We start from the raw sequence: 288,358 nt of genomic DNA, 5'->3' as shown, positions 1-288,358 counted from the left end.
CTTTTTACCACAGAACAAGATCAAACTGATTTAACCACAGAGTATAAACAGTAGGCTAAAAAGCAGATCTAGCATGCCTAGAAAGAGGGCAATAATTTGGGTACACCGAATTGCTGCATTTGTAATAAAGTAGCTTTATTTCAGATGATAAAACACAGGCAGTGCCCTGAGGCATGGTTGCTCTGGAAATGAATCCATACCTTTGCTCAGGTTCAAACTTACAGATGCCATGAGTCTCTCACTTCAAGGTAGTGAATGAAGTTTGGGCAAGAACTAGCCCTCACAGGCTGACCATTATTGCATTTTCTTACCAATTTGAAACACTCAGTATCGGGACTACTTTCTCTCTGTTAAGTCTGTAAGACCACAGTATATGTTCCTACATTCAGCAGGTGTTTTGCTACAGATATTATATTCAGTAATTAACCTTTCCAGTAAACTTCTTTTAAAATCAGTGCTTTACAATTCTTTGGATTCATTTTCTGGAATTGATTCCTTGAACTCTGGTAGATCCCAGCTCATGTCTGGGGTCAACACAGACAGCCAGGGCTGCTTCCAGAAGAAGTAATTTGCAGTGTTTTGCGATCAGAACAGAAGAAGAAAGATTAAGTGCAGACATTTACAACACCTTACATGTTCATGGGAACCAAGTTTTTGGGAATGCCTATCGTAATATTTCTTCTTATGAATGTTTAAAAAATTAAAATCTTAATATATTCCATCCCTCCCACTCTCAGGAACAGTTACTATCACAGAGACTTTCTCTAGAAGGTTAATGTCTGACTGTACAGTTCCAAGACAAAACCTTTGGCTTCAGTTGTCCAGGCATCTGCACACGTGCATTGGTCACAAGCAACTCAGCAGGACTACTCCCATGTAGGAAGTTATATTTAGCTTTTTATTTATGCAGTTTTTTCAGTTTTAAATTCTTCTGCTTAGGACAGCAGGACTTGCAACTGTCATGTTCGGATGATTGGAAACTATTTCTTCACACAGAAAGAAATGCTCCTGATGGACAGTCTGCCTCCATCTTCTTGTGAAAGTAGTTATCTATGCTTCCTCAAACATTAAGTATCTATACAATTGAGGTAAACTTAATAGAAAAGATTATGTCCTCTTGTTAAGTGATAGAGACCATGTATAAAGAAAACATACCTATAGAAAGAGAGGAGATAGTGTGTTCCTACCATTGCCTGTGGAAATCATAGAATCATAGAATGGTTTGGGTTGGGAGGGACCTTAAAGATCATCCAGTTCCAACTTCCCTGCTATGGGCAGGGACATTCCACTAGATCAGGATGCCCAAGGCCCCATGCAGCCTGGTCTTGAACACCTCCAGGGATGGGGCATCCACAACTTCCCTGGGCAACCTGTTCCAGTGTCTCATCACTCTCATGGTGAAAAAATTCCTCCTTATGTCTAGTCTAAATCTTCCCCTCTCCGGTTTATACCCGTTCCCCCTTGTTCTATCACCACAAGCCTTTATGAATAGTCCCTCTCCAGCTGATTGCCTTTACCCCTTGTCCAGTTTTGGATTTAGTTTCTAATCCCTTTAACAGGCTTTCCCAAATCCCAAGCAGTTTAAACTATAATTTAATATCTTCTTTGCCAGGAAGTCTCTGCTTCTTTATGTACTTTATATTATGTATGCACATACACATAATATTATTATTCCCTTAGCAGCAATTAAGCAGTATAATCCACCTCAAAGATATTTACAACAATTTAAACTACCCCGAACGAAGGAGTTTAGAGGATTAGAGATGAGATTTAAGCAGTTACTGAGGGGATAAATTTTACTATTCCTGTGCACTGCAGCACCATTTGACTTTAAGGCCAGAGAATGGAGCATTTGGAAGTGACTGAAGCAAAGAAGGAAATGAATCGAAAGTTGAGTCAAGTTTAAAGCCTCGTGAAAGAGCTTTGTGAAATCTTTTTAATTTGCATGTTAGACAACAGTAGACAGCTGGTTCCTTGGACAAGTTTGTCCAAATTCCTTGCAGTCTCCTCCTCTGGTGCTCTGAAGACAGTCAGGGACCGTATGTGCAGTCCCATACCATTTCCAGCACCCTGTGTGCCAGTGGGATGAGCAGGAAGAACAAGTATGGCTTAAACTGAAAGCTCTGTTATCTTTAGTAAGACAGGATATGCTCTGCAACAGAGGGCATAAGCTGGCACAGAAAGTTCAAGCCATCCTGGATTTATCAAAGGAAAAGAGTTTCCTAAGATAAAAATTTGGCTATGCTGAAAAAGCAGAGCACTGTTGTTTGATTTTTCTGATCTGAACCAACGCACCAGCATTACTTCATGTTTAAGGGCACACCTTGCCATATAGTTATGCTCTTCACTCTCAGAATTCTCAGCTGAAATAGTATTTGTCTGTAAGTGTCTTTGAAGTAAAACTCACCCAATGTTATTTACCTCTTGCACAATCCCTGGGGCCCTTTCCTCTAGTCTACCTTGTCAATGAAGCAAGAGTAAACTCTCTGAAACTGTTTGTCTTCTATATGCAACACCTGGGATATTTCCCATTTCTCGCTCTCTGCCAGTAAGAAAGTAACACTAAAAAGTGAAAAACAGAAAAAATATTGTTGCCACTTGGTGATTTCAATGTTCCTCCCAGGAAATTCTCCCATAAATTCCTACTATTATTCTCAGAGGGTTGGGTTTGGTTTTTTTCCAAATTTATTTATTCGTGCGTAATATCCTATATACAAAAATGCATCAATCTTCCTGTCACACCCCAGGTGTCAACTCATATTATCCACTCCAGAAGAGAGCAGCAGAGTCAGAATCAGAGTAGGAAATGGAACTATATGGAGGGAGTGGATTTTCCAAGCCATCAGTCTCCCAGGTGTGACTTTGCCCAGCAGCTCAAGGGTAGCCATGCCAGCAGTTCCATGAAGCAACCCCCAGCAGTGGTGCTCCTGCTCCTTTCCCCACACAGGAAAGGATCTTGCTCTTGCAAGCTTGGGAGCAGGGAAAATGTACCCTCCACGCAGTCAGTTTTGCTTTGCTAATGAGAGCATGAGGCAGTTATTTTCTGAACGTATCTTTTATTTCCCTTCCTAAGAAATCTTTCCTAAAATATCTGAGTCTGGTGCTTGCTAAAAAGAAGAGAGAAATAGCAAAATGCATGTGGAAGACATGAAAATGGAGAGGCCAAGCACAAGGAAGCCTTCTAGCATGTCTGTGAATTCCTGGATATCCACTTGGTCATGTATGGCACAAGCTGTTTGTGGTCTCCAAATGCTGAGAGGAAATGTTCATTATTGTTTCTCTTTGTGACTGTGGCTACTTCACTTAATAAAGAGACTCATTAAGGGAAATGACCTATCTGCAAAGCCTGTGAAAATCCTAATTCCTGAGTGTGGTGGGTTTTTCTCTTAACATTTCAGAATACATTTGTGTGCCTGTAGCAGTGCCACAGGACAATGGTTTGATAGGAATGGTTGGACTCGATGATCCGGTGGGTCTCTTCCAACCTGGTTATTCTATGATTCTATGATTCTATATTCACGTGCTAGGAGGAGAAAATGTCTTTTGGGTACAGCAATGGATTTCACATTGAAAGTGCGCAGAAGGTTATTGTATTTAATGGGGAGTGGGGACGGAAATTACAAAAATGACAATAAATCTCTTGCTGTAGCCCATCTATAAATTTTACCTGCTGACATGGTTTAGTGGGCAGACACTAATACCACTCTCGGGAGGAAGAAGGAAACCAGTGCTGGGACAGGAAGGGGTTAGGCAAGATTTAAGTGAGTGTACAGGAAGCAATAAAGGTTGTGGATATCTAGCTCAGGTCTGGTGAGTGCTTGATTGAATCCTTGGTTAGGGAACAAACTTGACAACATTATCTGGTTTTGGTGTAGGAACAACTGTTCACTTGTCTAAATCCTGCCCTCAGCATTGATATATGTCAGCCTTCAATTTACTCTCACATCCATTCAAATTATGGTACGAATCAAGCACATCCCCCCTGCTCCCATGCAGATGGCGTGCAGAGAAGACTGTGCACAGCTTTTTTTAAGGATATATTTTTTTTAATTGAATTAGTCCTGATTTGTTCTTCCATTTCCTGCCTAGGGTGAGTTTAGCACAGGTGGTGTCTTCCAGGGCAGGGCGGATGATTTGTTAGAAACCTCAAAGCTGCCTGAACACGCCATGCTTGCTGTTGCCAAGCTAAGCCCGTGTTTTGCAAGTCCAAGTTTGGCAAGCGATGATACCAGCGGGGCCAGCCCCAGGAAGGGCTCTGGGAGCTCAGCCCCGGCTGCCAGCAGGGAAGCCCGGCCAGCCGCCTCTCAGCAGCCCAAGCCAGTGTCAGGTGCCAGAGCAGATCAGATCAGAGGCACAGCTAGCCTGAAATCCTGCCTCTCCTGCTCAGCAGGAACACATGCAGAAGAACCCCTCCCCCTGCAAAGGACAAATGCCCATCCAAAAACGTGCCCAGCAGTCAAGTTTCACTGTGAGTGGGAAGTACTCCTTGTCACGAGCCCTGGAACAGCAATTTGAGTTATTAAAATAAAATTACATTAAAATATGAGTTAATAGATTAACTTTTACCCTGGATAGTTTAACTGTAGATGTAAGCAGTATCGATTGCAATGTCTAACATTTGTCAACCCTGCTAAGCTCTTTACCTCAGTATTTTCTCAAGGCCACAGAGACTGTGTTAAAAAAGCATTTGCTGTTTTAGATTTAAACCTGTTGCTTTTATTTCCAAGTCTCTGATATTTGTTACATGACAGATGATTTGTTACATCACCAAGGAGTGACCACATGACCCCTCGATACCATCTATTATTTTATATACTGCAGTGACATCTCTTACTTACCACCTTCCACTACTCAATCGTCCATATCTTCACCTCAAAGCGTTTCCATACCTCTTCATCACAGGTTTTGTTACTCTTTTCTGGACTTAAAAATATGGCAGCCATATAATCTTTTATGAGGTGAAACTACCCTTACCTAAAAACAGCATTCTAGTTGAGGACGTGCTATTGATCTTTCCATAAAAAGGCATTGTAATTCTCGCAGCACTGTCCTTTATGTCTCCCTTAATAGGAGGATAACCTGATTCTGGGAACCTATTCCCAGCACGCATCTAGCTGGAAAGAGGTTCAGGTTCTCTGAGTTTTGACCAGAACATTTTATGATGCGGCAGGGCCTGAAGCTACTTCTAGCAGTGGGGTCATCTTTGCTGCACACACACTTAAGGCTGTGCACCACTATCTGCATCCCGCTCGATGTGAATTTAGGTTGCAAAGCATGGCCTTTGCTTGCTCACCCAAAATAAAACTCTGAGCACCATTGTTGACTGGCCATTGTCCTCCATACCTCAGTGGTGACTATAGTGCAGGTCCCCACTAACAGTGGCTCCAGGGGGCCCGAGGCAAAGGTGGAGTTTATGACCTCTGGTGTATCATTAGCCAAAGCACTCTCTAACCTCCCAAAACACACAGCCCTGGGCAAATTGTCCTCTCCTAGCCAACCATGGCTGACCCTCTTTTTATCTGTAGCCACTGTGAAAGTGTTTTGAAACCTTCTCAGATATTTTTCTGGTTTGCACATGAACAACGTTATTATATCGTTTTATTTCTGCATCTTTCAAACCTGCAAGATTTTGAGGTACTGGAAGAAGACTTTATTCGAAGAATTTCATAGACCAGGAGAGGCACTGACACTCTCAGAACCACCAGACATACAGGCTGGGTTTCTACAAGTTTTGTCCAAGGTACTGCCTCAACTCAGGATCCTACTATCAGTATCAAAAATGGAATGTTTTTACCCAAAGGTGCTTAGAAAAGGGTGGCTAGAACCATGTGTAAAATGAGAAGATACAGAAGGGAAAGATGTGAGGATTTAGACGTAATTGAACCTAGCCAACTCCACTAAGTAGACCCCACTAAGGTAATTCCTGACTCCCTTGAAAATGTACTCAGATTTTGTCGTAATGAAATGGGCAAATCTCAGATGCTTTTTTCTAATTGTTCTTCTCTTTATATATGCAAATCCAGTCTTAGAATATATGTGCTCAGGTATACCTGGAACATTTCTGATTGCACATTGAAAGGCTAGATGGTCTAAATATGCTGTTTCTGAGACAGTGGTTCTTTCTTCTAGTATAATTGACAATGTCATTTGCAAGAAAGAGTGAAAACAAAAGGATGGGAGTATAAAAGGAAAAACAGAGGAAGGAAAGAGGAATCTGACAGGAGAGGAGAAATCAGAAAACCAGATGTATGCTACGTGTATAGCATTTTATCAGATTACTCTCTGAGAAATGGTGTAGTTTTATGTATAAGACAATACAGGCCTTTCCCTCTCAGGCTATGGTAAGAGACAGAAAAGATGGTCTTGTTGTTAAGGTAGTGAAACAGAATTCAGGAGATCTGGCTCCCTTTCCTGGCTCTGACACAAACCTTGTGTAAATCACTTAATCTCTCTGTGCCTCTGTTTCCCATCTGTGAAACAGAGATAACACATCCTTTTTCTCACACCAGTCTGTCTTGTCTATTTAGATTATCTGCTTTCCTGGGCAGGGAAAGCTTCTTACTGTACAGGCTTGGGTTTTCAGTTTGTTTTTCCTCAGCTCTTTTTGCTGGATCTTTTAAGACCAGAGGGAACCACATTGATCATCTGGTCATGACCTCTTATAAAAGAGAAGTCCTGGGAGCTCCCAGAATCAACTCCTGTTTCAGCAGCTATGATAGACAAAGGAATAATTTTAGGAGATATATGTGCATAAAATGTAAAAAAAAAGAAAAAAATCCCCAGATTCCATATCCAGTAGCTTTTGGTAAATAACTGGTCAGTAACCTTCACTGATAAAAGCTGGTGCTTTATTCTTTGCTTGATTTTGTCTAGAATCTTTCCCCATTACTAGAAGGATGCTTCCACCATTGGCTGTTACCCTTGCTGATCTCAAGAGCCCTCTCTGATCGATCTGTAAGTATTTGCAATGGGAATTCTTTTTCCTAATTTTAATTATGCATGTAATCTAACCTAGCTCTCCAGTGACAGAAGAATTGAATACAGGAATTCACCCTAAAGATCTTGGATTCCTGTCTTGGGATAAGACAAAATGGCCTCTGAAGGAGTCTATATAGACTATACACTTACCCTGGATAAACATATTATACTTATTTGCACTTGTAGGAGAATTCTGGAGCAGTCATGTGATGTTCTCTACTTTTATTCTTGACGTAGCTTTTCTTTACAGATTTTGTACTTCAGATTCACCACACTTCACAATGACAGCAATTGTGACTATAACTCAACTTCAGGCAGGATAGTTGCTCCTGTTAATGTATTTTCAGTCTCTCCTTTCTCCATCATCGCTATACACCAATAACTGGTGAGATCCAGTGAGATTTGAAATATTTTCAAGAGAGGAAAGTATTCAGTCTTGAGTTTTTCTAACCAGGGCAAGCGACTGTCCTAACCACTGAGTAATTGAATAAAAGACCTTTTCCTGTGGTCATGTGTTAAAGGAAGGCCGCATCTGTTTTTGCATTTTGTGCACAGGCTGATTCTTCAAGTATGCCACAAGCACACTCCTTGGACCAAGCTCTGTACAGGAAACAGGCAGACAAATGTGTGGTTATGACATTGATACTGAACTGCTCAACCCTGTCAGGATTGAGGTGTCTTCTGGGAGTGCACAAAAGCAGAACCTCAGTTGCCTTGGAAACTTCTCCAGCTGAAAACCAAGGAGATTAAGGCAGTTCTGGGCAGCCACTGAGCTTTCAGGATTGCCATTTTAGATTCAGATGCCTAAACTTCTCCTAACTTCTCTCTTTAACCATTGTTTGCAGAAGTGGCCTCTATTTGAATAATTAAAATGTCAAGCCACAAAAACACATTACAGAAGGTTAAATCTATTGCATCAAAACTGTAAATTAAATCACCCCATTTAAAATCTGATTTAAAATGATATCAAGTTAGTTTGACAAGAACCATCCTGATTGTCATTACTTCTATCACCTTTTTTTAATTCCTTATGACTCAAGCACCCTATCAGCCATTCCATTATTTTGCCTGGGATCGAAGGCAAGCTGACAGGCCTATAATTACTCGGGTCACTGCATTTACCTTTTTTAAATATTGGCACAGCATTAGTTTTCTTGTAGTCTTCTGGAACATCCCCAATGTTCCGTGGCTTGTTAAAAATCAAAATTAATGGTCTGTAGTGCTCCTTGACTATCGATCTTAAAACCTTGGATGCAAATTATCCAGACCCACTAATTTTAATGTATCTAACTTTAGTATCTGCTGTTTAACACATTCCCTTAGTTACTACTAGAATGGAAAGCATTTCATCATCATTCTGGCCTGAATCATCTGGCTTTTCCCCAAATATCAAACAGAAGTATTGATTGGAGACTTTTGCATTTTCCGCTTTATTATCAAGCATTTTACCAGCTAATGAATGGATTAATATCATATTTAGGATAGGCTTTATACTTAAAAATCTGTAAAATTTCCTTTTGTTCTGTTTATGCATTTCTACTTGTATAATTTTTCTTCTGTACTGAATTTTCCACTATTTTTTCCTTAACATTCAGGTGCTTACTATATGCTCCCTTTCTTATTTTCCTGTGTATATATTTATTCCCCTGGTTTAGGGACTCATAGCAGTACTCTGCTTTATGAAAATGACCCTTTGGAAGCCACACATACATTTGTGTCCATTAAACTGAAAAAAAAGGACTAGAGAACCTGTCTATGCCTTTCTTAATCTAAAGCCCTTTGAAACTTGGACTCATACACAAGTCAATTGTATTCAAGCCTTCATTTCATAGAATCATGGAATCATAGAATCATAGAATCATAGAATGGTTTGAGGTGGAAGGGACCTTAAAGATCATCTAGTTCCAAATGAGCAGGGACATCTCCCACTAGATCAGGCTGCTCAACACCCCATGCAGCCTGGCCTTGAACACTTCTACGGAGAGGGCATCCACGACTTCCCTGGGCTACCTGTTCCAGTGCCTCACCACCCTCATTGTGAAGTTCTTCCTTACGTGTAGTCTAAATCTTCACTGCTCCAATTTATAGCCTATTCTGCCTAGTCCTATCACTACATGTCTTTGTAAAAAGTCCCTCCCCACCTTTCTTGTATACCCTCTTCAGGTGCTGCTGGAAGGCTGCTGTAAGGTCTTCTTGGAACCTTCTCTTCTCCAGGCTGAACAATCCCAACTCTCAGCCTGTCCTCATGTGGGAGGAGCTCCAGCCCTCTGATCATCTTTGTAGCCCTCCTCTGGACCTGTTCCAACAGTTCCGTATTCTTTTTATGTCAAGGATTCCAGAACTGGACACAATACTCCAAGTGGGTTCTCACAAGAGAGGAATAGACGGGCAGAATCACCTCCCTCGCCCTGCTGGCCACGCTTCTTTTGATGCAGTCCAGGATACAGTTGGCCTTCTGGGCTGTGAGCACACATTGACGGCTCACATCACACTTCACATCAACCAGCATCCCAAGTCCTTCTCTGCAGGGCTGCTCTGAATTACATCATCGCCCATCATGTACTGAAATTGGGGATTGCCCTGACACAGGTAAAGGACCTTGCACTTGGCCTTGTTGAACCTCATGAGGTTCCTACAGGTCCACTTCTCCAGCTTATTCAGGTCCCTCTGGATGACATCCTGTCCTTCCAGTGTGGCAACTGCACCACTCAGCTTGGTGTCATCTGCAAACTTGTTGAGGATGCACTCGATCTTGCTATCTACATCATTGATGAAGATATTAAACAGCACGGACCCATGAGGGACACCACTTGTCACGTATCTCCATCTGGACATCAAGCCATTGACCACTGCTCTCTGATTACAACCATCCAAACAAATTCACTGAACAGTCCACCCATATCTCTACAATTTAGAGAGAAAGATGTTGTGGGGGACTATGTCAAAGGCTTTATAGAAGTCCAGATAGATCACATCCATTGGTTTTCCCATGTCCACTGCTGTGGTTACCCCATCATAGAAAGCCACTAGGTTGGTCATACAGGACTTGCCCCTGGTGAAGCCATGCTGGCTGCCGCTAATCACTTCCATGTCCTCCATGTGCTTTAGCATGGCTTCTAGGAGGATCTGTTTTGTGATCTTCTCTGTATTCTTGGAATTAACAATCATTTAGTTAAGTGAATCAATCAGTATTTAGCCTGTGATCCAAGCTTCAGCTGATGAATGCTGTTGAAGAATTTTCTGACATTACAGGAAGAAATTAAGTGAAATTGGGTTCTTCCTAAAACTCCAGACATGTTCCGCAAATGCTTGTAATAATCTTTTGGAACCACCAGCAGGAGGTCCCCTTTCTGTTTCCACCAAGGAGATTCACACCTTCCTCTTGCATAATCCCAGGACTCTTCTACTAAGTGAGCAACAAAACTCCAACACCTTCCTACAACACAGGACATGTGCCATGCAGATGAGCAGCTCTGATCTCATAAAATAGTGAGGAGTGGCGTTTATGTAAATGTGCCTTTTATAAGCATTTCATGGGAAAAGAAGAAATTACATGTGTTTTTTCAATTTGAGACAAAATGAGCATTAAAATTAGTTGCAAGCTGGGAGAATAAAAGAGAAAGCTAACTAATTCTATGCTGGACCTTGTGTAGACCCCTTAATGTCATTATTATGTAAGTATTTTAATAGCCTTTATGTACAGTGTATATGGTCCAGATGTAAGCAAATTGTATTGCTTTCTTCAAGTCAACATTGCTGCATTCATTCATATCACTGAGATGTAGCACTAACTGTTTTCAAGAAATAAGACTGATTCTTTACATAACCAGCTCGCTGAATGACTGGCATTGCTCTACACTTCCATGGAAAGACACCAGCACTTTTTCCTGCTAATTCCTGTAGTGATGAAGGAGGATGTCATTTCTTTCTCAGCATTAAAGCTACAAAAGCTTCATATCCCACTAGCAACGAGTGTGAGAGCTGGAGATGTGAAGGTTCCAACAACTGCAAAAAGGGTCCAAGAGTGAAAATGAAATAGCACTAATTCAGAGAAGTTCAGAGTAAGAGAGAAAGCTCTCTGCCCTTGGCCTATCCAGATGTATGCAGAAGCTACAGGGATTTCCAAACCATGACTGATGCCACCACCCTCCACAATGCAAAAACTAGTCAGAGAGCAAGCTGACAGCAGAGACAGAAATGCTCTCTGTGTAAACAGCTGCAACTAATAAATCCAAAATAAGGCAGCACCATTTAATAAGTCAGTAAAATATCAAAACTAGCTTATAATTCTCAAGTGGCATTAAGCACACTAACTAAGCTACAGAAACTCCTTGGAGGTTTATTACTATACAAATAAAACCTCAACCCCGCTGAACTCAAAGGGAGTGTTCATCTATGCACGCATACAAAGAACAAAACAAACTTCTGCTGACAATACTTTGTTGTTTAAAATGACAAACGTAAGGAAGAACAAGTCTGACATTCCAGAGAGATGTTAGGACATGCCCACTTGCATCAAGATGCAGAACCAGGGCCTTATCAGAAAACTCTTCAAAGCAGAGACTTTTTTTCTTTAACCATTTTTAAAGACACCATCATGTTGCTATTGCAGTCATTTCTGAAAATGAAGGATATGTTAAAGCACATATTAAGCAAATAAAGACTAGGAATCTGAGCTTCCTAGTGTGTAAGAAACCTCTTTTAGAAGTGAGTGCTGGAAGGAAGAGGTTGGCAGCTTGTCCGATTTGAGATCTGAGGGACCTGCTCCTGCTGACAATTGTACATTTGCTTTGCTTGCCTTCTGATGGACAGGAACCAGCTCCAATCCAGGAGTCCAAAGTAATAATCTCAAAGTGGTCCAGCTGTGGTTCTTGATCAGTTCAAGTATGTTTTGCACTCATGACCAGCAGCAAGACCCTACAGCCATGGGGACTTCTGAGTAATCTGAGTTCCCAGCTGTGGCAATAACCACATCATAAAAGGAGGATAAAGTCAATGTTGCTTAGTTGCCTTAGGAACCAGATGAATGCCCGGACCTGTTCCCTTTGGTAATAGAGTGGGGAGATAAGTCATCACTACCTTCTTCCTATGACACATTCCCAGAGCTCCTGTTCCTGAGGTATGCTGGAGGTCTTGCAGGTTTTGGAGAGATGAACATTTCAGTTTGTGGCTTGTGTAATCACAGCGTTGGTTACAAGATTGTAATAAGCCACGATAAGAGGCAGGATATAGTTGTTTGGGTTTAGCACCACAAAAACGTAGCTGCTCCAGTCCTGGCCCACATGTGGCCAGCTTGGTGTGTGGAGGAAGGAGAGGTGTGATTGTCTGCACCCATTGGGGTAGACAAAGCTGAATGACTCAAAAGCAGACAGTGCATTAGAATCCCATATATCTGACTCACAGACATCCTTTAACTCACTTCTCAGAAAATATGCCTGGGTAAAATAACTGAACTGTATTCTTAGAATGAGGGGGAGGATGGAGATGGGTGGGGAAGAAGAGTCTATTTTAAGGGAAACCTCAGTGTTTAGATGAAGGACCCTACCAAAGCTCAAAAAACCCAGATTAAAACAGTTCTAATCCAGTTTGACCAGCAGCATCTGAATAAAGTTAGCCCAATAATCCCTTCTGCAAGTTCAAATATTATCTTGGGTCAACACATTGTCTTGCACTTATTTCGTATTCTTCTGAAAGCTACTTCTATTGAACTACCCAAAACAACAACAACAAAAAAGACACATAGAAAGAAAGGGTCGAAAAAATCATCCTACAGCTGTTGCAAGCACTTAAATATTTCAAGAGTGTTTATAAATGTATGCATAACTAGAATAATTTCTCTCATAATATTCTGATTTGTATAGCAAAGGACTCCAAATTCATAAATAATTGTGTAGCATCACTCAGAAAGGAATAACACATGCAGATTATTGGCCCTCATGTTTTGGTCCAAAGATTTCTCAGAAATGACAGTAGAAATCCAAACATTGACATCAGTGTAATTTCTCTGATGTAATGTTCCTCTGTCACAAATCATCATCAAGACACTTTTCAGAAATTACAGAAATGTGGCTGGCTCTTTCATTTTTTAAATTAAACTCATCACTGACTTGCCATGTAAGATGTGTAAAACAAGAAGCAATTCTTTAAAATTCCTGTTGACACATAGTATAAGAACATCTTTATAAGACCTCCAGCAATACCTTGTGTTAATATATGCAATTAAAAAGAAAGGGAATAAAACCCCTGAATTAAGGGAAAAGCAAAGGGAAAAGATTCTCTTGAGAAAAAGATAATATATATCAGTATTTCCAACAGAGGAAAAAAATGCAAATTTATGAAGACTGTGAAGAGGAACTTGATATTGATTGGGGAATATAAGAACAAGATGCAGAATATGTACCTCAGGACCTCAGATACTTTGCTGCCCGCTGCTGAAAACACAATCTCCATCTCACAAAAATACTGCCCTAGGTATTTTATGCAGTCAGATACTTCAGAAATTTAAGGAAACATCTTCCAAATATAAAACAGTAGGTGACGGAAAGTACATATTATTTGAGCCTTCATCTGAAAATCAGCAAAATGCAGACCCAGAACATCTGTTCAATTTCTAAATATTTTCTATTCTCACTAATTCCTCATCAGTCTCAAAGACAAAAGATTACCAACACTCAAGCTGAACAAGAATTATCTAAGTGCTATTCAACAGGGATTCAGCATACTCTCTCCCCAAGGTTGATTTATGACTGGTCATCTTTGCTTTAATGCCCTAAAAGTCTCTCCTACATAATATATGCTATCAAGATAAAGTAAATTTCAAAAGAAGCATCATACATAATTCCAATCCTCTTCTCACAACAGGATGTTTATTTCCTGTTTCAAGATAGGAAAAAGGATTTCTAGTTATCATATTACAGCAATTTACAAAAAAATGCCTGTAGGCAGGAAGTTCATGAAGAGTGAAACTGGCTTGTAACTAGGTTAGCACATGTGAATGGACACTGAAATGTAAATTTATCTTATAACAAAAAAAAGATACACCCAGGTATTAAATGAACCAAAAGTCACAGCAGCAAGATTACTGCCTAGAACAACAGGTCCCTGGTCCGGGCTGGAACGTCCAGACACTCATTGTGAAACTAATTACAATAGAGCTAAGCTAGTCTTTTAAATAAATAACTCTTTGTGTCCTAAGGAATAAAAGAGAAAAGATCTCATCTTTCAGTCTCTGACTTTTCATCAGCCCCTTTGGGCAGAACTGGATCCTCACTCTGAATTGTTGCAGATAGATGCCCATATATGTGCCTGAGGCTGTCTGAGAGCAGGGTTTGGCCTCTGGTGGACTTCAAGTGAAGTTATGCATTTGCTGATAAAATTGAGACTTGCACAGAGGCATAAAACCTACAGGAATCTTAAGCCCTAGGGAGAACTGAGTGGTATGAAAACGTTGTATACACTTTCAAAAGATGCAGCCTGAAGACTTCGTCTCTGAATGGGATGGCATTCAGGGAAATGTCCTCATGCTTAAATACCCAGTCCCTTTCAGAAGGTTCAAGCTGTAAATGTGGAGATATGATGGGTGATTGGAGCATGCTGTGACTGCTCTACACTTAGCAATTGATCCCAGAACATAGATTCATAAAATCATAGAACGATTCGAGTTGGAAAGAACCTTGAAGATTATCTAGTTCCAACCTCCCTACCATAAGCAAGGACACCTTCCACTAGATCAGGTTGATTAAAGCCTCCTTCACCTTGTGGATACCCAGAACCAATATCACCATCTTGGTAGTCCCTTTTCTCCTTGCCTCCATCCTTGCTCCTCCCTTCATTCCATCGTGTCCTCAGGTGGGAACACTGGGCCTTGCTAAAAGCTGTTTTCACAGGCTGCAGCAGCAACAGGTAGGGTGTCCCTTGGGACTTCCCTAAGGCGTGTGGGTGGTGTAAGCAACCATCGCCAGCCCTGCCTCTTCTTTTGCCAGGTTCTGCCCTGGACTAAGAGGTACTCCCTCACTGACAGCAGAGATAAAGAAAATTATTAATGAACTTCCTCAAGTGTCAAATGCATGTGCAAAAGAATCATTAAACATCTGTGTGAAGGATGGATGGATGCTCTGGTGAACTGTAGGCTTACATGTAATTTGAAGGCACAGTGCAACATCACAGATACCATTGACTAGAAGAGCAACCATCCTTTGAATTCTGAGGTCCTTTTTCGTTTAACTTCATGAAACCCACTTGGCATGTGGCTCATGGATTGGGATACTTGCTGTCCTGATGACTACACCAGGCCTTCAGCACTTCCTCAGATGTTCTCCAGAAATACATGCGTAGGAAACTGCACACATCCTCCCTCCTCCTCCCTCCCTCTCTCTCTCTTCCAATTCCTCCTTGCTGTGCACTTCCCAGTCCCCAGCCTTTTGGGAACACATAATTTCTTCAGTTAGCCTGTTAGCCAGATTGTCTTTAGAATCTTCCTATCTAGGCAGAGAAGTCTTTTACTCAGATAAATCTCTGCCCTGAATATGGGCTTGGTTACTCAAATAGCGATAGAAACTAAACCTAGGCTTTGCATTAACGTTAGTATTAAGATATACACTTGGCAGCATGGCTGCATGCAAAATCTCGTTCACAGACTTGGAGTTCTGACTTGACGGGTACATGTTATTATTTTAAATAATCTGCCATTTTTTTCTATCGAAACAAAACTTTTTGGAAGTAACTTATTTTACGTCATGTGAATTGTCTGAAATTAAAAACAATTTCTTAATATGTTTTTAACTATCAGTTTGAAGCTAATTTCAAAGAAAAATATTTTCAAGCAAATAAAATTAGGATTTTTTTTCTTAGAAAATACTGAAATAAAAATTCTGACCAGTGTAACAAAATCAGTACCTGAAATGTAATTTTAGTTAACCCGTGTAGGCAGATCTTATTGGAAAAATATCTTCCAAATAATCTCCTGAAGAGCTGGGGACAGTAGTCCCTTGGGTTACTTTTTCCATGTGCGGCAGCCGAAGTGAGGACCGGAGGCTTTTGCCTGGACTGGTGGGTCAGTGAACTTCTGGGAGGGAAGTGAGTGTGGCCAGGCAGCCCCTGCTCGGCCCTGTCTTGTGCTCTCACAAGTGCCAGAGTTGGGAGGATTCAGTAGTAACTGGCACTGGCCTCCCTGGCATTGTCTGCCATTTGTCCCCTTGTCCATTGAACCTTTTGCTTATATTAACATTTGTGCTCCTTGTATCGCAACAGGAGCAATGTTTGTGTTTGTTCAACACACCTGGTTACACAATCTATCGATTATGCGATTCCTCAAAAAAGAAAAAAAAGAGGCAGGAAGTTTAAATTAAAACTTTTAATGAAATCTCATAGTAATAGCAAATAGATTGATATGTGTACTACAGCACTTCTCAAAATTGTTTTTACCTTTACAAAGCAAGCCCCTGGCTTTCCTGGCACAGCTCCTGTGATGACAGGTGCACTCTTTGCCTCTATCAGGCCTGTGAAACACTTAAATCCTCCTATTCCTGGTGAAAGCCCCTCATTCCTAGGGCACAGCATGCCCTAACAGTACAAACAGCATTAGAGACACCAGGGTGGAAGTTAAGTGTTCAGGCAGCACATCTCACCAGCAGTCAGCCAGTTTCGCGCTCCGTGGACACTGAAGTGAGTGCAGCTACTTTCTCCCAGCTGCTTTTTCATCCAGGTCCATCTTCAGGAGTCAACAAATCTATGGTGGCCTAGGTCTCTTGAATAGCAGGAAGGTAGACACTCCACTGATATTCGTGTTACTGTGTGATAAAGCAGTTCTTCCAGTTCTTCCAGATAATGCAGTTCTTCCTAACCTAACAGGTTAACTCCAGAACTGCTTAGCACTCTGCCTTCTGTAACCAACTGGCAGATCCCACATTGATATTTATGATTACCCAAAAAAACTGGACAATGTCCAAGCAGTATTTTCTTAGGTTTCAGTTCAGACACACAGAGGCAGTCAGTGAGCATATTTCTGCCACTGATGTTCTCATCACAATTTTGGTGCTTTATTTCCTCAGAGATAACTAATATTTTGGTGGGAAAAGCAGCAATAATAGACCTTATGTTCTTCTATCAACACAGTAGTAACACCTGGTGTGCAAACAATACACCAGCCAGAAACAGATTTGCAGAGGCGTGGAGTAAATTGTTGACAGACAGTGATAGAAATCTGCCTCTGGAGTTCATGAGGGTGTCAGATCTGAAGTGTCCTAGCACTGAAGAAGTGAAGAAAACTCTTTGCACAGTTCCTTGGAAGTCCTGGCCCGCCCAGATCTGTAGGGTGGGCATTCTTGTCCTTGTGCTCCTGCTTTGCCGTCAATGGTCAGCTCACAAGGACTCTGAAAGCTTTCGGGGCAAGTCAGAGGTCTCTGTGTGATTCACTCAGCAGTGTGTGAAATCACTGTCTGAATGCCATCAAAAAGCTTTATACTGTGTCCTGTGGAAGCACCAACTTCCATCTCTCCAGTCTCACACCACCTTGGGCCTACTGAACGCAGAGTGATGGGATGAGATTGCCTGCAGGTTCAGCACTCTGCATTTACTCAGCAGTTCCACACAGAGGAACATGCAGTCCTGTTAGGACTGCTGTATGAAACACTTCAAAGATCTGCTTCATCTTTGCAGAAGGCGTAGTACTATGACAATGTGGCCATCACTAAGAGATAACTCAAAACAAGTGTAGCAGAGTGGACACATGGCAGAGAGCTTGAATGTCCAGACCAAGGGGAACTCTGCAGTAAAGGGTCAATGATGCTTTTACTACCTCCTATTTGCCACTTGCCTGCTTTCAAAGTTTCACTCATTTACTGGTTGTCTCCCTCATTTCAAATTAACTTACACAAAGTGTCTACCTGTTGCACTGAATGGATTGCTTCCATTCAGATTGTTCAACTATCTTATCCATAACCTTTTCCTAACAGGTGTTCAACACATCCCAATGGGATACATTTGTCTTGAAGCTTCCTTGCTGCTTTAAACAAAATCTCATATTCCCTCTGCCTTCCCTTTCTCCTTCCTTTGATCCCTTCCTTTTTAGGCTTTGTTTGTGCTATTAATTATCGAGAGTTCAGCACTGTCAGCACATTCAACACATCGGAGAACAAAGGGCAGAAAATATCCCCACCCAAAATGAGTTTACAGGCTAATGAAGACAAACAAAACCCTACACTTGACTGGGTGCATAAGGTGGCAGACTGAATGGTAACTTGTGGGCTGCGGGGGCGGGGATCTGTCCTTGAAAAAGCACATTTTCAAGTGGACCAGAGTCTGCATATTCACAAAAGAGTTTAAGGGGAAAGTTCCTGAAAGTGAAAATGAAAGCCTGATGAAGGAAATTTTGGGCAAAGGGATAGCAGACAGATGGAGATTGAGAGATGGGTGGGTGCAGAATGTGAGGAGAGATATGCAGCTTAAATATCTAATCAGGAAGAGGGCAAAGGCACCCAGACACCCTGTGAAGACACTCTCATAAAGAACCAGGGACAGATGGAGTCAGAGCTGTGCAGAGCCTTTGAACGAGCAGATAAGCAGGTTGAATTTAATGGGAGAATGTGAGAGGTTGTAATTGAGGAGCTCAGGACACAAGGATCATTAAGATTTTGCAAGGAGAATTGAGCACTGTATAAGGAGCTTGGAGAATCTCCACATTTGAAGGTTTTAAGAACAAGTTAGATAAACATCTGCTGGGAATGTTGTAGATGTAGCTGATCCTGCCCTCGGGCAAGCGATAGGCCGGATGACCTTTTGAGCTCCCTTCCCATTTTCTATGTGGGTGTGGTAGTCCAAGAAGATAATTTGCCAGATGGTAAACACATTTTTGCCCAGACTGAAGCTGAATGAAGAGTACTGATTTGAGGGACAAGGGGGTCTCAGGCTGTGCAACTATGCAAAAGTGTCACATGAAAGCTGGAAAGGGGGAGAAAGAATTAGGTTAGTGCTCCATATTTTCTACTGAGCGTTAGCCAAGTATATTGATGACAGAGAGTAAAAGAAAGAGGAGATGAGAAAATGGGTCAAAGATTGCAAGTGTAAAATCACAGTTGTGTTCGATCTGATGAAATTGTTCCTATGAAAACTATTGTATTGTTGAATGCCACGGTGTATTCACTCACAAGGCCGTAAGTATACCTTTCCCAGACTAGCTATAATAGAGATCTTCATGCCTCTACTCCAAACAGACAATGCCAAGGGGGTCAGCAGAAGCAAGGAGAAGCACTTTACTCTAGGTAGTCTGCAGGTGAAGTGGAAAGGAAAGAAGAGCCAGCGGCAAAACAAAAGAATCGGGTATTGGAACACACTCACAGCAAGAGAGGGTTTAAAGTAAGAGAAGGGAACAAAAAATATACCTTTGTAACAGGAAGACCCTCTTTATTGACTAGACCAACTGTACTAAAGTGAGCTGAATGAAACTTTTGGTTTAAAAGACAGTTCAGTGTTGTAGAGAAAATATTTTCGATGTTCTTTGATTGCTCTGAATGGAGACCAAAGATGCATCCAGAATGAGCAGGAAATTGAAGTAGTGGAAATGCATGGAAGCTTTATGGCTTCATTAACTTTACATAGATTCACATGCTTCTTATATTATTTAGAAAAGATCAGTCAAGTTTTAGACTTCTAGGCAAACTGTGTGTGTGCATGTGCAAGGATTTTTTTTTTTACCTGCATCTATCGTGCCTTTGAGGAAACAAAATGTAAACCAGAAAACTGATATACTTTCAATGGGATACAAGAAGCCATTATCACTGCTGAGAAGAACTGGACAGAGAAGGTACCAGTTCCTGGGGTAGAATGTTAAACTGAGGAATCCCTCCTGGTGCCAGGCATGCGGTTTTCTCCTGAAATGCAGGGTAGATGCTTAAAGTCAGAAACAGGGTTTAGCCTGTTCTCAGTCCTAGTGAGATAAGGACTTACATTCTCCAGAGTATGGACAATATAATGTCCATATGGTGAAAGTCCAGTCATGTCAATTTGCCAAGGAGGCTGGGGAATTCATACAGGTGAAGGAATGGAATGGAATGGAATGGAATGGAATGGAATGGAATGGAGAAACAAAGAAAATGAAAGATAAAAATAGAATCCAGGTGATATAAAGCTTAGTTTGTGTTTATGAGGACATCATAGCAATTTCAGAGCCATGGAAGAATACTAGAGACAGAATGGCCATGCACCAGGTCAAAGACAAGGAGATGGTCATGTGAGCTGTCAGCATGAACAGGGGAATGGGCTGCCCACAGATTATCAGATGATGAAAATGAGAGCCGGCTAAAGACACAGCCAAAATAACAAAGAATCAGTGAAGAAATTATCATAAAGGGAAGGCTGAGAAATGGGAAGCATGGTTAAAGATGACTGAGGAGAGAACAGTCAATGAGAAATTGATTATTTGGCTTGTCATTGGTAACTCTGTAGTCACAGACAGACTGGGGAAGATGAAAACAGCAAGAAGCGCTGGCAGCAGCCAGGAAAGGTCATGTTGGCCTTGACAAACACCTTGTTAGTGGATGAATGTGCCTTATTTCAGCCCCATACCAGAGTAATGGATAGGAGATTCAGTGGAAGTCAAGTGGTGACAGTAAGATGCACTTTCACAAAGTCTGAAGTCAAACGTAGACAGAAGTTGCTGAGAAAGGAAAAGTCTAGATTAGATTTTAAAAGACTGAGGAGATGAGAGGGTGGGCCAGAGGGAAAAGAAATTTAAATAGTGTGAAAGTAAACTGTCTGTGACCTGAAGGACAGAGATGAGCTCAACACTTTCAGGTCTTTATTCATGGCTATTGTGCTATTAGCATTTCTATAACTGAAAAATGAGTAAATAACCTGTAGAAGCTGATGAAGGAATGACAGGAGAAATCAGTACTATCTACAGAAAGGAGGCTTCTGGCCCAACTAGCCAGGCACAGCAGACCTCTGCTGCTAGAGAACGAGCACCATTTGGGTGCCCAACTTCCATATCCCACCTGCACAGCTTCAAGAAGTATCTTAAGTCCATCCAGGGTGGTTTTGAAAGTGCATGAAAATTATGTCCCTGCTTCTATGCTAGTATCTTTTGTCATACAGGAAAGAAGGATCAGAGCTTTATGGCAGTGACTCACCACCCATATCTGGATGTTATTTCAGGTAGTTTTCCTGCCTTCATTTTGCCCAGCAGTAGGCATAATGCAGTGCTAAACTCACTGAAAACCAGTAGGAACTCTCATATAGAGCTAAAAATCACAGGCCTCACTCTTCTACGTGGCAGAAGCAAATTTGCTTTCCTCTGTGAATGTGAATGTGTGTATATATATGCATGAATCATAAACAATCTATCATTATTAATTAATTAAATATTCATTGTAATTACCATGCTTGTGATGAATTCATTTGGTATTAATTTAGATGTCATATGTACAGTACTTTTGTAAGGATTGCCATATGATTCAGCCTTAATTAATCTATCTTTAAAGCAAAATGCTAACAATCAATTCACATTACTGCAATGCTTAGGCTGTCAGCAGGGGCATGTTTATTATGATTATTATTATTTATGGATACAAGGAAGAAGACATTACAATATTTGCAATCATCTATGTGTTCTATACAGTAGGATATTTTAGTCCCAATATAGCTATATATCTGTGTAGCCTTGCTTAACTGATTTGTCTAATCGATTTGTGAATGTCCTTATCTTTAAAGATGTCACCTTGTATTTACAATCATTGGCAGGTCATTATCCATAAAGATATCTCAACGCATTTTTTTTTTCTTCAGCAATGAATCCTATTACTTACCCACCACAACAAAATCTCTTTTCACTTCCTTATGCTCCTTTATGGGGGTGGAAGAATTTATGAGGAGGTATCAGAGGTTTAAAAACAATCCAAGAGACGTTTGTATTCCAAAATGGGACTTATGCAAATAATGAAGTGACACTCAATTTGAAGAAGGCTTTATTACTAAAGAAGGAAATCTTATTTTAATCACATCTCAATTCAGCTGAACTCCAGTTCAGTTTTCTCAGTGCCATAGTAAGAACACCAAGTGCAAATATCGAGTACAGTAAGACAGAGAGAAGCCTCAAATAAGAACAAACATTATTTCTGTTTAAATGCATCTCATCCTTCACCATAAGAAACCACTAAAGCTATCAAAGTGGAAGCTCTTTTAGAATAGGTAAGGACTATGAACTCTATTTAAATTAAATGTAAATAACCAAAACCAAAGTAAAACTGCAAAGGATTGTACTGAAGGAAACAATGAGATATGGAATTTCTGTTATGTATAGACTTTCATATTAGTCTTGCAATGATTTTGGATACATGATTATTCCTTGTAGTCTTCTTGGTACTTTCAGTTTCCAAATCCTGGCAAAAAGATACTTATGCCTGCCTAGATCTTTTTTTCCTAAGTTTTGTTTTCATGTTTCTCTGATGCAATGTTGCATTTTGTGTAGAGGCAGTGAATAGCTTATTGTAAAATAGAGGATTAATATTAATGCACATTCTTAACAGCTTTTATCAGGAATACAGTGTGAGCCTCCTTGAAAGATTTTTTTTGTCCTTTTCTTGGGGTATGACAGTATGATGTATATGATCTATCATGCTCATTTCCTTCACGCATTCTTAGCCCTACTGGAGCAGCCTTAGAGTGATGGTAATCTTATGAAAACTCAAAATGATTTGTTTATTACTGAAGGTTTATTTAAGGCTGTCACCATGACCTATATCCATTAGTAACCTCAAGAATTCTTAAAGGGACACTGGTCCCATTACCTGCTATTTTCAGCCATACTCCACGACACTAGAAAGCTAAGGCTGTTGCTTGTAAGAGCTTTTTATAAATTATATTGCTATCCTTCCCTCTCCATCAACCTTCTTTGTTCTATAGATCTCTTGCCTGGAAAAATGTTTAATCCCTCCCATCTCACTCAAGCAGCACATATAAGGGCATAGAAAGAAGGGAAATGAGGTAGCTACATCCGTGTATTCCAGTGTATTGACTTTCAGCAATTTGACTCTACTGCCGAATTGTTTTGAATAAAGAAGAGCAGGAGCCCAGATTCACTCAGAGGACACAATGCCCTAGCTCGGCAATGAAGTCCACTACCTACGTGGCAATGACCTTTACAAGGTTCCACTCCGATTCACTTAGAGACAAGTCACCTAAGCTACCTTCTTTCTTCCAAGGGGGCTGTACAGCCACAGGAAAAGCCCCTGTTCTGTCTCCCTAAGAAGTATGCAAAGCCCAGAGCATGATCACAAGAGGGCTTTGTGCAGCAAAGGTATTATAGAAAAGAAAATGACATAGTTTCCTGCTGCTAGAGCACACTGCAGGTTCATGTTCAGCTTGCTGTCTTCCACAGTCCTCAGGTCCTTCCCAGCAGAGCTGCTCCCAGCTGGAGCATCCCCAGACTGGATCACCGCAAGGTGATCCCAGGTGCAGGGCTTGGTGTTTGCCCTAATTGAATTTCATAAGGTTCCTGTTGGCCCTTCCTCCACCCTGTCTATGTCCCTCTGGATGGTGGCCCTGCCCTCAATCATACCACTGTTGTCCCCCATTTTGGTATCATTTGCAAATGTGACAAGTGCACTCTGTCGTCTCCTCCAGGTCATGAATAAAGATGTTAAACAAGGCAAGTTCTAGTACAGTCCCTTGTAGTTCTTTACTTGTTACCAGCCTCCAGGTAATGTACAATCCCTTAGCCTCTACCTTCCGAGCCCAATCATCCAACCCAGCTGAGAGCTATAACCACTTTGTGGATTGTGTTCCCACTAGTGTTGCATATGCAGCTGCACAGTGACTCAGCTTTGAAAGAAAAAAAAAAAAATAGAGAACTGGACAGTGTTTTCACACCAGGTATCCCATGGTCTGGTGTTTATCATGCCCTTCTAAGCCTGAATTCGATTCTCATAAAGCTGATGAGAACTTTCTTGCCACGCACTTGTGGTAGGAAATTATCTAAAAGATGGGCACCACCAAAGCTACTAGTCATAGTCTTAGGTACACGTAGCTTTTCAGGATTCTCCAAAGACTCCTAAATGGAGTTCACAGACACATCCGCCCTACATCTGGACCAAGCTGAAGATTCATGCTGTAGAAAGGTGGTAATCTCCACAGAAGGGGTTGGCATTTTCCATAGATTCAGCCCTACAACTTCCTGTTCAGCATGCTGCTTTCCATACTTTCTATTCTCAGACATCTGATTCTTCTGCATTAGATAAGGGAGTCTGCCATCTAATCTGTGTTATGAATTCCCCAAGATGATAAGACACAAAAAGGTTCACTGTATGAGTTCATCTTGTGAATGCAGTTCAAAATTACAGGGTTTACTTCCATAATCCAGACCATCTCAGTTAGCACATATGCTTTTTCTGTCTGGTGAAATCAACATATTTCCCTCAGTAACCTCCCTTCCTGCCACAATGTCTTTTCTATTTGAAATCTCCCAGTTTATTTTATCTAATCCATGTATCTGGAAATGTTGAGCTCTGCATAAAATCTGCTGAGGACTGAAAGAATTGTTTTTAATCTATATTTAAGGTTCTAACCTCGGAGAAAATAGAAACCTCCTTCTCTTGTCTTCTTTCTTGCAGAGGGAGAGAAAAATATGTTGCCCTCTAGAACCTGACATCACACAATGTGACTCTTTACCCTTAAGTCCCAGTCTAAGGGTTCAGATCACAGGCTTGAATCATCCATTTGCTTGGTATGTGAACTTGTGTGTCTCATACAGGACAGACATGAACAGGCCATTGCACAAACCCAATCCCTAGAATCAAAAGTCTGGATCAATTCAAATTTGTGGGCTAGGCTATAAAGCTGTATATAAGAAAAGACCTGAGACACCTAAAAGGTGGAGATTAAAATCTCTTCTCAGGCCCAGCTGAGGACTGAGTTTCAGCCCTGTACATCCACACAGGGTTCAAATTTATATCTTCCATACCAACAGAACATGCTCTGAATATCTAGCCATAGGGGCAATAGAGGGAAGGAAGAAAGATCTCTCTTACATTCTCTTTTACCAAGAATATGAAATCTGTTTTACATTAAACAAGAATAGAATAAACTCAGCAGAAGACCTCACGTGCTACACAAGGAGCCTTTACAGTCCTGAATACTACCCATATGTGAAGCTCAAAAGATTGCTGTGTATCCAAGTCATGGACCCCATCTGGCCAGAGTGTCCTCTAGGAAGATGCCCAAGCTATAGAATCCCCTTTAGCTTGTCAACTGTGTAGAAAAATACAAACCTAGTACCATGAAGGATCAAGGTGCCAGACTCTCATTTCCCTAAGATTTATGAACACCTGCAATGTGCATTAGGACCCAAGCTTCAAAGTACCTTTGGCCAGGGAGGTTCGTGGAAGGAGATGATAAGCAAAGTAAATCATATAGCTTTAAGTCTACAGACCAGTAACAATACTCTATAACCATGTAGAACTATATCCCACCTACAAGAGCTGGCCCACAGAATTTATTTAGACCTTTAGAAATATGTCGTGTTAGTCTATAAAATGGAGCTGTTGTGAAATTCATGGAGATAACTAAACCAAAATCTTTTACAGAACATTTTTATTCTAATCCTTTTTTTGTATTAAGACAAAACTTTTGAGTCATATAATGCCTGTGCTCCTAAGGTGCATTTGAAACTAGTCCCCACAAATGTTTAAATGTGCCAATGAAATCAAGAAATAATGAGGAGGAGTTACTTTCAAGTAAATTACTATTTCAGTCATCTCAAGTTTAAGATCCAAAGGTACAGAGAAAAAAAATGAGGACTTCTCTATGCTATGTCTTCAAAATCACCATTCTTCTTGATTATAAGGGTGTGACGGTCCATATGGTGAGATGAATTTTAAAGTCTGTAGATTCTACCTTTCAGCTGTTGGAAGGTATGTTTTCTTTTATATCACAGAAAACAGAGGCACCATATGAAATTCTTCCTGGGTAAGGAAACTTGGACTGACTTTTAGCTATAAGGAAGTGGTCTTCTTTGGGACACTACAATTCCAATCACAGTAAATGGCCTGCAAGGACAATCTGTTGCTCTGTTGACATGCTGGAATAAGAGGGTGAAAGAAGAGGAGGTAACAGCTAAATTAGAGCTCTCCTGAAACATCTATGTGCAGAAATGTTACATCTAAAATAGCCTAGTTAAGAGGGGATAAGGAATTCTTCTGACATGGGGCGGGGGGGTGCGCATGTATGGAAACTTCTAATGGAGCGCAATCATAATCATAGAATCACTAGGTTGGAAAAGACTCACTGGATCATCGAGTCCAACCATTCCTATCAATCACTAAACCAAGCCCCTCAGCACCTCATCCACCCGTCCTTTAAACACCTCCAGGGAAGGTGACTCAACCACCTCCCTGGGCAGCCTGTTCCAGTGCCCAATGACCCTTTCTGTGAAAATTTTTTTCCTAATGTCCAGCCTGAACCTCCCCTGGCGGAGCTTGAGGCCATTCCCTCTTGTCCTGTCCCCTGTCACTTGGGAGAAGAGGCCAGCTCCCTCCTCTCTGCAACCTCCTTTCAGGTAGTTGTAGAAAGCAATAAGGTCTCCAATGTTTCAAAGGAAATTTAAAGTCCAGATAGGTAGTTAGGAGTGCTGCATGGGACTGTGTGCGTTTAACTATCTTTTTGTAAGTTACAGCTTAGCTCATCTGCAAATTGGTTGCGTAGATGAAGAAATCACGGTGTGAAATCATATACCTGGTGCTACACAGGAGGTCAGACGAGATGAGCATAACGGCCCTTCAGGCTTAAGAATCTATGGGGTCTAGCAAACCTTGCAGAAGGTATGTCTATGCAGGTAAGAAACACGAAAATCAAATACATAGTTGCAGTAACACTATATGTTAAATAATGGTCTGAATGTAAACACTGAAAATTAGTTAGAGGTTAGTTTTCATTTACTGAAGCGTATCTATATAATACATATAAATTAAACTTATCTCTAGATTCATTCACTCACTAGAGTTGCCCAAAATATAGAATATTCTATCAAAATCCTATATATTTATGCATTTTGGAACAAAACTCAAAATAAACAGCAACATTAGTGGGTACTGTCACAGAAAGGCCATTGCAATTCACCCGCATCTGCCTCTAAACACCAACTGGCTCGCTCACAACTGAGATGCACACAAGATTGGCATCTGGTAATGAAAGTATTGCGCCTGGGTTATGTTGGGTAAACACAATTTTGATGAAATCATTTGGGGTTTAATAAAGAAGAACGCTGCTGAAACCCGCCCAAGGTGGCTGGATCCTTGTTAGAAGCAAGGTCTCCAACTACACACAGAGAGAGGCGTGAGTGGCTTTGGCTGCCACGTGCTGCTCGAAGCCTTCCCCGGTCGGAGTGGGTATAAAAGGGGGAGAAAAGGGTCCCCGTGCCTCAAACCCGTTTTTCTGGGCAGAAAGCGAGGCGGCGGTGCCGGTAGGTGGAGCACAAGTCCAGAAACTGGGCTGGGGGAGAGCGCTCGCTTGGCTGCCGAGCGTTCCGATTCATAAAATGCCTGGATCCTCCGGGATGAATAGGAACGGGGGAAACGCAGCGACGGTGAGCTTCCTCCCAGGCGAAAATTCCCAGAGCCCCAGCGTCCGTGCTGGTTTGAGCCGCCTATATTTAGTCCTTAATTCAGATTTGCACCGCAGCTCTGTAGGGAGTTTGCGGATAAACGTGCGCCTTCTGCGCGTTCGTGGTCCCGGGAAAAGTGCTTTTCCATCGCCGTCCTACATCTTCACAGTATAACATGCAATAACTGATGCTTGGTGTTGTAAGAGCTAGCATGAATTGTAAACGTAGCAGCTCATAAAGTCTGAGAAACAGAATAGTTCCGTATTTTATAAGTATATAGCTTTTTTTAATTAAAAAAGGCATTTTCAGGGAGCCCTTAAAAAAAAAGTTCTTAGATAAATGACCCACAAGCAGAGATAAAGCCCTGAATTTCTAGGTCCTATAACTCTTGCAGAAGCTTCATCATCATTGTCACAGCTTACGTACAACATTGATTTTTGTGTTATTATCCAGACCAGCCAGGACATAATGTGTGAACAACTACCATCTATTTTTCCACTGACTTTTATTTCTGACGTGCCTGAGACTCAGAGCAAATGCGAATTCGAGCCCCTTAGTTCAGTCGCATTTATTATCCTTGAGGGCGGGAGACCAAAATCACAATTGTAAGTGCTCCCTCCGCTCACACACGCATGCACGCACACACACACTAGATGTGCTGTCTGTGCACCACTCCCCTATTGTTTTCACTGTAACTGATTTTGGCACCAGCTCTTTAGCACTTTGGAAGGGCCTTCATTAGCACTGGGACACTGTCCAAAAGGAATCCAGAAAAATCAACACATGGCTGCTCTTGTTCTCATGATAAATGACAGCTTTGGCTGAAAAACAACAACAGTAAGGAAGCAAAACAAAACCCAAAAAGCAACAAGGGTAGCCATAATGTGAATAGGAGAAGTCAGACATGACTAACTCAGCCTGGATGGGGGAATGGGCTTTGCTGGGAGGGGGTGAGGGGATTCCTCCCTCAGTACTGTATTAAAAAAGTCGTTTGGCCTTTACGCTGACAATGGGGGGTTCGCTCTCGGAGGGGAGAGATGCAGGGGAGTGGGGAAAGACCAAGACCAGACAACACCGCTTTGGTGACACAAATGAAAGGGCACTGGCACAGTAGGTTATGGAAAATAAAATGTCTGCCATCCGCACCATCCGTCCCTTAAATAAAACAGAGCTTACAAAAGCAGAGAATGCATTAGGCTGCTGTATTAACCCATTTATTCCCCAATGGCTGTGTTTACACTCAAATCCTGAAGTGCTTACTCAGGCAAAACTCCCAGTTGACCTAGTCCTGAAGGCTTTAATCAGGAAGTATGCCCAGTGACTTCAATGGGAGCTTTGTCTCAATAACTATTCAGGATATGGCCCATAGGGATCTTGAAACTAGAACTAATTGAATTTTTTGCACGACATGCCTTTTCACTTGAAAAGAACCCTTTTTATCAAAAAACAATTCTTCACAAAATGCATCAGTCATTTTTTCTCTGTTATTGGAAATTTTCTATCATATTTTACAAGAATGCTTACGGACTTCTTACTATGTACAGTAAAGGAAAAAATAATCCTTAAGGAGATTTTTACTATTTTGCTAAGAAAAAAAATTTGACAAGCAAATAATTTTGAAACTGCGTGATAAAACCTATAGGAAAAACCTAGGGAATGTCAAAAGAAAAAGTAAGATCCTTTTTTTAAAGGACTCATTCCTTGCATTTTGATTTCTTCCATTGAAAACTACAATATACTATCAATGAATGCACATTTGCATATCTAGGTATCTTAAACCGACAGAGCCAATTTTTAAGCTCATTGTGGAGCCTCTAAAAAGCAAACAAACATCAGCCTTGACCTGTGAAGTTGTCCATACACTTAAGCATATGAGCTACTGGGAGTCCTTCAAGTTGCACAAAAGTCAAGAAATATTTTAGAACAGGCTCACATTCAGTACGGAACACAGATGTAGAAAGAAACATCTTAAAGAAATTTTTGAATCAAACATCCATATATCTGTGAGAAGATATACAAACCCATCATAACTATCAGAAAATTCCCCTGAAATTTCTGAGAGAGGACGGTTTGTGCATTTATTTTCAAGTCTGAAAGTAAACAGGTTTTTTGCAAAAAAATGTTTATCAGAGTCTGGAGTCTAATCCAAGAGAGTTTTAAAACACATTTTGAAGCTATGTTTTCAAATGAGAACATTTATTGAATTTCATTGGGGGGGGTGGGTAGGGTGGAGGGTGGGAGGCAATTTGCAAGGTGCAAGTCTGCTCTAAATAAACCTAAAGGACATTTTCCAGATATCCTTCATGAGCTTTGCACACCACGTGTCTCATCCAAACTTGGCACATATCAGATGGCTGGTCAACAGTGACCCATGAGAATACACACAAGACCCTCACACATCAGCTGCATTACAACTTGTTCATTACCACGCACAGCATCCCACATTGATTATGAATATATATCATTAGAAAACAGGCTGTACACTGATGATTAGGAGTTTGGAAATTGTCCTGCTTGAAATTCACGAGGGGTGCATTTCTGATAGATGTTTAGACTGTTGACTTAATATGGGTAAAAGCTAAAAGGTATTTTATTGAAACTTGGACCTATATCACTATCCACTTTAAAATACTTAGAGAAAAGTCCTACGTACTGATTTTGATTTTACAACAAAGCCCAAGGCCTGATGAGATTTGCTGAGCAATCCCCTCTGGTCTCTGAATTTGAATCACGGTTTCAAAAAAGCTTGGGTCAGGCATTTATTCTGAAACAATGTGAAATAGCAGCTCTCACTATTTTCAGATGAGTTTCATGTAAAGCTGGATCTTTGCAGGGCTACGTTTCAAACAAAAATTCAGGGACAGTAGTAGATCAGAGCTGAACCTTTCCCATATCTCCCTTGTGAAGATAAATCACTGGGAACAATCAGTTGAGCAACTTCTAAATTCCCCTTCACACCCACACAATTAAACTTTTATCATATGGGTTGATCCCGTGATATAAAACACAAGTGTGTCTTAATGCAATTTGAAGTCCCAGGCAGCCTTCTGGGAGAAGGGCAGATGCCTGATGTACCTTAAGCTGATGTATTGGATGCTGTTTTTTCCTGCTTTATGCCATTAGTACACTTGTTCACCATCTCCCCTACCACATTGCCATCAGGGAGATCTAAGCTTGGCAGCAGGCTGGGATCCCTGCCTCTAAGCTGAAAGAGGTTGAGCTATTTGCAGAAATAATGCTTTCCAGACGTACTAAACAGCACTCATCTTTCCAGATGGAGGGGCATTAGTGTTGCTTCCAGCCATCTCTTCACCTTCTGGTGTACTTGCCACTCCTCCTGTATGCACCACGAGTCTTATGCTTCTGATACCTTTTCTGCATGCTGAGAAACCCTGCGATCTGCCTGCACCTTGCAGTCATGGGAGCCAACTGGAGGATTGATATAGCCCATCCCATTTTAGCAGGGGACTCCTATCAGATGGGAAATAGGGGGCTCCAGAAGGAGCCAAACATTCACAGACCCTTTTTCCCTCCCGCAGTCTGTATTTCTGCTTAAAGGATTCAAAAAGCAGAGGATTTGGCAGGTAGAGGGTCTGCTGAAGATAAGCGCTGATGGCAGCCAAGCTAAGGGGATATAGAGAGAGAGAAAGGTAATGATGAAGAGGTAATAGTCCCCTTGCTAAACTGAAGCTTTTAATGGTCCCACAAGACCTGCAGACTGTCTGGTCCAGTGACTAAGGGCTAAGAGCCAAGCCTTGAACATGTAGATCTTGGATCTGTGGCACACCAGGCTACATCAACCCTGACGAGGTCATCTGAATCACATGAATGCTTCAAGTCAAACAACTGAAAAAAAATTATTTTTTCTTTCCCTTTTTTCCTTTTTTTTGTTCTTCATGTGAATCCACCGAACAAGCAAGTTGATTTTGGCAAAGGCACACACAGTCACTCTGCTCTAAAGATGAGCTGACACGTGCAGATTCACAGATTAGCCATTTCTAAAGGTTAATTAAATATTGCCATTGTTTTCCTGGCTATTAATGTGTGTTATTCTATTTTTCTCTGCTAAAGAACATCTGGGTTTTGGAGTTAAAAAATATGCCACCCTCCGTTACCCTTCGAAAAAAGGTCTTAAAAACCACACATACTGCATCTCCTTTGAAAACATGTCATGACCATCTTCAGAGTCACATTACAAAGTTGAGGGAAAAAAAACTTAGAAAAAATATTAGGAAAAATGTTCTTCCATAGATCAAAACATTTGATGTACATTCTCATCTGCTGAGTGCGTCTCAGAGCTACACAGTAAGTGAGCTGTAGGAGAGGCTCCTGGTATTAGTCACTCCTTCATTATTTGCTGAAGTTCCTGAAAGTGATTACATTTAGATATGTTCCTGCTCCTTCCTTTGGTGCCAGGATGTATAACGACCAGTTTTGTTTACAGTGCTGGTGCTGCCGGGTAAATGAAGTGGATCTGAAGCAGCTTTTCTTATTCCTGTCCTGTATCCCTCCTTGGCATTTTGGATTCAGTTTATGAAAAGATTTGAGGTGAAAGAAGGAATGAGTGGGATTAAGACAACGGAGGTGTAGAAGTCTAACACCCTGATCTGACAGAGGTTTCTTGGCAAGGATGTAAATGACTACAAAAGGTTCAAGGCAGTCCTAGCCCTAGTGATCAGACTTGGCAGAAGCAGCAAAGGAAAGCTAGGCTATGCTTGCAGCTTTACTCCACTGTTCCTGTGATGCCTGAGACAAACCAGCTTAATTCCTTGCAACAAACCTCCTTCAATACATCTCCAAGCCCAGGCGTCAGTTAGGCAGCCTGAAAACCCAAGCTGACAACATTTGTCTCCTCTTTGCACAGATGATAATAACTGATTAAGATGCACAGAAAAAAAAATGAAAGTGCCTCCACTTACTCCTCTGTCAAGCAGTGACAGTCGTATACAGATAACTTTCACGTGCATCAGGAAGTTTAAGTTATTAATGCCAATAGAAGTGCTTGGAAATTCTTAGCTGTAGGGAACACCGAAATATAAAATATCATTCTAAGAATGAGAATGTGATTTTGCATATGGCCCTTCCTCATCAGCCAGACTTTCAGGTTCAAATACATTTTATCTGTAGTAATCAAAGTCACATGCAAATTAGATACTCGCCATCCCTGATGGCCCCAAGAGTGTTTAGGAGCCAGTTGCATCAACTAACCTATAGTTCTGCCACCTTAGTAGCAACAAATGAGCTAAACCTGCTGATGATACAAGCCACAAACTGCTGGGTGGTCTAACTCGTCCTTTTGCATGACCTTATTATCTCTGCAGCCAAGCTGTAGTAGTAACTGATCTCTTTCTTACCTCCTTTCTAGGGCAGCAAGCTGTGGAAATCATGTCACTAATTTACCTGATCATACTAGCAGAGGTGAATGGAGCCCTCCATTGCATCCTGCATCCCTCTATAAGGCAGCAGGGGCCAGACAAACAAGGACATAGCACTGATGGTGGTAGATATGTCTGGCTTGGAGCAAGATCAAACAGCTTTTACAGTGTGCTTACCATATCCTATGCTGCCACACACTCAGCTATCTGCACTCTAAACCACCATGTGTGATTTGTTTCCCCAACATACTGCCCAGTGCTATTACACTCAGCCCTTCCTGATCCTGCTGGGATGACAACAGTCAGATGAAATGAGGATAACTCTGTTGTTTATTTCTGTCATGTTCTGCTTGGAAGGTTTGATGATTCCTCCTAACAGGCATTTTACTAGAAGACAAAAAGTTATCCATATTGCAGTGCTTGTTCTGACCTGTGAGTTAGCAAACAATAAATCTTAATTACACTTAAATGCCAGAAATCTGCAAAGAACGAGGCAACATTAGTCAGCTGTGAATTGGTCCTGACTCCTGCCTCTGCGTTGGCTGGAGATGCAGCTGCAGAAATACATAAATTAGTTTTTGATTTGTTTGTGCCAGAACAATCAGTTGTAGGTATTCCTTAACAGCATTTCCAGTATTAGTGGGCTTACTGACATTCATCCTATTAGCATCTCAGAGGCAGGTGGCATCTGGAAAGTTTTGTTTTGAAAGACTTTCAGTATTGTACTTAGGTTAATAAGAAAGCATTATTTTTAAATATCTCGGCAGTTTTCCAGAGTGCAGCTCAGTCTCATGACATCTGCTCAGTGGATACTTGTTACCTTTGGGTTTATTGAAAGAAACCTTCTGAATAACCTTTTTGTTAGCAATGTGCTTTATAGGCCCTGCAATGGAATAGTGCTGGAGTGCAAATAGAGTCGCTAGCAGAGGGGATTTTCTATGCTGAACCAAGCTCTTTGGTATTCTGGTATTTACATGTCATAACGTTCAATAAAATCACCAGGCCTTCTACTCATTTCCCTCTTTGTGGGATTCACCATCTTTATTCAAGAACTGGAGTTCTGCTGATAGCCCAGCAAATGCAAATGTAGTGCGTTTCCCAGTTTGGAAATGGGGTTCTTGGGAAGATTTCAGTGCTGCAGTGTAGGTCGCTCCATCACATACTGTTTCAAACACTGCAATGAGGCCAGCCTTCAGCAACTGCTCCTACTCTTTGAGGATGCTGACAAATTACACCAGCTGAGTAATGGCTCACTCACAATAAATGGAAGGAATCGCCGATTCCATTTCCAAATTTCACCTATTCTAATACTTAGCATTCAATGAGAAAATTATTCAATGGAAATCTTGTTGGTGAACAAAAGGATTTCATTTATACTCAGCAAATAAGTCTCATTGCCAGAAAGAAAAACATACTCCTCACAAAATTCACCTTTATTAATAGCTGCCAGAGCATAGCTGGTAAACCAAACTAGCTATTCAGCAACTGCCATAAACTAAACCAAAGCAGAAACTGTTTTTACAAAAGGATCAGCTGGAGCTTGGGGTCCTGTTTGATGACATCATTCTCAATGTGCTAAGCCAAATTTCTCAGATTAAAGAGCAAGAAAGCCTCAAACTTAAACAAAAGGGAAGGAATTGAAATGGTCTTCTGTGAAACACCAGTGCAAGAACTGTGTCACTCTGAAGACTTAGTCGGGGCCAAAACCTCTAGCTGGTGTAATTCTGGTGTGGCTCCACAGAAATCAAAGCAGTAAAAGTGCAGTCAGAGGCTGAGCTGGTTCAAAATCAGTAAGTGTTTTACAATTCAGTGTAGTGTCTACTCCAGTTTAAGGCCTAAATATCTTTAAATGTAGCTGAGTAACAATAAAGAAATAACATCCTCAGAAGCCATTGCAGGTCTTCCATAAGTACTATGAAAATGCAGTCATTCTAGGTGACAGCTGAGCTGGAAACTCCAGATTGGTGAGTATTTCTAGCATGCCAACTGCAGAAATCAGACACAATCTTAGGAGGCTCCTAAAGTTCACCACCTTCACCAAAGTACTGGAATAACACAGGAGCCACAGAAATGTTAGTCAGACAGCCAAATAAATGGATTCTGCTTGAGCTGCAAAGAACATGGACAGAAGTCATAAAAATTATGTTTGGGAGTTGCAGTCAGTAGTTTTCTGGCCAAACACTGGATTATGTTAATTTCTAAAGGAGACAAAGAGAGCTGCATTTGTCTTGGAAGAAATAATGTCACCAGTCAGCTGACACCGGTGTCATGATATCAGTCCTTTACAGGAGTCTTTTCTTCTGGTATCAAACCTAGCTTCAGGAATCGGTTGAGTGATAGAGTTTAGAGGAAAAGTTTAGAAGAGGGAGTTGAGATCAAGCTTGTGGCTTACATGATAGCTGCTAGAAAGATGGACTTCAAAATGAGGGAATATAGGAGCAATGTGAGAAATATTCCAAGAGATATTTTAGGAGTTTGGGGAACACTAATTCCATATAAAAAGCTGAAGTTTTGTCTCTGGCCACTGGGCAAGAGCTCTCAGAAAAGATCAAGAGTAATTAAATAAGCAGGTGGCATGTGTAAATGAGTTCAAACCAAGATGAACAAAGTCAGCTTGTTTTAAATACAGCAAAATGCCTTTGGTAGTAAGGTCAAATCAGTCAATTTTGAACTGCTTATAAAGAAAACTTTCTCCACTTGGACAAATGTATTTCCTCTTATGTTTTTCTGCACTGTGTCAGGATCCTTACAGATGTCAGGATCCATGTCCCTCAGTGCTACTCAGCCAAGCAACAGCAGTGTCATCAGGTGCAGTGACTCTGGGTCTGGACAGAGTATCTGGCTGCCGGGCTGTGAGATCAGGTCCAGGCAGTCCGGGAGCTGGATTGGAGGCTGATGACCATCTGTACTAAGTCTTTCAGCCAAAACTGTCTTGGCCAGTAGAGAGCTGGAGAATGATCACGTCTTTGTCTCTTTTTGATCTTTCACATTACCCTGGGAATCAGGGGAGACATTGGAAAGGCATAATACAAGGCTCAGCAGGAGAAAAACAATCTAATAACAATCCTGGACATGGGCCTCTTTGGAGCAAAAGCTCTTATTCTTGGAGACAAGCAAATCTGTCCTGGAGTCTTCCCACAGTTGCCTTCATATACAAATTTCCGATTTACTACTTATGGACTGCCTCTTCAGGAAGCTGCTGCATTTTTCTTCAGGCTCCTGGAGATGAAGGACCATTTGGATTCCCCCAGTGGATGTCAGCCAGGTATGAGAGTAAAGTCTTCATGGAGATCGCCTTTCTTAATATGCGTCTGTTATGACTCTGTGAAGAATCATCCTGCTAAGGTTTGAGATGAGACTGCTGTTCAGGCCACTTTTGTATCTCCCACCTCCAGGAAACTTGTATGTAGTTTCATAACATAGTTCCTGGGCCAAAGTTCTTTGACTACAAAGGTGGTAAAAAAATTAGCTCCTGATGTGTTAGTGATGCAGCTGTGATTAAGGTCCTTATCAAAAGAAAGCTTTCCTGTGTATTTTTATGTTCAAGCCACCAAGCCAGTTCTGCAACAAGATGTGGCACCAAGAGTTTCCTGTCTATCCAATGTCTTATCCGAGAATAGACTGACTTGACTCAGAGCTAATGAGGTTGCAGACTAAATCCATAAGGCAAATTCACATATATTAGACTGACATGAGATCTAATTATGGGCTGTTGGAATCATTTTGATACCCACAGGAACAGAGGATTTGTAATAAAGGAAATCTGCCAGCAGGGAACTAAGATTTTACTGATCTGGAGTTAGTCATTAGCCCCATAGGCTGAGAAAGAATTAGCAACAACTACTGGGATGCATAGAGATGTGCATATTTATGTGATCTGTATGCCATGCACTCTTAGATGGATACCTGCCACAACTGGGCATTTTATAAAGATATTCTTGTTTATGAAGGGGCCAAATGGCAGGATTTTGTGCATACAATCATTTAATCCTTTTTGATCCAGCAGACTGCCTCCAGTCTACACTGTTCTTTCTTTTTTCCTTGCCTCTTGGTCAAAAATTGACAAATCTGGAGCTCAATACAAACAGGAGAAGGGACAATCTCTATTTTTTGTCTTCATGCCACCACTATCATTTAGGGCGAGGAAACTAAGCAAGAAGCACAAACACATCTGTGCTTTTTTAATCCTTGACTAGCTAGACAGAGAGGCAGACAGCTTAGAATAGCTGCTGTTTTGAAAAGTCCACATTTAAGTATACGCACCTTAAATGAGATCCAGTTTCATACAGATCTGAAAAGCAACAGCATGCTTACAACTGCACCTCAAGCTTCCTTGAGGAAGAGAGGTGAGAGGCAACAAGTTCTGATGTGCTCCGGGAACAGGGTCTGGAAGCAGTTCACAAAGATACTGATAAGGAAAAATGGAAAAAGGGAAAGGAACAAATAGATGCACTTCCAAAGGCAGAGCAGCTTTTGCCAAAAGCAAATCCATCAACAGGATGTGTAGGTAAGAACCATTAACCACTCCTAGAAGAAAAAGAATTGACATCACATTTTTACTCAACATAAAATGTGTTCCTATATACCTGACATTCTAAAGTGTGCCTAGGACTCCAGCTCTCTTGTAATCCTCCAATATTATACCTCCTTTCTTATGTCCACCCATTTATGAAAAAAATAACCCCAAACACTCCATTAATGGAAAGCCGCTTCACCCCATTGGAGTTAAGAAATACACTCTGTCCCTGACTTCAGATCCAAAGAACTGAAGAATGAATACAGGACATTTACAGCTGTTTTACACCCATCTAAGCCTCTCTATCTTCCTCATCCTTCAGGTCTTCGACCTTAGTTTAGGTATCACAGTGGTTAGATATCCCTGTGGCACCACTTCTGAGCCATTCTCTGTAAATTAACGGTAATAACTGGCACAGGATCAAGCTTTAACAACCTTGCTCAAATTGAGCTTGTGCCATCTAACTCTAGCAGAATTATGCCTAAAGTTAAGGGCTCTGACTACAGGCTCTTTATTACTGGTAATACTACCAAGCTATTTTGAGTGCTAGCTCAAGTTCCTACCATATCTTCAGACTACAGGTCTGTAGACAAATCTTGGGGCATGGCTGCAGAGTACCCTCCAAAGAATGCTGAGATTCATATATCAGGTAGGCACTTGGTCTTAGCAGGCTGTCCACGAGATGGCTATGGAGATAGCAGGTGGATAGGGTACAGCACAGGCCATGTTTATGGCATCCCATATATCTGTTTTTCACAGTCTTCTGAAACCGCCTAGTCCAAAGGAAGGCAGGCCATCAGTGCTCATCTCAACAGTGTTTAGGTAGCACTAAGTCTCGGTTTAGCTTAGCTCTTCAGCTGTAAATCTGTACTGCACATCATTTAAAACACCTTTTTCATCTGCAGTTCTTTATCTTAGGCTAACCTCGAGATGTGTAGATAGGGGATGTGGTGGCAGAGGAACAACATTGTGCATATCCACTTCCTGCTGCTGACAGGCCCTGGCTGGGTTTACCTAAGGCTTGACTCCTCCATCTCCAGCACAGCTGCCCCAGCAGATGCTGTGCCCATCATGAAGATGTGCTACTCATCAAGATAAAAGGTATAAGAATCTATCTCAAAGCACTTCGTCATGATTAAATAAAGGAGGCCATTTCCTGCGCTGCTAATCTGGTGCCTTTCAAAATCACTAAATTCACTTTTTTTTTAAGTTACCATCTTTTAATTCTCATGGGTCTCCTCTATAGTTCTCCTCCTCCTTCCTGGGAAGGGGTGATCCACTTCATGATACCACGGTAGCTCACAGGGCTGATTAAACTGAACTCTGTGCAACACAAACAGCAATTTTTCATGTACCAAATGAAAGAATTGAACTGCTCTCTCTTTTGAGTTTTGTCTGGGTCAGGATACCCAATTAACCTGCAGGCTCCTGTGCAGGCAGTTACCTGCTCTTCATTTTGAAATCAAGTCGCTCACTTGGTTTTGGAGCTCTACTGCTCTGAAAGTCTTCCTGTTCTTTAATACGATAGAACAAAGCAGAAATAGCTACTGTAAAAAAAATAATTTAAAACCAACTCATGCAATATGGCCTCTTACTGTATGTGTGAGTATTACAGTCTAAAGTTCAATAACATCTTAACTACTTGTCCACTAAGACACAAGGTATTTTACAACTCTAATATTTGATGAGTATGCACAAAGTCAAGTAAGTCTCTAGGTTGTACTTTCCCACTCACAGGGAATCCAGGGTTCAGATTTTGCAGCATCTGCGCAGTTTGGTTTTTTGGTTTTGGGTTGTTTTTTTTTTGGTGTTATTCTTATTTCCAGAAACTTGATCAGGTTAGGTATCTTGTGGGGCTTTCCACATTAGGCACCAAATACTACAGAGTTTCCCATGGAAAGCTCTGTTTGGTAGTCGTTTTTTTCTTTTTTTAAATAAAATTGAGGAATTTGTATATTATTCACCATGACAGCACATGAGAGTGAAGCAGTGAGCGTGACTAAGCTGAGTCCTACCTGCAATAACCACACAAAATGGCCATTGAGCATGTGAGGAAAGACCGTGCTTTGGCACTGAAGGCCAATCTGTTCTAAGTGTAATACAACCCCAAAGCTACAACTGTGATACTTGACACTTGAAGCACAACAGGCATCTGACTGCAGTGCCTTTACTTTGGACTGCTGATCTGTGAATGTGTCTGTTGAGCAGAGCCATAGGCAAAAAAGGGTTGGATGTATCTGACAAAGTGTCAGATGCAAGGGGCATGTGCTGCACAGAGCACAACCCATACTTCCATCTCAGTTAGCCTAGATGGGAATGTGACCACGATAACTTGTCAGAGCCTATCTTCACTGCACCCTGCTTAGGGTCACCGGTAGTAGGTGCGTAATCAAAATCTACAGAAAAACAATATACAACTGATATTTCTCTGCTGCAAAGTATAGCGCAGAACTAAGTTATTTACACACTGAGCCTGACTTTTCCTTATCTTATGCGACAAACTGTCTTTTGCATTTGCACAAAAGGACGGCAAACCACCACCAAGCCAGCATGGTAATATACGGTGTGAGAAAATGGAAAATGAGGAGATCACAGAGATCTACATTTTTCTTTATGTTTTTATTTTCTATAAATACGGACTTTTAGTCAGAGCTAATGTCTTGTTTTAACTGGACATTTTGGAAACTATGGGATTCAGTAAAAGCAGCGTTCTTTACTTCTTTAGTCAGACTTTGCTCAGTGTAATTTCAAAATGGATGCACTGCTTTGGAGCTGACATTTTTGCTCCAGCTTTAATTTCACACGTGTCACAGACTGTAAGGCTATGCCATGCCATAAAATGCAGTTTGCATGTGTGAGAATGTCCTATGCTAACTGCATGGAAGCTGATGGCTAAATTTCCCAGAAACCTTAGCTTTTCTATGTCCCAGAGTTTCTCATCATTAGAATTCCCCAGGTTTCTACCTCCTTCCTCAACAACCATCTGTCCTGTCCACACTCCAGCTGCAGTCAGACATCCCTCACCACTTACACCTGATCTTTTGACTCCACACACCTGAAACAATTCTCACTCAATCTATCAAGCAATATAAAATTAGACAATCAGGAAAGCTCTTCCGAGAACTATGAACAAATTGCCCAGCTTAAAATTATCACTCCCTTTCCATAATATCCCAAGCAGTATTAAAACTGAGGGGAAGATTTATTTGAGGAAGAAAATGCAAGCGTGTTTCAATACTGCAGTGCATCCCAACGGAATAGTGTTCGTAAAAGTTTGTACTTCTTTGGCAGTTGTTCTTTTGATGCTTGCTGTTGGGATATTTTGATCGACAAGTCCATCATCACCTCCTGCTAGTTAGTGGATCAAAGTTTAACATGCAAAGGAAGGTAGTGTCTGCTCAGAAGGGCATTGCAGAAAGGGAGAGCAGTATGAGGAATGCTCAGGGCAGGCACTGAGTGTTTGCAGACTGTTATTTGCAGAGTGTTTGTGAGACTGAGAAGAAGAAGCTGCTATGTTTTGAGCCTACCTTGTTTCAAAGCTTAAGAACTTCCACCTTATAACACAGACCTTTTTTAACATTTTTTTGCTCCGTCTTTATTTTCCGTATCGAAAGGCAATGCTGGATTATTTTGTCCACTAAACACTTGGAAAAAAAAAAAAAAGCCAAGCTTCTTTTTTTACAGAAGCTTTTATGAACTTTTCCAAACAGCAGTCTTGTGTTGGTTTATAGCTTAGATTAGAATGAGCTGTTCTGTATCGGCAAGAAATCTGTCACAGGACAGATGCCAGTGTGATTATAAGAGATGGGTAAACCTCAAAAGGCCTAAGATCTGGTTTGGTTACCATGAAGCTGAACCTCTGGGGATCATTGCTTCCTCTTGGGGGATCTGGTTTTGGAAACAAGAACAGGGAGTATTGTTTTTTCTGTTATGTTTCTGCTCCTGGTTTTAGGCCAAATTTGAGAGTGTAGAGGTGCTCAATTGCTTTAATGAACAAATGCAACAGTTTCACAGCCTGGAAATAGATTTGCTTGTGGTTTGTTTCCCATATTCCATTTTTATTTTAGCAATAAATATGGTGGTCTACCTCTAGAACTCTGTTGCTTGATAGGCCTATCAAAGCTTGCCAAATCAAGAAAATCTGACTCCTTATACTATTTTTGTTACTCTCTCAACAACCACAGAAACACAATTTCAGTTGATACTTTCTTGTCTTTCTTGTTAAAGGCCAGAGGCTGTCCTTAATACCCAGTCGGTAGAAAACATGGAGTTCAGCACTACAGAAGTGGAAACAGAAAGCAGCCATGGGCAATTAACCAGGGCTGTGACTGCTTATGTTTGGTTCCTACTTCCATTTCTGTTTCCATGGAAATGGACATCAGATCATTGGAAATAAAGTAAATTTTCTACTTCTCCTCACCTTCATATCAGCCAGACTATACAATCCAAATAAATCTAAGCTTATCTAATTAAATGTGAATTTAGAAATCTTTTCTTTTCATTGAAATAAATTGACAAAAGCAACGTTGTTTTTGAAGTACTCGGATGCTATTGGCTGTCCTTTGGGAAAGGTGTAGGTAGGTTTGCCCACCCCCTTTTGCTTGTAAGATATGGAAACATGCATCCATCCATCCTGCCCCTTGCTCTGTGCTCCTGCCTGCCCATTAATATTGTTGTGCTGAACAGTACTCACCACTTGCCTATTAGGGGTCATTTAAGCATAAATGACGCCCCTTACAGAGACTGTGAGGGTTAAAGACCTCTTCTTTGTCTGGCTGCTAAAGCTTTGAGGTTCATTCCTATTGCAGAGCAGCTGCATAAAAAAAGGTTCAAGCCTACCTTTAAAGGTCACATGGTCTCAGAGGAGGAGCTTTGACCTAGAAGGGTTTCCCAGGTGAAAAGCTCAGGGTCTGGGAACAAAGGAAAAAAAGTGATTTTTAAGCTTTCACATTCCTATAAAGACTGAGATAAGAGTTGCGTCTTTTGTAAACAAACATATTAAAGACTGAACACTTGATTTCTCTTCTAGATGTGAAGCTGATCTGCAAAGCTGCTAGACTTGTACAGGAGTAACAATAATTTTCAGTTTGTCTTATGACACAACAGATTAGACGGACAAAATCAGGGGCTGGCTTCAAAAAAAGTATCTCGCATCATGGGTCAATATTCTTCCATATGTAGCAATTGCTTTACTGGTGAGAGAATGAAGCCACAACTTGAAACAACCTGCTAGTCTACGAATGTGTATTACTCACTGGAAGACGCATCACACTTTATTTCTCAAAGCAGCCCTATAATTCTGTTAAACCCCATGACCTAATAGAAACTTCCTGACAAAACAGCACCAAATAGTATCTCTGCTTGAACTGGCATTGCACTTCGCAATATGCAGTGATTGAAAGCATAAATATCATTACTGTATTAATGCAAACACAATGCCAATAAATGGTTTGGTTTTTAATAGGGTCCATTTTGCAGCAAGAATTGGAGAAAGCTGGCTTTTCCATCATCTACCAAAGTGTTAATTTCTGGAGTCCAGTAATAAGAACAGTAAGAAAGCAAGCAATCAAAGTGGATCTATATAGGATGGTAGATTTAAACCATTTAATTACTGTAGCTGTAGATGGTTATTGCTAATGCATGGATCACAAAAGCTTCACTCCTGTAGAAATCAGTCATGCGAGGGAGATCAGGAATTACAGACACTTCACCAATGTGAGGGATTTGCTCTGGTCCTTTAAAGAGATTTCCTCTAGTGACAAACCTCTCATGCCTGATACTAATGCACAGTATGTGACAAATTTACTTTAAAGAGAAGTAACCTGTAACCTAATCATAGTCAGTCCTAAAATACACTTCTTTAAATGACTCGTATCAAACCATTCAGTCATAACATAGATCTCTTTTTTTTTTTTTAATTTAAATCCATTTATGTCAAAGATGCTAGTATGTTTTGAGGAAGCAGAGAAAGCTAGATGACGGCTAACTATGTGCTGTCAATGGTAAGAAGTCTGATTTTTCCTGTCTAACCAAAAGGCAAGTTTTAAACTCTTTTTCTGCTATAATCCCAATTATTATGGTCACTATCACAAGCACAAACACAATCTGCAAGACAAACCTATCCGTATGAGTTTTCTTCCCCAACAGGCCTTGCATACACATTCAAAAGCTAGAACAAACACATGGGCCATTAAAACTGGCATGAACGTGAATTGGGATCTAACTTCTCAGCACTGGAGCCACTCTCAAAGTACTTGGAAATTAGAGCATTACAGAATGAAGGAAGGAGAAGCCTATGAAGTAGTACTTGTATTTGCACAGAAATACATGCAAAGGACAGGCAGAAAGGTGCAAAATATTTAAGGGGCACAGTAAAAGAATTAAAATAGCTGGAATCATGCATTGAGTTCTAGTCTATAGCAGTGAGGTTGCACTGACAAGATTTCCTAGGGCTGATGTAATATATGCTGATAAATAAGTAGGTACAGGCTATATTTATTCAACAATTCTAATAGAGCTATGCAAGGCAAATCATATTTTTCTAAGAAAACTGCATCTATGCTTTAGCTTTTAGTTTGGTAGTTTAAAAAAGAATGATACCCTTAACTGCTGCTAAAATCAAGCCTGATCTTGTCTAATTGTCATTTTGTAGAATAGATCCCCAGAGACCCTCCTGCTATGTGCATTGGGTTTGTTCATATCTTATGAGACTTTTTTGAGTAATAGGAAAGATTTAAAGTGCATGTCTCTTAAAGGATAATAAATACCTAGAGAAGAATGAGGAAATGCATTAAAGCTGAATCACTGCTGTGTCACACCAATTTTCCCCTTTTACTTTCAAGATTCCACTAAAATCAATGAAGTTACAGTTACTTAAAGCTATAGGATTATACAAGTGAACCAGGTACATCGCCTTGCAATAAACTCCTAGAACTTGCTGGCAGACTTGCTCAGAATCAAATACGTCCTCTTAAATTTCACACCATTTTCAAAATCTTGTAGCGGCAAAGCAAAACAAGAAGTTCACTGTGCAGTCAGAACAAAATCTTTTTTCTCTGGTCTAGGTATTTAGCCAATACAGTATCACAGAAACATTGATTTCTGTTCCCAGCCTAAGAATCCTCCTGATAGTTTCATACAGATCCAAAGACCTAACACAATCTCTTCTTTTATGGCTAAGAAAATGCTAGGAGAATCGTTATCCCTGGGAAAGATTTCTCTGATAGACGAGGAAGGACTGTTCATTAGTGTCATGAATGATGCTGCCTCTTTTCTATGCAACTTGCATTCACTGATGCTGGCACTGTCAGAGTCTCCAACTGTGTACACAATTCAGTTCATCGAACAAGGCGGCATCCTTTCCAGATACGCTCAACGTGCGGTATTATGGTTGGGAAATACACTCCACAGAAGAGAAACATGAATTATTTCAATTCAAAAAAAAAAAAAAAGAAGGCACAGTTTGTGCCTTCTTTTTCCATGCTATTAGAGAGATTATCAGGAAAAAATAAACACAGCAGTTGTTCAAAGTTCCACACAAACAAACTAAGGACTGCAGGCCACTCCATACACAGCACTGGGCCATTTCTGTTTACTTGCAATATGTAAAATACCACATTTTCCAGTTCTTTTTTCTTCATAATTATTCAGTGCTGACAGAGCAATTTTGCAAAATTTTAAACAGGAAAAAAACCCTAAATGTTCATAGTTTTAAGTATGCATTGCTCTCTGCTCCTCCATCTTAACCATTTCCTTTCAGTGTATTTAGTGTGGTAGTAACATGTCAAATTATCTGCAGGGAATGGCTACCTCTCACTGATGCTGAATGCAGGTAGAGCCCAGTCCCATGCTCCTGAGTCACCTGCAGAGCTCAAGGTACATGAACAAATTATATCTGATCCCTAAGTAGCAAGGGCCAGATCCAAAAAAACCAAGTTACCACACGTGTTTATGTATGTGCCTTGATGCTTGCCATACAAGAGAGCCTGGAGCTAACAGCAGGGGAGTAGATACATCTACTCTGAGCAAAGCGCCCTGCAGAGATAATAGCTCACGTTCCAGGAGCTGGGTAGGTGCTTTACGTCAGCAAAACCGACACAGGGCAAAAAGCCCAGTCTTTTCCCTAGAGCTGAGCTGGTACTGTCCCAGCACAGTGCTGGGGGCAGCCCAGCTCCAGCTCGGCAGGGATCAGCTGAGTGGGTGCAGCTGGGCAGGACATGTGGGGCCTGGGGGATGTGCTGATTCCCTCGTCCCCTTCACCCTTACCTTTTCCAGCAGGCTGAGGAAATGAACAGCTGGGGTGCAGGCTTTTTAAGATCACAGCATTTGGCCCTGATCCACATAGCTCTGAGCCTGCACTTTATAAGCAGCAGACTGAGCAAGGAAGCATCCTAGCCTCCCTCTAGGAAGTCTCTGAGGATGGGTAAGAGGGGCGCAATTAAAATCCCTCTCTTCTCCAGAGCTTAATTATTTTACATTGTGCCTTTTCCTGCTTTGGACACCTCTTCAGAAAGATGCTTCTTTCCCACAGGACTAAGCAGGGTCACACAGGGTGGTCTGAAAAAGAACCCATGTCACTGAAATCCTCCATCTTTTGTAACAGTTGAATAGTCCCACCCGATGTGCTCTGTTCCCTTTTCTGACCAAGGAGATTGGCTTCTCTGTTCAGAGCTCCCAGTGACCCTGTTGATAAGGCATTTGAGGTAGAAAGACCACTCTTCCCTTCTCCTTACGAAGCAGTCATGCTTTTTATGAAATATTTGTTGGATAAGAAAGATGAAATGTGATAAGAAACATTTGGCTTAATGGTCAAAGAGGGACCAGATCTGGCAGAGTGCAGCAGGTGGATTCAAAATGTCATTGCGAGACTGAGCCCTGCAACAAGATAAATGGAAGGACGCGTTGTTCATTCTTTCTAATCCAAATTAAATGTCAAGGAAGTACCCCACTGCACAGCCTGTTCAAGGCAGAAGCACTGGTTAGGCATGCTTCAAAATGGTGTTAGATGCTTCAGAACTTTAACACAAAGACTGATGGACCTGTACGGTCCAAGTACCTGTAAGGCCAGACAGGAACTGAACATGGATTTCAGGGAGCTTTACACTCAGTTCCCTAATTTCCTTCCAGTTACATTTAACGTGCCTAATTTCCTTCTTTTGTCTGGTGTGAGATGCAGCTACATTTGGGATGCAGAGCTTGCACGTTCCCCAGCCTTTTCTCACAGGGGGTCCTAGAGAAATGAGGAGGAATGTCGAATAAACCACTAGTTAATCACCCAATAAGAACTTCTTGGCATCTTTTGAGATAAGTGCCAGATTTAAAAAACAAACAAACAAACAATCCACCGAACATGCAAATAATCCATGGTACAAACTGAGTGAACTGGAATATGGAGAATGCATTTTTCCATTATCAGCCATCAAGTAGAAAAGGAAGGAAGTGAATAAATTATGTGCCCAAAATATTTCTATGGGAATCTTTTTAAGCTAGATATAAAAAGCAATTATTTATTACTTCAGGAAATATTCTAGCATCAAACAATGACCCCAGGTTGGTGTCAATGCTTACCCAACAGAATTACTGTTCAGAAAGCTTTATGGTTACCACATAATGTTTAATCAGTGCATTAAAAATAAATTAAAGATTTGCTAATTGTAATGTAATTAGCTTAATTTAATTACATTGCTCAGTGACTGAGAATTTTATTGTTATTGTGAGATCTTTTCTCATTTGGGGCCTGAAGTTAAGTGGCGCAGTATTGACAACCATTTCCTCCCTTAATATTCAGCTTCAGGAATGGGCTGAAATTTTTACCTGAATCTTGCAATTTATCACAATCAGTATCATCACAAATTACAGAAAGCATCCAGTAACATGATAACTTCTAAATGAAGTGTCTGTAACCAGGGCAGTAGCAGCCTCGGCTGTTAATTTGTCATATTTCATAGCCAGCCTGACACCCTGTCCAATTTTCTTGTAAGCTTTATCACAAAGACAGCTATGTGAGCTGTCTCTGACTATAAGCAGGATGGAGGAGATGGACAGAAATTCAGAGAGGGCAGCTTGGCTATTCGGGTTCTCTGGCTTTGCATACAAACCGGTTACAAAATAAACAGCCCCTGTCCTGATGTTGTTTGTTTTCTCCATTAAAATCCCTCCCTTCTTCTTTCCCCTCCCCACTTCCTCATTAAGACAACCAAATCTTTTTCTTTAAGACTTCCCGCTGACCATAAACCGATGGTCAACATAGTTTATTAGCAGTTACGGGAGTTAAAAGAAATAAGAGGGATAATAGTACTCAGGGAGCATCGTTACCTATCTTACACAGGCTCTCAATTTCAATCCAAAGCATGTCATCCTGTCAAATGACCTGCAAGTTTTTCCTTTTGGGCAGAAGTTGTACAGCACTGTAAAATGGCCATGAATATCCCTTCAGGAAATTGGTCTCTCTTCTCCTGTTATCTTCCAGATGCTCTAGGGCCCTCAATCAATTTGCATTGATTAGAGCAACATCATTCAATACTTATTATCAATCTGATCTGAGGGGAATTGTGTGAAGAGTGGGTCTTCCTTTCTGTTCCCAACATGCCAAGCACAACAGCACAAACCCATAAAATGGATTCTAAAAGACCGACAGGTGTTCAAAGATGCCTAAGCTTAAAAAAAATGCAGGAGACTGACATTTTTCTTTGTCTAATACATTACAATCAAGTTGGCCATCTTGGAATGCAAACAGAGCAAACATCTGCTCACCAGGATTTTGTTAATCGTACCAGATCCAGAAACATTTTCTAAATTTCCAGTCTGAATGCATGCAGCACCAACCACTTCCTGTGATATTGGGGTTCAATACCAGCTAGATGCCTTTGGGTTTTTCTGGAAAAGAAAAATAAGCCTCTCCGTGCAGCAGGAGGTGTTGTGCTCCCTTCTATTACCTGCTCCCACAGGTGAACCCAAACAGCTGCCCTTCTCCCGTTGATGGCTGCCCAGATGCTGCTGTTGGGCTGTGGACTCCCTCAAAAGACCTAGCAGCCAGGCTCTGCAGTGCTCAGCTCTGCAGCCTTTAAGTGGTTTTGCAGATCTGTCCATTATTACACCAGAAATCAAGAGAACAACCACAGGGAAATTAGCAGAGAGCATTCCAGTCTTTACAGCTGGGTCTCCAGAGGGGCTATAAAACCTCAGGCACTGTTGGGGAGTCAAGAGAAAACAGACAGCTTGTGGTGTCTGCTGTTAATAAGAAGAATTTTAGAATGGGGACTGTCCAAGCACACTGAGACTAAAGGAGATGGGAGAATGAGAGGACAGAGAAGAATGAAATAAGGTAGGAACTGGTCAAGGGCACAACTGTAAAAGTGACAAAAAAATAAGAAAGATAAAAATTTAGATAAATTTCCAGGTTTGAAGGAGCTTATTTGAGCCAAGTGACCATATGTCAGTCTCCTGAGGTTTTGCCTATCATGTTGAACTCCAGGCCCGCTGATTCTGTAGGATGCAGTCTTCAGCACACGGCTACCACTGTGAGTGAGTCATTTGGTACAGTTCCTATGGCAAGAATCCCAAATGTGTCAGGCCTGGACTAAAAAGCAAGATGGAGAACGAATACACCTGAAGGCACATTTGGCACTTTAGTTCTGAGCAGATATCACTTCTAATTATAGCCAGCCTTATGCCAGCTTACTACCGTTCAATCACTTGTGGGTTCGCGCATTGAGTGCCAGATTTAATCCATTCAAGGTAAAGTGCAAAAGAACCAATTGCATTTTGCATGCCTTCTACCTGAATGATTTGCTTTGTTGTTCCCAATTTGCAGTTTGACTGGAAGATTTGCACCCCTCTGGTTAGTTCTGGTTGGCTTCTTTGCAACCATGGGGGTATATTTTTCAGCTGAATGAAGCCCAGCTGGCAGGATCAATTTGCCCCACCAGTGAGTCATATCTTTCTCTCTCTAATTTCACCTGCACGAGAGAATGGCAGGTTCCTTTCCTAATTCCTCAAGTTCAAAGCTGTTTCTGCAAAAAAAGAAGTTTCCTGCCCACCCCAGCACATGGAGCTGTAACTCCGCTTGCCTGCAAGACAGCAGCAAAAGTAAAGCAAAAGCCACTAGTAAACATTACTTAAATAGTATGTGTAGTTAAGAGAATCCTTTCCCAGTCCAATCGTGTATAAGATTTTGATCTTACATGGTGGCTACTGCTTCACAAGGACCGGTGCTTAGCAGCCCCCAAGGCATGTTGTTTTCCAGTATGATGTAGGGTTTGGAGTGCAGGTTTAGTACAATCATGCATCAGTTTTCTTTCAAAGCAGCACTGTGAAACACAAAACAGAATGAGGATTGCCTCTTTACCCAGTAAATCCACTTAAACTTGGATTATGAGCCATATTCACCCAATTTTTGCTGGGAGCTTAACACAGCCCCATGGTGCTGTTGGTCTGTGAGATGCTGGGAAGCTGAGGCAGGATTCAGGAGGCTCCAAACTTCCACAAGTGAAACAGCCGTGTTTTTTGATGTGAGGGACTGGACCAGCATACATCTGTGTTCAGCCATGCTCTAGGTCTATGTATGGAAATAGATGGAGTGTACACAGTGCAGGCAGAAAGGGTTTGTTTTAATAACTAGTCTCATGCTAGTAGCTTTCAGAGCATGTGTTTTCCAGCAGCTCTGCCACATTGAGTTGACAAAGAAATAAAAGGGAACACTTTCCCCCTCCAAATTTCTATTGATCCGAATATGGATCTTGTTTCAAGATAGAGAACAACTACCAGTGATGCTGTCAAACAGAGCCTACTAGAATTATTTCAGAAGCTCCACTTTCAACCCTTATGCTCTTTCCCTGCCTGCTAATACAGAGGGAGAGAAAGGAAGGGAAGGGAGAGAAAATGAAAGAATGGAAAAGAAAGGATAAAGGGAAGAGGAAAAGGACAAGAGAAAGAGAGAAGAGCCCACCGGCAGGCTGTGTGAAACCTCTGCACGTGTCACCTGCTCCCAGCACTGTCCTTCCAATACCCATCCCTGATGAGCTGGCTCAGTTGTGCAAGGTAGCTCCTAATTACCTCTCTCCTGGTTTCTCTCTTTCCTCCCTGAGGACAGCCTTTCCAAGAATTAACGCATATGCACACACCTGGCATTGTGAGATAGGGAGCCTCACCATGGATACCGGTACCCCATTCCCAGTCCGACCTGTGCTCCTGGGATTCAAGCAACTATCTCCAGGATGCTGTGAACTCCAGATGTGCCTTACATAGTGCCTGGAGACACCACGTGTGAATGCCACTTAAGACTGTTATTCTGCACACACACACGAAATGCACAGGTTCTGGCTATGCATATGAAGCTTTGAGAAATGAAATAAAGCAAAATGGTAATCTTAATCATCCCCTTAATAAGCTATTCCATGCCAGATAAGAGCAGCTGTGCTCACACAATGTGTCCAACTGGACATGATAAATAGCCTGGGAGAAAGGAAAAATATATACATACACACAGAGAAATACATACATACATACTCTAAGGATTTTAAAATATGTGTATTTTCAGAAGTGGTGTCCTCTACCTCACAGCTTCCTTGATTAATAAAAGGGTTGAATAGAAATAAAAGTGGCCTGCCAAGGTTGGAAATGTACACAAAATCATACAGTAAATATCTGCAAGGGTAGCCTGAAGGGTTAACCTTACCAATGCACAAATACTGGCCCTCCTCCTGTTACAGTTTAAATGCTGATTGGAAGGACAAGATCATTCTAGGTCAGTATGTCCTTTACATTGTGAGTAGCTTGACAGGGGCTAATAAACTCCCCTGCCTATGGCACCGATAATTTATTATAAATTCTTAGGCATCATGTGCAATTTTTTATTTATACACGTATAGTTTGTTGGCTTGTTTTTAAAGAGATTAAGCAGGGCAATCTGAGTCAAGAAATATGCTTCAGGCTGAGGATGCAGAGAGCTCTGCTCTCTAGTCATAGCCTGTGGTGGAGAATAACAGCCTGGTTACTGCTCCCCGTGCTGCTGCAGGGATTTTGCATGGCAGACGGACATTGCAAAGAGCCAGACTGCTGGCCAGCACAGCCGCCTTCTTGCAGAGGCATCGGATGTTAACACCCCTACACAGCCCACTCACACTGTGAAGCAATCCCAGTGATATGAGGGACCTCCTGAATGGAGATAACTGCAAAACTAACAGATTTCAAGTTTATTTCCTGAGTGGCCGGGTGGCGGATCACTCCTCCACAGCCTACTGCCAAGGGAGCTGTGCCCCTGAGAGCAGCTCGCCTCACTCCTGCCTTGCACTCGATGCATTTCACATCGATGAGGTAATTCAACTGCAGATGAGGTAACCCTGTGAGTTGCCTGTGAGCTGGAAGAGGTTACAATATGATCACTCATGTAAACACTCAGCACGGTCCCCCTGGACGGTGGCTGACAGCTGCGCTCTGTTGATGCGTCGCGACGTCAGACTGGTGGGCGACAGCAGCCCTGGGGAGCCCTCGGCCTCTAGGAGCTTCACACCTCTATGAAAGCAGCTAGGTGCCTGCCATGCGTGTGCCCCACACCCTGTGCACAAATGCGCTGGGTGATGATCAGCTTTTGACCCATCCAACAGGGGGACTCTATTTTTCAGCACCTCTGCAGCCAGGTACACCACTCAGGTGGCTCCTTTCCCTGCACAGGGGTTTCTAAACGCATTTTCTTTCTTATGCTTGAGCAAGGTGGCTCATCTCTTCTGCAAGCCCTGGGAAACAACTTCCTCTTGCGGTTGCAGGCGTTAGACCTGGGGGAAATCCCTCGTTCCCCTGCCCAGGGAGTGCAGGGGAGAAGAGGGGCAAGGGTCCCGCAGGGCAGCAGTGTGGGGAGTGCCTGGGCAGTCCCCACTGGTTAGGCTTGCAAGCGCTGCTGTTTCGTGTGTGTGCACTTTGCACGGGTGCTGTTCCTAGAAAGTCCCCTAATTTGCAAGCAGCAAGAAAAGCGACTTTTTTGGTTAGGTAGCGCTGATGACTGCACCCCTCTACTGTCTATAAGCATATGCATGAGAGGATCTGCAGGCCTTTGCTTGCCCAGCAGGCAAAAAGCTTAAACTAGAGCCTCCAAACACCTTGTCTTCAGGGTCTTGTATCATTCCATTTACAGTATAGCATAATCTAGGAACCCTGTAGTTCTGCTGTGCTAAGTAATTCTGGTGCTGATCCCTACCCAGGTGCTGGGAAAAGCAGACCAGTGTGATGAATGTGTGAGAAGGAAGAGGAATTCACAGCAAAAAGAAAGAGCAGGGCGGAAGTTTGTCAACTCCCGGAGCCCAGGGCTCATCTGCAGCCTGCTTGGAGCCAGGGTTTCTCACAGCCTCCTTGTGACTAACAGGGTGGCCAGCATCAAATCATACCACAGCTCCCAGTAACTACTTGTGCCTCCATAGCTCCTACTTAACCTCACAAAGGTTGTTCTAGTAGTTCGTTTTAATAAACTTCATCTCAGCCGCTGCTGATCTGGAAATCTGTTCTGGGCAGACCTCAACCCAAACTACATGTGACAAGTGACCCAGGAGGACCCTAAGGGCTAATGTGTCATTAGACGTCAGAAAGCAGCTACACTAAACGTCTTCTGCTCCATTCCCCGTACAGAGAGCAGGTCCCCTGGTCTGGCCAATCTGGAGGTCTATCCAAGCACTAATGGAAGTAAGGCACACCTGTGTCAAGAACCCAAAGGAAACCATTCCCCTCAGCCCTGGGGTTATGAGGATTAAAGAGCTCCTAGCAAGAAGGAAAGGCTCTCCATCATGCTCTGGTGAGTTTATTTGTCCAAAGATGGGAACTACTATCAGCAAGCCCTGGAGGAAGTCATGTCTCTCCTTCCCCTGCCTTCCAGAGCAGCTGCTTATACAAGGAGCAGGTCAAAACGCGTGACTGTTATAAATGGAGTATCTGAAGGGGCACAAATCCATTACTGCTGGAGTTGAGCACTACACAAGGGCTGAGGCCAGGACTCTCCTGCTTACTGTGAGCTCGCACGACTTCAAGAGGGACACACAGATCTTCTGAAGTGTGCCCAGACATTCAAAGAAGCAAAAGCAAAAGTGGAGTCACATCATGCTCCCCAAGCTCCCTGCAGCTGGTGGTCTCCACACTAGAAACTCCACAGAAAGACCCTGCGAAGCTGTGCAGGAGGATGTGTGTTGGACTCCAGACATCACAGCTAGATTTTTAAAAGATGTGGCTAATTTTATAAGCTCTAGTGGTTGCTGTCATGCATAATGAGGTACAGTTAATCATATCCTTGCCTCATGCTGTAGCTGGATCATCTGTGCAACCTCTTTTGCAGGGAAAAACAAGGTGTGGCAGGTTTTACACTTCCGTCTCCAGGACCAGGTGTCAGCCACCATTCAGTGGAATACCAAGTCTGCCAAAGGAATGATCTCCCTTCACCTCAAAGGGATCTGTGAACAATAGCTGGTAGAAGCCTGGGGGATACCTGCCAGGACAGACTCCAATCTCTTTTCCACATGCCACCTGGGCTGTTCAGATATACTCTGGGTAGAGGGCAACACATGGCGGTATGGATGCATTCTGGGTGGCCTGAGATCTTCCACAGCACAGCACAGCACGAGCAGCTCAGGTGGGATTCACCCTTCTGAACCTTGCCTGCAATGTAAACATCCCCATCCAAGCTTGTCACCCTCCTTCATGATTCAGGGAGACATGCGGTCCTCCTGTGAGCACATCCACCTCTGTTTGAGACAGTTACAGCCCAGGATGAATCATCCTCCAAAGGTGCCATTTCCTCTCTGGTGGCCATAAAGGGTCTCTAAGGTCATTAACTCAGACGATCCCCTGAAGATGCATGTGTTTGGTCAGGCCAGACCCACATGTTGAACCTGCTCAGCAGCTGGGCTGGCATCCATAGCACAGCCTGGGTGGCATGGGCCCCCAGCCCTGGGGCGCAGACCCCAAACCTCTGCCTCAAGAAGCAGCTTCCCCTCCAACAGCTCAAATACAGGTGCCATAAGGCAGGCAGGGTATTAATTATGGCAGGAGCCAATGGAGAACCAGCAGGAAAAGAGTTAAGAGAGCCAGGGCTTGTTGCTATCCAGGAACCCAGGCTACCTCACCTCCCAAGATAACTATCAGCCAGCCCTTTCTCCAGCGATTGTTGGCAGGCTTCGTTGTCAGAAAACCACCTGTTACTTGGGAGAGATTCAAATGCATAATGAATTAAAAAAGCATATTGTGTGTTACCATCTAACCCCCAGACAGATGTGTTATTTAAGTGTGGTTATGATCTGTGCTGTTAATTTTAAACAACATATGATCAAAGATCATGTCTGGCTTTGTGCTTTGCTTCCTTTCAGGTTCTGGCGTGTGTGTCCATGCCAGACAGTTGTGGTTTCTGTCATATGGCAGGAAAAGCTTATTTTACGTGCTGCCTAAATTTATATTTTATAGCACATTAAACCAGCCCATCAGAATTAAGTTATCACATTGTTTATAATGGCAAGCAAATCGCAGCTGTGGAAAAGAGGGTATCACACAAAGGGATTTTTAGGCACACCTACTCCCTACACTAAGGACTTTCAGCCATTTTAAAGACAGCAGTGGGCTGAAGCACAGACTGAAATACATAAACCACATCACTGCTCCTGTGGGAAGGCTGGAAAACTGTTGAAAATGGCAGTCCTGCCAACCAAGCACTCCAAAATCACCAGCCAGGTCCTCGGTAGACAGGAAGACATGCTTAACAGATCATGAGATTTTTTTTTTTAAAATAATACAGTTGGGGTTCTTTTTATTTGCTCCCTGTCCTGAGCCTTCAAGCTTTGCTGCCCAGCTAGAATAGCTAGACATCTGCCCTGAACAAATAGGTAAGTAAATAAACAGGCCAAAAATAGGAAAAGCAGCCCCTTGTGATCACTCGGCTCTAAGAGGTAAGGCTTTAACTTGGAGGCACAGGTTGCCTTAACTCTTAGAGCCCAGTGATCACAAGGGGCTGCTTTTCCTTTTTTTGAAGACGCTGGCAGAAGCTCTAGCACACTCAGAATGTTGGAGGGGCAAATCTTTGTTTGACATATGCCTAACAAACTATGCTGCTTTCCAAAATACCACACAGTTTAGAACAACCGTAAAGCATGACCGAAACGTCACTCTTGCTGATTCAGTGTTCAGAATACTTTTTCACCCTTGTAGTATTTGAGGACACAGAAAGAATCTCAGTTCAGTCTTTCCAGCTGAATCTATGAAGCCCGTGTGGAAGTGGGATTCCTTGTAAGAGAATTGAAAGGGAGAGAAGTGGTTTAACATTTGCAGACACAGAGCCAGCCCTCATCTGGACCGAGGTAAACGCAGCACTGCTGCCGTAGCAAGCGCAGGGGCATGAGCAGAGAGCAGCTGCTGCCAGTTGCCCATCTCCGAGCTGCGCTGGGGCTTCAGCCCTCCTTTCACTACCAGCCTTCTGCCAGGCTGCAGGCAGCTGCCAGGCTTTGACCACCCTCCTGGGGCGGTAATAATCCTCTGACTAAACAGACGAATTACTCAGCCCCTTTACAGGAATCAGTCATCTATTCCGCCCAGGTGCACCAGGAGGGCTGCTCTGACTCAGGGCCAAGGGCCGTCTGCCCCTGCTCTACCCAGCCCAGTGATTTCAACCCAGGTCCCCTTCCCAGCCTTTTCAGCCACTGGGAAGAAATTCTCTGCTTGTTGCAGGGTTTCCCGTTTGCCCGCTCTGGGCCCAGAGGAGGTTTCCTGCTCCCAGTGTTCTCCCAGCCCTGCATGGAGCAGACGCATGAGCCAGGCTGGCCGCTGGCTGCCACTGTCCCTGTGAGAGGCAGGCCAGCTCCATATTGCAGCCATCACAGTAATAAATAAAGGGAAAAGACACGAACTCTCCCCCTCTGAGGCTGTATTGAGACACGTCACAGTGGCTGTAGCCCAGCCAGCTTCCAGCTGCAGTGCTGCTACTCTCCAGCCATTTGGCAAAGGTACCATCCCTCCTCCCTGCTGGGGAAAAAAAACATTGCCCTAAAACCTTTCCACTGAAGGGACCCAAAAAAGAGCTATCTGTGATATATCTGTGAAGGCTATCCCCACCTCTGGGAGTCAGGCTGAAATACCATGTGAAGGTTTGGAGGTGAAGCAGCAAGCACAGGTTAAACGGATTGCACTGTGCTGCTTTAAGGTAAAATACATCCTGCTCTGGGGCTGCTGCTGCTAGAAGACCTGAAAACAACCTCGCCCACACATGCAGTATTGAACAGGAGAGCATGAGGTGTAAGAGGGGATTGTCTGAGAGAATAGACTAGAGCTGAGGAGAGTATTTTCAAAAGCACAAATTCATTTCATATGGCTGAGTGCCGGCAACACTAGGAGAAATTCAATGGATTATGTTGCACCGGAGGTCAGAATATAATTGTCCCTTATGGCCTTTAAAACCTGTGAATGTATAGAGGAACCTTGAAATGACCAGATTCCTCAGGAATTTGATTCCTGGGGTTTATTTATTTATTTTCTTACCAGCTGCCAGACACAGCATGCTCCTAGACAAATAAGGAGGTGGTAGCTCTGGTGGTGAGTATATCGGTAGTGTTGATCTCTTGCGGGGCTTCCTGGAAGAATTTCTGTCTCCCTCAGAGGAGACAACATTAAGGGATACAAGACATTTTCATCTTAAAAAGCCAAGAAACATGGGGCTATTTTAGAATTAACTGATGCTAGAGAGAACAAGGGAGAACTAAGCAACTTAGAGCACGAGTATTCTCCTAGTAGTTTTTTTTTTTAACAGCACTTTCCCAACCACCATATTAAATAGCTCTCTGTTGTCCTTGCAAAGGGCCAAAGAGATAAAGATAGCTCCGCTAATTGCTACTTCCCTTTATCCCTTAGCTCTAGAAATTCCAGCCTTCTATATTATTATTTCATTATTTTAATTGTGCAAGAAGCTTTTATGCACCACAGTATTAATTAGAATAAAATAATAATAATGCTAAATATAAAAAGAAGCAGTTATTAGTATCTAGGTAGCATCATTTTTAGAGCAGGTACTTTGCAAAATAGTACCATCTAACACTTCTGTGTGTACATGCACATGATGCGTGGCCTCATTCTGCAAACTGGGGACCCATCCTGTGACCTAAACTCACGCTAAGGGGCCATACACTAAAGAAAGAAGATAAAAGTAAGCAACAGGAGGCTGTTTCAGCCCTGAAACATCCTAGAAAGAGAAAGCCTAGAAAAGTAAAGGTGATTTACAGCCACTGTTGCCTTCCTCATGCTCCTGGAGGTACAGGACACAATCTGCTCCTTAACTGATATCCACACAGCGAAGCAACTTGGAAACATCTGATTCTACACTACTAGGCACAGACATTCAAGCAGACCAAATTACCAGTGTCATTCATTTGCACCTTTCAACTTAATGATACCTTATAGGGAAGGAAAATTCAAATTAAAAATTGAAGCTATTAATACATCTTGGAAAATGGTAAGGGAACAAGATTAAGACCAATAGGAGGCCACTAATCTTGGCATACTTCTGACTTGGACCCTTTAAATCATTGTAAAACCTTGTTCACATTCAAACATAAATAGGATTTTTTTATGAGGGCGTTAGTGCTCCTGCTGCATCAAAAGCCATATTACATTTTACAATTCCTAAAGCTGAGAATACTCATTCCCAAAATAGAAGGCCTCCTCACCAGGTGATCTTATGGCAGATGACAAAATAATGTTACATTGAAAAATATATCTGTAGAATTAATTACAGAGGCAAAAGGACAACTTCTCTCCCACACCTTTTGGGAGGGTTCAAGTGGCTCACAAGGTAAGTAGGATGCATTTTGCAGCTTTCTAGCAGAGATACAGTATACTGCAAAGTAACCACATCCTCTCTCTTTGGCTGCTTCTTCCTTCCTGGCGACTAGTTGCAACTCACACATGCGTGACAAGCAATCGCCAAGGACAGGCAGCAGGAGGGAACTGTTCCCAACTAACTAACCACATCTTTAAATTTCTTTTTTTCTCCCTTCCATTCTGCCTGTCTGTCTGTCTCCCGTGAATTCCCGTGAATTCCTGTTTCACAGGAAGAGGGGGGGACCCCAAACAAACCCTGAAGCAATCCCAGATTTTCTTGGTAGGGGAAAAAATATTCTCTGGAGATCAAACCTTCGGTGAATCATTTTCCACAGCTCTGACATATCAAATACTCCAGTGACTCACTAGTCATCGAGCTCTGATTCACCTGCAGTAAACAGGTCTGATTGCTTCCCAGAAGCACTGTGGTTTTCATTGCTCTTTAAAGGCTCCACTTCCACCTTGCAGGTCTGTGCTTCTCACCTCTTCACCACACCCCACAGCCACTGCTCCCCTGCCACAGCAGCAGCCAGGACAGCAACAAGAAGCAAAAAGACCAGGTTATTTGGTTTGGTCCAAGGGGCTGAAAGGGAAGACAGTCTTGGGTAAATTAATAGGGAGAGGAGAGGTTATGAGGGCTTGTGACTCTTCCCTCATTCCTCTTTAAGCATGAAAAAGGGAAGGACAGAAAAGAAGGGACGGGAGTGGTATTTATTTGTGGCTCGCGTTGGGTTCATCTCTCTGCCAGCGTAGGACTGGTTTCTCCAAGAGGGAGCACCAGAAATAGAACTGACATTACATCTAATGAGCTGTTTTGGTGGCATGTTCATTAAGCTTGTATAAAGGGTAAAGAGATGCAGGAAGCTTAGTCTTGGAAAGCCTCCAACTGGACCCCTTTGACTCATTAAAGGAGGGAGTAAAATGAACCATGCCCCAGGGCAATAGTAAAATAATAAGCAGGAAAGGGTCAATTCATTAAGGACTGGGGACCCCGATGGTCCCAGCTCCCACAGTACGGTGCTGGGGCTGTGGGATGGTCAGAACGTGCTGGAGCCCAGCAGGCAGGGATGTCTTCTCACCCTTGCCTTGCTGGTGGAGCCCCAGAAGGCAGCAGACACCTCACCAGCTGCGGTGAGGGGACCTCAGAAACCCCTTGCTTTATCCTGTGAGGTGCTGCCCACCCTGCACAATTGAGTTCCCCATCCACCAGCATCTCCATCCTCCACCACCAGCAGCGTTCCGTTTCCATCTCCAGCTCGGACTGGCTTTCCTCCCTGCCAGGAGAAGGGGGAAGAGGGGAAAGTCACACAGACCCTCCCAAGCCTTGCAGGGACAAGGGGGAGGCCAACTCAATTGAACAGCTTCGTAGGGGGGCCCAGATTTGCTCAAACCAGTCACGCCAGCTGCAGCCCAGCCATGATGAGAAAGGAGGGGAGACAGCGCGGCAACTGCTCCCACAACCTCCAGGGAGGAGGAGGCCCAGGCTGCTAAACTGACACCAGGCAAAAGTTGGCCAAGCTTTCCCCCAGCCACGGAGGAATAGCACAGGCAAGTCAGATGTGACCGTGCTACAGGAGCCAGGAGGAGAAAAAAAAAAAAAAAATAGAAAAAAACAAGTGACAGCTGACTCCTGAGGACTTGTGGAGGGGAAGAGACCTACAAATACTGGGGGAAGGGCAGAGCGCAACCCAGGAGCCTTCTGCAGCGGCAGATGGAGAGGGAAGCTACCGCTGATTCCTGCAGAGTTAGGGAAGGAGAGAGACAGCATTGCACGGAGGTGATCACATGAATAAGGAATGAAGGCACAGAACAAAGAAGGGGATTTGGGGAAAGGGCGCAGAAGCTCCTGCACAGAACCCCCAAAGCCGGTGTGTCCAGATGCGGCGCCCCGGGGTGCTGTGGCAGTGGGCAAGGCTGCAGAGGAGCTCGGGCACAGCTAGCAAAGGCTACTGGAGAACAGGCTCAACGTAAGCAGAGGAGAGACAGAAAAGACATTTGCACAGTTACTAAGGGGTGAAGCTCAGTAAGCCCCCCAAAGAGGATGTTAATTCCTCAGCCCAGGACCCAAACACATAGGAGGAAGGAAAACCTAAATTCCCTTGCTCTGGGCTTGGGGGCTTCCTCTAACCTGCTGCAGGACAAAACCATGAAGGCTGTGAAGAGTGCTGCCTGCCTTCCCACTGGTCGTGAGGTCCCCGATGTGCCAGCGATGATTGTTATGACAGTCATTCTTGCTGTGATTGGCACCTCCCGGTTAGATCAAGGTCACTGCTAGAACACTTCTTTTCATTAAAATGGCCGAGAGCCCGTCAATGACCACAGGCCACGGCTAATTAAGGGAGGACCCAACGCCCCTGTGCAGGCTGGTAATCAGGGCTGATGCGGAGCCATCCACCCCAAGGGAAGCCAGTGGAGTAATCCTGCCCCCAGTGACCTCGCATGCGGGGAGGACATACCTGCTCCCAGCATGTGGGGCCACCCACCACCCTCACTGCTGTCACTCCAGAGCAACAGCATCATCTCCTCTCACACAGTTCATGAGAGACACAATAGCACACTGGACACCTGGGGACAGCCCCTGTGTCCAGCTAGATCCTGGACCCTCTAAAGGGGAAGGACAGATGACAGCAGGCTCCTTACAGTGCAATCAGGTGCGCATTTGAGGGACAATGACCTGTAAGTGAGCTTTAGAAAGAAGAAAATACTTGTACAAAACATGTCTAAATATGATCACGGTGTTGTAATAATTGATTCCTGGGACAGTATGAGGCTGGCCCAGTGCAGGACTTAGCAGAAGTGCTGAGGTCTTCTTAGGAAAGGACACTGTGAGAATGGGTCTATGCTACTTGTATAAACTAGCAGCTCAAACCCTGATGCAGGTGGGCTGCAATTACACTGACCAAAGAATTTTTTGGTGTCAGACAATGAGGTGAAGCCATACACTGGCAGGGACCCTTATAAATATTAGTGTCTCACTTTTTACACACATTTTGGATAGTACCTGCCCATGGCCTAAACTGTAGATTAATAGAAGTCAGTTTCTTCCTTCAATAATAACAACAATAAATATTTTTTGAAAGTTGAGGAAAACAGAGTTATTCCAAAGGCTAGTGGTGTATCTCAGTCCTGTGTTACAGCATTTCTGTCCAGACCCTTTCTTAGGGCTCTCTTATTTAATACTTCCCACTGCTGAATGATAGAGCAAGAGTTCCTGATCATGGAAAACGGGCCTATGAGTTGCCCTCTGATAGCCACAAATGTCATCCGTTTACTTTTGCTGCCCAGCTACTACCTCCCAGCCACATTGCCTTATGTTCTCAAATGGCCAAACTCTTCCCCATTCAATACCATTTGTACTTTACAGAGAAATTGTGCTAATCTAAGGAGCACAACACAAGCCTCTTGCAACGCAGTTCAACATAAGCTTGTTCACCAATGTGCTCCCCCCTGCTTTGGCAAAATATTTTCACTTTGTTCCAGCTCAGAAGGAAAAGACATTCTGAAATCTTGACTTCTCAAGGCCTGGCCTTAGCAGACGTTGCTTAGCACAAGGCGATTATATAATGAAAATAATGATGTTTAATTTTGTCTGTGATTGTGGAGCAACTAGCAAAAGACATAGCAGGGACTTAGGCATCACACATCAGATATTATTTGCATTGTAACTTTTTAAAAGTGTGCTTTAAAGAAGTTTTTTTCAATACCACTGTGTGAAAAGGTAAGCTACACGTAATGTAGTCAGCATTTCACTCTGATCTGTAACTGCCTAATCCAGGCCAGGACTTCAAGAAACCCATTACAGTGACACTAGGCACCCACTGTGAGAGTCAGTCTGGGAGCTAGACAGCTAGGAAAAACCCCAGCTTTGGTCTGTGTCCAGCAGCCTAAATAAAAAGTTTCCTTTGCGTGCTTTGCATTCATCACAAAAGAGCACTAGCTATCTCTTTTATATAGTAAATATGCACCATCACAGAAATATATCACGTTAAAGTCACACTGGTAAAAGCTCAAGCACAGGACATTAAAAATGAGGTATTGCAATTATGTTATCTCGATGAATTCCTCCTTTTTATGACAGAAACGTCAATCCCAAGCGTACAAAATGAATGCGTTGCTTTCTCCCCACCCCAGTAAAACATTGTACAGTTGGCTTTAAAATTAATGATTCAGATATAAATATACATCTTTATGTATCTAGATGTATGTATGGAATTGTGATTGTTTCTTTCTTTTACATTTTCCATTTGCACTTTGATGATGCTTAACATGCTTTTCTGTTATTCACAGGACTCCAGAGGCTCAGGCTTCAGAGAAGTATCAAATGATACTGATGATGTTCGTAATGAACTGCGAGAACTGCCAACAATATTAACATTTTACAAGATAAATTATACTAAGCCAGGAAAAAAAAATGCAACTTGAAAACACAACTTACCTGAAATACCTCTGTGTTAATATCACTAGGAATTTAACAGCTGCTTCTCCTGACTTCAGTATTAGCAGTGCTTTTCTAATAGCTTCCTATGCACTCAGTCTTCGTGGTGCTGTTTAAAAAAAAGAGAGAGAAAGAGAGAAAATTGAGCACTGAAGTTCAGCACTCTCAGAGGGGAATACGGTGGGGAGCAGTGAATTTCGAGCAGTGCTAATTCCCATGCTGCTAATTGGACAGAGGCCATTTCCTGCATGCTAAAGTCAAACAGGACAGGAGCATATGGGCTTTCAGAGAGCGTTAGGCCTTTGCAGTGGAAAGGAAAACACACATTAAAAAAAAAAAGCACCCTAGAATCCCTGCAGAATATTGGTGATTGCTGAGAAATTACAGACAAATTACAAACTTAAAAGCTATAGGCACAGATGCTGCTCCTATTGCTTCTGGAAGAACTGCACCTTTGAAAAGATGGTGCTTGTTCCTTGGGGATATGGCATTTTTCAGCACCCAGTATTCTCCCTTGGCCCTACTGTTAGAATAGGATACGGGATTTTGTTGTTGTTTTCTTTATTAATTTTTAATTATTTTTCACTTTATCTGTGACTCACATAGGTTTCAGCAGCAGGATGGGATCCTCCTTTGGTACGCTTTTCTGAGAGCAGCCAGTGCAGCTCTCAGGCCTAAAGTAAAGGAGGGTTGCATGTTTCTCAATGTCACAGAGGGCACAGAACAGCCCCACAAGCCAGCTGCTTCATATTCAACCAAGCAAAACACTTATTTTTCAATGGGAACCATATCGGGACAAGTTTCAAATATCACCTGCTCTTCTTTAAATGTGTGTAATCCAAGCACAAAAGACTCGCACGCCTTGCAAAATTAGTTTGGGGCAGTCATAGGAAGGTTATGCTTTGGGGATGTGACAAAGAAGGGATCCTAGGGTTAAGAAGGATGCTCTTGGAGGATTTGCTGATTAGCCCACTTCCCTATATCTCCTTGTGAAGAAACTGGTTTAGGGCCAGGTCAAAACCAGGGCACTGACAGAGCATCGTTCTGATCCCATGTGGCAAGGACAATGATGGTCCAAAAGAGTCGATTTTCTTCTATTAGCTGCTAATGAAAGTGTCTCTTTTACTTTGTTTGCCAGTTTATTCTCCCTACTGCAATCTCTCCAACGCCCCCCCACCACCACCACCAAAACCAGATACGGGGAAGGTGTGCGGAGAATTTCCGCTGCCAGAGCGGTCAATTTATAAAGTCAGTACCCACGTGAAGCCAGAGGAACACAAAGGCTCTGGCTGGAGCGAGTTACGGTGGGCAGCACCAGCACCAGCATCTTTCTCAGAGCAGAGGGACCCGCTGGCTCCAGCCCCTCCGCCTGCGGCCCCAGCTGCCGGCTGACCGCCTGGCTTTGCTGCTGCTGCTCGGGCTCCCTCGGCGGCTGTCACACCTGCTCTGCCCATCCCTTGGAAAGCCGCCAGAGGAGAGAGCAGACAAAGGAAGAGCAGCACAGCTGGAGCTGCTGGAAGCCGCGCTCTTCCCGGGATTGGCTTTGCGCTCGCCCAACACCCTCTCCCGTAGGAAGCGTCTTTCCTGCCACCCTCTGAGTTCGGCTCTTCAACCTCCCTTGTGTTTATCGCTTGCCATGATTTTTTAAGGCATTACTGCAGAGTTCCGTTGTTTTCTTAGCATTATTATCTCTGCTTCTGGCTGGTTTAGCTGCCGCAGACCGTGCGCCTCCGTTGCCGGCTGCGCCCACGAAACCCACACTCTTGCTTTTCGTGCCTTAGTACCCCGACTTTTTTTTGCATGTCCCAGGACAGAAGAGCACCCCCCCCCCGGCGCACACGGACACCAGAGCAGCAAAGAAGGAGTTAATACAGGGTTTAATACCAAGAGGCCACACGGCAAAGCCCAAGTTAGGGCCAGCTGCACCCCTCCCCCTGGCCCCCGTCCTGCTGCTGGAGCCCTGGCAGTGCCGCATCACTCAAGTGCTGCTTTCCCTACTGAGCTCCTGCCCCACTTCTGTGATGTAAAGCAATCCTTTTGTTTCCTCTTTAAGACATTAGCCTCAGGGGCCATTACAAGAAAGAAAGGTAGCTGGGACTCTTTTATCTGAAGGAATCCATTAGGAAGGAGGGGCGGGGGGGGAGCTTTCCTTCCTAGATGCCCAGGGAGCAGCTCCTGCCTTTGCGCTGCTCCGGGGACACCTCGCTGCTCCACGGCCACCTCCTCCCTGCTCCAGGGACATCTCCTCTCTGCACTATAGCCACCCCCTTGCAGCCCACGGCCAGCTTCTCATCCCACTCCAAAAACGGGTCAAATGCAGAGTCATGCTGAAAGCTCAGCACCCTCGAAGTGAAAAGAAAAGGAGGACGTATTTTTAAACACACCTCAGTGTAACAGCCAGGCTTCCTCTTTGCTGACGTTTTGGGTGGCTGAGGGGTGTTTAGTGCTCTGGCATGTCTTTGTGTCTATAGAACAGAAACTCATTCTTGCTTCCTTTATTCTTGCACTGAAAGCAGCAGTTCCTGTGCATTCTCAGGACGCCGGGACCTGAGACTTTAAATAATAACCTGAGATACTATGAGACTCTTAATAAACTTGAAACCATTGAAGTAATAATAAAGAAATTTAAAAAATATGACAAGGAAACTAACTGGGGGGGAGGGGCTTGTTTTGACCATACCCTTTGCACTTTCCCAAATCATGAATCACAGAACAAACATTTGCTCTGTACAGTGTACGCCACCAAGACCAATGAGGACCTGTCTTAGGCTAATATAAATCACTTGAGTTCCAGTAAGACACTGACAGCAGATAGGAGCCTTCCCAGCTTACGCTCCAACCTAAGCAGCCGTGGTCAGCCCAGAGCCAAACCAAGCAAAGCAGCCCAACTCAGGGACAGGGTGTATTTACCCAGGCTTGGTGTTGACTGCTAACACCATTATGTGGCTTTACAGCAGATGGGAGCTGGCTTGCACATGGGTGATTCAGAAGACAAACAGGGTGAGGACACCAAAATAATCCTAGCTAAATACAGTGTTCAGAACAAAAGATGCAGATTAGGATAGAAAAGGTGCCAGCACTTTGCTTCAGTTTAAGCTGTGAAGGATAGGATGCTTTCAAAAGCGCTTCTCAGCACCTGCCTGCATCCACGTATGGGGAAGCACCTCTGAAAACCTCCCACACAGATACAAGTCATGATGGGCACCATCAAGTATCCAAAAATAGAGGGAATAAAGGAGAGCAGCTACTGGGGCCATGGTGGGAGTGTGCATGTTACAGGAAATACATCTGAGCACGCAGGCAGGGCTGGTGTGAGGGGGAGTATTACCATGTCTCCTTGTCAAAACCAGCAGGGAAAGAGAGCGAGGGATGGCCTCCCCCAGCCCTGCCCTGCCTTGCTTTGTGTGGTTACCTGGGGGAGGCCAAGGAATTGGATGATGAGGAAGGAAGAAGGTGCAGGCTCCCCTCTCGAATGCAGTTGCTTTATGAAATGCAGGGTCTCGAGGAAAGGCGGCGTGCACACCTTGAAGCCATGTGCTCAAATGACAAAATGTTTCAAGTTCACATGGCTGGGCAGAAGCGGGGGGAGCAGATGAGGACTGCTGCTGGGGACCATGCATGGGAAGGCCAGCATCACCACCGCCTGCTCTGTCGGGTCGCCCTCTGCTCTCTCCTAAACATCCTTACCACTCGCCATATGTCATACGCTCCCTCCCTGAACCCAGCGACACAATTACACTGGGACTTGATGCGGACAGGGGACTAGATCACTCACTCTCTCAGCAGTCCTGCGCTGTTGTCAGTGCCTGCGGAGATAACTGACCCCCAGCTACGTCAGTCACAGCCGACAGAGAACAGGAGTGGGACAAGTCCAGCTGCTAGAGGCAAATGGATGGACAGATGGACACACAAAGGTAGCAGGAAAGGCACTGGAGTGAAAAATATTTATTTAAAATTTATATAATATTGCAGAAGCTACACCCTTTGCTGTGATGATCCTACTTCAGCGTAGGCTGGTGCCATAAAAATGGGTGATATTTGAAGCCACTGGTAGAATAGCATGAAAGTGCTAGCCCTGGCAGTCCCTCAGGCTGGACTCACACACCAAGATCCACATCTAGGGTCTAGTGTTGCGTGGTATAAATGCATCAGCGAAGTGTCTACTCCAGTCTAGGGGAATTTAGACCAGGAGAGGATCCTATACTTTGTATTAGGGTCTTGTGATGAGGGAGAAGGTGCAGGAAAGGGGTGACGGGCTGCTCACACACACCCTACCTGCAGCAACAGCCTCGTGGGAAGCCAGGAGCCAGAAAGCATGCAAATCACAGGGCAGACCCTGAGTGCATCTGGCTACATCTGCAAGGACTTGTTAAAAGCAGCTTGGTTACCAAGCCCAGGCATACCCCTGCGGTTTCCTACAAAAACGAAAGCAACTAGCAAGCTTGTAGCTTCCCATTAGCAAGACCTCAGGGCTACACGCTTCTCACAGCTGTGCTGCCTGCCCCTCAGAGCTTCAAGGGACCATGGCTGAGCTTGACATCACCTTTGCAGTGCCATTAAGGGGGTGTCTCACGGCACAGCGTAGGTGTGCTGGCTGGCTCCCAGGCTGCTACATCTGATGCTGGATTTAGCATAGGTGCTCTGCTCATCCCAGGCTGTTTCTGGCAGGGTTGGTGAGCAAGCAGGGGTTTATTGCCTCCAGTCAGCGAGGATGGTTTCTCAGGCCTGTCTGGGCTAGCTCTGCACAGCAACGTCCTTGGCTGTGTGCATACATGATCCTTGATCCGTGCAAGTCAGGCTGATAAGAGCCAGGGAGAACTGCAAGGAATTACATTTTTCATCCAGTTAATACAAATAAAAACAGGTCATCTTTAGGCATATTGCAGACAAGGCTCTTCTTTCTCTACCCAGAGGACTGCAAACACTGAGAAACTATCCTAACGAAGAGCTCCTATGAGCCTACAGAGGGATGTGATGGAAGCCCCACCGTTTGAGATGTGATTGACTGGACAAAACATTGAAAATATGACGGCTCTGAAGCTGCCAAAAAAAATACATCAGAGTTGATCTCATCTATGACAAGTGTATTATGTACTTATGGATGGATCTATACAAAACCCCACATCTGACCCAGGGTCACAGACATAAAACAGTGGGAGTCACTGTAAACACACTTATAATTATTTGGGAATTTCTTCCCTTTCTTCCATTCATTAAAGGAAATTATTTTGTTTCTCTTTTCACTTATTTACTCATAAATAACTTGAAACACAGCCTATTGAGTTTTGCAGGACTTTTAGAACAAGATTTACATCACTTACTGGCAGGAACCAGCTCTGTCAATATGTGGAGAAAATGTAATCCTTATTCTTGGGAATTGCTTCTATACTTCATTGCTGTGCAAACAATAAACAACACCAACAGTGATGCTTCAGATATTTTTGCTGAGCACTGCTCTGTGCAGAGGAGGTACCACTTAAAGAGGACACGGTGCAAAGCACCAGAGGAGTTTTTCAATTTCTCCCTGTCTCAGTTACAAGCAGTTCCCAAGGCAAGGGCCAGCTGTGCTGGAAAAAAAGACTCATGCAGCATGGTTAGCCTTGCTGGTGGACTGGCACACAATGGCAACTGGAAAATAACTAGTGCTCAGAATTTAACTCAGCATGTTTTAACCTGCTTGGGTGTCAGTTCTGGGGTCCTGACACGGATGCTCTCAACCCTCATGAGAACGTCATTCTTTCTGAAGGAAATGTGATGCCCTTCGGAGCAAGTGCTCTGGGCTCAGGGGACCTGTGAAAGGCAGGTGGGCTCCCCCCAGCCATCCCTTGACACGTGTGCTCACAGAGACAGGAAGATTGGTGCTCAGCCCAATCTATGGGCACTGTGGTGGCCAGGGCTTGACCGCCTTAACCTAAACTCTATGTCATTCATTTCTCCTCCACTGGAAAATGGCTCCCCAAAGTCCTAGACATCTGCTGCTGCTTACCTGGCCTGCTATGCTGGTATTGGAGCTGGCACTGATTCAAGAAGAAACTACAATATTTTATCATGTCAGTTCTGTTTTGCTGAATTCTGCCCTGGAGGCCAGGAGGATGGTCAGGTAGGAAAGAGGTAGGTGGACCTGGTTTTCCACATCTCTGTGGGATAGGGGAGCTCTCACCCCAGCGAGTGTTGCAGCCAAAGTGCCAGTCTCCAACGAGAAGGGCACTTTGCTTGTACGTGACGAGTGGCTGCATGAGTGCAACACAGCACTGTGGAGGGGGGGAAAGGAAGTTTTCCTTGTCTTGGCTGGGGAGGGCCGGAGGCAAGGAGTGGGAAGAAACCCTCCCAGCAGGCAGGAAATTAGGCATGGGAGGGAGAAGATAGGAAAAGCAGGGAAGTTGAAGCATGGCAAGGCAATGCATTGCCAGCATCAGCAGGCAAGCAACGTAAGTGAGGTCACCTGTTAGAAGAGCTCCAGGAAGCCTCCCGGTTATTCAGGGAGTCAAGAATGTGTTGAGTCAAAATGTTTTAGGACATAAATCTGGTGGGCAGACAGGGAGATGCCTGCATCTATCTTGCCATCAGAAATACTTTGGATAGTGTCTCACAGTGATTGCACAAGGCCAAGAAACTCACAGCAAATTGCTGTATGAGCCCCAGAATAGTAATGCCTTCAGCCAGGAGTGATTTGTCAGTGTGTGGACAGCGAATGGCTGTAACAGGAGCCATGGATTCCTCCATTAATCAAGAGGGGAGATTTTTCCCAGCAGAATCTTGATGGTGTCCCCAAGCCACCACACATCACTGAGCCTGGGTCAGTGTGCAGCCTCCCATCCCATGTTTGCTCTCCTTCAGGACAGAGCCCTTGGCTTTTGTGGGTGTTTCTTTAGCCCTGTCCAGATAAACTCCAAGGTGCACCTGAGATGGAGCCGTGAAGCCCATTGCTGAGAGCAAAGCAGCTCTATCCATGATAAGGAGGAGGGAAGGTGTAACAGCTCAACCCACAAACACTGCAGCAAACACCGCACCAAAGGATCAGGATCTCCCTTAGATGGTTTCCCAAGGATTTACAGCTCAGCCATAAAAGTGTGTGCTGGGGCGAAAGTCAGGAGTATGGGAACAAAGTTGTGGCATTATTGTTCATATGCAGATTTGCCTTAGCTGTTTAACTCTCCCTCTGCTAAAGAAGTATGCATGGTCTCAGCTGGAATGGCTATGTTTGAGCACTGCATGGCCAAAAATCCCACACATGCAAGGAGAGATGGAGAAAGATCCAGTACAGATCATCATTACGGAGCCTTCGTGTGCCCCAGGGATTTCTCTGCACTGAAAAAAGACAATAAATAACAGTGACTGGTGGCAGTAGCAGCATGCTCTGCCCCAGCGAGCTCTGCCAGAGAATGCCAGCGGGGTTCGTAGGATGCGGGCTCCTGCAGGCAAGATGGCAGTTTGGGGTGCCTGAGTGGTGCCCAGCTCCACGCTTTGCAAGCAAGCACAACTGCCTGCCACAGGAGCCAATTAATGCCTCTCCTCCCTCCCTGCTTCCCACCCGCCCCTCGCACCACCTCAGCAGCCACTGAGGAGGGGACCCGGGGGCGCAGTCAGTGGTGCAGGGACGCAGGTGCCCATCACCTGCTCCCAGCGCCAGCTAGGGAGAGGAGGATGGAGCAAGCGGCCTCACCCCCTTCTCCTGCCTGCCTGTGGGAGGGCCTGGGCCCCGCAAAAAGGGAAATGCCATTCTAGAAACCACAGCCATTTGCAAGGTGGATCTGGTGGAGTCCTTGAAATTGTTTGAAATCCTTTTAAAAAAAAAAAATTAATAGAAGGAAGCTGAGCTGCGCAGCGGTCCAGGTGGGAAGCAGCAGGAAAGCTGCCTTGGGGTCAATAAACTGTGGCGGCGAGTGATGAATAGACCTGCTAAGGCCGTGCGGCGGACACCACGGCAGCAGTTCATACCCCTGCCGCCCCTGCTGCAGCTGCAGGACTCCTCACCTCCCCGCCTCGTTTCTGCTGATGCCCACCCGAAGGCTGCGCCATGGGGCAAGCAGAGTTTCCTGGCACAGTGAGCGACCAAAACCTCAATGGTGACTCGCCGGTCCCCAACTACTTCCTTTCCAACTCCAGGCTCCTTTTTCTTTCTGATATAACCCCATGCTGAAATTGAGTTAAGGAAGGCCTGGGCTTGTCCTTTTAAACAGATGAAGTGGGAGGTGTTGCGGGGGGTGTGTGTATGTGTGTGTGCGCTATAATTGGATCACTTACTGTGTGACTAATCACAGCCCCTGGTAACCACAGTGACTGTGGTTTTAACCTTACTTGGTCATTTGCAAACCACCAGGGTGACCCAGCCATCTGCAGCAGGGAGGGCGGCCTCAGCGAGGGGCTAGGGGCGTGCAGTCCTGCACCCGTCACTGACCAGCCCACAGACTGGGGAGCTGATGGGACCGAGGGTGCTCACCCTGCCTCTGTGCGGGCGGCCTCCCCGATGAGTGCAGAGAGGTTGGGACAGAGCAGGCAGGACCAGTGGCTTGTGGTGGGGACAGGCCACAGCCAGAAATCTTTCTCCAGATCTGGAACTGGGGGTTCCCCTGGTGTTGAGTCTTGGCCCATTGGACAAACCCACATAGCTCCATACGTCCATGTCTGGATGTGACTCATGGCACCCATGCTCACTGCGGAGGTGGCATCTGACTGCTTGCATCTTGCCCTCGTGCATCTATCACTAGCAAGGGGGCAATGGCTAGATTATGGATGATAGAGCAGATTAAGTTTTGATTCTTATTTATTTGAGTAAGAACAATCCTTAAAAGCCATTATTAACCTCCTTACCTTTCATCAGCCAATTGCTGGGAGTCCTGGTAGCCCTGCTTTTACCGAGTGACCTGGTGAACCCAAATGTGGTTCAGGGCAGCAGTGCGTGGGCTGGTACCACCGCTCATCAAAAAGCTGAGATGTGTGTCAGGGCATTCTCCTTTCTCTGTAATAAATTCAGAGCAGTGAGGTGAGGGTGGGGAACACCTACATGCCCCATGCAAACTCAGCCAGCCGGTAGAGCTGGGCGTCCGCTGCCACTCTCACTCGTTTTGAGCCTGGCATTCAATTTCTTGAAAGGCAGACGGAAGGAAGCAACAAATGGGAAGGAAATGGGCCCGCTTGTGAAATCCAAAACCAGATCGGTAAGGAAAACATCATAAATTATAGATCCCCTGGAGCCGCCGGCAGCCTGTCATTATGCATGATCTGTCTCCATTGTACTTTTCTGTGTGGCTGAAACTGTTGTAAACTAACACAGGGCAAGGCTTTTTCTGCCGAGGATCACTGCCCGCTGCTGGAAGAGCTCTCTGCCTTCCAGCACAAACAGCCCATTGCGAACCAAATGTTTCGTGTAACCGATAGCGGCCCCAGTGGATAGGCAAGCCCTTCAAGAGGGTGAAGGGGAATGAGGGTTTCAGCTGATCCTGCTCACTGGAGCTTAGCACCGGTGGACGCGCCAGCTGCAAGGACGGGGACAGGCAGCCTCAGCCAGCACAAGGCCACCCATTGTTCCCCAATACACTGCTGGAAAAGACAACCGGATTAGGGTTGAGAGGCAGCACTGCAGTGTGGAACACACATGCTGGGGTGCCAAGGGGGTGGCTGTTCTTGGACCTCAGCTCGAAGGTCCTGGGGGCTGTGCTGGGAGTGGAGGGGGAGCATCTGCTGTGCACCCCACCTGGAGCATCCACGGTGCACCCCACCTGGAACATCCACGGTGCACCTAACCTGGAGTATCTGCAGTGCATCCCACCTGGAGCAGCATGGGTTATGGCGTGTGGGGAGGGGGATTTTCATCCCCCCAGCTGCACCAACCTGCCTCTGCTGCCAGATGCAGGCGAGCAGGGGGAGGAGGGGAGCGGGAGCAGAGAACGAACTCAAGGTCAAACAGCAAGGGGAGGGGGGAGGAAGAGGAGGTGGCTGGGAGGGGAGGAAGGGTGTCCCCCACGCAGGCGGAGAATGGCTCTTTATCCACCCTCCTTCCCCCCTTCCTACACGCCAACCACAGAGGCAGCCTCTCATCAGGATATTTATGAACACGCACAAATGGGAGGCTGAGGGAGGCAGAAAAAAAAAAAAGAAAACAAACTGCCACCAACCACCCAACCCTATTTTGCTCATTTTCTTTCTTCAAAGAGCAGATGTGCTGTGGCCTGCAAACAGAGAAGGACACTCCCTTGCTGTTAGCTAATTTAGGCTGACATGGCTAAGGTTTTGCGGTTCAAAAGGAGAAGTTTAGAAATCAGCCGCTAACATGAACCAACACATCTCTCGCATAACGGCCCATGCTGGGCTCCCGTGTCCTTCAACATTACAGGGAAAAAAAATAATAAAAAAAAAGTTTGGTTTTCCCCTTGCAAAAATAAATAAAAAAGAGGCAAAAGGCTTCCCAGCAACCCCTAGTCACAAGAGCCAAGCCAGCAGCCTCCTTTCATAGGAGCCCAAAAAGTGAATGAACAGCAGCAGCGATGAAGAAAAAGCTCTCGCATCGCCCCAGTGCTCACCAAATGTACGACGCCCCCATGGATTTGAAGAAATAAGTCATTCTAGCAGGTTTATATAATTCTAAGGTGCCTCCTTTCTCCTTTTAAGCCACTTTCCTGCTTAATTTTTCAGTTTCTGGCCACGGTTCAACAGCTTGTCAGAAGGTGGGCTAGTCCCTCATTGCAGATTCAAACGCGCTTCTGTGCCAAATTGACCTGCTGTTATCCCCCCTTTCAGCTACTGTAACCAACACCGCACAAACAATGAATTATGAGATTAGAGTTACAGGAAAACGGCCTCATTCTGCAGATGTTGTGTCTGGAACCGGCTGCTGCTAGGCCTTGTGTTTGTTGTGTCATCTTCTTTGCTCCCCCTCCTCCTCCCAGCCCCACCTTTGCCGGGTGGCAATGCGAGCCAGGGACCCTGTGACGCAAAGGGTTAATTAGCAGCTTGCAATTCTTCCTTCCCCCCCTCACTAAAAGGAAAAAAACTAAAAGGAAGGAAAAATAAGGGAAGTGGGTGAGAAAGAAAAGCAGCATTGATAAGAGAATGGCCATTGTACAGACAGAAAAGCAAATACTTGATCTGGAATGAAAAAGGCCACGGCAAAATTGTCTTAAGATGTCTTGGAGTTTTGCATGGGAGCTGCAGCGGGGCCAGCGTGATGCTGTAGAGGGTCGAGAGGGCAGGGGGTTTCTTTGTTGCTTGTGTGCTGGGAAAGGCAAGGGGGCTGAGCGTGCACACGTGTGTGTAAGTGAGCGTGCACACGCGTGTGTGTGTGCTGGAGCCCTGTGACACCATTGGCTGTTCAGCATGGCAGCAGCTTGTACCTGTGGACTGAAAGCTGACGTGTGCACTGTAGCAGCATCAGGATGCAGCACTGCAGCCTCCAAAATACATTTGCTGAGGAGCATGAGGGTGTTGTGGGTTTTTTGGTTCTTTTTCTTCCCCACTGTGGATCCAAATTTTCGGCTTAAAGCACATTTGGGGATGGGGAAAAAAAGCAACCTGGAACTCTTCATACTTCTGAGACTTTTGCTGTTGATTTCAGCTGGGTAAGGAATTTGCCTAGGAAGCCAGTCACTGATATGGACCATGCCTGGTGGATACACCTCATCATTCTTCTCTTTCCCGCTATGCATGGTTTACACAGCTCAATAATTTTATCTTTTTCCAAGGGAGCAATTGATTTGGGAAAAAATGTTAGTATAGGTCAGTTGAAACTATTTTGCCAAGTTCACCATGGTTTTGGTGAATAGTTTTGATAATAAAAATGTTTCATTTGGGGTATTTCAATGAAAATATTCACTTTCAACATTACAATACTCAATTCTGTATTTTAAAATTGTATTTCTCTTTGGAAATTATTTCTATTTACTTTAAAACACAAGCTAAAATGAAATTATCTTATTTGGAGTGAAATTTATCTTCAATTATTTCTTGTGTTGATGAGCATATTTTTCCAGTTCACTGAAACCTCTTCTTGTGAATTTGTGTAAGATGAAGAGCTGGATATCTCCAGTATGCCTGGCTCTCTCCTCTGGTGCAGAAGGAGGTGTAATCGCCGGGGAAGGTGATTGGCCACGCAGTGACAATAATGTTCTGTCCATCAGGATGTGGCTGGGGATCTCTGCAAAACTGCAGGTCAGGTGCTGTGGAAGTGGGAAGAGTGCGGTGCTGGCCTGAGAAGGAGAAGGTTCCGCCAAGCATCTCCCTCCTCTTCCGCACAGCACCCAGTCTGGGGGCCCCAGCCCAGAACTAATTTCCCCCTTGTCTCTCCAGGAGGAGCCTGAAGGTCATTTTGCACCAGAAAGACGGATGTTTCTGTATACAAAAGCAGATGGCTTCTAGCCCCAAAGTGGGGCAGCCCCTAGTCCTCCAAGGAAGACATAAATGTCTCTCTGAATTGCCTCAGGTTGCATCCATCCTCCCATTATCCCCTGCAGGCACCTGCTCCGGCGTGCTGTGGTGCTGCCGTGTGCCTTTTTAGTAACTAGACTGGTGGTGACACTCCAGAGGAAGAAAAGGCACAAGGCAGGAACAGGAAGGCGGCGGCAAGAAGCCGCCCCATGGAGACACTGCATCTGCTCCATTTTTTTTTTCTTTTTTGCTAGTATTTTAATCTCTCAGCTAAAAAGATCAGTGAGTTGCAGAATTTGGCTTGATCTTTTGTGGTTTCTGCAAATTCTTAACCTACCATCGCATCCTGTTGTGCTTCAGGCAATGTGTACTTTTCCTGGGCTGCACAGGTAGGACCTATAGGTAGGCTATAATACACAAGTCCTGCTAGGCAGCAGGTTTAAGCTCCTTTTCTCCCAATGTCTCTGGTCTCAACTTTTCAACAGCATCAGTTCCCTTTGCACCATGTTTTCCCCCATTGTTTTTACTTCCATTTTTTTAAGGCAATCTCATAGGGACACTCTTATCCCAGTCTCATGCTGTTAAGGCAGGTAATAAACATTAGTTTCCCTATCAGAAAATTCAACTGGCAGAGCAACATTTGATAAACATCAATTATTAAGATCCAACAGTAACAGAAAAGGACCTGAGATTCCAGCAGCCTGTGTTCCTTATGCTTTGTTTAGTTTCTTTGGTCGTATTCATAGTGTCTTCTGCCATTCTATTGAGAGGTTTTGCATCCTTCAGTCCACTTGCCCTTGGACATTTCAATGGAGTTTACACTTAGGTATTTCATTGGAGTTCAACATGCCTGGAGACACCCTCAAGAGAAGATGGAGGGGAAAAAAACATTAGAAAGCTGCTCAGGAGCTAAATATGTGCATAGCTGTATGCTACCTGCTCCCCAGCCTATTAATCCAGTCTTACTATGTCTATATAGAAAGAAGTACTTCAGCTTCCTTAGAATTTGGGTTGTGCCACAGAGATCTGTGAGGGTGTGCTTTGGCTGAACAAAGTCTGTTTTCTTTGGATTATTCAGGTCAAATGGTTGCATTTGGTTAAATCTCTCTGTAAGAATCAAAAGGGAGACTGGATTTCTGGTTTCATTTCTGCCTTTTTTCCCTCTCCCCACCCTTTTAAACAACAACAAGAAGTCACTCATGAGGAAAGCTTAGGCAAGGAAACCTAGAATTAATTTGAGAAAGTTATAGGGAATGAGGAAAAGGTCTTGTAATGGAAATTGCATTACCTTGAGTGCTCAAATCTGCTATTATCACAAACCCAATGTTAAGAAGCCACCATTTGGTGCTTTAGTGCTCTCAACAACACCCACTGATGGGTTGGGGGAGGGTCGTTCCCAGCAAGGGGACAGTTGTGGTGGAGTATTTCTGCTGGACATTACCGGGTCTATCGTGTCATTGCCTCAACCTCGTCCACTTTGCGCTGTAGCTGTGTCAGGAGTGTATATGTTTTCTTTCATGCTGGTGATACAAGAGCATCTAGGTACCTGACAACATCCATCATTTCATTTTAAACCCTTCTTCTTCTATCTGCGTTTGAGTTAGGGCTTTAACCTTTGCAGCAGCATCTTTTTTAACCCTTTTCAGAACCACCCTATGGCTCACACGTGATGTCTCTGTTTATTCTCTCTCACTCTTGCTACCCATATGCATTTTAATCTCTCGCTGCTCATATTGTCCTTATATAGATGCCATACCAAACTCCTCCCCATCAACTACAGCAGTGAACACCTGTTCTCACATCATTAACTTTATGTGCTTAAATTCTTCACGAATATCATTCCTGGCCTATAGCACTGCTGCGTGTTGAACCCTGATGGATAAGCTATGAAATCTGCTTCAAGGATGTAATACAGAGGATTCTCCACCCAGATGTACTCACTGGTTCCCAACTGTCCCATGTGAATTTGTAATATATACAGTTGTCTGTTCAGGAATAGTTTTATTAAGCATCTGGGGGACAAAAAAAAAAAAAAAAAAAAAAAAAAAAAGCCCAGTTTATCCATCCTTTATTGTTCCAGCTCAACTGGTGGTAAATCAACAGCCTTAATAAAGTGTTGCATTTTCCAGATGAACAAAAACCACATCAGGACTCCTGGAGGACAGCACAAGTGTGTTTCTACAGCTCCATACAGCCAGCACCAACTTCATCACCTTCAACCCTTCCAGGTTTTTTACATTTGGATGCCAGTTTGCACAGGAACACCATGATGCATAGCCTGGTGTTTGCTGTCGCTCATCCGATGTATCTGCTTCCCATCAGCAGCAGTGTGGCAGCGGATCCCGGGGCCAGCCCCCCTCTTTGCCTCTCTGTTCTGAGCCATCCCCAGGAGGTGCCGCGTGGGCTCTCCCCACGTGATGGGGAGCAGCTGCACTCCTGCTCTGCCCCCCTTGCTCCCCCCGCCTTGCAGCTGCAGCCCATCCTGGCTACAAAGGATGAGGAGCTAACTTTTTGTGGCATATGCTGTTACAGTCGGCTTTGCTGCATCTTTTGTCTGGGTTTGTTGTCTTCGAAATAGCTGAAGCCCCTTTGCTTTCTCATCATTCGCTGAGCCTGAGCAGTCAGCCAGCCAACACAGCAGTATTTTATCTTAATAAGCCCTTATGGCTGCTGTGAATGTGGTCAAGAGTCAGGCCTGGGACATCACGGCACCCTCTTCCCTTCTCTCACAGCACAGACAAACTGATGTTCGATGCTCTGAGAGCTATCCTCACCCAGCCTCTTACTTGCCTGTGAGGCATCCCATCCCATCCCATCCCATCCCATCCCATCCCATCCCATCCCATCCCATCCCATCCCCAGGTCATCACCTGGGGCTCACATCTTTTCCTTTGCTGTGACAGGGTCCCTGTTCATCCCTACAGAACCACATGATAATTAGTGACCTGAGACCCTTCTCTTCCCAGCAACTCCTTAAGCCTTCAAAGTGTCACAAAAATCATAGAATCATAGAATCACCAGGTTAGAAAAGACCCACCGGATCATCAAGTCCAACCATTCCTATCAAACACTAAACCATGTCCCTCAGTGCCTCGTCCACCCATCCCTTAAACACAACCAGGGATGGTGACTCAACCACCTCCCTGGGCAGCCTGTTCCAGTGCCCAATGACCCTTTCCATGAAAAATTTTTTCCTAATGTTCAGCTTGAACCTCCCCTGGCGGAGCTTGAGGCCATTCCTTCTCGTCCTGTCCCCTGTCACTTGGGAGAAGAGGCCAGCTCCTTCCTCTCCACAACCTCCTTTCAGGTAGTTGTACAGAGCAATGAGGTCTCCCCTCAGCCTCTTCAAGGGTAAACAACCCCAGCTCTCTCAGCCGCTCCTCATAAGGCCTGTTCTCCAGCCCCTTCACCAGCTTTGTTGCTCTTCTCTGGACTCGCTCCAGAGCCTCAACATCCTTCTTGTGGTGAGGGGCCCAGAACTGAACACAGGATTCGAGGAGCGGTCTCACCAGTGCCGAGTACAGAGGGAGAATAACCTCCCTGAATGCCCAAGTTAACAACAGCAAAACCTTTTCCTCTCCTTCTGTCTGCACTGTTCCCTGAAAGGAGCTACTTGGGAATGACAGACATGCTTTCTTCACTGACTGGTGTTCAAGGAGGTTTCCCCATGACATAAAGGTCAGTTTTAGCAACAGGGGTTCAGCAGCATTTGTGCTCATAGTGGGTTTGGACATTTGAGCGTAATGGCACCCACAAGGTGCCCTGAGAACAGCACACTGCTGGGCCTGGGCACGTGTGGTGTTTGGAAAGCTTCCACAGCCATAATATCCACTGTGACTTCCAGTGAGAATATCTGAAAACATGATCCCAAACCATTCTATGCTCTCCAGTACTTTTGAGAGTACACAGAAAAATATGATGTTTTTCTAAACTTGTGCAGTATATTCAAATTGCAGCTATTGCTTTTCTCAGATCTCTCTCTGAAGCGCAGGCAGGTGGGAGGGCTTCCTTACAGCCACAGACAAATGTGGCATTTGTGTAGGAAAAGAGAGACTTTACAAAATAACACCAAAACACCTCATGTTGTGTTGCAACATATGAGAATACAAACACAGCTTTGGTGTAAAACTCTTCTCTGCCAGGGAGTCTGGAAGTAGCTGGTGTAGATAAATGAGTTTCAGAGGCAGTTAAGTATGTGCACATTAGGTGAGAAGACTCATGCTCAGGAGAGCCTTACGGATCTGCGTTACCCATTTTAGCAGCTGCAAAAATCATGAATGTGCATTTATAAACAGGAATTGGAGGAAACTATGTTCTTTCCTCTAGCTTGTGCAGAGAAAACAGTGTTTTTTGCAGGAATTTTAAATGCTGCCGCGTTTATTTTGCATACTCTGTGCATGATACCAGTCTTATTAACCTCTGCTTCCTGCACTCACCCATCAAGTACAATAAAATGGATCCTCTGATGTCCTTGGTCTGCAGGGAGTTTCCAGAAACAGCATCTGTGCTGACATTGAAATAATCTGCAATCCGAGGCAAGTATACAAGTTATTGACGAGGCTGCCTGGCAGCATTGGCCAGCTCTGTGAACTGCCTCATTCTTGTTTATTTAAATCATTTTCCATCCTCTCTTTATTTGAGAACACAATACGCCATGCCTCGACGCTATCTAGTAGCAGTCCCACACACAAGGTCTGGCCGGATATTTGCAGCAGCATGGAGGAGTTGGTGCTCTTTTCTCTGCTGGTAGAAGCTGCCGGCTTTCACTGCCCCTGAAAATCAGGTTTCTGCTTTTGATCTCCTGGCATCGGTCCCATGACAGGATCACAGTGAGAGGAGATTATACCCAATGCATGACAGAAGTCAAGTCCTACTGACTCCAGGTAGCCACTGCTGCCACCGTTTCAGTCAGTGTGCTGGTAATTAAAAATTGGTCAAGGTCCAGCCACTTCCACCTGATATGCTGGGTGAAAGCACCAGTGAACAGAGGGGTTTGGAGGCATAGCCAGCTGCTCACAGACCTGGCTCTGCTGGTGCCGGGAGCTGGAGCCCCTTGAGCACAGCTTAGACCTAAAGCAGCCTGTCTCTTCCAGCAGCCGGCAGGGTGGGAATGTATCCCCAAAAAATGCACACAGGGGGCTGTGCAACAGTGGGACACAGCACTGAGTGGAGCACAGCAGGACATAGGCAGGTTCGTAGGCAGCAGCAAAATGTCTTGGGGATGATTTTGGCCGTTCTTAGGCTGATACAGCCCTGGGGAAACACAGATCCGTCTTATAATAGCTATCTGCATTTTTCAATACAATATATATGTACTTGTAAAAAGACATTGGCATGAGATTCTTCTCCAAAAGCACATGTAGTCTGCTAAGGCTGAGACATAGTGTGTCACATTTAATCCCCACAAACTTCATTAACCAGCAGCAGTACCCAGCCTCTCAGCACACCATTCCCTGTTTCCCAGCTTCTCCTTACAGAGATGGGTGCAAAACCAGCACAGGGAGCAACTGTTGTCCAGATCCCCGATAGCCACTTCTAGCCTGTTAGAAACCACCGCTCAGGCACAACGTCTTCAGATAAACCTGGTGCTCCAACTTTGAGCCTTTGATCTTCAGCTGGTTTGCAAAGAGAGAAGAAAAAGTTTAATCACAAACAGCTGATGTAGAAGTTGCTGGTCTGATATACAAATGGCAGATCCCCCTCCAACCACGTACCTCCCGGAGCAGGAGCCTTCACCAGAAAGCAACCGCCCTGATGTTGCAGAAAATGGCTACACAAAACGTATTTCCAGAGAGAAAAGCAGGTTAATGTAGTTTTCCATCTAACCCGGGCACAGGTTCATTAGGGATACCAAGAAAGGGGCCACAAAATGAGCTTGCAGGTCTAGTGGGTGTTTACATTACATGCTGCATAGTTTTTCCAGCTAAGCCACTGGACTTTGCACTGGAATCAGGCTTTTCCCAGCTCCATCTCTTGTTTGCCTCCAAGATAGGCAACACCGAGTGAAACAAAGAGGGAGCAGAGCAGCTGTGGGAAGCTTTTCCAGAGAATAAATATTTCTATTATTTCTCAGCCTGACTGGAAGCATTCATGGGCTGCGAGGAGATGGTTACTCCCTCGACTGCTTCAGCTATCTCAGCCGTTCTAGGTGGTGTTTGTAGCAAATGGCACGCCTGTGAGATAACAGAGGCTTTAAAAGGCTGCTGTCTCACAGAGAATGGGAGATGCTGACTCAGCTGCTGGAAAAATCAAGCAAAACATGGAAAAGGCACAAAAAAAGTTTGTTTGCGGCCTGAAGAGGAGAAAATAAGGGAGGGATTCTGAGAATAGGAAGACGCTGAAGTCATAGCCCATCCGCTGGTGAAGGGAGGGGGGAGGCTGGGCAGGCCAACAATGGAGCAAAACAAAACAACACAAAGGCAGGAAATGCAGAAGTTCAGGTTCACACAGAAGTTCAGGTTCACAGAGCACGGCCGAGGCAGCTGCCCTGCACATGACGCAGGCACGGCACCACGCTTGTCCATGGGACCTGTGACATCACTACACCTACCCTGGGTTTTCGTTGCTCTGCTCACCTCACCCCCCACCACCCCTGGCTCCTTGGCGGGTGCTTTTTCTTTAAATAAGAATGTAATACCTAGTAATGGGGCTGTGAAGCTGAGCTGGTGGTGCACATGGCACAGCAGACAAAGCATCTACACAAAGATGGCTTTATAGTACACTGGAGAAGTGGAGTATTTTTTTCACAGTCAAAAATGATTAAAAATAGAATCATAGAATCACAAAATCACTAGTTTGGGAGAGACCCACTGGATCATCGAGTCCAACCATTCCTATCAATCACTAAACCATGTCCCTCAGCACTTCATCCACCCGTCCTTTAAACACCTCCAGGGAAGGTGACTCAACCACCTCCCTGGGCAGCCTGTGCCAGTGCCCAATGACCCTTCTCATGAAAAATTTTTTCCTAATGTCCAGCCTGAACCTCCCCCGGCAGAGCTTGAGGCCATTCCCTCAAAATAGTTGATGTCCCTCATGACTTCTGTTTGCTGAGAATTTATTAACTCACCAGGCAAGTTTTACAGTTCAGCTACTTTAGCTTTGATGAGCTAACCAGACCACTGTAAAACATGAAATCTATATTACCATGCATCCTCAGTGCTGATATCTACAAGCATTTAGTCAGGTAATATTAAGCACCAAAGCAGGAGTATATCAGTAGTTCATTTTCACTCACTACTAATTGTGGGGGTGTTTGTTCACAGCAAACAATATTTACAGAGGGCTTTTAATATTTGTTAACAAGAGGGTCTTCACAGGTTTATTTCTGTTGAAGAAACCAGCATCGCTACATGCTGAACAAGACGGCAGAGCGATGTCTGTGGGCATAAAAGGACAAAAGCACATGAAACTCAGCTTGGATAGCAGGTGCATTTAGACTCAAAGATAAAATGGATTATGTAGACTTCAAAACAAAATTTGGCAGGACCCAAATTCATCTGCATGGGTCAGGGCCAAGTTTCAAATGATTGCCCTTGGTCCTTTGCTGTGCTGGCAGTGGTTCCCAGGGCTGTGGGTTCATGAAGACCGTCCAGTCAGCAGAGAGGAAAGGACATCAGATGCTCTCAGTCTGCTGGGAGCCGTGCTTGCAGAGCAGCATCACCCATGCTGCCACAGAGGTGGGGCACGGCTCTTGGAAGCCAAGTGACGAAGGGCTGGTTTCCATCATGGGGCTTCTCCCTGTCCTTTCCGAGATGCCATTCCCGATGTTTTGAGGGCTGCACGCAGCCTGCAGCTGAGCTCCCCACCCGGCTTTGCTGCTGCCAGAACAGCTGAGCTCATTAGCGTGTAAAGGAAATGAAACTGCAGCTCCCAGTTGTCTTTGGGTGCAAACCCAGGGACCATGGAGCTATGCAGAAGACACACTGAACGCTACGCATCTTCGACCCTCTCAGAGAAGCAGAAAGCTGCAGCAATTTTTGATGCGGTGGCACCACTTGTTAATGATGCCTCGGCAAGAGGGAGATGCCTTGCTCCCGTTTGGCTTCTCTGCTGCCACTGGAGGAGGGAGGGTAGTGGCTGCAGAGCCAAGCAGCAGCGTGCAAACCCTTCTGGGCAGCCAGGGGGTCTTATCCAGCATCTGTAAATCTCCATGTACATTTATAGCTCTATATAAAAGTTTAAAAAGAAGGAAGAGTCCACCACTCTGTAAGGAAAGGAAGTGGTGGGGAAAGGAGTAGAAACAGGCTTAATTTGTGCAGTAGCCTGGAAAGAGTCCATAGGGAGTTAAAAAAGCAATTGTATTTTGGATCCTGAAATTAAACAGCGAGCCACTCACTGTTAGGCTGAGGGTGAAGTGGTCAAATGTCATGACACGTGAGGGAAAACAGCAGCTTTCTATCCCCTGTGGGAGCCCTTCATTGAGGGGTTTGGATGGGGAGGGAGGATTGCTGCACCAGAGGAACAAAAAAAAATAAACCAAATAAAAAAAAGAAAACCAGGACAGGAAAGCATAGACGGAAATTTCAGCAGAAGGCCCAAGACTGCCACAGCATCAACATACAGAAGCTTTAGTGTGACTGGAGAAAGGAAGAGGATGCAAGGAGGGGTGGGGGAAGGGAGAAGGAGGGCTGGGGATTATAAACCGCTATGAGCTTAATTTTGTTTCCCAGGAAAGTAAAAAAAACTGTTTGTAGGCACATGAATGAGAACAAGGAGATGAGATTCAGCCAAGATGGGTTTGTCAAGAACATGTTACATCAAATCAGATTTATTTCCTTGTGTGGTAAAGTAATAGGCTTCATGAATATACTTGCGGTTAGCAAGGCTTTTGACACAGTCTTCCAAACATCCTCCTAAAACACAGGGGGATGCACGGTCTAAGCTCAAACTCCTGCAACACAACTGAAAGTCAAATTTGAAACTGTGCAAAAGGATTTAGTTTGTGGTTAAAATCAGATTCTGCAAGACCTCTCAGGACCTGGTGCACACAGGGTTTGGTAGGGTACAGAGATCATGTCTTCATGGAGAATCTTGAAATATTTTGAAAAGTAATATTCATGCTTAAATAAGGTCTAGATTCAAAATATCAAAGTGGAGAAACAGTTTTGTAGTCCCAGGAGAAGTAGCACAGTACTACAATTATGCAGAAATAATGCATGGAGGGATGGCCAGGGAACCAGCCAGGGCATCTCTAGGGGAACAGAGGATCACAAGCTTAGCACAGAAAAATGGTGCCCCGTGGCAAAAGAGGAATGCTAGGGAACAGGAGGCATGAACAAGAAGAGCTGAAGCCCCAGATGAAGCAAGCTGGCCACATGGACTGTCCCAGCTCAAACAAGGTGGTCAGCACCGGGACCTGCCTCAAGACCAGCTGAAGGGAGTGATTTCATGGGACAACCTGCAGGGAAAGACTAGGCCAAGCGTGGCACAATCTGAAGACAAAAGAACTGATGGGGAGCATGGTAACTGATTTCCAAGGCAGAAAACACTGCTGCCAAGGAAAAGGGATTCTTTGGTTCTCCTTGTTCATGGAGAACAGCAGTAACAGTAATAAGCAAAAAGTACAGCAAGAAGAGTAAGCTAAGATGCAAGCAAAGTACAGCATGGTTGTGGGATCTCCGTCTTCAGGATCTTTAAGAACAGGTTAAACAAATACAACCAGAGGAGCCTGAAGGGTGGTTAACCCTCTTTTAGGGTACTGGATTTGTGAGACCTCCAAAGACCTTTGCCAGGCCAATGAGAGGCAAGTATACATTGACATAGAGTGAAATAAAATGCTTGAGAAGTCTTCAATAACAACTCAGGGTGTACAATCTAATAACTTAATGGACAATTTAGGTTATTTTGTTTATGGCCTGCATGTTGTAAGACAGGAATGCAGAGTCAGGATGAATCCTACTACTACTTTCAGCCAAGTATTCACCCTGGGATTCCAGCTCCCTCCATCATCAACCACAAGTTTCAGTAATAATGTTTATATCACCCATTTTTATTGGCTATTTCTCCACTGCCCAATAAGTCACTCTGTGAAATGCCCAAGACAGACTGGCCTTTTAAAATTACACACAAATGCGTACGGGCTCCAATAGATTCTCCGTATCTGTAGGCACCGCTGCCTGCACCTAGGTCAACACATCCTATTATGTTCATGTTTTGCTTTGCTGACATTTATGAATGCCACTGCTCAGTTAAAGAAAATTTTATTGGGCTAGGGAAGCAGGATATGGTGATGTTCATTATTGGTATAACTTCTCCTTTCATTCACCATAGCCATAATTAATTTTCTAGCATGGTTATAGGCTGAGATTTAAAGCCATCCTCATAAAATGAATTAGCCCCTTTTCTCATCCTATTTGGAGTTCCCTATTGTGAATATACTCTAAGTGTAATAGAGAGGCAATTTATGAGAATGAAATCTCATCTGTGTCCTATTCCTTGCCCACTCTCTGGTGATTTTATTATGCCAGGTTGCCTCTTCCCATTTGTTTAGAGGGCAGGCTGCATTCATTATTGAGAGTTCAACAGGTTGTTTAGCATACATCAGTGCACAGCAGCAAGTGGAGACAGGCCTTGAATGTGTGACATCCAGCAGTCAGGGGCTGTGGGCAAGGGATGATGCTGCATGTAGCGTCTCAACATCAAGGAAATCCTTAACTAGGGATCGTGGCTGTCCAAAACTCAAATCCCACTAAGCCACAGATGGGTTGTTGGGGAGAAGCTGCAAGTAACAACTTGAGTGCATGATGTCCGACCTGACTTAGGGCTGGTACCCCAGCACCAGCAAGTACGACCTCTCCTTTTATGGTGGACAACACAGCTGAAAATGCAAAGATGGGATGGATCGACCGTTTGCATCCCAATAAGAGCATGCTATTGCTGAATCTGCTGAGATTTAAAGCCATCCTTCTGAGATGAATTAGACCCTTCCCTCATCTTATTTGGAGTTCCCTATTGTGAATATAATCACAGAAGTATGTGGAGAAAGCTGCTGACTTCTGGGAATGAACATTCAGCAAAGCTGATCTGAAGAAGCAAAGGTTTTTGAAACACAATGCAATGTGATGACAAAGCTCTGAGGCCCTGCTTGGGGAATCTGGTCTGTGCAATCAACTAAAGCTCCCCAGGCTGTAGTAGAAAAGTTTGCACCTTTTGGTTGTGCCAGAAAACTCCAAAAATATACCTGTTCAGGTTGAGGCAAAGGTTTTCTGTGTTGCTGGACTCTAGATTTGTTAGTTTCTGAGGAGCTCCCCAGTTAAACCAAGGGCTAACTATTCAGAAATTTAAGGGCTGTGGCATCAATTGTTGACTCCAAGCCTTTCTCTTTTGTTGTTGAAAGTAAACATCTTGCACAGAAGAGCAGATCCTGGCAATCACACAGTTATAATGGTCCTCTTGCAGGAGGACGTGAGGTTGTAGCTAGAAGCAGGGAGCAAACAAACAAAAATGGCATCAGCAATGCTCCCACCAGCAGCTGGAGAAGCTGCATGGGCCAATGCATCATGGTCACCAACTCCACTGTTGCTTCAAGGCTGGTGTAAAGTCTTACCTTAATGGGTTGGGCTGCAAAGTACAGCAGCTCACAAAGCATGGAGTGCAACTACACTTGCAGTTTAAAACATTCTGCTCTCTGTCTTGGGAACATCTCCATCCACCTTAGCACTGAATTTTTATTATGAATTGACCACTTAGGCAGTTTGCATGCGGATTTCAGACAAGACGAAGATGAAATTTTGCTGGTTTTGTTTCAACTGAGTTGAAAATAAAAGTTAGGACCGATTATTTTTCACCTTTGGAAAGTGGTTGCATTTGATTTTCCAGAAAGCTGAGATATAGCTAATTAAAACCTCACATATCATCGTAACATCATATCCTCACTACTGAACTTCTAACCTGACATAAATACATTGCATACTGTAACCTGTTTCTCCTGATTATTAACCTTGAACATGGCAACCTATAAATCATCAGTGAAACAGCTGGTGCTCAGCATTGCCCCAAAGGTGTATGATTACTATCATTTTATATATATCTTGGTATGCAGACATGAAAAATTCATTGAAGAGCTTGGTATTCTAAGACTTATTGTAATGAATTTTCTTAAAAACATAGATCATGCTTAAAGTAGGTGTCTGCTCATTATAATGTAGCCATTTATATCTTCCTGAATTACTTGTGCTTAGCTTGGTTGGTTTCTTAGAGTCAAATGTGATTCCTAATCAAAATCAGAGCGGTCAGTTTGCCAGTATTTCAGGGTGAGATTTTAATTTTTAGCTTTATACCTTTTATTTTTATGGGAGCCAGGACTCAAACTTGCAAAAATATCACAAGGATTACAGATTTTTCCCAGTTGGAGATTCCTCTGCAACACTTGGTGTTACATCCATGGCTACTGGGATTTCAGTAGCTGCTTTTAGCGTTTTGGCTGTGGGGTGAAAGCTGTAGATTCACAGGAGATCTGGTGCCAGCAAACGCAAAGATTGTGCAACTGTAAACCAGTAATAAGAGCAAAGGGAATAAACATATCATAAAACAGGACATAAAACCAGAACTTGAAAATGAGCTTGTAAAAAAACACTAAAGTAAAAATCTTCTGGCCAGGACCTCTAGGAATATGGACCATTAGTCCATAGGGAATGAGTTGCCTGGTGGCATTCTGGTCATCAGGATGGCGTCCTCATCTTTTCCATATTCCCAACAGCCAAATTCTCATATATACAGCCTGTGCCAGCTAGAGACATGCCCTGTGGTTTAAAGCTAACCAGCACTGATCTGGTGAGCACAGAGAAGCCACATGTTCCCATCCTACACACATTTTGCAAGCAGGCTCTAACTGCTCGTGTCCAAGGTTGAGTGGTTGTTGGCAGGTGATGAGAATCATGAGGGAAAAGCTCTGCATTTTGCCACTGATTCATACTAGTAATTTATCATTTTGCAGACAAAATCATTATTTTTTGATAGGTTACAAGAAGCTTTTGTCACCTCTGGCTCCCATCCCTCCCGAGGCTCCTCTGTCAAAAACCCTGCCTAGGATGGAACGAGGGAGAGCCTTCTTTGTGCCAGCCCTGTCCATGCATTTTCCCCAGGATAACAGAGCCAATGAGGGAAGTTCTCCCTGCCCTTGCTGTAGTTTCCACTGGCAAAACACACCAGTACAGGAGGATTCAATCAAGGACTCCTTCACTGTATCGTCCACGTAACCCTTCAGAACTTCCACAGAAATCTCTGCATTCTTCCCAGAACTCCCAGTTCTGATTTTCCCTGTGGCAATTTTGTTTGCTGCAAGCAGCAAACACGGAGACATTTGCATGCAGCCCTGTTGCGTATTGGTCATCAAAGAGACCAGTCCAGATTTAATTTGCTTTTTCCTGCTCACAGCGTATTCTCCCTTACCTATCAGAAAGAGTGAAGACAAACATCAAAAATCAGTTCCACAATCACTTGCAGATTATTTCTGTAGTGCAAACCATAAAAGCTGAACAACAAACCTGCTATGACTGCACACAAACATTGCTTGGGTGACCACACATGAGGCATAAGAAAAGGTCTAAAAAGCTACCACTCCATGAGGAATGAATGAAGCACATTACACAGAAGCATAATTTGTTCCTATTTAGTTAAGATCCTCTTGGCACACCAACTTGCAGCTGCTTCAGGAAGACTTCACTAAATAGTGTGGAAGAAAGCCCACTCATCCTTTAGCTTGTGCTCAATGAAATCTACCAATGAAAACAGTTTTGTAAATCTTATTCCAAATCCAGGTTGAAAACATCCACCTCTGAAATTATTGTAGTCAAATGCTACGCACATTCAAGTGTTGTTACTATATAACATGATCCCTACTAGCCATCAGCAGAGAAGCTGATCCAAATTCATTAGAGGCTGTTACATAGAAAGGGTGCCAAGAAGAGCTGACAAACATGAGATATTTAGCAGCACATAACGAAAACAGGCTGAAAGATCGTTTAGAGTTTGCTCCTCATGGCTCCTAGAAAATTGCTTTTTTCCTTTGGGTTAAATAGAAGTGTACAGTAGGTAAGAAATGATGGCAGCTCTTCATGTGGCAAGGAAACAGGGCAATGAAAAACCTTGCTCAAGTGAAACACTAAATGTTTAAAGCCAGCAGGTGCCTTTTTCTTTTCCTGAATTCTCCTTTTTAGTGCAGTTGTACAGCACCGATGACAGAAAGTGTTCCCTGGTAGGAACTTGGTACTTGGAAAGCTGGACTTAAGGCCTTTTTAAAACTACCAACTAAAAGACTAGCAGACACTGGAAACATCAGCTAACCATTTCTTGCTGACAGAAAACAGATAAGGCTGGAAAAAAACAAGGAGTATTATCTTCTCTCTGCCCATCTCTACCGTATTCACAAGCTCCCCTGCTGAAGCAGATGTAAATAAAAGTAAGGAAGATATAGAAGAGGACTTTTCACTCCTCCATAACCTTGGAGAAAGAGAAGCTGTTAGCTTGGAGTATACTAGAGCTTCAGCAATCTACCATCTTCATTCCAGATTGCCCCCCCAGCAGAGCAATGTGTAGAGCAGAAGCTTTTTTAGGAGAACATGAAGCTGTAATGATGCGAATTCTGACACTCAAACCCTGTGTCTGCACATTCAACTTTGGTAACCATGTTAGGTGAAGTGACTCTACCATCACATCCAGGTATGGCCAAAGGAGTATTAAAGAAACATGAATGACAACCAGCCTTCCTCCTGAGGAAGTCAGCGTACTGACTGATGTTCATATTTCTAATAATGTATTATGCAGTCAAAACAGCCCCAAGGTCGAGTGGTAGCAAGTTGCACGGCGGAAGCAGTAGCCGTAGCCCTGCCCTCAAAGCAGGACTCAATAGGACAACGAGAAGCGAGCCCCAAAGCTTGGCACAGAGTTTTCCATGGAAGCAGGAGACAGCAGACAGAAGCTGATAAATCTGGTATCTCACAGTGGGGTAGCAGAATTGCCATCGTACCGCGGCAGCAATTGATTGAGGGGGGCTATATCCTGACAGCCCGAGATGTAATGAAGATTGTCACATTCCAGCATGAGCATGTCTCTTTACCCAGGCAGCCCTGATCAGGGTGGTGCGAGTACTCCATGATTGTTGCTAACATTAGCCTCACAACATCTCTGTGAAGAAGGCAAGTGTCATTCTCCATTCTGAAGGCTGGAAACTGCAATTAAAGCAACCGCATCAGGGAAGCGGCCAGAATTAGAAATGGAATCTGGAAGCCTGGTTTTACCCACGGACTCACCCTTCAAGCTTGGGAGCAGGCGACATAAAACAGTCCAAGGGCACCTTTTACCTGCAGCCTGAGAGAGACGCTCACCCAGTCTTCAGCGAGAGCTTCAGCCAAATCAAACAGGCTCAAAAGAGCAAACGCTGCTTGCAAAACAAAGCGCCATACCCCACCGGTCACTAGCGTGCTACAAGCTGGAATCAATGTGATGATTGTGACAGCTGAGAACAAATTCAGCTATGTTTGACAACTTCCAGAAAATATTGGCAGAGGACAGGGAGTCTGCACTGCCCAGCAGCACCTTTGTGAATTGATTAGCCATATAGCAGATGGCAAGCCTGCTGCAGACTGAGACAGCAGAAGATGGCCAGTCTGGTTGAGGACTTGAAGACGACTGGGAAGAAAAAGCATGTCCTTACCGTGACAGCCCAACATAATATTTCAGAAACATCAAATGCGCGGCAGATGAGGAACAGGCCTGGGTTTTAACATTTTCTTCATTATGAGCACCTGTCCCATTCACAAAACAAAATTATACTGCTCAGTTTAAACCTTTCACTTTCACCTCTATCCTTCACAAAAATCCTTAAAGAAAATACCCAAAAACCCCAATTTTTGCTTTTGAAATATTCCTCTAAACAAAACTTACAGAAGCCATTCAGGAATCAACTGCTACATCTAAGAGAACTCACATGCTTTCTCTGAGGGCGGGTATGTCTTGAAAGTCTGACTTTTAGGAAAACATATTCTGGACAAAGAGCAAAGTCTTCTCTTCCCTCCTCCCGCCACATATTTTTGGGAGGAGTTTGGCACATGTTTGGGGCAAATTCACATTTTTAATGGTTTTAGGAAATGCCTTAAGCTATTCAGAGGCTCCACAGCTGCTCATCAGTAGCCAGCCATGGCTGAAGGGGCAGAAACTATGGATTGGAGAAATATGCCATCTTTGTCTGGTGCGGAACAATGCCGCTGCAGTGAAATACAATGTCAGTCTCTTATTTTCTACTAGCCCTTAGAAAAAAAAAAAATGAGAGGGAAAAAGGGGAAAGATCATGGAGTTTCCTTGCAGGGCCTCTGAGGAGAGGGAGAACATTAGCTCTGCGCTCACAGATATGCAAATCCTTCCACGGACCCAACAATAGCAGAAGCCCCGTGGGAGGAGACCGATAGCACAGACCAGGCGCTGCTCCTAGCCTGCAATCCCACAGGTTCCAGGCACATCCAGAAAACTGGAAGGTCAAAGCATCATCCAAGAAGAGAACAGATGCAAGAGCTCTGGCATCAGAGCTGACCGCTCTGCCCGCAGAGCACACTGGTACTACTGATATGAGACATTTTAAAGCTTCCAACTTGCCTGCCACTTGGTTTATGGATGCGACTGCCCAAAAGACTGATGAATCCATGGTTCAATGTCTCTGTATTGCTCCTTAGGTTAATAAGTCTCACGTATAAGGAGTTGGAACTAAAAGAAAAAAGGAGCTTCTGCAGTGAGACCCTGATTAACAATGCTGGTGTCCAGGTACTCCGAGCAAACTTTCTAAATGGGTGGGTTGGGTTTTTGTTTTTGACACAACTCCAATTACCAGCATTTAATGAAGTCTCTGAGTTGCAGCTATCACTGATATCTGAATTTTGTAGGCAAAGACCATAGGAGTACAAGTAACACATTGGAAACTACCAGGACTGAGCTACCGCAACACAAATAGCTAAACTGAGGTACTTAATGCCTTCTTTGCCTCAGTCTTTAACTGTAAAGAAAGTCGTTCCCTCTGTGTACAAACCCAGGAGCTAGAGGAGCAAAATGAGGCTCCCATGATCCAAGAGGAGGTGGTCAGAGCCTTGCTAGCCCGACTAGACACTCACAAGTCTATGGGGCCAGATGGGATTCATCCAAGGGTATTGAAGGAGCTGGCGGATGTGCTGGCCAAACCCCCTTTCCATCATCTTCCAACAGTGTTGGAAGCCTGGGGAAGTCCCACTGGACTGGAGGCTGGCTGATGTTGTGCCCATCTACAAGAAGGGTCGCAGAGAGGACCCAGGGAACTACAGGCCTGTCAGTCTGACCTCAGTGCCAGGGAAAGTCATGGAGCAGGTGATCTTGAGTGCTATCATGAAGCACATGCAAGAGAACCGGGTGATCAGGCCCAGGCAAGAGAACCGGGTGATCAGGCCCAGTCAACATGGGTTCACAAAAGGCAGGTCTTGCCAAACTAACCTGATTGCCTTCTATGACAAAGTGACTCGGCTGCTGGGTGAGGGAAAGGCTGTGGATGTGGTCTTCCTGGACTTCAGTAAAGCCTTTGACACAGTCTCTCACAGCATTCTGCTTGAGAAACCGTCAGCCTCTGGCCTGGACAGGCGCACACTCTCCTGGGTGGAAAACTGGTTGGATGGCCGGGCCCAGAGAGTGGTGGGAAATGGTGTGAAATCCAGCTGGAGGCCAGTGACAAGTGGGGTTCCCCAGGGCTCAGTGCTGGGTCCAGCCCTGTTCAATGTCTTTATCAATGACCTGGATGAAGGCATTGAGTGCACCCTTAGCAAGTTTGCAGATGACACTAAGCTGGGTGGAAGTGTGGATCTGCTGGAGAGTAGGGAGGCTCTGCAAAGGGATCTGAACAGGCTGGACCGCTGGGCAGAGTCCAATGGCATGAGGTTTAACAAGGCCAAGTGCCGGGTCCTGCATTGGGGCACAACAACCCTATGCAGTGCTACAGACTAGGAGAAGTCTGTCTAGAAAGCTGCCTGGAGGAGAAGGACCTGGGGGTGTTGGTTGACAGCGACTGAACATGAGCCAGCAGTGTGCCCAGGTGGCCAAGAAGGCCAATGGCATCTTGGCTTGTATCAGAAACGGTGTGACCAGCAGGTCCAGGGAGGTTATTCTCCCTCTGTACTCGGCACTGGTGAGAACGCTCCTTGAATCCTGTGTTCAGTTCTGGGCCCCTCACCACAAGAAGGATGTTGAGGCTCTGGAGCGAGTCCAGAGAAGAGCAACAAAGCTGGTGAGGGGGCTGGAGAACAGGCCTTATGAGGAGCGGCTAAGAGAGCTGGGGTTGTTTAGCCTGGAGAAGAGGAGGGTGAGGGGAGACCTCATTGCTCTCTATAACTGCCTGAAAGGAGGTTGTAGAGAGGAGGGTGCTGGCCTCTTCTCCCAAGTGACAGGGGACAGGACAAGAGGGAATGGCCTCAAGCTTCGCCAGGGGAGATTTAGTCTGGACATTAGGAAAAAAATTTTCACAGAAAGTGTCATTGTGTACTGGAACAGGCTGCCCAGGGAGGTGGTTGAGTCACCTTCCCTGGAGGTGTTTAAGGGATGGGTGGATGAGGTGCTAAGGGGCATGGTTTAGTGTTTGATAGGAATGGTTGGACTCGACCCTGCAGGTCTCTTCCAACCTGGTTAGTCTATGATTCTATGATTCTATTAAGATTTGATGGTTTTACCAATATGGACAGCAATCTATAAAAGCTGGAAAAACTAATCAGTGGCACAGACTCATACCCCTTTAAAAAAATCTATTTTTGTGCTATGTTCACATTAGCCTAAATATCTGATATTTTGCATCAAATCTATTACCTAAAGCTGAATTAGGCAAGTTAGGACATTAACCTTACATCCAGAAGGTTTTCAATTGCTCCCAGAATTCCCGTCAAACTTTGATTACAGCAACTGTCAATCCTTAAGATTTCATTTCATTCACATATTTTCCTCAGAACAGCTGACTCAAGATGGTGATTAGAATGGATGCCTGCAACATCATTTTTCTGCGTAAGAAGCCAACTTCAGGTGTCTCCAAGACATCACCACTTGAAGCCGCAGAGAGGCACAACACGTTTTACACAGCACAGGCAGCAAAACCTGCAGCCAGCGCTCTCTCTGATTGAGTGGAGTCAGAAAACGTTCACGTGCTGGCACCTTCCAAGCTTCCAAAGAAGAGTTTGGAGACAGCACAAGCAAGAGACCTCAGATGCCCTGGCATCACTGCACTCCAACCTGACATAAAGTACATAGTTGGAGCTGAAATGCGTGGTGCAGAGCAACAGGAGTCCTGAACATCCCAAACAGTTTTGTATGCAATACAGGATTCAGTGGGAAGCTTAATACACAACCGGTCGTGTCCGTCCACCCCTCAGAATCTTAAGCCTCTCTCAAATGAAAAAGTGCTTCTTTTGCTGCCCTAAATGGCAAAAGTCCTCAACAGAAGTGTGTGTTGTTCCAATGAGCAGCACTCTTTGACATTTGACTTAGATAGGAAAGGAAATTAGACTGAAGCTGACAAGATACTTAGGACTAGTTGAGGGGTTTGTCCGCCACCTCATCAGTGAGAGTTTTCACCACTCATGCTTGAGCCTGTTCTCCTTTATGCTCCCACTCTTAAAAATTAAGTCTTTAATAGCCTGAGCAGATTTGTTGCTGGTTTTGTCGTTTCCTTTGCCAAGACCGCACATCACGCACACAGAAAAGTCCGTGTTAGTATACAGACCACTGCTGTACTTTGACACAGATACTTCCTTCTTGAAAGCAACAGAAAAAAATAAAATTCACTCATTTCTCAATAACACCATTAACATTTTGTTTGGAGGTCCAGCAAAACACAGTTGGTGGCAAAAAGGCGGCTTCTTATCAAGACGCACAAAACAGGTGCTGCAGATGTGAATCAAGTGCAGAATAGTATCCAATTAGAGCGTCTTACTCATGTATGCTTTTATTAATTTAGACACACTTTAAAACTCCGTAAGAATCTTTGCAATAATTAACACGTAAAAACTGTGTCAAATCAAAGAAAAACCTTCATATTTTCATGTAATACATTTCTTGGACATTAGATGGCAATCCCCCCACTTTATTTTTCATACCAGGGGCTCACATCCCTTCCAAAAAATCAAATGTCACCTTCTTTTCAACATGTGAGAGGTCTGTTTGGCTTGCAGGAAGCAAGGCTGTTTGGGAAGCACAGTCAGAGTACGTAGGTTCCCCCACTACCACGACGTTCATTCCACTGCAACAGTTCTCCAGTTTTGTTTTTGACTTGATTAGGAAATGCAGATGAGCACTGTTACAGAGGAACACTTGTAATAAGTGAAGCTTACTCCTATTTGTCACTTGGACACCCTATACCATGACATGGGACATTTTCGTGCCTAAATCCTATAGGCAGAAAGAGGTGGTTACCAGAATTCCCCCTTTTAGACAGAGGAAGCAGGTTAGGAGAAGAAATGGGGTTAGTGTGGCATTTAACAATAAAATTTCTAGTCTTGCCAATTAAAAAGGGTCCTCCCAAGGGATATCATTAGTCTGTGTAAATCTTTGCCGGGAATTATAAACCTGAATTTAGGAGAAAAAAAAAAATGGAAAGGCTATTTGGTACCTGTGTGTGGAATACACACAAAGGGAAGCACCTACCAACTTTTACAGTGGGAATTCTAAAGGTAGAAGAAAAAAAGACACGAGGCATTTAAACAAATAACAGCTCAACCGAATGCAACGAAGTATGTAACACACCTGATTAAATTTATGTACCTTGGCTTTCAGCCTCTGCCTTTTTGTTGTGGTCTGTGTGTGATCTTTTATAAAGAAGCAGGAATAACACCCCTCACCAGCCCTTCAGTGATGTACACGGTGGGGGGAATCCTTCCTGACCTTCATTAACTCCATATAATCTAAGTGGCAGTACAAGACATCCTGACATCAATTCAGTTCAACAGTGCACACCTGTGATTCATTCACACAAAATTCACTGTCCAAGTCTTCATTTCTCACCTGCTTTCATCCTTCATGAAACGCTCTTTCTGGGCCAAGTTCACCCCTTGGCACACGTCCCCCTCAGGACCAATTTTTGGCCTTGCAATATTTGTCCATTTGAGCTCCTGCACAAATCCACAGTGGACATGAGAGCAAGGTTTGCAGCTCTCCAGCATTCCAAAAGCAGGGATAATATTAGTTGTAAGACAGGGTCCACCCACAGATAATTTTTCATGTACTCCACTGAAAATCTAACCTTTTATCCTGACTCTCGAGATGGTTGTGTATGTGTGTGTCAAGGTGACAACACTGTGAATACAGAAGTTCTCAAATAGTACATTATCTCGAATATCAAAAGGTCACAAAAGGGTACAAATCGGTAGCTCTCCAAAAGAGACAGTGGTTTTTATGAAAAGTGGGTCAGTTTTAGTTTCATGTAGGTTGTTTGACACAGTGGTTTCTGGCATCACAAGCTCTGGTCTACAGGATACCACAGAGCCTTTGTATCCCTTGCTGTCACTACAGCATTGTGTTTTTCTACCCATTAACCAAGGATAAATGACCTAGATATTGTGCCTATTAAAGCCTCATTTTTCTTTTGCCCTTTTGTTCTTCAGTGTACCACATTATCACATGCTGAACACATTTTAAAGTATTCTCAGTCTCTCATGCTCCTTTGAAGGAGTAAAGTAGGATTTTTAGTGTGCGTTTCCGTAGAGTTACTTAGAGTGGAAAATATGAAGGTAATTCAAAGTTTCTCTCCCTGCCTAGTCCCTTGAAGACAATCAGTTCAGCATTTACAACCACTAATCTATAAAGAATATAGCAGAAAAATGCTATAAAGAAGCCACAATGCAAATACAGAAAGTGAACACCAGTTGTGATGTCCCTAAACACTACATTCTATAATTACATCTCTGCATATCATGGGTCACTTTTATTAAAAGCATCATTACTACAGTTGGCAGCAATTTACATCTTATCTTACATGATAGCAGTTTCCAAAGAAAAAAAATAAAAAGACATCACAACAAAGAAAAACAATACATTTACAAAGTCATGTCTGTAAACTTCAAGGCTAGTTTAGAGTTGAGGTAATGCTGTTTAGCTTTGTGGCTAAAGTAACAAAGTCCTTTAATTTAAAAAAGGTACCTGATTTTTTCTTTTTGTTTATACCAGTGCATTACAAGATCACGAGACGATTAAACTGTAGCTTTATCCTGTAAGAACCTTCTCCACGGGTTAATTTCCAAAAGGTACTCTTCACATTCAACAGCTGCCTTATTATTGCTGCGTCTCAAGACAGAGACATTCACACTATCATGAAGATTGTCAGAGAGAGAGTGTGTGTGTGGGTGTGTGCGCGCATGTGAGCGGGTGAATTCCCATACAGTCAAAATGAGGCGCGAGTACGATATGTATGGTAAATTTCATCTTGACCTTCACAGCAAAAAAAAATAACCCAAAAAACCAGAAAAAAAACCAAAAAAAAAATTAAATATATAACTTCATCCTTCCTTCAAGCAGCACTTCCTTCTATTAGTGCCACTTGATTAGAAATCACTGCTTAATTCATAATACCAATGGTACCAAAAGAAAAAAAAAGCAGAGCATTATGTCAATTTCCTTAAAAAGACATGATCACCTCTCAAATTCCATCTCTCCTAGGGATAATAAATAATGCACTGCACAATACTTAATGACCAAGATACCTTTTGACACATCTGTATAACATGACTTGAACTTTTTTTTTTGCTACACTATGTTACAGAACAGCTTATAAAAACTAAGTATGGACATTAACTGTGAGTGTAAACAGTAGGACTACCACTTGTCAAAAGTTTAAAACACTTTACTGTAACTGGTACTGGTTATTCATCATTTTCATTGTTTTCTATTTCTTCCCCCCCATCAAGTGAGTCTAATTCTTCACCCTGTGCTATTTCATCTTCTAAAACGGAGGAATCTGCAGTTTTATCAAGGCTCTCCTCTGCATCACTGCCTTCAAGATTTTCTTCATCTTTAAAGGCAGTTCCTTCAGTTTTGTCAGTAGCCTTCTCTTCATTGGAGCCCACTGCATTCTGAAGTCCTGCTAGTGCTGGGAAACCGGGCAGAGTCAATCCTCCCAGTCCTGGAGGTAGAAACATAGATGGATAGAAGAGGCCAGGAGCCATGGTAGACAGCAGGAAAGGATTGAAGGCCAGAGGGTTTGTGGGCAATCCAGTGTTGGTGGTGGTGGTAGTGGTGGCAGTGGCGGTAGTCGCCCCAGTAGCAGCACTGACAGATCCATTCGCAGAGTCAGTAGCAGAAACAGTGTCTGTGCTTTTCTCAGAGTCTTTGTTCTCCTCTTCGTTCTCATTTTTCTTCTCTTCAGCTTTTGAAGCGCCATCCTCAGTCTCTCCTTGACTGGAAGCAGTAGTGGCATTTCCAGTAGTAGCCGTTATCGGGTTATTCAACAATCCGCTTAGTCCAAACATATTGGGCAATCCTGCCATCCCTGGCAACATCAGAGGCAACATGGCAGCCGGATTTTTAGCATCCCCCCCAGCTGCAGCAGCTGTTGCTAGTCCTGGCGGGAAGCCCATGAGGCCTGCGAGCTGGAGAGACTGCAGGTTCTGGAGGTTCTGGAGGCTTGTGAGGTCCATTCCAGCAAACAGACTGTTCATTAGTAGTGGGTTGATTCCCGAAGTTGATGCTACAGCAGCAGCTGCTGCAGCTGCTTTGGCAATTTCACTTTTTGGCCTTCTTCCTCTTCTGCTTGCTCCTTCCTCCCTCACAACAGGTCCAGTGAGAAGACGGTCAAACATGGACTCTGGAACAAAACCCTGTAAAGGGGATGCAAAAGAAAACAAGCTTTATTTTTGCTTGGCTTTTATAGCTTGCAGCAATTAACTCATGATGATTTGTACCTTTGTATTTCATACTGAACTTCAACATAGTAATGTTTTATTGAAATAAGCACTTGCAGAATTGCATCCTTTATCTTCAAACAACTGCTGTAAATGCCAGAAAATCTAATCCTTTGATGCTGCTCGTGACCAAGATGATGAATTCTATTTTTGTTACAAAGATGACAAATATTTTCTTAATAGTTCCTAAAGTATGAGTACCTGTGTTTTTTAAGGATTGTTGCTTATAAGAAAAAAAAATAACACAAAACAAATGCTGAAGGCTGTAGATGATTTTTGCATGTACTTCAGTCCCAGCCCCCTATCACCATTCCCCCTGAGCATGGTAACTCCCACCCAGACACTACAATTTTCTCAGCTCAAAACCAGCTATGAGAGAAAGGTTTAAGTATCAATTTACACAGCCTCCAACTTTTCTGTGTTACCATCTACATTAAGCACGGAATGAGAGTTTCACTTACAGACTGCTTAACAATATCCGTCCAATCTGGAGCAACAGCAAATTCAGGATTTTCTTCCAGCCATCTTGGCAAGTCCTTCATTGGAGGGGCCATAGCTCCACCCATCTAGTGCAAAAGAGAAGGTTATTACTTTAAAAACCAAAATCAGACCCAAACAACTATTTATATGAACATTTTCTATCTGTGCACTTTCATCTCTAAGGATGGCAATAAAGACTTTCAGCTCAAATTGTGGAAAACTACATGGAGACCGGCTAATGACACTAGAATTGAGAAGACTGTGTTTTTAGAAAACATAATGAAATGCTGCAGCTTAGGCAGGGCTAAAAATTAAATTCCTATCTGATATAAGAAAAAACGTTCTATACAGTTTCAAAAAGTATTATTTGCTCAAGTGATTAATACGAATATATCAGAAGAGCAAAGAATTAAAGAACTAAGTAGTACATTCCAGCAAGAGTAACTGCCAGTGCCAGATTATTTAACTTTTATAAAGAAAGCTTGGAGCAGAAAACCTGCTTTCCATATTCAAAGACATTACTCAAGACCTCCACTAAACTAACTTAATTTTTACCTTCTTTCCATTTCGCTTATTTACAACAGGTACCCTTTCTTCTCCTGTCAAGGTGTTTATATCCAGTTTATTAGGGTTTCGACACCTGTGTCGTTTTTGTTTCGGCTTCTGAAATGGGGAAAACAGCACATCTGCACTCTTCTGGAAAGAGAGAAATGTATTGCTTTTTAGTTTTTCTTTTTCTGGACAAAAATCACCAATCACAGAACTCCTTGTCACAATTATAAGAAGGGGCCAACTACTTTACCTTCAGATTATCTCAGAAAAATGTTTTTCTTATAAGATGAAGAAATTATGCACAACTTGACATCAACATTGTTTCAACACATTGTTATATACAAATATTAAGAAAGGAAAATGCAACCCATACAGCCTGGTGCCACTTGGGTGTTTTGATACTATAGTAAATGTGGCTACAGAGAAAACCTCTACTGAAACCCAGGTTACAAAATCCAAGGACTATGCCCACTGTGAGGAAATAAATTTTGACATCTGTATAACTAACTTATGTATTAATATAATACGACACTTTTAGAATCACATACTTACTGGTACATAACTTGGCATATCTACTGTGTAAGTGGGATGCAATTTAAGCCATTCAACTAAATCCTTGTTTTTAGGAGCATCCTCTCCTACCAGCCTGGTCCCATCCTCTAGATTGATTACAGGGATGCGAGTATCTGGGTCCAGTTGACCTGGAGATGGAATGTTCCTTGCTGGTAGAGCTTCCATATCTTCTTCAAAAGCTTTGGTCACTTCTGCATCCTCCTGAAAACATTAACATCTGTATTAATTCTCACAGTTACCTGGGAGAAATAATGTCAGAGACTGAAGCTAAATGCTCAAGGAGATTTCACATATGCAAGAATTATTGGTGTTTAAGTATTGATATTACATAAAGCAACACTGTTACATTTGCAAATGTTGTAAATTCAGCATCCTTGAACATTAAAGAACATATAGCTAAAGACAGAGAAGTTTTGGGGTATCTCCAGTTAATGGCCTCCAAGACCTTCCCTTTTCTACACAGTAAGAAAGACATAGTTAAGTCTCAAAATGTATGTTTTTATAAGTATATTACGTTTTGAAAAAAACCCAAAATAGTCTTTTTGTCTTTCAGGAGGTACAAGCTACTTAAAACTGAGCCACAAATTGGTAGAGTAAAAACTTGATATGAACAACATGAACACCATTTTGCTTGGTTCACAAAGAAATAATAGCTCTAAACACAAAGAAAAAGCTAGTTGGGTGAAAACTGCACATTACTGTTAGGAAGAGTATAATACCACTTACATTCACAATTGGAAAGTAAGTACTAGACACAGAAGAACAAATAGAGGAGACAAAAAGTTTGCTGTCTTACTACAGTCAATGATGTCCGTTTGTTGCTCATAAATAACAGATCAAGTCCTTCTACATTTTTCCTTCTTCCTCTCCTCCTCTTCATGGGTGGTTCTCCATCTATTAAAGAGCCATTTAGTAGATGCCTTGTGGGTGTGCGTGAAAGACCTGCTTGCAGCAGCTCCATTTGAGTTTTAAAGGCATCAGACACGGGTGTGGAGACATTAGGCAAGATAAACTTTGAAGTAACAGATGAAAAATTTGAGGTAGAACTTGTTGCCTCTCGTGAGGCCTTTGATAAATCTACAACTTTTTCTTGTCCATTTTCTGAGACCACCTGAGACTCACGTAACTGGGCAACCATTTCCATAAGATTTCTCCTCTTGGCAGCTCTCTCAGCCTCAATTTCAATCTTTCTTCGTCTCCTCCTCCTCTGACGTGGAACTGATAAATTGAGTGCATCTTCCTAATGAAAAATGAGCATTTCCAAACATTAGCAAAGCTCTGCTGAATTTAAAACAAGAGTCCAAAAATACACCTCTGAAGACAAAGCCTTCATTTTATTAGAAGAAACCCTTTTTTATTTTTCCTATTTTGTTTAAAGAAATGCTATTTTTTGGTTTTCTTTTTCCTACTGCGCAAAAGAAGCACACGCAAGATAAATTATTCTTTAGAAGAAAGAGAAAGATGAAGCCTTGCCTTTGATAACTGAGGAGAAGCAGTGATATCTTCACTGCCACTGACGCTGGCTTGACCAACCATGGAGAGCTCTGCAAAGCTCCTTTTCTGCAGAGGGCTGTCCACAGCTGTTGGAGTATACCCAGGTATGAGCCCCTGGAAATCAAACATCTGGCGCCTATTTACTGGCCACTTCCCTTTCAGCACTGCTTCACAGATGTTGTCTAATCGGTTGATCATTACTCGGTCCTGCGTAAAGGAAAAGTACGTAATGAACCTTCAGTGTGAAAGTCGCCTCTTAAACTCAAATGAGTGTAATGACAGAATCCAGCTCCCAAAGCTTAAGAAATACATTCAAAAACATCTACTCTTGCAGATCAGGATAAACTGATCATCTTACAAGAAGCTAATATAGACAATGCTGTAGAATAAAACATCATAGAATTTAAAAGATGCATTTATGCTGGGGGGAAGGAGGAAGGGAGACAAAGATTTCTGTACAACAATCTACCAACTGACAAATTTAACAGAAACTCGCTATTTTTTTTACATTACAAAACTTCAGGAGTTAGCAAAATCAACAGTTACAAAGGGAAAATCAAAACATCTGCAATGAGTATATTAAAGCCGCAGTTCTTGAGATCCAAGAGGCTGGATCTGCAATTCTGTCCTAGGAAGTGGATCCTCATTAGCGTCACTATTAATAAAGTTCAACATTATGAAACGGGCACCAACCTAGGGACATCTAATGAATGTCAATTTTCATTCCACGCCCATTATCACTTCAAATTTCACTGAAGCGTGTACACTAAAGATCTCTAATTATGTTTATTAGTCTACTTATGCTAAATCTATATAGATGAAGGATTTTTAGTTCTACTTTTACACTATGACTAGAGTAAGATTTTAGTCTGTTTCCAGAACTCTTGCTGAAAGCAAAGATGAGTATTGTCTGATTTTTTTTTTCCATTTCAGTATTCAAGCGCCATTCTACGCTGGCCTGCCTGAAGTAGTAGGAACTTCAGAACTATAAGAAATACTGCTGGTTAGGGAATACGAGCATCAGTTAGCTTCCTGAACAGAAAAAGAGTGCAAAAGCCACTAGCAAATCTCAGCAGCTGCAACAGACTGCTTGCTTTCCCCAGGAATAAGCCTATTAAGAGCAAGGTCCCCCTGCCCTGCCCCCCCGTCCCAAACCAGATGGCCCTGTTATGGTGATTAGTAAGCTTAAGACTTACTACTTTATTTCTCTCTCTACCCTTACTGCAAAGGAGAATACTAAATCACATGCGGATTTATTATGAGGTTATGGTTTCATGTTTTTAAAAACATTTTATATTAGATAATTTTCTGCTTTGTTGCCAAAGTAAGATATAGCTTTATTCTACCTAACGCTGCTGCTTATGTTTGCAGGATACCTTAATACAATTACATCTGTCAACATTACATAATGGCTTAGACCATGTAGGTCACCAATACTCTTCCCTACAATCTCCTCACCCCAAAATAAAATGGGATCTTACAAAATGTCTGCTCTTAACACTGCAGATTCTCTACAGACGAAATCCATAATTCAAAAGTTTGCACTCATCTATAGATCTGCGAGTGGTGCGATTCTGCTGACAAAGTTATGGAGCCTTTAAGAACTCATGTCTGTCAGTAGTTTGCTGTTTTCCTAAATGACACTATTTACAGTAAAGCAACTTCTTTCATTTCCTCTGCTAATCTGTATGAAACTGAAGAATAAAATGCTGTTCCATAAATCATTCATAGGAGAAAAAAAGTCCCTTGCCCACTAGAAGTGCAGATTTGTACAAAGCTCCCTGTTATTTTACTAACACATTCCCCATATTTTAGCTGTACTGAAAAAGACATGTTTAGACATGTTAGCATGTACTGAAAAAGACATACTCCTGACCAACCTTAGGCCAGAAAGAGAAGGCAAATGTTCTCTCATGAAGCAGCTGAACCACAGCAGGATCCCCATCTTCCATGTAGAATCCATCACGCGTTTCATCCCTTGCGGTACTCATAGAGGCATTGCTTTCTTCATCGAAATTCTTACCCTGAGAAACTGCTCCTGCTGAATACAACCATGACCAGGCATTAACTGCAAAAGTTCCCAACCATCCAATGTCAACCCAACTAGATAGGTTACGACAAGGCTTGACACAACACTTCTAACACAGGCTTTTGTTCAGTAATTACTACAGCAGAGCCTTAGCCTTCTGTGTTTGGCACAGAGACGGTGCTTATTGGCTCAGTAAGCTACCCTGAAAACCACCCCTTGTCAGGGAATACCCCGCTGATGCCGGATGGTTTTTATGAAAGTTTATCTAGACACCTGACAAGGGGAAGGGCAGAGGAACTGCTAGATGTAGACCACCCCGAGCTCCATAATTGTTACATGTGTGCCACTTACCAGCTGGCACAGCTTACAACAGCTGTGTAGCTCATGCTAAGCACATGAAATTCACCTGACCAACATGTTACCTTCAGGTTGGGAAGATTCCTCTGATTTATCATCATCATCCAGTTTCTCCTCTTCATCTTCCTCCGAACCTTTCTCAGAAATAGATTTTGGGTCTACATCTGTACTCATTTCTATGTCTTTCAGTTCACATTTAACAGATCCAGGCTCAGCCTCAGCATCACAGTCCGGTTTAGTGTCCTTATCTGCAATATCTGTCTCCTCTTTGATATCAGATTTTTCTTTGGCTGCTGGATTTTCAGACCCTTCAATTTTAGACTCTGTTTGTTCTATAATCTTTTCTTCTTGTACTGGTGTGGATGGTACAACAGGTGGTGTTTGACTGCAGCCAGCACCCAGAGGGTTTATAGAAGAGATAGTATTTGCATTACCTGTCCCTCTGTTTTGAGCAAAGTTTTTGTGAGCCTCAAGGAAAGAGAGTTCAGGATCATTCAGAATGTGATAATCTGTCCTACTGACTCCATGTTTAGCAGCACCAATCAGTAAGTCTTTGTCATGTTTACCACACTCCCACCACTCTGGCAGGTCCAAGCTCGGTTGGCAAAGTTTTAGCCTCTCCCCCAGCTGTGGGTGATGGAGAACCTGTTCACGGATTTTCCGCAACAGTTCTATGCGATATAAAGTTCTAGAAGCACGCTCTTCTGTGATCGGTTCAATCAGAGTTGAAAGATCAGGCGGTTCTGTAATGACAACAATTGGTACTGTTTAACATTAATTAAATGTACATCCATTTCAAAACCATGACACCTGGGCATGGTGTCCCACTGTGTCATAACAGTCACATTGAATCCTGTAGTCAGTTAAAACCTACCATCATCTGGCTTGACTGGCATTCGGCACACTCGTCTACACATATTCACGAAGCCATTGAAATACTTCTCCAAGCTTTCATCAGACTTTTTATCAAGCCTGGCAAACGCTCTGAATTGATTCCAGTCAAATTGATGTTTTACAGGATCAAAAATAATTCCAAAAGTAGACACCACACGATAAAAATCGGCTTCTTCTCTTCTTGTCCACCTAGAGAAGGAAGAAGCAAGAGAAGTGAGACCACTGAACAAGCAAGAGTCCAAACGTAGTTCGGATGCCGCAAAAGCCCATTAGTTTGTTCTTTCAAAACAGAAGGGCAGCACTGGTGAGACACAAGTTCAAATGAGATTTAAAGGAAAATATGAATGAGAAACTCACTTCTGTCGTTTTTCAGTTATTATAGCTTCCCTTTCTGCTTCTAGTGCCCTCACTTCTTCCCGAGGCCGACGTCTCCTGCGGTCAGTCTTCATTAATGCCTCTTGCCTCATTTGTTGCCTTTTATAGCTGCGCTGATAGGCAGTAATGAGGCGACGCAGACGGGTAGTCAGGGTTGAAGTGTTGGGCCAGTAGAGTTGGCCTAACTCAGAATTGCTTTCACTGTGCTTATCTAAAGAATAGAGAAGTATTTGTGCACTGGTAAACCACCACATTTCAAAGTTTCTATGGGTAGAACTGGATTCCTGTTTTATCTGATAAGAACATATGCTTAATTAATATTGATGCATAACCAACTAGAAACAGTATAACTACATTAGGAGGAAATGAAAAATAGAATCAAACCATCCAACTCTAAGAACTCAGAAACGCTTGTGAAGCATTTAGAGATATCCATCAAGCATTATTATTCAATGTTATGAATGCAAACATATTATGAATACTGTAAGTATTTAAATTAATGCAATGCATCTTTAAACATATTGCTGAGAAGATAATTCTGCCTCTAAGGAAACACCTCTACTTATGATTTCCCATTTTATTATTCCCACTTAAACTTAGCAACTGTCCTCCACACTGAGGAAACAACATATTTGTAACTTCCAGGATTATCTGGGCAAGAACATCAACGGCTGCATTATGAAACATCCGGCCTTTATCATCACGATTTCTACCATGTAATTAGAAACCCAGAAAGCCATACAGTGGATTATTCAAAGACAGTAAATAGTTGTTTTGAAAGATGTGAAGCATGAAGAGACTTGGCAGTTAAAAGTTTACTGTGCTCTTTTCCCAAAACACAACCTATCCCCCCATGTGGTAATATAAATTATCCAGCTTTCACTGAATGTCCATTTTTGCCTTTTTAATTTCTTTGCTATAGTCTTACTTGGATGTATTTCTATGGATTCTTCTTTGTCTTCTGGAGGTGAGTTTGCAAATTCCTTGGGAAGAAGACAGAAGTTATTTTAGTCTTCAGTTTTGACTGTATGTTATCATTTTAGGAGAAAAATGTATCATCTCTCAAACACAGCAGCAAACATTCTTGTAAGATGTGTTTGTACACTAGTTCTCAAACGTAAAACCCGCACATTAAGATAAACACGGAGAATTAATTGCAATTATATATATTTGAAATTACATAAAGCTTTAGTTCTTACATCAATTTCATCCTTGAAAGGAGTTCTGGTCGGCTTATATTCTGGATCTTCATCCTCTCTGTCAAATTCGCCGCTATAAAATAGTTTAAAAAAAATTTAAAAAAAAATGCATTGTTTTGGAGAAGAGGCTGATTTTCTGGACAAAAGCAGAAAAGCTACAAAAGCCATCAGCATGGCGTAGCAAGTTACACATGTATATTTCATGCTAAACTGTGTAAACAATTCTAGGTACTTTTAACATCATACATCACTTCAGATCCTCAGGCAAGATGTAAGCAAAATATGACGTATGAACTCATGCCAACATATACAATGCTGATAAAGTTTATTAATTTTTTCATGTCCTCCTTACCCATCACCACCATCTGCTAACATGTCTGTCCCTCTCTGTTCAGCGGCAATGGCCTTTGCATCAGGCATGCCAACCCGTTCCAGAAAGCACAGTGCTGGATCGGCTCTCATAGAATTGTACTTCTCATAACCTGCATGCAGAGTGGAAGACAAATTTTTTTAAAAGCTATGACCAACTGCAAACAGAATATGTTTAGGCAGTAGAAGTATAATTTTCTGGATTCATTTATTTATTTTTAAATAAAACAAAGGAGCTGTCACCATGCTGGAAACAATCATTTAATTCGTGTAGTGAAATTTTTCATATTGGTAAATTCCATTAGCACAGAAACATTTTCACATCAATAACATTAATAAATAGTACATACTGAAGAAAGCATTCAATTTAAAGTCTTTATAAGGTGAAGTAAAAATCTTTCATAAGTGAAAAACTTCTTTAAGTTTCCTAGATGACATTCGCAGTGGTTCTGCACATTCTGCACTCCCTACTGGAAACATGCAGATGCGAATGAGAAAACACACAGACTCACACACATGCATTTTCTATAGCTCCACCCCTGCTGGAACCCTCAATGTAGGCTGCAAAAATGCTGTATACACGGGTTATACGTAAGGCCAACGAACCTGTCTTATTAGGTTTAGGATGATGCATGTCAGTAAGATGACACTGTTCCCTCTATGGTTTTCAAACTGCTGTTTGCTTTTTTACTGCCCAAGTTGACTAGATGGAAAATGGCAGATCCCAACAGTGCACTGCAGGAAAATGATTTTTAGACTAGACTCGCCTCAGCTGAGCCCACAAAACAGAGCTGCTGTACATAGGCAGAACAGCACAATTCAATTAGGATTTGTACTACAACACACTGCTCCTAACTGCTGTAGAGCCTCAAGCCAAACTGTAATCATGAAAGGTTTTATAAGCCATCATTCTCCCCTTTAGTCAGGCTGGGCTGCTGAGAATACCTCTGCGACCTCCAGAGAATTGGGATTATAATCAGGAATCGCTCACTGTATATATCATGCCAGCTCTGCATCCCCAGCCTTTCAAAGTTAACAAGGCTGCATCCCACTCAAGGGAGCCGGGAGTTCTCAACACTGACATTTGTGAAATATTGCTTGGAACAAAGCCCAGGAGGCACTTGTACAGATTAATAGCAGAGGTTAAGCCCACCGTCCACTTTGACACTGGTTGGCAGAGTTAGCAAGTGAAGCAGTGCTGGAAGCAAAGTTTATGGAGATCTATCTTACTATTTGGCTATTATTTAAACAAATATGGCTTTGTTTTATTTACAGCCAAGAAAGTAATGTTTTCTTCTCAAATGTTCTGCAAACATTTAAAAACAGCATCTGATATTTACAGCTCATATTAGATTTTTAATGCAGGCAAGGAAAAAAGGGAGATACAAGCCAACAGTTCTTTGGAACAATACTTGTTAATATTATGACTGAACAGTCCTACACACAGAAAGCTTTACAACTGAGTTTTGTTCAGAGTGAGACATCACTTACCATGTTTGAATACTCCAATTAAAAGGGATTTATCCGCCTCCTTATCCCACCAGTCTGCAGGAACTTCAGCATGGAATGGCTCAGGTATCCATATATCTACTTCACTGTAAAGATACCATCATTTACATTCTCAAAGGTGTTACTAGACAGAGATTTTTATTTTTTTTTTTAAGAAAAGAAAGTGGTTCACTGTTTTTTTTCTAAGTATGAACTGGAGGCAGGAACCCCCCAAAACCAACAGAGATATAGAAATACCTGGAAAAATAATTACAATGGTTAAAACCCCAAACAAACAAACCCCACAAAAAATCCTTTCCAGAACAACAACAAAAACCCAATATTAAGCTATTTTGGGAGTCAAATAACAATTGCTATCCATATGTGATTCATTTAAGGTCTCAGTATATTTTTAGTTTTCTTTTAACTTCAGATAGAATAGTTCTTTAATATTAGCAGAAACGAAAATCCGTTTCTGTCATTTCCCACATCATTCCCTCCTCCAAGAAAATTACCCACAGCATTTGATAAAATAATAAGGCTGCTTGAGAACAGTCATTTAAGAGATAAAGTATGACAACCTTTAACTGCTACATTATTATAGTACGTGCACTTTATAATAAAAAAGAAAAGCATCATAAAGCAAAAGTAAACCTGCACTTGCACTAACCTTGAGTCAGCACCCTCTAAGATCTTGTCTGCTTGGTCCCCTATAACTTCTTGTCGTAGATAGTAGAGCATGCGGACACGCAGCAGGACCCTGGAGAGGAAGGCAGAGGGGGGAAAAAGTTCTTAACTTCAGGACTGTTTGCCAACAGTGGCTTTTGGCAGCTGCTGCTGTTCATCCATCATCCTGCCAAGGCTGATTAGCCATGCTGTATGGTAGGCTTGAAGCGTGACAGATGGTGGCACATAATCACCTCTGTGTGGTGCTTTCTGCTGGCTTCCAACAGGCCTGCCTGGCAACCGCTTACACTGCACAGAGAGGGACCCAGCTCAGCCCAGCCCCGGCGCATTTCATTTAGTTCTACCTAGTGCAGCTTGTGAAGTTTAGACACGTACTCTACCACTGCCTCTGAAGTATTGAAGCAAGTTTGTAAACAACTGAGCAGATGGCTTTCAGTAACTGTTCTGCTTCATTATCTCGTAAAATTTCCTCAGCTGCTGCCTTAATACCATTTTTGGAAGCACATCAGAAGTTGTAGGAATAAACGAGATATAAAATCTGGTTTTACTACCTTACAATAAACCCTCAATATGGAATGTCAGGTTTTTCAGATTATACAACTTCTTGCTTCCGAGAATGGGGGAAGAAGAATAATCCCCCATTTCCCTTGGGAGTTATTAACTATTTTTATTCTTACAGTTCAAACTGCTATTTAATTTTACCTGTGTACAACCTAGCTGCTATAAGGAAATGAAAAATCTTCATTGCTCAGGCTTATTTTTCCCTATCTCGGCAATACTATAGTTGGTTTTGGAAGCAGTGTCAGGTGTTGTGGTCACACTTGAAGCTGCCAGGAGGGAGAATGGCAGAATCTGGGCTTTTCAAGGAGACTAGAAAAGAGGTCATCTCTGTAGAAAAAGTATCTACCTGAAAATAATCCTGCTTTCCTATGTTTACCCAATTCAGGGCACCCCCTGCTGCCTAGTCCATGAAGTAAAATCACTACCAGCTAAAATGGAGATTACTCAGCCTGCCCTCTCACTGTACCCAAATCCATCTCGGCAACTGTTGAATTGCTGCTTCTCCTGGAACAGCAAGGGTGACCAGGGAGGCAGTAATCTGATCACCCACTTGCATGAAAAATTTAGACCACCACCAGTTTAGAGAACTCCTCATTAGAGATCTGATACAACCAGAGCAATACCCGTTTCTACATGAGTTATTCAAGCAAACCTAGGAAGAGCAGGGATTTGATAGAAGGTCATGTCTACAATTCAAAACATGTCAGACATGCTTCTTTTTGTGTGCATGATAACTGGGACCAGTAAGATGTCCCTGCTCCCTGTGTGGCTATGTAAATAAGCTGTTAAAGGTCTCTGTCATCTTAGTATTAAGCAATAACAGCTGTTACATCAAGCCAAACAAGAGAAGCAGGGAAAAAACCCCAACATCAACTGAAAACCAGAGGCTGTCTGCACCTTTTAGGAGTCCTATGCATTAAAACAGCAGACATGTTACATAAGGACAGGGCACCAGTTCTTACAAAGTCAACTGCTACTGCTACCTTTTGAAATAAATTACTTATATTACTAATTGGCTTCTACCTCTGTTTGATTTTACCTAGGCTAAACATGTTGCTTCTACAATTCACTTAGTCCTGGTGGCTCTGGGCAGTGAAGGAAAAAATAGCAACTGAAAACATTCTTGTGCATTTATGTCTTCTTGATCCTTGATTTTGTTCTAGTGTATTATTACAAAAGCAATATTTTTAAATGAATTTAAGTCTGATCTGCAAACTGATATAACAAGTAATGAGGACAAGTTACCTGGGAGATCAAATTCTTTCCTGTAACATTATTTTAATTACCTTAAGAGCAAGTGAAATGTAACAACAAATCTGAGTAACAGTTTCAAAAAGAACCAGAAAGCAGTTTATTTGGATGTGCACTTGCTAACATAATTCTGTAAGTATCTGTTTTCATCAGCTGAGAATTAAGCTTGGTTAGCATCTGGAAAGGAGCTAATAAACCCCTTAAATGCCTTTCCTCCTTCACATCACACCCCCTATTGACAGGCCACAGGTACTTTTCAAATCAATAATTTCTTTCCAATAAACAGTATCAGTAAGACACTGCATATTCAAAACACAAAAGTAATTATGACCTTTCACTAACACTGCATGACATCTGTATGGTACACATACAATGAAGAGTATACATTTAAGAAGAAAACAACCTCCCCCTGAACCCATGACATTTTTGGCACAAAGGTTAGGTTCAATTTCTATAATGGAGAATATAGCAAGCAAAACTGAGATGGAGGACCAGGACATCAAAGAAAGGTGACACAAAATGAGTGTCAAAATCAAATACAACAAACTTTATCCCCAGAGGCTTTCCGTTTAGTACGACGTTTAGAATTTAAAAAATCAGATCAGGGCACTGATTCAGGTAAGAGCTCAGTGAAAAAAATTTATCTCAAACAAAGGAGAAAAGAACTACTCCGTATAACATGGACAGCAAGAGAGGAAGGGAGAAAACGAACGAAGAGAAGAGATACTCCCACACACCAGTGAACTACTACATGAAACTCTAGAAACTAAGAAATTGATATCTGAGTTTAACATCAAGGAACAGAACTTTAAGGACATCAGCCTGAGAGGCCCCACAAAAAGGGTAAGAAACAAACAGCTTTTGTTTAAAGACAGCCAGTTAAGAGAAAAAGACAGTGTAAAGATACAGTCTTTCCTTCATATGGTAAAAAGAATAACCTCATCTGATTCCATTTGTATTTAGTAAGTAGAAATCAATTCTTCAGAACTGTGTTTTAAGCGCTGATCAGACATAAAAGAGCTTACAGAAGTTGCCAGATATCTGTTAAGATGATTACCCCCAAATTAAAAAGTAATAACGGGCCTTTACATCCTGTTAAATGGCCCTGTGTTCCATTAAAAATATCCAAGAGTAGTTGTGGGCTTTTCAAAAGCATGTAGTAAAAAACCCTTTAAAATTAAATATTTATTAATACTTACTTATTACAGTGATGCTTGAGGTGTTTTCTATAGCTGTCTTCTTGAAATAATACATCTGGATTACAGGTTGTGAGCCAATCAGCATCTTGCAGCATTGGCTGTGAACTCTGGGCTTTTACTTTCTTGCCTTTCCTCCCTCTGGGCACTGGTGCTGACAGACCTACATAAAACCCCAAGATTTCTTACACCATCTGAATAAAAAAAGCTCTTGCCTCAAACCGCATTACAAACGCACGTTTAAAGCTAAGTACCACTCCTACATTAATTCGTGGGCAACACAACCACCAAAAACTGAACAGCAACAGAATTCAGTATAGAAAACTGCAAATAACTAAATAAATCAAAACTTCCATGCAAATGTAGGTGTGAAGATTTCAGAAATTCAGAGTGCCAGCCAGAAAATGGTGTTATATAAATATTTCTTGTAAAAATTCTCATGAATCTGCATGGCCATAAGGAAAAAAGCTTTCCAATTTCTGGCAATTTTAAAAAGATTAAACTGCAGCAGTAGGTTCCACTCAAAAATTACACTAGAACATTTGCTCAAAATGAACTGAAGGGAAAGAGCACAGTATTCTACAAAGTAGCTGAGGGAGGCTTCCCCTTTAAGTACAGACCAAGTCAAAGCCCACCTTACTCATAAAATCTGACAAGATCCTACAACATGTCAGAATGGCTATAGTTTAAACTAAATACATAGCATGACTGAAGCAATTCTTTACTAGCATCATTATTTGATTGTGGTGGACATACCGGAATGATTAACCAAAGCTCGAGTTTGCCCATCTGCAGTTGGAGCGATCAGATCCCAGATGAAACTTTTGATATTTTCATCCCCTTTGTAATGATTAAGACAATATACCAAGATAGTCCGGCAGATGGTTTCCACATCTTGTTCTGTTAGCTGACGTTTATAGCGCCCATGTGAGAGGATGTCAGTCCACCGACCCCAGCTATAAGAAAAATATGTTCAATACAACAGCCAGGGCACTGGTATTTTAATTCACGACTTTCAATTTAACTCTGGGTACCAAGCAAGTTGGGACCTTCTGTGTTAGCACTAATGCATTTCACATTTGCAGGTTACGGCAGGGAATCCAACCTCCAGCACCGAAGAGTTAAGAATGTTTATTTTACAGAACAGGCAATAAGTTCACTGCTCGTAAAGCTGCACTTGAACTACAGTCAAAATAATAAAGTACATATGCTTAACTCTAATGGTCCCAGTAAGCTACGAATAGGAAATAGCCAATTCCTACAATCATGGGATTTGGGGAATCATTCTTATTTTGATCCTGAAATCCATTATTAGCAATTACAGTACACAACTTCCTAAGATACAGTAATTCTGAAGCCCACCATGTTAGCAGTCAAATACAGCTACTTGCTTGCAAAGAGATAAAATTCAAATTGGTAAATCCAATGGGGAAAACAATGTATCAAAATGTAAGTGCTGACAAAATACCAGAATCTGTTTTGGAAACCTCTAGACTGACTGTTGATTCCACAACCAGATCATTCTTTACAAATACACACTATTATTCTCCACAACACTTGTGAAAGAGATTAAACTTCAGTAACTCAGGAATTCTTTACACTGAGAAATTAGAAACAAAGATTCTGTCACCGCAAAACTACGTAACTTACCAATGAGCTCACAGGCATCTGTGAGAGATTTGGACACTTTAAGCTAAATAACATATATAAACAACTTATACATATGTATGCATATATATGCAACTTAAAATTTCACTGACATGTATACAGTGTAACGAGGTAAAGGTTACACAGCAAGAGATTATGTGAACATATCCAAGAGAAGGATGAGCTATTCACTATATATCATTACTGTATTTTCAGTTCTTTAGACACAATCAGTATATTTAATCTGTATATCCTTACCCATAAACCAACAAGTTCTTTTCCACCCTGAAACATTCACTTCTTGCATAACCCTGTGATTTGTCCTGAGGCCTACGAGGCTTTGTGCTAGGCTTTTCTTCAGAATCACTTTCCAGGTCTGAAAACTCCATCAGTTCATCTTCTTTGACTGCACTGTACAGTCTGGTTTGCTTTCTAACTCTTGGTGTATCAATAACTAAGTTATTCTAAAATGAAAGTGAAAATGCAGAAAATTAGGAGGGGGAAATGTTCAGTTTAATTGTACTAGGAACTATCATAAAGCTCTTACCCTTCCATTTAAAGCATCAATATCCAGCTCAGCTTTCTTTGCCCATTTCTGCCAAAAATTAGGGTCATCCAAGGAAATGTCTGTCCTGTTCCCAGATGCAACAAAACTAGCCTAGTAAATGTGAAAACACACACACTGTTTTCTAAACTGCATGCAACAAAAAATATGTTTTCACTGGTAAATACAATACTTAGGGCTTATAAAATGGTAGTTTCAAGAAAGGGAAAAGTTATTCCTGCAAATTATCATGACGGGAAATACAGATATCCCAACAAAGCAAGCAAAATATCTGAGACAAGTACACTGAAGAATTAAATTGACCCAGAAAGTAATTTATTAGTACTTTTATCTATCCTGGACACATTTTATTAATTTTCCTCTGAATGTCAATGCACACCTTTGCAAATGTTGAGCCTTTTCCTTCAGATTCAATAGTAATTGTGTGTGTTCGCCTTAAGAGAATCTGATCAATATCCTCTTCACAAAACTTAGACCCTTCATCTTCTTCATCCATCAGAGCTCCATATGCCCCCTTTCGAAGAAGATCTTCTATTTCTTTCTTAGAAAGCTGTTGCACCTATAAAATGCAAGACAACATTTTGGGGTTTTTTTTGACATCAGCCAATGTGTACATCTGACAGCATGATCAGACTGATTGTCCTCTAACTTAGCATTTTAAGAATTGAAACTCTAAGATAAAGTGGTGTCAGTCAATTAAATATTCATGCTGAAGTCACCTTTACAAGAATATAAACAACAAAATTTTTAGGGTGAAGCTATACGAGCGGTTTAAACAATTTAATAACTTATTGTCACTGAATCCCTTTACTTTAGCTCTGATGACTGCTAAATTCCTCCTAGATTTAACTTACTAACCCAACAAAAAGCTAAACCAAAAAGAAGTCCAAACACAAAAGCCAAACGGCTACGCCAAAAAAAAAAAAAAAAAAAACTGATTAAAACAACTCCAGATAGTGCCAAAATCAACATAATGTAAAGGATGGAATGACGAGTATTGGTGAGGATTGAGGGAACATGACTCCACCTGCCCCCTTTTGGCAATAAGCGAGCCACTAGATCGGTTGAGCCAGCTCATGTAGCCTTGCCCTTAATCAACCCTACTTTAAATACATGCCATACACCATCTGAAAACCACTGTTTCTCCAGCTAAAATGCAAACAAGCAAGGGAAGTATTACACATTCACAGCATTTGTAGAGCATGCATCTTAATATATCAGTCCTTACCCCGTTTGTAGCATTTTCTCTTCCACTCATAGACTGTAGCACAGCCTTATCAAGGCCAAGCTTCAAGCTAGCTTTGTCAAACATTTCCCTTTCATAAGAATTCCTTGTTATCAACCTGTAAATTTTCACTGATTTGCTCTGTCCTATTCTGTGACATCGTGCTTGAGCCTGGTAAACAAAACCCAATACTCAGTTACAGGTGACAAAAGGAAGAAAAATATTTAAAATAATCAGTACAGAGAACTTACTTCAGAAGTTATTGCTTTCAATATAAATATTCATCTCTATGCTTTCAAAAGAGGGACAATGGGTAATTTATCTTGTAGGTTAAGAACATTTCACCACAAAAAGGCAAAGGAAAGTTTTCAATAAAATAATCTCTCGCAATATTACCTGCAGATCATTTTGGGGGTTCCAGTCTGAATCAAAAATGATGCAGGTATCAGCAGCAGTAAGATTAATGCCCAAACCTCCTGCCCTTGTACACAGCAGGAAAACAAACCTATCAGAATCAGGTCTTGAAAACCTGTCAATAGCTGCCTGACGCAAGTTGCCTCTTACTCGGCCATCAATTCGTTCATACGGGTACCTGAAATAAAGATACATTATAAGGAGAACGTTACTGCAATGGCATTGCTTCTTGTAAGAATATGCAATTTTAAAAAAAGGAAAATACGCTACTACAAGGTCAAAGAAACTACAACAAACTGAATGACTGTTCCTGTATCCACTAACTTCATCAGTTGAACTTTGTTTCTTGCTTTGTGTCTTTTTGTGAAGAACATACTTTCACTCCAAGGACTGAAATAGACATTCAGGCTTAAGCTAAAGCACTCTAGAGCCACCACAACATTTAACTGAATAGTAAACTAACAGGTTTTAAGCTCCCTATGCGAGGTCATTTTATATTCACCAGAAAGAAATATCTCAGGACTTGCAACTTAGTTGGATCGCTACAGAAAATACTGTAAAGTGTTTGAATTTCATCCCTTTTTGATAGGGATTACTCGCAGGTTAAACCCTGTAGCCACCAAGGAAAGCACAGTTTATTTAGAATTGTATTATATTGTTGCTCTCACCGTCTTTGAATGAGGTAGTCTTCCAGTATGTCCAAGCAGCGCACCATCTGGGAAAAGATAAGCACCCTGTGGCCACCAGCCTTCAGTTTTGGCAGCAGCTTGTCAATCAGTACTAGCTTGCCAGCAGCCTGGATCATTGCCTGGAGCTGAAAATCTGGAGAGTCGGCATTGTGTGTTTCTTTAAACTCTTCCAAAATTTTCTCTTCAGCACCTGCAAAGATTGGACAGCAAAACATGAACACTGTAAAGGGTTTTATTAATAAACAATGCGCTTGCCTTCAATACCCTATAGAAACTGCAGGAATGTTTTAAGCATTATGTGAATAAACATTTATAAAAAACATAAAGCTTAGATTTAAAGCAAACATATACACAAATTGAGCACAAATAAAATGTAACTTCGAGCATTTGTTCTTTTCTTTCCTCTTTTAACAGGAGTAAAGCCTTTCCTAAATAAATTTATACAACTATTTGATGCACACAATTTAATGAAAAATAAAGATAAAAGATTAACAAATAAACCATATTCCAAAGGATCAAATGGATTTTCTGTCCTTTTTAAAATGCAACATGAAAGAAAAAAGATCTCATTTCCACAGGAAAATACAAGGAATACAAATCACATTTGATGTCTGTGCTTCTAAGACTAAAACCAGGCTTAAACATGCACACAGCCTGGACCTGCTCCTTCCATTAATAATTATAGAATCGAAATCCAAACAATCAAAAAACTAATTTTGGGAGGGTAAAAGTGGAATAAGCAGCTTTGAAATTATTCTTTTGCCTTCTACTTAGATTTCTTTTCTCTATATATTTTTTGTTCGGTGTGATGAAGCTATCCAATGTATATATTCCTTACAGAATTAGTCAAAAGTTTTTTCTGGCCACTCTCTTTGCCTATGAATGATATGCACAACAGCAAACATTTCTTGCATTGCTTATACAGAATACAGATCAAGTTCAAGCTTTCTCTTCAAACTCTCCTATGCTTTTATTTTGTTTGTGTGTCACTTCTACAAACACTGGACTACTCCAAGAATTATCAGATTACTGTTCTTAGCTATGTGAAAGGTTACGGACCTCCATTCTAAGCTTATTTCACACACACACAAACAACCCCTTGTATTTTTTGAGCTGTCTTTTTGAATCCCTCTGGTTTTTGTTTTTTTTAAAACTCAAAATGTAGTTTATATAATAACGATACCTTCTATTATATTCAGCTTCAATACTGCTTTTGAGTAACACAAGGAAAGGTGGGAGGGCTGCGGGAGGGGAAATGAACAACTTACTGCCAGGCTTCTGCTGAGCGTTTCTCTCTGTTCCCAGTTCTAAGTAGATGCCTGTAAACAAACACGCTAACGCACCCTCTCTGTGTGATTGCTGGTTCAGTGCCTACTGTAATCTGGTGTCTTAACTAGATACCACCCTAAGCAGGCCATCTGACAGATTCCGATTACTCAATAGCCATGTACTACTAGCTTTTACAGAACTTAACGGACTCAATACATGACTGCACTTGAAGGTAGTTTTACATCCCTGAATTTTCCTTATCTGGATTCCCTACTCCAAATGTTACTGATTCTAATGGTTTGCATGCAAGAAAAATAAATCCCTGTGAAAACAGTACAATCAGACACTCCTTCAAGTTCCCTTCAATCATACCACTTCCCATCTTGTAAAATGGGTAGAATTTTGAGTAGTAAATTTCAGATCTTGTACTGAGCTTCAGCAATTTCAGGATACAGTAAGCTGTCAAGTAGTTTATATACAGTAATTTCAGTTCATTTTCTTGGTTACATCATTTTTTTCTTACTGAATTGCTATACCCAAATTCAAGTTTCACTACTACAAAGTAAGCCAGTAGGCAAACACAACACATGCAAAAGCAAACCACCTAAGCCAAGCACGACACAGAAAACTTTCAAACAGTTCTAATGAATGGTGAATTTTCAGTATCAGGATTTGGCCTCAACAAGGTCTGCTGCCATAACAGATCATAACCCCCAAAATCTGTTCTTCCAATAACCCAATCTGAGTTAAGCCCTAATGTCTTTTTCATTTCTACTTCAATTGCAATTAAGTGAGGTACATGATGTAACCTTTTATACAGAAGTTACTTAATGTAGTACCAGTAGGTCTGTAATGCTAGCTCCTATCCTAGTTGATTTTCAGTAGGGGATGAAAGGAAGGTGTTTAAATGTGTGCTTGGTGCATCAGGGATACTCCACTTCCACCTGGAATTATAAGAGGCTCACAGGGCTCAAGAGGCCATAAGAAACAGTGTTAGAAACCTTTCCAGCATTCAACACTTTAGGATGTAAGTACAGAGGCACATCCCCTACTGCTGGCTCTTGGAGACAGAGGAAAATGAATGATGTATAAATACTTGAGAGTAGTTGCTATGGAGAAAACAAGGAGTCCATCTCTTAAAAAAATGACAGACAATGCTTTGCCCAAGCTGGCTGGGGAACACACAAAATGCAGGAACTCTCTCTAGAAGTCAACTCAAAGACAGTCTCAACACTGTTTGGGGGAGTCTTCTCCCCTCCACTGAGTAGATCTACCAATCAAGAAACAAACCAGAAAAATCACTCTGCACTCAACTCCTACCATGCTACTTCTATCACATAACTTTCTGTGGCTCTCAACTGAAAATTATCTAGAAGACTTGCTTGGAACTCTTAGGCAAAACAAAACATATGGTATTCTACCTGGATATTCAAACGCACACGCAGTACTGCTTGCTCACAAAACCTATAAACTTGGAATAAAATGAGAAGTACTCAGACACCTTCATAAGAGTAGTTAAGTCTCAAGAATTTGCTGCTGCAACAAATCATTCATCAGGAAAACCCTATACAACATTATGTACTACCGCTGCAAGACCTCTTAGTAGAACTATAATAAAACTACGCCATCACTCTAAGTACAAAGATGTTAATTATCAATCAACAAAATAAAACCTCAAGTTCAGACAACTACAGGATGTAGGCTTATTTTCTGTCCTAGAACTACAAGGAATCATTTGTTTAGTTCCATCTTCACACTAATAACAGTCAGGATTTATTTATATTTCCCTCAAATATGAACGCCTGACCCACCTGCCATGTTGCTGCCTGACAGCAACCAAGCCCAAATGTTTAAAAGTCACAAAAAACGTTATAAAGGCAGAAGTGTTCAAGAGACAAACCCACCTCCCTTTATTAGGGTTACGATACAGTCATCAAAAAACACTTGGAATTTTCTATATAGCCACCTGGACTTCAGCAGCCTCTAACAGATACTAAACAACACAAGGCTCGTGAAGAGAACAAATCACTGTTGTAGGCATCACTGTAAGCACCACTCATGAACCCTGAAAAAACCCCAAGTAGTTACAATATATTCAGGTAATTTCTTTCAGCAAACATGAAATGAGGAAAAATGGCAAGGTTAAAACTAGATGAAAAACAAAAAATGTAAAAAGCATCAAGTTTAGAAGCTCATAACCTAAGCATACTAAACTGTTTTCTGGTAAACTCATTTATATAATGAGTTAGCTTAAAACAAAGAACCAATCGACAAGAAAAACTACAACAGAACCATAAAGCTACTTTAGAGTACGCTTATCTGAGTTTAAAAACAGAACAGCCCCACCAGCATGGCTGAGTTCTAATACTTTTGGAGTAACCTTGTATGACGTCTTTGGAATAGTTACTTGCACATGAAATATAATTAGATGTCATTTAGTGAATCAGTTTAAACATTTGCCCCCCTCCCCATTTAAACAAAAATTGTCAAGAAAAATCCCTGTAAAAGCACTGCAATATGGAAGTCATACAATAAAAAAAAACCCTGAAATCACATATGGCTCTTGAACAAAACAGTCTTTCATCAAGAAGCTTATAACCATCAATTAAACCAAAGAGCTGTTAAACAAGAAAGTAGTAGAATGCAGCCCTGTACAGAGGCTTGTCTTACGTGCTCAAAGGGAAGACTTGATTTGACCAACTCATACAAGCTTAGCGTACTTCAGAAAAGTATAGCTAGCTGGTTCATCATAAGGTTTGTTACTGAACAGGGTCCCCACAGTCAAAGCACCACGATTGTCCAGGAACATATGGATCGTACTCCTAGTCATATGATTTAGTTCTACGTAGTGCTGCGAGGAGCAGGGAGTTGGACTTGACGATTCTTATGGGTTCCTTCCAACTTGAAATATTCTATGATTCTATGATCTAAAACCAATAGCATCACACTGAAAAAGAGTACTGGCGATTAAATTCTAAGATGACGTTCACACAAACCTTTTCCCAACTAGTTAAGTTAGGAAAATGAACTGACAATATGCGGCCATAAAAGCAGTTCTGATCATCATCTCTTACTCCTAAAGTTTTATTCAGAAATTTATAAGTTACTTTCTCTCTATGTTCTATGGGAAGAAAATAAGAGGCAGCTAACTATCACTCTGAAGAAAAAATTGCCTTATTTATGCCAGCATCCAACAACCTGCATAACTGAAGTGTTGTTTGTCGTAAGTAAAAGAAAGGAAAACATCATAATACCAACATTAACTCTGCCAGGGCTGTGAAGCCTTGGAAAAAAGCAGCATGTATGTCTTCAAAACCAATGCTGTCCTGGCTAGCAGACATCCATATCTAAAAGAACAAATAGGCTATCTCACTTTTCCATTTAAAATAAATTAATAAATGAAAAGACGCATTAGAATAGAATTTCTAACTTACTAAACTTCCTTACAACCATTTTTTGAATAAGGAGAGAAACAGGAGGCCTACCATTAATAAGGTACGGATGATTGCAGCATTTTCTTAGTTCCATCATAGTGTTTAAAAGATTCGGTACATTTGCCTGACCTCCACCCTTGGAAAGAAATGTGAAATTCTTTTCAAGAATAGCACGGTAGTATTTCTTCTGAATATTTGTCAGCTCAACTTCAATGATGGTTTCTTCTTTGGGGGCCAGGTTCTTTTCTACATCCTCCTTGAGACGTCTCAGCATCATTGGTTTCAAAATAGCTTGGAGTTTTTGCACCTAGGAAATACATGTTCAATAAATAATTGAAATAAAACTGCAAGGATTCAAATACGTATTTCTGAATTTCCTTAATTCTAAAATCCTTCTTCCCTGCTCAGATCCCAAGTACACAGCATTTTTAAAAAAAATCTTTTCTCAGTGTTGTAGAGACTGAGTTCTCCTTGTGAACTCAATGACATATACACTGCTAAAGTCAACTTCTAGTGTGCAACCCTTCTGTGTAGTGAATATTATTAAACAGACCTCTCTTAGAAATATCCTTCTAAACAAGGACAGTACTGCATATCAGATATGCAGAGCTATCGCTAAGTAAGCACAGCTATATAAGCAAATATGACTGTAAAATCAAGTTTTGCAGTTAACTTCTAACCACTAAACACAGTGTTTAACATTATTTTTTCCCTTTATATACCTGCTTCTAATTATTTTCTTACTTCCCTAGTTTTGAGATTCACTGAAGTAAAAAACTTTTTAGTTTAGTCCTTGTCTCAGAATGAAAATATTTTATTTCTGTAAATAATTTTAACACTCTGGTAACACTTTGATTTTCAGCGCCTCCAGGTTTTGCAGCATATACTTTCAAGACACATCCTAAATGAGGGAGAGGGAAGAAATGTACATTTTTTAAAAAAAAATTATCTAAGATTTGTCAAGTTCTTGTAAAGGCTCTTACATAAAAAACTCAAACACATTCCACATAGGAAGAAACTGGCAATTAGATTGCTTTATGTGGCCTCTCAAAGTACAAACCACCTCAGTGCTTTACAGCTGACAATTCACCCTGAAACTGGTCATCATCTACCTAATGTGGAGCTGCACAGCAGAAACGAGAAAAGAAGATACTTTCTCCTGAATTGAAATAATTCCCTTAGCAACTTCAGAAGAAAAAAGATAGCATGGAGGGATAACAATACAAACCCCACATGGAATAGGATTGCAAAGAATGCAGAAGAAAACCCAAATCATCAACACAATCTCTCCCATCACTTGAAAGCTAAATCAAACTCCAAACCATCTAATGGCATGTCAGCAGAGGAGGGACTCCTTCCAAAACTTGTGGGCCCAAGCCACCCAGGCTCCAACTCTGCCGATGGCATTATTTTACTAGTATTTCCACATATGGCTTCAGAAATTTCCAGTTCTGCTCTGCTAACACTTTGAGCTGGGCACACAGAAGCTAAGTTGAGAATGAGGCTATATTAACTCCAGCTCAAACACTATATTAACAGGACTACATGGCTTCTGGATCAGAGCTGGCTCACTTCCAATCAGGTCAGAGTCGAGCCTGACTGGCATGCAACTGTCTGCACAATCTGTGGAAACATATCCTAGGATTCCCTCAGGACACACGATGATTTTTCCAAGAGGTAAGGGGCTGGTGGGGCGGGACAACTGTTCTGTGGTTTAGACTATTACCTAATGGAAGAGTCGCTCTTAATGAAGTTAAGAAAATCAAGCAGTTCACACTTAGAAATAGCATAAATTGCGTTTTCAAACAAAGCCAACATGAAGTCACATAAAAATGCATGAAATTGTGAAGTCAGGTTATCAGAGGGTGCAATGGGCCAAATTAAGGGGCCTCAATTAAGATGCCATACTTCACTTAACTCCTAATGTTAAGATGATTTACTTGTTACCTATTGACTTTTAACAATATTTTCATACATAAAAGAAGAAATTTAAGTTTTAAATATGCTATCAAAAACTTTTATATTTTAGATCTAAAGCATGCTGCATTGACTATCTTTAATTTTACATTGATTCATGCATTTCTTTTATAGGACAGCTGAGAAATCGGGTTTTGAGCCAGTCAAAAACCACCTCTCTCTGTTTGGTTACCTCTTGCTAAACTAGGTTTCAAATATGTTCCTGTTTGCACAGAAGTCATTAATATAACTCTCAGATGTTCCCTTCACACAGGTTAGAGGACAGTCCCCTTACTGCGAGACTGACGCTTAAGGAAGAATGTCAATTGACAAGTTAATTCTTTTAGAAAAAACAAGCAATTCTAGAAGTATTTTCATCCAGCAACTGTTACAAGACACTCCACCCCCATTTTTAAATACCACATTTTAAACAAAAAGCAACTTTCCCTGTTTTTATGGACAAAGGATACGAAAAAAAGCGATAAGGCAAAATTACTCTTGCTCAAAAGTAACAAACTCAACAAAATGAAAAACAAAAAACAGGGATAAAGCTACTGCGGTCTTCCAGAAGGTAAATAGGTATTATTTGTAAAAGCAAGTAATGAAATTCAGATATAATAAAATGGATACATTCACAATATCTAAATACAAAACTAGGTATGCACAAGAAACTTACCTGTTCTTCAGTTTTGAGATCACCAAATTCTTGCATGAACGTGGTTTCTGATGGGAAGCGACCTGGTTCCAAGAAGTGAAGCAAGCTAAATAGCTCTTCTACTGTATTTTGCAAAGGGGTTCCAGTAAGCAGCACTTTATGTTCCTGAAAGGTTAAGAAACAGTTGCCTAGAAATTCATCTAAATATATTTTCATACAATACATAATAATACAATAAACTTCTAAATGCCAAAGTAACACTTATCCCATCACATCCAGTATAAATCCATCAATTTACCACACCTCCAATAGACCTCAGGGCAAAAATCTCTTCAGGGTAGGTGCGCATTTCTAACATAGGAAACCTGAAGCAGAATCCTACTTCCTATCTATGCACAACAAGACTGGCAGAGACAAGAGGAAAAGCTGCGTTTGCTTTAGAGGAGGAGCCCAGAAAGGTTAAGTAGCTAGACCAAGGTGAAACAAAGTGTAGGAGAATCAGAACTGAAATGAGAAGTCCCATATCTCCATCTACAGCCACATCTGTAAGCTCAGCTTTTTAACAGCAACCAAATCAAGGAAAATAAATCATATACAGCCTTATTACAAGCTTTCATTCATTGAGCCTCAAGACTCTTTCAAGAAAAGTACTGTTAATAAACAGAGATAAAGAAACTAAAAAGGGATGCCTAGGTCACCAGCACTCGTGTAAACTAGTAGTTATGCCACTCTATTCTTAACAGAAATAAGGTTTAATTTGTTCAAATACACATTTTGTGCACAAAACATAATACATATTTATCTAAGCATCAGAAACCACCTAGCTTTTCCCTTCCTTAGTCAGTCTGAAAGAACATCCCTGTAGTCACACAAGAAATTAACATTAGAGCTGACACTAATGCGGAGCAGTTCAACTCACACCTGTTTTGGGCCACCTTACCACGCTGTACCTTTTAAACAAATATCTATGTGAAGAAGTGACTATGGAGTAAGTCACATGAAAAGAGAGAAAGCAAATAATAAAAACATCTTGATATTTTTAATAGAAGCCACAAAATATTAGGCACAAATCAACGTGGAGACTTATGAAACATCAGCTCTCCAAAACTGGAAGGTATGCTTGCAGATATTTTAAAGACTTTCTCAGCTGCATTCCCTCCTTCTCCTTAGCACTTCATGACATTAATTGATTTATTTTCATAGAATCATAGAACAGTTAGGGTTGGAAGGGACCTTAAAGATCATCTAGTTCCAGCTCCCCTGCCATGGGTAGTGACACGTGCCACCAGATCAGGCTGCCGAAGGTCCCATCCAATCTGGCCCTGAACATCTCCAGGGATTTGGCATCCACAACTTCCCTGGGCAACCTGTTCCAGTACCTTGCCACTTTCATGGTGAAGAAATTCTTTCTTATGTCTAGTCTAAATCTGCCCCTCTCCAGTTTATATCCATGTTATTTTACCCACTTTATACCCATATCTATTTTACTTTCTGATGAAACCACAAATCAGGAGTAATAAAAATACAGAAGATGCAAGTACAAGAGATGTACACACTGACCAGATCCATCATCTTGAGTCCTTCCAAAAGCTTACAGTTCCTGTTTTTCAGCCTGTGAGCCTCATCAATGACCACGCAACGCCATGGGATGTTACGCAGCTCTGGGCAGTCAGTCAAGATCATCTCAAATGTTGTGATAATGGCATGGAACTTGTAGGACCCCTTTATTACACGACCCTAAAAAGAACAGCAAGAGTTAAAGTCAATTGTCTGGCAAAGAAAAGAAGTACATTTATTTTATCTTCAAAATTTATTCTTTAATAACACAAAACAGTACAATGGGCAAGATATTTTAAGTAAACAAAGTCATTATTGCTGACTCCATGGGAGTATACCAATGTGCAAGGTTACTACTGGCTTCATACTAGCTACAGTTTTAATCCTGTAAAAACACCTATAGAATCACCATATATTCATTACAAAGACATTATACGAGTATTTCAGTCATAACTCATTTGGATTGTACTAGTACCCTGCAACAATAATGTACTGCTGCAATATGCAAACATGTTTTCAGACTTTGTCGAGAGAACTTTCTTATTTCTTTTAAATCAAAGGTATGTAATAGTCTGCCCAAACAATCCAAATAAGCCAGAATTACACTAAGCTTTCATTTTTATGACTATCCTCCTGGTGGACATCAAGCATCCAGAACATCTACAATTCCATTGAACAGCTTTGCAGAAAAGCAAATCTCTGAACTCTTAAAATAGAGAGTATATATATCTCTGCATATGCTTCCATAATGTTTTTGTAAATTTGTACTAAGCAAAGTTCAACAGGCCAATTTACTTGATGCCTGGCACCATATTCACTATTTGGTAGCTGAGTGTCTTATTATGAGGGCTGATACTAAGATGTTGTTTCAAAAATACCCTTGAATAAACTTTACTCAAGACAATAAAATGAGTATTTTTCTGACATTATGCTGTATTTCCTCCCAAAGTTGTTCAAAGGAAAACCTAACTTGCTATCGTCAGTGTCACTGGGTCTCTCTAAAGATGAGCCTCACAGAAAGTCAAAGCCATTCTATGTTTTCAAAGCATGAGGACTATGTTGAGGGCTGTATATTGAATACATTTCAAAAGAAACAGATATTTTACAGTAAGGTGACTCTTTCTTCCTTCAAATGTGCAAGTTTCAATCCTTTTATAAGTGACCTGTATATAATCCTCTCCAAACCATAGGGATCAGAACTGGCTACTAACTCAATAAAATGATTGGAAACCAGATATCCTGAACTCAGCATTAAATCTGCCTATGCACATCAAGAGCGTTTCTGTGGAAGTAACGACCTGCTCAACAGAGCTTTCTTGTGGCACCATCCAGAAACATTTATCTTCTTAGGGACAAAAAGAGTTGTTTCCTGACAAACAGCAGATGAAGCTACACCAAGTGGGCATATTAGAAAAATAGCATATTGAAACACTGTAACCTTTTCATGAGCCAGACGTAACTGAGAAAATAGGAGAATGTAGTCTAGGAGATTCTTCTGAAGTAGTGGAAGACTTCCATGAGCAAGCTCACAACTACACAGCAAGCAGTGCTCTTTAGAAATGATCACTACATAAAGCTGCACATCCAAGCGAAGCAAAAATTGTAAGAGGGAATCCTGATTATATATTTAGAGCTGTCTAAATTTCACTTTAAAATCCACAAGAGCTCTCATTATTTGAAAGACATTCAAATGCTGCACTGAAGAATACAGGAGTAAATCAAGCAGAAATTTCCAAGAGCCTTAGAAAGTGAATGATTATGTTCTTCAACAGTTTTAGGCCAACAACACTTGGAGAAGTATGGGAAAGAATCCTAAGTAAACCTATTAATGTCACATCTGAGAAATGTAGATTTAGTAACTATTAGGAAAGAGACCAATAGCATTGTCACAGGTGAATTCTTAGGCAACTAGGAATCAATTATCAGTTTATCCTGTTTCAGTGTGGCAACCAAATCCAAGTTCTCCCATGTTTGAACCACAGGAATTTCACACCAGTTTCATATCAGAAATTCTTCTGTTTGAAGAAATCCATCTTCCTCGCAGGTAGCAGACTTCTGTTCTGTTTGGGAAATTCTTCTGGAAATAACTCAAGCAACAGATGTAGCCACAAGGCAGAAGAACTAGATATGAATATGAAAATTGGGTTACATTTTGGGGTATTAACTCTTAGCATATACAAACTGAGGGAACCGTGAAAGATTATTACAGTCTTTTCCCACCAACCTCAGACTCCACTTTGAGGAGCAAGAGAACAGATGCAAAAAATGTGCATGTTAACCAATTACAGCCGGAAGGCATCTGGAAAACTAAGTTACAGCCACTTTGTAAAATTCAATTTGATGTCATCTTCTGTGAAAGACAAGAGACTCTGCTGGTGAAATACTGCCTTGAACTGCTGTACACTGACCATTCCTTGCAGAAATCTGAGGTAATCCTATGCTAATGACACGTTCATAGCCAAGTAGCTTCTCAGCAAGGAAACTATGCAGGCAAGAAAATACTCTTAAGCCAACACCCACTGAGCCCCAAACGAGTGAATGAATCGGTAAGCCAGAAAGTATCCTGAACATCAACAGCATTATTTTGAGTTAAAATCAACCAACTGGTTTATTTGTTATTGCAGCCAGGGAAGGCCCACAGAAGGACCTTTGAGTTGTACTCCTCCAGAACACCAGAACAGGCTTCCCTATGTGACTTTCACAAGGAGTAAGGCAGGAAGTGATTCTAGGGGAATGCCTCTACTAGCATGGTGTCCTTAGCATTGACAGCACAGCACCGCAAAAACGTATTTTGTTATCAACTACTCTCTAGCTTTTCACAACAACTTGACTCTGGTTACTGGTGTTGACTCTGAAAAGTCACACTACTGCAGATGGGGTGGGTGCTTCACATGCTCTCTCTTACTACTGTCCTTCAAAGCCAGCCGGACCTTCTAAACGTTCCGCTGTCATTCTGAGATAGTTCAGCTTCAGAGGCCTTTCATGTTAAAACCTAAAAAGCCAAAAATGCCGATGACTGAGTTGATGTGTTGGGCAAGGGGACTAGAAATGCTACTGCTGAAGCCTGCTTTCTTTCTCTCCCTTCTCATCACCCATTGTAAAGCCACTGCTGGTACTTTAGAGGATGTCAGACTGAACACTACATGGGGATTCTTTTTATCAGAACATGAAGAGGTTTTCTTTTTCCTTTAATTTAATTTCTACCTTGTGTTTCACAGTTGACACAGTCTTCGAAAGAATGAAACACAGAAGGTGATTTCAAGATACATCTAAGCTAGCTGCCACCAAAAGGATGAATTCACTCCATTTCTCCTTTATCCCGATCCATGGCAATTTTCTGAATCTCCTCTTAAGCCAGTTCAGGAAGCAAAGCTAGCAGATAATTATTAACTTTTCTGTGCCACAAGTGCTTTGTCATTTCTCGCTATGGGGTCAAATGACTGCCACAGTCATTGCAAGAGGCATGCTAAGAACACAGTAACAGGAGTAACAAAATTTCTGCAGCATCTTGCTTCAGATCCTTTTAGTTGCCTTTAGATCAATGAAACAATATTGCCAAAACAACACTAAGAATCTGCACAGTAAGTGGGATTTTTCTGATGATGATCCATCACGTTTCACACTACGTAACTGCTGCATCCTAAGGGGAATAACGTGCTGAGAACAAGCACTGCTTAAATAACAGACGAGATTTTTAACACAAGAAACACATTAGTAGAGACTGTACTTGTATAAATCCAAATTTCTAAATTCAATATAAAATATTTATCTCCGTTAAGAAAGAATTATTAAACCACAAAAAGTACAAATTCCAGATCTTTTGTGTACTACATATCCGAGTAAGAAGCTAAATGTGATTATTATCGTAAGGAACATAAACCATTAAACCTCATTGTAGCAACTGTTATTCAAATCAATCTTCTTTACCAACAATAGGTAAGATTTTGGCTTGAAAGTTTCTTTCATAAATTGCTGAGAAAATTATTATTTTCTAGGCAAAACAGATGTAACTTCTAACTACTATGAGTTACTATGTACTTTTCTACTATATTTAAGCACGTGATTCTATTTCTCTTCGCCCTAATGGTATGCCAGGTTGTGCCAGAGTAATGACCTTCAAAGCAGTTTTTACTCAGTTCTTATCCTGCAAAAGCATATTTTCTATCTTGCAGCCACCCTCAGAGCCTTGCTCTAAGGACTCTGTTTTTTCAACACACTTCTTGAGGACAGGAAGTGAGAACTGGGCAGCACCAGACTACCCAGCATATTATTGACAAAGAATGTTGTAGCTTTCATGCTCTTTATTAAAGATTTCTTTCCTCCTACACAATAGCACGACACTAGCCCTTTTAACCACAGTCTCACAGTATGAACTCATGTTTAACCGGTCATATGTCATGACACATAAGGATCTGCATTTGTCTTACAGCCTTCCCAAAACCAAGCTCTCCCTACTTTAAGAATCATCTCCATTCCTTGTCCACAGATAGCCCTATATTTAGCTATCCTGAGTATTGCTACCTTAGATCAAATTTATTAAGCAATACCGCTTACTCTGTATCCATGAACTGCCTTAATTATTTACCACTCTCCCCATCTTTATGTCACTTGAAAACTTCCTCAGTAATGATTTTATGTTTTCTTTCAGGCCATTGATAAAAGTGTTATATAGCTCATGGACACGAACCAATCCCCTAAGAATTACGCTGGAAATGCAAATAATTTCTCATTTACAATTACACCAAGAAATATCAGTTAGCCAGTTTTAAATCCACTTAATGTGTGCCATATTGATTTCATATCATTCCAGTTTATTAATCAAAATATCCAGTGGCATAAAATCAAATGCTTTACAGAAAATCTAAATGTATGAATTCGCCATTATCACTTCTTTAGGCTCAGCTGGAAATAATACTCCATACACATCCAATCAAGTTGAACTTCCACTCTTTTTTTCTCTCAAGTGAGGATGATTATGTCGCTTTACAACAAACATTCAATGCACGCACGTTATTTTCCCCTGATGCTGACTACTTATGCTCTGGACAATGCCATACATTTAAGTGTAAAGATCTGTTGCTCTTAATAGCTTCAGCTTTCATATAATTATCTGGTCTTACCCCCAGTCTTTTCTCTACCTGCTTTCCTTCTCTCATTAGAGCTATTCAACCTGACCACAGTAACAGAGATACAAAATATATCTGACTTGTAAAATCTGATATAGAAGCATCGATAAGTTTAATTTCTGCAAGCTGTGATTTTCCTGGAATGGCAGGGAAAGATTGATTTTTAAGCTTAGTTACAATTAAAGTAGTTTCTCCATTAAGAATCTTCTATGCCAGCTTTCCTCAGTAACGCAAAATAATAAAAACCTTGCATGAAACAATGAAACCCCAAGCAAGAGTTGCACCATCTCGGTTACTCTTGGTCCCCCTCTATTTCCAGCTGATCTCTTGGCTACTACTAAAAAGCACTCTCTCTATTAATACAAGCATTCTCTTTATTAATGTACTACTTCTTTATTAGCTAAAACCTACTATAGCTGTTCTAAAAACTGCTGCTTAAGTTAGTAAACAACAGTAAAGCAAAAAAGAAAAATTAAGAAGAACTTTTACCTGTGGATCTTTGAAATACATTTCATACAACTGGATGGTCCGCCGGCTCGCTTGACTTCCATGATATACAACCACATTCAACTCTGTCCAGGTGCGGAATTCCCTTTCCCAGTTGGGAATTGTGGACAATGGTGCAATAACCAAGAAAGGACCATGGATGCCTTTCAAATATATCTCATAGAGAAACGTAATGGACTGGATAGTTTTTCCCAACCCCATTTCATCTGCTAAAATGCAGTTTCGTCTAAAAACAATAATAAAAATAGTCTGAATGATTTATTCCTAACTTATAACACAGAAAATCAGTAAGGTGCTAAACAGAGTAAGACAGAAGTTTTAAAAATGGCAAGTTTACACTGCAAAGACATTAACTTCTTGCATTTTAAATAAATGTTATAATTTCTGATGCATAAACTTTGCTATTCTTCTTATTTATCTCTCAAGTTCACATGGGGGAGGAAAGGGTAGCAAGGGTGTGCATGAAATGAACACATAGACGTGCAAAAGCACTTGCCATAAGAGTCTGTCTGAAATACTCTTGTTTTATGAATATTATGTTATCCACCCAAAATTAGTTTATATATGATTCCTGCAGCAGAGACACACATAAAGAAATCTAAAACCTTGGTTTAGAAAATTACTTTACAAGGTTTTTTGTTTCAAGTAAGCTATAAAAGCGTTCCCAAAGAAGGATTCAGCAGTAAGCAAGATTTTACGTACGTGTTGTACCAATTGAAAAGAAGCCAGTTTACTCCCTCCAACTGGTATTCCCTGAGTTTGTTATTGTTTTTGTACTCCCTGGAACTCTCCGATTTCTTCCAGTCATCGGCAGGAGGTCGCTCCTGTTTCAAATACAGCAAATCCCATTAGTGGTTTCTGAAAGACCACATTACTTTACTATTTTCAAATAAAATCCTCTATTATGGAGCCAATTCTTACCACACGCTCCATTTCTGGCTCCCTAGACATCAGTTTCTCAAATTCTTCGATCTTAGCTTGGTCGATGTCTTGCTTGAGCTCCCAAGTGCTGTCTTCATAAGGAAGTGAACACCATTTCACCAGATAATGTGTTACAGGCTTTGTTAAGACAAAAATAAGATTACACCACAATTTAGGAAGAATAAAACTGTAACCATTTTTACAACAGATCTGCAGGACAGATATGATTCAGGAAGCTTTACCAGACCAGCCAAAGGATAATCAAACAACAGGCTTGCCTTGACAACCTAAGAAAGTAAGATTGGAATGCAGGGGATGCAGGCTTACCTCTAAAATGAGCACTCTACTACCTTTGAAGTCACTTAGGTTAGACTAAAATTTAGAAGTAAACCAATATTTGTTTTCCACCTGTTACGATTTCTATGACTTATCACATATTTAAAGTCAATCGTTTTTTCTTATCAGACTCATCAGAAAACTCCCAGCAGGCAACCCAACCACCATTTACTGACAGAAAAATATGGAAACACTGGCACTGTCAGTGAAGCTCTCTATTCTCCCAGGACCAAAAAGGAATCTCCTAGAAGACGGAAGTGATCTTGTTATGCAGAACAAGTTATTGCAAAGTACAAAACAATGAATTCAGGATCTTGTCTGTAACAACAGTCTAAACAAAGTCTAAATTATGACATTTAGCTAAGATTCTTTTAAGTTGAATTTAAAGTCTGTATTACCCACATGGACATTGTATTTCTACACTAAATACCACCCTTAGAGCTATATATCACAGGGTTTTGCTGTTGTTGAGTTTTGTTCTTTTTTTTTAACTTTGCATTTTTAAAAAATACAGGTAACTTACAAGATGCTTGGAATTCTCACTTAAATTCCCTTATTTTAGGGAAACCGCTATATTAGCCAATGTTTTCTCAAACACGTTCCCATTTTCTACACACATATACTCTGGTAACTTCTGATCTGCTTAATATATTTGCATTTTTGAACAAAACATTCTAAACACAATGTCCACATGACTACAGGTGCACTGAAAGTTTCATTTACCTCTCCATTATCATCTGTGCTACGTGAAAAATCCAAGATTCGATCAACTTCCACATAATCTGGATTAAAAAGCTCATCATCAATCTGTTGAGGGAGAGAAGCAAAAATATAAAGACATCTCTATTAGCCCTTCCTAAGAGGAAAAATTATTACATATTTCACCAGGCAATAATATTTTGGGTCACAGTGACACAGAATTTATATTTGGCAAACTTCAACATGTTAATTGAAATGCTACAATTCAGCAAGATCATTCCCCGTGAGGGAATCAGACTTCTCAGACTTTGTTAACTGGGCCTCTTAATTACTGTGTGAAACCTTTTACTGTGAGAGAATGTTTAAGAATATTTTAAATGAAGTGTGAAATTACAATTCACTAATGAGCAATCGAAAAGGCTTATGGCATGCAATGTATTTAGCATTCTTGAAAACTACAGCTTGCAAAAATGAAATTGGAGCCTTGTACACTAAGTGCGTTTGGATCACTTCAGCTACAGGAATTGTCTAACTGCATTATAAGCAAGATTCAAAGATTATTATTTAAAAAACAGAGGAGACACTACATGCATACATCGTTTCTCAAAAAAAATCACAATTTATTATGTTCCTTCTTTTCCCTTCAACAATTTATGAGATCCTCTTGCATATTAAAGCATTGTGCTTCATTTTGTACTCTTAAGACCTCCACCAATAGAAAAGGCAGAAAAGAGGACTAAAGACTACATACATTTTGGTAGCTTTTTCTAAAACAGGAACAAATTACAAATATTTACAATAAAAAAAGGGAAAAAGGAGCCATTCCAGGCACTTTCACGTAGAACAGATGGAAGTTTTAAATTAGCAACAGGTTTTGTTCAGCTTGAACTACATAGTAAAAATAAGTATAAACAAACAAATACAGAAGCATATGAACCTCCCCCCCACCCCACGCTGCAAATGACAGCATTTTACTGAAAAGTAAGCTTTCAGAAACAGAAATTAGAAGATCTGGTCTTTTATTGACAGGAACCCTACCACACTACTGCTTACGGCTCTGAGTGAAATTAAATTGATGATAAAAAGCTTAGAATCCCTAGTGAGCAGCAGTCCACAACACAGGAAAAAAAAGAGATGCATTTTTCTGGCATAATCAGCTCCTGAGAAAACAGACCGGGTACTGATTCATGCTTATGATGCAAACAACTAACCACTCACTTTAAGAAAAAAAATACAGTAAGAAGTACACAATCAGGATAGATAATTTGAGTTTCATAAACTTGCAAGAATTGGATCAGGAATGGTTATACTTTATACCAGAATAAATGCTACGGGTTTAACATAGAGTTGTTCAAAATCTTCTGCTTGTATACAGAACAAGGATTCATAAGAATATTCCTTAAATACCTAAAAGAAAGTAAGAAAGAAAACATTCGTACTTCTGAAAGGAATTTGTTCTGGCCTTGTTTTGCCTTAAAACGCTTAATCTTCTGCTGAATCCTCTTGTCTTTCTCCAGCTCTTCCACAGATGCCCACTGACAATGGAGGTAAGAACTAGAAGATGAAACAGAAAATCTTACTCAAAGCCACGCTTTTTTATGTATCCCACTAGTATTGCTAGAGCTTTCCAGCACATTGTATTGCCATGCTTGGTAAACTGCACCCCATCTTCTTCATCATACAGGTTATTACCAAATCATCTTTACTAGAAGTAATTATATTCACTAGTGGAGAAACTTGTCAGCAAGTAAAAACAACTCTCACTCAAAATTTAAATACAAGCCAATATTTACCATTTGGCACAAAGCTAAGATGATTTTTATTGGACACACTTAAAACATAATTACTACACAAGGTATTTACCATCATATTTTAGCAAAGAATAGGTTTTTAGAAGTTGATAAAAATACATAAACTTTTAAAATACTAACATGCTACACACTGTTCTTTGTGAGAACAGTATTGTAATTAAAAGTCACTTGAGTCAACTGAAGTTTTAACACTGGTAGAAAGAAAAGAAAACCCCTTGTAAACACAGTTCCATGGTAATAATTAATCTTTAAGAAAACACAAACTAAGAAACAGCACCTCTGTCAAAATTACTAGTTCCACTTTATAAATCTAGAGTCTGTCAAAAGTTATATAGCTAAGAAGTCTCATACACGAACAGTTAATACAAAAATTAAATGGCAATGTGGTAAAACTAAAGAACGTATAATTAAGCTATTAAACATCATGCAATAATCAATAGAGTGCAAAAGGTACAAAGGTGGCAGCATATTTAAAGTTAAGTCAACTACCTGCAGTTAGCTGCAAGAAACTCACTTTAAGCGAATTTCTGTCATGCATAGAAAATTTGCTAAAATTAAAGAAGATACGCTGTTTTCCTAAAAGAAAAATTAGCTTATCCAGCTGTGAAGTATCTTTCTTTAAATTCTGATTACACTGCAGTTTCAGAGCCCAGAAGTGAAGCAACAATCTGCTCTCACCACAATTACATCCCCCTTAGAGGGGCAGCTATCTGCTGGAATATTGGAAGCCATCTTGTTTGTTATCTTAGACATTTTGTTGAACACAAATCTTATTTTTGAAACAACATTAAGGGTTATTTGTAGTAGTTGGCAGGCACGTTACTCTATGGTTGCAGTTAGATCTATGTAGGTATGTGCTCATGAATCTGCATGCATAATGAGCCTTAGTTTTAAGTTTTTAATAGCAGAGTAATTTTTACCTAAGGATCTCACTTGGGAGAGAACAGAAATTAAGATGATGCTATCAAACTTGGCACCAGCAGTGCAAGATACTTCCCTCTTTACTTGCCACTGGTTTGCATTAAGCATTTGAAATGTTTAAAGTTGGATAGCAACAGTTATATCACTTACAAACTCAAGTTTTAAAAGCAATTTGGAAGTTACATGAACGTAAAAGATAGTAACCAAACCTATAAGTATACTTACAAGTTTTTGTACTTTACATAGAACTCCTCTACTTCTACCTCCTCTCCATTCTCCATCTACAAGAAACGAATTATTGAAATGTGAATTAAACCACTGAACAGCCCAATTTAATTAATTATTAAAACTAACCGACGTACAGAATGTGGTCCCTGCATAGAGACACAAGTGAAGGTGCAGGAATGCATTTGTGTGGGGAGGACATGGGTGAGGAGTTTCCTCCAGCAGCTTACCCAAGTGCATACTGTACTGCTTACTACAACTTTCAAGACATGAATCATTTGAACTCCTCCCTAACCACATGCAGCTTCATTCACAACCTCACCCCAAACCTGGCTTTCTGCCAAACCCACAGTGTTAAGTAGAAGCCAAGTGTACCATTTTCTCAGGCAGCAGCCAATTAGCAACTGCACTCCTGAATGCCATATGTATTATTTTTGGCTGGCTCATGGCAACTTTACATTGTGGGTTTTGTAATGTTTTAAAAAAGAGTTTTAAAGGGGGTTTATTCCTCCATATAGTTAATAACTCCAAACAAGAAGCCATATAAAACTAAACCTTATACCTCGGCTAGAATTTTAGTGCATCAGTGTTCATGGCTTTAGTTTTACTCAGTGGTGCAATTAAATTCACTCAGGCAAGATGTCTCACGTATAGAGCAGCCAAATTAAATTAACACCCAAAAACTACGTTTAAAGCAAGGTTAAAATTGTGATATAAACCAACAAAACGAAGGGCATTCAGTGCTAAGGGTTGAGACTGCCCTTAACTCATCCCTAGTGCCAAAGTATTGCATAACATATGGCATGTAATACTTTGTTGAATTACTCCTGAACCCAGCCATAGGACAAACTAAGGACAGTGCACCAGGCACACATTTAGAATTCAGTTTATGTCACAACATTAACGGTTTGTGTTTACTAATGAACTTTGGAACAATTTTAAACAGAAGAGGATTTTCTGTTTTATATACTTCATCAGGGACAACATCATCTGTAATATAGTATGTAGAGCTAAACAGACAGAACTGTTGACCCCTGTATAACCATCACCCTCAATCTTTTTTATATATGTATTTAAAAAAGAAAAGGGGGGGAAAATTTATAGAAAAGAGAGAGCATACTCTGAAGATAGAGGATGAACTGTCAACCTATAAATGAAAAGTTGATAGCTAGTCATTCCTTCCATAGCAGTACAATTAAAGAACAGTCACAGCTGCATTAAACTCTGTGCTAGTACAGTAAAGAAAAATGCATTCCTAATCTCTGATTTACACAATATTCCCTCTCTTCCAGGCTAGCAAGAGATTTTATCATTTTTGCATTTACACCACTCCAGTAGAGCCTGCTTGTGTTCCTTTCTAGAGAGAGGAGCAACACCAGCTGCCACCTAATTCTCCCTGAAGAAATGGAAGAAGGTATTCCTGATGCTAGCTACTTCTCGATCTTCTTACATTCTCTGTTAAATAAAATACACTGTGCTCTAGCCCTAAACAAAGCAAAGAATTTTCTGTCACTTACTACAAACTTGTCAAAGGAACTTGAAGATCAAGATTTATTTTTATTTTAACAAAAAATTTAGAAGGGAGTATTTCTCAGAAAGGTGTTCATATTTAGAGGTCAGTATTAAAAAAAGTATTAAAAGATGGAGATCCCATTATCTGCATCTATCCACTACCCTGAGGCAAAATTGGTCTTTAAGAAGTCATACCTAATGTAAAGACATTAACTTATTTTATTTTCTATAATGTATTATGGCCAAGACTCTTTGCTTAGTTTTAAATCAGCATCCGTTGAGATACATCAACGTTACAGAGACAACATGGTTAAACACCTTTATATAAAGGTTTCATATTAGCCAATTTAACCCCCCTCAACAGCATTTCAGTCAAGTACATTTTCTGTCCATTACTGACTTAATTTAGAAGGCACATCTTGATAAATCCTGAAACTCTCTGGAGTAAAACATAAAAACATACTTTCGTGATGTCTGATAGGTAACAACTGGTCTATCTTATTTTATTATGCATTCTATAGGCACGCATTAAAGATTCACCTAAATAAAAAGGCATTTTGGAAAAAAAGTATTGTTAAAATCTTATTCTGGCATTCATGCCTATGGCCAAAAAAATCCTCTCCAATCAAGTTACAATCACCAGCACTAAAATAGGGTTTAACAATACATCAGTTTAGGATATATGAGACAGAAGCTTATGTCTTTGATGTCCCTGTCCAATCCCCACTACACATACATGTGCATTAACGAGGTAAAAAACATTTTATGTAAAATTATTGCAATACTGATTACAAAGACATCCCGAATTAGCACACAGCAGACTTGGGCAACACAGGACACTTTGAATTATCATTGACCAGATGCAACCACTAATGACAATTTGATCCATAGTCTCTGCAGATAACTGAAGAAATAAATTATTCCTCCAAGTAAATACTTAAGAGCACTACCATTGCCACAGAAGTGATACATTAATACCTGCTAATGCAAAAATTACTTGAGCAAGCTACTCAGGTGTAGACACAAGGAAACAAGCAAACACTTAAAAAAACCCCCAAACCCAAAACCAAGCCAAAATGATAAAACCAAATCAGAAATATCAATTGCTAGAAAAACAGTAGACAGAACACATTAGTAACAAATGGAATGCAACACAAAACCAATCACCTCAACTGATATACACCACTAAATTGCACGTTGATCACTTTGTGGAAGAGATATAGGCATTGGTACACATTTCAATTAAATCTAATTCTCACTATGTACTGGTAGGCAAAAAGAGAAATTCAGATGGGTAAAATGCAGGTGAAATGTTCTATGAACTCCACCTGTTTCCATAATATGTGCTACTTGTGCTGAATAGCATATTAAGTTCTAGACATTCCTTTTCAAAGTCAAGGAACAGAAATTCAAAGGGGACTGAACATGGCCAAGATAATAATTAGAAAAATGAAAAATTTCCACATACAAACTACAGATGTCAGGATCATGACAGTTTAGAAGAAGAATGAAACAGGTACCTAACACGTTCTGCAAGAGGGAAGAGTATTCAACAGAATCCAAAATTCCATGTTATGAACAGGGAAAAATACTGCCTTTTAGACCTTAAACATGAAATAAAGTGATTTCCAGCTTTTATTCTGTACATTTCAAAAAAAGAAATGCAAGTACAGTGTTGCATCATATCTGGTTAACTCCAAAAACTAGACTAAGTCTATTTCTGAGAAAACCAGCAAAATTTTACGATAAGAATACTGCTCTCAAAGCATATTCTTTATCTAATGTCCTTTACTTGAACGCAACATCTTTGTTACAACCTAATCCACTGAAAGGTTTCCTAGTGAAGCCTTTCCTCGTGTTTATTTTATGCACTGGTCCTGATCGCAGCAATTTTACTTTGATTAGTAATCTAACAACCAAGGTTTTGATGACGTTAGTAAGAGTGTAAAAGACCTTTAATAAAAGCACAGTTGGATACTTCAGATGTTAATATTTAACATCCTGAGATCTTTTTTTTTGTTTTTGGATTTTGGAGAGGAGAGTTGGGGAGAAGAGTAGGGAAAGAAAAGACACCCTCAAACCTGCAAATACAAATCACAAAAAACATTAAAGAAAGCTCAAAACAGAGCTTGCCTCCAGCAGAGCTTGCAATCAAAGACATGTAGGCAGCAGACCAACCACTTCCCACAAACTGCAGCAAAATACACACTCCCCATGAGTAATCACACCTTTATTTGCAGGGGAGAGGAAGAAGAGAATAAGTGGTGAAAAACAGCTCCCAATGTAAAGACATTTATGAAAAAGACCACATTTTCCTCTCCTGCATCGTAAAGCGTAAGGACAACTAATTACTGAGTTTATACTACATGAAGTTTATCTGAAAAATAAGCCTATGGTTTAAAATACAAAATATAGCTCCAGAGTAAGACAAAAAGCCCTAGAGGTTTTGTGCTGTGAAAGCTGCAGAAACAGGTCAAATTCAATCACAGCCCATCATGACATTGCATGAATTTAGGTTTACAAAGCTGTTAATGATGTTATGACAGTAGCAATAAAATTAAATGAATTAAAACAAACACATTCCCCCAAACCAAAATGTCACAATATTAAAAAAAAAAACCACTAATACAGGCAATCCTCCAATCTGAAAATTAATACTTTGAGGAAAACAAATATTTCTAGTTAACTATGGTCAACGTAAGTACATTATCTGTATTAATCAACCTGTTTTGTGCCCAGTCACAGTACGAGTCAGAGAACTACCTACACAGAAGAATTTATAAAACCCAGTAATGCCTTTTCTGAACAAGTTATTTTCTATTGCCTAATCAGAGTTTAACAGTTTGGCAGCGTAAAGGCCAATCAGACTGTGAAGCAGATTGGAAGAATCTGTAAGCCAAGTAAGAACATAACTAACAACCAGGGCAGAATTAAATAAGAACCACATATAACTAAAGTGTGTTTCTTTCAAAATCTTAGCATAGTCACAAAGAACACACTAACCACCTGTATATGTAACATTCTAGATCGCATGTAAACTTGTTTTAGTTGCAAAGCACAACAACTATCTGAAGACGCAAAAATTATGGTTAAGGATTTTTTTCCTTCACTTGAAAAGGCAAAAACTTTGGATGCGGGAGAGCTCTCTCACTCCTCAAATTCCCATGAAACATCACTCTGAAGTGAGGAGCACCACAGACTTCACCCAAGCACATACACCTGCAAAAAACCTAATTCTTATCTGAAGAAACACAGTGGAAGGAACATTAGACAAGCAATCTGTTTTATGTACATGTATCCAAAAGCATGTCAAATATAAAGACACTTTCAGGTAACCTCATCAATTCAACAAAACAGATTTTCAGTTTGGAATACCCAAGATAGTTTAAGAACTTTATAGAGGCTTCAGGAAAAATATGCTTAGCCTGTTTACAAGTACAGGGGGGAATGGGGTTTGTTTGGTTTACCTTTTTCTTGACTGAACGGCTACTCATTATTTTCTCCACAACAGGACCTTCAGCATCAGCAGATTCCTGCATCATAAATAACATACAAGAGTTACAGGAGTGCATCTTTGCTACTTAAAGGCCTCCTTAATTAGAAAAACTTAAAATAATTCATTTGCCACAGGATTATAACACACAGGAGTACTTTTTTTCCCCCTAGCATGAGAACTGAGAGGATTCAAACAGATTTAATATCATAATAAAACGATTGAATGATACTTGTTTAAGCCCATTTAAGAGCTAACACAACTCTAGCTCTCTCACTAAGGCTGACACGCACAGATACACAAATATAACCACACGGGCAGATCACCTGTTGTAAAATAAGACACACTTTCAGCATACAACCTAAATATTAGATTTTCAAGAACTGTAGTTGGCTGTATAAGCGTCCACACAATGACTATCAAAACTGTCTGTGATTCTCTATTACACTATTATATTAATTCATCACTACAACTGCAGGCAAATCTACCAAATTCTCCTGATAAGACACAATTAACAATGGAGATCACATACAATATTTCACAGGGCTTAACAAATTGCCAAATGAAATACCAAAGAACACGTATATATTCTCCAATAGGTCATCAGTTAGTTAAGTATTTCTTTGAAAAAGCACTACAAAACAATGAGATTGTTACAACAGTCGTTCCTACATTATTACCCCTCATCTTATTCAAACTATTTTATCCATCATTTACATTGCACAGAGAATAAAGCGTACCCTGCTGGGTACTACAAGGCAGTAATTTCATAAAGGGGTTCTTATGGTGCTTAGCAGCAGGGGACAAGCTTGAGTGGTTTATTAAAGTCACAGAAGCCAGACCACTGAATTCACAGAAGTAAATTCAAGACTCCTAGCAGTCCAGTTTAGGTTTTCTTCAGGTAGAGACCATTAATTTCTAAGAACTGTGTCAAACTGCATATCATCAGCTTACGAAGTCATGAATGAATGTATGCTTTATGAATGTAAAAAGCTAACGTGTTCTGGGACACTGTGCCCACCGTGGATGAATATCATTCAGGAAAAGGGCACATATTTGAACTCTGAATGCTGCAGATACAGCCACCTTTCCAGTCCATTTGTATCTGACCTGCTGCTCTGATTGAGAAGTATTGGAAGGAGAGTCTCTTCCTGCAGCATCGGCATCATCAGCCTCCTCATCTGAAATCTTGAACTCCAGGTCTTCCGTGTAACGCTTCCTCTTCACCTGCCTGCTGGACCGTCGCTTCTAAACAGAAAGCATCAGTATTTTTCATGAGAAACAAAACCAATAAGCAACAGAATAACTAAGAAAACTTTTTTGTGTTTCTCAAAGGCACTAATGTGTAGCAAATGTTATTACTTTTACAGCACCCTAGTAGGAATAGTGGAATCAAGATGCTACTATTTCTAAATTCCTGCCTGTTGGCTGCCCTTAAATTTTGTAAAAAAACACAAAAAAACCAAACAAAAAACCCCTAGTGTCCCCTCCCCCAACCAACCAATCAAAAACACAAACAAAAAAAATTCCACTCCGTGCTTGCTCTGAGTTGGAAAGCGGTATTTTTTTCACCCTTTGTTTAGCACCACTAAAATGACAGTAGAAAACTAAAAAGTGTATCGTATCTCGGAAAGCAATTACAAACCAAGAAGGTGCACCTCTTGATTTGCATCTACGACAAACTTTGACAGATGGCCAATGCAGGAACCAAACGCCACCTTTCCGCAGCATGGCCCACAGTGTTGCTAAGCAGTGGCAACACACTTTCTTGCTCTCCCCATCCATCCAGTTGTACCCAGACTACCTTGTAGGGGAAATACAATGAAATATAATTTCCTCACTCCACTGACCCAGCACCGTTCAAAAAGACATCTTAGAGCACAGCACGGGAATAGGCCCCAAATAAATAGAGGAGAACGAAAAGCTTGAACCACCCCATATTGAAAACATGGATTTTGTGTCCCCATTCCCTCATCTCCAGGATGAGTGAAAGCTTCAGAGAAAGAGCAGAAAACAATCTATAAAATACATAAGCATGCATTTGACAGAATTTGCAACTTGACACTCAGTGCCAGACACCATTTTCTGCAAGAGTAAAATTCAAATTCCCAGGTAGTCTGCATCAGGTTATACATTTTGAAAAGCTGAAAGCACACGTTGTTGAAGAAAAACTGTCAACTGAGCAAAAAATATTTCAAGGGACTGATGCATATATGTTAAAGAAAAAAAGATGTTGAATATCAACTGTTAAAAACCCATCTCTTTGAATTGATATACTACTTATTTTTACATCTTTCTCATCTTAAGGCACATCTTCATTGCTACGTGCAAATACTTACGTAGCTTGTTCAACACATCTATGCACCCGGGTTTCTCAATGTACATATGCAAAGTCAAATATTTACTTTTAGATAGTTAATCACAATTTTTGGAGCACAAATATCTGATGCACCTCACAAAGTTAGAAATTCTTTCTTTAACTGAAAATGAAATCTTTGAGCAAAGGTTAAGTTTACATCACCCTTTTAAACAATAGTGATATGGCTTCTACCTTTAACATAGTAACTTATGGCGGTTCCCACAAACTGTAACAATATTATTATTCTTGAAAATAAATACCACCTGGCAAATTTGCACACTCATTTCCATAATCACTGATGGGAGAATACAGATTTCTTTTGGCTCAATAGCTAAGTCTTACCATTACTCCTGGTGCCAAAAATCTCTTGTCCTATTTCCCTAACAGAAAGAATGTCTATAACATAACGGTAATCCTCTATTTGATTTTTATTGACTTGGTTAGCTTCCCGTTTCCTCTAACATCCACATGAGACCTTGAAATTGTTGTGCACTGTTGTCAGAAACTCTGCATGCATTTACCTGCATGAGATTATCTTTCGCTCATTAACTGATCTATAGGTAGCAGGGTGAGTAATAGGCTCGATAATGGTATATTGAAAAAAATGTATGCTAACACATAAAAAGTGAGTATTTTTCCTCACACAAGACAACAATGCCTCACTTCATGCATTACTACACAATATCATTACAAAAGACTCACTATTTAACACCAAGAATTCAACTGTGTTTTAGACAACTGCATAATATCAATCTCAGTTGGGAAACGCATAACAAGTTTATTAATTCTAGCTGTTCTAGCATACACGGCTGTAACCGTTCCCCAAGGTTATGCAAAGAAATATGGGTGCAGTATAATATGCACAGTGCCAGAAAGTATTAAGAAAACAAGTTACATGAAACACTTCATTTACATTTAATCGAAAAGCAATGCAAATATCCTAATATGTGTATTTACACAAAAAACCCCAACTCCAAATGTAAAGTTTATCACTCAACTGAATTACATAGAGGAAGATTTGCCCCACTAAACTGAAAACAAGCGAAAATATGCATATATAGTGAACTGTAGACAGTATATAATCATCTGCAAATTGATCCAAAAAACCATCAGCTCCAAAAGATTCTTCTACATCTTTAGTCAGCACCATTAATTAGGCTGAGAGTGTGCTGTGACACAGGACAGAAAACTTATTTTTCAGACATTTCAGCATTTGTATGGTGTATCTCAGCTTTTCTAATTCAGAATACCTGGCTTGCAGGAATCAGAAATAATTGCTGCTTTTGCTTTTAACTAGAATATACTAGATCACTCACATTTCCTTATACTCTACATCCTTCTGGAAAACACTAAGAGGTAAGAAGACATAATCCACATTTATGTTAAGACACCGCTGTTTGCCAACATTTTGACCATTCTCAACTGCTCATCAGTCTCAACACCTCTGGTAACTAGAAGTAACAACATCCTCAACCTGACAGGCAATGGATTTCAGTAATAGCAGCATGACTATTTAGGAGTCTTATGCTTTCTCCATCACAACTTGCCTCTACTCCTTCGTAGGGGAATTCTTATTTTTAATGCTCGCTCTGACCACTGCCGGCAGAAGCAAGCTGGGGGTCAACCACTTCTTAACACTAATAACGGCAGAGCATACAAAAATTGTCGTATGTGCTATTTCTATACCCAGATTTTTTTTTACGTAAAATAAAGTTTGGACAAAAGTGGTAAGTGAGCAGAGATAATTGCAAGAGAAATTATCAGTGTTGGCTGATGACTGGCAGTCCTGCAAAAAGGCCCTTCATCCATGTAGTTGTAAGTTCCTGACATGGACATGCACGTTTCTGACATCCCACTTTGTCATTTCTTATTCTTGATTTCAGGAGGTTTGCAAAGCCAACACAAGACGAAATACGAGGCTTATAAGCAGGGCCTCATAACGGTACATTGAGTCTGCAGAGCAGAAAATTCAGCACCGTAATTGCAACAGTGGTAGAAGAGAACATGTGAAAACTCAGCAGCGCTATGCACATATCTGCAGGTGATAAGACCGTAAAGCAAAATCATGATGAGAAATACTTGTTTTAGTAAAATATTCACCATGGTGATCTCCAGTTCTCACATTCTTGATGTGTCATCCTAACCAACCCAGAAAACACTCCAATACCTGTATCTCTACAACAAAGACCATGAGAATTACTGTTTAATGCATCTAGATTGTCAAAGGCTGTTGAAAGACAGCATTACCTGAACCCCTGGGTCATCTTCATCTTCAGGATGAGGTGATGGTGGTGGAGTTTTTTCCAAATCTGAGTTTTCAGACCCTTCCTTTCCTTTGTTAACCTTTTTCTTTGTAGCACTAGTTTCTGAATCTTGTTTCTTGTTACTGAAATGGGAGATATTTTTCATCAGTGTTTGTACAAAAATGTATGCAAAAAGTACTGCACAAAACCAGTTAATTCTGTGAGACATTTATTTTCAGTGACTTCATTATTTTCAACTGCCTTCCTTATTTAAGTACTTAAACATAACTAAAATCAGTGATGCATGGGCCATCACTATACATTTCCCATTCCTTAACAACAGACACCTAGCTTCTTTCCTTGAAGATCTTAGCCAGCGACACTGAATATGTATTTAACAAGAAACTAGAAATGAGACTGGAAAGGAAGAGCTGCTCTTTTTAAAACCTTTATTTTCTGAAAGCAGTGTTTGGGCAACCTGACACACGTGAAGCGGGATTACACATGCACTTTTCTTGATATTAACTGTGCGGACCAGGTGAGCAGAGCCAGAGAAAGCGTTACCAAAACAAAGGACTGAATGAGAAAACCATCCCTGCTTTTTCCAAGCAGGAAAGGAGCTTTTGTGTCAGCTCTGAGGACACTCACACAGACTCCACACACGCAACCACAGCTTGTATGAAGGGAAAAACCACCCAGCTGGTACTTCAACATCTACCCTATACTAGAAAGCTATATCGACTGATGGGAGAGATAGGTTTGGGGGATTTTTTTTCTCTCCTTCCTCCCCCATGAAAACGTTCACCACCTAAGGAGCTGGAACCACAGCTCTCTAACTGTACCCAGAGACCTGGAAATGGGTGAGGGCACGCACAGTAAAATCCAGCTTTAAATACATCGTCACCAAATCATGCACCAGGACGAACTCTGACATCGTGGGGAGTAAAATTTTCAAATAGCAACAAAGAAAAACCGATGTTAAAAGTTAATTTTAAGCACACTCACCCTTTAAATCTCAGGTGGGTTTTTTCTAGTCTTTTTTTCCCCTGTCTGTGGTCAACCCCCAGGTCTGTTATTAATTTGACAGGTTGGTTTTGGAAGTTCCCGAGACATTTAAGAGCAGTTATGGTGCACAACAAAAAAGCAAGTCCAGATTGTCAAACTCCACATGGAGCACTTTTATACAGCTCCTGCACCCTCAATGTTTTAATTCCATGCTGGGGACACTGCCTGGGGCTTGGTAGCAACCTTCCAGTACCTGAAAGGGGCCTACAAGAAACCTGGGGAAGTTTCACAAAGGCTTGTAGCAATATGATGAGAAGCAATGGCTGTAAACTGGCGAGGGGGAAGATTTAGACTAGACAGAAGCAGGAATTTCTTCACCACGAGGGTGGTCAGGCTCTGGAATAGGTTGCCTGGGGAAGCTGTGGCTGCCCCATCCCTGGAGGTGTTCAAGGCCAGGTTGGATGGGGTGTTGGTCAGCCTGGCCTGGTGGGATGTCCCTGCCCAAGGCAGGGGGGGTTGGAAATGGATGATCTTTAAGGTCCCTTTCAACCCAAACTATTCTATGATTCTACAGATTTTATTTCATAATCCCCAGCCTCGTAACTTCTCGAACAAACAGCAGCTTTAAACTCATTCACTCCGATCGGCACTGAAGGTCTATTTCGGAACTTTAACTTATAATTCCCTGAACGCAGCTAAGCGTATTGCAGACGACGCCTGAACTAGCGCTTGCTCGAAAGCAAAAAAAAAAAATAAAAATTAACATAATTAAGTCGCGAAAAGGCTGAGAGTTCGAAAGAGTTTTGTGTTAATGTCAAGTTACGGGGCGCGACGCACGGGCAAACACCTCAAAACCAAGATAATTGGAGAGAAAGTTAAGTTTATTGGGGGGGGAGAGGCGTGAGAGAAGTTTGCCGCGGCGGCCCCGAGCCGCGCCGGGAGCGCGCGCCGCCCGCCCTCCTCCTCCCCCCGGGGGCGCGCGCGGGCGGCTCGCGGCTCCCCTCGCGGCCGGCTTGTTTCCGCTCTAGCTGCCACCAATGGCACAAAAGCGCGGCCCCCCCCCCCCCCCCCCCCCCAACCCCCGCCTCCCTCTCCGCTCCCCCCCCCCAACCCCCCCCAACCCTCCCCTCCCTCAAGCCCCGAAGCCGGGGGGCCCCCTTCGCTCTTTCATCCGCGCGCCTCAGAGCGCTCGCGTCGCCCGGGCAACCCGCGGCCACGTGACCAGCACCTGCTCCGCTGGCCGGCGGCCACCGACTGCAGCCATCTGCTTCCCTCAATCAGCGCCCGGCGCTCCCGGCACCTGCGCGGCCGCCCCCCCCCCCCCCCCCCCCCTTTATATCAAGCCGAACCGCTTCACACACCCCCCCAATAAAACGCGATCCCCGTAAAACTCAAGCAAAACCCAACTATATTTTGTTTAAAGGCCGAGAGCCAGGTGAGGCGAGGGGACGCCCCCCTCGACCCGTGCATCTCAGCACGACGCGCTTGCGGGAGCCCTTTTCCTGCTCCGCCAGTGGATAACGGGCTTCAAGTCGAGAAAAGAACGTGGAGTGGGATTGGGAAGATATCCCTGTGCTGGCAGGCCTGCCCCGGGGTGGACGGACAGGGCGATTGGCTAAGGCAATGGGTACAAACTGGAGACGGGTAGATTTAGACTAGACGTAAGGAAGAATTTCTTCACCATGAGGGCAGTGAGGCGCTGGCACAGGTTGCCCAGGGAAGCTGTGGCTGCCCCATCCCTGGAGGGGTTCAAGGGCAGGTTGGATGGGCCTTGGGCAGCCTGGCCTGGTGGGAGGTGTCCCTGTGCATCAAAGGAGGATTGGAACTGGATGATCTTTAAGGTCCCTTTCCAACCCAACCAATTCTATGATGAGAGAGGGACAGTCACAGCACTCAGCACTGGCCACAAAGGTCCCCCCTGACACAGGGTTTATCCCAGCCTCGGCGAGACCCTTTCCCGCTCACAGCGGCAGGGACTCTGCGCTAGGAGTGTTTTGTGACCTACATACGTAACAGAGATGCAGACGAAGCAATTCGGACACAGCTTCACATCTCCCCTCTTGCCAGACCAGTTGCAGATACACCAAAGAGCCACCAAGTTGCGGAGAACAAAGCCCCTCTGCAGCTCCAGCAGGAATTTTTAAATTCAGCAGAACTGCTTTTTTTTAAATGCACTGCTACAGTCTCTTTCGAGGAAAGAAAGGGAGGTTAAGTACAAATGAAGCGTAGAACAGCACCGCCCTCCTGAGCGAGGCAAGACACTGCTTCCCAGTGCATCACCCACCCACCCAGAAGCTTCACCTGGCCAGTGGGACCATGGGCTTCCTCAAATTGCCAGCAACTGCTGTTCCTCTCCATCCTCCCACAGAGCCAGCGTGATCTGTTCCCGACAGTTAAATGCACCCACTTTTAACTCAACCTTTCCACGTGCCAGCAGATCATACTCGTGCCTTTCAGGAATGGTGGTACCCAGGACCAAAAATGCCTTTCAACATCCAAGTACAGGCAAACAAAACCTGTTCTTAAGACACTTTGGCATTACCATTAGCCATCAGGGCTTCTGAGTCAATGATTAACTCTGGATGCACATCTGATCATACTTTCCAAATCTGGCAACACAGAAGGCTTACTGTAATATAGACATTTAGACAGCTACCTCTCATATTTGTTTTCACACCTGCATGAATACAAAATTTAGCCAAGTCGCACTGGAGCCAAGATAGCATCCAGTCCCAAAACAAGAACTAGAGATATGGGAAAAACTGAGACAGTATTTGTCACACACACAAAACACTACAATATTTTTAAACTGTCAGTTCGAACTAGTCCTTCCATTCAAGTGATACAAACACAGACATTTCAGATTAGAAGTCTTACAAGCTTCTTGTCCAATACCACTCTCTGGTTTCATCCTCTTATCCTTGCAGACTCCACAGCATACTGACCAAAGGGGATCAGGAAGAAGACAACCCGCAGAAGGTCAGAGAAGCCAAGGAAGGAAGAAAAACAGGGGCTCAAGAAGAAAAAAGGAAGAAGGGTAACTGAGAAGAAAGTTTGAATTACAATTCGAGAACAAGTATCCCGACTTTGACAAGGTGTTTTGTGTCAGCCGGTCAAGCAGACACCTACAGAGCTAGGTCAAACTCCAGGAACTTAACAGGGCCGAAACATCTGACTCAAAAATACCCAAAAAGCACAGGGTACTTCACAGAAGTAAGAGGGGAAGTAATTAGCCCGTATGTTTCTGTTGTGCAGCTACTTCATCTGACTCGGTAACTGACAGATCTGTTTATCAGTGTAATTTATGGTAACTATCAGGATTTGGATGATGCTTTTTTCTGTAATTTAAACATTTAAAATAAGTCAGAGACTGTTGATCCCTATTTTGCTTTTTGGGAACACTGCCTGTGACAAATTCATGATTGGAAGTTGTCTGGAAAAAAAAAGTGTTATACACACACTGGGTAGCATCAAAATACATACCATAAAAATACAATCCTACCCTCTCAAAATGTTAGCACTGTCAGACTTGCTGTACTGCCTTACTCAAGGAAAGCAATTATTTTCTAAAGTTCCTAGAGCAATCAAAAATTTTTTTAAATCATTTTTTGTGTGTCACAAAAGCAGAAAAAACAATAGGACAACAATGTTTTTTTCCAGCCTGAAAACTCAGACCAATTACTAAAAAGTACACTTTGTTAACAGCAAAGCCCACAAAAGCTGTCTACAGCAAAGGTAAATATCTGGCAGCTGGGCTGGTCAAAGAGGAGATGAGGACAGGTGTGAACAGGAACAGCCTCTGCGGACACGCACATGGAAACCTCGCACAATTTCCTGTTCTCTCCCACAGGCACCCCCCTTCCTGCCTTGCTCAGGATGATCAGAGCTTGGGAGTGAAAACCACCATCACCGCCTCAGGACCTCTCTTCCTGTCCTCCAGCTCCCCAGGGTGCTGTGACCTGCTGCCCACACCGCTCCCCAGCGCAGCAGCCTCTTCCCGCTTCCGTGGCCAGGAGCCATCCCCTTTCCGATACAAACAACAGCGAATCTGTGAGCCAAAAAAAGTCTGTGTCCACTTCCCTCTAAAACAGGTAATGACATTCATGATTAGCACTCCCCTTTTGAGCAGGAACCCACTTGCCTTGCCCTGCATCCCAGGCTGCTGCTGCCGCTGCTGTATGTGTGGGAAGGACTAAGTTTCCCCAGCCACAGGGAGGGGAGGAAGCAGATAAGAGCAGCTCTGCAAAGCACAGCACACTGCTTCGACAAGATGGGAGGAGGGACAAGCTCCTACAAAGTGCTGCCATTTGGCCCTTGCAAAGAGTTACTGCTTCTCCCACCGTTATCGGTGACCACTCTCTAGGGTTTCATAGGAAGCAGCGGGACAGATATCAGCTGTGCTGCAGCATGATCTTCTCAAACAGGTGGTCCTCATCTCCTCCAGGGACAGCCACACGAGGAACAGACATCTGAGCCATGACTTTGCAATTCAGTAGGACTACTTGCCTCTCCCTGTTCATCTGCTTTTGAAAAAATGCTACCTGCTTTGCTTGTGCCTGAAGCTGGCTCCGTAACATTAAGAGCTCACATAATACTCAGCACCTGCACAATTTAATGAAAACTCTTCATTCGTAATCCTAGGTGTACCCACATTTTGCTTTCAAACCTGACTAGTTTGGCAAATGTTTTTTTCCAGTCACCACTGAAATTGTCTTTCTGTATCGTCAAGACTGGGCTAATACCCATTACAAATGTAACAGCCCAATATTAATGTGTGATCTTTCTTTGAAAATTGCAAAGTATGCAGTGTAACATACTAATGGCTCAGTTGGGCGTTTTCTTTCTTTTTAAGGTGCCATGGGACATGCAATTCAAACAGGCTTGAAATTAATCAGCTTTTTTCCATTCTCCAGTCTGACTGTTGTCCCTCACATAAAGGTGCATTTCAGTGAGGGAGGCTGCTCATTTTATCACAAGTTCTTCCAAAGACAGAGAAGATGCGAAGGATAAAGTTTCAAGGGGTTTTGCTGTTGTTTGTTTAATAAATGGATTATAATGGTAGTCAAATTTGTAACTGAAATAACAGGGTTAAATTATGAGTTACACTGAATTACAAAATGGTTATGAATACTTAAATACCAGATCCTTTACCTTTGTCTGTTCTCTAATACAGACTGTGTCAAAATTAACTATCAAAGACTTGTTATGCTCTACCTGTTGCTCTTCAATAAATACATCTCCTATGTCTGACTTTATTTATATGAATTTTACATGAATGCAAAACTCTTCTATTAAAACTGATCCGCTTAGACAGAAATGAAAACCATTAGGTCTGCATAGCATTTAGAAATCTAAAAATCACACTACTCCTTTCAATGCAAAGCTCAATACTGAGCGATATAAGCAGAAGCAGTAAATGCATACCAGCCATTAACTTTATAAAAATATTTTACTTCTATATAATCATCCACGATACATTTAAACTTGCTTAATCGCACTTATCTCAGCTACAGTAACACTTCCTTTCTAGAGTTAGTTCTCCTGAAATACTGTCGTTCAGATGATTAAGCGTTGGGATTGTTGATTTATTTAAAAACTTGATTCAATGATCTCTCACTGGACAGGTTCCTCAGTCTGTGATATTGTCAAAGCAAGCCAATTTCTTTCACTGATTTAAAATTCTTTTGCTGCACAGTATCCCAACGCAGCCCCAGAGTTATTCAAAGCTTTTTGATACTGAAGTTGACAACACCACAAAATGACAGCAACCTTGTTTTCAAGACAGCATTTGGTAATAGAGACAGAAGAGCCATTATGGGAAAAGCAGGACTTGCTCCACACCCTTGAATAAGCACAAGGAACAGCAAGTGCTCTTAATGCTGTCTGAAACATGCTTCTCTCACAGGTGAAACCACAGGAATTAGTACTCACTAGAATACTGTAGAACATCTAGCCACCCAGGGACAAGAGTCATTGCACAGGAAAGAAGAAACACTCTTCTAGAAACACGATTAAGAAAACAGGGATTTGTTCCTTCAAAGGAAACACTGCTCCTTTAATCTGCATGGCATGTCCGAAGATTTGGAGAAGACATGCAAAGAGATATTAGGACTGAGTAGAGGGGACAGAACAGCTCTGAGGTCTGATGTCCAGTGCAGCTACAGGAACCCATGTATGTTTTTGAGGCGGACTCCTTCTAATCAATGTTTATTAAACAAGGCTTCATTGTAGTCAAGACCCTGTGAAACCACGCTAATTGAGGAGTCTGGTAGTAAAAGCTTTTTTATTCTTGGCGTAGAAACTGCTGGTGGATGCTCAATACCATGCAATATGGCCCAGTCGGCCTTTAAACCTATGAGTACTGGGAAATGGAACAAAAAGGTTATTTTAGCTGATACAATATTTTGGTTTCAAAAACACATCCTGGGAGATATAGAACATAAGAGCTTTTCTAAGCTGTGGATTGCTATGTATGTAAACCTCATCTTTAGGGCAGTCTAGAACACAGCCAAAACAACTTCTGTAACAGGATAGACTGTAATTTACTGAACAGTTAATATGACCTGTTCAGGACAACATCTGATTTTACAAGCTAGTGTTTATAAATTCTTCAGAAAACATTCTCTCTGCTAACACAAAAACTTCTTTTTCTTGCCAAAAGGAACAGTAGCATCTACTGTCCATGCCTTGTTTAACCATATAGCTGTATAAAACCTACCCAAAGGTTAGTCTTGTAGTATATAAACAAAGCTGATTCATTAACTGTAATTTTTAAACCCTAATACAAATGGATTTTGCAAACTGATTTGTATTAACCAAGTCTGGCTGTGATTCCATCTGGAAGTTGTATTTTATAACACTAGCCACATCTTGAAAAACAGATTCAGATGTTTGGAACAAATCCAGAACAGTTGTAAGAAATTCTAGGTACAAATGAAAAAAAATATTGAGCTTTAATGTCTTTTTCCTCTCAGTTTTCTCTCAAGCAGGCATTTATAATCATGGTGTTTAGGGAGTTGAGGGGTTAGGAAAGAATCTGTGTTATTATCTGTGACGTATTTACTCATGTGTAATGGCAGTTTGTTCCTTCTCATACTGCTCTGCAGCATTTTAAGCCTATCCTGATAAAGGGACACAGTGCTGAGTGAAAACAGTTAAGAAACAGGGTTGAAGCAGCTGGTCTATACACAAAGATTTTCTGCTAGGAAAACTGTCTTTACATGAAACAGCAAACTTAATATAATCCCTACAGCGAGGATACATCAACATCCATATAAAAATGCCTTTTTAACAGCAGAGCTTATAGCCCATGCATTGGGCTACTGTCAGTACAGAAGAGTACTTGCCAGGTTTGTGCAACTTGTAACAATGCTAAGTACCTACCTAACTTCTTTACTTAGAGAAACACGTCATCAAACCTTTTTACTCTTCTAAACCTTCATCTTTGGATTTGGTCAAACCTACATTCATGTTGAGGCAATTTAATTTCTTAACACACGAACCACTCACAAAGATAGAGGAGCATTAGAAGGGGAAGAGTAAGTTTTGAAATCTGACACATACAGACATGTTTTATGCCTTGAAAAAAAAAAATCAACTTTCTGCATTTCTGGCTTGTTTAAAATAACCATGAAGCCATAAACAGGAAAGCCAAACAAGAGAAATGGGCCCAAGCTTCTCAAAAAGATGATGCTGTAGATGGTAGAAGGCAAACGACAAAACAAGATTTCCTCTCCACCCACGCCATTTAGCACAGATGCTCTAGAAATGCCACAAACATACTGTTTTTCTCTGATTGCATAAGAAAAGTTTCCTGACTTACCTAGCCTTTTTGCTGGTCTTGGGTTTTGGCGTGGAATTTTTTGCTTTCTTTTCCTTTGGCTCTTTAGGGGTCTTAGGGACTTTGGGGGTCTTGGGTTCCTTCTTTTCCTTGGGCTCTTTAGGATCCTTCGGTTCTTTTTTTGCCTTGGGCTTTTTCTTTTTCTTCTTCTCTTCTTGGGAGCAATCCACTGAGTTTCTGCTTAGATTCTGGCTGTCAAGTCCCCCAGGAAAGTCTTCCTTACCAAAACCTTTACTGGGACCTTCTGCAGCAATATGATTGTTTTTCTTTTTCTTTTTCTTTTGCTGTGGCTGCGGCTCAATCGATGGCAGATAATCATCACTTTTCACTAGCTGGGTATTCGGTCCACTAACCTGAGTCATATCCGGCACTGGTTTCTCTAAAAAGGGTTCTGACGGAGAATGCTGAGAGAGACAAATAGAAAGAAAATTGTACATTGGCAACTTTGATTACTAAAACCATACTCTTTTCGAACAAGAGGTTACAAAGGGGGAAAATACTAAGCAGAAGATTATCCTAGTAGCATTTCTGAAGCATTGTACAGTTTAACAGTAGAAAAAGCTTTCTGCAGTTAAGACAGTAGCTAAACAACCAGAAATTCTTGACATAGCAAGGGTAAAAATTATTCTGAAGCTTGTATATAAAATGGAAGTAAACAAAATACAGTCTTCAACTTTTAGACGCAAAAGAAAAGCAATTGTTATTTCAGATATCTCAAAACAGTTGTTAGTATAATAAATGACTCACTACAAACTATTCAGTCGCACTGGAATTTTGTCCTCCTGGGAAAAAAATGTTAAAAGTTTGCTTCTAGACATGCAATGGAAAATAAAGTATATTCACGGGCCGTATTTATAAAAAACTAATCAAGGCAATTTACATTGGCTCAGCTGTGACAGCAGGGGTTTTCATCAGCATGTGAAGGAGTAAGCCACTTGAAAATGTAATATAATGCTACATTTTAAGTCAAAGATCCACAGCTCCCTGCCTGTAACTGAAACAGATTTGTTCCTGCTGCCGACTGGACAGACAATTACCTTAAGCATTGTGAACCTGCAAAATTATCCTATTTCAAAGTCTGTATAGAATATCAGGTTTACACCAGATTTATAAAGTACATGAAAACCTATGTACAATTACACCAATGTCAAGTGCCTGGACTAAACATATTAGATATATTTGCAGCTTTTTTCCTCTTAATGGTTCTGTTCTACACAAAGATCCATCAGTCTGCAATGAAGAAAAGCTCTAAGCTTTGCTGTTAACAGTGCAGCATATCAAAGCTCTAATCTGCTTCTCCTCACTGCCTGCACGTGGTTGGAAATGCAGGACGGCAGCACTTTTCAAGAAGACAAGTAATAGCACAACACCGTACTGATGCCTTTCTTGCAACTGCATATAGCGTCAGACCATTTTCCCATCCTCTTTCTGTTTCTCCCCTTTTCTCTTCCCTGAAAATTAAGTTGGGACAATTGTAGGTGGAAGAGCTCCCCATTGGCCATACTCACAAAGTCTAGCTATTCCAGGTGTTTGAGCCATTGAATGGGAGAGAAGAAAGGTTTATAGCAAAGCAGAATTTTACTTCTAGGAATAGCAGTTGCCTGTGTTAACTGTTTGTGATGTTATTTGTGTCTCCTTTTCTCCACTTTTTATTTAAACTGCACCTACTTAGGCAAGCATGCAAACAAATGACTATAAAACCAGCCCCTGAGCATAATGAGAACTGATGGGCATAGGCAGGTGTATATTTTAGCCACCTTATCTTAAAAAAAACCAACAAAACAACCTGAAACAATGCACTACAGATTAAGGAAATAAAATTCTTAATATCATTAAATGAGAAAGTGAACGTAGGTGCATTTTTCCAACTAAATTAATGTAGTTTCCTGAACGTAAACAAACTGAACCAGTGAAGTCCTTAACTATTTGCAGCATTTCGTCACAGTAGGAAAAAAATACTGTGCCCCGCATACTCTCATACTCAGAAGGTCCCCAAACATCAGAAAGAGCAAGGCTGTCAAGAAATGAAGACAACTCTTTACTGTTCTTTGAAGAGTACAAGCTAGACACTACAAGCTCTTCTACTTCATCGAAGAGACTCCAGGAAAAGGGTAAAGGCCTCAGCTACAGTCTGAAGATCTGGGTCTACTTGGCTCAACCAAGAGCTTCCCAGGGTGACTTACGCAGGTTTCTGTCCTCCACCTGTTTATTAAAACACTTTTTAGTGCAACAGGGCCTTGGCTGCAGTGGAAACTGAGCTCTAATGCAAACCTGATGCACCCACTGCATCAGCACCACATCAATCAGCCCCACCTCAAGGCAATCTCTCAGGTTAGGCATCCTGAAGTATCAACCAACACCTCTTCTAGAAATCCATAGTCACCGTAACACTTAAGATATTTTCATGCTGGTAAGTTCACAAAGACTGGATATCTGTAGAGAAAAAGCCAATTCCAGGAAGCCAGTGGTGCAAATGATTTCTGCACTTCAATTAAGCATTACATAAAATTGAGACAATCTAAAATCTTCTAATTGGTTTTGAATTTAGTTGACTGAATTGAATTGAACATCTCAGATTTATTCTGTGATCCTGAAACAAAACCGTCCTCTCTGTACCTCAAGCCATTATGTACTTGTACTGTCTAACACTTATTTTTAGTTAGGAAAAGACAGGAATATTACATAAATCACCCATAGTATTAGTTATCCATACGTTTCCAGAGTAGTATTTTAAACCTATGTTTTCCCAAGGTAGTCAGCGTATTTCTATATTTACACCATTTCCTATCTCATGCATTCCACATTTCTTCAGAGACCTCAAGTGCAAGTTTTATCAATGTCTTCACCAAGCTGTCTACCACAAAACTCAGTCCTCTTTAAGTACTGTTCATTTGCTGTGTCTACGTTTTTCTTCCATTATTTGTAAAGTTTGTGTTGAGCAAGTGTTTAACATCATAGTACTTGTTTGCCATATTAAGAGAGACTGTTAAAATTACCTAGAAGCTTACACATAAGGTACAACTTTCTAGAACAAATCATGATTGGTAGTTTCATTTCTTTTTTTTCCTCTTAAGCACATCAAACAGCCAAGCCAACAAATATTTAAAAACACAGGAAACCCAGTAATGCCATGTAAATTTAACTCTACAAAATTTTCATTCATTAGTGGTATGACTGAAATCAGTATGAAGCTTTATACATACTTGAATATTCTCATTACCTTTTAAATCTAATTGAAAAACTTATTCTTTGTGGGTTAGTTTGTTTGCTTGTTTCTTTTAGGAGTCTGAACAACATTTAGCACAGCCATAAGCAAATCTGAATAAAAGGCACACAGCTTTCCAAGTGCCCACAACAGCAATGTCAGCCCTTCATGATCCGACATTTGTAACTTTAATATAAGGTCTGGCCAGAAGGTAAAGCACCAAGAATGGCAGTGATTGTATTCAGTAACTCACTCTGGAAGATGCCGTCCTGTGAAAATTCAGCTTCTTATTACCTCAGAGAGGTTATCCACAAGACTAATTCTCAGGCTCTAACACAACTTAGACTATACCTTACACTAGACTTAAACATTACACACAAAACAAATATTAAAAAAAATATATATAGCCTTTTATTTACAGTACCAAGTCATGTGTGTTACCAAGCGTACAAATTAAAATAGTATGTTTTCATTTCATATCATTCACAATCCCCCAAACACTGAGCTACTAAAGCCAACTCTGCCCTAGTTAGGCTTTGGTTAATATTTCCTATTACTTGAAAATACATAACACTTGCCACGTGCCACTCCTTTTGCAGCTGGGCAGGTTTTGTACTTCACCTACATGTGATTCGTAGCAATTCTTCAAAGAAATGGACGTGATTATTTTTCTGGAAAGTCTGTGCCTACACTTCTGCAATACACTAAAGCAGTTTATCCCTAATCAACAACCCCACATTGCTCCCTAGTGTGAAGCCGTGTAGGAGCAGCACAAACCTACTGAGGAGATCGGAAGCAGCTTAAAAGGTGCATTTTCTTGCCCCAAACACCTTGCTTGCTCTTTCTTAAGAGGGGAGAAAAAGAACAGGCTTTCACTAGTAAATATTAGATTAAGCCTGCCACAAGGAATTATTTCAAATAGTTCTACTTCTTTACATCTACAAAGGATAACTCTAGTTACAGGGTCACAATTTCTAATGAAAGAAACCCATTTTCCATTTACAATTTTTTTTTAAAATGTATATTACAAGTTTTTGCAAAGAGATTGAAAAATTTATCAACATACTTTACAGAAATCACTTCTCCTGCTGCTTTCTGTAATAACAAAGCCATAATTTAGCACGTTGGTATAGAATTTAATCATCCACAGGAAAGAAACTAGTGAAGATTAAACACAAATATGTATTTGTCCCATTTGATATTACAGCAGAATTATTTTTGGTATTATTTCAAATAAAGTAAAAAGGTGCTCAAAAATATTGGTGTGTTTACTAGACCCACATCTCTTTAAATCTTTTAGAGAAAAGCTGTTTTTGTAAACATTTAACAAAGAACAGATGGCCTGTTTTAATCATGCGAAAAAACCTGGAGCTCACATTAATACTCCTACCACCGACTACTGGGGCTGGTCACCTCCCCAACCAGCAGCACGGTACTGTCTTCAGTAATGCCATTTAATTTTACAATGGACGTTTCCTCATCAATTCCCACTGCCTGACAGTTAATCAATGTTATTAACATGCAACATCACAATGCAGGACACTCCTAAAGATCGCAGCTTACTACAGCAAAACAGAGATTCCTCAGGAACTCTGAGGAGTTAAAATAATTTACAGCTCAACAGGTTATCCAGGACAATAATATACTCTTGTCAACCACATCCAAGAATGTTGTAAATGAAAATATTATTGGAGAAAATTATTCTGGAGTGCAGAAATCTCACTTTTCTGGAACTGAAACTTATTTTTGAACACCAAGATTTCAAAAATGAAGCTGCCTGCTTTTCACAGCTGCTTACACATTTAGAGCTAAGCTCCTTCTCTGCCGCCCAAAGCACAGCACAGATAAATGTCTTGAACCAGGCCTGTTATGTGAAGTAGCAAGATGGACAGGACGTAGGATTAATCCAGTGAGGGTTAGCAGCAGGCAGGAAAATCTTTCTGTTGCTTGAACAAGGATTGAACCACAATCAACTGTACTTAAGCACTGAAAGTAGCTTGAGTGTCACTTCCCTAGCAGAACAGCAACTTGAGCCAATATTGAGCTCCAAGTATGAAGCAAGAGCAGCAAAGTATGCAACATGACTCAGCTAACTCTGTGAAATTTAAATATCAGCACCAAACAAAAAAAAACCCGCTCCTTTTTACCAGAAGCACTTTCATTTCCCTCACAGTTATTTCCAGATTCCCTGGTCTCTTCTGTATTTTAAAGAAGATCTACTGTAACCATGCTGTATTCACATTGTTTATTAACTAAGTTGTGTAACGGTACAGCAAGTGCTCAGTCAGTTCTCACTGGCTCCAAAATACAAACCACTCCAATATGATAGCTATACCATGGATAATTCCACCTTGGGTAAATGATTCCTGAATATTCTCATTTGCAGCAATTGCAGTCCTGTTAAATTGTCACCTTTACTTTGGAGGAGCTAAAATAGCAACCGGCCACAAAAGCAGAAGATGGACTCCAGAATCAGAAGCAGCTCCTCTACTCATTGTCACAGAGATCACCCATTTTCTACTTGTATCTTTCCTGATAGGGCAGTTCCCAAGGTGTAAGAAGGCATCAGGTGTAGAAATTGCTCCAAGATTCCTCCCTTACAAGGGTTAATGAAAGGACACATCATCCCTCTGGATTACTTAGAACAAACTACTCATCTTGACTGGCCTCCAAACAAATAATTTGGAAAGTTTCCGTGTCATGTCTCCGTACATTGCTTTGTCCCTGTAATTCTCAACTTGTCTCGTCAACACTTTCAGCACTTGGTCTGTCTTGGTGCTCCCGCCATCTGAAACATGCTTTCCTAGAGCAACGCAAATACTTCTTAGACATTGTCTGTCTGCAAAGCTCACATATTGGTGAAAAATCCCCAGTAAATAGGAATTAATGCCACCTCCAAAATCACAACCAAATACCAGCACCTACATTCAACAACAGTACAGCTGTACTATAGTAGCTAAAGTCCACAAACATCTTCAAAACCATGCTCACACTTGTAATTCTTTCCAAAATGTGTTCTGCCATTCATTTTCTTCTCTTTTATTGTGAATGATGACTCCTCCCCTTTCCTGTTAAACTATGGCTTTGAATTGAAGATGTAGATGTCTTTTTTTTTTTTTTTACTTTGTTACATGAAAATACTTAGTGCTATCTGAAAATATTTTGGGTGATATGATGATGTTTAGAAACAACTGGTATCTCAGTACTTCAGAAATGCCTCTAAAAAAATTGTCGTTCTAAAGTGACAACTTGCATTTATAAACAAACAAGTGTTGTCAGTGATCTCAGCAATAAAGGGAAAGGCATCACACCAGATGAGGATGAAAGAAGTCTATTTTGCAAACAGACTTGACAGGAATCTTGTAGTTTACTAAATCTCTTGCCATACATCTACAAAACACAGATGCAAATGTATGCAAAATGAAAGTTCTATTAATACTTTCTTAGCAAGACATAACTTGACAATTAAAAATCCCTTTGCATGAAGAAAGTGAACAGCAATTCACTAAAACATGAAGTGCCGCTGCAATATCATTTTATTTCTTAAGCAAGTCTTAGAATAGAACACAATAGAATGTTCCAAGACTATCCCAAGTCTTCCTGCCCTGTTTTTGCTAATGGAGACTATCTTTAAAACACAGGTGCAACTATTAAAAAGTTAGAACTTGCCAATGTAAAGTTTTCAGAAAAGTTCTAAATAAAAAAACCTAGAATTTTGATGCCAGCAGCATCCTAACAGTGGAGAAGTGATTAAAACCCGTCTTAATGTGCCCTCAGCCACCACTGTAAAGGTACACCCACTACTGATTTGGTGGAGCTGCAAATATCACACAGTTATTTTATGTGGAAGAACAAAAGCACGCTATCTGAAACACAGAGTACCTTAATTGAGTCTCAGCACAGCTACAGCATTAGAATTATTTATTTTCTGGTCATGTACTCTGTGGAGTAATACAAATTACACAATATGAATGATACTAATGTGGCCATCCAAAAAGCAAATGTTTTGTTGTATTTTACAGTACTGCTAGGTAGCAACATTGTTTTGGGCTCACATAAAGGGAGAGATACTACTCAGCCAGTGCAATAAGTGCTGATGGCTTGTTCACAGCTCAAAAACAACTAACTTGGCCAATACGAGCGCTCTTAGGTTGCTGTCCATCGATCAGAAATGACATCAGTGTTGATCAATCTTAGACCACTGCCACTCATATGGTTAACGAGGTGCGTAGGCTCCAGGTTAGCTTTCCACCTAAGAAACTGCAATAGTTACCACATGGATTATGTATATAACTGCTGATGTGATGGTCCACAAGACAAATGTTTTATTAATACTTTTTGCTACTGATTACTTCATATCTACTATATACTGGCTTGGACAGCAGTGCAAGATTGCTCCTCCAGCAAGCAGAGCACGTACTAAATATTACACAACAGTAGCCAGACTCTCCACTCTCCGTCATCACCACGTGGACTGGCCAAGTACTCACCACTTCGACAAGTATTTGCTAGCTCTGGCTGTAGAGACACATAGAAAGGGTGGGTCAATTAGGTATCAAGATCTACTGGCAAACCCCATATCGCTAATATTGACATCTCACCTACCTCAAGCCTGCCTTCCCTGTACAGCCACGGTCAAAGGAAAACTCACTTCTACACACCCTCCCCTGTCAAGCAGTAGACATGCCAGAAACATTCCAACATGAGTTTTACCCTAGGAGTTTTGCAGAGTTTTTGCTCTGGTGGGAAAATGACAGGTAAACCAGCAAGAGACCTACTGTAAAATGGTCCATAAGCAACTTTTTCTTAATACCTTACTTCTTCCAAGCAGGATCTTTATTTAAAAATGTGGATATTTTCTTCGTGAAGTTGTGTCTGTGAAGTTACACCCAAGCACAGCTATCAAGCTACCTAGTGCTTACTAGAGAATTCCTCGGATTAGAGAATAACCAGGAGATTTACCACCAGTCTTTTCCAACCCCTCTTAAAAGAAGCTGGTGGCTGCCCATCTGCAGGCAAGATAGAGAAGTCACACGGTAAAGTAAGAACATGTCAGGATGAAACGGTTTCCAGAGGACCTAGTACAATACTTTAACTTCTCCAGGAAAGAGGGGGAGTAGGGGAGGAAACACCTTGACATACACAACCAAAATAACACTGAAACCATTAAACACATAAGCATTAGGAAGACTAAAATGACATTTTAAGCATATATACAGGCTGGATTGCTGCTCCTGGGCTTTCTTCCATGTTTCCCACAGCCTTTCAGCTCCACTGTCAAAATCAAACAGTTCCTCCAAAACAGTAAAACATGAACATTCTCCTCTCTTGGGCACATTTCATAGTCATGCTTTCAAATTCGAAGTCCTGATGGAAGATGGGAAGCGCACTGCCCTGCACGTGCAGCCTCCTCCCTCTGCCAGCAGAATTCCCTCCAGTTACTGAACATCAAATACATAGAGATCCATAATCTCTAAAGGATAACCCATTCCTACATCACACTGTATTGCCATCACCACAAGTTATGATGCTTTGGTACCAGCTATGATTTCATTTAATGCCCCGTACCCTACCCAGAAAAACTAACAAAACAGTCCCGACTGACATGGTGTATTAAGTGATTACAGCCTGCTTATAGTAATTAAAGGTTATCAATGTACCCGAAAATTTTTCTACAGAAGATTTCAAGTCACTCAGAGAACCATTTCAAGAGGTACCTTAAGCAGCTTACATCTTTCTATCAATACGTTTCTCCACTGTTATCAAACCTAAATCACAGTGACACAGAACAAACAGCATCAGGTTTAGGACTAAGGAGAAAATCAAAGACTTGCATCTCGGTGCAAACGTTGCTTCTTCTGGCCGCAGACAACCAAAAAAGTTCCATTTGTGCTTTCACTGCTGCAAGCAGCAGCAACAACAAAAGCATTACACACCGCAATATTAAAAGCTGTTCTGGTACTTTCCCTTCCACTTCCACCCCGCTTCTAGCCCTAGAAGAGTTAAAAGAAAAACTTACTTAACAGGCTATATATATAAAAACACAAAGTGAAAGGTAGGAAGACATATATGTATTTCCTACATGTTTACCTAAGAGATATTTTTATTTTTTCTAATAGTATGCAAAGTGCATACATAAATTTAGGAGTGATTTTATTTGCAAAACCCCTAGTAATGTATGCTTTATCTAAATTCAGGTAAAGCACACTTTTACCTTCCCACATTTTACAGCAAATAAAGTGCATTTTAAAGGAAGGCAGAACAATAACAGAGAGGAAAGCAGCATGTTTGGGTTGGTTTTTTTTCCCCACACTAGATGAAGCCAAAGACTATCAGGCCAGGAATTTTTTATTTCTCCTGTCTCCTCTGCAGTGCCTAAGGATCAAGTTAAATACAAGCTTCAGAAATACCACCTGTTTGACAGGACATCCCATGAGCCCTAGTCTGTTGCTTCTCAGAAGAATATGAAATACTTTTCAACAATGAATCTAAAGGACCAAACTGCAATAAAGACTGTGAGGAAGTACACCAGGAGCAGAGATGAACACAGACGGGAGCAGCAGGGATGTAAATGCATACTGCCCCAGTCTATTTACCTGACACTACTATGTGTATATGAACATGTTTTACATCATGCCTGTGCCAGAAAGCCCTCAAACTCAGCTTTATACAATTCATATTCATGACTATGTGCCACGCTGATGTACATACACCACCATTTCCTTTCTTCCAGGCTTGGTTATCTTCCAGTTTCTCCCTGTCAGCCTCGGGAAGCCTTAGAAAGACACATCATTGCCAGTCCTTTTTGACCTTTTTGCAGTAAGCCACGCTCTGTTTTGCCAGGCACACCAGCCCTGGGGCAGCCTCTTGCCCCCCCATCTGAGAGCACTTTAATGCAAGGGTCTTCAACAGGTCTACTTCACTTCGGGGAAAGCCAGCTCCTAGGAGGCAAGCTGGGGATCTCAGCTACCCACCAAGCCCTCTCCTGAACAATGAATGAGGGCAGGAACTGGAGGGCTTTACTTCGTGTATTCATAAAGCAGTAACACACAGCAACCACCAGCAAAAGGGTTACAAATGTATTTTTAGATAATCACAATCTATTAATATACAATGTTTGTTCCAACAAACTAAGAACACTTTAAGTAAGATATAACTTCTCTATCAGTTTCCTAACCCCTTCCTTATACACCTAGGAAAACAAAATCCCAACATTTTTGTATTAGAAGTTCCCCCCATCAGATTCTAGACTTGCTAAACACATGTTTAAGAAGCCTGCACATATTTATCAATCAACAGTTTAACGACAAACACACAGATTATGAGGCTGGTGAAAACAGCCTTTTCACAGACAATTCATAGACAGCCTTTACAAAGAACTTTATCACTTCTGTCTTCAAGCCCTCATGAAAAGAGAGCAAGCTTTCCCCAAAGGTATAAATATATATCACATTCTAATAGCTTAAGAAAAGGGCAATGGCCTTACATGCTTAAGATTTCAACAGATGCGACAAAGGACTTGAAAACCTAAGTTTTCACTCACGTCCCTAGAAAGGAAGTCCCATTGAAAATTCGCAATACTCCCACAATGCCATCTATAAGTATTTTTATTAAATAATAAACCACTCTGAATTCTTTCACAGTCAGCACCAAGATTTTTTTTTTCTATTTTCATCAGGATATCTTGCAGATAGAGTGCACCAGCTTAAAAAAAATGAGATTAAAGTACTAGAAGAAACACTGCCAGCACAGATGCTACACTTTGGTTTCAGTTCAGAACTGACAAACTTCTAGTTCATTAATATTTTATCTGGGTGACTTGCAACAGACGCCATCAGACAGATAATACAGTACCTATTTTCTTCTCTTGCCATCTCCCTTCTCTGCAATGTGAAGTTGCACTGTATCCACAACCAAAAGATTAAATCTTTTCGCTGTATTACTTGAGCTACTGCCTTTTTAGTAAACTACAACATGTACTCAAGGCTTTTCTGCTACAGCTTTAAAAAACACCAAAAATTCTCCCATCCCAGGGACTTCCAATACCACGAAATCCATAAGGCAAAAACAATGAAAGATAAACCAGTCTAAATTTTTTTTAAAAAATTATTACTACTTTTATTATATTAATCTTTTAAGTTTGGTGACTTATTCTGATTAAAAGGGCCTCATTTCAGAATTTCCCTAAAGGATGTATTTGGTAAACATTTTCTTATATCATAAGATTATATCCATATTAGCTAAATCATCCTACCTCTACTGTTATGTCTACTTTCCGCTGTTTCAATCTCACAGACCAGGTGAGCACACCCAGTACTAGGAGAGTCACAATTTAACATTATTTAAAAGTTAATATTTTGTTTTGCCATTCTAAATGCCAACTTCCTTCATCACAGAGAGGTTCCACATCATGGAAAAAACTCCAAAGCCCCACTACCACTTCTATGTTTATTAGCGGTCTCTAGCAAGATGAAGTCGACTTTTCTAACCTTTTTCTATCCAACGTTAAACTGTTCTTGTCCAGCAGAAACTCAAAAGCTTTCTTCAGACACTGACTAAATGAGTCGCCCTGCAGGTAAACACACAATGCTGTCTTGGAAAAGGATTATTTACAGTCCACTGTAACCCTAAGAAAAACTACTGTAAATTATAAACCTTTTTTTTTTTTAATTTTTTAAAATAGGAGTCTAAATTAATAAGCATTTCAAATACTCAAAAACAAAGGGTAAATGTCCTTTAGCATCACTTATGAAACAAACTCTACTTCCTGGTAGTTAACTTGTTACAGTAATAAGACTCCTCCCTAGTTACTTCCAGAATTGCTGCCTCACTCAGCATACAGCATGGATGAGACTCCTAGATTAAATCAGATCTCAATGACTAAGACATTATCCCGAAGAGAAGCCTCATGTTACCTTGAAACCTTCAGTACAGAAAAGAGAAGGACTGCAAGGAGATGGCCTGTCACAAAGGCAGTGAACATCAGGCAAGGTAATTTACTGTCCTTTCTTCCACCAGCCTCAACTCACTGTGATTTTTTTTCTATCGTTTTCCAGAAGGTTTTGGGTTTTTGTTCCTTTTTTTCTTTTAAATTACATACTCATTTATTTCTAACACAGATCTCCAGCAAAGGACTTGCCATGGACCCTCTTCTTCCCTCTGACTGCAAAGGAGTACCTGCTCTGGTAACTACTGGCTTCAGCACTAGGGCAATCAGCAAAATGCTCACCAAGAAGCCCCAGGTCCCATGTCCGTCCCTCTAGCCTCCTTGTCCTTCTGTCCAGCTTACCTCTTAAACAAAAAGGAGGATACACATTGTGGTAGACTTCAGAAGATGAATGAGTTAGTGGTTGTTGAGGTTATTCTGTGTTATAATTAGAATTACCACAGTAAAAACTCATTTAGCTATTAATTCCTTACCAAGATAGGAAGAGAGACAGTGTGGGAAGACTCAGCCTGTTTCATGAAGAGTTAGTGATATTCAATATTGGGCTTACTGGATAATATACAGTAAATAAATTATCAGTCCATACCGCAAATAACAAAACCAAAGTAATTGAACAGCTACTAATATCACAGAAGTTCTTCTGTGGGTAGAAGGAACAGAGAAAACAGGGTTGCATACGCAGTTTACATGCTATGTCATAGGAACACGTAGAGAGACAGTCTTACTTCAGCTCTTCTGTACCTTCCAGCTCTGCTCCTCGCTATCATTCTGCAAACACAATCACTAAAAATATATGTATTAAATTACATAGTTTAACATTCTCCGTAACTAATTTTGTTGTTTCTTGATATTTAGTTCCAACAGACAAAGTATATACAAACATAACAACCAAATACTTCATGCCAATTGTAGATACAAACAACGCAGACTGTAGATGATAACAAACAATTAGTTTTCTGTACATCCTCATCACACCCCACTTTGAGGCATCGACGCTTACAGAAATATAAACACTTAAGAGCTCTAAGGTGTCACACTTCAGGTATGGGGGGAGACAACAAAATAAGAGTTAAAAGCTACTTTTTTTGTAAATATATACATATATATTTACAAATATATATATATGTATTCAAACATTTAACTTCCAGCATTCTTTAAATTTCCTCTCCTGATGTCTGACCTCCTTCCCAAACTACAGCTGTTTCCATGTTCAATTTCCAATACATAAAAAAACCCAACCCAACTCCAAAAGGAAAACCAAAACAAATCAGCTGAATCAAGCAGGTTCTTCCCTGGTTACATATTCAAGGATTAACATTGTCCAGCCCGCAGCACATAAGATACCTAGTCCTAAAGTTAAATAATTTCTATGAAGATAAAACATGACGGAAAGGCACGTTTTTTCCCCCTCAAAACAGAAAAGGAAAATAAACTGAAAATGTAATAACCTGTGCAATGGCCTTCTTAAATTTTGGTTTAGATACACTCCTAAATAGTTAGGGAAATGCAGTAATTCTAGAAAAGTCGCTATAATTAACCAGCCTTTAAATACCTATAGCTGATCGGCTCATGGAAATCAGAGGGGGAAAAAGGCACAATATATCTTCAAGCAGTGATACATTTTACACCAACGATACCTATTTTATGAGAGAAAAACTACTGAAGATTTAATGGTGCCAATTAAAGAAGCCAAGAGTTTGCATGGCTCAATGGCCGAGTCATAGACCTTTATGCCTATAATAGGTTCCATTATAGCCCTGAGCTCAAGCTGTGGGAAGAGGATTGCAGACGAGTAAGAGGAATAAGTATTTTTAAATGTTGTTGCAAAGGGAAGCAGCCCTTACGTATTATGCAGCTGCAACTCTAGCAGCGGTGGAGCAGCCTGCAGTTACTCAGAATCGTAGTTTTAAATAAGATGCTCAGAAATTTGTGGACACCTCACAATTTCAAAACACTATCTGAGAAATTAAGCTCATTAGTGTAAAGCCCAAACAAATTTAACTGGCATTTTGTAGGCATTTCCAAACTTTAAATACTTGAGTATTTGTAATTTTTGTGCTATGTTATTACCCTTGATTTTTGGTATTCATTTATGTTTACATAAAACAGAGTAAGACTGCAGAGCAAAAGACTAAAATAGTTTGTGCTTAACTACAGGATGTCTATAAACAACTGATGTGACGTACAATCAAGAAAAGAAAATTAAAATGTTGAAGTGCCCCTCAAGATTGCTTCCAGGGAAGTATTTGTGCTGTAATATAAAATTGTGTAAAAATCTGATCATCCACATAAACAATGGTAAGACCTCAGACTCAGGTATTGATTATTTTGAAGGAGAAATCTAGAGGATATTTAACTTACTTTAGAGAAGATTGCTACTTATGAAAACATCGGTGGATCCTAATACAGGAAATAAAATGAATTAAAATCGGTAAAATTGGCACCAGCACAAATTTGGTATAAAACCAGTGACTAATAAGAATGTTCCAACATTCACTGTAATATGATTTGGGCAAGAATTTATAAAAAGAAGTACTGGGAGCAGAAGCCAAGTGCTCTTTAAATTGAAGTTTGATAAGGTTATGAGAAGTAGTTCATAAGACGACACATGCGACAGCTGGAAGCTCAACTCAATGGCCCAGACAGTCTTTACAAGTACTTTGCTCCTAATGACTGGTGACAGTAAAAACCAACAGCAAAGGCTTGTTTAGATTGAATGTATTTTAACAAATGTAATTTGGCATATGACAAACACCAAACATATTAGTTCAGAAATGAGTTAAGTATTCTTAGAACAACCACTTGTGTTTAGTTTTCTAAGGGAAGGAAATCTCTATTGAGCAGACAAACAGGGCTGGTAAGGCAAGCTTCCAGTCACACAAATTTTACCTTCAAACCTGAAAAAAAGGGGTTGGTTACCCCAAAAGCTTTTATAATTATACTTGCCAATGCAGTCAGAAAAGAAACCTTAAGTATTACCTGTTTTACAAGCCTTACTTTGCTCATTTCTTCAAACCACCACAGTGATGAACATGACTACTCAGACGCCCTAACAAAAACCTCTATGATTTGAAACACTTGTATTTGTAACATCTTTCTTTTACTAGAAATTGTCTTTGTTTATATCATGATTGACATACAAAAATGAAACACCGCTGCCTAGAACAGAGTTACTTTTTCAATAAAGATGCCACAGTCCCAGTGTCCTTCGGCCATAGTTCTTCTATTCCCTGGTTTGGACAGTTTTCCCAAAACAATGCAGAAATCATTTTTTTAAGGTACTTTAGATGACAGATTTGAGAGAAGTAGAAGCAAACAGTTTACGAAATTACTGATTCCTAGTTGTTCATTTACATAGTTACATTATTTAAATATTAGCAATATACTTGTAAGGAGTGGGTTAGTGTATGAGATGCCGGTTTCCAGTTGCTGGGCATATGTCTTCAGAGAGAATTTAACGTCTTTCTAATGTTGTGTTGGAAAACTTGTTCTTCCTTAAGAACTTCCTACACAGAACACCCTTAATACTAAAGCTCTGAATCAATGCAGGTAAATGAAAGCAGAACAAATTTTTTCCTCAAACAAGAATTATTTTCTGTAGAAAGTACCCCAGAAATCCCAGCCCAGAAGCCCCTGGCCTGCTCTGACCACTCTCATCATTACTTAACCACATAAAACACTTCTTCCATCCCCACCCACTGAGGCATTTAGGTGTTTCACAGGAGTGCTTTGTTTTGGGGTAAGTTTATCCTAGTTCACGTAGAGACACTTAGAAGAGATGGAGAGGAGCAAGATTTTCTACCTTTCATACCTAATATTAAGTATATCAGACTTAAGCAGTTAAGTCACTGAAAAGAGCAACACAATATGTAGATCATGCTTCAACTACATGCAGTCCAGGCTTTCTTGTGTAATATACATATATGTATATATGTTTTCCCTCTGACAATGTTCTTTGCTTTACTGATGAATACAAGCATGTACTTCAGCTTCTACAACTTGGAGAACATGTTCTATTAGGTTAAAAAGAAAATACATTGATCAAGACTTCAGGAATTCTATGCTTCTGACTTGCAAAAAAAAAATTGGTGGGTTTCTAGGATTAAAGGCAGGTATTTTCATGTGCACAGCTAATATTCCTTTTATGCCTTAGTCCTCACAGTTCTGCACGAGACTTTTTGATCATCCAGTTATACATAGTTAGCATAAGTCCTTTAAATGCACGAAGTTACTTTTTGAAGCTGCAGTGGTTATTTTGGATACACAAAAAGACAAAGCAGAACAGAAAACTACACCCAAAGGCTTTCTGTCTTTTTAAGGACATACAAACACACAGAAGAAGTCAAGCTGGCATTTGAGCAAGAGTGCAGGAGTTAAGGAACAAACAATGTTAACTCTTCTCAAGAGACAGCTCCTGAGGCAGATGCCCCCCAGAGCATCAAGCTGCTGAACTGAGTAGAGCAGGAGCCTGCCCAGGGCGGAAGAGGGAGGAGGTTTGTGGCCGCCCGCGTAACCCCAATCGCCTTCCCCAGCTGCACATTTCCACCCTGTGAAATGGAAACAGTGATTGGGTTTGCCTGCCTCGCCAGTGTATTCCCACTGACTCAAATTACTCAAAGGTTCCCTGATATGGAAGAAGTTAACAGACATGGAGGGTACTTACCACAGGCTAAAGCCATCTCTTTCTAGCTTACTTACTAATACTAACTTGTCAAACAACTCAGGTAACTGTGGCTTCATCCTGTCACTTTCCACTACAAGTCTTGGAGCTCCACAGAAAGGCTCAGTCATGCCCAGTTCCCTTCAAATCCAAAGGCAAATATAGGATTTTTTTATATATGCTCTCTACACTCTTTACAAATCCTTTCCAAAAAGTGGGCAGTGTACAACCTATTCCTTCCCGAGTGAGGTGAAGATATACCTTCCCAATCAGCCAACACAGAACTCACTCTTGGGACTCCCCCCGAGAAGATCATGGAACAGCTTGGGTCAGAAGGGACCTTTAAAGGTCACCCTGTCCAACCAATCAGGGAGATCTTCAGCTGGGTTAGGTTGCTCAGAGTCTGATCTTGAATGTTTCCAGGATCAGGCATCTATAACCTCTCTGCGCAACCTGTTCCAGTGTTTCACCACCCTTGTGCTCAAAAACCCCATCTTCCTTGTATCCAGTCTAGATCTACCCTGTTTTAGTTTAGAACCATTACCCCCTGTCCTAGTGCAGTGGGCTCTGCTAAAAATCTTGTCCTCATCTTTCTCATAGGCCCCCTTTTGAGTACTGAAACACTGCTATAAGGTGCTCCCAGAGCCTTCTCTTCTCCAGGCCGAACAACCCCAACTCTTTCAGTCTTTCTCTGCCTTCCTCTGGACCCACTCCAACAGGTCTATGTCTTTCCTGTGCTGAGAACTCCAGAGCTGGATGCGGTATCAAGGTGGAGTTTCACCAGAGCAGAGAAGAGGGGGAGAATCACCTCTCTTGACCCATTTGGTTATGCTTAGCCCAGGATATGGTTGGCTTTCTGGGCTGTGAGCACACACTGCTGGCTCATATCTAGCTTTTCACCCCCAGTACCTCCAACCAAGTCCTTTTCTGCAGGGCTACTCTCAATCCATTCTTCACCGCAACACAGGTGCAGAACCTTGCACTTCGCCTTGTTGAACTTCATGAGGTTCACACAGGCCCGCTTCTCGAGCTTGTCAAGGTCCCTCTGGGGAGCATCCCATCCTTCAGGCATGTCAACCACACCACTCGGCTTGGTGACACCTATAAACCTGCTGAGGTACACTCAATTGTGCCATCCATGTCATGGATGAAGATTTAACACAGCACCAGTCCCAATACATTCTGCTGGGACAGGGGGCCCCTACACTTCGCTTTACAGAGAGGTGCAATCCCTGTCATTTCAGACATCAGCCTGAGCAGACCTCAACTGAAGAGAGATTTATGCTACACAGCAATGAAGACATAATTCCCTTTAAAAACTTCCCATACGCGTATCGTTGCTTAGCATATAAACCTGCTCTCCTTAATCACCTTTCCCAGGCCACTTAACAGCAGCCTGCAGGGGACTTCACAGGAATACCACAGGCTGAAACCAACAACTGAATGATATCTTAATGAATATACGTGAGATACAAAATCAAAAAAGATAATCAATAATCAACTCTATTTTTATCTTGGGTTGGGAAGACAGCAGCTCACCAAATGGCCTTTCCATTACAGTATTTTATTAACTTCAGCATGACAAAATGGGCTTGAAATCACAGACTTGTAAAAAATCTTTTGATGTTCTATGTGCTGCACACAATCCACTCACGTCAAAAAGCCCAAAATACTTCTCAAGCTCTAGCTCTTTACTCACAGTAACAAATGAAAAATGCCTTTGAATATGTCATCTACTGTATGTCACAGATAGGCCTGTTCCAAGCTCCTCTTGTAACTGAACTAAACTAACAACTAAATCAGAAAGCACCATTAGAATTGGAGGGGAGTGGAAAAAGAAGAAGAAAAAAAAACCCAAAAACCTCACACTTCCTTTTCTGTGGACCAACACCTCATTTAACAGCACCAATTGAGGTAACTCTTAATTATAATGTCTAAATCATACTTTAAGTTGTCCAACCAGTTTGATTAACATTGCTCTATGAAAGTCTAAATAACTCATCTTTAACACAGATCTTTAGCTCCAGCCATTCTTCACACAGGCTATAGTGAAACGTAAAAATCCCTGCACACAGATCTTAAATGGGACATGTCTACTGCAGTATCAGGTCCAGGTTTTATTTTATGTTGTAACAGTAGAGAGAGCTGTGCCTAAACCAACCTTTTCTATCTTCTCCTCATTGTCAGTAACAGTTTCTGAGTCACATTTTCAGGTGCTGGTGTACAGCACAGCAAGGAATTGCAGGAACTGCTCTGCCGTGCCCTGCTCACCGCCGCCACAGAGCGCCTCTCAAACACACCCAGCAGCAACGCTGGCAATACAAACACGAAACAAGCAACTTGTGTCAGACACTAAAAACTCCTCAGTCTAATGCGTTAAGTTACAGAATTACCTGGTTTTCAACAAGTTGTCCTGATGTATTTCAAAGGAGGTAAACACAGAGAAAAGACTAAAAACTAAGCAGTCATCCAGTATTGTAGGCATTTATCCCTATGTCCGTAACTGATGACGCTTGCCCCAGCAAATATGTGTGATCTCCCATGAACAAACTGAGATACGAATAACATCTATAAAGCCTAAAGCTTTAGACTAGTTTTAATGACCATACATTTCATATACAGTTGCATGAGTAAACTGTGATGTCAATTTCTTACGGTAAGATATCACTTTAAACTCAAACATGCACTGTATTTTATAATCCACCAACTATATTTAGCAACAATTGGCTGGTACAGAAAGATTTCTTCCAAAAATAAAATAAAGCACTTCATATCATCTAGCGCTCACATGTAACGAAAATTACAGTATTATCACAGTTATCAGAGTCTTGCAGGGCCAAAAAAGATAGGAAGTACCAGAATGCAAGTGGATGGAAGGCCATCTGGAGAGAAAGCAGATGTAAAAGGAGAGTGGAAAGAACAGATTTCATATCGACCACTAGATATTAGGAAGTTTGTTATGAAGCTTGTTGCAAGTCCTCTCTCTCTTTTCTTTCAGGAACACTAAATCCAAAAATCTATATAAGTATTAACTTCTCAGTAACTCTGGTCATTATATCCTTTCGGTTGTGGGAGTTAAAGACATAATAAACCACAATTTAATTAGCACAATTAAAATTGACTCATGTTTTCCTGAATCAGCTGATAAAATTATTCAGCCAGTTTTAAAAAGAAGGTGGGTATAAACTCTTTGTGGGAACTCTAGTATTACATATGAAAATTACATCTCTGATTAAAATAACACGACTTTGTATTTAACAGAATATTAAAAAGTGAAAGATGAAACTTAATATTTAAGTGTTCGGCACTCCCTACAACATGTTATATGAATGTAGCACAGATGCATTTGGTCTTGTATACTGAAGAACAGACGACAAATATTTGCAATTTTTCCAAAATTAAAAGGTTAACAATATTACATAGAAACCTGTCAAACTCCAGAAGTTAAGATTTCTTGACATTTAATTTCTGTGGCACAATTCATGTAATATGAACCCACTCCCAGAAGTTCTTAAGCTTCTTACTTGTTCTGGAGCTGCTGGCTCCTAAGGTTGACTAACACAGTAAAACCAATGAGAGGTACGGGAAGCAGTAGCATCCAAGCCCTCGGTATTGATTCAGGGATGAACGGATAATGGAACAACAGAAGCAAAGGGACAAAGGTTCCTCCCAACCCAACAGCGGAAGATCAGAGAGAGATCCACCTGTTTTCTTCAACATCTCATATAATGCATTGCTCTCAGGTTAACCTCTACAATTACCAAATTCCTACACAAGAAGTGAGATTTCCTGCTTTGAACTATTATACTGGCTGTCTCCATCTTCTTGGGCTGCATTCTTAAGCAAAACCAATACTGAAGTGAGTGAGAAGGAGAGCAGGGAGATGGCACGCCTTAGAGTAACAGATACCCAAGTAAGAATTGGAATGGGGAGCTCTATGAATTTGGGTTTGAACAAACAGCAATCTTTATGCCCATCATCTACATGTTCCTCTTGATAAAGAGGCCACACTATTACCAACCTTGCCCAGTAACTGAGAACATTCCAACTAAATAGGTGATAGGCACATCAAGGTCAGCAAAATCAGAAAGAATGTTGACTCCAAAGTTTATCAAATCCACATTCAGATCACTAAGCCCATCTCTCTCTCTCAGTTCTGTTTCCTCATAAAGAAGACTAAGAAATTAGTAAGAGTTTTACTTCCAACTTTCATGTTTTTTAACAATTCTCTATGTTGAAGAAACAAAATCCCATTCGGTGCTCAAGGAAAACAATACACTGACAGATACTGGAGGCATCTTCCCTCATTTCCATGCACATGACTCATGTCTAATGAAACAGTGCCAACCTCTCTTTGCTAGAAAGGGGATGTTCTTTCATCGTATCAATAACAAAATAGCTGCAAATACTTCAGCCAGAAGAGGAAAAGTGTCCTCCTTTTCGAAAAAAAAAGAAAAAAAAATACGTCCCTGAAATCAAATTACTCAAATCTGTGTGAAAAAAAGAAACAAAAGGTAGAAGTTAAAAAAAACACAAGGGAAGTCAGAATGTGAACTGTTTGTTGCTAATTCAATAAAACAAGACAAAGCTTTGAATGCTAATGGAAGTTTTGATTTATCAAAATTTGAAGAAGGACTCAATGGCTCGTTACTAAGGGCAAATGCTACAGAAACTTGAACTGTGTGAGGGTATTAAAGGGCCTGAAAGCTCACTGTCAGCAAAGAGGCATTGCCCATCTTCCCTCACCAAGCATTCCCACTCCCACACCAGCCTTTGTGATCTTGTGGTCACACAGTGAAGAGATGCCAGGAACGCGACCTGGCCAGATAAGCCAGTTCACCAAATGATCAGGCATGGTGATGCAAGGAAGGAGCTATGGTTCTGTATCCCAGACCTCATCCCCTCTTATTTGCATGCATTTTTTTTTTAAAGTAGTTTAGATACTGAAGAGTTATTGAGTTCACACAACTATGCTGGGAAGCTGTCAGACCAGAGAAGGGCAAGAGACAGCACCGTGACACAAAAGAGCACCCTGAAGCAGTGCTCAGAGCAGTAACAGGCACCTCTGTGCCAGGTGGGCACCTCTGGCAAGGGCTCAGGAGGCTGGTGACTCAAGCAGTTGGTGCAGAAAAGGTGGAGTGACTCCCTGAACTTCTCTGTCCCTGTCTTAACCCAGACACTGGCCATTTCCTTGCTGTTCCTACTGCTCAGTGCTGTTCCACCAGCTCAGCCAGCCTTTCACTGCCCCCTCTCTGATCACCGCATCTCACCCATGCTTCCTACTCAGCTCCTACCAGCTCCCAAGGAGCTGCTTCACTATCTTTAAACCACACCGGCAAACTTGGGAATATTTCAACAGGAAGATCTGTACAAACAGACGCTTTAATCACAGTGAAACACTCATAGGTGTTAATCTGCTCCTTAGCTACAAAACTATACAACTCTCTTGACAGAAGAAGATACCAAATATTTATAGGTAGCGCCTCTGAAGAAAAACCACGCAATTTGTTCCCACAAGCCAGATTACATTACCAGCTGTATATACACCCCAAACCCACACGTATCAAGAAAGGGAAGCTCCCAAAGAGCGTAAAGAAAGGAACACGAGGGGTACACTACACGTGAGGTGTACTTCTGAGAAGTTGTTCAGGTGAGACCATTCCTTTTTTAAAATGCCACTCCAGTACTTAAACTTCATAATTGCCACCAATTCTTTTATAATTCAATTAAGAAAATTCAACAGTGAATTTTCAACAGAAATTCAACAGAAATTTCAAAATTTCACTGAACTGAGGGAGAAAATAACCTCTATGATTAAAGTTAAAAAAACAGACTTCAGAGTGAGGATGTCCCACAGCAATGAGAATGGATACATTTTTTTTTCCCTCTGGGGAAAATAAAAGAGGACACTTACACAAGTCTTTGATACTTGCATTCAAGATACAAGCAAAGACAGATTAGTTTAAAACAAGATGACTCAAATTCCATGTGAAAGAGCAGAACGGAAGACCAGGAGAAGGACCCATAATAAAAAGGCAGGAAATTATTACTTTGCCTGCAATTTTGTCACTGTAATTAAAGAAAAGAAAACAAAATGTTAAAAAAAATATCAAGCACTTATTTCATTTGCCCCAACGTTTGACCCTTCTAAGTTATATAGACTGATGATGACACAGACAAGAGGGTCTGTATTTGACTCTCAGATTTCAGCCATTGAAGAAAGCTTCTGTGAAACAACAGATTTAAATCTGTGCAAGTAAAATAGGAAAATGTGTTCAGCCATGGCAAATACAGATTATTTTCAAATCACAGACTAGTTAGGGTTGGAAGGGACCTTAAACATCATCCAGTTTCAACCCCTCTGCCATGGGCAGGGACATCTGACTAGACCAGGCTGCCCAAGACCCCATCCAGCCTGGCCTTGAACACCTCCAGGGATGGGGCAGCCACAACTTCCCTTGGCAACCTGTTCCAGCGTCTCACCACCCTCATGGTGAAGAGTCCCACTGGAAGGGACCATTAGCAGATAAGGATACTGTAACTTAAGTACTGAACAGCATCATGAACTTAGAAATATTTCTAGGTAGGCGATTCCTCAGAAAATTATTTCAAGCGAACACGCATTACAGGTCATCATAGAAACTTTCAACATACTCATGCTGAAGAACGAGTCTGGTAACTCTTAAGCCTACGAAATAAGTATGCTGATGCAGACTTGTGCTTTTACACTATTGCGGCAAGCTGGCTTTACCCAAAACTCCAAAGCAGGTAACTTAACAGCACAAATTATTTTCATCACAGTCAAATCATGGCACCTGAGGGAAGAAGTATTCTTCAAGTTGCTTGTACAGTAAAAAAGACAAAAAAACCCATAGCAAAACCACCACAAAACTACAAATCTTCGGCCCAAAGGCCTATTCACTGCAACTCCTTACTTACAGAAGCACATACAGGCTTCTCAAGGGTAAAGAGGAAATAAGCCTTTGGTTACTTTAACGTTAACTGTTAAGACTGGAATATATCACAGGAAGATGAACTTCTGTTGGACTAAGCAGTTCCTATTAATTACTACATCCTCTGAGAGACCTGCATGCAAACCAGCTCACAGACAGATCCGCTTATCAGCATAACAGACTGTTCTATTCCACAGAGCTGAAATAACATCAATACTTTTAACCAAAGATAGCTTTAACAGCTTTATTTTATTTCGTATGGAGAAGTATAGTTAATAACACTGTGTACATGGCTTAAATACAAGAGTTCTTCAAAGCCTCGACAAAACACTGCAGAAACTTGTAAACTTTTAAGAAAAATTTACTATTATTACCCTAACCCTTTACTTTTATTTTAACACTATGGATTTTCTTCTTGGCTTTTCTTTCATCATTCTCCACAACTTCTGATATGGCCTAGTTTTTCCACATATCGAACAGAATCATAGAATTGCCTGGTTGGAAAAGACCTTCAAGATCATTAAGTTCAACCACACCTGTCCACTACCAAACCATACCCCTGAGCACTTCGTCTGCCCAACTTTTAAATACCCACAGGGATGGTGACACCACCTCCCTGGGCAGCCTGTGCCAGAGCCCAATAGCCCTTTCAGTGAAGAAATTTTTACTAATGTCTAACCTGAACTTCCCCTGGCACAACTTGAGGCCATTTCCTCTTGTCCTATCGCCCATCACTTGGGAGAAGAGACCAACATCCATCTCGCTACAACCTCTTTTCAGGTAGTCGCAGACAGTGCTAAGGCCTCCCCTCAGCATCCTTTTCTCTACACTAAGCAACCCAAGTTCTCTCAGCCGCTACTCGTTAAGACTTGTGCTCCAGCTCCTTCATCAGCTTTGTTGACCTTCTCTGGACACACTCCAGAATATTTGTATGTATATTTTTACGTACATTTTATGTAAATACACAGATGCACACAGATGCTTATCTAGGTATAAATATAATACACCATTGTCATCAATCAAGGCTCAGCATTAGTGTTTTTTTAATTTCATTTAGTCTAGCACCTTCAGCCGTCTTTCCAACATACACGTGTTTGCTAGTCTGTGAACACCTGGAAAGGGAAACCAGAATTTCCAGGGGTGAACGTGCAGCACATATGGTACCCCAAAAGATCAGCTACCAGTCATGTGAAATAGCCTCTGTATCAAAAGAAATAGTACCCAACAGCACTTGTAAGTTTTAAAAAAAATTTGGAGTTGTCCTACTTACTGATAGGAAAAAAGTCAAAAAGCTAAACAGTCGAGGGATGAAAAAGTTAACGGTTCTCCCTGGAGCTGTGGGACATTGCTTAATCTATGGAAAGAATGCTAACCATCTGAAAGTGTACCACTTTTATTAAATAAAATTATAGGATACCCATTGTAAGATAACTGGTTATGCAAGGCCAGTAAGGAGAGAAGCGAGCCGCTTCCTACTGCTCTTATACATTAAAACAATAAAACACTCGTGAGAAAGTCAACTTTGTTCTAGTGCGCCAGCAGTAACTGAGTTAACATGCACTCTGCTGGGTTAGGATAGTGCATCAAACCGCTCCAGCTGACAGTGGTTTTCATTAGTATTCCTCTCTGTCCAGGTACATCCAAGTATAAACTAAAACTAAGGCAGCAACATAGCGCTGGAAAATGCAGGAAGGGCCTGTGACAGGGGTGACCCAGCTGGTGACTCAGCAGGACTTTCCCTGCCTCTTCCCCTGAAAGGGAGGGCAGGAAATTTCAAAAGAATGTGTTCCTACCAAACACAGCTATGAGTTATGATTTAAAGCGAAGCCACATGCCCACTGACAGCAAGGCCAGCAGAGTAAACCTGGCAGTGAACTGGTAACACACACAAAACTAATTCATTCTCCACTGCTTCCCAGCATCCCTCAACACCATTGACACCCACCACTGAGCTCTACCATGAAGGCTATACCATAACTGTTTGTCCTTTAAACATTCCAATGTTTGACTATAAATAATGTAGATCACATTTGTGGAACATGATTAATTAAGATGACTCGAAACTTCAGCCCACACAGTAGCTCTGGGTAAATAAGAAGTTCTGTATAACAACACACCCAGGATAGCCTATTCTTGGCAGAAAACTCCTACACTCGCTCTGTCACTAATAAAATTCTCTGAAAATAAGGATATGTCAGAGTAACTACACAGTATCTGACCCCCAGAGGCCTGTCTAAACCTGACATCCTGTCTCCAACACTGTCTGTGGAAGAGTAAAAGAACTGGACACACACACAGAGTAGATGCACCCCAATAACATTCAGCCACTTCTTATTTACAGCACATATCTGCTGAGCCAAACTTGATGCCTTCACATTGATCAGATGATGACGCATATTTCTGCACAACACTTCAGACATCAGCATCTTCATGAGCAGTTCTGAGCCCACCACCTGATAATTTGCTGAATACTCTAAAAGTACTCCAGGAGACAAAACCAGGTGACGTGACAAACAACCCTTGTTTCACATTCACCTTCTTTGTACACCAATATAACTAAATTTTTGAGGCTTTCATCATCCCTTCTCCCCAAAAGCAAATAGGGGGTGATTTAAAGTTCTATTATACTATTTCCTGAGACCCAAAGAAGGGACCTAGAGCTGCATAGCGCTTGCCACACGGGCATTCCATGAATACATGTAGCAATGTGATAACAACCTTTGTTCAGCTCTCTACTACTTCCATAACAATTCCTACCATTTAATTTCTTTGCCTGCCACAGCACATTTTCAGACAGCCATCTAAATCCAAGCCCCTGGTCCTAAGGAGAGCATTTTGCCTGCCATTTCACTACACAGGCACCGCACCTTGATTCACAGAGCTTACAGCCAAGCGACTGATATTCCCATTTTATTTCTAATTATTTAGTTTCATTATCATCAGGCTCCTCATCACGTCTGCCCTTGGTACTCAGCTTTGAGTATGTTAACTGCTGCAGCAAACTTTTCCACCTGACTTTTCACTCTTTCCCAGATCATTTGGAAGAACTTTGAAGAGCACAAGCTCACAAGCCAAATGCAGATGCCTCCACCGTGAAAACAAAGCTACTCTTTAGTTTCTGCTTAGCACCTTGGCCTATTACCTGGCCACAGCAGAGCCCACCTCCCCACCCCAGGGCCACTGAGCGCTTCCAACAGCCCTTGGTGAATAATGTTTCAAAAGGCAGCATGAAAAACCAAGCACGCTGACTGAATGTCCTAACACTATGGTGGCTCCTACGAATCTATCCAACTTCACTGAAGCCAGCAACTCACAGCTAACAAGGTCCTAATAACCATATCTGCTTTTCAGCTATTAATCTAAACCAGCTGAATTGTCAATCATCAGCTCTATGTCCTAGACAAAATAATTTGCAGTTTTGCACACAAAAAAAGAAATAATAATGCCTAGAATCAACATGGCAATTTCTTTTGAGTCAAAAGCAAAAGAACTTCACTTTCCTTCCAATATATCTAAAAAACAAAACAGTAATTTGGTTAACCACAAGTATTACAGCCTTCCCATGACAAGGCCAGCTTCAAATCACTGAGAAACTATTACAAAGATGGCTTCTGTTGATTTAAAAGAATATAGTGATTTCCATTTCACAGACTATATTAATTTTGTTGATTCATTTTATACAAATAAAGCCAAACCAGTCATTTCAATAACTGTTCTTCAGTGAACAGTTTTCTGCCAACTGGTGTGAAGGGAAAACCACGACACAGACAGGAGAGCTACAAATTTGGTATTCAAGTCTTAATAGCAGGGGTTTTATACTTCTGCATTTTTGCCCAGAGGCTGGGGAGGAGCTGAGTTCTTGTTGACCTGAACAATATTTATTTCATGCAAACAGTTTTTGTGGAGGAAATGCCTGCCTGTCAAGAGTTTCATTACTACAGTCAGGTCTCAAACTAATTACTTAATGGGAAGGTATGTTAACGATAACTTTTACCAAATAAAAACTTAACAGAAGTAGCTAACAGATAAGTTACTTGGCTAGCTACAACTTTTTTAATTACTGATTTTAATCAAGTAACTTCAGTTATGCGGTTTTGCTCTAATTGTTTAGTTTCAGTACTTACCTTTGGTTCAAGCTATTTATCTGCAGCTCAGAACTTTGTAAGAGGTTGCATAGCTCATTTTAAGGGTTGAATTGTCTGCATTTTACTTCTTGAGTGATTAAAGGGAAATTACATGTCCCAGGAACATTTAACAAGCTGTCCAAGGTTTAATACAAGTAAACCTTCTCTTCCTAAACCACCTCTTGCTGCTAAGAAAAGCTTTACTGGATGGTGAGATGAAAGCAGGGAATTAGTGCTGGTGAAGAACACCACCACAGCTTTAGGACACAACTGATCTTAAGTCTTCTCTTCCCAAACCCTGACCATCACTAGTTCTGAAAGATCCCTGTGATGCTGGTCTTTGTTCCTTTACTATCTTAGAAGTCTTATGTTACCATTGCTACAGTTTTCTTTCAGGTTTTTTCTGCTAGATGTGCCAGCCCTCATGCTTCAGGGTAAAACCCACATCTTTTACTTCTTTTTCTGATCCTCAGTCTTTCTGTACTGATTTCTCTGCGCTGTCACTATCCCCTTTTCAAGTATCTGCTCATTCTCTTGGGTTTTTTTTTCCCTCCAATCTTAAGTTCTCTGCTTTTTCAGCCTGCTTACCTGCACAGTCGCTAACAGAAGAGGCATTGTTAAGAGCTGCTCTCTTAAGAAGGAACACGCAACCCCACGTGAGTGTAATAATTTAGGTTCTCCAAACAAAGCTTGTACATGGAGGTGGAAGGTGAGAGGAAGGACCAACACAGGTCTAAAGTTCATACCAATTTTGAGAGAGGCAGGTGAGAGAAAGAGTCTTGGTATTTTTTTTGCCCCTTCAAGAGGGGAGGTTTCCACCTCTCTCCCCGAAAGACAGCGTCCTTCCCCTTGCCCAGCTTAGTCTCCAGTTCCCCTCCTACGGCTCCCCTACCCTACAGCACCTCCAGCACTCCCCCCCCATCCTTGCTCTTCCACAGGGAATGTGGAAGCCTCTCCCAGCTGCTGAGCTGCTCTACCTACCACTCCTTGTCAGCTGCCTCTCTGCAGCACATACATCTGATTCCCAGACCCACCTCACGCTGTGCGGAGCGGCTAACAGAAGCAGCCGGCAGGCAGCAGTGGAAGGGACTGCTGAGCAGCTGCTTTCCACACAGGCCTGGGACACTGGCTAGGACAGCTGTTTTAATGATTTATTAAGCTTATTGTAGTGTCATATCATTATGACTGCATTCCAACAATTGTCTCCAAATATTTATGGGCAGAGCTTGGCATTAATTAGTGTCTGATTTGAAAAAAAATAAAATAAAATTCAATCTCCAGTGTTTTGACCACCTATTCAATTCAGTACCAAAACCACTATCTGATGACTGACAGAGCCAAAGGCAAGCAATGGCAAACGTGAAGACCCCAAAAGGCTCTTTTTCAGCTGAAGCTTAACGTACTAGCATGTAGTCAAAACTGCTAAGCTACAGAGGCTCGATATGTTTTACCGATTTTGCTTTTAATTGAAATTAATACATTTTCCTCAAAACCTGGCAGATCAGAGACTCAGTAAAATAGAACTTCTCTTCTATTTGAGATTTCATTTAAGCCTCAGAAGACTTCATTTCAGACAATGATTCACATCTGCTGTCTTCTTCTTCCATGAACTGCTGCCCCATCACTTCTCAGTTGCATTAGTTAGTGGTGTATAAGTTCATTTCGGAAATTTTTTCACACATGAAAAAATCAGCTTTAACTGAAAACCACAAAACATTCCCCAGGGATTTAAAGAAAACCCTTGGTTTGGCCAAAACAAACCCACACATTTCTTTCTCCCATTTGCAAATACATAAATTAATAGCTTAAATGACAATTCTCACACATGCTTTCCATTTTCACTTCAAAGGAACCAACATGAAAAAAAAAAGTAGCTATTCAGCTTGTCCTCTTGCTTTATCATACTTCAGTCTACCCCTAATGCTACCCTGTAAAAAGGACGTCCTACTGTAAAGACATCAGCAAGCTACCTGTGCCTCATTTTACCTTCAGCTTCTGTGCAGCAACAACCCCATAACCAGTAACGAAGAGGAATGTCAACTAAGAACAATTACTTTGAAACCAGAGATTTTGTGTATCCTGAAACGCATTTACAGTAATTTAAAACACTTTCTACTAATCAGAAGTAGCTTACCTGAAGGACAGGCACTTTTTGTGGTGTGTTTTGTGGTGACTGGTGAAGCTGTGCCCAAGGCTGATGATGAGGATGTGGGGGTGGTGAAGACTGATGATGTATCCCTGGATGAGGCTGCATGGGAGGGCAGGTTGGCATTTGCTGTTGAAAAGACTGCTGTTGACTAGGAAGCTGCTGACCAGATATTAGTCGCTCTTGTATTGCTTGCGGATCTGCAAGGCCAACACCTGGACAACCATTTGGTCTCATGTGCCCACCACCCATCTCCCGTGGTGTTGAAGACATACCCATAAACGGACGATTCTGTTGCATGTTTCGGGGGCCCATATTCCTTTGTCCAATTCCCATGGCACCAGGGGGCTGGTGTGACGGCTGAGGATGGGGTATATTTGGATAACTGCCAACTTCCATTGGTATTCCAGCACTACCAGGTCTAACCTGTGGAGGTGGTGTACCTGCTGGATTACTCATTGCTTTCATAGGTGACATGGGAGGTGGAGAGGCATAAGTTCCCTGAGGCTGTGAAGGGTGCATAGTTTGCGTGTTCATTTGGTTAAGTGAGCCACTAGGGTGGATGGGTTGCTGGTGCATTAGTCCTTGACCACTGTTTGATGGAAATCCGACAGCATTTGGGTATCTTGGTACAGACTGATTCATTGGAGTGTTATTTGTAAGGCCTAAATTCTGATTCATCCCTGTATTATTAACTAATCCCTGATTAAGGTTACTGTAAGGATATCGAGAATACTGCCCTGAGTTGTTTATAGTAGGTGAGGGTACCGTCTGGCTCCGAGAACTAAAATTAAGTGTTTGCGGCCGAACAGCACCCTGCTGGGGAGGATTAGGGGAGAATCTGGGACTGTGGGCTACTGATTCTCCATGGAGAGCAGTGGGGGGATGGTGGTGAAATTGCTGGACTGAGTGTCGCAAAGAAGGTGCCATACTGGGATTCTGCTGGGGCACATGAGACAAGTGGCCAGGTCCTGAGGTGGCAATGAAAGGGTTTCCCTGATTAAGGCCTTCTTGGCCTTGAGAAAACTGGTTCATCCTCTGCTGCTGCGGCTGACCGTGCTGCTGCATTGAAAAATCACCACGAGCCATGTAGTTTCCCATCTGCTGCATGTGCTGAGGATGGCCCTGCCCTGGGGGTCCGGAGGGCGCCTGTGGCGGCTGTGTCGGTTGCGGCTGCTGCTGCTGTTGCTGCTGGTATGGTGCTCTTATCTGGTCTGGCACTTGAACTGCCCGTGGCCCCCACATGGAGCCACTGTCTACGAAGGGTTGCCCGTGCCTTTCGTTCTGCATGCCAGGATAGACTCCCATCTGGCTGCCAGCACCACTGCCGTGAGGAACCTGAGGAACTGGAGGGTTGTGATACTGTGAATGAGGAGATGCTATACCATTCCCAGGGGCATTGCTTATCATCCTGTTTGGCTGATCCATCAGGTGCATCTTCTGCTGTTCGTATTGATTATAGTGATCAAAATGGGTCAACTTGGCTTGATTTTGATTTGCAGGGGGATGATGAAGAGATGACTGTAAAGAGGGAAATCCTTGATCCATGGGCATTTGCTGCCCCATGGGATTCACTGTATTTTCAGGATATCCACATTCTCCAAGACCTTCCAACCCTTCACTGAAAATATTCCCATCTTCTCCAAAGAGACTCATCATTCCTGGATCTGCCATCTTTTTTCAGCACACAGCTCCTCAGAGCTACAACTAGAATGCTAGTCTGTGCTTCACCTCGGCGAGGTGTTTTGTCCTCAAAGCCTTTAATCCTCAACTAATCTCCTTCATGTCATTCCATATTTCCTTAATTCTTTTGGACCACGCAGTGTCAGGCAAAGTCTGGTTACTGCTCCTAGAAAAAGAGGGGGAAGGGGAAGAAAGAAAGAAAGATATTGAAATAAATACCGTCAGGCAATATAAAGAAAACATACTAGACTGATTTTTAGACAATGCTAGGTAGCTAATTTCAGCCTCTGAAATACATCTTAAAAATCTATTTCACTTTACAAAGGATTCATTAGCTTTATCAGAAGCTTTATTATGATAGAGCATGAGGAAGCAAGCAAAACACTTGCCTTAACCTTAAATTAATCCATTCACTACACTTCCTAGTGCTCCTTTCTTGGGTGGAACAGAACAAAAGAACACAACATGCAGCAGCAGCAGCTGCCACAGCAGGTAGGCAGATGTATGAATATAGCCAAGCAGCCCATCTGCCGAACTAAAGCCCTGAAAACGCTCTAGTTACCAACAGCATGTCCTTAACCTTATTCCCTTGAGCTGCGTAATCAGATGAGCAAGCAGAAGCACCGAGTCCTCCGACAGACCGAAGTTAGTTATACGGACGACAGATTTTCCAAACACACACACAGAGGTGACCCTCTATAACGTACCAAATGCCAAGACCTAATGTTCAGGAAGCCAAAAAAAAAATACATTTTTTTTTAACCATACAATTTATCTTCATTTAACGACTTGTAAACCGAAAGATATGACACTTCTTCCCATTTAAGCAAAACTATAGACTCAATTTGTGTAAGAAAATTAAATTCAAAAGTTTCATTCTATGATAGTGTAGATATTTCAATCCATATCCTAATTTCTCTCATGATGACAACAGGGAATGCTATCATTGGAGTTCATTATTCATCTTCAGGCAATCATGCTACTAACTGCAACTACAGCACTTTAGAAGACCACACTGAAGTTTTGTTCTCCTCAGAAACGCAATTGTAAACTCATTCAGGAAAATTAATTAGTAATAGAAAAAGAATTTAAATAATAAAATGCTAACCTAACAAGGCACGCACGTGGCCTTGGGAAAAAAAAAGAAAAGAAAAAAGCAACACACAGTAAGGGAGCAGATTGAGAAAAAAGTTCCCATTTAGGTTTTTCTCATGGAAGACTGGCAGGTTCTAAAATGCACCCCTAGTCCTCTCCCTGCAAAGGCCTGAAAGATTTTGTTTATACCTGTTTATTATGGAAAAACTAGTCTAATACTATATATCCTTCTTAAGATCAAAATTTGAAATGCTACATCTTATATCTCAATATAAACTTTAAGACGATAGTCAAAGAAACCCATCAATGCAGCAAATTAAAAAAAAACCTATTTCTGCATCTTCATCGTAACTTAGTAGCGACTATACTTGCAGATACCAACTTGCCCTTAATCAAGTTATCAAAAAAGGAAATTTTACAAGTTTGTACTTTCACATTTCATGTTTTCTTGCAGAGGAGGGATGCTTTCAGTCACTTAGGATGCAAAATGCCAGGCCGGACTATTTTAACTGAAGGCAATTTGTCCCAGACAAGTTTTGGAGAGAAAAAAATCAGCACATTTATTACACTTCTTGTACCATTGTCAAGAGGACCTTTCTACAGCATGAAGCAGAGGGCAAGAGGAAAAGCACAAGCATTTATCACTCCTCTTAAAATAGCATTTGAATGTCACCTTTAAAACCAAACTCTTAAATCGCTTTAGTGCTTGGCTGGGATATTAACACATATTTCTAAATCACTTGGGGGTAAATTCCTGTAAGCCATTTTCATATCCATTCTATTTCTTTTTATTTCGTTTTATTTATTAAGCAGAAGCCATTCACAATATTTACCACCTCAATCAGATTAAAGCACAGCATAATAAAGTTTCGACAACAAGGTGAGGAGCCTCCTTCATCAAAACAAGCTTTTGGTATGAGACTGCTCCAGAGCAGACTCTGTTGTGATGAAAATCCCTCCAGTGAGTTAAGATTACTCGAGGAGTTCTGACCTTGCTAGCTCTGCTGATGCACACTGCCATCAGAAGCTGACAAAGCTGGACATCACTGTGTACTGAGAGTCTCCATTTAGCAGAACAGTCTGTTTTGTTTGCCTGCTAAAAAGCATAGTGCACAGATAGTTACCTTCCAGCCACTGATGTAATCTGGGGGATATCAAATTTGAGCTAAGCAGAGGATCTTGACCATCAGCTAACCTGTTTACAGCCAAATTACGAATAGGTCATAATAGGTTATGAATCATTTTTGAAGGCAAGCATGCTCTACTCTTCTGAAGCATTAAAGAAACTTTGCAATAAAAACAACTGGAATCTACATAGAAAAATTCTCTTTGCTACCTGTTATAGACAAGCTACCAGAACATCTCCAGAAACAAGGTTACACGTATCAAGCAGAGAGTCAGCCACTGGTAGCAGTCAACACTGGATAACAGTAGTTAGGACCTGCTACCATACCCAGAAAACAAAGCTAGAGATGGATAAGGGTGTTGTTTAACTAAACACAGCTTAATTCTGCCCAGCTGACTCCACCCCAATTTGCAGGTTTGGGCTAGGGACTGGCCCTTACAACAGAGGAGATGTGCTGTGGAACATAGCAGTTGTTTGGCTTCCAAAGCCCACACTCTTTAAAAATAAAAGTAACCTCGAAGTTTATGATGCAGTTTGTATGCAAACAAATCCATCATTTAAAAATTAAGAACAAAACCACTGCTGGCCACTGTTTTATGATTTTAGTTCAGTATTTTTATCTGAAGTGTGAACTGATTTCAGGTTTGAGACGCTGATGCTAAAACTAGTAGGTGTGAAACACAGCATGAGAATGTCTTTGAGAAGATGTCTCAAAACTGCAGTAGTATTTCTTCAGATTTAAGTTTAGCCTTAAATTTAATGACCACAGCCCTTTACAGTCAGAAGTTGTGCTCTCATAAACCCTATTCTACTTTTACAAATAAAAGTCACACCTCTGATACAATACACAGCTAACAGCACATGTTGAAGAACGAAAGACAGTAGCAGCTAAAGCACAATCTTTTTTATAAGAAAACAGTCAATATTGGAATTGCCTAGTAAGTGTTCAACCTCCTACGTTAGTAGGATAGATGTCTTCTAAATAATTTAGCAAGTCACTAAAGTCACAGCCTTACTATAAGTTGCAGTCTGGTAAGGAGGGAAAGGGAAAGGGAAAGGGAAAGGGAAAGGGAAAGGGAAAGGGAAAGGGAAAGGGAAAGGGAAAGGGAAAGGGAAAGGGAAAGGGAAAGGGAAAGGGAAAGGGAAAGGGAAAGGGAAAGGGAAAGGGAAAGGGAAAGGGAAAGGGAAAGGGAAAGGGAAAGGGAAAGGGAAAGGGAAAGGGAAAGGGAAAGGGAAAGGGAGACACACACACGGCTTAAAAATACATATGTATTTGTTCATCTTCTCTACTGTCCCATAAGTTAAAACCAACACACATTCATGAAGCAATTACTGTTTTCCAGGCTTTAGAAAGGAAGACTGTTGAATAAAAGTGTGAATGTATGAAGAGAAACTTCTTTTTTTAATAATCTTAACCAAACTATATGGATTCTGCTATAAAATTCTATAGCTTTTCCGTTCCTTAACATGAAAGACTGCACCAATAAGACTGAACTAAAAAGTCAACAAACATATTTCCTTAAGACTGCCTAGACAAACCTACTTCTGTTCAAAGCTACGAGGACACAGTCAATTGCTTAACAACCCTGTTGTCTCAACAGACAGAGCTTACATTTACTCCAGTCTGCAACATTCCAGTCCTAAACAGCTAGACCTCAAATTTGAGGAGCAGTTAAGCATTGCTCAACTTAATATTTCAGAGCTACACAGACTCAGTAGGCTTGGGCAGCTTCCCACTTTCAAGAGTGGAACAAAACTGGCTGCTGCATATGTATAACCCAATCTAGGGCTATAAACACGGAAACCTGAACTTCCTTAGCCTTGCTCCCAAAGCAGCAGATCCCAGCACTCAAGTCCAGGAAGCAGCAAGAGCAGCACACAGATGCACATGCTCTGCACAAAGCCATCCTCACATTCTGCCATTCAGAAGAACTTTCTGTAAATCCACAGGTCCTTTGATTCAGCTATCGATCCTTCCATACAAGAAATTTAGCACCATTTCTGGATGGTCGTGCAGCAAGTAAACTAGATAAACAGAACGTGAAAAGGCAGCTAATGATGACTGTTTCAAGCTTTGAAGCAAGATGTGTCGTGCAAAGTAGGTATTTTTTACAGCTACCAGTTGATATCTCAGACAAAACTTTAAGTAGTGGACAGACAGACAAAACAGTTACTCATACAATGGGCCTATGCACCTACAACGCAATACCATAAACACTGCAAACGCTATCTGATTTTGAAGAACGAGGCTAAAAAGACCTCTCATGCTAAAAAACCAAAGCCATGCCAAAGGTAATTTTGAGACTGGAGCCTCAAAACGCAGGATTAAACATGAGGCTACTAAATCTGCATTTAAACATTGCACATTTAAACTGCTTTTTGAAACTGCTAAACTCCTACTGGCTGTTAGGAGTAGTAATTTAAACATTTACTGCACTGAAGTAGATGACACAAATGACAGCAATTAGAGTCATATTGTTGTTTTATGAACAAAGTTGGAGGAAAACATTCACCAAAAACTTCATATATACATGTAATACCTCAACACAGCAAAAATCATGCTGAGACATTCAGTGGTGGAAGATGGCTGATGAGAAGTCTGCCTTTCAACTAATTTACCTACTGAGCAAACAGCACTGTTGATGCCAGGACAGTTATGCGAGTGCCTACCCACATTCATGGGAAGCACACCTAGTCCCCTGCACTTTTAATGCTTAGTTCTCACTGCTCTCACAGACAGCTCCTCATGCATGACACGTTCCTCCAGGGTATAGATTGGCCAAAAGAGAAGAGCAGATCTGATTACAATATGATTTCTGACTATAACTTCCAAAGAAACATAGTTATTTGAACACCTAAAGATATTTTTCTTTATATAGAATGCTTTCCTAGAATACACTTCACATGGTACAACTGTGTTAAAAATTAAATCTGTATACTTCATATCAGATCAAAGGATGGCAGGAATCTCATTCCCCTCTGCCCCACAAAAGGGAGATGGGACTTGCAAGGATGAAAAGAATGACCTCACGCACTTCAGGAATATTCTGCCTTTAGTGGCAAGAATCAGCAAATATGGTATAAGCACTTCTGCAAAGTTTGATTTCACATCTGTCTTAGCAAAAGTCAGTTAGTTCTTGACAGAAACATGTCCTTACAGAAATCTGCAGCAGCAAACTGAAGGCAGTATCTCTTGTATAACTAAGAACTGGGGAGGTGGGGTGTGGGTGAAAACCTCACATGCCTTTCCTCAACAGTCACAATTTTTGAATATGTGCAGTCAACTAAACACCATGAATGCTATTCAGTAACACCTTTCAGGAAAGAAATCCACGAAATTCTAAGCTTCCCACACAATATTTGGGTAAAAAACACACCGCATTTTATTCCTTAAAGCATCGTGTATTTTGGCAAAGAGCAGGCTTGTACGGAGGCAACTGAGGGCACAACACCCTTCAAATATTTGGCAGCTTGGTGCTGTCAAGCAGCTGATTCAGGAATGACCAGCTAGAGTTCACCCTGTGCCACACATTTGGAAACAATATCCTACGTCATTCAAGTTCACAGGACCTCTGATAGAAGACCACAACAGCATCACATAGGAGTACTCTGACGCAAACCTGCCAAGCCTCATCGTTACATCATACGCTCCCGTTGTGAACCATTTCTGCTGCCAGTTGGGTTGCAAACTCTCTTCCTCCTGTGGGGCATTGCTAATTTTAAGTCAGGATCCATAATATTAAGTAGGAAGCCTCAGTGTCTCTTTCCTTTCCAGTCCAGAAGAAAAAGGGGAAAGTTTATGGCCATTTATTAGAAGTACACACTTTGAGGTTTTTAATGAGGTAACTAGTGGGATAAAAAAAGATTGGTTTTTACATTTAAGTACATTACAAACCCGAGGTGGGAGAAGTCTGCGCCAGAAACACGTCAGTTTTAGTGTTATGTAGCCTGGAATTTTAAGAGGCCTTTTTCGGTCACCCGACCACTCTCTCTCCCAACAGAAGTTTAAAATACAGTTGCGAGGAGGAGGAGGAGGTTTATCTAAAAATAGTCCTAGATAAGCAAGAGCAACAATTGCAGCCACAAAAATACTTCAGGAATACTGTTTGAAATATTTGATAACGGTGTTATCATGCAAACACCTCTACAAAGGGGCACAGCGACGCGTTTAAGGTAACCCCAGATGAGGTTTGAACACCACAGGTGCAGCCCAGGGAGCCAAATTTATCCCGTTTCAGTGCGGGAAGGGCAAGGAGGATGGGAGAGGATGGGAGAGGATGGGAGAGGATGGGAGAGGATGGGAGAGGATGGGAGAGGATGGGAGAGGATGGGAGAGGATGGGAGAGGATGGGAGAGGATGGGAGAGGATGGGAGAGGATGGGAGAGGATGGGAGAGGATGGGAGAGGATGGGAGAGGATGGGAGAGGATGGGAGACGATGGGAGAGGATGGGAGACGATGGGAGACGATGGGAGACGATGGGAGACGATGGGAGACGATGGGAGACGATGGGAGACGATGGGAGACGATGGGAGACGATGGGAGACGATGGGAGACGATGGGAGACGATGGGAGACGATGGGAGACGATGGGAGACGATGGGAGACGATGGGAGACTGGCCCATTGTGCCTTCCATGCCCCAGGAGGGCTGGAGGGGGAGCTGGGGGTGGCAGGGAAAAGCCTTATATTGTTGCCATCAGTCACCAAGAGATCTCCCAGCAATTACACCCTCCCATAAAGCAGCCACTAAACCTCGGGTGTGCGAGAGGTGGGGCGGGCAGCGACCCTGCTGCAACAAACACCCCCGGCTGGAACCGTGCTTTTTGTGCACCCACTGCAGTTGTCACTGATTAACCAACTGATCTGGCAATTTCCTACATTCTTTTGCATTTAAAAAGGATCTGAGAGGCCGAGGGCCACCCCTCCACCCCCCTTTTTGCACTGGGGGGGGGTGGGGGGGTGGGGGGGGTGGAGGCAACGCAGCTTCTCCTCCCCCCAGCGCAGCCCTTGCAGCTGAAAATCATTTCTCTGTTCGCCCCGCCGGGCCCTGCGATGGGGAGGGGAAACGTATCCATCAGGAATAAACTTGAGCACAAAGACAGGCTGAGTGTCAGAGGATACAAAAGGGCAGAGGTGGCCGCGGAGAGCGGGGGGGGCGGGGGCAGCGCTCGGCCGCCTCCCCCGGGGAAACAAAAGCCCCAGCCACACACACAAAAAACAACCAAAAAAAAAAACCCAACCCCGCTGTAAACGGCAAAATAACCCGAGAGGGGACAAGGATCGACCCAAAACGGAGCCTTCTCCCCTCCTGCTGCCGAAAGCGGCTCGCAGGGCTCACACCCCGAAAGCCAGAGAGCGTAAAAATTCACGAGGTGGATATTCAAAATGTTTCCCAGGGTCCCTGAACGTGTGATTTTCACCGAAATGTTTTGGGTTGGTTTTTTTTTTAATCACGGACAGGTTTTAAGACTTAATCGTATCCCAAAAGGCTATTTCCAACCATAGAATTATGAGCGCTTTAAAGTAGCCAGACCCTGTATTTTACTTTACCTGTTATAAGGCCAATACAATCATGTTTCATTCATAGTTTATGAAGTCTGAAAAACCACTTGATGAAATTACAGTCTACCGATACCACACATGGTATATTTATCCACGTATATTCCATAATCATTTCAATTTATGACTTGTACTTAAGAGTCATTTTCCTGTACATGTGTTCTTCATAAATACTGGCAGATCGCAGTCTGTGCTTGTACAGGAACCACATATCCACACTCATTTCTGCGAAGATAAATACGCCTTATACATCCAAAGTGAAAAGCCAGAGCTTTCACAGAACTAAGGAGAATATATTTCAGGAGTGTTGGAAAAAACCTGTAGTTCTCCCTTACGCTCTTTTCATCTTGCCCCACGTATCATCCTACATACAAACTTAAGCCCCCACTTTACTTCCAATATTGATAATTTTTGCACGATACACTTAAGTGTAGTGTCTTGAACCTTACAACAAAGAAAAAAAATACCTGCCTATCACATGGGAAAGGTTTACAACTATCCTTTTTAGAAAGAAAAATAACATCAATGTTTTATAAAGCATTTTAAATGAAATCACACATGATGTATCCACTGGTTTTTACAAATCGTAACGTGGTTAGGAAAAAAAAATAAGTACCAGACTAATAATGTATTTTATCATATGCAATAGACTACTTAAAAGAAGTGTTGCATTATTTCACTAAATTGAAGTCCACCATAAAGAAAAAGGCTTGAGGAGGGAGGGTGTGTAGAAAGACAGTACATCGCAGGACACAATGCAGTAGATTGAGTGAATAGATTTCAGGCATCTTCATTTACTGCCTGGACCATAAAGTCCCACAGAGTACAGGGGACAGCTGAGATACAGGCCAGATACCAAGAAGACGTTCCACATTCCTGCTTACTGGACTACTTATTTAAGTTTTTTGTTTGTTTTAACAAAATAAAGATATGCATCTTAAACATCCTATTGCTTCTTTTGAAGAAAGATATGCCAAAAAGGGCGGTTTATTTTTGGCCTGTGGAATGGAAGCATGCTCTTGCATTTACAAATGACGTTTTATTATTTTTGGTTTTAACATAATGCCTGGCTCACAGTGATCATCAGTGCTTATTCAGACTACAACATGAATGACTCCATCAAGCTGTTCTCTGCAATGGAGAATGCCAAAAGGAACAGAGTTTGGAGCTCTCAACAGCTCTCAGTGTGTGAGACTAAGATATTTAAGAGTAAACAAACTGCTGTGCTGAATTCAAGTCCATTTAGACACAGAAAAAGGGTGCCTACCAGTATAAGCAACAGTGCCAAAAGTTGTAAGTTGAAACGGGGACTGTGAGATGAGTGCAACCCTCATCAGGCACGGTGTACAGTGTGGTTTTTCCTTCCAGGCAGGACTGAACTAGAATGCCTCTCTGAAAAAGCAGAGGAGATTCAAAAGGAAGAGAACCAGATTTTCTCGTGCAAAACTTTAATGGGTCTCCAACTTCTTTGTGAAGAAGAAAACCAGCTAGGGTATTTTCAAGTGTGTTGTTTAACTGATGTGTACTTCTAAAATTACTCCAATGACTTTATGTAAAAACAAACAAATAAAAAAAGCCTTCCAGGGAAAAAAAATTCATCTAATATTTTAGAACTATGCAACGTCACTCCCCTTCTCACCATGATTTTGAAGAAACTGGAAATAGTTTGCAAATCAGTATAATTCCTGACCCAGGATCCAGAGCCATAGTCATTTGAGCTACTGCAAACAGTAGAAGCAGCTGACATTCATGGACCACAAAATCTTTTACACCCAACAAGAAAGTTCTTGAGCTACCTTCAGTTCTCCACACGCTTTTCAGAGATCCACGACAAACACGCAAGAGCAATGCGGCGTTCATGGATAACATGTGAAAGGAATTTTTCATTCATATGAAAACAAATTTGGAAATTGGTTCCACTTTCTGGCAGGTAGGTCCACTTTCTCTCAGAAAGCAGGGCTATACTTGATTTTATAGTAAAAAGTACTACCTTCACTGTTCTTAATGATTCACATTCCATTTAAATTTCCCTTTCAACCTTATCAGTGTTGCTGCAGCACCTACAGAGGACTAGAAGTTTCCAAGTCCTTTTAAATAAATACACAGAACCAAAACAAAACCACATACCCAACATGGCCCTCCCCTCAATGAAACCAAAAATTTATTTCTGCTCACTAGAAACATGTGAGGTTAAAATGTAGCGTGCAGGTTTTTTTGGGTCTTGGTTTGGGTTTTGTTTTGTTTTGTTTTTTGGGGGGGGGCGTTGTTGTGCAGTTGTTTCACAAGTAGGAAAATAAGCAAATTAAAGGAGTGGGCAGGCTGACTAAAAGATTAGAGTACTATTTTATAAATGTGTGAAATAGATTTACTTTGAAAACTTTGGAAGAGTTTATATTGCAAACTTAGTTGGACTAGCAAACTCTTTGTTTTCTGTTTGTGCATACCCAGAAAAGTCAAAGTCTGACCATTAAAATAGCTCATAAAAAAACCTAACAACCAAAAAAAACTTCAGTAGCAAAGATCAGAGAAATACAGAATTCAGGACTCTCAAGAACTACATGAAGACTGCTACCCCACAGATTTCTGTAACCAGCCAAGTTCTGAGCTATTTCACTTACTAGTCAGAGTCCAGTTGTGAGAACAAGATCTACGACAGCTCCTGTGTTACCTATGTTACAGAAACACTACTATGAAAATCTTTGTCAAACCTACTAGTAAAAGGTAAATAAACTCAAACAGCTAAAACCATATTCTATTGCTTACAAACTATGTAGAACAGATAATTTAGAACAGGTACAAAGATCTTTGAAGTCCTACTGCTAAATAAAGTTTTCAAATTTATTTTCTCTCTACAAAAAAACCCTCATTCAGAATAAAAGCCATCAAAAGACTAAAAGCATGAACGCCTACATTATGCTTTACTTAAGTGAGGCATTATTATAGCCTCCTAAGCACATGAAGAACTATCTTGGCGGCTTAAGTTCGTAAAGACTTGCATCACCTGAACCCAATAATACAGTGCACAGCTAAGGAAAAAGCAGCAATGAGGCCCTGCTAGAGATCAACTGATTTGGGAGCCACAGGAATTAGTGGCAGATGAAATGCTTATGCTGTATAAGCAAATACGATTTGGATCTACAGCTGAGACTGTGGTAACTTTAATTAATGATGTTTGCAAAGCAATAAAATCTAGCTCCTTGTCCCCCCAATTATATGTACTATATAAAACTAGCTATGAAAATAAAAGCACTTGAAAGGAATGATCAACTGCCTGCTGCCGCTAACATACCTCCACAATTAGGTTTCCCAACCAACTATTTACAGCACCATCTAAGTTACTTTGTCTGACTGCAAAGCATCATCCAAAAATATGAAATGCTTGAGTGGGATTATTCCTTTTGTACTCTGCCCAGCACCTGAAATACACATACCTCTGTGTTTTCTGGTAACAGCGATCCCTGAATGGAGTCTTGAAGTAAAAGCAATAGAGACGATCACCTCAGAAAAGTACGTTATGTCCTCAACTGAGACTGCAGCTTTGAAGCAAAGCAAGCAACGAGACACCTCACCTCAGTAACAGTCACCAGAATCCAGTTGCCCTGGACACTGCACACCAGAGTGCCAAGCTTGGACCAGAAGGACTTGTTGAGGGAAAAAATTCTATTGGAGAAACTTCAGTGTTTTGCCACTCTAAAATACATGAAGACCTAACTTGATAGACTGATCTTCTCCCATCTGGTCTTTATAAAAACTGTTAAAGAGGCTGTTTTGTCCAGATTTTCCTCTAACTCAGGTCTCATGTCTCAGTGTAATGGATGCCAACAGAAGGATCTGACACCACTTGCCTCGATCACATCTCCATAGGACCCAACACTACAAATCTGCAAACTGCTCAAAAACTAAAAGAGAAGAATTAAGTGAAAGATGTTGGGACCAGCTTAATCAAGATAAGTCTGCAAGGCAGTAGCAATACCAACAGCTGCCAACCAGATTTGTTCATCAGGATTGTCAGAGCCCCAGCCTGCTTCTGAGAATCTAGGTAAGCCAGCTGCCACCTTCCCTTTCAGATGTACTCCTCACTAGGCAGCCATGCCTCTCGCAGCAAGCTTGGGTTACAGCACAGGCTGTGCTCCAAACATATTCAAAAGCTGTTGCAATCAAAACCCAGAAGTATTTATTTAAAATTAACTTTTTTGTGTGTTTTCTTTCCCTATGGCAAAGACTGCATTTATGTTTGATTTGTGGCTACTTATAAAGTAACTTTCTAGGGGCAAAGCCTTAGACTTGACAATATTGACAGTCTCCTATGAAAAAAGAGAATATCTATATTTATACAAAACCATAAATGGCATCTGACTTATTTTTCTGATTATTTAATACCTATACTTTTAGGCACCTGCCTAAAAGTAATTGAATTTAGTTCATTTAAACCAGGAGAGTCAACCCCCCATTATAAGCCCGGTCCACAAACAGCCCTTGCTGATAATCTCACAATTTGAGATTATTGATATGGCCATAACATATTACTTCACCTGAGGATGACCAGTTAATCTTTCATGCCTCACACCTGTTCCCTATGTCCTCTTCACAACGACATAACTGAACTTCCTCTCACACCTTCTCAAACACTGAATTAAGGAAGAGCATTAAAACTGCAGTGAATTTAGATATAAGGTCCAGAGCAGTACTATAAAACCCTTTTTTTACAGAGCTGAAGCCACCTAAAACATGTTTAAAGACAGATTTTTGTTTGAGAGGCAAGGACGAAGTATACATCAACAAAGCAGCGATGCAAGGAACATCTACAAGACAGAAATCTATGTAGGGCCTCTATTTCAAGTCTAAGACGGCAATATAGTCCAATCATTTATACTTTGCTAGAAAAGCAGTGTCTATATGTTCTTTCACAAAAGACATAGCACCTTTTATGATAACTGAAACAAGTGAAACGGGGCTACAGAACATCCTCCAAAACCTTTCCACAGTTTTGAGAACTAGATGGAAGATTTCAGTGTTTACCAAAAACTTCACAGTTCACTGGAGCCAGGAAACTGTCGAGTCACTTTCCCCTGCTTTTTTGACCTAGGCATCCACAGCTTTGACTGAATTCAAAGTCTGATAACTACCAATTCATCCACTAAAATTATTTCCCATTTCAGCTGCACCATACAGTAGTTACCAAATAATCTAACTCCTTAAACTCTCAGCAGACACTCACTCCACTGTCTGCTGTTCCCAAACTTTAGAAATCACAATGCTGGATTCCTGTTGATACTGATCTTCTATCTTCCCTGGTAATGCTCCAAATGCAGAAAATGGGGAGGGAAGCTTCTTTCCAAAACATTGCAGAGCCTTTTTCCTGCCATCTTACCCAACAAGGCTATAAATTGGAGAGGGGAAGATTTAGGCTAGATGTAAGGGGGATATTCTTCACGATGAGAGTGATGAGGCACTGGAGCAGGTTGCCCGGGGAAGTTGTGGATGCCCCACCCCTAGAAGTGTTCAAGGTCAGGTTCCACGGGGCCTTGGACAGCCTGATCTAGTGAGAAGTGTCCCTGCCCATGGCATGCGGTGGGAATTCGATGACCTTTGAGGTCCTCTTCAACCCAAATCATTCCATGATTCTATGATCTCTATACCCACTCACTTTCATTACGCAGCTAAAATGGGACACTACTGACAACGTAGTAGTTGCTTACAGCTGAGACACTAAGTCATAGAACTGGTACCCATCAATAAAAACAGTCTTGTTTCACCGAGTCCCCTCCTTCTTGGTCACGGTTCCATTCACTCCATGTTTTTCAAGCAGGCAACACATCTCATGGGCGCGGAGCTTCTCTTTTCACTCTGCACAGAACAGCATGTGGCAGCTGCACTCACAGTCATGCACTTGCATAGAAAACCCTCCAGAAGTGTATTACATCTCTGATAATGCAATACATCTATCCTCCCAAAAGGCAAACAGTTGCTCCTGTCAGCAACTCTGTAATATTTTATTTCCCTATTATCAATTTCTGCCAACATCGAGCTAATAAATGCATGATTCACAGTCAGAAATCAGTGATTAAGTTACATATACAACATTAGCTGGGATCTAGGATTAGAAGGGGACTAACTTGAGAAATATATAGAAACCTTGCTTTCAGGAGAATGAACATTAGCGCTTCTAATGTGCTCTGGGATTTCAAGTTGAATGTATGAACCACTTAAAAAAAGAAATCACTTTAGAGTAATTTTCAACCGGTTGCCTAACACCCATCTCCTAAGTGACTATCATCAAAACCCAACCATAACACTAGTGATGAATTAATATTAAAACCCTTCAGTGAGATCACAGAAGTCCTCAAAAAAACAGCCCGAGTTGTCAGAGCACACTTCTCCCACACGCTGAGTAGTAGTCAGGTTCTGGAAATAAAAGCTTTGTTCAATTACAAAAGTGGGTGCCAGGTATGTTTTTCATTTACACATATAATTTTGAAATCCAAACCAATTTGACAGTGTCTAAACAGATTTTTAAAAGCCAGGAACAAATACTTCCAAAAGGAAAAAGACATAATAGTCAGAAAAAGGGAAGCTGCTCACTCACTAGGACAACTTGAGTAGCAAGGGACTGCACTCTGACAAATTTATATACTTTGGCAGGAATAATTAATGAAGTTTTGCAGGGATTCCGAGTACTGGCAAGTGAGAAATGGTTATGATACTTCATGTATAAAACAGGCGTTGTGTTCTTCACTTATTTTCCTTTACAGGGATACTCCTCAGTTGCACACCTGTATTGCCACCGTCTCTGCTGGTGTTGGTAACTTACCAGTGTCACCCGAGAGAGAAAGCAATAGCCTAGCAATCTGTGAAAAGGATAATCTAAGTGACTGCAGGATGGAAGAAGTGCTTAAGACAAGAGCAGCCCAAAATAGCAGTCTGAAGATGGGCAGCAGGCATCTGCCTGCCAAAAGGGAAGACACCTCGCAGAGTAAAGTTCCCCAGCTCTGCTGCCCAAGAGAGCAGTGGCCACTCCAGGGTTTTCTAATGCCTCCCTCTGCTCTCTGCTGCTTCTTACCAGTTGCGTGGTTTTGTCTTCACAAATAAGGCTACAGCTGTTTCTCTCACACAAGTAGCATCGCTGTACGTTTCTGAACCCATCACAGTGAAGCACGGCGCTTCTCCCAGGGCAGGGAGGCAGCTGCCATGTTAGGACAGGCCTACAGCATCGCATACACGACACGTTCGCCATGAAGAAATGAAAATCCGCGCAAGTTTTTTGAGGTATTAGATGTGCGTGTTGCACACCAGGCTTCTAAGAGGAAAGGAAAATAAGCATGCGAGCCATTTTTTCTCTAAACCACAACTCCCTAATTCCCGGGTCAGCGCGGTGTCTGGTCCTTCAACATTTCACTCGGCTCAGCAGATGAGGAAACAGTCACACCAGAAGGCTCTGTAACAGATGGAAACCAGAGCAGCTGGAGAGCAGGGAAATGTCTGTGCGGGCGTGGGGGTGGAGTGGGGGCAGAAAGCCCATCCCTGCTCCCAAGCTTTAAAGCTGCACGCAGCCATCAAGCCATACTGCAAACTCAGCCCATGGATCTGCTGGTGAGAAAGCTGAAGGAAATAGTACGCGGCTGGATGATTTAGTGCTTCCCAGACTTCCCAACAGGAGAGCAACACCGAGCCACGCAACACGGGACTGCAGGCACTGGGTGCGAGCTCATCAGGAGAGGAGGAGGTAGCGGGGAAGAGCAAGCTGGGCATTTGCATTCATGAAAAGCACAGCAGGTGAAGAACTGCCAGCTCAAGCGAGCCTAGAACTGGAACGGTGAGGAAGGAGACAAAGGGTACACAGGCATATTGGAGAAATGAGAAGGAAACAGTGGATGAATTGAGATCAAAGCCAATCAAGGTTAGAGGGATGTTTCTCCCCCTTCTTCTTTTTTAAGAAGAGGTATTGCAGAACCAAAGCAGCACAGACATATATTTTTCAAGAAGAAAAAACAAACATGGTAAATGAGGAAGAATAAAAATCGAAGGAAAAAAACTCTGATGTATGGTACAATTACTCCACTACAGTTTAGATTCACAGCTTTACAACACCTGTGCAGTTAATAACCACATTAAGTTATACATGATGCCACCGGTATTTCCTTTCTCAACTTAGTTCACTATTAGGGAAATACAACAGGTTTTTTGTAAACTTTTGGAAAGACAAATGACTGTCCATGATTAAGATGCCCATCCCCTGGCAGTCTGGATGGCAGCCTACCCCCAGGTCCCGGATGAGGGAAACAGCCACTCAGCAGAGCCAGTTCTATAATCAAGAGTGATAGGGTGAGTTTTTTTGATTTATTTGTTTCTTTTAATCTGGGTCAGAACTACCTTCTGCAATCCTTTTGGCTCCTTGAGTCAGGAGACAAGAAACTAAACTGATCAATGGGTAAGACGGAAGTCCTCATATGAGAGCAGCAGATTACCGTGTTAACCCAGATAACGCAAACAAGGTCATTCGGTGTTTGTAAAAGGCACACAGAAATACTTTATTATATGTATATGCAACTGTTCTTTACCTGGCCTGCCATGTAGAATTAGACTTTGAACGTTGATTTGCAGCAGCTGTGAGCAAGCACAAAATTGACAGGGCAGTGGAAAGTTTTCATGACAATTTTTCCTCCTTAATTATTCCTGTTCCTAACCACAAACAAGATGCTTTCGTTCCACTGCCTACCACAAACATCTCAAAAAAAAAAAGTTCGGGTGCAGTCTGACACTAGACATAAACTGATCTAACCATTAGTTGCCATCAGAAGATTGTCAGCACAGGGGCAGCTGAACAGCAATGACAACACAAGGAAAGAAGCCGGAGTGGTACAGCCGATTTCAAGCAGCACAACCCACTGGACCAGCTTATTACTACAACCCTCATCCAAACTGCCTTCAGGCCACAGCCACGTGGTTCCACAACTTAACCTGAAAAGCACAGCATTAAAACCAGCCTCTGCTATACAGAAAGAACATGAGAAACCATTGTCTCCTGGTAAGGTTTCCAGGGGGCCAAGGGGGAAGTAATTCTAATTTGATCAAACATGTGAAAAAATGTTTTGCATCTAATGCACAATAAAATCAACACTTAACATTACGCAAAGCATGGAAAATATCTTGCTGGTACCGCAAGCTACTCCTACTGGCTGGAAGGTATGATTGCTGACTTGGAGTTATTTCATATCAATGTAGAACTCCAGTGAAGGATGTGCAGATATTCTGGGATCTATCTATTTTAGACAAGAAATGCTATATCTCAGTGTGATTTAGGAAAATAAAGGCCATTTGTGAAGACTAAGGATATTTGTCAAGAGAGTCAAAGAACACGTTTCAGTTAAGACATTCCAAAAGCAATTAATCCACGATGCTCAGAGGACTGCCTCCAGCGGTTCAAGCCAAGCACACGCACAGTCCCTCCATAAACAGCTGTGATGGATAAACACACTACTTAAAGGGAGAATATTTCATCTAAATCCATTCAACACCTAGGAAGCCTTCTGGACGCAGAGAGGTAAAACTTTCAGATTTCTTGTATCATTTCCCCTGCTCACATTGTCCTTGTCTGCAGTCTTCCCTAAATCCCCACACTAAAAGTCTATTTGCATAAGACTGAGGTTTACATATTCTTTTTTAAAAAGTATATTCACCACAAGAATTTTTAAATATATCCCACTATTTGAAACACTTTTGTTCCAAGAGCTGACCATTACAGACTATTTTCTAGATATGGCAGGACAAATTCCTTCCTGTCTGAGAGTTTCCATGGTAATAAAAGTCCCCTTTAAACACATTCACGGTGGTTTGGGCAGGCCAAACAGGCAGCCTTTGTACTGAAAAGCTCCCTCTTTGTACTCCTCTGTGCTGATCCTGCACAAACTACCGTAAAAGTGTATTTTAGTAGAGGCAGAGTAAAATGAAGGCTCACATCAGTTTCACACGACAACTGTTTATTCCACAGCACAGATACAATCCTCTAGAAGATTCCCTTCCCAAAGAATTTCAAGTGGTTGAAGAAAGCAAGCTACAGGACAGCCTAGGGCACATTTCAAGCAGACCTAGCCCCAGCAACTTTGCCACTTACGCTACTAAAAAAGATGAAGTGAAATGACCATCCTCCCTTTCCCTTCCCCCCCTCCCCACCATGCAGTCTCACTGCTCTTTGGAGGTGGCGTATTTACACCAGAGCATGGGTCTCTAGTTAAATAGCAGTAGTCTGAATTGATACCTCCATATCCATACGTAGACCTGTCATGGAAAGAGACCAGCAGAATGCAATCTAATATGTAGCTTAGCTTCCCATTTGGAGAAATAAACAGAAGCAAAAACGTTTTTAGGATGTTCAACAAAGCACCTCCTTTTAAATTCCTTACTATTCACATTTGTACTCTGACGCTTTAAAGAACTAGCAAAAATTTTTGCACATTTAGGTCTTGCTACAAGTGGAGTATTTTTGCACTATAAGTTTACATTTCAGTAAATCTCTCAATATTTCACATTCAGAGTATTTTTTTCACTGTCTCTACAGCAGACCTACAACAGACGCTGGACCAACTCCACAGGCAATGGATTCTCTTTAAGAACTAAGTTGTTAGGCATAAACATTAACTTTAATTCGCTAAGAAAAATGTTTCAGCCATCCTTTAGATTTTTCTTTTGTTAGCTTTTGAAAATTTGTGTGCCGATTTCATTTTAGATAAAAAGTCTCTACTTCCTGATCAAGTTTCTTCACTAGTTTTCACACTGTAGCTTCAGACATCTCTGTAAGACTCTAAGTGCAGTTCTTTTTCCAAGCCAGTATTTCTTTGCTTGCAGTAACAGGAGGGATAGAAAATTTAAGCGCGTAACTTGCACTGTGAGCTTTTACCCAGTGCTACCATTAATTTATTTGCTTCCTTCCCACCTCACCTAGTGGAAATCTCAGCACAGGACAGACTCTCTAATCCAGATATTGAGAAAAATGCATGAAGAAAGAAGCAAGAACAGCAGGAATAGCTCTAAGAAATCAACATAATGCTTCACATCTCTCAACTCAACAGTTTTATAACACCCCTCAAACACACACCCACCCCCTTTCTCAACTCTCCTTGCCCATGTAACTCATCTCCCATTAGGTGCCCCTGCTCCCAAGAGGTCCAATCTTGACTGCAGACTCTCTTTGGTTCCCAAGAATTGAAGCAGTTTGTACAGAAAGCACTATCCAGACTAGGGAAACAAAAGAATCAATCTTGTGATCCCTTTCACAAGCATAAGAATGAAAATACCTGATCTTTGTCAGATCTAATTTAGAGATATTTTAAGTTTCCTTTTGGCAATAGAGGAAACAGCCTTAAAATTAGAGCAAGTTTAAAGTTGTAGGAGGCAGTCTATGAACATTTTAAGACAAGCAGACTGGAGAAGTAAGTTTGAGAAGGTTATGTTATGCAGAACTATTTGGATCCATAAAACCAAGCTATAGCTATAACGTTCTGGAGAAGCTTTTCTGTAGGCTGATTTTAAGAATACCATCAGAGTATACACAGAAAAAAATCCCGAAGATAGCAAACTATTCATGAAATGCCTCTCAAAATAACAGGTCTAGTAGCTAACTCACTACTTTTAACTGAAAAATCATTGGTTTAGCTGAAGCAAAAGCTAACAGCATTCATTTTCTCCTGTAGAAAATTTCAGCTAAGGAAAAGAAACTGAACAGAATTTGTTTTGGTTGCCAGCAAAACCTGGTCTATCGCTTTCCTTGAAACTAGTCCAATTTAAACAAACATCAATGTAACATCCCACATTTCTCATGCTCGCAAATCTTATTAAGAATACTTTCCACAAACACATGGTATTGCTCAGTTATTAACAACAAAAAAAATTCTTATGCAGTCCTTAAGGATCATTTGTAGCAAATCCATCTCCTCCTTTAGCAATCTAGCCATCTTAGAAACTGTCTCCACAAATAGATGCAACATGTTAATGATTTTCACCATAGGTTGTAATATTTCCGAGTATGTTTAAATTGCCCTTAAATTATGCTCTGTCAAGCTACCATGCTGATTGTAAGATAACTGAATATAAACAGAAAACAAACTGTTGCCTCTATTTCTTATGCACCCACTTCTTAAAATCACAGTCATCACATGACAAAGATTCCATTACCACCCTGTTCTGACAGAAACCAATATTAATTATTATTTGAATTAACCTTTGAGCCACAGTTTTCATCAGTACTCAGAAAAGACATGGACAATTTCTAATTACATTTTACTCTCATTATAAGTCACTCGGCTGTAAAGCTGTATCTGACAAGACTGCTATACTTGGCCTTGAAATACTTTGGACTTTACTATAAATCTTTCAGAAACATCTAAGAACTCATTGAATACAAGAGCTATCACACAGGATGCTTATCCAACAATTTAGAAGTGTTTTTAAAGGGGTATCAACTGTGATATCATGGAATTGCAATACTATTGCTGAAGGAAAATAAACTACAGTGGCCTTATCTTTCAGCATCGTTATACAGACGATCTTTCACCTGAAGTTGCATACCGTGCATCCGCTCCGTCTATCAAGTGTGATCATAAAGTGATCATCAACTGAATCCTAATCATATTCAACAAATAGTGTAAGAAGGAAATGAAAATTCATAGACTGACAAAAATCCGATTCTAAAGATTATAGCAAATATCTACATCACGGGCTATATTTATTACAGATCGGAGAGAAAGATTTTAACCACTAAAGAGTTATTAGCTCTCCAGTAGGAAATGTGGGATTTCAGGGTCATAAGTGAAGAATAACCTGCAATCCATATACAAAAATTAGTGCAAGAGGACAGTTTTTCTTCCGTAATTTTTCTGCTTTACCTCATATAATCACTTCACTCTAGTCAGTAAGCTAGCCAACAAAAAATGAAATATATACGTCAATATATGGAAAGTTAATGCCATTCTGGATAACAGGTTTCTACCCTTAACTACGCCCAATCTCTCCAACGAACACATAAAACTTCTCAAAGAGTGATTTCTGGCGGTACAACCCAAGCCTCATTTTCACGACTTCACAAAGCTTACATCTGTGACCAACTCCAAATGTTCAATCTCTGAACATGAGACAGTTTTATTTGTACGAATACCAGAGGCTGGAATCTATCAAGTTTCAAAACTAGAGCTTGACTTAGCTGCTGACTCAAGACATATTTCAAGATAACAGGAACATATTTCAAGATATCATTTTTAACCTTCCACTGTTGAAAAGACCTGTATCTTAAAACAGAAGCCTCCGTATGAAATCAGTTTAATTCCTGTGAGTGACATTTTGTGTTACAAAAACCTTGACTTGGACAACAGATATGACTTCAGATTCCATTCATCTCTGAAAAAAACCCAGTGATCTTTCCTTCACAAATCACTTTTAAGGATGCTGTCAATTACACAGATTATCCAAGTTACTAATTTCACAAAGATTTTTAAAAGAAATTAAAAGACATAAGGAAACCAAATATAAACCTTGGGAGTTGTTAGCATAGAAAATGCCAGTTGTGCATGTATTTAAACATACTATGGATTCCATCAGTTAATGCACAACAGCCCTGTAATCACATGGGGTAAATTACATTTCATGAGCAGAATATCTAGGTACAATCAGAATTATCACAAGACACAACGTGCTAATAGAATTCAGGTCTCTTGATTTTTGGGAAAGGCCGGAGATGATGGATGGGAATTCAGTCTCTAAAAATGCAAAGTGTTTGTAACGTTAGCATCACCAGAGTTACCAATTCTAAATATACATCCACTTAAAACGCAAAGTTGTATTTCTCCTTCCAAGCCAGGTGACTCAGACTCGTGTCTTAAACTGCATCCCCATATTTTTAAACTATCCAGACCCCTTCACCTTAAGGCCCCAACTTGCTTTCAAAACCCCAACAATCGCCCATACTAGTTTGTTGAGGTTCTTTTTCCCTTTGCAGCTGCACGCTTTTCAGAAGTTACACCAAATCTACATCTTCTTCATATTACTTTTTTTTGCACCTCCTTTTTATAAATGATACATTAAATGGCTGGATTATACCTCCACTCCTCCAGCTAAAAACACATAATGGGTAGTCTGACTATTGTGGACATAAAAAGGTAAAAGAGGAAGAAAAGAGAAAGAAAGTATCATTCTTAACCGTGCAGAAACTGTGCTTAAGAAACAAATAATTTATTTCCCCCCTACTTATCCTCATCTATGTCATAACTAAGAAAACGAGGCTGAGCGATGGCAAACACAGATCAACTCATGCTCCAATCACATACGTCTGTCTCATTCGTAACAGTAATTCAGGGGAAAAAAGGAGGCGTCAGGACAGTAGGACAGTCTGGCATTCTGAACATTTTCATATACTTTCCACATAAAATTTCCAAGATCTTCCTGTTGTATTTAACTCAGGATAAGCCCTACCACTGTTAAGCTTCAGGGTAGACCAGAAGGAACAAATATATATCCAAAGGCTTTGGAAAACTGTCAACTTACTGTCAAAGAGTCAGTTATGATTTTATGCTACAAAACCTACACTGCTGATGTATAACGCCTCCACAAATCCTCTAAAAGAGGGATGTGGAACGCAAAGCACATGATTTCTTTTCACACCACTCATCAATACATACACCTGTTCAATTAAAAATAACATTATACTAACAAGATCATTAAATCATCAACACCGAGCTTATCTAAAAGACTTATCTGGCCTGCAGCAAGGCTGTCCTGCCTTTTAGTTTGATACTGTTTGGACAGTTCACACTTAAAACACTGAGCTTCTAACACAGTTTAAAATAACGAATTCTAATATACAGTTTGCTCTGTTTTCAGCAATTCAAAGTTACAATTTAATTAATTGTTGTTTGTGGTGCTGTAGCCAGCTATTTAAGAGGTCTTTAAGAAGGTACTTGATGGAGCACAGTCTTCTAAAAGCCTGATGCCAGCTCCAGAAGATACTGCCTTATTGCTGGGAGTGGGGGGACCACAGAAACAGGTGCAGACACCAATAATCAATAGCTTGGGTCATGCTACTAGACTAAAACTTACTTCCCTCTCCCAATGCCACTTTCAGATTCCCATGTGCAGGGGAGGTGGAGGACAAGGAGGTTAAGGGAGGAAGCGACAGCATTACAGCACCTCATTTTGTTTATCAGCTATTCATAGACCATGACGAAATTCCCCTCCAACTGTCTTTGTGCCACTTTTTCATATCAAATTCACTAGTGACACTTTTAAACAAGCCTATAAACAATGTATTCTAATAAATCAGCCTATAAAAGCCCCTATTCCATTTAAACGTGGGCACTGAATGAATGATACTTTCTGATCTTCCGGCAGCAGAGATATGTCGTACTAATGCACAACAACTATGCAGCTTTTAAACAAACACCAGATTTCCCCTCTATTCTTCATGGAATCATAGAATTATAGAATTATAGAATCACCAGGCTGGAAAAGACCCACCGGATCATCGAGTCCAACCATTCCTATCAAACACTAAACCACGCCCCCCAGTGCCTCGTCCACCCGTGCCTTAAACATCTCCAGGGAAGGTGAATCAACCACCTCCCTGGGCAGCCTGTTCCAGTGCCCAATGACCCCTTCCATGAAAAATTTCTTCCTAATGTCCAGCCTAAACCTCCCCTGGCAGAGCTTGAGGCCATTCCCTCTTGTCCTGTCCCCTGGAATCTACTTAGAAGTTCAGAATGCATTAGTTCAGGCAGAAATACAAAAAATGGCAAGAGCATCCCTTGTTAAATGCCACCTAAGAGAATCTACCCTCTCACAACACATTGCTTTTGGTTGTGTGTAGGCTGGACTAGTTTCAACTCGTGCTACTTCAAATTCTGTTACCAATCTGTACCTTCCAGAGAGAAACCCACCCTTCTGCTTTCTGTCAGGTGTTTTGCTAGTATTATTTGAACTAAGAAATGACTCCATCCTAAAATTCCTTTAAGTCCTTTCTTAAGCCAAGATAAAAATATACTTACATATAGTTTCTTCACCTGTTACACTCAACAAATTTGCCTGTAAGCATATTCACAGCAATTTAATGTATTTTCAGAAGAAAACAAAATAACTGACGACTTATCTTGTACACGTAGTACGCTATCTAGAAGCTGAAGTAGGTTGCACGAGAAAGTTTAAAAATTAACTTATCAAAGCACAACCGTGACTCCTCAAGCACTGGAACAGGCACAAGCCTTTCATGACATCTGCATTCCTGGCAGGAAACATTAAAATAATTTTGTAAGATCCCTCTTAAAATTCTGTTCATTTCCGAGTGCAATGAACTCATACTCGCCACCTTTCAGAGCATCCATCTTGAAAATACAATTGCTCCTTCTTTATAAAATCAGTTTGCCTGCTGTCATGACTATGGGGTCTCAAATATTTCACTATCTTTATACTGCAAACATTTTTTTCTATTATGCAGGTGCAAAACTCCCCCAAATTCAGTTACTTATGCTGAAATACTGCGTGAGTGCATATTACAGATGACTTTGAAAGCCTAAGTAACTTCCAGGATAGCCTCTTCTCTAAAAATTACCAAATGGAACACAGATCAAGTAGTCGATGCCTATGACTTTAAGTTTACAGACTTACTGCTTTACAAGTACTTTGGCAACATAATTCTCAAAAACAAAAAATAAAAGCCCCAGTACGAAGTGGTTATTATTTGTGCAAATGTTTTTCTAAATATGGTACTCACTACACTATACACAAAGACATGAATAAACTCTTACTGTTCCACCACTGCTTCAAGCACCAAAGGTTTTTACACAGAGTGGTACTGTAGCGTGTCACATACTATGATAAAACAGAGAAACCTCAGTATTAAACAATTAAATAATATACTACAGTACGTTTTTTCACATAAGAAGCCAAGAAAAAGAAAAGTCAAAGTTATGGCTCCCATGATAACCACAGCTTGATTGTAATACTGTTTTATACTGTATATTTGAACAAATGCACCAATTTACAATTGATGGGGAATTATAACTGAAGGACACAGTCACATACTTCGTCCCACTCTTAAATAAATCAGTGGCATTCAAAATAAATTTCCATGCCGCCTGTACAGCTTGGTAAGGTGACTGATTTGCCAGCAAGAAGGAAACAGGCTATAAAAGCATATAAACCATATTTATCAAACAACTTCTCCAAAGTTACAGAGAAGCACACAGGGCAACACTGCTGCATTTTAACTAGATTATGGACTATTTCAACATCCAACAAGTTATACTGCATTCAGATTTGTCCATGTCATATCTGACTTGACTGCATCATGAATCATGGCTATTGTTAATGAAATCCATTAAATAAATTTAGGCTTAGTATTCCTGAAAAAGCACACCAACAAAACCACATTATTGGAGTGCTTACTTTCAAAGAGAAAATTCATGGAAATTAAGAAGCTTGGTAATAGAACAAAATGAGACAACTGGACAAAATACTAGCAAACAATGGACAAAAAATACTACATTGAAAATGCAGAGACCCAAGGAAAAAACAATTCATCACAGTTATACCACAAGCTGAGGAGGCCATCAGTAAGAACATTTTTCACCAAAATCAGAAAAAAAGAACTAGCAGGTAAAGTGCAAATAAAATGTATGTTCAATAAAGGGGCAAAGCAATAAAAGGTCCTTTCACAAACACCAGGTACAGGAAGCCTGCTAGAGAATCCGCTGGTCTAACATATAACCAAGATATGAAAGAAATGCCTCACGAAAATAAATAAAAATTTACATTTTTCTGCATCTACTGTCACTGGAGAAGCTAATGGAGGCTTTAATCTTTCTGGCTGCATAAAGCCTCAGAGGTAGCTTTGGTCAAACCAAAGCAAACAGCAGCAAGTTACCAAAGCAAGCTCGCATTCACCCAAGAGGTCTAAAAAAGCTGAAGGATAAAATAGCCAATCTATCTACTACACCGCATAATATCTTGGTGGCAAATGCTGCTTTCATGTCAACAGTGCACCAGTTTTGAAAGGTGGTCACATCTTTAGACTGTCAAGAACTACAGACCACCAAGGCCAACGTCTCAACACAGCAAATTAGCAGAAAATGCAAGAAGCAACATTCATGGGCACATAAATGCAGACTACAGCAGTGACATTGATGCATTCCCATTTAAAAGTCCTGTCTTACTCACACATAAGAATCCTTTGAAGCAACTGATAAGTGGTCAAAGTCTGAGCTAACCTGGATGAGCAAAACACATGCCAGTTGCTGAACAAAGGTTCTACAAGAAACAAAGCTACAACAACAAAAGAGGGAAAGACTTCACATGGGTAAGTAACCAGTTCAAAACAGGGAAAAAAAAAAAATCTTAGGAAACATCACCTGACCTGTGTTGCTCAGCATTCACAAAAAAAAAAAAATCTAGAAACAGGTGGTGAGCCTCAAAGTGAGTTTGCTGATAATATTAACAAGTTCTTTTTGCTAAAAATGAAAACCAGGAAGCAGCAGACCTTCATTGTACCCAGGAAAGGTGTAATAAAATACAGATGAGATTCAGCATAGGTAAACAGAATACAATGCACCTGAGAATATACAACCCGATTGTTTTACATACGTTTTTCTAAGCTCTGACCCCATTACCTCATTCTCAAGAAGGAGATTTGGGAGTTAGAATAAATAGATGTAGGAAGACAAGATTTATCAGAAGAGTAAACAGAATGCCAAGCATATAAGAAAAAAAAAAAGAAAAAAAACTCACAAACATAAAATTGTGAGAGAAATGAGATGCATAAGTCTACGAGATACCCACACCTTGCTGCAGCGCCAGTGTTTGCTCTGCCCACTTCCACTTCAAGAGTCAAATTACTGACAGACCAGAGAGGGTTGGACAGGCATCTGAATGCCCTTCAGAATCTCCAGCCTCAAGAAGGAACAACCAGGGACAGAATAAGAGTATCTATGGAATCAGGAGTGGTACAGAGCAGGTAAGTACTGAACCATTGTTCCCTTTTTCTTTTAACAAGGAAATTGGAGAACATCAAACAAAACTAGCAGGTGGTAGGTTCAAAATAAAACAAATAAAAGGAAGCAGTGCTTCATACAATGTGTACTTAAGCTTCAGAACTCATTGCCACGGTCCCAATGGAAGCCAAGAGTTTACACAGATCAAGAAAAGACTAGATTAATTCATGCAAGAAAAATCCATTATGTGTTACCTATCACCCTTTCCAAGGTAATTCTAAGTGGCAAACTTGTGGAGACTAAAGGGGCTTGCTCTATTTCTGGATGGGCTCCAGCACGGTCACTGTGAAGAAGGATTTTGGATGAAACAGACCTTTGGTCTCAACTGGCAGAGCTGTTCTCTGGTATTAAAAAAGCAAGATCATATTTGTAACATGGTTTTAGTTGCTCTTGACAAATATGCTATCTTGATAATATACAATTTCCAGTATATCAGCACGTCAAGAATGCAAGCAAGATTACATTGAGAGGACCACAGCATGAATTAGACAAGGACACCCAAAATAATGAGTACCAGACTCTGCTGAAGCTCTAAACGTTCCTTTTCCAACTGCAAAAATTCAAAGAGACTTTATGATCTGGCTTTAACCCCTTGAATGAGAAAAAAAAAAAAGGTTGGGTAAAGGCAGTAACAGAAACACGGACAACATGAAATACTGCAGTACAAGCACTACTTCTCTCTATGCTACTCAGTACCTATAGTGGTTCTTAAGTTCAGTTTCAGAATAACTCAAAGTTGCATAACATGGGTTATGTTATTCGTACACTGATTTTAAGAATACTGAACTTGTATTAAAAACATTTTTTCACCTTTGAATGAGAAAGAATTAAAACCGGCACTAAGTGGAGAAAAAAATTGAAATATTCATATTTTTCTGAATAAACGGCAGTTGTAAGAGATAATACCAACTCAAAGCCCCAGCCTGAAGTTTTACTACTGCTATAAAAAGGTACTTAAAATAACTACAACATATTTAGGTTAAGCACTTAAAGGAATTACTGGAAGACTGAATTCAATCCTGAGCTCCAATCCACAAGTCATTGTGCAACGTCTTACTCTCCATTACCTAAAAAGCGAGGGCCACGCTTGTCTCCTGAATTAGGGGTATGATTTTTTCCCTGGACAAATACAGGAAAAACAGCAATTGGTGTTGTAAAGCAACGGAAGAACTCTGCCTCTTTATATATCCCAGCCTACTCCTGCTTCCTCCTATAGAAGAAACGCACTGCTGCCACTCTATGCTGAGCACAGCTCAAGCTTGAAGACAGCAGCCTGTGTCCAGTGCAGAAGAGCCCTTCTGCTAAACTTCCATCAGACAGAACAAGCCAATGGTTTATTTTCAAGGCCTTGCAATGATCCAAGTTTTCACAGGTACAGTGAAACTCACCATAACCCCCAGATCACACTCAACAAATAACATGCCCTTGCCTCGAACCACACAGATCTTCAAAGAGATTGTTTGGTTGTACTTTAGTGTAGGCAAGTTAAATTCTTGACTTGAAATGGAAGAAAAACCTTACAGAAAAAGTGGGTCAAAATGGTTAATAAAACAGCATAGGGAGCATACTGTCTGAACTCCTTCCACTCCTAAACCTAAGCTCAACCTATAATAATCAGAGACTATCACAGAGCTTATTCAGGAAACTGCGTAGGATGAGGGAGAAGTCTCTAAACTCAATACACAAAACGTAACATAGTTGTTCAGATTTTACTCCTGAGATAAATACAAGAAAACAAATTAGGAAAAAAAAACAAAAGGCAGGTGATTCAGACACAGACTTTTAACATTTAAAACGGATTTTTTAAGCACTAAATATTAGATCAACTCTGCTTTTAGGGGTAGTATGTATCTGCTTCACAGGAGCGATAGCAAGGCCAAATTAACACTTGGTAAAGAACCAAGACCATCTAATGAGGGCTGCTAGGTAAACAGCAACTATTACAAATCTCAATATGGCAGACCTCAAAATACATCATTAGGAACCTGGTATACCAGTTTGGGGTAGCACTCAGATTCCTGGATTCCAACCATCTGCTCAGCCCACTAGCCTGGAAAAGAAGAAAAAAACACCCAAACGCTTGGAGATGCACGCAGTAAACATATTTAGCCTTCTATCACTTCCATGCATCACTGAGACAAAGAGCATCAAATTCACTCACTGGAAATGAATGTAATTTTTCTTAAGAGTACAGCAGAACTATGTGCCTAAAACTCCTCCTGACCTTTCATCAAGCCTTGTGCTACTACACAAATCAGACATTATCAACAGCCAACATCAGCAAGTGGGAAAATACCCCTGCTGCTCCTGTTCCCCCCCTCCTTCTCCTTTTTTTGAGGCAACACCATTTTTCAGTTCCTCTCAAGCCCTTCCTGCAGGATGTGCACCACTCCAGACACCTCCAAATTTAATCCACTGGAATAAGCAGGCTTTAAATTAAGGTGTTATAAGGTCATGTAGCAAGCAAGATGATCAGATTAAAGAGGAAGTAGAGTTAAGTTAATACTGAGTCACTATTTTAAGTTCCGCATTCAAGACAACAGCATGATAGTCTTTCAAGTGTAAACCGGTCTGCAAGTGTGACGACAAAGAACTTTTCTATTTAAGATAAAAAAGTTTTATTTCTATTTTAAAACTGAACATGAAATGCAGGACAAAAATTCATCAGATAGACAAGATCTGGTCCCAGAGACAGATGTTTTACAGCTGTGCTTTGGGCTTCCTAAAGCCCATTAGAGCTAGCACATACAATTCCTAATGTAAACAAGCTGCTTTTAGTAACTACAATATTCACTCTGAACACACACAATGCTAGTCAGGGCCACCTCTCCTCACAGTCTTCACCAAGAGCAGTTTGCAATATCCTCGGTGCCTTGAGGTGAATTGAGATACCCTCCTGCTCCTCCTACCATCCCCTGTAGCTCCTGGAAGGGAATTTTTTAGATGCAAAATCTACAGAAAGGAATCTAGATGGAGCAGCACGCTAGAGTGCACGGGAGAAAGGGTTTATAACTATGGCAAGTCTTTACCTTCCATTAAGGCACCTACAGTTGCCCAAACCCTGAGAAGAACAGGAAGGGAAGCACAAGATTCCACTCTTCCACCTGCAAGGAAGCCCCTTTCTGTCCCATAGCAGGCAGTTTACACAAGTAACTTCACAAAATATCCAGGACTCTGCTGCATTCCTGCTATGCTGAAAGAGTCACCTTGAGCTGCCAGGTGGCTGGAGCAGGAGCTACAGTCAGAACCCCTGATTTTTTGTAAGGTGTTCATTCCTCTGCTGAGCCACACAGTGTAAACTGCCCATCCCTCTATCTGGAGAGCAGCAAGAGTGTCCTGCCACAAGAGTTAACTAAGCAGAATGATATTTTACTCACAATGTAAATTTTCAACTATTTTAACAGATACGAGTGCGCTCATTTCACTATGAGAAAGCTCTACACTACGGTAGAAGTAACAAGCTCAGCCACCTATCATGACCAAGAGTTTTCCCACGATCTCAAACTAACAGGAATAATGTAGATAATTAGGATAAAACTCTGCATATCAGAAACACCGATTCGATAAAATTTGAGGCATACAAATTAACACAGAGGTTGATGAACCTAATGGAGAACTTCAAGCTTGCCGAGAAAAAAAGAATCAGCTCCCCCCAAAGTAATGGGGAAAAATAGCAAAAAAGCATTTCCAAAGCATTTGTGGAAAAATAGTTTTAAAGATTAAATGCTTTACATTTGAAATCTCAGATGAGCCATTTATACACTAGTAAATCTTTAAGGCTTCTATTCTCCTATTTCAAGAAAACTTATTTCTGGACAGCGGATTATTAATTCTAGCAAACTGTTTATAGCACACAATCCATACCACCATAGAATAAACAAATTTTAATACCAATTTGAACTCAGGCCAGCCCATTCTTCTTTTGGTGTCCTTTCCTTCACAGATGATTACTCTATTTCTATTTCTTCCATGAATGTTCCCAGGCAACTGATCCAATCCACTTGCTCACTGCCACCAAAATGAAAAGATGAAAAGGGCTTGCTGCTCTCCAAGCCACAGGCCCCCCTCATCCTTAGTACCAGCTCTGGTCTTCATCAGATCCTTTTATGAGCCAGTTTGATTCATTACAACAGCAAAATGCTCTCCATTTTACCGAGTTATTTTTCTGCCATTTTAGTGAACTAAAGTGGTTCACAGAAGGACCTGACAAGCACTGCTGCTATAACAAAGTAGCAGAGCCATGTGGTTGGGAGGAAGGGTGCAGGGGGACAAAGGCAGAGAGGAAACTTCTCCTTTCAGAACAATGTCCGGTTAAATCAGCTCACTGCGTTCCTCAAACCATAATCTGACTTATAAATGATTAGATGGAACACAAGAAGACATGCAACAGCTTTCAGCTATCTTCAGAGTTACAAGAATAAGTATTGCACAAAACCTGTAACGATCAAAGTGTGATACTCCAGCAGCAGAAAACAAAAAAAGTTCTTACAAATATAACAGCAAGATAAGGATAACTTAATTAGAAGAGGAAGGTAAAAAAAGCTTTACAGATTTCATCCTACTTTAAAAAAAAGCCCTGGGAAAGTGACCACCGATCTCGCGAAGTGTTATGACGGAGAAAAGCTACAGGGATTTTCGATAAGGAGAAAACTGCAAGAACTGTGCCTTTTCTCCTGACACTGTCACCAGTACCCAAGTAAACCAATTACAGGAAGGCTGATGTGCCCGTTTTCACAAACTCCAACAGAAAAAAATCGTGAGGGAGGCAGTCGAGCCAGCCCGTTGCAAGGTGCTGTACCACTGGCTAGTGACAATATGCTCTGGAAGTCTAGTCCCCAGGTTTCCTGCACAGTGATTTCTCTCCGCAGATCGATCTGCCTCATTCTGTGATGGACTGCCTACTGTGGATGTGCCATTTCACTTGAGAAGCAAGAAGTGAACACGTATTAAATATATCACTCCCACAGCCAAACTGAATCGATGACAGCAGCAAACGGGACGGCTCGGCTGCCGGAGTCCTTATCTCACTATTCAAAGTTCATTGCCTACCTGCAGGTACCTCAAAACAGAAACAACCCATGTCAGAGGAAAAGCACTCTGCCCCAAAACACCACCATCATTTCACCTTATCAAATTAGACAAAGCTTTTTCAGCCTTCCTGACTCTACCAGCTGCCTACCAAAATTCTTAGCATTGAGTAGCCGCAGAGGACAGCGTGAATCTCCAAGTGACGTACAGACAGAGCCACAAAGGAAGACAGCAGCAGATCCCAAGAGCCCCACCGGGGAATAAGATCCGGCATGCAGCCTGCATCCCAGCTGGCTCTGTAATACCCACCTTCAAGAGCCTCTACTAGTCCAGTCCCTCCCACAACAAAAATTCGCATTGCCCAACCATCCCCACACTGCACAGTCCAGTTGTGCCACTCGTCATGCGACAAACTCAGCAGGGGAATCACACGTGAACCGCTGACAAGTCAAAGGTTGGCCATCCTTCATCTAGGAGCAGGCAGAAAGGCAGGCATTCTGGTTTCCTTTCTTTTGCGGGAGGGGGCAGGGAAAAGGGATTGTTGGTGGAAGGAGAGGAATAGATCAGGGAGCTTCAGCTTTTAAATAACCATGTTAGGGAAAATTCTTACAAGAACAGCAATGGAAGCAATTCCTTTCACCTGCCATCCTTTCTGCAGCCAAGGTTTTCTTTTTTATAACCCCCCCAAAATTAAGTAATCATCCATTTGGGCATGGGGGAGGAGGGGTGCGATGCATTAGTGTCTTTCCTTGAGAGTTAGCCATTCAAGAACTCGGTCGCCTTAACCATGGCATTTTTCTAAATCTAACCATGGTAAGTAAAAAGCCACACAAAACCACACCTCCTCCCCTTCCATTTATTCCATTTTTCTTTTTTTGTTTCAGTGCAACACCTAACACTCTCGACTTCCAAGACTACCTACTACAACAATTATCGACCCAAGTTGGAAAGTATGCTTCTGGTCTAGCACTGCCTTTAACGGGCTGATTTTTCCAACAGACATGACATTTCCAAGAAACAACCCCTTCCTTCTGCATGTCTGCCACAAAGTTCAAATCCAGCTTAAAATAAAAAAGTACGCTCACTAAGAGCCACTTCTGTGAGGGAAGGCAGCATGGGCTGGGGATTATTGCAGAATTGCATGTAGTAAAGGAGAAACGCAGGTGGAACTGATGCAATTTCTTTAGCAACCTCTGTTAAGGTTACAGTGAAATTAAAGAAGCAGGTTAACTGCCTTCACTTCCTTCTGTACAAAAAACCCACCCCAAAATGACAATATACCTTTCCAGAGATGAAGAAAGAAATAGGGGGGAAGTGAAGCTGAAGCCCGCTTATTCACTTCCCCGTCGAAGAAAGAATGCTGATTCAACTAAGGATGAATAAGGCTGCACCCCATTCACAGAGCCAAGCAAATGCAAAGCATAGCAGGCACCTCAGAACAGCACTGATAAATAAAGTGAATTACTTAGCAGGTTTCTCCCAGACTTGCCTCCTGAGGCAGTCAGGAGACCCCTATTTAACTCACTTTCTGAATGATTCCTTCCTAAATCAAGAGAGATATTAAATTGCTAACTATAAACTCTCAGTTTAATTCTTCACGGTTAAAACAACTTGAGGCAAGAATTATACTCTTAGCAAGAGTCCCCTCATCAGAGTTTAAAGGAGTACTCACATAAGCAATGGCTACAATGACAGAGGACCTTCGTTTAAGCCACCCTGACATGACTGCACCACTCTCAAGTCTGCAAGATCTTCTTGGGAACTAGCAATACCGTCCAAGTACCTCTCAAACCAACAACTGGTAATGATGACCTGCCTGTTTGCCTTGCAATAAACCACCACATTGCCTCTCGGGTCCAATAGCAACACAGACCAGAGCACATTCTCAAAAAGCTAGATACAGGCCAGGCAGTTGAGACAAAAAGAAAAAAAAAAAATCACATGTTTAGATATTATTTCAAGGTAATAACCCCAGTTATGGTTAAGGTATTTCTGATCCCGCATGAACAAGCGGTGCACATTCAAATACAGAACTAGAAGCAGCAAGTTATCTGGGATGCCAGATTTCTAGACTTCAGATACGCTCTCCTACCCAGAAACAGGTAAGATTTTGAACACATTTGTTTTGCCCTAAATGACTAATTAAGATGCATCTTTGAAACTTACCAGTCTCTCACCTACGTGCAATTTTATCTCAGCCTTATCAGAGTGATTTCTGAACATCTGTTAGCCTCACTATTCCCTTCTTTCTTTAGTCCTTCTCCTGTCAAGCATTTAAAACACAGTCAGTCGCATCTCCCTTCTGGTTGTCTTATTTTCAACTCGAAGAAATGCTGAACTGCCATTCAGTACAGTCCAGACCAAGACAAACTTTCCTATAAAGCATTTCACCATTTGGATTTCAAGCTCTACAGCCACATTGATGAATCCTCTCTGAAGCAAGGAGTATTTTCTTATAATAAGTTATCATCAACTCAGACTTCACACTTACTAGCTCACACAAGTTGTTAACAGCTAAGACTTTAACAGAAATTTTTCATTTTTCTCACTTCGGGGCTTGTTTCACATTTCTCCCAAAACAGCACTACCCCAACACTTCCTATGATGTAAGGCTTTTTCCACCTTGTTTTGTCCCATCGTTGATTGCTGACTTCCAAAATTCCAGCTTTCCAGTTCAGTTTTAGTTAGTTTTCCCCTGAACTCTCTCTCAAAGAATGACCAGTATTCCTTTGCACCTAAAAACTACCCGTTTAACAAATCCTGTTTACCCTGTAAATAAATCCACAGGCTACCTATTTTAACATCCAGGACAAAAGTGCCTTTATTAAGTCTTCCTTGGACTGCTCCAGGTTCTGATCTGCTTTATTTCTGGTCTTGGTTCTTGCGTCTCCCAGCATTCCCTACTTCTTTCAAAAATGTCAAGATCTCCCACAGGAGCTCCCTCCCACACCCCAAATTTCTATTTGCCTTCACAGCTATCCCCATTTCACACCAACTGTGGTGAGATTAAACTCTCCCCACATGCAACTACTCCGCTCACAGAGCAAGAGAAATTAATACAGCTGAATTTATTATTAAATTTTCATGAAAACAAAACCTGAAATGACAAGATGGCATTCAAAGGGTCACGAAGAACCTCTCGGCTGCAGCACCCAAGGTCACTCTTTCTGGCTTCCCAGTGCTGACCATCCCCTTTGCCAGGCAGCACCCAGGGTCCAACACGAGATTTCATCAGGCTTTGGTGCAGCAAACAAACTTCTCCCACACTGACAGAGGCATCCTCCATGCTTTGGGTAGAAAGCAGCATTTTTAGGAGTTAAAACGCATGTTTGTTTTGCAACATAACCTAATTATCCAAGACTGGCAAGAAAACGCAACTCCGCTAAGCAAGCAAAGAGAAATATAAATTGGAAAGAAGATTAAAAAAAACTAATAGGAAAAGCACAGTCTGAAGAGGAAGAAAAATCTACAGGAAAGGTGGGGGAAAGGAGGCACGAAAGCGAAACAGAAGGAAATAAAAGGCTTAGATTTCAGAGCAGAACTTGTTTTGCTGCATAAGAGGAATCATACTTTGTAAATATGATGTACACCTTCATAAAATGCTGTAAGAAGTGACACTTACTTTGTAGCTAGAAATCAAAATAAACTGTGGGTAAGCCAGTTTCTTTCAAAAAAAGAAAATCACCAAAAAGATATTTTAAAGCCAGCTACCTGTTGAAGTTCTAGCAGTAAACAGAAAGCTCAACTGGACAGCTTAAAAAGCAGCTCGAGGACAGGAAAATTAAAGCACTTCCAAAACTACTCAGCATTGGATTCTCCACATGCCTGGTACTCCCAAGGCAAGCAAGTTGCTGCGCTGCCCGCTGGGATCACCAGCCCACATTTAAACAAAGCCTGAACAGAATAACCTCTAGGATCAGGACCGTATACATGAAATTTAATTTTCTTCTCAGAACCATTAGGAAGAAGGCAGACATTTTGGCTGCAATGACTTTTTCCAGACAATTGATTCTCAAAGTTATTTATTCCCCACTATTCCCCTCAAGGCCCTCTCGTCACAGCAATTGTCTATGTCAGAGGAAGGTTGGATTCAGCTCCCATGAAAGCCAGGCAAAAACCACACCCAAAATAGCTATATAGGTCACTAGAAAGCAAAGCGAGCCCTACACCATGCCAGCTAGGGCTTCTGATTAGTTCCTATATGCCAATGAGCTTTCAAAGTCATGTGTTAGGATGCTCCACCAATACAGTAACTTATTTGATAATTAGCGCCCTTTCACTGAATTTCCACTTCTAAATGAAAATGCTTAAATTAAGTAGTGTCTTTTCCTTTTTTCTTTTGGTTTTTTTTTTGTTTGTTTTGTTGGGTTTTTTTGTTTTCTTTTAAAATGAGCATGCATATAGCATAGCAGCAGCAACACAATCAGGATGCTTTGAAACCGTTACTGAGCAACATTCATGAAACGAGAGAGAACCCATCAGCACGAAGATCCTTGGTTTTGACTTGGCTTCTTCTAGGTGCGTGTTTACATCTCTGAAAAGTCACAATGTTGGAAGCTAAGAGCTAATCAGCTTTTGTATACTTAAGAATATCCTTAAGAGCTTTGTTGTCATATTCAGGCGCTTGGAATGTGTCCTTTAGGTCACAGCCTCCTTTTTATTTTTCCGTATCATGCTTTCCAACCTCATTTTCCAAGTAAGAATTTTAGTGTGCAGCTATGAAGTGGTGTATTTCCATGACCACTGATCTCGGCTAAGATACCAACCACTACAAGTTACAGTTGGATTCTGCAGACAGAAATAAATGCTTTCATCAAGTTTCAGTATCTTGTCAGAATCCTAATAACAACATGGGATGTTTCTGCATATGGTACCTCATCCCTTCCTCTGAAACAGTTCGCAAAAATAAATTATACTCGGAGTTTCACTTTGCCTTTTTATTGCTGCCAAAATACAGATGATATTTGAGACCTTCTTCCATAAAAATCCAGCAGCTTGTATTTATGCAAACAAGCTATTCACAGAAATATAAATGGTGAGAGGCGATGGAGTTAATGTCTGTCCTAATGATGAAGCTAAATAGATGCAGTAAATTAATACAATAACTTCTCTGTTGGAAAAGTGGAGTCTAAAGCCTCACCTATACACAAAAGACTCATTTGTAAAAAAGACAGTTTAATTATTTACTAAAATTTGCAGTTTTCTCATGTATACAGGGAACATAAAAGTTAACATAAAAGTATCACCCGTGTTACTTATGGGCATCAGTTAACCAGCTCATAAATCTGAGTAGTTAGCGATCCGCTCGTAGCAGACAAATACAAAAGCGTTTCGAAGTCGGGATTTAAGGGAACTGAGAGAAGGGGGCTGTTCAGACACATAAGACTTGTCACACAGTTGCCTGTATCCTTGCTAGCCACGCAAATTTATATGAATAACACTAGATCCACGAAGCAAATGCCAACCAGCAGATTCTGAAAGCTTTCCCTCTGAAAATTAATGCAAAAGTAAGGTGAATAAGAAAAAAGAGAGAGAGTTATGGCACAGGATTCAAGGAAACGAATGTGTTTATTTCCACCCTCCTTCCTTCTGGTTACTTTCTTCCTCCTCCTCCCACCTTAACAACCCTGAAGTACCACGCAATACGCTAAAAACAAAAAAAAAAAAAAAAGAAGCGCCAGCTGCTATAGGATGTCATGGATATGGCAAACCACAGAGTCCCACTGCAAGACTGCAAGTTCCTATTACTCAGACCTCCCACCTTTACAGAAAACCACGTCTGGGTTGGGTTGTTCGTTAAGGATTTAAAGGGGTGATGTGTTCTTACACTGCAGATTCTCCTCCAACGAAGGGCCTAGGCCACGTCCATCTGCCGCAGGGCACCGGACGGGCCTCTGGAAACCGAGAGGACACCCGTGCCAAGCCCGGGATGAGCAGAGCCTCTCCGCCATCCATACAGCTTTTTCAGCTCTGCTAACTGCTTGTTTCGCCTCTACTTGCGAATAACTCGTTTTATGTCTTATGAAGTCCCAACATTATTTGAGTATTAGGGGCAACTGCAGCAAAACAGCAAATAACTCGCGTGAGAAAAGCTACACTCTGGTTAACTGACCCCTCTACGTGGCCTGGGAAGTCTTGACCAGGCTCCTCTGACCTAATTCTTCAGGTTTCCGCATTAAATGAATTCAAAGGAAAATGGTTACAACTTAAATCTCCCACCCCTGTACAGAATTTAGACTGCAACACACAGTATTCCACTGCATCTCGCTGCGACTGGTATTTTTAAAACACTGCATCCAAAGAAATTGTTATTTTCCTAAAAGGACTGCATGATCTTTATCAGTGATCAAAACTTTCCTTAATTACTGAAGGGGCAATAAAATCGGCTTGGGTTTCAAACCTGAGCAAGTATTTTTCCACTGTTTAAATAACCTAACAAGTAATAACAGAAATATCATTACGTTGCTAAATATTTAGTAAGAGATTTGGTCAAATATGATTATCCAATTAGTATCAGTGAATCACTGATTCAGTTAAACTTGCAATCACAATCACATTTAATGCTCTTCTAAGAGTGTTTTCTACAGCGTTCACAATGATCATATGTGTTTCTTACTATAGAAAAGCTCAAAAGAGACTGAAAATAAGCAGTCTAGGTTAACAGAAAGGCAGGACAGGGGATGTGTGAATGTGTGGCATTTTCCAGCGCTAGAGTAGGGGAAATTTTGTTTTCTAAAACTGTTTCAAACTTCAAATGCTGTCTCATACAAAAAAATAATAACTTTTTCCAAGCAGTTGTGGTTTTATCCTCAAGGAAAATAGCACGCTATCAAAAGGATCTCAGCAAAACCCTGAGCGCATTTACAACACGAAACAAGAGGAAACAAGCAACATTCTCACTTTTAGTAGCTAGAGATCAGAAAACGTGCAGAATGTAATTGTTCTAATCACCTGTTACAAACCTCAGGAACAAACGGTTAATTTTCCCCTGGACTGCATCATATTTTAAAAGGCATTACTAGAATTTTTCCGCTGCTGCTAAAAGAGGGAGACCTCTCGGAAAAAGCCCTCCCTGTCTCCTCACCATGAAGTTTGTCAGCAATCCTGCCGTCTGCAACGTGTTTTATACAGAAAAACTCCTTTCTTTTTCTTTTTTTTTTTTTCTTCAAAAGAAAAAAAAAAAAAAAGCGCGTTGGAAACTTTCAGGATAGAAACTAGAGAGCTTCGAAGTTCCCCGCTTAGCAGCGCATAGCGATGGGAAAGGAGAGAGAGTTCTGCAAACGTGCCCCAAGCATCCAGCTACATTTAGCTTTCAGCCTTTTTATTATCATTGTCAATGAATGGGCCCCAGTCAAATTAAAGCTGCCATTTTAGGTTAAAGACTAGAGAGCCTCTGTTGTGCAACAGCGAGACAAAAACACTCCAAGCGACAGATGCAGCACTCTCAGTGGAAAGCGACGGGTTTCAACTTTTATTTAAAAAAAAATAAAAAAATTAAGTAATAACTACCGATCGTGCTTTTTAATACGGATCGCGTGTATCGATACTCGCACATTACTAACTAACGGGATTGATAATTGGGGTAAACCAGCTACCCGCGCTGCTAGAAGGTCACAGTCATTAAGATTTTTAATCGTCGTTAGAAGGGATGATCTGGGAGGAAACGAACAGAAACATTTTTTGTTCGACTGGCTCGTTTGCAGCTCCGCTGGTCCCACAGACCGCGAGAAAAGGGACGGGGGGGGAGGGAAAAAAAAAAAAGAAATTAAAAGGCGAAGGCGCTCCGCCGAAAGCCATCTTCGAGGATAAACACGGCTGGCGATCCGCTCCGGTGAAAGTAAAACCCACCCCGGCACCGAGACCAAACTTATCGCGCCGCGGTTATCGCCGATATTCGCCGGCGGGGCCCGAGCGGCTCCGGGGACGCAGAAAAACCCTCCGGCCGGTGCTCGAACCGCCGCCCCCGCGGTGGGAAAGCGCCCGGCCCCTTCCCAAACGAAAACAAAGGCGGAAAGTGGGTAAGTGCGGGAGAGTTGCGCGGCCCCGGAACTCCCGGGCATCGCTACTTTTCCTTTTGTCCATTGTCTGTTTTTTTCAAAAAAACAAGCGGCGGGGCGAGCGCCGGGCCCTGCCCCGCACCCACCGGGGGCTCCGGGCCGCGTCCCCCCGCCCCGACGCCGCCGGGATAAATGAAAGCGGCGTAATGATGGCTGCTCATCGCCTGCAGCGCCTTCTCCCCGGCTCTCCCCGACAGCCCTGCCCCTCCTCCCCTCCGTCCCCCCGCACACACGCACCGCCCGCTCCCCGCACGCAGCGCTCTCTCCGCCACCCCCACACACACGCGCGCTCGGCCTCAAAACACCCTTATTATTATTTTTTTTTTTTGTTAATTATTTTTTTTTTCCGCTCACCCTCAAAATGGCCCGGAGCGGGGCGCCAAGGGGAGTGGCGAGGGGGAGCGCCCCGACCCCATGTGCGCGGCCCCGGCTGCCCCGCAGCCCCTATTATGCGGCGCGCGCTCGGGCAGCGTCCTCCCTCCCCGTCCCTTCCCGTTCCCTCCCTCCCTCCTCCTCTCCCCTTTCTTCCTCCCGCTGCCGCCACCGCCGGGGCAGGACGCTTCCCCCCCCCCCCGCCAGCCCTCGCTCTCACGCACCGGCGGCCGGAGCGGCACCTCGTGCTCCTTCCTCCTCCTCCTCCTCCTCCTCCTCCCCGCCCGCCTTCCTGCCGCCCTCCGCCACCCACCGCCCGGACCCATGTGCGGAGCGGGGCGGCGCCGGGAAGCGCCCTCACTTTGTTAGCGCTTGTTGTGCCGCCGGCAGCCGTCAGCGTGGCCGGCGCGGCCACCCCGTCCCGGGCCGCCTTCCACCAACTTTCTTTCCCGGATTTTTTTTTTGAAAGTCACCCTCTAAACTCGCGGAGAAGGCGGGGGACACGGGGAGCGGGGCGGGGGGGGCGGGGGGGGTGTGGAAAGAGGAAGGGGCGCCGCCGCTCCGTCTCCCCGGTGCCCTTCCCCTCCCCCGAGGCGAGGCAGGCGGCCGGCCGGCCGCCGCACAACAAAAAGCCATTTACACCCGGGGAAGCGCCGCGCCGCGACACCCCCCGCCGGGCACGGAGCCGCGGAGGGGCGCAGCGGCACCCCCCGACCCGGCACCGAGCGGAGCGTCCCCCCCATCCCCCCCCCCCCCCCGGCTCCGAGCATCCCCGAGCGGACCGTCCCCCCCCCCCATCTCCGAGCATCCCCCCCCGCTCACCCCGAGCGGAGCGTCCCTCCCCCCACCCCGAGCCGCCCCGAGCCGCCGGGGACAGCGACCCGCAGGCTGCCCGCGGCTCCAGCGCCGCCTCCCTCCCTCCCTCCCGGCGAGGTGCGGGGTCACTCACCGGGCCGGTGCGGGGCCGTCGGGGCCCGGTGTCCCCCGCTCGCTCCCTCGCTGCCCTCCGCCGAGGGGCCGGGGAGGAGGAGGGGACACGCTCCGGAGTTGGTGCCGCCGGCCGGGGGGGGCGAGGCGGGTGCGGGTCTCGCACACGCACACACACTCACACGCACGGAGTTGCTCGCTCGCCCCGGGGCTGGGCTAAGAGGGGAGGAGGGGGATCCCTGACCGGGGCGGGCGGAGGAGGAGGAGGAGGAGGAGGAGGAGGAGGAGGAGGAGGAGGAGGGGTGGGTAGGAGGGAAAAGGAGGGAGAGGAAGGGTCAGCGCGGGTCTCGGGTAGTTTCGGGGTCTCCTCCGGGTCTCGGCTCCGCTTCGCTCCTTTGTGTAATTTCACTCGATTCAAGTTTAATCCGATAGTTCCCGAGCGAGGGAGCGAGCGCGCCCGCCGGAGCCGAGCGCGACACCAGCCAAGCGGCTGCCGCGGCGGCCGCCCCCTCCTCCCTCTCCTCCTCCTCCTCCTCCTTCTCCTCCTCCTCCTCCTCGCTCCCTCCTCCCCCCGCCACAAGGCGCGCCCCCGACACCGCCCCCTCCCCGGGGGCGAGCACAGCGCCGCCCCCGCGACGTCACCGCCCCGCCCGGCATAATTTATGCGACGAGAAGTGGGGGGGGGGGGGGGGGGAAGGGGAAAGAAGGAAAAGGGGGGGGTGCGAATAAAAGAGGAGCCCGACCTGCGTGCGCGCGGCCCCGCCCCGGGGCTCCCGGTGCCCGGCGGGGCTCAGCGCCGGGGGCCGCGTCCCGAGCCGGGAAGTGTCGGTGCCGTTCGGAGCGGGGCGAGCGCGCGCGTCCCCGCGGCCCCGCCGCGCGCCCAACTCGCGGAGCCGAAACGAGCGGCGCCCGGCAGCCCCGCACCCCGCACCCCGCACCCCGCACCCCGCCCGGGGCCGCTGCCGCCCGCCCCCCGCGGGGCCGCCGGGCGGGGCGGGGAGGGGCCGCGCACTTTGTCCCGAGCCGGGCCGAGGGCAGCGGCCGGGGAGCGCGGGCCGCCCGCCGCCACGGGAACGGGGACCGGGACAAGGGAGCGGGACGGGGACAAGGGCCAGCAACAAGGAACAAGTGACGGGGACGGGGACAAGGGACTAGGACGAGGGACCAAGATGGGGACAAGGGAGATGGGGAAGGGGACAAGAGCCAGGGACAAGGGAATGGCACCAGGACAAGGGACCCGGACCAGGGACCAGAATGGGGACAGGGACAATGGACCAGGACAAGGGAACAAGAAGGGGACAAGGGATGGAATCGGGATGGGGACAAGGGACAAGGACAAGTGACTGGGACAGGGACAAGGGACCAGGATGGAGACAGGAACAAGGGACAGGGACCGGAACCGGGATGGGGACAGGGACCAAGACTGGGATGAGGATAGGGACCAGGACCAAGATCAGGATGGGGACAGGGGTCAAGACAGGGACAAGGACTGGGACCAAGACCGGGATTGGGACAGGGACCAGGATCGGGATGGGGAATGGGACCAAGACCAGGACAGGGACAGGGTGCAGGACCAAGACTGGGATAGGGACAGGGACTGGGAGCAGGACAGAGACAGGCACCATGAAGGCTGACAAGCCCCACTGCTGTGGTTTTTATAAGCTATACACTCAAATTTGGCAATACGAACCAAAACAAACTCATTCTGTAAGTAAATTAGACAAATCCCACCAGTAGAATGCTGAACTGTCTTCCCTGCAGCGCTCTGGAAGCTAAATAAGCGTCTTAAAAGTATAAAGAAATTAAAATGTAAACCCAGTGTAAAGACACTCTGCATTACAGGAATTTTCAGCAAGCCATTTGAAGAGAGAACTTTTATCCGTAGTTGGTTGTAGCAGGCTGGAAAAGAAAAAAACAGAGACACATGCTGCCAAGCAGGGCGCTCTCCCCACCTGCTCCCCTGCTCCTTTTCGGGGACCGTTTGCTGCACCCACTCTCATGCCTCTTCTGTGGGAAAGAGAGAAGGCATCTTCATGGGATCTCTCACAGTTTTTCCTCTACGCTCCCTTAACACACAGTTAGTGATCCAGAAGCTGGACCTGGACAATGTGAGTATCAAAAGCTCTTCTGGCTTCTGGGGTCATTGGCTTCATCAATCCAGGCATCCGCACCAGTGCTGCAGCTGTGAGGGCCACTACAGCCATAAAAATACTTCAGGCTTCTCCCGAGGAAGTCTGTAACGCTTCCATGTCATTATCTTAATGTCTGGCCTGCTCAGTCTCTCTCGGGTTTAGGGGGAAAGCACCTTTTCAGGAGAAGGGACGGATTGCGGATGGAGAGGCATCCCCACCTCCTGCCACCCAGGCCTGTGTAGTCACGCAGCAAGGGGCTAGGGAGCTGACACTGCCCCATGCTTTCAACTGAAAAAATGTGTTGAAAAGCTGATAGCATGTGATGGTGCGGTGGAATACAGTCTTTGTTCCTCACCATGATCTTCCGTAAAGTTAAAAACAGCAAGTGGAAATAGTGTTTTAAAAATACCTTCGAAACAGCATATGACCCAAGTATACCTTCAGCAAATTTGCTTCGTTTACGATTGTTCTGCTTTTAATGCGTATTTCTCTACTTTGTGAGAAGAAAACCCCAACCACCTTACGCAGATGTATCCTCCCAATTTACTAAATGTAATGAGTTTCAGTTTTCTCTTGCAGTATGAATGCAGACCAGGGAGAAAGCAGCCTAGAAATACTCCCTTTCAAGTCTGTTTTTCTGCACATATTATTTAGCTGCACCCCTAATCTGGCAGCCAAGCACCCAGGCGTAGTGTAAACTCACCTGGAACGCCCCTCGCTTTCAAAGATTGAAGTTCTCCAGGACTTAGGGGCGAGACAAACTCATTCCGAGACCAACTGCCAGCAGCCTCACTGCTACCCCTAGAAACTTGTTTCAGTTTCTTGTTGAACAGAAATCAGATCGCAAAGCTTCTGAGCATGAAGAATGTTTAAAGAGTAGTGTGGCGACAGGGGAAGACAATCAAGTAAACGCAACATTTCTTTAAAGAAAGAAGTATGTTAGCATGGCAATAGCGACGAGGGGGGTCACATGTGGGTACTCAATTACGTGTTTGTTCTGAGGCAAGAAAAAGCCCCAGCCCCTGGTGCACACCTCTCGCTGAAGGCACAGAATCATCTCCTCACGTCCCATAAATCATCCTTGGGCTGTGGCTTATGAAATCGCCTGGCTTACCAGGGAGTCTCCCAGCGTTTTCCAGCATTAGAAGAAACAGAATCTGCAGTCGGCACTTTCGCAGAACAGGGAGAATTATGGCCACTCTCCATCTCCTCAGCGACAACAGGGCATGCAGAGTAAGGAAAAGTGCTGCAAGGATTTCAGCACCCCAAGGTGAGACATGGTCCCAGAGTGGCACACGTTCAGACACACGTGCATACTCAACGGTAGGACCAGACGGGGATGAAACACATCATTGCGTAGCTACTACAGAGGAAAAAGTTTTGAAACCTTGACTCGTGCTTTAGCCAGTCCCTAAAGAGAAAGTCGTAACTCCCCGAGTTATCCACAAGTGCTTTGCAGGTCCATAGGAGATTGAGGAAACAGCCACATGGCAGTCTTCATGACTAACCTTATTGGTAACAGCTTATTAAAATACCCAAGAGATGACAGGGATGAAAATGCAGCAGTAGCCACCCAACCCTTTGTATACTGTTGGGACAAGGTAATCCATCTGATGCAGGCAGCAGCCATTTGGCTTGCAGATTAGAAAGAATTTGCATTAATGGCTGAGAATTTCAACAGCAGTTGCAGAGCAAGGGTATGTGTATCAAGAAAGCCCAAAAGAATAGCTACGCTTTACTCAGCTAGGTAAACTTTCAAGGTGGGGATAGTTTGTACAAAGCTGAGCAAATCACTGTGTAGGACAGACATCGCTACACAGAGATAAGTTAATGTACTCCGTAAGAAGTACAGCAGAGAGATTAGCGAGTGGCATTTACATCTGTTTTAAAACATCAGTGTTACAAAATGCAAATGATTTAGTATCGCATGGAAATACAACGGAAACGTATTTGTTCAGTAGGCTTTGAAGAACCAGCAGCTATTTTAAAAAGCAGGTATAGCAAAATGTGTCTAGACGCTGTCACTGCCGCAGGCGGCAGATGACACCTCGCGATGCCAAGCCCCCCAAGCTCTGCACAGGCAGCCAGGCCTTCGGGCCACATGGCCCCAGCAGCCTGTGCCTCGCTTCTGACCACCCAGGGCAGGTATTCGGCTTGTTTGAGAGCTGCTGAGGACTCTGTACAGTGAGCTCAGAGCAAACGACCCTGCTCGGGAAAAGCGCCGTGGAGTACATCTGCATCCTCAGCTGCTCGGCTCTGCGATGGTCCAAGCCGTGCATCGGTTCCAACAGAAAGTACTGCTGCATGTGCCATCCCTTCTGAAAGGTTCTTCTGCTTTGATGAAGGAACTTGCAGCTCCCAAGGAAATTCTGTACAGATGTAACCAAGCCTTAACAACTTCTCATCTCGCAGCCTTTCTTTTACTTCTGTTTGTGCAAGGAGGGATGTGAAACCACACCAGGAGCCCAAGCTCATGCCTGGAGTAGCTGCCCTTCAGGCTTGCTATCTGGGACGCCAGTCTGTGGCCTCAAAAAGTTAAAGCATCATGGTTTGTCCCATGATTGGTGGGAAGTGGCTCCAAAATCATACGACCCTGACACATGCTCACATTTTATTCATCTCTGAACATTGTTTCAGCCAAATGAAGCGAAAAAGACAAATGGTTTCTTTTTCTTTCACAAGTGAAAGTTTTACTCAAAGTTTCTCAAAAATTAGGCAGCGATGGAAGCACATCGGATCGAGAGGGGAAAGTGACTAAAAGGGCACAGGCACTAATGATCTGCTGCGTGCTAAAGGAAAATTATATTCCTTTTTTAGAAGCAACTGTTCACCAATGTGCAGCACACAGAGAGCGTGTGGATTTTGGTTACTATCAGGAAGTGAACAACTCTATCAGAAAGAACAACCTTAACGATCTCATCTGAAAAGCTAAAAGCACTAGAAATACACGTGCTACAAGGAGCCACCCTGTGGCACCATCAAGCTAAGGGAACAGAGGGCAAGACAGGATAGACAGTTGTGTGGGCTGATTTATTTTTTTTTTTCGGAAATAAGGCCAGCCAAAATGACAAAAGCTGGAATGAGCCCAAACAGCTACTTCTGTGGCAGGGAGCTCCTTAAGTGAGGAATTGAACCAGAAAAGCAGAGGGGCAGCAAGCTCTGGCAGCTCGTGTCCCGTGCCACTCGCCTCCTGGGCCTTAGAGGGGAACAGGTTTCTGAATGACATCAGTGTTCCCTGCTGCCTCACCCTCAAGAATCCAACAAGAATTAATACTACTCTCAAAGTCCATTCTTTTTTTGTGGAAGCTTTCTGGTATGGCAGAATCCCTCGGAACAAGGATAACAAAGCACATCTGCCTGAAGGCTGACTTAAGGACGTAACCAAAGACTTTAAAGGGGGAATAGGTGGAAGTGCTGTATGAGACAGCACCGTGTGATTTGCCAGGGTAGTCGCATGGGTGCACACGCGGTTGTGGTCAGCTGCCTTCAACCTGCCTGTGCTCTGCCCTTCAGGTCTCCCAGACCAGGTACTGCCGCTCACGGTGATGATCTGGACAGCCGCAAGGGCAGCGGCACAGATAAACAACTCACTTTCCTTCCCAAATAAACTCCCAGCTTAGTTTACCCAAGTAAGAGGCAGGATTGCTTAGCTTTCCATCAAAGTTCTGATTTAAGAGGCCAGTGCTCGACCACTTGTTTCAGCACCCCTGCTCCCATTTTGCTGGAGACAAGACACTCGGGTTAGACAGGCCACTTCTTTAATCTGGAACAGTAGTGAGTTCTTATAAAAATGGAGCAATGCCGGGGAATGACCTACTCCACAACAACCCTGCTCATGAAGATGGTTGCTCTTGGACCATGACGTGAACTGACAGTTTCACAGTCGGTTTTGTTTTCACTGTGCAAAAGCAGCGTTAAGGACTCCCTTTTCCATCTTTGACGGCTCAGTAGAACAGCCTCTTCCTATATGGAGAGAAACAGCTATCACAGTGCTGACAATTTCTGACCTTTGTCCTCAATAAATGGAAGGCACCATATCTAAGAATGAAGTCACACACCCAGCGAAACTATCAGCTGACATAAAAATACGGCAACTCATCTGCTTAGCAACAGAAGCTGCCACCAACATCACTTCCTTCTTACAAAGTTCAGTTCACGGGCTCCACCCTGACTCAGAGCCGCCTGTAAAATTGGATCTGAGGTCACGTCTCCTCGCCGTAAGCAGGACTTTCCACAGCAGCTGTATTTCACTGGAACTTCCCAGCGCGCAGCCCCAGGGGAGTCATGCAGGGAGGGAGGGAAACACCACTGAACTTACAGAGTTCACCTGCCAAGGAAGTAAAGCACTCACTTTCACGTTTCCATTCAGCTTTCCTTCGAGACAGATTTTTCAGAGCCAGGTACCGAATAACTTGTTCCTTCTTCAGACTGGGGAGCAAGAGTGATCTGTCAAGATTATTTCCTGGATTTGGACATGCAAGGAGCACCCAGGTGCAACATTCTTTGGTGCAGTCAGAAATACCTATGCATGTAGTTGTTACTTGTTTTAAAATGGGAGCCAATTTAAGCCCGTGGCCAAACACACATTTATAAAATCCGTGAAAAAAGACTTAGAAACTTGTAATTTTTGCTACTTATGTTCATCAAGAAAAACATGTGTTTAAATTTGTTTCTTGAAACAATCACACTACTAGTACAGTGAGGAACACCTTAAGCATGTTCAGGTTTTGTTGTTTGTGGGTTTTTTTGATAAACGCTTCATAAAATTGCAAATCAACAACAATTTAAAAAAATATTCCATTTACTTATATAGTTAAGTTAGATGTGGCCTCTCCCCAATTCTTCTTCTATTCTGAAAGAGGATCAACTAATAGGATGATACAGTTTTCTCATTAAACTCAGGTCCACTCCCACCCTGCTCAGTAAACTTCTAGGAAAAAGACTGCGAGGGATCTGAAGAGACCATCTGGTCGCCTCCGGCCGCACAAAGACAGGATAAAGTAGCCCCAGACAATCCCCAACAGATGTTTGTCTAACCTGTTCTTAGAAGCCCTCTGTGAAGCAGATACCCGCACTTCCTCACTAGCTTGTTCTGGTATTTCACTATAACAATTTAAAAGTTGTTGTTGCATCTCCCCCTACCCTCCTAATAGCCAATTTAAATCATCCTCCCACCCTCCTAGTATCCATTCTGAGACATTTTCCCTCTATACAGATCCAATTTATCTCATCTTTTCCCCCAGCATTCAAAAACAGTTGATCAAACCTCATCTAACCTTTCACACATTGGAAAATGGATCCAAATCTCTTTAAAAAATACTTTTTCAGGCTCAACATCCTCCCTTCCTTCACCACTTCCTTCTACACTCCACATCTCCTGTTTTTTCTTACCCTGTCCTATACTTTGTTGTACAGCACAGGACACGAAACTGAAGGCAATGCTGCAGCTGAGGCCCTACCGGCACTCAGTGGAGTCATCTTTACATCTTTCTCTATGACTTACATATGCCACCTATTGATAAATCCTAAGAGAGCATTGCATTTTGCAAAAGCATCGCACTGTCCGTTGCTGTATTGTTAGTGATTCTCTGCCAACCCCCTATAACCATCTACCTTGATTTCTCCAAGAAATCGACGGTTGTTTTAACGGAATATCACTTTTGCATTTATTAAGTTCATTTTGATTTCTGAACTGATCTTCCACAGTGGTTACCGTCCTCCCAACTTGGTGTAATTAAGACATTTCATAAACGTGCTCTGCATTACATCAATCCATATTATTCTTTCTGTTTTCTTACACTGGATTTATCACAGCAGTATCTCGGTGCCTTACGGCAGAGTAATTGGCGACATCTCTTCTGTCTGTTTCCTTCTCTGTCTTGCCCTTTCTCTCTCCAGAAGAGCGTGCATGAAAAATTCGGTTTCAGAAGGATAGAGGGACATACATAAAAATGACATTTATGTAGAGGAGAAAAAAGAAAAATAAATTGTTCCTTCCACTACTTCAGACCCACCTCTGAGAAAACAGTCTCATACATAGTTAAGCTTAAAGCTTATGGAAAAGTTCTGCTGTGACAGAGTAGTGAAGCTGTCCCCTGTGGTCCTCATTTCACTGGGACAGAATATTTTAAGAGAAGGGCCAAAATTCTTGAAAAAGAATCAATACTCTATGAAAACAGCAGATTACAGAGGAAAAGGATAATGCACTCACACTGAATCATAGAATCACCAGGTTGGAAAAGACCCACCGCATCGAGTCCAACCATTTCTATCAAACACTAAACCATGCCCCTTAGCACCTCATCCACCCATCCCTTAAACACCTCCAGGGAAGGTGACTCAACCACCTCCCTGGGCAGCCTGTTCCAGTGCCCAATGATCCCTTCTGTGAAAAGTTTTTTCCTAATGTCCAGCCTAAATCTCCCCTGGCGGAGCTTGAGGCCATTCCCTCTTTTCCTGTCCCCTGTCACTTGGGAGAAGAGGCCATCACCCTCCTCTCTACAACCTCCTTTCAGGGAGTTGTAGAGAGCAATGAGGTCTCCCCTCAGCCTCCTCTCCTCCAGGCTAAACAACCCCAGCTCTCTCAGCCGCTCCTCATAAGGCCTGTTCTCCAGCCCCTTCACCAGCTTCGTTGCTCTTCTCTGGACTCGCTCCAGAGCCTCAACATCCTTCTTGTGGTGAGGGGCCCAGAACTGTAGCCTGAATGAATTACTGTGGGGAGTGGGACATTTGAAAAGTGTGAGATACATTCAGCAAACATGCAAGGACTTACTTAACAGTTTCTCACCATCCAGCTAAACGTGTATTCCTCACGCAGCACTTCGCTGCAAGAAAAGAAGTGCCTGGCTAAGTGGAGTCTGGTCATCAACGTGTTTAAAACAATGTACCACAAATCAAACCTTACAAATATTACATTTTAAACTGAATTTAACAACAAGTACTCTGATAACACCAACGCACAGATAAAGGAACACCTCGCTTCATGCACACATTTCACAGGAGACGTGTTAGATCTGATTCCGCGAGAAGCTGCGTTCTTGTCGTTCATGCTGACACGATTCGAAACTAGAAGTGTTCAGTTCTGCTGAGTGCAAATCACGGAGAAATAAATCCGGAGCCACAGGTGCGTTAAAAGCACCACCACCAGCAGACGCCTCATTTTGTATCCCTCCGTTCTGCACCTTTTCTGTCCCTGTCTCGCACCGAATTTGTCTTATCCTTAAGGAGGCGCAGTGCTGAGGGAACTCCCCTGAAAACCTGCCAGAAACTCACCTTTCCTATGCACGAGTTTGTTTATACTTTGGGTATTACAAGCAACTTATACAATCATTATATTTACCTGTACATTCTGGGCAGGTGAACAGGACTTGCTCATGTCAGTTAAGGCAGAAAGACCCTGTGTCTCCATCCTGTGGTTGCTGAGGAGGGAGGGAGGGAGGGCAACCACACCTGTAACACCACAGGTCATACTTTGTAGGCCAGGCACCGGGTATCGCTGCATGGAATGGCACAACTTTTAAGCAATGGACCAATTGTCTTCTCTCTTAAAAAAAAACCAACCAAACAAGCCAGAACACACTGTTTTCTTTCGCACTGAGAGCACAGATTTTATCACTGCTTCTGAAGTGGCAGGATTTTACTGGAAGCTCTTCTGCAACTTAACAGAAAAGATGATGTAAAACAGTTGCTAGAAGATAAAGACAACAGGTTCGGTAGCACTAATGCATTTATCGTTTAATCTTTAGTGTCATAGGTTACCAACATGACTCTGAGGTCAGGACGTTGCACATGCTGTAGGGTTTTTTTGTATTAATAAATAATCTGCCACAAACGCTGTCCACCTTGCATTCCATAGGGAAATAAGAAATGTTGGCAAGGGCGCTAAAAAGCCCAAGCATGATGGCAGCCTTATTCATGCCAACTTCTTAGAAACCAAGTTCAATGACACATAAAAGCTGTCTGCTTTCTTTAGAGGAAGGCTTAATTTTTTAAGTTACTTTTACTGTTGTGTGACCACCATAGGTAGACGTGCTACATTATACACAAGGAAACTCCCCAGATCATCAGTGAATCAACACAATTAAAGGCAGATATTCTAATACCTCGGTCAAGTGACCACACCTCTGTTACATTTGCAGCTTAGTCTGAAAGGCAGGCAGTTCTCAGGGCCTGGATGAAAGGGAACTGCAGCAGGATGGAGGGAGGAGCAGGAAAAGGCCCACTTCCACCTGGAGCTCTTTTTACAAGCCTCCTTGCTAGCAAACAGGCAGTCCCAGTGCTCCCAAGGATTGCCCCGTGGGAGCCTTTCTGACAAAGGCACAAATACATAGTTTACTCTTGATCCTGAAAAAAAAACCAAAAGGAGAGCCTTCAGAGAAATAAAGAGAGGGATCATCTGTTCAGATCAACACACTGGAAAGACATTTTTCCTTTCAACACTTCACAGAGACTGAAGGCTAGCAGGTCGCAGATTCCCAAACAGAGGACCAGCAGCATTTATTGCAATGAAATGACTGGTGTACCTGGGCCTTGGATTTTTGTCAGGCAGAAAATAAAATTATACTCAGAAGTTCCCCGGCGCCAAAGCGATACAGCAGCGTATCGCATATCTAACACTTTATGGTGTCCTAGTTGTTTGGGGTTTTTTCATATGCTTATACAAAAGCACAGTGGTCTTGTAAGGGTTATCATCAAAGTCAGTAAGTCCTCAAACTTTCCTACCAATCCCTAGAAACAATCTTCTGAAAAACAGAGACACCGCACATAAGTACTGAGAAAATTACAGGCGATAAATATTTTTAAACCCTCACTGTTCTTTCCCCTCGTATAAATGCCAGAAAATCCCAGTAGCTTAAACTGCTGTAAGGATTTAAAACCTATCAGTCACAAGTTTTACTACGCGTTTTTCACCTCCTTTCAAAAACGCAACTCCCAGATTCAGAGCTTTCAGCAGAAGTGAGACTGTTGCTTCACCGTGATTAGATATAAGCAAAGGAGAACAAACAAACGAACTTGGGGCCTAATGTTGCCCTCAGTTGTTCCTTACCCGGTGCTGTACACGGCGCTTCTCAGCGCTCGCACACATGGTAGCTTTGCGAGATCGTGGCCTTGTTTTAGTATAACACAATCAAGATAATTTTTACAAGGTCAGAAAGTTGGAATAAGAGGAAACAAAATCCAGGCCTGTTGTGTCTGGAATCAATTAGGCTTATGCGCTTTTCAGATGCTGCTTGTCTTTCTATTAAACGGCACTTCAATGTACACAGACTATTAGGGTGAACCTGAAAGTACGTATTGCATACAGTATGTTTCTCTGTTTATTTAAACCCACCTAAATGAGGGACATCGTGAGGTCAAAAAAGGAGAAGTGTTCATCTGTGAGCCCCAAAATGGTTTCGCTTTGAGTTTACAGTTTAGTTATCTGCCTCCTCAATGACAAACAGCTCCGAAAGGCCCAGTGTCCGGGCACGCCTGGGGTAAACTCCACCTGCCTAGAACACTAACGAGAACTGAAGGAGTTGTCCAGGCAAATACCGGCTCTACCCACTGTCAACTTCCAAGCACTGCCTGGACTTTTAAAATCAGAGCAAAAAGAAAACGTTATTTTATCTTTGTCTAGTCTGGCTTGTACTAAAATTACAGTCAGTTATCAGTACAGAAGGCACGTGCAGAGATACACAGCCCAGACAGATTCTTGCTGCCTTCACAAGTAAAATATGTGGCGGTAAAAACATTTACTTGTTGCTAATGTTGTGAAAAAAATTACAGACATAAAAGTTCAATTGTCTAACCATTTAGAGATCAAAATACTTACCTTCACCGCTTCTTTTCTCACCTTCGTTTTGCCAGGTTCAGAAATAAATTGAAAAAGAAAGTGGTTTTCCTCCACCACAGTAACTTTTTTAAAGTAAGAAGTTGAAATTATTTTGGGGATAGGATGGTAAGCATTAAATTGCAGTGAAAGAAGTTAGAAACTTGACATTTCCTATGATTTTTTCTAAGCGGAATAGCTCTGCAGTGTCTGTACCGCAGCTCGCCGGTCGCCGCAGAGCTGGAGCTGGGTCAGAGGAGGGATCTGGGACTGGCTCCAGGCGGGTTCTGCGGGCAGGGACGGGCTGGGCTGCCCTTGCAGGGGCAGGAGGGGACACACACGCTGCGCTGTCCTTGCGGGCGGCTGCCCGCGGCACGATAAATTCCGGGCTGGGATCCCGCACCCGAAGCGCTCGCTCCCTCCTCGCAGGGAATCTTCCCCTCTCCAGCCCGGGGTTTGGGCTCCCCGCATCCCCCAGCCCCGCGCCAGACCCCGGGAGCCCGTTTTGCCGAGGGATCCGGTCCGAGACGAGGACGGGGACCCCCAAACCCCGGCGCGGGGGTAGCAGGACCGTTGTTCCTCCCCGCCCCGCCGCGGGATGCAGGTTGCCATGGCGACGGCGGGGCAGCATCCCCCGCTCCCCGCGGGGCTCCCGGGGACCCCCCGCGACCCCTCGGCCGGGCTTCCCCGCCCCTGCCGGGCGCCGATTGGCCGCGGCCGACGGCGAGCGCCGCCCTGCCTCCTCCCCCCCGTAGACGTATTTATTCGGGTTTAATAGGTGTTTATGATACGCTGGTCCGGACCTGTTCCTAATCGCCCCGAGCCGCGTCGGGTTTGGTACCGGCCCCGGCGGTGCCCAGCGAGCCCTCGCCCCGCACCTGCCCGAGGGAAAGCGGGGAAGCTCAGCAGCCTTCCCGGCACGATGCGGGAGGAAAGAGCCGGGACGAGTGGAGGGCAGGGGGGGCTTTTCCCGTGTTCTGTCCCGGCTCACGGTAGGAGCGCGGGGTCGTCGCAACAAGCCCCAGCGCTAAGAATTACCTCGGGGAATTGCCGAGCGCTTTCTGAGCCGAGGCGGAGGCCGGAGCGAAGAGCAGATCCAGCTGATAGCGGCTGATGAGCCTGGGGAGTATCGCGTTGCTGCTTTGCTATCTCAGAGCCGCCTCAGTCCTGGGGGAGCGGGAAGAGGAGAGGCTCCAGCACCCAGATAACGAGGCTGGGTTCCTTCCTTCCCCCATCAAGCAATGTTTCCTTGGCTCACAAAGCAATAGTTGCAGTCATGGCTTTTCCTCTCCTGTAACCTTGTGGAGATCCTCTTTACACTTGGTGAGCAACGACTCAACCTTAGAATGTAAAAGAGTTCATCTGACGTGGCAGACAAACTACTTTTCACCTTGCATAGCAGCCAAATTAAGCTGGAAAGCCAGGATGGAATGAAGTTAGGTACCTTCAAAATAAAGCCCCAAACAAACAAAAATTTCTCTTGGGCAACTGCCTTTCTCTTCTGAGTTTGTACTGAAGCCTCCAGCTGCTTCTGGTGCTGGGTGACGTGAGAGAGAGGATTTAGTGTTCTCCCTGCAGGCATATCCGTACGGCAAACCTCCAGCCTTGCAAACCATGTAGTGTTCCATGCCCAGGGTTCACACTGCTGGCTACAGTTATCCTACCTTTAGCTGCCTGTCCACACTAGGCAAGGTTCAGCAGGCTCCCTCGCGTGTCCTGTGCTTCTCCCAGGTTCCCAGGGTTAAACAGGGGGTTCTGACCACGTTCGAAGTCCACATAGCAGCATTGTTAAAAGCAAAAATTACTTCATGCAAAGTAGGGAAACTTATTTTACCAATGATAGTCAATAAAGATCTTCCAGAAGAATAGGTAACTGTAAATATTCTGCTCCTTTTCTTGAGTCGTTCCCCCTAAACAGACCTCCCACCCGACTCCAAGGAGGAAAGGAAAAGGTTGGAGAAGTAAGAAAGAGAAGTGAGGTGCAGAAGACATGAAGAAAGATACAAGAAAGCAGACATGGAGCTCTAAAAAGTGAAAAGAAAATAGACTCAGACCCATAAAGGAAGTGGAGAAAATGCTAAAGTATTAATTTACGATGCTCAGCCCTGCAGGCCAGTGCTGCGATGTAACTGTACAAGCTAAATTTTCTTTAACAGTAACAATGCCTCCTTCCCTGAAGTTTCCTATCTTTACAGAAAGACATCCCAGACAGGGTTACAATACTGCACATACTTTACTTCACAGACTTCATTTCTGCTTCATAGCAACAGCTATGGGAGACACTGCCTCGGTTTTGGTTTCTGTGTAGGAATGTTTCACTTGTGAGATCAGAGTCAAACAACAGAAGGCAAGGAGACCCAGCACAGCCTGTTCACTGGATTTTTTGTACCACTGATGGCTGACAGACCTCCGTCAGTTTAGGTCAGTAACACTTCACTTAGAAGTGACTCTCAAGGACATCAGGAACAAATCTGTTTTTGTTTATACTCTCCACCTTAAGTAATTACAACATAAACCTAACAAGCAGCCCATGAGTAAAGTCCAGTCATGCTCAGAAATAAAAATGCGATAGAAAAAAAATGAACAACAACAAAAAAATCTACTTCCAACTACATTCCGGACAAAGCTTTGCTGCATTTGTTTACATCGGTCCCAGACGGGTGTTGTATGTGTATTCAGGTATCTTTTGAGCCAGCACTTGACAAGGTAATTTGCCCCTTGCCCTCTGCCACTGTTTCTGTTTTCATCTCTCCTTAAACCACAGGGACACATCCTCAAAGTCTGAAAGCTGCCTCAGCTCTGGTCTTAGTGTTGCCAACGTGCGCCTGGCAATAGGGTGTCCAAATGTAAAAGTTCCTTAATCCCAGCCAGCCCAGTGCTTGAGTTCCTGAGCACCTCAGCTGCCGGGCAGTGCCTGGGAAAGGGACAGCCTCTCCCCCAGTTACCTTCAAGAAACCCCGTGGGTTTTTGTCTCCTTAAGTACCCTTGTTATTTAACTGCCTTATATGTCATGTTATTTCAAACACTTCCTGCATCCAAAAGCACTTTCCCAAGCCATAACTAGAAAAAGTACTGTTACTTGAGTATTTTAACTTGCACAATATTAAACTGACAGTTGTTAGAAATGTACCTTGGTGTCTCTCGAGCTGTCCTCTTGCTTAAGGACTTTCCTGCCTCCCAGTATTTTATGTCTAAGTTTAGGAAAAGTAAACAAGTCAATTAGTCTGATAGATGGTACTGGGCTTCGCCCAAGTAAGAAAGGCTAATTAGACACTGCTATAATTTACACCAAATCTACTGTAGTCCCAACCATCAACAAGATTCTGCCCAATATAAACATTTATATCTGACTCTTTGAAGAAGGAATTTTAAAAATCACAGTTATGCTTGGTGTGTGCACAACGGGGACCTAAAACATGCTGATGCAGTGATTCATCTACATTCATGTTGCCATGGACATTTTTACAAGAACTGTAATTTGGGACAGTAATTCAAATAGATGTACAGACATTGCAGTAGACTGGCCTCTAAACAAACTTTTGAGTAGATTTTCCCTATGCCTTATTTCACCTCCATGCCACACAGAGCACTGGGAGATGGCAGTCAACTTGGATGTCTGAGTATCAGATACACGTTCCAATTCATTTGTTAAAAAAAAAATTTAAGGATTACTTATGACAGGGAGACTTGCACTATTGAAGGCTGCAACCAAACACATTTTTAAAAATTTATCAGTATACCTGATAGTACAGAATACTGACTTCTTTAATAAGTGCCCCGGTGAAAACAACGTACTTCTTTGGACTGGGGTAACACTACTGTGAAGCGCACCGGTATTGCCTTCTCCAGCTTGGATTGACTGCGGTAAGATTGCTACAGCAACAGGCTGTTTCCTCAAGCCAATCCTCAAGCAGGAACAATTCCCCCACCCCCTCCTCATCCAGCTGCTAAGCAAAGAATAAACTTCTAGCTTGGCCCCTCCTTTATTGGAAGGGGAATAGGGTAATATGCTGTAATTGGTTTTCCATGTTTGCCAAGAGTCTGTTTCCTCTTATCATCCACAATATTTAACATAAGTCTTGTAATAGTTCCAAAAATAATAAAATCCGTCCCAAGAATAAAAATGATGGATCCACAACATGCTGCTTTTTTTTGTCATGGCCTTGGTTTCGTAACATTCTGTTAGTAGTTTTTATTGCCTAATGTTGTGGTTTCTTTCATAGGCAGCAGACCCAGTAAAGACATTTCATCAGCTACTTACACAGCAGCAGCCTGGATTATTTACAAATGGAGATTTCAGTACCGTATTAAAATAAATCACCACTGCATGCTGTTAAAGTTACACTTCAGTAATGTGGCAGAAAAAAACCCAGAGATTCTAGGGAGAGGAACATTAAGTACATACAAATCATAAGTTTGATATCAACAAAGAATTTCATTCAGATATCCAAATAAAACCTCTTAAGTCTTCCTCCTCCTTGTCCCTGATCTCCTCCCATGCAATACTGGAAGAGGAATAGGCAAATTATATCCCCCCTCTATGCAAAACAGTACACGCAGTACACGTAACAACAGAATCCGTGCAATACTTCCCTCATGCTTTCCTATCATGCACCAAGATAGTCTATCCCTCGCTATCTGCCCTACCCTTCCATCTCCAAAGCAGATGCCCCATACTGGGCAAATTTCCTTAGGTGTAGGTGTAATGGATGTGGAGAGGTAAAGATGGAGAGCAGCACATTGCTCACTGGATTCAGTTTGAATGAAAGAATACCAGAACAAAGAAGACAAAACGGAGGTAACACACAGGAGAAACTTGATTTGGGGGAGAGGGAGACCACCCGAACAAAAATACCTAAGAAGACAGCTGTATGACAATCGGCAGTGCCAAAAGAACAGTCCACCAAGAGGAATCACTCTCTCGGGCATCAGCATTTACAAAAGCAAAACCCTACTGCTAACAGCTTTGAGAAAAATGCAGGCACATTGGGGTGCCCTCATTTAGGATGATTACTTAAAAAAACCCCAAATCATTTTCTAGCCAAAACAGTCCTCTGATATTTCTTAGAGTTGTTTTAATGAATTAAATCTGAATTTAAAAAACACATGTAACTAACTTAAAGCCTGATAAGAGGCTTTCCTTTGTTCCCAAGAACAGATTTTGTGCCCACAGACACAAAACATTTCTTCAGGCAGAAATCACTTTCTGAAATATATAGTATTTAGCCTAAAACTAATCTGCAACTTTCTAACCCCACCAATATACGAATATTGTGGTTGAAGGCTCTTCAAATAGTCAACAACATTATGAACTAAGTGTCACAAAAAGCATAACATGGCAGAAAGGAGACATCTCTGGAGCAGGAAACTGAGCATTCACCACCTGCTAGAGGCTTCAGAGAACCTCTCGTTATTTTAGCTTATCAGTAAGTGTTTTGGCAGTCATTTAAGTCACTGGTGAGTCTGATCTAGCACAAGAATAAATCAGAATGATTGAAGTCAACAGAAACACACATGTATGAGACTGAGGGGTGAGCATTAATCTCTTACATGGCTGCCAAAATTCCTGGAGCTTCTCATTTTAAGTAGAAATAAAGTGAGACAAGTCTTAAAATCACGTTTAGAGGATTTGTCACTCCAAATACTCTTTTGATAGTTAACTATGGTTTATACTACATGCTAAATTGGGAGTACAAGGAAACTGCACCGAGGTATAATTTTTCAGTATCAGTAGTAGTCTTACATTACATATAACAGCTGCCCAAGTTGCCAGGGAATAATGTTTTAATTGTTTGGTTATGAAAACACAACTACTGGAATCCAACATGAAAGCTAGGCAAGTTACCAGTCACTCATGTACAGGTAAAACCTAAACCTGTGAAAGAATAACCTTGCAAAGCACACACTCTGGAAGTAAACACTGCTGCTGGGTTCTGTGCTATGTAATTTTCAAATTCTAATAGGATAAAATAGGATCAGTGGCTTCTCAAAACCCAAGAAAAATACACAGATTTCTGACTGGCAAGAAAAGGATTATATATGCCCAAAGGCTGTAACAAAAAAACAGGTAGAATGCAAGAAAACTTCAGTTTGCTCCTTTTTAAGAGTGTTGTATTTTTATATTACGTGCAGTATAAACTGGCATGTGGGCCAGGACCAACCAACAGGATCAAAAAAACCAACCAATACGCACATGTGACTACAAGACATCACAATTTTCCTGCCCTTCACCCCCTAAAAAAAAGATGCTGCTGGCTCTCTGTTGTAATAGCCATTGGTTTCTGCACAATTCTATGCATCTTCCACGCTTTCAGAAAATGAGTGGCTGTCAGAAGCCTTAGCTTTGTAATCATCACCACTTAAAACTGCATGCATTTTTGATAAGTTGAAATTGCAAAAAATCCTCAAGCAGTCAATTCAAGCAAGTAGTCTTGTTTATCCATCTCTCTTGCGAGCTTCCCATCACTACAAGCCAGTTTTCCCTCAGCATCAGTGCAGTTCAGTTTTATGGTTTTACTGTCATGCAACACAATTTTCAAACTTCAGCTGAAACAATAATTGTTTGTGCTTTATAAATGCACAAACAGGTGAATGTATCTAAATGGAGTCCTCTCAAGAATTTTAACAGTTGAAATAATTATATTGCATTCCTTACAGCACTCCAGTATGTGTAAGAAAAACATGAAGTTGGCAACTGAAGTTATAAATCCTTACCTGTTGTCCCACTCCCCAGATACAAACAAAGGTTCCACGCATTTTTTAAACTTTATTTAATCTCAGAACCATTGTTATATGTTACACCTGTCAGGTGGAAGTTTATTAATTTCTGATGTTAATATTCTGACAATAAGAATGGATGACACAAAGAACCACGTCCCGCAGTGTTGTGTTGCAGTCAGTATTGGTCCAGTAAAACAAGAGTTTTGCAGCCATTTCCTGCCCTCCTCCACCTTTTTTTTTTTTTGATGCATGAAGTATGGCCTAGCATTAGTGTCACACTTGCATCTGCAATTTATAGATGAGGTGGAAACTCAGTTGTTTCCTCCAGTTGTGGGAAAAGTGACATGATTATACTGCACTTTAACAAATAAACACAGGATTTTGTATCGTAATGTTGCAGCCCTTCCATCTGAGGCCAAGCTTCCCTCCCCCACCATAATAAGTACCAAAGCATTTCTAGTTTTGATTTTCATCAGGATTTCCAAACTGGCAGATTTTATTTTCACACCCTCTTCACAATAGACAAGATGCTTACCATATATTTAGGATTACAAGTTGTCACTAAAAGAAAACTTTACACAACCACTGTACATTTAGGTTGAAAAACTGTCCTTGCATGAAAAATATACCTAGAAATCAAGTGGTAAACAACAAAAAACATTAAGAAAAGATTAACGTTCTTATAATGTGCCATTTTAAATTTATCAACTCCTCCTCTACTTTTCATTCATACTCTTCTTTTACCTATAGTATTCGTTAAGGCAAACAGCTAATCCATTTCTGAAGAGGTGCTGTGGAAATTGTGGACAAACAGCAAACATTTGGCATTAAAATAGATAGCACGTATGAAGCCTCTAGTAATATACATTAAGCATTTCTCTTGGACTTCAGGATAATGACAGGGGAGGATGAACATGCTAACAATGTCAAAAAGGCTTAAAATTTAGCGTCCAAGCAATTTCTATTAATGCTTCTGTAGTTTTCAAGCTCTAAGTAGTATAGAATTTATGCAAATGCATTAAAGAATTCTAGCTTGGCAAGTACACCCAAGCAGGTTATTAAACTATATATACAGAAAGTGATAAATACAGAATTAAAAGAGTCCTTCCGCTTCTCTTTATAGCCTTGAAAATTGACAAAAAACGTGAGGACAGCTCTACAATATTAAACATTAGGTAACCGCAGGAGCTGGGAAACCTAACTACACAAACTGATTAAAATACTCAGATGACTTTGTAGTGTTTAATACAATTCAGTTCGTAGTCAAGGGCACAAGACAACATTTAACAAAAAGAATCACATCAATTGACCTAGAAATCAAATGCAAATAGATATGAATACGATCCAAAATCTGTCTTTAAGTGAACATTAACCATTTATTCAAAGTTATACAAGAATTTGAAGGATAAAGTCTTCTTCTGCAACAGGAAACCAACTTACAAGTTTCATGTCTCAGTTGAATTGAAGTGGAGGCGAGCGGGGCGGAGGGGGAGGGAAGGGTGAACAAACAAGTTAGTAGGCCCCATCCAGGCAGCCAGAAAGTAAAAACAGGCTCAACAGCAGCCTCCTCCAGCTTGTTGTCCTCCCTGATTGCCTGCAAGTGTTGCATTGGTTGCAGCATGCTGAGGGCCAATTTTTATGCCATTTGCCTGAAATGAAGTTTAATACACAGTGTAATTATTTGAGAACACCAACATCCTTGAAAAACTTTTTTTTAAGATCATAAAGCAAGGTCTCCTAATGTATGCAATAAATATAGCAAACTTTATGTATTTTTTTCAGCAACATGTTCTTGGTGATTAAATATAATTTAAAAGAAGATGCTTTCCTTCTCATTTAAATTTTATCTGTGTGTTAAACTCTGCATCTTAAAATCCTAACACAAAAACAGAGAGCAAGAACTATATTTGAATACTACTTGGCATAAGGCTTTAAAAATACATAGCATTTGCCACAAATGTATAACCTCTCCCCTCTCACCAAAACCTCTATTACTTTTAATATAAAACTTTTCCTCTCTAGACAGCATTTCTTTCTGTGTTGTATCAGCTGTAGAGGCTAAGGGCATATGAGTGTTCTGTGTCATCAATAATTTCTATGATCCCGAAAGACGTGGCTACTTGCCAAGAACCCACACACAGCGTAGCTCTTTCATTCATCCAAATCACACTTATATCTTAACCCTCACTCCCTCAAGTGGATTTTACCTAAAAATACAGCACTTTGAGAAAAGTAATACAGTAGCTTCAGAAATTAAGCTCTTAAGGAAACTTTGCGTCACAGTAAATCTCAGATTTATAGTGCTTGGCAGTTGTTCTGCAACAGTAGTAGCCTTGGGGTTTCTGGCACTAGCTCAGTATTGACAGCAGCTGATGTGGTTTCTTTTCGCTCTTTGACTCCTCTTTAATAAAAAGCATGCCCTATGGCTCATTGGTTTTGCCCCCTCTGGGCTGATAGCAACTTCTTGAGGAATCAAGGAGCCAGACTTGGCATAAAGCCAAATAAATAGCATGGACTGTTGGCTCTTGACAGCATATTGCAATCAAAGCTCCATAAGGCACAGTAAAGCAGTCAGCTGCTATATGAAACTCGACAGATACAATGAGCATGCTTTCTCAGACATTCTGATTACCATCCAATTTATATTGCACTTCTGAGTGCATTTGCTTTAGAAAAAATGTTAAAGAAAACTACCTTTTTCATAACTAAAATGAATCAAAAGTGTATCACCAACACACCATAGACACACACACATTTTTCCAGTCAGAATTAGCATCTTTCAAGGATTCCCATTCCAAGTCTTATTTAGCTGCAAGTTTCCTAATGCAAATATCTAGCATACTAAAGTTTCCCATTATTTCCTCTCCAAAAATCATAAAAGCAAAATTTTTAGTCTAAAATTTCTCATATTGAAAAATACTAAGCAGAAAGAGGTGAAACTATTTAATTGAGTTCTGCCAATTCTCTCACCACTCTTTGAGCAATTCTGCAAGGACTATCATGCTCGAGCGTCAGATTGACAGTCCCAGACAGAGGATGCACCTATTCACAAAACAGGTACTGAACAGAGCGCGGCAGGGCAGATTTTTACATGTGTTTTCACTAAGTCCCTCAGCAATGGTATTTAGGGACATGCAGAATTAAAAAAAAACCCTTGGCATCAGAAAGGACTGACCACTTCCTACTGTTAAATTTGAAATTTACAAAGTGTGACTTTTTATGTGAATATTAATAGAGAACTTATGCGATCCTAGTATTTCTACTTACTACTTCTGAATTTCAGTCTGCTTTCTGCTACAGCTATCATCCTCTCTCCTAACTGCTCAATATTTTCAACAGGACAATAATTTCAAAATTCAAGGGAGACTAGGTCTTTCTAGGCTCTTACATGAGAAAAGTGCTCCCTTACTGCACCTCCCCACCCCCTACCCCAAACAAGCAAGGAGACAGGCCTCAATAATCTGTAATTTCAGTAACACGCATAGGCAAAATGGCTAATCTTTTATTCCCTACAGAATCCAGCCACCTAAACCAGGAGCATTTCAAAAGTCTTTTATGTAACTCTCAAAGCAATCCCTCCCCTACACTGGACAGCTCATGGAGTGCATCTGGCATATCAACATGGTCCCCCATTTACATAGTGGAAAATTATCTTTGAAAACAGATGACACCATATGGAGAAGTGGATGAAAGTGGATTTTCTTCTCTTTTGGGGATTTATATTATTTTGTGATGCTTCATGGATGGATAGGGTCACTTATTTTAATCCATTTTTATCACAATGGCAGGCAATTCTATATCCAAATGGAACAGACAAATATATTACTGTCCAGCCTTCTAGGGAAGGTAAAATTCATACCTTTAAAAAACAAACAAACAAGTGTTCAAAGAGTACTGAAACTTACCTCGTTATTAATGTCAAAAACTCCTTCCTGGATTTTCTCATAGATCTCCTTTGCAGTGTTAATAAAAGCCTAAAATAGAGGAAAAAAAAAAATCACAAGCACAATGAATGCAATATCTTTTAGCGTAAGATGCACTAATTGGAATCCAATCTCATGTGCAGATGTTTCAGTAAGACTTTCTTCCTGACCTCAGCAGGAACAGGTATGACAATAGCATCCTGTAACTCACCCTGAAGTAGCAATAGATCACACGCTGTTTACAATAACAGTGGCATTTTCGTAACATCTGTATTCTACAATCTGTTGTCCAGTAATTACAGGGGAAAAAGTGGTTTTGAAAATATATAAATTACTTTTAAATTATTTATTTCTGACCCTTATGGATAGATAGTGTGGCAGATGGTTTCCCTTACCCTTAATATCTTTGTAATAGGCCACTCTAGATTAGAGTGCTTAGCAACATAAAACCACGGGGTACTTACAATGATGATGTAAGGATGCTGTCTGCTGGATGAAACCTTATGCTATCGTTTAATATTCACCTAATTTTAAGAACGTATTCTCTTTAATTAATCTTGTACACAATAGGTAATAGACATCTCAATAGTAGAAAGGAGAACCCCCAGGTCTTACTATGATTCCTGAAAATCCATTGTTCTAATTCAGGGAAAAGATTTTGAGATTCAGGTCTAAAAAGTGAATGATATAAATGTTTTTGGTTAAAGTTCACAACCAATGATTCCATTCTTCACCTCTCATTTAACTTTATAGGTCAAGTAATTCCTAAAAAAGTGTATTATTTAAGAGATGATTAACAGCAGCTAATACTTGCAATCAATATCAAACATATAGAGTTTTTTTCCTTTTAAAATACTAACACCATGCATTCATATGAGATACGCTATCTTCTGCACAAGCCTATTACAGCAAATACAGATCTAATTCAAATATAAAAAAGTAAACAGGGTTCACAGAGAGGAACAAATCATACCTTTCCTCATTTCTACACTGGAAGCATTTGACTGCTGAACTTGCCACCAGAGCTTTGTTTCCTAATTAACAGGACTGATATGTTTTCACCTTTAAAGGCCTTACAGCTCCCCAGAGTAATCAATCTACTGCAGCTCAATTACTGCACCAAGCACACACCACAGCCAGCGAAGGAGACTTGAACGACTGCGGCAGGAGCGGAAAGATATGAATATGCATAAACTCTAAGTGGGTGATCGAATCATCACAGAGGGTCATGAGAATTTGCAGCAAAATAATGAGAAGAATTAATCATTGCAGATTCACAAGGCACTTAGGAAGTGAGTTCGTTTTTCAAACATGCGTTAAGAGTTGAGGAGAAAAATTGGCTTTTGGCCAACTACGAATTGATTCAAATTCCTCAGAAATTGAAGTTTTCAATGTAGGAAAAAAAATTCAAACTTATCTTGGTTTCTGATAATACACTAATTATTGTAATGGCCTCATACATAGGCCCACTGAAAGGCAAACATAACAAAAATTGGAAATTAACACAGCTGGAATCTGTGAGGATACTTGCCTGCCTCTATTTCAGCAGGACATTAAACAGAACTTGAAGTCTTAAAAATGTGTTATAACAACTTCATGTAAACAAGCACTTCACAGCTGGCACACTTCTAAATTCTAGATGATGTTTGCTAAGTATGTCTAGGCTCGTTGAATTAATTTCATGAGAGTTACGTTAGATGTATAAAAATTACTGTAAACTAACAAAACTGGAGTTTTAATAGACTACAAACTCCAAACTAACACATCTGAGTATAAGATATCTTCTGGATGCTACACTCAAGAACACATCACCGCAGGAATGCATCTATCCTCACAAAAACTAGTAAAGTGCACTAGAAAACACACTGCAATTTAACAACACTCAGTCCCATCCCCCATTTAATAGTTATTACACAGTGTACAAAGCAAAAAAGCATAGCGAGTTCTGCACAGTGTGTTTTTATGTTAAACATATTGCCTAAGACACTGTTGAGCTGAAAACCACAAATATTCCACTCATCTCAGGCCTGTCATTTCAGTTGTCCTGAAGAGACAATCGCACTACCGCATTCCCATCGGTGATTCTGGTGCAGCACGTATTAGTGTTAAAGCAGCACGAACTGCTACTGTGTGGCACAATGCCAAGTTACGCTGGGCCACATATAAATAATTCCTATTTGAAAACAATGATTTCGCAAGAATATAGCACATAATAAATCTACCTTGTTTTCTTCACCTGGTACGGATTCTGAAAAATCACTACTAATCAGCCATGAAGAGAGACTTGCATCCCTCAAGACTTCCATTTGTTTCTTGCATCTATGTTAGCTTATACTTCAAAGTGTAAGCAGACTCAAAATAGCCACCTAAGAACTTTACTGAAAACAGCAGTCTGCTCATGAGAGTATTATTACCAGATTTTGGCATTGCACGTTAGTGCTCCAATTAGCAAGGACAAAGTAAACACAGTATAAATGAAGACTTCTAAAACTCTTCTTTTAATACTGCACGTTCTAATTCTTATCTAGAACATGCAGTGTACTATAAACTCTCGATTATTTATGGGAAGTTTATCCCATTTGCAGATTAACCGAGCCTTGTGTTCAGAAAGACAGAGCAGTTTCCCCTCAAATCCAGTTTGGATTTATTAGACCATGTGCAGAGGACTGCAAGAACACAGCTGCAGCACTTCACATGCCAACTCGGATCCAGGTGCAGATTAGCCACTTCCACACAACACAAGACTTCAACCAGTAAGCCCACATGGACTCAGCTGGCTGCCAACGAAGCCTACACTGTAGTTGTGCTGTACATTCCTGTCATGCTCCTCTTCCTTGAGCGCTTGAGCACTTCGCTCTCAAATCAGCTCAGGTCCAGGTTTATTTTTACAACCCTAGGAGAGGGAGTACCAGATCCAATCTGGATTTATACTCAAGTCACCTGAAAGATGGCAAGGGTGTAGTAACACAGTACCTCCATTAATCCAAGGATAAGAGACTTTTGCAAAACCAGTATGTTAAGACTTCCAAATATAAAAGTTCTAGACTACACTTCAGGAAAATTAAAGAAAAACTAACTTCATGAAAACATCTACATTTAGCGTTTAACTCTTGGGCTTAATCTTTCAAAACTACAAATTACTGATGCTTTTATGCATGAGATTACTGAATGTATCTATACCACAGCAATTAAAAAAGGTCATATACAAGTTATTTGGTGATTTGTTTTAATGTAACATATTTCTCAACTGTTTTCACATTATAATTAGGTTCTCAAATAATAGTAATAGCCTGCTGGGGAAAATTACATTACTGTACAAGTGGGAAAGTGAGTCTTGCAAGATGTGATCTGCCCATTGTGTCCCACCTGCTCCTAATGCAAAGTTAACAAAGGAGGTTTTTGAGTCACAATATACCAGTATAATAAAACTTTAGATGGTTTGCATAAGGAGTTTCCTAGATCATACTGCTACACTAATCAAGAAGTCTCAACGTTCACCTCAAAAAAACTCCAAAGAACCCAAAACTCAAAACCCCAACTACCAAACAGTAAAGAAGCTGCATTTAAGAAAAATGAATCCTAAAAAAAAAAATGATCATAGAACTAAATCAAACACACAAAAGTAAACAAGTAATCTAGGTTTACTACCCCTGAGACAAAACCAGGAAGAATGAATTCTGTAACAGGTAAAAACAACGCAAGTAGTAAGGGAATAAGTTCCCGATATCTTTGTCTTATGGAAATAGTGTGCAGGAGGGTATAAAAGCTTAAGGGTACCAGAATGAGAGTTACAGAATGGCTACATGTCATCTTCACTTGGCAGACGTCAATAAGTTTACTTTTCTTTCTCAGAAAGCCAATGCCACGACAAATATTTGAGGACTTGGCTACAAGCTGAACAGAACAGGAAAAATGGCAATCACTGATACTCTTCAAAACTCAGATTTTACAAATTCGTGTTTGCTTAAAATCAGAATAGATGAGATTCTGCACTGCCAGCTCATGTAACCTGCTGCCCCCTGGTGGTATTATTTAAATTAAAATTCCTTGCTTTAACATAAAAACGAGGTACTCATTATTGCGGGATGCTTTCTTACAATTCAATGAAGAATGCTTAAAAGTTAAATACCTCACAAATTCTAAAGCATGACCCTCACCTCTGTGGTCAGACAACACGTAGAATTTTCTCCTCCTTCCCGTTTTCCTGTCTCATCTTTTAGCAGTAAGATACAACATAGTTGGATTACTCTAGTACTGAAGGATGCATTTGGAAAGAGTAACACCACGGATCACAACTGGATTTACCCCTAGAGCATTCACTATTCCAGTGAACAAGTGGTGCTGGATGGTTGCTTAACAGACTGAGATCCCAAAGCTCTGAGCAGCTGTTTTACGCACAGTAAGACAATACTTTTTACAAGTAAACGATCCTTCAAAAAGAAGCTTAGGATACTAAAGGGGCTACAGAGGGGTTAATTAGCAAGCAGTAGGAAGGTGCTATATAAAGAACCTACACCACAAAAAGCACCCCAATGCATTTGTAGCCTTATTTTTGAAGTAAAGGTGCACAGGCACAAACGAGAACTTGACAGTAAATTGTTTATGTGTACCCACTGAAGTGCAATCCTTCTGACAATCTTACTGGGAAGATGCACATTACTAGAGCTCAGAGTGCCTTGAAAAATCCAGCTGCTGCTGCTGAACAGTTACACTAGACAGAGCACATGAGGAAAAAAAGATAAAAATCCCAGAACTAGGAGTCTACCTCTCTAGCAAAAATCCACAGCTCAGGCAGGCAGGCATATCACACTTTTCGTGCTCTTCTATTCAGCCTGAAACCTTTAACTGAGACTTTTTATCCTCAATATACCTTGGGATGCCCAGAAGCCCCAAGAACCATGGCAGAACCAGTGTTCCTTATTGCACAGCTGGGGCACAGCCCCAGGGTAAAAGCTTGGACAAGGAGGTAAAAGCTGTGAATCTTCACTGGAGCCAGCTGTCCTGCCCCTCCTCTCTTCCACAGTTGAAAGGACATGAGCTTCACGTCTCCATTTTCCCATGGGAGAAACTGGTTAAAGTGCCAGCTTCACACATCTGAAAGATCACAGAACTTGGATTTAAAGAACCTGAAGGAATACTGGTTTTGATACAAGTTAAGATAAACCTAACTGCTGAGGTTTGTTTTGAAGACTCGTGAACTAGAAATCCTCCTCTTTTGCAAGTTCTAGTCAGATTACATCTTGTGCGTCACCTTACCTTGCCATGGAAACTATCAGCATCCTAGGATTTACAAATTTTATTAACTAAATCCGTGCAAGCTATCTTACCAGGTCAAACAATTGTTTGTTTACCAGCAATTAGTTGTGTTCAGGAAGGGCAACACTTCTAAAAATCAGTCCAAATTTAGAAGCTGCTAAGAATCTCATCTACCCCCGAGACTGTAATTTCTAACCTTCAGAATATTACAAACACAACTTTCCTTCCCTTCTCTGTGACTGAGTAGTACTGCGTCTGAAGCTACAGGGGTTTTGAACATTCATTATCCACATAAGCAAAAGTATGAAAGAAGCCACCTGAAAAGAAAATTAAGTTACAGCTGAAACAAAACCATTGAATGACCATCCAGCTACACGCACTAGTGCTCCGTTGCTCAGTCAAAACCGTTAGTCTACTCAGATTTAATCCTAAATAATGAATGCATTATTGCATTCTATTTACGTTCAGGCAACTTGGAATAACACGGACAATACTCTTAAGATGAAAGCTTGGCATAGGGCTATATAATCCTCTTCATATGGGAAAAAACTTGCTAAAAATCAACTCCCACACCAGGAGTCAGCGGTACATAATTACAACTCAAGTGAGATCAGCGTCTGAAGAGTCATGTTGTCTCGTACCGGTTCTAAAAGTACCCAGAAAACTCTTTCACTTAAGGTTGACTGCATTAATCATTGTTAAAACTGGCAGTTTGGAGTGTAAGAATAGTGCACAAAGTTATTCCAGCTTCCCAATTACAGCTAGGTGTCTTTACTTCTTGAGAATCAGTGCATGTATAGTGATTCCAGCAAATGTTTGACAGCGCCCAAGCAGAAAGCACTCAGTAAGCTCTGAACTGCACGTTTCAGATAAGACTACAATTAATAGTCATATACTGTTGTTGAACTGCCAGTGAAAACCCAAATGTGATAAAATTGCTCATGTCTCTTGCAAATGAGACAAAATTCTTATGTATTATGTTTAGTTTTAATGCAAGGTCAGAAAGTAACATGCTGTCATTAAACAAGTGCAAATGTGCCTGGAGTTTGGACCTCAGACTGATCCGTATACAAATGAAAAGGCTGATAGGCATCAGAGTGTTTTCTTAGAAAAAAAACACATAAGCGACATTGAATTCTGGAAACTGTACTTCAGAGTGCACAACCCCAATCCACAATTCAGGAATGTAGAATGGATATGGCAACCAAGATTCTAAAAGGTAGATTCCTAGATTCCTTTCACCACGAACTGAAAACAAGTTCAGTGTTTCAGGGCTTACTCAGAGTGTACATTGAACATAGTTAAGATTTTTTTTTTCTTTAAACAGAATTTTAAAGAGAGAAAAGCACTAGTGATACAGCTTAGAAATCAGTGAGGGGAAAAAAAAAAGCACAAAAATTCCATTATGTTTTGATACCTGGCTACCCTGATACTTCAAGCAGAGACTAAAAGGAAATGAAGAAACAACCCCATTTAAATAAATAATATTGCTGAAGAGACAAGTATAACTGGCCTTGCACGGCAGTCAAATTATAACCCTGTGCTTAACATCCTCCCCGCAGGAATTGTTCTGTCCTTCCAATGACTAAGAAGCTCTTCTCATCCAATCTCATTCCATATCAAACACAATGATTTAACTCTGTGGCCACACTAAATTCTCAGAAGCCTCCACAGAGGCCTGTTTGACTTCAAAGATTTCTGCAGGTATCCTGGCACTGTAATGGTTAACCACATAACCCATACACTATAGTAAAGGATAATTTCACAGCATGCATTAAAAATGCTGCTGAGTAATTAAAGGGGTATTCCTTCCCCCTCAAGCACGACTGCTTTCCACACTCTCCCTCATCCCCTTGTAACCTCTTTACAATTAGAGAAAGCCCCTTTGATCCCAATAGTTTTAGCTAAGAAGTCTAGCACTTCTGGAAAAGACAAGTATGCCGAGACTCCAATTAAATGTATAAAAACTATTTTGACAACTTACTTGGAAACAAAGCAAGCAGAAGAAAGTGTCTGCTTCAATAATTTTATAATAAATGCATTTGAAAAAATCTGATATAATAATCCAGACAGAAATCTAGAGACTTGCAATGTCCAGCTTTTTAGATCCAGTGTATTTCTATCAATGCAAAAATTCAGCAGTATTACTTTCTTAGCCCTTAGTTTGCCAAAAAAGCCATTAAAAATATTCTCCATAAGATAACATTTGTAAACACAGGACTACAGATTTTTTCTGCTTAAAATTTAATCCAATTTTAGCTGAATTACCTCAAATGGTGTTCTTCCCATTTAGTTCAGGCAGTCACAAAACTATGATTTCTTTCCAGTCCAGAAGTCAAGTACTGAGGGCTTGCTCAATTTGCCTGTTTTGCATACTTCTTGTTCTGTCCTCAAATGTTGTCCATTGCACATGATTTCTTTCCTCATTCCCTTCTATTTTTTTTATATTGAACAGTCCAGAATCAGCATTAAAATGAAAACAGTCTCTTCTGTCCACAAAACGGTCTTTCACCTACCGTGCCTACCATTTCTCCTTACTTACTTTTACTCACTCAAAAGATTAAGATTTTGCTCCTTCAGGTGTAACTATCCCAGATCATGCCAACTCTTTTAGTGCTAACTAATCATACCATTTAAGGAATGCATTTGATTGTCACTAAAAAGCATTATATTCTAAAGCTTTTCAACCAGAATTAGAAAGTTGGTACATACACACAATCGCTCACTCATATCATCAGAAGGTGAGGATTCTGTTCAAACCTTTTTAACAAACAACTTTGTGCTCATTTTCTTCCTGATAATCAGAGATGCATTAGATACTGGACAACTCATTCACTAGCACGTGTTTCGTTACATGGATAGAGGTGCTAATATTAGAATTGGGTACTAACAAACCATAATGAAATCAGTGAATGCTGTTTGTTTCTCTCAATGTAACTTTTTTAAAAATACTAAATATTTAAAAGCCAGAAGGCTTTACCACTGAAAGAATACCTCACCAGTTGTCCACCATTTTGCATTTCAATTTCTGAAAACAGTAAGGGCAGATTACATAGTATGAGAAGCTGAATGATGTCATGCTACTATAAAAAAGTAAGCAGGGATGTATGAAGTGAGCATGGGCCTGAAGACATGTGAAGGACGCTTTCCACTTCACATAGTACTAACATCTCAGCTGGGGCTCTTCGTTCACTGCTGTACTGTGTCTAACTATTGTGGAGTTAATTTTCTTTACAGCAGCCTTTATGGTGCTGTGCTTTGGATTTGTAACTAAATCATTGTTGATAACACACTCACATTTTAGGTATCGCTGAGAAGTGCCTACACAGTGTCAATGTTTTCTTTCTCTGCCCCTTGCAGTGATTAGGCATAAGGTAGGCAAAATCTGACAGGGTGTGTGGGCTGGATGCAGCCAGGATAGCTGACCAGAATTAGCTTAAGGGCTATTTCATAGCATATGACAGCACGCTCAACAACCAAAGGGTAGTCTTTCCAAAGTAGCTGTTCATCATACTGGCTGGGAATCAATCCATTTGTGCGAAGCTTGAGTGACTTCCTCCCCACTTCTTTCCTTCATTTATTAAGTGCTATCTCAGCCTTTGAGTTTTTCTCACTTTGGCTCTTCTGGTTCTGTCCCCCATCCTGCTGGATGGAGGGAGAGTATGGGAGCAACCGGATGGGCACTTAGTTGTTGACTGAAGTCCACCCACCGCAACCACCATTCAAGAAAGGTGTGCAGTAAATCTAAGTGAGATACGTAGGAACTCGTGTATGTCCAAAAATATGAACTATAAGCAAAACTTCAAAACACTTAAGCTCTTAAAAGTATGAAGAACTTGTTAAAGTCTTTCTTAAAAGAATGAAAAACTTATTAAAATACATAGCAGACTACAGCAACCTAGATAATGACCTCTTACCGAGGACAGAAAAACATTGTTGTGGGCATGAATTGCAGCAAAGAAGATTCCTGCTAGGTAGTGGAGGGGAAAGATAAAAACAACACACATACTAATGCACTACAACAGATTGCTCTGAAAAGCTTGTGAAATGTCTTTAGAACAGGTAAGACTGACATCTGCCAAGGATACCAATAGCTTGGCTTACTTTTGGATTAGCACATGTATTCCAGTCTTACTTTTTAGACCTCAAGGCAGACAGTTGTACCAGTTTCTCCAATCAAATATTTAAAAAAACCCAAGTATATTAACTACTAGAGCCTCAACTATGCAATCAATTACAATATAGACATAGTCTTTCTCATAATATAAATTAAAGAGTAGTTAATTGAAGTTAAGGAATCCAAAACTTAGAGGAATAGTACCTGTACTAATAAAGTACAATTCAAAACAACTGTCTTAATAAAATATCAGTGTTCAAAGTTACCTCTTCTACATTGGAAGCAGTTTTGGCAGATGTCTCCATAAAGATAAGTCCATGCTCTCGTGCAAATGCTTCACCTTCCTCTTTCTTGACTTCTCGTCTCGATTCTAAATCACTATGATAGAAAAAAAGCAAGTTACTTGCATGGACCATCCAATCCATGTAAATCTTATTCTTCAGAGACATACTTATAAGACAAAAGCCCCCATTAGAACTTATGTACATGCAGATATCTATTCAAGCCCTTTCACAAGGCAGATTTATTCTAAGTCTTGCACTTAACAGTATATGGAATAGCCACCGATTCACTATTGCTTGAGCTGACACAGTCTTAAAGACTTCATGGAATGGCTTGCAACAAGATGTGTACATATTTATCCTTGAGCGCTAACTTTAGACATTGTCATTGTAGGCAAACATCACACTCTTTTCTAGTATAAAGTCACCTACCAATCCACATTGTAAACCTGGACTGATATGGGAGTTTTAGAAATGATTTCGTAACGATATTAAAAATAATTTAAAAAATGGAATTAATTTCTTTCTAGTAAGTAACAAAACTTCATACAGTCAATTTCTGTTCTGATAAAATGGCTTAAAAGCAAAAATAAGTTATTTTGAACTACATTAACTGTTCTCTCCCAACAAGCTAGCAGTTAGGTTTTGAAACTCCAGACTTAGCCCTCTAACAGCAGAAGAATTTGATATGACTGTTATACAATTTGTTTTCTGTTTTCCAAGCTGTTTACATGAAGGTAACTATTACACAAAAGAACAGAAAAAAACCCCAACCTCTTGGACCGGACAACTGAAGAAAAATCCACTTCCTAAGTCATATAGACACAAGTATTTCACTCTTACTTTTAAAAGCTTCTTTACGAACAAGGAGTACAGTTTGTCCTTCCTTGCAAGTATACTACATCTTAAGAAATAAAAATACTATGTTTATACGTAAATCACGTAACATATATATTCAAATGAAGTTTCATTTAAGTTGTGCATGTAAAATTATCTTCAGATACACATTTTTAAACTAAACATCATGCAAACACAGAGGTTTGATTTGCAGCCAGAATACCAGTAAAAAGTATACTGGGCCTCAGTGCTGCCATCTTTGTAATTATACGTATATTAAAAATAAACAATACTCACTGTGACACCTATTTTGCAGCAAAGTAGGTTTTTGTTATTTTTACAACTACATGCTAGCTCAGATGAGCTACAAATTTAAGACAATTCAGCACATAATTTAAACATGGAGCATTTGAAGATAAGGATACAAGAACTGTCTTCGCAGAACAATTTTAAAGTTGCTGTTCTTTATATGCAAGCATTCCCAGTACCTCAGCCTCATGCTTAAGATATCTTAACAAGGTGTTCATTCTCATGTACCTGAAGTAGCTACCTGACATTGTATGCTTGAACTTGAGCAATGTCTTTATCTGCTGCTACCATACTACCCTCAATAACATTTAAAACCTTGATTCACTACATTATTATCTCCATGACAGAATAGATGTAAACAACTCAATTCTAACTTGAAACAGTGCAGCTGCATCAAAAACTGCAGTGATAATCCAGTCAAAACTCACTACTGATAACTAAACATATTCTTAAACAGCTTTAACTACTTCTACTAACCACAGCTGTCTTCCTCTCTCCATTCCAACAATTCGAAGAATTTGGTCTTACTAGATCAATATAGCTATGTTTTGTTCTGGAAAGAAGATTAAGTACAATATTTGTCATGTTTTAACACTAGTATCTGTAACGTTTTCAAAAAGGAGGTATTTTATTTTAGATTAAATTCCTCAACATTCTTCAAATCCAGCAATAATTCAGTACTACATACGTGTACCAAGCGCACTTTTGGGACTCATAAGAACAAAATTTTATCCTTTATAAAATTATGCTAGTATACAGGTTCTTCCTTCCATCTCTAGTAGTATGCCCTACCATAAGAAGTCCTGTAACACGCTTTCAGGATAGTGCAATACGATTGAAGGAGCTTTCTTCTTGTCCTCCCCTTTGAGGCTTGAAAATTATCCCATTTCTTAAAGAACTTTTACTTCATGTGGCACATTAATCTGTAACTTAAAATACATAAATCTATTTATTGTCTGAATAAAATCTATAACTAGGAATTACTGTGCCAGCTGCAAGTAGCATGTTATAACATACAACCATGTGATACACTCTGCATCAGCAGAATGCAAGACAAATTTAGTTTAACAGCTAAGAATAATCAGGAATAGTTACGGATGTCAACTAAGTATGCAACCTTCTGTAACATTTAAGCAAACAGTACACTTTGCTGTTTCTCCCGGTGCCATATTTTTACTCACATAAGCATAAAAGCAGGTGGTCAGGGACATTAGGGGCTTACCAAGGCTTCATTTTGTAAGACCGATTATATTTTTATATTAATTTGTCAAGACTGCACTCATCACATTCCTCAGTTACAAAGAATGTCATTAGTAATTTTCCAGATTATGTACAAAAACGTGGACAAGCTTCACAATTACTTAACGCTTAACATGCTTCTTTTGGGGGGGAGGAGGGGCAGAGGGAGGCAAACAGAAAGGAGAAGGGTAAAGAAGAAGAAAATAAGAGGTGAACAGGCCAGAGTAGCAAAATCATACTCTTGCCACAAGGCTGTTTCTCAGTAGTATCTTATAAACAATCCAGTTGCTTATTAGATTTAAGGGACAAGCACACACACCATTATTTCAACTGGCATCTTTACCTTCAAAAATTGCTGAGCCATGGAGTCAAGTTAAGGTCAATTAGGCAAAGGCCCATAACTAATGGGTATTAAATTACAAGATGATCGTTTTGGTATTTGGGAAAAAAACTACATCTGAAAAAAAAAAATCTAGACAGGATGCTACAGTTCACTGGATCAAGAACTAGAAAAAGTACAGATAAAGTTAATATAAAACCACACCTTTGGACAGTCCAGTTGATAAGATCAAGTAAATAATTGTTTACAAATTGGGTAACACACTTTCAAAACCTTTAGTTGTATTTTCATCACCCATTGTCTAAGAGCAGCCTGACTTCACCAGAACCAGAGAGTGAAAAAGCACTCTCTGCCCCCAATCCCAGCTAGAATGTATAGAATATTAAAAAGGCTTACAATTCGAAACGTCTCATGTAGTCATTGAGATATATACTTCTTACGTTTGAGAAGTTTTGAAGTAAGTGAATTCTGTAGTATGGGCTTCTTTTTAAACCACATTTTCTCTGCTGTGATTCTTAATCAAAAACTAAAGCACTTTAGAACATCTAAAATTAGGGGTCATAATTTCTTTATGAGAGAGAAATCTAGGTTCTTCTAAGTGGTGTTTCCAGATGTAAAAAAACATAATGGGAAAAATAATTCATATAATCCATGACTTCCTGCATTCACAGTCAACCCTCTTAAAACAAAGTTACTTCTGAAAAAGGTACTGAGAACATAACGTAGTTGATCCACAGGTGCTGCACGTTGTATTAGTCTAATCAGAAAACAAAAGGTTTTGGATTCACCATAGAAGTATGTCCAGTGACTGAAAGTAATTTAAAGTTAACGTACTGCCTACAAGTAAGAGAACACAAAAGCTGAAATCCGGAGAAGTCATGAATCTTTACCACTTACAAAATCATAACTGGTTAAATTTTACCTTTTATTTCCAATAAGCATTATAACCATGTTGGAATTGGAATGCTGACGAGCATCTTCTAACCAAGTTGTCAAGTGGTTGAAAGTGTCTCTCCTAAGTAAGGATGAGAATGAAAATTAAAACCAGTATTTCAATAATTTTTTTCCCTTCTGTTGGTTACTCAAGTAAAGGAGCTGATTAACTAATTTATTAGCACTCATGCTCAGGGGTAAAAGATAGTAATCCATTTGTAAGAGTGAGAATTGGCAAACAAAAATTTAGTAAGCAAGGAGCATTCATAAACTTTACCTAAAAAGTGATTGAAAACATGTTTGCTGCAAAGACTAAAGAGGATTCTTATAGCTGTAAGAATCCATAATTTTATATACATATAAAAGAGTCCCTAACAGCCTCAAACAATTTAAGCAATAGTACAAATAATCACATATTCACATAGGAATACTTGTTCTACTGAAGGCAGAAAATGGTTGGCAATTTTCCGTGAGTTTATAAACTGAACAATGAATTTAGCAGCAAAGCCTTTTCAAGTGAGGTACAAGAATATGGCATGTTACAGGTACTACAGAATGTGTACACTAAATATTAAATCACATGCTTGTAAAGTGTGTTTATGATTTAGCATAAGTAAAACCATCTGTTTATGAATCAAAGTTTCATTTGTTAGAAATCCAATGGAAATAATATGTTGCTTCCTGATTTTTTAAAATAAATGGGGAACAAATGCAAAAGTGTCTAGGAAATTGCTCTTAAAAGTTGTTGCTTAATTCAGCAACAAGACACAAGACTCACAAAGGGAGCCTGAACATTTTGATAACCAGCCACAGTGCACAGAGTTTTGCAGATAAGTTTTATAAAGCCTTTATTCAACACAGCAGGAACAGTAGTAATTTCTGAACACTGAGTCACTTCTGCTACGAAAAAAAACCCTACTAAGAACTGCATTATCCCAACCTCGTAAACACAGCAACAGTAGAAGTTTTCTGGTATTTTTATGTAACTAAACTTTTATGTTTTACTATTTCACTCCTTTGCAGAATAGCACTTTGGGTAAAAAAAAACCAAAAAACAACAACAAAAAACAACCTGCTATAATTGAAAAAAAAAAAAAAGTTATCATAAAAACACTAGAAAGGAATTTGTGAAATATTTTAAGGTCTTTCTCCAGAAAAGTAATCCCGAGTTCATGGTCAAATAGCTTACATTTTATTTCATTTTTCCTGAGACTTTATATTCTTTTTCTCTATCACTATACACAGAAAATTTGAAGTATATAGGTTACACAAGTGCTCAAAATCAAGATATAGCCTGATGAAAGTTGACCAAACATTAGATTACAAACATCTATACAAAAAGCCAAACTAAATTAGACATTTTAACACTGCTATATGCCACAGCACAATTCTACAAAGACATATAATTTTAATCCTCCTCGGTATTCTCACCTTGTAATGTCATACACTAGTAAAGCCCCTGCTGCCCCTCTGTAGTATGACCTTGTAATGGAACGGAAGGACTCCTGTCCTGCCTGCAGAAGACAAAAGTTTCATTATTTCATATCTCAAATTTAATTTGTTCATGTTGAAAACCAAACTTAGAATCACAGAATCATAGAATTCTACTTTTGAGAGCATGGCAACAAGAAGGGGTATGGAGGGCAAGTCAGAGGAGACTAACAGGGACAAAGTCTCTAACACTAGCAAGAGAAGGCACATAAGGAGAAGACACCAACTACAGCACAGGGCTGTTAAAAAAAAAAAAAGAAAAAAAATCGGAACAAGACCTCTAAACCTTTTTTGGCAATCCCTGACAACCCAATTTACTGAATGGCTTCACAATACATGAATCATTATTAGAGCACAGAATGGACTCCTAGCAACTAAGCTCTGAAGACAAATTTGAAAGGAAGCAAATAACCCAGAGCTTCACATTTGAATTCAATAACCCGCTCCCTGGGGCAGCTGTTGACACTAGAATAAATAAAGCCCATTGTAAATAAATGATGAATGACATCTTTACGCCCACCATCTGCTGGTGTAAAGGTTGTTGGAAGGCCAAGGATGCAGATTTTATCCGTTATATCATAAACTGCAGCCAGCTTTCAACAGTCTTCAGATGGAATTCTTTCAGTAATCATTTTATTATGAAAAAAGCAGAAGATGGTTCTGAACTCAATTTTACACAATTCTGCTCCACAGTTAATCAATTTCCTCTATACTTGATAAATAATGCTTGTCAAACAGCTACAGGATATAAGAGTCATCATCCTATGTACTAGTGAAAAACTTCAGAGATTCTACATAAATTAAGACAGTTCTCATAGAAAAGTATTCTGTAAAATTCTCAGCACTTAAAGGACATGCTCAAGAGAACACAGTCCTGAAAAAAAAATTCAAAGTTGCAGGCTTTGATGACCTCCCCACGTTCATGTTTTTCAGAAATGCTATCTAGGCACCTGACAGTTGTTAGAAGAAAACATTTACTCCCAATATTTAGTAACAACAGAAGCCTTAGCATAATTCAAACACAGAATACAATTAAGAAATACTAATATTAATGCTGTAAAAACCTATATGCAGTACAATTGTTATTTGCAGAACTGTAGGAAATTACTGCTATTTAAAACTATGAAAAGCAAGAATGAAGTATTTATCAAACACAAGCTACACTTCAGCCCTATCTAAAAAAAAAATAAAATAAAAAAAACAGTGTTCAGTTTCTCTTCTCACAGTTGCTCTACTTTTCTTAAGATAAGGTTATCTTGAATTCAAGGAGAGCTTGATCTAGATGCTCTCACTGAACAAGAGCAGTGGCACAACAAATTTCATCATGTTCAGCCTTCAGAAAGCATCCTTATCTTCCAGAATAATCAGTTATTTCAGTTTAAGAAAACACTTCATCTTAGCCATTCCAGTGGAAAAAGTTACAAATTTATTGTTACAGATCATATATTAAATGGTTTAAATGTGCTTAGAATACACTAGCGTAAGTACTGGGCTGAGAGTCCAGGTGCATGTAAACTAAGTGAAGAGAACACAGCCAGTCTGCTAGCAGAACGTACCAAGGAATACTATAAACCCCCACATTTTTAGTACAATACTTGTTTCTCTCCCCAGAAGCCCCACTAAGCTCTATAACCTTTTCTTGGTGTGGTGACTAACCTAAATGCATGGTAGATACATAAAATGTTTTCCTCCTAACTAGACAAAAGACAAGTTATTGTTACCAATGTATTCCATGTGTTGCCTAAAATCAGTGGCTTCGCCTGTCACATTATAATAACCTGTTTCACCTTCATAAATTCCAACCTGACACAAGAAGCTGTTGGTCTCCCTGAGTAATCATGATCTACCAAGACTGTCCAGTTCTAGCAGATCTTTGAAGAATGCAACAACAACTGTGAGTTTTTCCAAGAATCACTTATTTACAGAAGTTCACTATCTAAATCCTGAAAATACTGTAACGTTTTTAACTATATTACTTGCCCATGGTGAAATTTAAACAACAGTGCTTACTGTAGGAAAGCCTGGGGAAAGGGTTGGAAATGTTACCCCTTCTTCACCAAAGAGGATAAAGCAACAATGAATCTCCACTATACTTACATTTACATAATATATAAAATAATCACAGACACCTACTATTTTAACAGTACCATTTTGAATGAGACATCTAGAAGATCAGTATAGCAGGGTTATGCATGTAGAACATACTCCACAGCTTTTTCTCTTAGTATCTTTATTACTTTAGCATTTTTCATCTGACAATTTGCTCTCTGCTCCCCACTTTATTTTTTCCCCTCCAAGAAGGACAAGCTATTTCAAAGAAGACAAAAAAAAAAAAAAAAAGTGTAGACTATAAGCCAAAACCAGCTTTCTTTTTATTTTCTTTCATAAGTACAAGTACATTATACTTCATCAGTCTTGCAAAGTAGGACCAACTCTAGTTTAGCTGCTTGCTATAAGAAGCAACAGAAGTAGCAGCATGGAAGCTCAGTATAAATTAAAAACAGCTTTGATGCCAGAGAAAAGCTCTTTATCCTAAGCGGTATTAACATTGTTCTTATCATAGAATCACAGAATAGTTTGGGCTGGAAGGGACCATAAAGATCATCCTGTTTGAACCCCTCTACCATGGACAGGGACATGTCCCACTAGACCAGGCTGCTCAAAGCCTCATCCAACTCGGCCTTCAACACCTTCAGGGATAGCGCATACAAAGCTCCTCTGGGCAACCTGTTCCAGTAACTCACTACCCTCACGGTAAAAGATTTCTTCCTAATACTTAATCTAAATCTCTCCTCTTTCAGCTTAAAATTGTTGTTCCTCGTCCTACTGCTTCACTACATGCCCTGATAAAGAGTCTTTCCCCAGCTTTCCTGTAGGCCCCCCTGAAGTACTGGAAGGCTGCTATAAGGTCTCCCCAGAGCCTTCTCTTCTTCAGGCTGAACAAACCCAGCTCTGTCAGCCTGTCCTCATATGCAAAGTGCTCCAGCTCTCCGATTATATTCATGGTCCTCCTCTAGACTCGCTCTAACATATCCATGTCCTTCATGTGCTGAGGACTCCAGCAATGAACACAGTATTCCAGGTGAGGTTTGATGAGAGCATGTTCCACCAAAACTCTGCACTTCAGAATGGCTGAGGTGGGAAAGGACCTCTGGCGGTCACCAGTCCCAACCCCTCTGGCTCAAGCAGGGCCACTCAGAGCCAGCTGCTCAGGACTATGTTCAAATGGCTTTGGAAGATCTGCAAGGATAAAGACTCCACAACCTCTCTGGGCAAACTGTGCCACCACTCAGTGAAGCAGGGAGCATGCCGAATAATAGCAGTAGGAGACACTAAACGAATGTCAAACAGCTTATTTCCCAAGGCCATATTACATGTAGTTATAGGCAACACAAACCTCTGCTCCAAAACAATCCCTGGTTATACCCACTTTCAGAGTTACACTGCAGCAGAAGTGGGAGAATGGAAGAACCTTTTGGTAACTGACAGACCATGACAGATAGTTCACATGCAGAAACTAGCTCAGACAAGGCTGCCTGCAGAACCAATAAATGCACACTGAACAGGCCCGAACACATCTTCTCTCTCCAGTAAAAAAGGTGCTAGGTCTGACATGAGTAGTTCACTCATCATGGAAAAAAAGTGGGTTCCTAATAAGCAAGTGATGTTTTCAAGTGCTAAGTAACATTTTCTTTATTGTTTTCTGGACTGTAAAGTTTTGCAATTCATATCATACTGGTTGACTAAAACAAATTTTCTCATATGAGACATAAAATCACAGCTGTAGGAGTTACAAGTCTTGAAAATAGTACAAATCCTCATCCCTTGCTTGACCTGTAGAACTGCATGAATATATATTCCATGCGGTTCTCTAAATATACCTCAGTTTATACCAAAACATGACTTCAAAATAATGATGTAAACAGAACAAAAAGCATTATCAATCACTTTAGGTCACTAAGATATATAGAGATGTAGGGCCTGCATTACAGTTTTGATGAACATTATAACTATATAACTGCATTACCATTGACACAGTATCTGTGGCACATTTGAGAAAAGACTCCAAGTGTTACTATTTCTAAAGGAAACTGCAGTGTCATTTACAAGTGTGTGGTGTAGTCACATAGGTGCCAGTTGCAAAACAGGCAGGCAAGTCTTTACTACCAAAAAGGGTTCCTTGCAAGCTCCTTAATTACGTATTTTTGAATCTGAACCAAAGGAAAGAAAAACAGAAGGAAGGACATGATGCAGTACTAGAAAGTAGTTAGATAATGAATTAGGATCCACAACAATGCATCTCTCTAGGAAACAGTCTGTTAATTTTACTGAATTGTCTATTTCCAGTGCTGAAGAATTTGGAAAGTTTCTTCAAGTACAAAGTGATCTGAGGGCATCCCAGCAGACCTTCAACACGCAAGCTGACCAATAGTTTTTATTGGGAAGAAACTTAGTGTGCGTCAACATGAAAAATGAGAAATTACAATGTACCATAACTAGTAGCTCTAGATTCCTTCACTTTTGAAAGGGGCACACACGTGGTATGTTCAAACCTGTTGACAGAACATCATTCACACTGGGAATTGTTTACAGTTCTGTAAAACGTATAAAAAACTAAAGAGACATGTCAGAAACAACCAGCTCACAGAAGTGTCACACTACCCAAGACAACTGCCAGTTGGGAACCATTCCACAAACTGGATCCCTGGAACAAAATGTTCCAGAGAGAGGGAGAGGAGCAATACATACCTTTGAACGTAGTTTTGAAAGTTATAAATAAATTAACAGCCTTTTAGTCACATGGTAACTTGTTTACACAAACACGTTAATCTTTCTTGTAATCATGTCTCTACTTCAGAATAACAAGCATTTTAAGGTGATTTATTAGCATGTAGTACAAAGCATAGACACAAAGCAGTATTAAAAAAACCCCACCCTTGCTGCTTTCCCACAAAGACATTCCTGAACAAAACCAGAATTTAAAGATGCTTATGAAGATGAACCTGTAACTATTTAAGAAAGTGCCAGAATTTATGTGGAAGATTCAGCCAAGTTACATATTGCTTCAGAATAACCCTGTCAGCGTCCTAGTAAGAACAGAAATTTCGAGGGGACTGAAGATCCCCAGTGGTGAAGCTGTACATACGTCTAAATAAGGATAATGTGCACACGTGCCTTTTCTTCTGATGCTGGTGAATGCATACTATTTAGATAGCCAAAGGAACTCCTAACACAGAGAAAGAGAAAGCTTTAGACCTCCATTATGAAAGTACCCTTATGATTTATTCCAGGTTACAAATATATTTGAAACCTTCAGGTTTCAAGTGGTTACCCACACTAAAATGAGAGTTCCACTATGGACAAAAGGAAGTGATTTGTCCTCCTTCCATGTCAGGCCTTAGCCTAAGCAAGTGCTTACTCTATAACTGTAAAAACCACAGATACTGGAAAGAAACTTATAAGCAGTTGGAAAATAAAATACCAGTAATATAGTATTTCAATAACCAAATACATTTAAGCATGTGACAGACAAAGGTTTGTGAACATTAAGGCTAGGAGGTGTATCAAGTTACCTTGGCTCTCTGACGTGCCATCATGGATGTGAATGGTAACTTAGCTACTGGCACTGAAGTTCAGATGACGATCCCACTACACAAACTGCAATAGGAATAACTATTAAATGGACAAATTCCTACCCAATCCATGAATCTAGAAATATGTTATTGCTCCCACATAGCAGCAAACACAGCCTGTGAACTGATGATGAAACTAGTTTCAGGAACCAAAGCAGATATCCTGCAAGCTCTTGATGTTACTTTACAGCAGTAAAAGAGGGCCGTGAGCACTGGGTCATCATAACTTTAGCTGTAAGATGTTGCACACTCTTGCAGGTACAATGGTAAAAAGTCGTATTAGTTGTCTGAAGAATTCACCAGCTGGCCACGATCATAAAAATATGCACTGACTACCAAAGCACGTAGAAAATATTATGAAGTAGACAATCAGTAAAGAACTCTTTAGGGCGAGCACTACACTAGTGACTGTCAGTATTGCAAATATGAAATGAATATTCATTCAATGAATTAAGGGAACTTTATTTGGTTCTACTAGATCAAAAATATTTGCAAATACATGAAAAATAACTGAATTTCCAAGAAGGATTAGTATATTCAGAATATCTGATAGTGGATGGACAAGTCATGCTGTGGTTTTAGGGAAGCGAGACATGCCTCCAACAGTTATGCCTTTCATCTTGCACAAACACACTTTTTTGTGTAAGTCCTTACCTACTAGAAAACACCACCAATTTAATTAGAAACCTCACTTGTATGGAAGCCAATAAATTACTTGAAATTAGCTTATAAAAAAGAAAATATTATTTCAGCTATTTACTCTTAGTCTAAGCAAGACTAAGTTGTCATAAAAACAATGAATAAAAAGAAACATTTTTAATCATAGATTTGCATGAAATGAAAGATATTTATACCCACTAATTTTTTAAGATACAAGAAAAAAAAATCTTACACAAATCAATTTAATTTAGAGAACATAAGTAGTATTACTTATCATCACTTGATGCCTCCCCCTGCAGTGTCAGAGAACCTGAATTCCCTTTAAACCACTCCTTATTTTGCTCATTAACAATGACTAGTCAGTAACAGTCAACACAATATAGAACATCCCCCTCAACAACAAAATGAGGCTACTGACTCAGCCTGGTAACAAGCCCAGTATCTCGCTACAACAATGAAGTTTCCTGATGAGAAACAATTTTAATATTTCTCAGTATTACACTGCCACAAGACAAACAACCTCATCTACACAGCTTGTTTAAACTCAAAGCTTAATAGCTCCCAGAATGGTCATTTTGATCCTTACCAGCTTCTGTTGACATCTTATAGTTCTCCGAAAGCTATTTTTTTAACTGACAATAGCTCAAATACCACACTTCCACAAGAGCAGCGTAACTTCTCACAGGAGGCAATTACCAACTAACCACTTTTTGACAAATATATTTCTCAGTCTATCCAACCACTGAAAACTATTGATAAGATTAAAGACACAGGAAAGAAAACCTAGAGACTAACGGCAGACAGAACAAACAATTTGGTCCAATACCTACACTCCCCTTGACTGACTAAATGCATCAGAAGGGAAAAGTGAAACCCTGGGACTGCCACACCTAAAATCCTGGGTGTGCCACAACACACACAGCAGCAAGCTTGCACAGCCCAGCAGTGGGGAGGATCAGGAGCAGCCTGCTCCCAGCAAAGAATAACAGGGCACACTGTTTGCTAGTGTAGACACAGCTCAGCAGTACAGCAGAGGCCACAACAGCTAACACCAGGTGTGCAAGGGCCACACTGAACATCTTTCACAGAATATGGGGTTTTGTTGTTGTTGGTTTTTTTGGCATGGGTGTTGTTTTGGTTTGGTTGGTTTTTTGGGTGTGTGGCTTTTTTTTTTTTTTGGTATCAGATTAGTTTTACCAAGCTACCAGTTCACAAAACCAAATGCTGGACTACAATTTCTAATGGGCATCCGTGCATTCCTTGAGCGAATCTTCCAGTTCTGTCTCATTTGAAAGGAATTCAGTTTGCATACTCCCACATGAAAAACAGGGTGCAGTTGCCAGAGTTAACTTCTGTAACACACTCCTGATCCAAACTAAGATGCTAACAGAAAAGCCGTATGTTCTTGAGTTTTGATACAAGAGCATCTGCAAATGGATCTCGCCAGCATACAATAGGGTTAGCTTCAGCTGCCCCCATAAGTTATGATATACTCCTCCAGTGAGGTATGCTGCAGGTTCCATATATTCACATTAAGCTATGCCTTTCCTTGGAGCTGTAGCAGTGTGCTAAAGACAACACAAACCACACAAATAACATGGTCAGAAAAATCTGAATTAGTGCTTGATGCTCTTAAGGAAACAAGTCCTTGATGTTAACCAGGAAAACAGAAAAAATTTGTTTTGACATTTCTTATGTCTCTGCTCAAGATAGTTCCTGTTCAGTGATGGATTAAAAGCATGTATTCAAGGCTAGCACTGAATTGGAGAAGTGCTGGCTCTGTGACACAGTAAGTACAAACTGAAAACAAAAGCTTCACATTTCCTTAACCAAAGGTGTAAAATGAACTTCCTTTCATCAAACAGAAATTGTTACAGCTTCATAAATACAGAGACAGCACCAATAACAGCTCTCAGTTTTTGCTAAAAGAAAAAGAGATTAATTATAGAATCGCAGTGGTTTGAGTTGGAGGGGACCTTAAAGACCTAGTTCCAACCCCCCTGCTGTGGGCAGGAACACTTCCCACTAGATCAGGATGCTCAAGGCCCCATCCAACCTGGCCTTGAACACTTCCAGGGATGGGGCATGCCTGGGCAACCCCTTCCAGCACCTCACCACTTTCATTGTGAAGAATTTCCTCTAATATCTAGGGAATATCCTCCTAATGTCTAAATGGTCAATGAGGATACACAATACAGACATGGTAATCTCGGTCATTAGGCACATATTTGTGTACCTTAACACTATGAAGTAAAATCTCTCTTGACAATTATCTCATCGTATTTCTTTATCTTGCTATTCATTCAACACCTTTGCACCCAAGATCAGAACTGAGACAGTGGAATTTAGGTATCCTTACAAGTCAAGACTGGATTAGAATAGAAATATCCTGCTTTGAAAGTCAGATTGTATACAGGTAAATATACTGGCCACAGTTAGAACTTAAGTCATTCACTACATATTGCATTTGTGAAACCGAGAACCATAGTTTTTCTTCTATATTGGAAATGAAAACATTTTCTCTGGAGAAGTCTTGGTTAAAGCTAGCAGACATCACAACTTCCCATCAAGATGTTATATTAACCAGATCTTGCACAAACACACACAGAAAGACTATTTAGAGAAATGGAACTTTTTAATAATATAGAAAACTTTCACAAAAAAGTGAGCAGCACGAATTCTAGTCTTACAAATCTGACAAAGTGTTACTTGAGGAAGCAAAGTTACAGTGCAAACAGCAGAAGTGTACACTGTTCTAAGAATACATCACAACAAATGAAGAAATTTAAGCAAATCTTAAGTCTTCCTAGGAACCAAAGAAAGCAAGACAAAGTATATAATCCCACATAGGTGCTGATGATAGAGTGCTTAAACAGAACAAAGGGAAAGCTAGTGAAGCCACGTGTTTAAATAATTTCTATGGTTTATTACTTACCGTATCCCATATCTGAAGCTTTATCTGTTTTCCATCAATAGTTATCATTCGAGCCCCAAATTCTACACCTGAATAGATTTCACAAAAGACATTATTAGCATATAGCAGAAAGAGGAATTTCAAGTACTATGAAAACAAGAATGTAATTCCTACAACATTATTCCTACAAGAATAAAACTCCTACATTATATTTGTAGGAAATAATCTTTTCACAATCTGTTTAATTTTCCAGCTGCTTGAAAAAGCTGGACAGTTTTCCAGAAATAAGAAAACTGTTACTTTCTAAGTGCTTTAAAACTGCATTAATTAAAACAAGTGTCAGAGGTATTTCCTGCAAGTTTTTCCAAACAACTTAGTAGCTCTAGATCAGAAAGTAAAAAACCACATCCATTTGAATGCAAACAGGAAATGAATAGTCACAGTTATTTTAAAACTTGACCAATGATAGATTGCTGAAGCCAGTTTAGCAGAAATTAAACTTATAATTCTTTATCAATAAAATATTCTATTAAGTGGGCATAAAAATGTCACCATCAACAAGTAAATGTTATTACCATGTTAATTAAAACTCATCTCCCTTCACAAAAAAAAAAATCTTTCCAAAATTCTATCTGGTTAAAAATTAAATTTAACAAACAAGGGAAAAAAATAATGTGTTTCAAGTAAACAAAAAGAATTTATTCAATGGAAGAAGTCAGCTTTTTATGCCATCTTTTAAAGCAACTTTAAGATCATTAACAGTAAATTAAGCATAAATTGAGGTTATTACTGCAGTAGTTAAAACCTGACAAATTCCTAGAGATAAGGGACATTTAAAGGCTACCACATTTCCATTAATCTATGATTCATAGATCCATTATTTCAGAAAAAAATAATGGATCTGGTAACTTAAGTTTTGTCTAAAATAAGTCACTGTCTAGATTTGGACTGATTTTTTCCAGTGAAGCAGCCCTGATTTGAAGCATTCTAAACATCTGTTCAAAAGCTTGTTTGGAACAGTTTGGAGGGTAGTGTTCCTGCAGAATGGTTTCTCCCAGTCCCTTTCCCAAACAGTCACTCTCCCCCACACAGGATATCAGAGCCAAATGAAAGCTGTGGTCCAAAGAACATTGTGCTCTCTTTAGCATCCAAATAACTTAGAGAAACTGTATGCAAACAAGTTGAAAGAATAGAGGAGGAAGGGCAGAAAGAAGGAAGCAGGTGAATGACAATGCTCTGAAGTTGATTGCATATCCAGAGGAAGGTCCTTGGACTACTATAAACTCGACACTGCAGGTACTACTTGTATTCAACTGCAGATATAGAGCTGCCGACTTAAATCCAGCCACCCCCTTAAATGCTTAGTTTCCACACACAACCCCACAGAAAAAGAGGCTGTTTATCTCTATCAAAGCTGTTCAGGTTTGCAGTAAAGGCATATCCTAAGGGCAATAGGTAAACCAAACAGAATGTTTTGGTGGTTTTAGTCACCCACATCTACCTACAAATGTTGGTTGCAGGAGTTCTGGTTGGGGTGCTGTGTGTGCGTGTTTGGTTTTAGTTTCTGTTTGGTTTGGTTTTTCGGGGAGGCCTGGGGTTTGGGTTTTATAGGGGTTTCTTCATTTCTTTTTTCCTCAACTGCATGATGCAGCTTCTCCCTCACTCTCTAATTTCTTTAATAATAGTTACTTCAATTCCCAAATGAAAAACAGAGCTAGCTGTTGCACTGTAAGTTCTTTTGGAGCACACTATTACAATTATGCACAATTCTGAATGTAGCTCAAAGAGGAAAAATACCTGCTTCTATGTATATTATCTTCTTCTTCTTCCCCGCCCCCCCCCCCTTCCCCCAGTCTTGTTTTCACTAGAGGTAAAGCTTTCCTCTGAATTGCTTAAATTTTAGAGATAACATTTTAGGCTAGCTATACTAAAATTTGGGGTCAAATTTTGCACAAATCTAGATGAAATTACTTTGTTCCAGATGTTCCATTTCAACATCAGCAGTTTGCATTAGGTAAAATCAACCCATCTCATCTTGCTGTGCATGGGCATTCCTTTGACTTTGAACTCATTTTCTTTATTTAGCTTCGTCTTTCTAAATCTGTTTGGGTACCTGGGAGAAGCATTCTCCTGGCCAAAATGCACACGTATGCCCTACCACTTAAGTGAAAGAAGTCTGCTTCCAGCCTATGCCTTCTTCCCCTTTCCAAGCAGCTTCCCATGCTCTGTTCCTATAGCCCTCATTATGTTGTTATCTAGGTTCACCTCCCCGTCCCACTAGCTTCAGTTTCTGCTCCTAGATTTCAGCTAGATATATGCCAGGCAAAGAACTCGCAGTACAATCACCCTGCGGAGATGAAGCTGTTTCCCACAGCTGATCAGTTTTCTGATGTGACAGGGCTGCCAAAGGCCTAAGTGATATATAAGGCATCATGTATTTGGCAGGCCTAAAGAAGAAAAGATGACAATAACTCATGCCTCCTTAAAGAACTCAGGCTCTTTATTCAGCCAGCTGCCAAGACCTCTGAAATACCTGAAAACTGATGTTAGCCTAAGGATTTGAGTTACACTAGACAGACACACACAAGGTGTGGGAGGACTGTCCAGAGAAAATGGGAAGCCATAACCAAACCACTTGATATATTCTGTTACATGAAGAATATTTGTTTATATTTTAAGTGTCTATTTCAGTACTCCCAAACGTAGGAAGCCTACCTATTCCAGGGCACAAACTAAAAATAGAGACTAGGGATACATTTTATGCAAGACTCATCATAATTAGAGCTGATAAGTTCCTCAAAATAACATCAAGTTCAAAGGTTCTGCAATCTTATCAGAGGCTAGCATCTGTTATGCATAACACTGAAACTGATTTGAAGATGAAGTTGTCTAAAGAAGAATTTATTCCCACCCTATTGGTCACATTTTGTGTGGAAAGATAAACAGTGAATACTTTCACACTTCAATCCTTCTCTATTCAGAAGTTATACTCCCCAAATAGCACAATTGCTCACTCATTTTTAAGGTTGTTCAGTTTATTTGTAACTTGTCTTCAAGGTTCCATGGATAGGCTAATATTCTATTCCCTTGTGAAAATTCTGCTATTTTCATCATGACTGACGCATTTCAAGCTTGGGCAACTCTGCTTCCACACCCATTTTTTAGCTTTTCTGAAGAGATGGTTGGGATACGATAGCTATGAATTTTCAAAAATTGCTTCAGATCATACCTTCCCAATAAGAAGAAAGACCTCCACTTGGCTTTATTAACTAATAAATATTAATCAGTTAAGGATTTAAGTTACCTTAATACAACACAAATCCTACATTACTGCAGGACAACAAACTCAAATGCATAAGGAGGTACCCTAGCTGCTTATCCATTAGTGCTGTGAAGGACAAGAGACCTACCAATAGTGAGATCGTGGACCGGTTGAAACCGCTTGTCTGTGAACTGTAACAATAAGCATGATTTCCCAACACCTAAAAGAAAAAAAAGAAAGAAGTTTTAAGCAAACTTTAAAAATCTGTTAAGAAACATTAGAAATTATTCAAGTGACTGGTATATATTGTTTAAATTCACTACTAGAACTTGAGATACTAGATTTAACATATTCTGAAGCATATGCAACTTTTTTATAACATAACAGCTTTCACAGTTCCAGAAACATTCAAGTCAAATCAGTCATTCTCAAAAATTGAACAAAACCTAATCCTTCTTTGGAAGAAGTAGTTCTGCCTTTAAAATTATGCAGAAATTTTTTTCCTAACAGGCCTTCAGAGTATAATACCACATCCTCTCTCTAAAGTTAGTCTGCTCCTCACAACTCTACACCAGCTTCCCCTGCAGTACTTTCAGTTTTCTGCAAAGCTACCTACGTCCTCAATAGCACCTCACTCCCATCTCTTAATTTATCAGTTGAGGTACTGGCAGTACATATATGGCTCCTTGTAACCACTGTGTGCTACTGCTCACTGGTTTCCAATAGGCCAAAAAAGCAGTCCAAGCAGAACTAGGAACAATGGAGTTCACGCTACAGCCAGCCAGCCAACATTGTCCCCATCAGGTATCCTGATTTCAAATCCAAATGGATGAACTATTTCACACTACAAGGACACAGGTCGGTGTAAGGGCAATTTATTCTGTTTGTAAAAACACAGAAAAGCAAAAGTTAATGCAGTCAACAGGAACACTACAACTAAATTGTAACACTTTATGGTTATTTTTTCCTTCTTTTACTTGGAGGAGTCATTCTTCTCATTCTGCTCATAAAAATTCTCTATTTTCAGCCTTTTAAAGCTTGGTCTTAAAAATTGTAGACATCTGGCCTACATACATTTAAATTCTAAACTATATCACATAACATACAGTACTGCAGCATCCCAGTTTCTGCTGTACTTTGCTTTATCTGATCAGCAAGATAAGGTTTTTTTAGCCACGTACTAGCGATCAGCAACAGCTGACCAGAAGTAACATATCTGGTAATGAATAACAGCAAATAACGAGAAAAGGGATAAGGAAAAAAGAAATTCCACTGCAAGACAAGAGAAATGCATACCGGAAGTTTGCATATAGTGACACTGGTCTTTCTACTACTAAATTCAGCATTCTCTAAGTTTTTTAGTATGATTCCATGAGGAAACAAAGCCTATCCAATCGTAATCACCGCCTGTCTCTCATTTTGGCTCTTAAAAGCTATGACTAGTAGCTGGTTTTAATAAAATCTCACTGAAATAGCAGCCTTGCATTTCTTATCATTTTGTCACAAAACAAGTTGTGACAAATGATGACACTGAGATTAATATCTCAAGCGAGGCAGGAATTCCAAAAGCCTAAGCCAGTTGTTGGTGCTGCTGTCCCTACTCTCTTCCCTACAGAATGTTTGCGCCCCTTTCTCCATCCTGCTTCAGAACTCATCCGACTTAGCCATTTCAGTTGTCCACTGAGTTAGCACGCTAACCTGACAAGAAAAATGACAAAGCAAACAGAAATGGCTTAATACACAGTCAGACAAGCATGACAGTTAGTTCAAATGAGAGAATGCAGCAGCCAGCAGATCAACAGCTTAAGAGTGGCACAGAACTACAGCCCAAGGCAAAGTTTGTAGCATCGGCCTTAACAGATCTCTCTTCCATAGCTCTCTGGTTTATGATAACAAGCTGTCAAAATAAAAACAGATTGGAAGTAGGTATAGATTTTGTCCAACAAAATTAGTGGACATGAGAGAAGTGGATGAGGAATGGGGACAGTGCTGGACATTGGAAAGAAAAACAGGCAGACACACACGCAGAGTACTGGACAGAGATGACGAATCTCTAAGGAACCTTAAAATAGTAATAAATCTTCTACTCACAGAAGACTGTCTACGTATACAGATAACTTTTATACCGCCAATGAAATACAGCTGCCCTGTCACACAAGATAATCGCCATCCCATTTACAAAAATTTTACCTACGAATCACACCAGAAATAGAACACAATTACTTTCACCATTAGCCTTACAAAGAGACTTCAGTATAATTAAATAAGCCAGAACCTCAAAACTATCCAATATCCCTCCACAAATCTTACAAACATGAGAAATACACTTTGAAGTCTAATCTAAGTGACACTTGATTAGCTGTCCCAGCACTAGCTCTTAAGTAGCAGTCTGGTGGTACTTCTTGTAAAGCTAGTGACCAGCCTGTTGGTTCAAGAAAACACGCACACTAGCATCAACACAGCAAAAATGACAGACAAGCACAGTCCCTTTGATGGCAAAAGATGACTGCACCACTGTTTACTTCTTTGTAGCAGGCCTTCTAGCATCACACTGATGGGTTCACACACAGAAGAAATAACTAGCTTCTGTTTAATGTCAAGCCTGTAACTTCAGAACCTTCCAGCAAAACACAACTGGAATTCCTTAAGTTTTGTACTGTTGATGACTGAAAAAGAAGTTCGAAAAGTTGCAAATGAAGATGTAGTGCTTAGCTATAGTGTTAAAGTTTAGGTTACAATCCATTTTAGACAGTACGTAGAAATATTTTATTGCCTACGTTCAATCGTAATACTTTGTTTTAAGATATTGCAAGTTTGTAATAGGGATATTCTTCCCAGAATAGCTTCTGGCCCATTCCTTCTACAGCCTGAGCTATCACAGACGCTGCCAGGAACCTGTATCAGGAACAGGAGGTGTAGATGAACTCTCATGTAGTTTACAACCTTGTGACGTAAACAGATTCTGTGAAGATCAATTCATGGTTGCATGGCAGCTAGTTCCATAGCATACAAAAGGTTTAAAGTAACGATGCTGGATAACTCCAGGAGCAAACTGTCTGTTAACCATATATCTTGTTCACTTTGCTCTGTCAATCTTATACCTGAAATGAGGCAGACTTCTTATGATAGTCAATTGTAGAACACAAAAGAGATAATTTCATTTATTAACTCATTCTCCATTTTACTGCCACAATTACTTTAATATAGCTTCATATAAAACACCCCCAGAGAGAAAAAAAATCAACAACAATTTTGTATCTTAAAATAAGAAATGGGCAGATCTTGGATACCCTTCATCAACACAGTAAACAAAAGCTCTTGCTTAGGAACAAATTAAAACAACAGATTATATCCACAGAGGAGAGGGGCATGCTTCATTGCAAGTGCCTGTTCTAGGATCCCCTCATCTTAGTAACCAAACAGTAACGGGAAGCAGAACTTGTGCTACAATAGCTTTACCTTCTGGCTCTGCATTCCAAACTTATCAGCCCAAGTTGGTTCTCCGAATTCCTCTGCTTCCCTGAACAACTTCCTCTTTATCTGAGTGCTGCTCTGCAGTCAGTTTCCCTAGGCAAAGGTTTGCCAGAGATATGCTATTGTCCACCTTGGTCTAGCCACACTCCAACACCTCCCTTCCTTATATCAACACTAATGCTCATTTCAGTGTTCAGCCAGCAGGAACAGCTAAGTGGTGAAGCTGACCTCTCCCTTCTGACTCACAAGCTTATGCAGTAAGCTAAAGCAAGAAATGGATCCAGCATAACACTATAGAACAGTGGTATACACATGACACTAAGGCTACAATATATACAGCAAAAAGAAAGGTTGTTCTTTTCAGAAGCAGGCTGCAGATCTATTAAAGATCTATTAAAAAGCAGCTCTGGACCCACAGCACAGGTGATGATATAGCTGAGCCAGTTAAATGACTTTTGCTAAGAAAGCTGACTTGCTTCCTTCTCCTGTTCCAGCTTCTGTGACTCCCTGTGAACAGGGCAAGGAAAGTTCAGTTGTCAGTTGCGAAACCAAAGGTGCACTACTGTCAACAGGAGGAGAACTTCCCAGGCTTTTCTTACCACTAGATGAAAAACACCTATTGTCAGGTTAGAGCCAAAAGAAAAGGATCCACAACAATTTAAACCAATCTAACCAACCGCTGCAGTCCTGTTTCCTTCCACTGATGTTTGTTTGCCTTCGAAAGCTCGCCTGGCTCAAAACAACCTGCCTCAAAAAAAGCAGGGAGAGGAGGGCAAGAATTTTCTTACTTGTTCTCATAAGCACCACTGTAGCCAAAGGCAACAAAGGAAAAAACTGCAACAGTAGTCATCCCAAACTAGGTATCAAAAATGAATCCCGAAGACAAATACCTTCAGTTAATCTGCTAGCTGCCTCCGATGGGTACACTCACTCCTTCCCAAACAGTTCCATCACCTTCCTCAGAATGGCTCTGAGACTTTTCTGATCAAACCTACAATTTGTTTCCTTTTATTTTTCAAATCATCTTTGTGAGCTGAACTGGCTCTCCAAAGGAGAAAACTCTCATGCTGACAGCTAAGAAGCAGAAGTTCACAGCTGAGACAAGGAGTGGAACTAGGTCCACATATAGATTAACATGAGATTAACTCAGCCATGTTACAGAACTGTACTTTTCTCATTGTTGCTTCACAAGACAGGATGATCAATACATTCACCACACACAGAGATGAAGACCTACTCCCCCTGTGGCATCTTGCTCTCACCAATTCTCCTAGGTCCAGTTTCCTTCCTTGTAAGCACTCCAGACCTTGGAATGCACTTCCCCAGGCCAATGCAGCAGATGCAGCCACCATGTGAAAACTTAACCCAAAGCAGGCTGACTCCTCTCATGGCAGACTACTGAAGTCACCACAGAGTAAGGGGAGCAAGACCTTCTCCTTTCATGTGTAATCAACTATGTCACCTAGAATGCCCATGAAACTAAAGCCTCACTACCAACTGAGCTGAAACAAGCTTACTTCTCCTACCTTCCTTTAGGAAACAAAACTTAAATCTTTAAATAGGCTAAGGATAGTCTCAAACAACAGACAAGTCTCAAAATAACACGGATTTTAAAACCAACTCAGATTTAAAACAGGTAATTAAATAGTACAATTGTCACAAGATATATACCTTTAGCCTGGCTTAATGAGCTACTTCTAGTTCTTTCCAGTACTCTCTACAGCTTCCAGATGTTTCATAAGCACTTTTCTTATCACAGGCTGCAGCTCATTACCCCTCTCCTTTTCCAACCATAGCATCTTCACGCAATTCAGCAAAATGTAATATCACCCTTTCGCAGGTCTAAGTATACTAAGATATCAATCTAAAGCAAAGATTTTTCTTAACTTCTTCTTAGCCAGTTGGCTGTTAGTCACAACTCTGTCATCAAATGGGTATTTTGTATTCAAATTAATAGGAAGGACAAACTACAAAATTCCAAAATGCCAGTTACAGAGCAAAGTGGCTTCACATACAGCATGGACAAGAAGGGAAGAAAAATAATCTCCGAAATCCTTCACAAAGACTACATAAGTTTGTGGAAAGCAGTAAAAATGGCTTTTTAGCTCTTTTTAAAAGATGATTCAGCTTCAATACTTAAATAAATAATCACTGCTGTAAATTATTTACAACAGCATATCCAAAGCCAGTGATATAAGTTTGCCTTTATACATAAAAATTAGTGCAGACCTACAAACTGAAAGGAGTTGTTCATCTCTATCACATTTAATTTAGTATGACACAACCCAGTTGCTAACTCTGTTGGTTTAAAACTAAATAAGTAAAAATTATTTCCAAACAAAATTAAACAGTGCGAGCCTGTAGAAAACCTTTTTGTGTCCTGAAGACTTAGAAAACTGCCAGTCAGTCACATCAAAATGGTTTTAGTCACGGTTGGGGTGGGTGGGTGGTTTTTTTTTAAAATTTTAATTAAAGGTTAGAATTGGTACAATGGCACACAGTAACAGCCTCACAAACCCATTTTTATGGTCACCTACTTATAGTTTGTTACTTCTAGTGAACTCCCTCTAGGAGGCTAAGAAGATGTACAATGCCCAACATCTGTTCCTTTAGGGATCAAAGTGTCATCAAAAGGATCTCAAAGACAGACATAAGTAGTACAGAGCAGTACTTTGATTTTCAGTACAAACAGGTTCTCAAAACACCATAATGTGTTGACACCAGCTCTAGGGGCATGAAAACCTGTTTAGTTAAGAATTACTGTTACATACTGGTAGAAAATAAGGGCAAGAGGCTCTCTGGTCGTGCACATTGCAAGCTAGTAACAGCTGTTATTCTAGAACAAAGTGCACTGACGCTAGAAATATTTCACAAGGAGGACAAAAAAATAAAGCCAATTCAATTGCATAATTTCAACATTTGAAAATCTCCTCAACATGCGAGATAGCTGACTAGACAGCTTACTTTACTCTAGAAAGTAAGGAGAACTAGATGACCAAGCAATTAAACTTTCTCTCATCATCTTCCCTTAATAAGAATAACTTTGAGATATCACTGGTTTATAACCAGCAACTATCTGCTGAAATTGAAAAGCCAGTGAAGGTTCATTATGCAAAAGCTTTAAGCACTGCTGAAATAACACATTCAAAAAAAGTGTAAAACAGCTGCTCACTGAAGATGCAGTCACAGACCACACTGATCAGAGAGACATTTAGATGGGATACAACAGACAAGTTATGTTGGTGGCAAGAAATCTGACCACTGCAAACTTGGTATTTAAGCTATACTAAAATATAGTAGCATTATTTTGTGGAATCTAGTAAACATACTCTATTACAAGAAAAGCCCATTTAATGCATATTAAATATTCTGGGGGAAAAAATACCAGTTCTAGTCTTCACCGAAATCTCATGTATCATTCACAGTTTGTCCCCTTTGGTATGCTGCTGGTAACAAAAACATCTAAGCAGAAAAGACTTCACCATCATTCAAAAAAAACTCTTAAGAAAAAAAGATGCCAGACTTTCAGACACCAGCTACAAAACCAGGCAATACTTGGGTGCTAAGAGTGTTAACCCTGGCTCAGATTGAAGTTCACTCCAACTAGTGACCAAAAGCAGACATGCAGGGAAGAGAGGATGAACACACCAACTCCTACCAGCAACCAAAATGAAACAGGTATTATCAGCCTCCAAGGCAAATGTCTTAGAGCCCTAAGCTGAATGCAGCATCTATGCTTGTAAATGCATATGCAAACTCCTATAATGTTTTGGAAATATCCAGGTGAAAAGATTTTTCCTGGCTGACTCTCACAGCAGTCAGTATTCCATAATACCTGTATTTTCCCCTTAAACACACCAACTCCATAAATTCCACACCTAATGTGCTACTGATACAATGCAAAAACCATGCAGAATTATGACAATGTTGTTTGAGTACCTAAAAGACAGCCATGCCGTTTCAGGTCTCTCCCATAACAGAAAACTAACTAGATCTTAAAACAGTTTCGACTACACACAAAAAGCTTTTTTTAATAAAAATATACATAAATGTAACAAGCAGAATAGAATCAATCCTATGTTCATAAAGCTACCATACCTGAAGTATGAGCAAAAGTCACTGAATGTCAATGACCAATGAATCAAACAATGCAAGAGGACAAGAGCTGTTGAGCTCTTGCACAGCCAGTTTTTGTGACTGTCATTCTAAGAGACTGAGATCATATTGAATTCCTGTGTTTCAGTAGATGAAGGCATGTGGAACCACATTTCAGAGACGACACATGCAGGTGTCTCGTATAACTGCAGGGTTTTTTTCATTGGTTTGTTTATGGCTTGCATATGGCTTTATTTTGTAGATCTGAAAAGGAAGGGGAGCTAAATGTTAACATCTGTCCTCAGCTGATGATGTCTTACTTTTCTCCTACAGTTTGTTTACAATTAATTGCTGAGTCACCAGGCAGTCAATCCATTTCCAAAGTCTCTAAATCAAGTCCAGAGGTAGATTTCTTGATTGCTATGAAAATTACACGGCCTGCAAGGCCACTGGCATATCTTCACTGGCTGGAATGCTGTAGCAGACAACCACTGGAACTGAACAGTCCTTATCTACTCTTCATTTCTATCAGCAGAGCTCTGAGTTCAGCTGCCTTCATCTGAGGAACAATAGTAACACCTAAACAATCACAGTCATCTTAGCAACAAACAACCATGCGCAACGTAAACTGGCTCTATACTAGCTATATTAGAATATTTAAAAGGCTCATAGGAGATCTAAATAAAAGCAAAACCAACTTACTATTACTTGCATATTTTATTTACTTAAAACATTAGTTTTAATTAGCTTCCTGTAGCATCTCTGAATAAAACCCATGGGAATTAAAAAAAAATCCAAAACTCCCAAAACCAAGCGTGTGAGCTGTTTTCCTCTCTGTGTTTCCCTTCTTTGCCTTGGTCTTGCCATATCTAGCTCTCAAGCAGTTGAAACAACATCAGAAGTGACACACATCCATTCTGTATTTCACATTTCAAGCAACTGAAATGCAAAAGTGTGACACAGACCATTGCACTGAAGATATTTCATTGTAAAAATTTAACCAGTATACAATCAACGTACCAAACCAATTGTTTGCTGTGATCTCTACCACTTTAATGAGTACACTCTTCAGATATGCACCAGAATTGGCCACCTGCTCTGAAACACTATCATTCTGAATTCTGCAATACCATTTTGCATCACCTTGAGCGAGACAAATCTCTTCTTCCCCTGCTTCTGCTCAGATAGTTTCCTGTTCTCTGGTTTAACGAGCTGTCAACTCACCTAAATACTCAAGAAAAGCAGAAATTTTTGCTTATCATCCAAAGCCTAATGCTTCCAACATGGTCACTGTAGCTATAATATATTTCTTAAGATTCATTTTTACTATAGCTGCTACTCCAGTAATCTAAAAAAGCTTCTGAAGTTTAAATGTAGGTTTAAAAAAAAAGATAAAATTACATAGTAGTTGCATCCAGTGTGTTTAAAAACCTCACGTGTAATGCAACGCAATGCATAATTATACAGAGACAGAAATTAAATTATAGAATAGCAACAGACAATTTGATTCATACGCATGAGGTACAATTATGCAGGTATCCCTAGAATAGCACGCAAAATGACAGCTATGTCATCAAACTCATTAAGAAAGGCATTATTCAGGTATGAGGAAAACAAGAAAGATGCACAATACACAGGCACAATAGTTAACTATGTTAGCTACCCTGTCCTGGCAACAGCTTGATCGAAGTACGACACTTATATCCACACTATGCTGAGGAAAGAGACTACATTGGCAAAGGGGCTTCAAACAGCAATTCCTATCAGCATATCATTATTTCTGCAGCATCCATAAGCATTATTAACTGTTACAGAGCAGTCAGCGACAAATAGAATGGAGCAAGTTTTTAAGAAGTGGCAAGCAAATGGGTGAGGAAGGAAAAAGACCACGGAAGCAAGGTGAAGCGTCTGGGAAAACAGTAGTCAAAGAAACCGAATAATCAGTCCTCGTAAATTAGAAGGGAAGAGGCAGGGTTTTTTATTACAGCACGTCTCAGCACTTTTAAGAATTTGCTACGGCACCTCCAGCCGGGCTGGAAAGGGCATCCTTGCGGCCGGATCCGAAAATACTTCACTCCAATCAGGCCTCGCTGCCGCGGGGATGCAAACAAGGGGCGACCACTAGCCGGCACAAGTTCTGCAGGGACAGCGCCTTCTCCCGCCCGCCTGTCCCGCTCGGATGCCGCAGCCCGGGGCGTGACACAGCCCGTCAGGCCCGGCGGCGGCTGCCAGGCCCGTAGGCCGAGGCGTCAGGGGGAGGCCCCGGGCGGGGCCCAAGCGCAGAGGCGGGGTGGTAGCGGTGGTGGTGGGGGCGCAGCCACCACGTCAACGCCGCCAGCACTGCGGAAATGGGAGCGGGGGAGCCGGGCCCCGCTCCGCCCGGCCTCGCCTCCCCGCCCCCGCCCGCCTTACCTGTGTCCCCGATGATGATGTACTTGAAGAGATACGCGTAGGCCATGGCCGCCCGGCTGCTCCGGCTCTCGCTCCTCGCCTGGCGCGCTCCGCCCCCGCTGTCAGGGCTCGCGCTGCGGGGACACGGGGGGGGCAAACGGTTAACGGCCGCCGCGCGCGCCGCTCGCTCCCCTCTCCTCCTCCTCCTCCTCCTACCTCCGCCCCTAGCGCCGCCGGGGTTCGCTCAGTGGCTGCTGCTGCTGCCCTCCCGCCGCTCCCCGAGGCGCCGGGGAAGGGAGTACGCGGCGGCGGCGAGAACAATAACAGGCACCGAGCGGCCCCGGACCCCTCCGGCAACGTCACGTCAGCCGCCCGCCCGCCCCCTCCCTCCTCCGCGCCGCCCCGCCCCCGACCCGGAAGTGCTGAGGCAGCCGCTGCCCCGCCGCGCGCGCCGCCGCCTCGCGCCGCCGTGGGGGCGCGGCCGCGTCACGTGACGCACAGAGCGGGCGCGGTCACGTCGAGCAGCCCTCCTCTCCGAGCCCAGGGGGCGTGGCTACCCCGTCCCCAGCCCCGGGCTGCAGGGGGCGCGGCTGCTACGCGCGTTCCGCCCCCATAGGGGCGTGGCTTAACCTCTCCTCCCTCCCCTCCGTGGGAGGGGGCGTGGCCTAAGCGTCAGAGGGGGTGACCAGGACTCCTGTCTCACCGTGGGCGTAGTCCCAGGGGCAGGGGGCGTGGCTTAATCGATGAGGGGCGTGGCTTG

General features: G+C 41.5%; 2 protein-coding genes and 1 long non-coding RNA gene across 9 annotated transcripts; all 3 read right to left on the bottom strand.

The window, feature by feature from the left end:
- Nucleotides 1–96,969: 96,969 nt before the first annotated feature.
- CHD7 (chromodomain helicase DNA binding protein 7) lies at nucleotides 96,970–228,024 on the bottom strand. Of its 4 annotated transcripts, none has more exons than XM_069854153.1 (38): nucleotides 227,803–228,024; nucleotides 184,900–186,760; nucleotides 154,859–155,280; nucleotides 146,036–146,174; nucleotides 142,540–142,677; nucleotides 141,404–141,469; nucleotides 136,425–136,480; nucleotides 134,907–135,021; nucleotides 133,492–133,575; nucleotides 132,433–132,570; nucleotides 132,214–132,335; nucleotides 131,494–131,737; nucleotides 125,882–126,058; nucleotides 124,343–124,486; nucleotides 121,762–122,017; nucleotides 116,987–117,197; nucleotides 116,301–116,496; nucleotides 115,908–116,075; nucleotides 115,059–115,238; nucleotides 114,662–114,772; nucleotides 114,373–114,578; nucleotides 113,224–113,423; nucleotides 112,471–112,630; nucleotides 109,443–109,532; nucleotides 108,776–108,879; nucleotides 107,268–107,397; nucleotides 106,916–106,988; nucleotides 106,645–106,699; nucleotides 105,699–105,927; nucleotides 105,322–105,530; nucleotides 104,513–105,190; nucleotides 103,942–104,102; nucleotides 102,041–102,268; nucleotides 101,364–101,807; nucleotides 100,547–100,768; nucleotides 99,998–100,135; nucleotides 99,424–99,528; nucleotides 96,970–98,878 (listed from the first exon to the last, which is right to left on the bottom strand). In XM_069854153.1, the coding sequence occupies exons 2-38, from the start codon at nucleotides 186,583–186,585 to the stop codon at nucleotides 97,925–97,927; spliced, it is 9,039 nt and encodes a 3,012-aa protein (XP_069710254.1). In that variant the 5' UTR covers nucleotides 186,586–186,760; nucleotides 227,803–228,024; the 3' UTR covers nucleotides 96,970–97,924. The 4 variants fall into 4 exon arrangements, with proteins under 4 accessions (XP_069710254.1, XP_069710252.1, XP_069710253.1 ...); XM_069854151.1 differs by having other exon boundaries at nucleotides 99,998–100,138; nucleotides 227,803–228,023; XM_069854152.1 differs by having other exon boundaries at nucleotides 99,998–100,138; nucleotides 103,942–104,099; nucleotides 227,803–228,023.
- A 7,073-nt stretch (nucleotides 228,025–235,097) lies between these two features.
- Nucleotides 235,098–239,773, bottom strand: LOC138718606 (uncharacterized). 3 transcript variants are annotated; one of them, XR_011337115.1, is made up of 4 exons: nucleotides 239,244–239,773; nucleotides 237,252–238,255; nucleotides 236,690–236,736; nucleotides 235,098–236,079 (listed from the first exon to the last, which is right to left on the bottom strand). It is a non-coding gene; the product is annotated as an uncharacterized lncRNA (long non-coding RNA). The 3 variants fall into 3 exon arrangements; XR_011337114.1 differs by lacking the exon at nucleotides 239,244–239,773 and having other exon boundaries at nucleotides 237,252–238,492; XR_011337116.1 differs by lacking the exon at nucleotides 239,244–239,773 and having other exon boundaries at nucleotides 235,098–235,802; nucleotides 237,252–238,492.
- A 6,703-nt stretch (nucleotides 239,774–246,476) lies between these two features.
- Nucleotides 246,477–287,941, bottom strand: RAB2A (RAB2A, member RAS oncogene family). 2 transcript variants are annotated; one of them, XM_069854150.1, is made up of 9 exons: nucleotides 287,815–287,941; nucleotides 287,620–287,732; nucleotides 277,787–277,858; nucleotides 274,398–274,465; nucleotides 265,110–265,192; nucleotides 263,668–263,760; nucleotides 260,006–260,117; nucleotides 250,349–250,417; nucleotides 246,477–248,092 (listed from the first exon to the last, which is right to left on the bottom strand). In XM_069854150.1, the coding sequence occupies exons 2-9, from the start codon at nucleotides 287,663–287,665 to the stop codon at nucleotides 247,997–247,999; spliced, it is 639 nt and encodes a 212-aa protein (XP_069710251.1). In that variant the 5' UTR covers nucleotides 287,666–287,732; nucleotides 287,815–287,941; the 3' UTR covers nucleotides 246,477–247,996. The 2 variants fall into 2 exon arrangements, with proteins under 2 accessions (XP_069710251.1, XP_069710250.1); XM_069854149.1 differs by lacking the exon at nucleotides 287,815–287,941 and having other exon boundaries at nucleotides 287,620–287,797.
- Nucleotides 287,942–288,358: the final 417 nt, after the last annotated feature.

The sequence above is a fragment of the Phaenicophaeus curvirostris genome, chromosome 3, assembly GCF_032191515.1.
Source record: "Phaenicophaeus curvirostris isolate KB17595 chromosome 3, BPBGC_Pcur_1.0, whole genome shotgun sequence".
In the NCBI taxonomy this organism is placed as follows: Eukaryota; Metazoa; Chordata; class Aves; order Cuculiformes; family Cuculidae; genus Phaenicophaeus; species Phaenicophaeus curvirostris.
The sequence above is the reverse complement of the archived record's forward strand: the minus strand, read 5'-3'. Positions and strand labels throughout refer to the sequence as shown.

Excerpts from the sequence above, each read along its gene's own strand:
- CHD7 (XM_069854151.1), bottom strand. The coding sequence starts at position 186,585 with ATGGCAGATCCAGGAATGATGAGTCTCTTTGGAGAAGATGGGAATATT. Across the intron at positions 133,576-134,906 it reads AGAACAAATTCCTTTCAGAA|ATTGATGATGAGCTTTTTAA; the intron begins GTACGAATGTTT and ends CTCCCTCAACAG. Across the intron at positions 107,398-108,775 it reads AATTGGAGTATTCAAACATG|GTTATGAGAAGTACAATTCT; the intron begins GTAAGTGATGTC and ends CTCTGCATGCAG.
- RAB2A (XM_069854150.1), bottom strand. The coding sequence starts at position 287,665 with ATGGCCTACGCGTATCTCTTCAAGTACATCATCATCGGGGACACAG. Across the intron at positions 263,761-265,109 it reads CTAGTGTATGACATTACAAG|GAGAGACACTTTCAACCACT; the intron begins GTGAGAATACCG and ends ATCCTTACTTAG. Across the intron at positions 248,093-250,348 it reads TTTTTGACATTAATAACGAG|GCAAATGGCATAAAAATTGG; the intron begins GTAAGTTTCAGT and ends ACTTCATTTCAG.